This window comes from Schistocerca serialis, chromosome 5 (assembly GCF_023864345.2).
Source record: "Schistocerca serialis cubense isolate TAMUIC-IGC-003099 chromosome 5, iqSchSeri2.2, whole genome shotgun sequence".
Taxonomy (NCBI): Eukaryota; Metazoa; Arthropoda; class Insecta; order Orthoptera; family Acrididae; genus Schistocerca; species Schistocerca serialis.
In genome coordinates, this window is record NC_064642.1 from 835,621,519 (window position 1) to 835,909,876 (window position 288,358).

Below are 288,358 nucleotides of genomic sequence, written 5' to 3' on the forward strand. Positions count from 1 at the left end.
TTCTTGTCCTTAAGTCGGCATTGTGCATTTTGTATTTAATTCCGATGCAATATCTGTGTTTCATCGTCAATAGGAAGGTCCAAGGGATACAGTAAACCTGAAGTGAAGCATCTTAATCTATAACTGGTGTCACAGGAATGGTTCAAAACATAGTCAATAAGAAGAGTCAGTCTTTTTGTACTTAAGTCGGCATTGTGCCTTTTGTATTTAATTCCGATCCAATTTCTGTGTTTCATCGTCAACAGGAAGGTCAGAGGGATACAGTAAAACTGAAGTGAAGCATCGGAATTTATAACTGGTGTCACAGGAATGGTTCAGAACATAGTCAGTAAGAAGAGTCAGCCTTTTTGTACTTAAGTCGGCATTGTGCTTTTCGTATTTTATTCCGATGTAATATCTGTGTTTCATCGTAAATAAGAGGTCCGAATGATGCAGTAAACCTGAAGTGAAGCATCGGAATCTATAACTAGAGCCACAGGAATGGTTCAAAACGTAGACAGTATGAAGAGTCAGTCTTCTTGTACTTAAGTCGGCATTGCGCCTTTTGTATTTAATTCCGATGCAATTTCTGTGTTTTATCGTCAATAAGAAGGTCAGAGGGATACAGTAACCCTGAAGTGAAGCATCGGAATCTATAACTAGTGCCACAGGAATGGTTCAAAACATAGTCAGGAAGAAGAATCAGTCTTCTTGGACTTAAGTGGGCATTGTGCATTTTATATTTAATTCCGATGCAATTTCTGTGTTTCATCGTCAATACGAAGGTCAGAGGGATACAGTAAACCTGAAGTGAAGCTTCGGAATCTATAACTAGTGTCACAGCAATGGTTCAAAGCATAGATAGTAAGAAGAGTCAGTCTTCTTGAACTTGAGTCGGCATTGTGCATTTTTGTATTCAATTCCGATGCAATTTCTGTGTATGATCGCCAATAAGAAGGTACAAGGGATACAGTAAACCTGAAGTCAAGCATCGGAATCTATAACTAGTGTCACAGGAATGGTTCAAAACATAGACAGTAAGAAGAGTCAGTCTTAATGTAGTTAAGTCGGTATTGTGCCTTTTGTATTTATTGCCGATTCAATTTCTGTGTTTCATCGGCAATAAGGTCAGAGCGATACAGTAAACCTGTAGTGAAGCATCGGAATCTATAACTAGTGTCACAGGAATGGTTCAAAACATAGTCAGTAAGAAGAGACATTCTTCTTGTACTTAAGTCGGTATTGTGCCATTTGTATTTAATTCTGATGCAATTTCTGTGTTTCATCGTCAATAAGAAGTATCAAGGGATACAGTAAACCTGAAGTGAAGCATCGGAATCTACAACTAGTGTCACACGAATGGTTCGAATTATACTCAGTAAGAAGAGTCAGTCTTCTTGTACCTAAGTCGGCATTGTGCCTTTTCTATTTAATTCCGATGCAATTTCGGTGTTTCATTGCCAGCGAAAAGGTCCAAGGGATAGAGTAAACCTGGTGTGAAGCATCAAATCTATAACTAGTGTCACAGGATTGGTTAAAAACATAGTCAGTAGGATCAGTCAGTCGTCTCGTCCTTAAGTCGGCATTGTGCCTTTTGTATTAATTTCCGATGCAATTTCTGTGTTTCATCGTCAAAAAGCAGGTCCAAGGGATACAGTAAACCTGAAGTGAGGCATCGGAATCTATAACTAGAGTCACAGGAATGGTTCAAAACATAGTCAGTAAGAAGTGTCAGTCTTCATGTACTTATGTCGGCATTCTGCCTTATGTATTTAATTCCGATGCAATTTCTGTGTCTCATCGTCAATAAGAAGGTCCAAGGGATACAGCAAACCTGAAGTGAAGCATCGGAATCCATAACTAGTGTCACAGGAATGTTTCAAAACATACTCAGTAACAAGAGTCAGTCTTCTTGTACCTAAGTCGGCATTGTGCCTTTTGTATTTAAATCCGATGCAATTTCTGTGTTTAATCGTCAATAAGAAGTTCCAAGGGATACAGTAAACCTGAAGTGAAGCATCTTAATCTATAACTGGTGTCACAGGAATGGTTCAAAACATAGTCAATAAGAAGAGTCAGTCTTTTTGTACTTAAGTCGGCATTGTGCCTTTTGTATTTAATTCCGATCCAATTTCTGTGTTTCATCGTCAACAGGAAGGTCAGAGGGATACAGTAAAACTGAAGTGAAGCATCGGAATTTATAACTGGTGTCACAGGAATGGTTCAGAACATAGTCAGTAAGAAGAGTCAGCCTTTTTGTACTTAAGTCGGCATTGTGCTTTTCGTATTTTATTCCGATGTAATATCTGTGTTTCATCGTAAATAAGAGGTCCGAATGATGCAGTAAACCTGAAGTGAAGCATCGGAATCTATAACTAGAGCCACAGGAATGGTTCAAAACGTAGACAGTATGAAGAGTCAGTCTTCTTGTACTTAAGTCGGCATTGCGCCTTTTGTATTTAATTCCGATGCAATTTCTGTGTTTTATCGTCAATAAGAAGGTCAGAGGGATACAGTAACCCTGAAGTGAAGCATCGGAATCTATAACTAGTGCCACAGGAATGGTTCAAAACATAGTCAGGAAGAAGAATCAGTCTTCTTGGACTTAAGTGGGCATTGTGCATTTTATATTTAATTCCGATGCAATTTCTGTGTTTCATCGTCAATACGAAGGTCAGAGGGATACAGTAAACCTGAAGTGAAGCTTCGGAATCTATAACTAGTGTCACAGCAATGGTTCAAAGCATAGATAGTAAGAAGAGTCAGTCTTCTTGAACTTGAGTCGGCATTGTGCATTTTTGTATTCAATTCCGATGCAATTTCTGTGTATGATCGCCAATAAGAAGGTACAAGGGATACAGTAAACCTGAAGTCAAGCATCGGAATCTATAACTAGTGTCACAGGAATGGTTCAAAACATAGACAGTAAGAAGAGTCAGTCTTAATGTAGTTAAGTCGGTATTGTGCCTTTTGTATTTATTGCCGATTCAATTTCTGTGTTTCATCGGCAATAAGGTCAGAGCGATACAGTAAACCTGTAGTGAAGCATCGGAATCTATAACTAGTGTCACAGGAATGGTTCAAACCATAGGCAGTAAGAAGAGTCAGTTTTCTTGTCCTTAAGTTGGCATTGTGCCTTTTTTATTTAATTCCGATGCAATTTCTGTGTTTCATCGTCAATAAGAAGGTCCAAGGGATACGGTAAACCTGTAGTGATGCATCGGAATCTATAACTAGTGTCACAGGAATGGTTCAACACACAGACGGTAAGAAGAGTCAGCCTTCTTGTACATAAGTCGGCATTGTGCCTTTTGTATTTAATTCCGATGCAATTCCTGTGTTTCATCGTCAATAAGAAGGTCCAAGGGATACAGTAAACCTGAAGTGAAGCATCGGAATCTATAACTAGTGTCACGGGAATGGTTCAAAACATAGTCAGTAAGAAGAGTCAGTCTTTATGTACTTAAGTCGGCATTGTGCCTTTTGTATTTAATTCCGATGCAAATTCTGTGTTTCATCGTCAGTACGAAGGTCCAAGGGATACAGTAAACCTGAAGTGAAGCATCGGAATCTATAACTAGTGTCACAAGAATGGTTCAAAACATAGTCAGTAAGCAGAGTCAGTCTTTTTGTACTTAAGTCGTCATTGTGCCTTTTGTATTTAATCCGATGTTATTTCTGTGTTTCATCGTAAATAAGAAGGTCCAAATGATACAGTAAACCTGAAGTGAAGCATCGGAAACAATAACTAGTGTCACAGGAATGGTTCAAAACATAGTCAGTAAGAAGAGACATTCTTCTTGTACTTAAGTCGGTATTGTGCCATTTGTATTTAATTCTGATGCAATTTCTGTGTTTCATCGTCAATAAGAAGTATCAAGGGATACAGTAAACCTGAAGTGAAGCATCGGAATCTACAACTAGTGTCACACGAATGGTTCGAATTATACTCAGTAAGAAGAGTCAGTCTTCTTGTACCTAAGTCGGCATTGTGCCTTTTCTATTTAATTCCGATGCAATTTCGGTGTTTCATTGCCAGCGAAAAGGTCCAAGGGATAGAGTAAACCTGGTGTGAAGCATCAAATCTATAACTAGTGTCACAGGATTGGTTAAAAACATAGTCAGTAGGATCAGTCAGTCGTCTCGTCCTTAAGTCGGCATTGTGCCTTTTGTATTAATTTCCGATGCAATTTCTGTGTTTCATCGTCAAAAAGCAGGTCCAAGGGATACAGTAAACCTGAAGTGAGGCATCGGAATCTATAACTAGAGTCACAGGAATGGTTCAAAACATAGTCAGTAAGAAGTGTCAGTCTTCATGTACTTATGTCGGCATTCTGCCTTATGTATTTAATTCCGATGCAATTTCTGTGTCTCATCGTCAATAAGAAGGTCCAAGGGATACAGCAAACCTGAAGTGAAGCATCGGAATCCATAACTAGTGTCACAGGAATGTTTCAAAACATACTCAGTAACAAGAGTCAGTCTTCTTGTACCTAAGTCGGCATTGTGCCTTTTGTATTTAAATCCGATGCAATTTCTGTGTTTAATCGTCAATAAGAAGTTCCAAGGGATACAGTAAACCTGAAGTGAAGCATCGGAATCTATAACTAGTGTCACAGGAATGGTTCAAAACATACTCGGTAACAAGAGTCAGTCTTCCTGTACCTACGTCGGCACTGTGCCTTTTCTATTAACTTCCGATGCAATTTCGGTGTTTCATTGTCAATGAGAAGGTCCAAGGGATACAGTAAACCTGGTGTGAAGCATCGAAATCTATGACGAGTTTCACAGGAATGGTTCAAACATAGACAATAAGAAGAGTCAGTCTTCTTGCACTTAAGTCGGCATTGTGCCTTTTGTATTTAATTCCGATGCAATTTCTGTCTTTCATCGTCAATAAGAAGGTCAGAGGGATACAGTAAACCTGAAGTGAAGCATCGGAATCTATAACTAGTGTCACAGGAATGGTTCAAAACATACTCGGTAACAAGAGTCAGTCTTCCTGTACCTACGTCGGCACTGTGCCTTTTCTTTTAACTTCCGATGCAATTTCGGTGTTTCATTGTCAATGAGAAGGTCCAAGGGATACAGTAAACCTGGTGTGAAGCATCGAAATCTATGACTAGTTTCACAGGAATGGTTCAAACATAGACAGTAAGAAGAGTCAGTCTTCTTGCACTTAAGTCGGCATTGTGCCTTTTGTATTTAATTCCGATGCAATTTCTGTCTTTCATCGTCAATAAGAAGGTCAGAGGGATACAGTAAACCTGAAGTGAAGCATCGGAATCTATAACTAGTGTCACAGGAATGGTTCAAAACATAGGCAGTAAGATGAGTCAGTTTTCTTGTCCTTAAGTCGGCATTGTGCATTTTGTATTTAATTCCGATGCAATATCTGTGTTTCATCGTCAATAGGAAGGTCCAAGGGATACAGTAAACCTGAAGTGAAGCATCTTAATCTATAACTGGTGTCACAGGAATGGTTCAAAACATAGTCAATAAGAAGAGTCAGTCTTTTTGTACTTAAGTCGGCATTGTGCCTTTTGTATTTAATTCCGATCCAATTTCTGTGTTTCATCGTCAACAGGAAGGTCAGAGGGATACAGTAAAACTGAAGTGAAGCATCGGAATTTATAACTGGTGTCACAGGAATGGTTCAGAACATAGTCAGTAAGAAGAGTCAGCCTTTTTGTACTTAAGTCGGCATTGTGCTTTTCGTATTTTATTCCGATGTAATATCTGTGTTTCATCGTAAATAAGAGGTCCGAATGATGCAGTAAACCTGAAGTGAAGCATCGGAATCTATAACTAGAGCCACAGGAATGGTTCAAAACGTAGACAGTATGAAGAGTCAGTCTTCTTGTACTTAAGTCGGCATTGCGCCTTTTGTATTTAATTCCGATGCAATTTCTGTGTTTTATCGTCAATAAGAAGGTCAGAGGGATACAGTAACCCTGAAGTGAAGCATCGGAATCTATAACTAGTGCCACAGGAATGGTTCAAAACATAGTCAGGAAGAAGAATCAGTCTTCTTGGACTTAAGTGGGCATTGTGCATTTTATATTTAATTCCGATGCAATTTCTGTGTTTCATCGTCAATACGAAGGTCAGAGGGATACAGTAAACCTGAAGTGAAGCTTCGGAATCTATAACTAGTGTCACAGCAATGGTTCAAAGCATAGATAGTAAGAAGAGTCAGTCTTCTTGAACTTGAGTCGGCATTGTGCATTTTTGTATTCAATTCCGATGCAATTTCTGTGTATGATCGCCAATAAGAAGGTACAAGGGATACGGTAAACCTGAAGTCAAGCATCGGAATCTATAACTAGTGTCACAGGAATGGTTCAAAACATAGACAGTAAGAAGAGTCAGTCTTAATGTAGTTAAGTCGGTATTGTGCCTTTTGTATTTATTGCCGATTCAATTTCTGTGTTTCATCGGCAATAAGGTCAGAGCGATACAGTAAACCTGTAGTGAAGCATCGGAATCTATAACTAGTGTCACAGGAATGGTTCAAAATATAGTCAGTAAGAAGAGTCAGTCTTTTTGTACTTAAGTCGTCAGTTTGCCTTTTGTTTTTAATTCCCATGAAATTTCTGTGTTTCAACGTAAATAAGAAGGTCCAAATGATACAGTAAACCTGAAGTGAAGCATCGGAATCAATAACTAGTGTCACAGGAATGGTTCAAAATATAGACAAAAAGAAGAGTCAGTCTTCTTGTACTTAAGTCGGTATTGTGCCTTTTGTATTTAATTCCGATGCAAGTTCTGTGTTTAATCGTCAATAAGAAGTTCCAAGGGATACAGTAAACCTGAAGTGAAGCATCGGAATCTATAACTAGTGTCACAGGAATGGTTCAAAACATACTCGGTAACAAGAGTCAGTCTTCCTGTACCTGAGTCGGCACTGTGCCTTTTCTATTAACTTCCGATGCAATTTCGGTGATTCATTGTCAATGAGAAGGTCCAAGGGATACAGTAAACCTGGTGTGAAGCATCGAAATCTGTGACTAGTTTCACAGGAATGGTTCAAACATAGACAGTAAGAAGAGTCAGTCTTTTTGTACTTAAGTCGGCATTGTGCCTTTTGTATTTAATTCCGATCCAATTTCTGTGTTTCATCGTAAATAAGAAGGTCCGAATGATGCAGTAAACCTGAAGTAAAGCATCGGAATCTATAACTAGTGCCACAGGAATGGTTCAAAACATAGACAGTATGAAGTGTCAGTCTTCTTGTACTTAAGTCGGCATTGCGCCTTTTGTATTTAATTCCGATGCAATTTTTGTGTTTTATCGTCAATAAGAAGGTCAGAGGGATACAGTAAACCTGAAGTGAAACATCGGAATCTATAACTAGTGTCACAGGAATGGTTCAAAACATAGTCATGAAGAAGAATCAGTCTTCTTGTACTTAAGTCGGCATTGTGCATTTTATATTTAATTCCGATGCAATTTCTGTGTTTCATCGTCAATAAGAAGGTCAGAGGGATACAGTAAACCTGAAGTGAAACATCGGAATCTATAACTAGTGTCACAGGAATGGTTCAAAACATAGTCATGAAGAAGAATCAGTCTTCTTGTACTTAAGTCGGCATTGTGCATTTTATATTTAATTCCGATGCAATTTCTGTGTTTCATCGTCAATAAGAAGGTCAGAGGGATACAGTAAACCTGAAGTGAAGCATCGGAATCTATAACTAGTGTCACAGGAATGGTTCAAACATAGATAGTAAGAAGAGTCAGTCTTCTTGTCCTTGAGTCGGCATTGTGCATTTTTGTATTAAATTCCGATGCAATTTCTGTGTATCACCGTCAATAAGAAGGTCCAAGGGATACAGTTAACCTGAAGTCAAGCATCGGAATCTATAACTAGTGTCACAGGAATGGTTGAAAACATAGACAGTAAGAAGAGTAAGTCGTCTTGTACACAGGTCGGCATTGTGCCTTTTCTATTTAATTCCGATGCAGTTTCTGTGTTTCATCGTCAATAAGAAGGTCAGAGGGATACAGTAAATCTGAAGTGAGGCAACGGAATCTATAACTGGTGTCACAGGAATGGTTCAAAACATAGTCAGTTATAAGAGTCAGTCTTTTTGTACTTAGGTCGTCATTGTGCCTTTTGTATTTTATTCCGATGTTATTTCTGTGTTTCATCGTAAATAAGAAGGTCCAAGGGATACAGTTAACCTGAAGTCAAGCATCGGAATCTATAACTAGTGTCACAGGAATGGTTGAAAACGTAGACAGTAAGAAGAGTAAGTCGTCTTGTACACAGGTCGGCATTGTGCCTTTTCTATTTAATTCCGATGCAGTTTCTGTGTTTCATCGTCAATAAGAAGGTCAGAGGGATACAGTAAATCTGAAGTGATGCATCGGAATCTATAACTAGTGTCGCAGGAATGGTTCAAATTATACTCAGCAACAAGAGTCAGTCTTCTTGTACCTAAGTCGGCATTGTGCCTTTTCCATTTAACTCCGATGCAATGTTGGTGTTTCATCTTCAATAAGTAGGTCCAAGGGATACAGTAAACCTGGTGTGAAAGATCGAAATCTGTAACTAGTGTCACAGGAATGGTTCAAAACATAGTCAGTAAGAAGAGTCAGTCTTTTTGTACTTAGGTCGTCATTGTGCCTTTTGTATTTTATTCCGATGTTATTTCTGTGTTTCATCGTAAATAAGAAGGTCCAAATGATACAGTAAACCTGAAGTGAAGCATCGGAATCAATAACTAGTGTCACAGGAATGGTTCAAAACATAGTCAGTAAGAAGAGACATTCTTCTTGTACTTAAGTCGGTATTGTGCCATTTGTATTTAATTCTGATGCAATTTCTGTGTTTCATCGTCAATAAGAAGTTCCAAGGGATACAGTAAACCTGAAGTGAAGCATCGGAATCTACAACTAGTGTCACACGAATGGTTCGAATTATACTCAGTAAGAAGAGTCAGTCTTCTTGTACCTAAGTCGGCATTGTGCCTTTTCTATTTAATTCCGATGCAATTTCGGTGTTTCATTGCCAGCGAAAAGGTCCAAGGGATAGAGTAAACCTGGTGTGAAGCATCGAAATCTATAACTAGTGTCACAGGATTGGTTAAAAACATAGTCAGTAAGATCAGTCAGTCGTCTCGTCCTTAAGTCGGCATTGTGCCTTTTGTATTAATTTCCGATGCAATTTCTGTGTTTCATCGTCAAAAAGCAGGTCCAAGGGATACAGTAAACCTGAAGTGAGGCATCGGAATCTATAACTAGAGTCACAGGAATGGTTCAAAACATAGTCAGTAAGAAGTGTCAGTCTTCATGTACTTATGTCGGCATTGTGCCTTATGTATTTAATTCCGATGCAATTTCTGTGTCTCATCGTCAATAAGAAGGTCCAAGGGATACAGCAAACCTGAAGTGTAGCATCGGAATCCATAACTAGTGTCACAGGAATGTTTCAAAACATACTCAGTAACAAGAGTCAGTCTTCTTGTACCTAAGTCGGCATTGTGCCTTTTGTATTTAAATCCGATGCAATTTCTGTGTTTAATCGTCAATAAGAAGTTCCAAGGGATACAGTAAACCTGAAGTGAAGCATCGGAATCTATAACTAGTGTCACAGGAATGGTTCAAAACATACTCGGTAACAAGAGTCAGTCTTCCTGTACCTACGTCGGCACTGTGCCTTTTCTATTAACTTCCGATGCAATTTCGGTGTTTCATTGTCAATGAGAAGGTCCAAGGGATACAGTAAACCGGGTGTGAAGCATCGAAATCTGTGACTAGTTTCACAGGAATGGTTCAAACATAGACAGTAAGAAGACTCAGTCTTCTTGCACTTAAGTCGGCATTGTGCCTTTTGTATTTAATTCCGAAGCAATTTCTGTCTTTCATCGTCAATAAGAAGGTCAGAGGGATACGGTAAACCTGAAGTGAAGCATCGGAATCTATAACTAGTGTCACAGGAATGGTTCAAAACATAGGCAGTAAGATGAGTCAGTTTTCTTGTCCTTAAGTCGGCATTGTGCATTTTGTATTTAATTCCGATGCAATATCTGTGTTTCATCGTCAATAGGAAGGTCCAAGGGATACAGTAAACCTGAAGTGAAGCATCTTAATCTATAACTGGTGTCACAGGAATGGTTCAAAACATAGTCAATAAGAAGAGTCAGTCTTTTTGTACTTAAGTCGGCATTGTGCCTTTTGTATTTAATTCCGATCCAATTTCTGTGTTTCATCGTCAATAGGAAGGTCAGAGGGATACAGTAAAACTGAAGTGAAGCATCGGAATCTATAACTGGTGTCACAGGAATGGTTCAGAACATAGTCAGTAAGAAGAGTCAGCCTTTTTGTACTTAAGTCGGCATTGTGCTTTTCGTATTTTATTCCGATGTAATATCTGTGTTTCATCGTAAATAAGAAGGTCCGAATGATGCAGTAAACCTGAAGTGAAGCATCGGAATCTATAACTAGTGCCACAGGAATGGTTCAAAACATAGACAGTATGAAGAGTCAGTCTTCTTGTACTTAAGTCGGCATTACGCCTTTTGTATTTAATTCCGATGCAATTTCTGTGTTTTATCGTCAATAAGAAGGTCAGAGGGATACAGTAACCCTGAAGTGAAGCATCGGAATCTATAACTAGTGCCACAGGAATGGTTCAAATTATAGTCAGGAAGAAGAATCAGTCTTCTTGGACTTAAGTCGGCATTGTGCATTTTATATTTAATTCCGATGCAATTTCTGTGTTTCATCGTCAATACGAAGGTCAGAGGGATACAGTAAACCTGAAGTGAAGCTTCGGAATCTATAACTAGTGTCACAGCAATGGTTCAAAGCATAGATAGTAAGAAGAGTCAGTCTTCTTGAACTTGAGTCGGCATTGTGCATTTTTGTATTCAATTCCGATGCAATTTCTGTGTATGATCGTCAATAAGAAGGTCCAAGGGATACAGTAAACCTGAAGTCAAGCATCGGAATCTATAACTAGTGTCACAGGAATGGTTCAAAACATAGACAGTAAGAAGAGTCAGTCTTAATGTACTTAAGTCGGTATTGTGCCTTTTGTATTTAATGCCGATTCAATTTCTGTGTTTCATCGGCAATAAGGTCAGAGGGATACAGTAAACCTGTAGTGAAGCATCGGAATCTATAACTAGTGTCACAGGAATGGTTCAAAACATAGTCAGTAAGAAGAGTCAGTCTTTTTGTACTTAAGTCGTCATTTTGCCTTTTGTTTTTAATTCCCATGTAATTTCTGTGTTTCAACGTAAATAAGAAGGCCAAAATGATACAGTAAACCTGAAGTGAAGCATCGGAATCAATAACTAGTGTCACAGGAATGGTTCAAAATATAGACAAAAAGAAGAGTCAGTCTTCTTGTACTTAAGTCGGTATTGTGCCTTTTGTATTTAATTCCGAAGCAATTTCTGTGTTTAATCGTCAATAAGAAGTTCCAAGGGATACAGTAAACCTGAAGTGAAGCATCGGAATCTATAACTAGTGTCACAGGAATGGTTCAAAACATACTCGGTAACAAGAGTCAGTCTTCCTGTACCTGAGTCGGCACTGTGCCTTTTCTATTAACTTCCGATGCAATTTCGGTGTTTCATTGTCAATGAGATGGTCCAAGGGATACAGTAAGCCTGGTGTGAAGCATCGAAATCTGTGACTAGTTTCACAGGAATGGTTCAAACATAGACAGTAAGAAGAGTCAGTCTTCTTGCACTTAAGTCGGCATTGTGCCTTTTGTATTTAATTCCGATGCAATTTCTGTCTTTCATCGTCAATAAGAAGGTCAGACGGATACAGTAAACCTGAAGTGAAGCATCGGAATCTATAACTAGTGTCACAGGAATGGTTCAAAACATATGCAGTAAGATGAGTCAGTATTCTTGTCCTTAAGTCGGCATTGTGCATTTTTGTATTCAAGTCCGATGCAATTTCTGTGTATGATCGTCAATAAGAAGGTCCAAGGGGTACAGTAAACCTGAAGTCAAGCATCGGAATCTATAACTAGTGTCACAGGAATGGTTCAAAACATAGACAGTAAGAAGAGTCAGTCTTCATGTACTTAAGTCGGTATTGTGCCTTTTGTATTTAATTCCGATGCAATTTCTGTGTTTCATCGGCAATAAGGGCAGAGGAATACAGTAAACCTGTAGTGAAGCATCGGAATCTATAACTAGTGTCACAGGAATGGTTCAAAACATAGTCAGTAAGAAGAGTCAGTCTTTTTGTACTTAAGTCGTCATTTTGCCTTTTGTTTTTAATTCCCATGTAATATCTGTGGTTCAACGTAAATGAGAAGGTCCAAATGATACAGTAAACCTGAAGTGAAGCATCGGAATCAATAACTAGTGTCACAGGAATGGTTCAAAATATAGACAATAAGAAGAGTCAGTCTTCTTGTACTTAAGTCGGTATTGTGCCTTTTGTATTTAATTCCGATGCAATTTCTTTGTTTCATCGTCAACAAGAAGGTCCGAGGGATACAGTAACCCTTAAGTGAAGCATCGGAATCTATAACTTGTGTCACAGAAATGGTTCAAAACATAGTCATGAAGAAGAATCAGTCTTCTTGTACTTAAGTCGGCATTGTGCATTTTATATTTAATTCCGATGCAATATCTGTGTTTCATCGTCAACAAGAAGGTCCGAGGGATACAGTAACCCTTAAGTGAAGCATCGGAATCTATAACTTGTGTCACAGAAATGGTTCAAAACATAGTCATGAAGAAGAATCAGTCTTCTTGTACTTAAGTCGGCATTGTGCATTTTATATTTAATTCCGATGCAATATCTGTGTTTCATCGTCAATAAGAAGGTCAGAGGGATACAGTAACCCTGAAGTGAAGCATCGGAATCTATAACTAGTGTCACAGAAATGGTTCAAAACATAGTCAGGAAAAAGAGTCAGTCTTCTTGTACTTAAGTCGGCATTGTTCCTTTTGTATTTAATTCCGATGCAATTTCTTTGTTTCATCGTCAAAAAGAAGGTCCGAGGGATACAGTAACCCTTAAGTGAAGCATCGGAATCTATAACTTGTGTCACAGGAATGGTACAAAACATAGTCATGAAGAAGAATCAGTCTTCTTGTACTTAAGTCGGCATTGTGCATTTTATATTTAATTCCGATGCAATTTCTGTGTTTCATCGTCAATAAGAAGGTCAGAGGGATACAGTAAACCTGAAGTGAAGCATCGGAATCTATAACTAGTGTCACAGGAATGGTTCAAACATAGATAGTAAGAAGAGTCAGTCTTCTTGTCCTTGAGTCGGCATTGTGCATTTTTGTATTAAATTCCGATGCAATTTCTGTGTATCACCGTCAATAAGAAGGTCCAAGGGATACAGTTAACCTGAAGTCAAGCATCGGAATCTATAACTAGTGTCACAGGAATGGTTGAAAACATAGACAGTAAGAAGAGTAAGTCGTCTTGTACACAGGTCGGCATTGTGCCTTTTCTATTTAATTCCGATGCAGTTTCTGTGTTTCATCGTCAATAAGAAGGTCAGAGGGATACAGTAAATCTGAAGTGAAGCAACGGAATCTATAACTGGTGTCACAGGAATGGTTCAAAACATAGTCAGTTATAAGAGTCAGTCTTTTTGTACTTAAGTCGGCATTGTGCCTTTTTTATTTAATTCTGATGCAATTTCTGTGTTTCGTCGTCAATAAGAAGGTCCAAGGGATACGGTATACCTGTAGTGATGCATCGGAATCTATAACTAGTGTCGCAGGAATGGTTCAAATTATACTCAGCAACAAGAGTCAGTCTTCTTGTACCTAAGTCGGCATTGTGCCTTTTCCATTTAACTCCGATGCAATGTTGGTGTTTCATCTTCAATAAGTAGGTCCAAGGGATACAGTAAACCTGGTGTGAAAGATCGAAATCTGTAACTAGTGTCACAGGAATGGTTCAAAACATAGTCAGTAAGAAGAGTCAGTCTTTTTGTACTTAGGTCGTCATTGTGCCTTTTGTATTTTATTCCGATGTTATTTCTGTGTTTCATCGTAAATAAGAAGGTCCAAATGATACAGTAAACCTGAAGTGAAGCATCGGAATCAATAACTAGTGTCACAGGAATGGTTCAAAACATAGTCAGTAAGAAGAGACATTCTTCTTGTACTTAAGTCGGTATTGTGCCATTTGTATTTAATTCTGATGCAATTTCTGTGTTTCATCGTCAATAAGAAGTTCCAAGGGATACAGTAAACCTGAAGTGAAGCATCGGAATCTACAACTAGTGTCACACGAATGGTTCGAATTATACTCAGTAAGAAGAGTCAGTCTTCTAGTACCTAAGTCGGCATTGTGCCTTTTCTATTTAATTCCGATGCAATTTCGGTGTTTCATTGCCAGCGAAAAGGTCCAAGGGATAGAGTAAACCTGGTGTGAAGCATCGAAATCTATAACTAGTGTCACAGGATTGGTTAAAAACATAGTCAGTAAGATCAGTCAGTCGTCTCGTCCTTAAGTCGGCATTGTGCCTTTTGTATTAATTTCCGATGCAATTTCTGTGTTTCATCGTCAAAAAGCAGGTCCAAGGGATACAGTAAACCTGAAGTGAGGCATCGGAATCTATAACTAGAGTCACAGGAATGGTTCAAAACATAGTCAGTAAGAAGTGTCAGTCTTCATGTACTTATGTCGGCATTGTGCCTTATGTATTTAATTCCGATGCAATTTCTGTGTCTCATCGTCAATAAGAAGGTCCAAGGGATACAGCAAACCTGAAGTGAAGCATCGGAATCCATAACTAGTGTCACAGGAATGTTTCAAAACATACTCAGTAACAAGAGTCAGTCTTCTTGTACCTAAGTCGGCATTGTGCCTTTTGTATTTAAATCCGATGCAATTTCTGTGTTTAATCGTCAATAAGAAGTTCCAAGGGATACAGTAAACCTGAAGTGAAGCATCGGAATCTATAACTAGTGTCACAGGAATGGTTCAAAACATACTCGGTAACAAGAGTCAGTCTTCCTGTACCTACGTCGGCACTGTGCCTTTTCTATTAACTTCCGATGCAATTTCGGTGTTTCATTGTCAATGAGAAGGTCCAAGGGATACAGTAAACCGGGTGTGAAGCATCGAAATCTGTGACTAGTTTCACAGGAATGGTTCAAACATAGACACTAAGAAGACTCAGTCTTCTTGCACTTAAGTCGGCATTGTGCCTTTTGTATTTAATTCCGAAGCAATTTCTGTCTTTCATCGTCAATAAGAAGGTCAGAGGGATACGGTAAACCTGAAGTGAAGCATCGGAATCTATAACTAGTGTCACAGGAATGGTTCAAAACATAGGCAGTAAGATGAGTCAGTTTTCTTGTCCTTAAGTCGGCATTGTGCATTTTGTATTTAATTCCGATGCAATATCTGTGTTTCATCGTCAATAGGAAGGTCCAAGGGATACAGTAAACCTGAAGTGAAGCATCTTAATCTATAACTGGTGTCACAGGAATGGTTCAAAACATAGTCAATAAGAAGAGTCAGTCTTTTTGTACTTAAGTCGGCATTGTGCCTTTTGTATTTAATTCCGATCCAATTTCTGTGTTTCATCGTCAATAGGAAGGTCAGAGGGATACAGTAAAACTGAAGTTAAGCATCGGAATCTATAACTGGTGTCACAGGAATGGTTCAGAACGTAGTCAGTAAGATCAGTCAGCCTTCTCGTCCTTAAGTCGGCATTGTGCCTTTTGTATTAATTTCCGATGAAATTTCTGTGATTCATCGTCAAAAAGCAGGTCCAAGGGATACAGTAAACCTGAAGTGAGGCATCGGAATCTATAACTAGAGTCACAGGAATGGTTCAAAACATAGTCAGTAAGAAGAGTCAGTCTTCTTGTACCTAAGTCGGCATTGTGCCTTTTCTATTTAATTCCGATGCAATTTCGGTGTTTCATTGTCAATGAGAAGGTCCAAGGGATACAGTAAACCTGGTGTGAAGCATCGAAATCTATAACTAGTGTCACAGGATTGGTTCAAAACATAGTCAGTAAGTAGAGTCAGTCTTCTTGCACTTAAGTCGGCATTGTGCCTTTTGTATTTAATTCCGATGCAATTTCTGTGTTTCATCGTCAATAAGAAGGTCAGAGGGATACAGTAAACCTGAAGTGAAGCTTCGGAATCTATAACTAGTGTCACAGCAATGGTTCAAAGCATAGATAGTAAGAAGAGTCAGTCTTCTTGAACTTGAGTCGGCATTGTGCATTTTTGTATTCAATTCCGATGCAATTTCTGTGTATGATCGTCAATAAGAAGGTCCAAGGGATACAGTAAACCTGAAGTCAAGCATCGGAATCTATAACTAGTGTCACAGGATTGGTTCAAAACATAGACAGTAAGAAGAGTCAGTCTTAATGTACTTAAGTCGGTATTGTGCCTTTTGTATTTAATGCCGATTCAATTTCTGTGTTTCATCGGCAATAAGGTCAGAGGGATACAGTAAACCTGTAGTGAAGCATCGGAATCTATAACTAGTGTCACCGGAATGGTTCAAAACATAGTCAGTAAGAAGAGTCAGTCTTTTTGTACTTAAGTCGTCATTTTGCCTTTTGTTTTTAATTCCCATGTAATTTCTGTGTTTCAACGTAAAGAAGAAGGTCCAAATGATACAGTAAACCTGAAGTGAAGCATCGGAATCAATAACTAGTGTCACAGGAATGGTTCAAAATATAGACAAAAAGAAGAGTCAGTCTTCTTGTACTTAAGTCGGTATTGTGCCTTTTGTATTTAATTCCGAAGCAATTTCTGTGTTTAATCGTCAATAAGAAGTTCCAAGGGATACAGTAAACCTGAAGTGAAGCATCGGAATCTATAACTAGTGTCACAGGAATGGTTCAAAACATACTCGGTAACAAGAGTCAGTCTTCCTGTACCTGAGTCGGCACTGTGCCTTTTCTATTAACTTCCGATGCAATTTCGGTGTTTCATTGTCAATGAGATGGTCCAAGGGATACAGTAAGCCTGGTGTGAAGCATCGAAATCTGTGACTAGTTTCACAGGAATGGTTCAAACATAGACAGTAAGAAGAGTCAGTCTTCTTGCACTTAAGTCGGCATTGTGCCTTTTGTATTTAATTCCGATGCAATTTCTGTCTTTCATCGTCAATAAGAAGGTCAGACGGATACAGTAAACCTGAAGTGCAGCATCGGAATCTATAACTAGTGTCACAGGAATGGTTCAAAACATATGCAGTAAGATGAGTCAGTATTCTTGTCCTTAAGTCGGCATTGTGCATTTTTGTATTCAATTCCGATGCAATTTCTGTGTATGATCGTCAATAAGAAGGTCCAAGGGGTACAGTAAACCTGAAGTCAAGCATCGGAATCTATAACTAGTGTCACAGGAATGGTTCAAAACATAGACAGTAAGAAGAGTCAGTCTTCATGTACTTAAGTCGGTATTGTGCCTTTTGTATTTAATTCCGATGCAATTTCTGTGTTTCATCGGCAATAAGGGCAGAGGAATACAGTAAACCTGTAGTGAAGCATCGGAATCTATAACTAGTGTCACAGGAATGGTTCAAAACATAGTCAGTAAGAAGAGTCAGTCTTTTTGTACTTAAGTCGTCATTTTGCCTTTTGTTTTTAATTCCCATGTAATATCTGTGGTTCAACGTAAATGAGAAGGTCCAAATGATACAGTAAACCTGAAGTGAAGCATCGGAATCAATAACTAGTGTCACAGGAATGGTTCAAAATATAGACAATAAGAAGAGTCAGTCTTCTTGTACTTAAGTCGGTATTGTGCCTTTTGTATTTAATTCCGATGCAATTTCTTTGTTTCATCGTCAACAAGAAGGTCCGAGGGATACAGTAACCCTTAAGTGAAGCATCGGAATCTATAACTTGTGTCACAGAAATGGTTCAAAACATAGTCATGAAGAAGAATCAGTCTTCTTGTACTTAAGTCGGCATTGTGCATTTTATATTTAATTCCGATGCAATATCTGTGTTTCATCGTCAACAAGAAGGTCCGAGGGATACAGTAACCCTTAAGTGAAGCATCGGAATCTATAACTTGTGTCACAGAAATGGTTCAAAACATAGTCATGAAGAAGAATCAGTCTTCTTGTACTTAAGTCGGCATTGTGCATTTTATATTTAATTCCGATGCAATATCTGTGTTTCATCGTCAATAAGAAGGTCAGAGGGATACAGTAACCCTGAAGTGAAGCATCGGAATCTATAACTAGTGTCACAGAAATGGTTCAAAACATAGTCAGGAAAAAGAGTCAGTCTTCTTGTACTTAAGTCGGCATTGTTCCTTTTGTATTTAATTCCGATGCAATTTCTTTGTTTCATCGTCAAAAAGAAGGTCCGAGGGATACAGTAACCCTTAAGTGAAGCATCGGAATCTATAACTTGTGTCACAGAAATGGTTCAAAACATAGTCATGAAGAAGAATCAGTCTTCTTGTACTTAAGTCGGCATTGTGCATTTTATATTTAATTCCGATGCAATATCTGTGTTTCATCGTCAATAAGAAGGTCAGAGGGGTACAGTAAACCTGAAGTGAAACATCGGAATCTATAACTAGTGTCACAGGAATGGTTCAAAACATAGTCATGAAGAAGAATCAGTCTTCTTGTACTTAAGTCGGCATTGTGCAATTTATATTTAATTCCGATGCAATTTCTGTGTTTCATCGTCAATAAGAAGGTCAGAGGGATACAGTAAACCTGAAGTGAAGCATCGGAATCTATAACTAGTGTCACAGGAATGGTTCAAACATAGATAGTAAGAAGAGTCAGTCTTCTTGTCCTTGAGTCGGCATTGTGCATTTTTGTATTAAATTCCGATGCAATTTCTGTGTATCACCGTCAATAAGAAGGTCCAAGGGATACAGTTAACCTGAAGTCAGGCATCGGAATCTATAACTAGTGTCACAGGAATGGTTGAAAACATAGACAGTAAGAAGAGTCAGTCGTCTTGTACACAGGTCGGCATTGTGCCTTTTCTATTTAATTCCGATGCAGTTTCTGTGTTTCATCGTCAATAAGAAGGTCAGAGGGATACAGTAAATCTGAAGTGAAGCAACGGAATCTATAACTGGTGTCACAGGAATGGTTCAAAACATAGTCAGTTATAAGAGTCAGTCTTTTTGTACTTAAGTCGGCATTGTGCCTTTTTTATTTAATTCTGATGCAATTTCTGTGTTTCGTCGTCAATAAGAAGGTCCAAGGGATACGGTAAACCTGTAGTGATGCATCGGAATCTATAACTAGTGTCACAGGAATGGTTCAAATTATACTCAGCAACAAGAGTCAGTCTTCTTGTACCTAAGTCGGCATTGTGCCTTTTCCATTTAACTCCGATGCAATGTTGGTGTTTCATCTTCAATAAGTAGGTCCAAGGGATACAGTAAACCTGGTGTGAAAGATCGAAATCTGTAACTAGTGTCACAGGAATGGTTCAAAACATAGTCAGTAAGTAGAGTCATTCTTCTTGCACTTACGTCGGCATTGTGCCTTTTGTATTTAATTCCGATGCAATTTCTGTGTTTCATCGTCAATAAGAAGGTCAGAGGGATACGGTACACCTGTAGTGATGCATCGGAATCTATAACTAGTGTCACAGGAATGGTTCAACACATAGACGGTAAGAAGAGTCAGCCTTCTTGTACATAAGTCGGCATTGTGCCTTTTGTATTTAATTCCGATGCAATTTCTGTGTTTCATCGTCAATAAGAAGGTCCAAGGGATACAGTAAACCTGAAGTGAAGCATCGGAATCTATAACTAGTGTCACGGGAATGGTTCAAAACATAGTCAGTAAGAAGAGTCAGTCTTTATGTACTTAAGTCGGCATTGTGGCTTTTGTATTTAATTCCGATGCAATTTCTGTGTTTCATCGTCAATAAGAAGGTCCAAGGGATACAGTAAACCTGAAGTGAAGCATCGGAATCTATAACTAGTGTCACGGGAATGGTTCAAAACATAGTCAGTAAGAAGAGTCAGTCTTTTTGTACTTAGGTCGTCATTGTGCCTTTTGTATTTTATTCCGATGTTATTTCTGTGTTTCATCGTAAATAAGAAGGTCCAAATGATACAGTAAACCTGAAGTGAAGCATCGGAATCAATAACTAGTGTCACAGGAATGGTTCAAAACATAGTCAGTAAGAAGAGACATTCTTCTTGTACTTAAGTCGGTATTGTGCCATTTGTATTTAATTCTGATGCAATTTCTGTGTTTCATCGTCAATAAGAAGTTCCAAGGGATACAGTAAACCTGAAGTGAAGCATCGGAATCTACAACTAGTGTCACACGAATGGTTCGAATTATACTCAGTAAGAAGAGTCAGTCTTCTTGTACCTAAGTCGGCATTGTGCCTTTTCTATTTAATTCCGATGCAATTTCGGTGTTTCATTGTCAGCGAAAAGGTCCAAGGGATAGAGTAAACCTGGTGTGAAGCATCGAAATCTATAACTAGTGTCACAGGATTGGTTAAAAACATAGTCAGTAAGATCAGTCAGTCGTCTCGTCCTTAAGTCGGCATTGTGCCTTTTGTATTAATTTCCGATGCAATTTCTGTGTTTCATCGTCAAAAAGCAGGTCCAAGGGATACAGTAAACCTGAAGTGAGGCATCGGAATCTATAACTAGAGTCACAGGAATGGTTCAAAACATAGTCAGTAAGAAGTGTCAGTCTTCATGTACTTATGTCGGCATTGTGCCTTATGTATTTAATTCCGATGCAATTTCTGTGTCTCATCGTCAATAAGAAGGTCCAAGGGATACAGCAAACCTGAAGTGAAGCATCGGAATCCATAACTAGTGTCACAGGAATGTTTCAAAACATACTCAGTAACAAGAGTCAGTCTTCTTGTACCTAAGTCGGCATTGTGCCTTTTGTATTTAAATCCGATGCAATTTCTGTGTTTAATCGTCAATAAGAAGTTCCAAGGGATACAGTAAACCTGAAGTGAAGCATCGGAATCTATAACTAGTGTCACAGGAATGGTTCAAAACATACTCGGTAACAAGAGTCAGTCTTCCTGTACCTACGTCGGCACTGTGCCTTTTCTATTAACTTCCGATGCAATTTCGGTGTTTCATTGTCAATGAGAAGGTCCAAGGGATACAGTAAACCTGGTGTGAAGCATCGAAATCTGTGACTAGTTTCACAGGAATGGTTCAAACATAGACAGTAAGAAGAGTCAGTCTTCTTGCACTTAAGTCGGCATTGTGCCTTTTGTATTTAATTCCGATGCAATTTCTGTCTTTCATCGTCAATAAGAAGGTCAGACGGATACAGTAAACCTGAAGTGAAGCATCGGAATCTATAACTAGTGTCACAGGAATGGTTCAAAACATATGCAGTAAGATGAGTCAGTTTTCTTGTCCTTAAGTCGGCATTGTGCATTTTTGTATTCAATTCCGATGCAATTTCTGTGTATGATCGTCAATAAGAAGGTCCAAGGGGTACAGTAAACCTGAAGTCAAGCATCGGAATCTATAACTAGTGTCACAGGAATGGTTCAGACATAGACAGTAAGAAGAGTCAGTCTTCATGTACTTAAGTCGGTATTGTGCCTTTTGTATTTAATTCCGATGCAATTTCTGTGTTTCATCGGCAATAAGGGCAGAGGAATACAGTAAACCTGTAGTGAAGCATCGGAATCTATAACTAGTGTCACAGGAATGGTTCAAAACATAGTCAGTAAGAAGAGTCAGTCTTTTTGTACTTAAGTCGTCGTTTTGCCTTTTGTTTTTAATTCCCATGTAATATCTGTGGTTCAACGTAAATGAGAAGGTCCAAATGAAACAGTAAACCTGAAGTGAAGCATCGGAATCAATAACTAGTGTCACAGGAATGGTTCAAAATATAGACAATAAGAAGAGTCAGTCTTCTTGTACTTAAGTCGGTATTGTGCCTTATGTATTTAATTCCGATGCAATTTCTGTGTGTCATCGTCAATAAGAAGTTCCAAGGGATACAGTAAACCTGAAGTGAAGCATCGGTATCTATAAGTAGTGTCACAGGAATGGTTCAAATTATACTCAGCAACAAGAGTCAGTCTTCTTGTACCTAAGTCGGCATTGTGCCTTTTCCATTTAATTCCGATGCAATGTCGGTGTTTCATCGTCAATAAGTAGGTCCAAGGGATACAGTAAACCTGGTGTGAAAGATCGAAATCTGTAACTAGTGTCACAGGAATGGTTCAAAACATAGGCAGTAAGATGAGTCAGTTTTCTTGTCCTTAAGTCGGCATTGTGCATTTTGTATTTAATTCCGATGCAATTTCTGTGTTTCATCGTGAATAAGAAGGTCCGAATGATGCAGTAAACCTGAAGTGAAGCATCGGAATCTATAACTAGTGCCACAGGAATGGTTCAAAACATAGACAGTATGAAGAATCAGCCTTCTTGTACTTAAGTCGGAATTGCGCCTTTTGTATTAAATTCCTATGCAATTTCTGTGATTTATCGTCAAAAAGAAGGTCAGAGGGATACAGTAACCCTGAAGTGAAGCATCGGAATCTATAACTAGTGTCACAGAAATGGTTCAAAACATAGTCAGGTAGAAGAGTCAGTCTTCTTGTACTTAAGTCGGCATTGTGCCTTTTGTATTTAATTCCGATGCAATTTCTGTGTTTCATCGCCAATAAGAAGGTCCAAGGGATACAGTAATCTTGAAGTGAAGCATCGGAATCTGTAACAAGTGTCACAGGAATGGTTAAAAACATAGACAATAAGAAGAGTCAGTCTTCTTGTACTTAAGTCGGCATTGTTCCTTTTGTATTTAATTCCGATGCAATTTCTATGTTTCATCGTCAACAAGATGGTCCGAGGGATACAGTAACCCTTAGGTGAAGCATCGGAATCTATAACTTGTGTCACAGAAATGGTTCAAAACATAGTCAAGTAGAAGAATCAGTCTTCTTGTACTTAAGTCGGCATTGTGCATTTTATATTTAATTCCGATGCAATTTCTGTGTTTCATCTTCAATAAGAAGGTCAGAGGGATACAGTAAACGTGAAGTGAAGCATCGGAATCTATAACTAGTGTCACAGGAATGGTTCAAACATAGATAGTAAGAAGAGTCAGTCTTCTTGTCCTTGAGTTGGCATTGTGCATTTTTGTATTAAATTCCGATGCAGTGTCTGTGTTTCATCGTCAATAAGAAGGTCAGAGGGATACAGTAAATCTGAAGTGAAGCAACGGAATCTATATCTGGTGTCACAGGAATGGTTCAAAACATAGTCAGTAAGAAGAGTCAGTCTTCTTGTACTTAAGTCGGTATTGTGCCTTTTGCATTTAATTCCGATTCAATATCTGTGTTTCATCGTCAATAAGAAGTTCCGAGGGATACAGTAAACCTGAAGTTAAGCATCGGAAACTATAACCAGTGTCACAGGAATGGTTCAAATTATACTCAGCAACAAGAGTCAGTCTTCTTGTACCTAAGTCGGCATTGTGCCTTTTCCATTTAATTCCGATGCAATGTCGGTGTTTCATCGTCAATAAGTAGGTCCAAGGGATACAGTAAACCTGAAGTCAAGCATCGGAATCTATAAGTAGTGTCACAGGAATGGTTCAAAACATAGACAGTAAGAAGAGTGAGTCTTCTTGTACGTAAGTCGGTATTGTGCCTTTTGTATCTAATTCCGATGCAATATCTGTGTTTCTGCGGCAATAAGGTCAGAGGGATACAATAAACCTATAGTGAAGCATCGGAATCTATAACTAGTGTCACAAGAATGGTTCAAAACATAGTCAGTAAGCAGAGTCAGTCTTTTTGTACTTAAGTCGTCATTGTGCCTTTTGTATTTTATTCCGATGTTATTTCTGTGTTTCATCGTAAATAAGAAGGTCCAAATGATACAGTAAACCTGAAGTGAAGCATCGGAATCAATAACTAGTGTCACAGGAATGGTTCAAAACATAGTCAGTAAGAAGAGTCAGTCTTCTTGTACCTAAGTCGGCATTGTGCCTTTTCTATTTAATCCCGATGCAATTTCGGTGTTTCATTGTCAATGAGAAGGTCCAAGGGATACAGTAAACCTGGTGTGAAGCATCGAAATCTATAACTAGTGTCACAGGATTGGTTCAGAACATAGTCAGTAAGATCAGTCAGCCTTCTCGTCCTTAAGTCGGCATTGTGCCTTTTGTATTAATTTCCGATGAAATTTCTGTGTTTCATCGTCAAAAAGCAGGTCCAAGGGATACAGTAAACCTGAAGTGAGGCATCGGAATCTATAACTAGAGTCACAGGAATGGTTCAAAACATAGTCAGTAAGAAGAGTCAGTCTTCTTGTACCTAAGTCGGCATTGTGCCTTTTCTATTTAATTCCGATGCAATTTCGGTGTTTCATTGTCAATGAGAAGGTCCAAGGGATACAGTAAACCTGGTGTGAAGCATCGAAATCTATAACTAGTGTCACAGGATTGGTTCAAAACATAGTCAGTAAGTAGAGTCAGTCTTCTTGCACTTAAGTCGGCATTGTGCCTTTTGTATTTAATTCCGATGCAATTTCTGTGTTTCATCGTCAATAAGAAGGTCAGAGGGATACAGTAAACCTGAAGTGAAGCTTCGGAATCTATAACTAGTGTCACAGCAATGGTTCAAAGCATAGATAGTAAGAAGAGTCAGTCTTCTTGAACTTGAGTCGGCATTGTGCATTTTTGTATTCAATTCCGATGCAATTTCTGTGTATGATCGTCAATAAGAAGGTCCAAGGGATACAGTAAACCTGAAGTCAAGCATCGGAATCTATAACTAGTGTCACAGGAATGGTTCAAAACATAGACAGTAAGAAGAGTCAGTCTTCATGTACTTAAGTCGGTATTGTGCCTTTTGTATTTAATTCCGATACAATTTCTGTGTTTCATCGGCAATAAGGTCAGAGGGATACAGTAAACCTGCAGTGAAGCATCGGAATCTATAACTAGTGTCACAGGAATGGTTCAAAACATAGTCAGTAAGTAGAGTCAGTCTTTTTGTACTTAAGTCGTCATTTTGCATTTGTTTTTAATTCCCATGTAATTTCTGTGTTTCAACGTAAATAAGAAGGTCCAAATGATACAGTAAACCTGAAGTGAAGCATCGGAATCAATAACTAGTGTCACAGTAATGGTTCAAAATATAGACAAAAAGAAGAGTCAGTCTTCTTGTACTTAAGTCGGTATTGTGCTTTTTGTATTTAATTCCGATGCAATTTCTGTGTTTCATCGTCAATAAGAAGTTCCAAGGGATACACTAAACCTGAAGTGAAGCATCGGAATCTATAACTAGTGTCACAGGAATGGTTCAAAACATACTCGGTAACAAGAGTCAGTCTTCCTGTACCTAAGTCGGCACTGTGCCTTTTCAATTAACTTCCGTTGCAATTTCGGTGTTTCATTGTCAAAGAGAAGGTCCAAGGGATACAGTAAACCTGGTGTGAAGCATCGAAATCTATGACTAGTTTCACAGGAATGGTTCAAACATAGACAGTAAGAAGAGTCAGTCTTCTTGCACTTAAGTCGGCATTGTGCCTTTTGTATTTAATTCCGATGCAATTTCTGTGTTTCATCGTCAATAAGAAGGTCAGAGGGATACAGTAAACCTGAAGTGAAGCATCGGAATCTATAACTAGTGTCACAGGAATGGTTCAAAACATAGGCAGTAAGATGAGTCAGTTTTCTTGTCCTTAAGTCGGCATTGTGCATTTTGTATTTAATTCCGATGCAATTTCTGTGTTTCATCGTCAATAAGAAGTTCCAAGGGATACACTAAACCTGAAGTGAAGCATCGGAATCTATAACTAGTGTCACAGGAATGGTTCAAAACATACTCGGTAACAAGAGTCAGTCTTCCTGTACCTAAGTCGGCACTGTGCCTTTTCTATTAACTTCCGTTGCAATTTAGGTGTTTCATTGTCAATGAGAAGGTCCAAGGGATACAGTAAACCTGGTGTCAAGCATCGAAATCTATGACTAGTTTCACAGGAATGGTTCAAACATAGCCAGTAAGAAGAGTCAGTCTTCTTGCACTTAAGTCGGCATTGTGCCTTTTGTATTTAATTCCGATGCACTTTCTGTGTTTCATCGTCAATAAGAAGGTCAGAGGGATACAGTAAACCTGAAGTGAAGCATCGGAATCTATAACTAGTGTCACAGGGATGGTTCAAAACATAGGCAGTAAGATGAGACAGTTTTCTTGTCCTTAAGTCGGCATTGTGCATTTTGTATTTAATTCCGATGCAATTTCTGTGTTTCATCGTCAATAACAAGGTCCAAGGGATACAGTAAACCTGAAGTGAAGCATCGGAATCTATAACTGGTGTCACAGGAATGGTTCAAAACATAGTCAATAAGAAGAGTCAGTCTTTTTGTACTTAAGTCGGCATTGTGCCTTTTGTATTTAATTCCGATCCAATTTCTGTGTTTCATCGTCAATAAGAAGGTCAGAGGGATACAGTAAACCTGAAGTGAAGCATCGGAATCTATAACTGGTGTCACAGGAATGGTTCAAAACATAGTCAGTAAGAAGAGTCAGCCATTTTGTACTTAAGTCGGCATTGTGCGTTTCGTATTTTATTCCGATGTAATATCTGTGTTTCATCGTAAATAAGAAGGTCCGAATGATGCAGTAAACCTGAAGTGAAGCATCGGAATCTATAACTAGTGCCACAGGAATGGTTCAAAACATAGACAGTATGAAGAGTCAGTCTTCTTGTACTTAAGTCGGCATTGCGCCTTTTGTATTTAATTCCGATGCAATTTCTGTGTTTTATCGTCAATAAGAAGGTCAGAGGGATACAGTGAGCCTGAAGTGAAGCATCGGAATCTATAACTAGTGTCACAGCAATGGTTCAAAGCATAGATAGTAAGAAGAGTCAGTCTTCTTGAACTTGAGTCGGCATTGTGCATTTTTGTATTCAATTCCGATGCAATTTCTGTGTATGATCGTCAATAAGAATGTCCAAGGGATACAGTAAACCTGAAGTCAAGCATCGGAATCTATAACTAGTGTCACAGGAATGGTTCAAAACATAGACAGTAAGAAGAGTCAGTCTTCATGTACTTAAGTCGGTATTGTGCCTTTTGTATTTAATTCCGATACAATTTCTGTGTTTCATCGGCAATAAGGTCAGAAGGATACAGTAAACCTGCAGTGAAGCATCGGAATCTATAACTAGTGTCACAGGAATGGTTCAAAACATAGTCAGTAAGTAGAGTCAGTCTTTTTGTACTTAAGTCGTCATTTTGCATTTGTTTTTAATTCCCATGTAATTTCTGTGTTCCAACGTAAATAAGAAGGTCCAAATGATACAGTAAACCTGAAGTGAAGCATCGGAATCAATAACTAGTGTCACAGTAATGGTTCAAAATATAGACAAAAAGAAGAGTCAGCCTTCTTGTACTTAAGTCGGTATTGTGCTTTTTGTATTTAATTCCGATGCAATTTCTGTGTTTCATCGTCAATAAGAAGTTCCAAGGGGTACACTAAACCTGAAGTGAAGCATCGGAATCTATAACTAGTGTCACAGGAATGGTTCTAAACATACTCGGTAAGAAGAGTCAGTCTTCCTGTACCTAAGTCGGCACTGTGCCTTTTCTATTAACTTCCGTTGCAATTTCGGTGTTTCATTGTCAATGAGAAGGTCCAAGGGATACAGTAAACCTGGTGTGAAGCATCGAAATCTATGACTAGTTTCACAGGAATGGTTCAAACATAGACAGTAAGAAGAGTCAGTCTTCTTGCACTTAAGACGGCATTGTGCCTTTCGTATTTAATTCCGATGCAATTTCTGTGTTTCATCGTCAATAAGAAGGTCAGAGGGATACAGTAAACCTGAAGTGAAGCATCGGAATCTATAACTAGTGTCACAGGAATGGTTCAAAACATAGGCAGTAAGATGAGTCAGTTTTCTTGTCCGTAAGTCGGCATTGTGCATTTTGCATTTAATTCCGATGCAATTTCTGTGTTTCATCGTCAATAACAAGGTCCAAGGGATACAGTAAACCTGAAGTGAAGCATCGGAATCAATAACTGGTGTCACAGGAATGGTTCAAAACATAGTCAATAAGAAGAGTCAGTCTTTTTGTACTTAAGTCGGCATTGTGCCTTTTGTATTTAATTCCGATCCAATTTCTGTGTTTCATCGTCAATAAGAAGGTCAGAGGGATACAGTAAACCTGAAGTGAAGCATCGGAATCTATAACTGGTGTCACAGGAATGGTTCAAAACATATTCTGTAAGAAGAATCAGCCATTTTGTACTTAAGTCGGCATTGTGCGTTTCGTATTTTATTCCGATGTAATATCTGTGTTTCATCGTAAATAAGAAGGTCCGAATGATGCAGTAAACCTGAAGTGAAGCATCGGAATCTATAACTAGTGCCACAGGAATGGTTCAAAACATAGACAGTATGAAGAGTCAGTCTTCTTGTACTTAAGTCGGCATTGCGCCTTTTGTATTTAATTCCGATGCAATTTCTGTGTTTTATCGTCAATAAGAAGGTCAGAGGGATACAGTGAGCCTGAAGTGAAGCATCGGAATCTATAACTAGTGTCACAGAAATGGTTCAAAACATAGTCAGGAAGAAGAGTCAGTCTTCTTGTACTTAAGACGGCATTGTGCCTTTTGTATTTAATTCCGATGCAATATCTGTGTTTCATCGTCAATAAGAAGGTCCAAGGGATACAGTAAACCTGAAGTGAAGCATCGGAATCTATAACAAGTGACACAGGAATGGTTAAAAACATAGACAGTAAGAAGAGTCAGTCTTCTTGTACTTAAGTCGACATTGTTCCTTTTGTATTTAATTCCGATGCAATTTCTATGTTTCATCGTCAATAAGAAGGTCCGAGGGATACAGAAACCCTTAAGTGAAGCATGGGAATCTATAACTACTGTCACAGGAATGGTTAAAAACATAGATAGTAAGAAGAGTCAGTCTACTTGTCCTTGAGTCGGCATTGTGCATTTTTGTATTAAATTCCGATGCAATTTCTGTGTATGATCGTCAATAAGAAAGTCCTAGGGATACAGTAAACCTGAAGTCAAGCATCCGAATCTATAACTAGTGTCAAAGGAATGGTTCAAAACATAGACAGTAAGAAGAGTCAGTCTTCTTGTACACAAGTCGGCATAGTGCCTTTTCTATTTAATTCCGATGCAATTTCTGTGTTCCATCGTCAATAAGAAGGTCAGAGGGATACAGTAAACCTGACGTGAAGCTTTGGAATCTATAACTGGTGTCACAGGAATGGTTCAAAACATAGGCAGTAAGAAGAGTCAGTCTTTTTGTTTTTAAGTCGGCATTGTGACGTTTGTATTTAATTCTGATGTAATTTCTGTGTTTCATCGTAAATAAGAAGGTCCAAATGATACAGTAAACCTGAAGTGAAGCATCGGAATCTATAACTAGTGTCACAGGATTGGTTCAAAACATAGGCAGTAAGAAGAGTCAGTCTTCTGTACTTAAGTCGGTATTGTGGCTTTTGTATTTAATTCTGATGCAATTTCTGTGTTTCATCGTCAATAAGAAGTTCCAAGGGATACAGTAAACCTGAAGTGAAGCATCGGAATCTATAACTAGTGTCACAGGAATGGTTCAAAACATAGGCAGTATGATGAGTCAGTCTTTTTGTACTTAAGTCGGCATTGTGCCTTTTGTATTTAATTCTGATGTAATTTCTGTGTTTCATCGTAAATAAGAAGGTCCAAATGATACAGTAAACCTGAAGTGAAGCATCGGAATCTATAACTAGTGTCACAGGATTGGTTCAAAACATAGGCAGTAAGAAGAGTCAGTCTTTTTGTACTTAAGTCGGCATTGTGCCTTTTCTATTTAATTCCGATGCAATTTCGGTGTTTCATCGGCAATAAGGTCAGAGGGATACAGTAAACCTGTAGTGAAGCATCGGAATCTATAACTAGTGTCACAGGAATGGTTCAAAACATAGTCAGTAAGTAGAGTCAGTCTTTTTGTACTTAAGTCGTCATTTTGCCTTTTGTTTTTAATACCCATGTAATTTCTGTGTTTCAACGTAAATAAGAAGGTCCAAATGATACAGTAAACCTGAAGTGAAGCATCGGAATCAATAACTAGTGTCACAGTAATGGTTCAAAATATAGACAGAGAGAAGAGTCAGTCTTCTTGTACTTAAGTCGGTATTGTGCCTTTTGTATTTAATTCCGATGCAACGTCTGTGTTTCATCGTCAATAAGAAGTTCCAAGGGATACAGTAAACCTGAAGTGAAGCATCGGAATCTATAACTAGTGTCACAGGAATGGTTCAAAACATACTCGGTAACAAGAGTCAGTCTTCCTGTACCTAAGTCGGCACTGTGCCTTTTCTATTAACTTCCGTTGCAATTTCGGTGTTTCATTGTCAATGAGAAGGTCCAAGGGATACAGTAAACCTGGTGTGAAGCATCGAAATGTATGACTAGTTTCACAGGAATGGTTCAAACATAGACAGTAAGAAGAGTCAGTCTTCTTGCACTTAAGTCGGCATTGTGCCTTTTGTATTTAATTCCGATGCAATTTCTGTGTTTCATCGTCAATAAGAAGGTCCAAGGGATACAGTAAACCTGAAGTGAAGCATCGGAATCTATAACTGGTGTCACAGGAATGGTTCAAAACATAGTCAATAAGAAGAGTCAGTCTTTTTGTACTTAAGTCGGCATTGTGCCTTTTGTATTTAATTCCGATCCAATTTCTGTGTTTCATCGTCAATAAGAAGGTCAGAGGGATACAGTCAACCTGAAGTGAAGCATCGGAATCTATAACTGGTGTCACAGGAATGGTTCAAAACATAGTCAGTAAGAAGAGTCAGCCATTTTGTACATAAGTCGGTATTGTGCGTTTCGTATTTTATTCCGATGTAATATCTGTGTTTCATCGTAAATAAGAAGGTCCGAATGATGCAGTAAACCTGAAGTGAAGCATCAGAATCTATAACTAGTGCCACAGGAATGATTCAAAACATAGACAGTATGAAGAGTCAGTCTTCTTGTACTTAAGTCGGCATTGCGCCTTTTGTATTTAATTCCGATGCAATTTCTGTGTTTTATCGTCAATAAGAAGGTCAGAGGGATACAGTAACCCTGAAGTGAAGCATCGGAATCTATAACTAGTGTCACAGAAATAGTTCAAAACATAGTCAGGAAGAAGAGTCAGTCTTCTTGTACTTAAGTCGGCATTGTGCCTTTTGTATTTAATTCAGATGCAATATCTGTGTTTCATCGTCAATAAGAAGGTCCAAGGGATACAGTAAACATGAAGTGAAGCATCGGAATCTATAACAAGTGTCACAGGAATGGTTCAAAACATAGACAGTAAGAAGAGTCTGTCTTCTTGTACACAAGTCGGCATAGTGCCTTTTCTATTCAATTCCGATGCAATTTCTGTGTTCCATCGTCAATAAGAAGGTCAGAGGGATACAGTAAACCTGACGTGAAGCTTTGGAATCTATAACTGGTGTCACAGGAATGGTTCAAAGCATAGGCAGTAAGAAGAGTCAGTCTTTTTGTACTTAAGTCGGCATTGTGACTTTTGTATTTAATTCTGATGTAATTTCTGTGTTTCATCGTAAATAAGAAGGTCCAAATGATACAGTACACCTGAAGTGAAGCATCGGAATCTATAACTAGTGACACAGGATTGGTTCAAAACATAGGCAGTAAGAAGAGTCAGTCTTCTGTACTTAAGTCGGTATTGTGCCTTTTGTATTTAATTCTGATGCAATTTCTGTGTTTCATCGTCAATAAGAAGTTCCAAGGGATACAGTAACCTGAAGTGAAGCATCGGAAACTATAACTAGTGTCACAGGAATGGTTCAAAACATAGGCAGTAAGAAGAGTCAGTCTTTTTGTACTTAAGTCGGCATTGTGCCTTTTGTATTTAATTCTGATGTAATTTCTGTGTTTCATCGTAAATATGAAGGTCCAAATGATACAGTAAACCTGAAGTGAAGCATCGGAATCTATAACTAGTGTCACAGGATTGGTTCAAAACATAGGCAGTAAGAAGAGTCAGTCATTTTGTACTTAAGTCGGCATTGTGCCTTTTCTATTTAATTCCGATGCAATTTCGGTGTTTCATTGTCAATGGGAAGGTACAAGGGATACAGTAAACCTGGTGTGAAACATCGAAATGTATAACTAGTGTCACAGGAATGGTTCAAAACATAGTCAGTAAGATCAGTCAGTCTTCTTGTCCTTAAGTCGGCATTGTGCCTTTTGTATTAATTTCCGATGCAATTTCTGTGATTCATCGTTAATAAGCAGGACCACGGGATACAGTAAACCTGAAGTGAGGCATCGGAATCTATAACTAGAGTCACAGGAATGGTTCAAAACGTAGTCAGTAAGAAGAGTCAGTCTTCATGTACTTCAGTCGGCATTGTGCCTTATGTATTTAATTCCGATGCAATTTCTGTGTCTCGTCGTCAATAAGAAGGTCCAAGGGATACAGTAAACCTGAAGTGAAGCATCGGAATCTATAACTAGTGTCACAGGAATGTTTCAAAACATACTCAGCAACAAGAGTCAGTTTTCTTGTACCTAAGTCGGCATTGTGCCTTTTGTATTTAATTCCAATGCAATTTCTGTGTTTCATCATCAATAAGAAGGTCAGAGGGATACAGTAACCCTGAAGTGAAGCATCGTAATCTATAACTAGTGTCACAGAAATGGTTCAAAACATAGTCAGGAAGAAGAATCAGTCTTCTTGTACTTATGTCGGCATTGTGCATTTTATATTTAATTCCGATCCAATTTCTGTGTTTCATCCTCAATACGAAGGTCAGAGGGATACAGTAAACCTGAAGTGAAGCTTCGGAATCTATAACTAGTGTCACAGCAATGGTTCAAAACATAGATAGTAAGAAGAGTCAGTCTTCTTGTACTTGAGTCGGCATTGTGCATTTTTGTATTCAATTCCGATGCAATTTCTGTGTATGACTGTCAATAAGAAGGTCCAAGGGATACAGTAAACCTAAAGTCAAGCATCGGAATCTATAACTAGTGTCACAGGAATGGTTCAAACATAGACAGTAACAAGAGTCAGTCTTCATGTACTAAAGACGGTATTGTGCCTTTTCTATTTAATTCCGATGCAATTTCTGTGTTTCATCGGCAATAAGGTCAGAGGGATACAGTAAACCAGTATTGAAGCATCGGAATCTATAACTAGTGTCACAGGAATGGTTCTAAACATAGTCAGTAAGAAGACTCAGTCTTTTTGTACTAAAGTCGTCATTTTGCCTTTTGTTTTTAATTCCCATGTACTTTCTGTGTTTCAACGTAAATAAGAAGGTCCAAATGTTACAGTAAACCTGAAGTAAAGCATCGGAATCAATAACTAGTGTCACAGGAATGGTTCAAAACATAGACAAAAAGAAGAGTCAGTCTTCTTGTACTTATGTCGGTATTATGCCTTTTGTATTTAATTCCGATGCAATTTCTGTGTTTCATCGTCAATAAGAAGTTCCAAGGGATGCGGTAAACCTGAAGTGAAGCATCGGAATCTATAACTAGTGTCACAGGAATGGTTCAAAAGATACTCGGTAACAAGAGTCAGTCTTCCTGTACCTAAGTCGGCACTGTGCCTTTTCTATTAACTTCCGATGCAATTTCAGTGTGTCATTGTCAATGAGAAGGTCCAAGGGATACAGTAAACCTGGTGTGAAGCATCGAAATCTATAACTAGTTTCACAGGAATGGTTCAAACATAGACAGTAAGAAGAGTCAGTCTTCCTGCACTTACGTCGGCATTGTGCCTTTTGTATTTAATTCCGATGCAATTTCTGTGTTTCATCGTCAATAAGAAGGTCAGAGGGATACAGTAAACCTGAAGTGAAGCATCGGAATCAATAACTAGTGTCACAGGAATGGTTCAAAGCATAGGCAGTAAGATGAGTCAGTTTTCTTGTCCTTAAGTCGGCATTGTGCATTTTGTATTTAATGCCGATGCAATTTCTGTGTTTCATCGTCAATAAGAAGGTCCGAGGGATACAGTAAACCTGAAGTGAAGCATCGGAATCTATAACTGGTGTCACAGGAATGGTTCAAAACATAGTCAATAAGAAGAGTCAGTCTTTTTGTACTTAAGTCGGCATTGTGCCTTTTGTATTTAATTCCGATGCAATTTCTGTGTTTCATCGTCAATAAGAAGGTCAGAGGGATACAGTAAACCTGAAGTGAAGCATCGGAATCTATAACTGGTGTCACAGGAATGGTTCAAAACATAGTCAGTAAGAAGAGTCAGCCTTTTTGTACTTAAGTCGGCATGGTGCGTTTCGTATTTAATTCCGATGTAATATCTGTGTTTCATCGTAAATAAGAAGGTCCGAATGATGCAGTAAACCTGAAGTGAAGCATCGGAATCTATAATAGTGTCACAGGAATGGTTCAAAACATAGACAGTATGAAGAGTCAGTCTTCTTGTACTTAAGTCGGCATTGCGCCTTTTGTATTTAATTCCGATGCAATTTCTGTGTTTCATCGTCAATAAGAAGGTCAGAGGGATACAGTAACCCTGAAGTGAATCATCGGAATCTATAACTAGTGTCACAGAAATGGTTCAAAACATAGTCAGGAAGAAGAGTCAGTCTTCTTGTACATAAGTCGGCATTGTGCCTTTTGTATTTAATTCCAATGCAATTTCTGTGTTTCATCGTCACAAGGAAGGTCCAAGGGATACAGTAAACCTGAAGTGAAGCATCGGAATCTATAACAAGTGTCACAGGAATGGTTAAAAACATAGACAGTAAGAAGAGTCAGTCTTCTTGTACTTAAGTCGGCATTGTTCCTTTTGTATTTAATTCCGATGCAATTTCTATGTTTCATCGTCAATAAGAAGGTCCGAGGGATACAGTAGCCCTTAAGTGAGGCATCAGAATCTATAACTTGTGTCACAGAAATGGTTCAAAACATAGTCATGAAGAAGAATCAGACTTTTTGTACTTAATTCGGCATTGTGCATTTTATATTTAATTCCGATGCAATTTCTGTGTTTCATCGTCAATAAGAAGGTCAGAGGGATACAGTAAACCTGAAGTGAAGCATCGGAATCTATAACTAGTGCCACAGGAATGGTTAAAAACATAGATAGTAAGAAGAGTCAGTCTACTTGTCCTTGAGTCGGCATTGTGCATTTTTGTATTAAATTCCGATGCAATTTCTGTGTTTCATCGTCAATAAGAAGGTCCAAGGGATACAGTAAACCTGAAGTGAAGCATCGGAATCTATAACTGGAGTCACAGGAATGGTTCAAAACATAGTCAATAAGAAGAGTCAGTCTTTTTGTACTTAAGTCGGCATTGTGCCTTTTGTATTTAATTCCGATCCAATTACTGTGTTTCATCGTCAATAAGAAGGTCCAAATGATACAGTACACCTGAAGTGAAGCATCGGAATCTATAACTAGTGACACAGGATTGGTTCAAAACATAGGCAGTAAGAAGAGTCAGTCTTCTGTACTTAAGTCGGTATTGTGCCTTTTGTATTTAATTCTGATGCAATTTCTGTGTTTCATCGTCAATAAGAAGTTCCAAGGGATACAGTAACCTGAAGTGAAGCATCGGAAACTATAACTAGTGTCACAGGAATGGTTCAAAACATAGGCAGTAAGAAGAGTCAGTCTTTTTGTACTTAAGTCGGCATTGTGCCTTTTGTATTTAATTCTGATGTAATTTCTGTGTTTCATCGTAAATAAGAAGGTCCAAATGATACAGTAAACCTGAAGTGAAGCATCGGAATCTATAACTAGTGTCACAGGATTGGTTCAAAACATAGGCAGTAAGAAGAGTCAGTCATTTTGTACTTAAGTCGGCATTGTGCCTTTTCTATTTAATTCCGATGCAATTTCGGTGTTTCATTGTCAATGGGAAGGTACAAGGGATACAGTAAACCTGGTGTGAAACATCGAAATGTATAACTAGTGTCACAGGAATGGTTCAAAACATAGTCAGTAAGATCAGTCAGTCTTCTTGTCCTTAAGTCGGCATTGTGCCTTTTGTATTAATTTCCGATGCAATTTCTGTGATTCATCGTTAATAAGCAGGACCACGGGATACAGTAAACCTGAAGTGAGGCATCGGAATCTATAACTAGAGTCACAGGAATGGTTCAAAACGTAGTCAGTAAGAAGAGTCAGTCTTCATGTACTTCAGTCGGCATTGTGCCTTATGTATTTAATTCCGATGCAATTTCTGTGACTCGTCGTCAATAAGAAGGTCCAAGGGATACAGTAAACCTGAAGTGAAGCATCGGAATCTATAACTAGTGTCACAGGAATGTTTCAAAACATACTCAGCAACAAGAGTCAGTTTTCTTGTACCTAAGTCGGCATTGTGCCTTTTGTATTTAATTCCAATGCAATTTCTGTGTTTCATCATCAATAAGAAGGTCAGAGGGATACAGTAACCCTGAAGTGAAGCATCGTAATCTATAACTAGTGTCACAGAAATGGTTCAAAACATAGTCAGGAAGAAGAATCAGTCTTCTTGTACTTATGTCGGCATTGTGCATTTTATATTTAATTCCGATCCAATTTCTGTGTTTCATCCTCAATACGAAGGTCAGAGGGATACAGTAAACCTGAAGTGAAGCTTCGGAATCTATAACTAGTGTCACAGCAATGGTTCAAAACATAGATAGTAAGAAGAGTCAGTCTTCTTGTACTTGAGTCGGCATTGTGCATTTTTGTATTCAATTCCGATGCAATTTCTGTGTATGACTGTCAATAAGAAGGTCCAAGGGATACAGTAAACCTAAAGTCAAGCATCGGAATCTATAACTAGTGTCACAGGAATGGTTCAAACATAGACAGTAAGAAGAGTCAGTCTTCATGTACTAAAGACGGTATTGTGCCTTTTCTATTTAATTCCGATGCAATTTCTGTGTTTCATCGGCAATAAGGTCAGAGGGATACAGTAAACCAGTATTGAAGCATCGGAATCTATAACTAGTGTCACAGGAATGGTTCTAAACATAGTCAGTAAGAAGACTCAGTCTTTTTGTACTAAAGTCGTCATTTTGCCTTTTGTTTTTAATTCCCATGTACTTTCTGTGTTTCAACGTAAATAAGAAGGTCCAAATGTTACAGTAAACCTGAAGTAAAGCATCGGAATCAATAACTAGTGTCACAGGAATGGTTCAAAACATAGACAAAAAGAAGAGTCAGTCTTCTTGTACTTATGTCGGTATTATGCCTTTTGTATTTAATTCCGATGCAATTTCTGTGTTTCATCGTCAATAAGAAGTTCCAAGGGATGCGGTAAACCTGAAGTGAAGCATCGGAATCTATAACTAGTGTCACAGGAATGGTTCAAAAGATACTCGGTAACAAGAGTCAGTCTTCCTGTACCTAAGTCGGCACTGTGCCTTTTCTATTAACTTCCGATGCAATTTCAGTGTGTCATTGTCAATGAGAAGGTCCAAGGGATACAGTAAACCTGGTGTGAAGCATCGAAATCTATAACTAGTTTCACAGGAATGGTTCAAACATAGACAGTAAGAAGAGTCAGTCTTCCTGCACTTACGTCGGCATTGTGCCTTTTGTATTTAATTCCGATGCAATTTCTGTGTTTCATCGTCAATAAGAAGGTCAGAGGGATACAGTAAACCTGAAGTGAAGCATCGGAATCAATAACTAGTGTCACAGGAATGGTTCAAAGCATAGGCAGTAAGATGAGTCAGTTTTCTTGTCCTTAAGTCGGCATTGTGCATTTTGTATTTAATGCCGATGCAATTTCTGTGTTTCATCGTCAATAAGAAGGTCCGAGGGATACAGTAAACCTGAAGTGAAGCATCGGAATCTATAACTGGTGTCACAGGAATGGTTCAAAACATAGTCAATAAGAAGAGTCAGTCTTTTTGTACTTAAGTCGGCATTGTGCCTTTTGTATTTAATTCCGATGCAATTTCTGTGTTTCATCGTCAATAAGAAGGTCAGAGGGATACAGTAAACCTGAAGTGAAGCATCGGAATCTATAACTGGTGTCACAGGAATGGTTCAAAACATAGTCAGTAAGAAGAGTCAGCCTTTTTGTACTTAAGTCGGCATGGTGCGTTTCGTATTTAATTCCGATGTAATATCTGTGTTTCATCGTAAATAAGAAGGTCCGAATGATGCAGTAAACCTGAAGTGAAGCATCGGAATCTATAATAGTGTCACAGGAATGGTTCAAAACATAGACAGTATGAAGAGTCAGTCTTCTTGTACTTAAGTCGGCATTGCGCCTTTTGTATTTAATTCCGATGCAATTTCTGTGTTTCATCGTCAATAAGAAGGTCAGAGGGATACAGTAACCCTGAAGTGAATCATCGGAATCTATAACTAGTGTCACAGAAATGGTTCAAAACATAGTCAGGAAGAAGAGTCAGTCTTCTTGTACATAAGTCGGCATTGTGCCTTTTGTATTTAATTCCAATGCAATTTCTGTGTTTCATCGTCACAAGGAAGGTCCAAGGGATACAGTAAACCTGAAGTGAAGCATCGGAATCTATAACAAGTGTCACAGGAATGGTTAAAAACATAGACAGTAAGAAGAGTCAGTCTTCTTGTACTTAAGTCGGCATTGTTCCTTTTGTATTTAATTCCGATGCAATTTCTATGTTTCATCGTCAATAAGAAGGTCCGAGGGATACAGTAGCCCTTAAGTGAGGCATCAGAATCTATAACTTGTGTCACAGAAATGGTTCAAAACATAGTCATGAAGAAGAATCAGACTTTTTGTACTTAATTCGGCATTGTGCATTTTATATTTAATTCCGATGCAATTTCTGTGTTTCATCGTCAATAAGAAGGTCAGAGGGATACAGTAAACCTGAAGTGAAGCATCGGAATCTATAACTAGTGCCACAGGAATGGTTAAAAACATAGATAGTAAGAAGAGTCAGTCTACTTGTCCTTGAGTCGGCATTGTGCATTTTTGTATTAAATTCCGATGCAATTTCTGTGTTTCATCGTCAATAAGAAGGTCCAAGGGATACAGTAAACCTGAAGTGAAGCATCGGAATCTATAACTGGAGTCACAGGAATGGTTCAAAACATAGTCAATAAGAAGAGTCAGTCTTTTTGTACTTAAGTCGGCATTGTGCCTTTTGTATTTAATTCCGATCCAATTACTGTGTTTCATCGTCAATAAGAAGGTCAGAGGGATACAGTAAACCTGAAGTGAAGCATCGGAATCTATAACTGGTGTCACAGGAATGGTTCAAACATAGTCAGTAAGAAGAGTCAGCCTTTTTGTACTTAAGTCGGCATTGTGCGTTTCGTATTTTATTCCGATGTAATATCTGTGTTTCATCGTAAATAAGAAGGACCGAATGATGCAGTAAAGCTGAAGTGAAGCATCGGAATCTATAACTAGTGCCACAGGAATGGTTCAAAGCATAGACAGTATGAAGAGTCAGTCTTCTTGTACTTAAGTCGGCATTGCGCCTTTTGTATTTAATTCCGATGCAATTTCTGTGTTTTATCGTCAATAAGAAGGTCAGAGGGATACAGTAACCCTGAAGTGAAGCATCGGAATCTATAACTAGTGTCACAGAAATGGTTCAAAACATAGTCAGGAAGAAGAGTCAGTCTTCTTGTACTTAAGTCGGCATTGTGCCTTTTGTATTTAATTCCGATGCAATTTCTGTGTTTCATCGTCAATAAGAAGGTCCAAGGGATACAGTAAACCTGAAGTGAAGCATCGGAATCTATAACAAGTGTCAGAGGAATGGTTAAAAACATAGACAGTAAGAAGACTCAGTCTTCTTGTACTTAAGTCGACATTGTTCCTTTTGTATTTAATTCCGATGCAATTTCTGTGTTTCATCGTCAATAAGAAGGTCAGAGGGATACAGTAAACCTGAAGTGAAGCATCGGAATCTATAACTAGTGTCACAGGAATGGTTAAAAACAAAGATAGTAAGAAGAGTCAGTCTACTTGTCCTTGAGTCGGCATTGTGCATTTTTGTATTAAATTCCGATGCAATTTCTGTGTATGATCGTCAATAAGAAAGTCCTAGGGATACAGTAAACCTGAACTCAAGCATGGGAATCTATAACTAGTGTCAAAGGAATGGTTCAAAACATAGACAGTAAGAAGAGTCAGTCTTCTTGTACACAAGTCGGCATAGTGACTTTTCTATTTAATTCCGATGCAATTTCTGTGTTCCATCGTCAATAAGAAGGTCAGAGGGATACAGTAAACCTGACGTGAAGCTTTGGAATGTATTACTGGTGTCACGGGAATGGTTCAAAACATTGGCAGTAAGAAGAGTCAGTCTTCTTGTCCTTCAGTCGGCATTGTGCCTTTAGTATTTAATTCTGATGTAATTTCTGTGTTTCATCGTAAATAAGAAGGTCCAAATGATACAGTAAACCTGAAGTGAAGCATCGGAATCTAAAACTAGTGTCACAGGATTGGTTCGAAACATAGGCAGTAAGAGGAGTCAGTCTTCTTGTACTTAAGTCGGTATTGTGCCGTTTGTATTTAATTCTGATGCAATTTCTGTGTTTCATCGTCAATAAGAAGTTCCAAGGGATACAGTAAACCTGAAGGGAAGCATCGGAATCTATAACTAGTGTCACAGGAATGGTTCAAAACATAGGCAGTAAGAAGAGACAGTCTTTTTGTACTTAAGTCGGCATTGTGCCTTTTGTATTTAATTCTGATGTAAATTCTGTGTTTCATCGTAAATAAGATGGTCCAAAAGATACAGTAAACCTGAAGTGAAGCATCGGAATCTATAACTAGTGTCACAGGATTGGTTCAAAACATAGGCAATAAGAAGAGTCAGTCTTCTTGTACTTGAGTCGGTATTGTGCCTTTTGTATTTAATTCTGATGCAATTTCTGTGTTTCATCGTCAATAAGAAGTTCCAAGGGATACAGTAAACCTGAAGTGAAGCATCGGAATCTATAACTAGTGTCACAGGAATGGTTCAAATTATACTCAGTAAGAAGAGTCAGTCTTCTTGTACCTAAGTCGGCATTGTGCCTTTTCTATTTAATTCCGATGCAATTTCGGTGTTTCATTGTCAATGGGAAGGTACAAGGGATACAGTAAACCTGGTGTGAAACATCGAAATGTATAACTAGTGTCACAGGAATGGTTCAAAACATAGTCAGTAAGATCAGTCAGTCTTCTTGTCCTTCAGTCGGCATTGTGCCTTTTGTATTAATTTCCGATGCAATTTCTGTGTTTCATCGTTAATAAGCAGGTCCAAGGGATACAGTAAACCTGATGTGAGGCATCGGAATCTATAACTAGAGTCACAGGAATGGTTCAAAACGTAGTCAGTAAGAAGAGTCAGTCTTCATGTACTTAGGTCGGCATTGTGCCTTATGTACTTAATTCCGATGCAATTTCTGTGTCTCATCGTCAATAAGAAGGTCCAAGGGATACAGTAAACCAGAAGTGAAGCATCGGAATCTATAACTAGTGTCACAGGAATGTTTCAAAACATACTCAGGAACAAGAGTCAGTTTTCTTGTACCTAAGTCGGCATTGTGCCTTTTGTATATAATTCCAATGCAATATCTGTGTTTCATCATCAATAAGAAGGTCAGAGGGATACAGTAACCCTGAAGTGAAGTATCGGAATCTATAACTAGTGTCACAGAAATGGTTCAAAACATAGTCAGGAAGAAGAATCAGTCTTCTTGTACTTAAGTCGGCATTGTGCATTTTATATTTAATTCCGATGCAATTTCTGTGTTTCATCGTAAATAAGAAGGTCCGAATGATGCAGTAAACCTGAAGTGAAGCATCGGAATCTATAACTAGTGCCACAGGAATTGTTCAAAACATAGACAGTATGAAGAGTCAGTCTTCTTGTACTTAAGTCGGCATTGCGCCTTTTGTATTTAATTCCGATGCAATTTCTGTGTTTTATCGTCAATAAGAAGGTCAGAGGGATACAGTAACCCTGAAGTGAAGCATCGGAATCTATAACTAGTGTCACAGAAATGGTTCAAATTATACTCAGTAAGAAGAGTCAGTCTTCTTGTACCTAAGTCGGCATTGTGCCTTTTCTATTTAATTCCGATGCAATTTCGGTGTTTCATTGTCAATGGGAAGGTACAAGGGATACAGTAAACCTGGAGTGAAGCATCGAAATTTATAACTAGTTTCACAGGAACGGTTCAAACATAGACAGTAAGAAGAGTCAGTCTTCTTGCACTTACGTCGGCATTGTGCCCTTTGTATTTAATTCCGATGCAATTTCTGCGTTTCATTGTCAATTAGAAGGTCAGAGGGATACAGTAAACCTGAAGTCAAGCATCGGAATCTATAACTAGTGTCACAGGAATGGTTCAAAGCATAGGCAGTAAGATGAGTCAGTTTTCTTGTCCTTAAGTCGTTATTGTGCATTTTGTATTTAATGCCGATGCAATTTCTGTGTTTCATCGTCAATAAGAAGGTCCAAGGGATACAGTAAACCTGAAGTGAAGCATCGGAATCTATAACTGGTGTCACAGGAATGGTTCAAAACATAGTCAATAAGAAGAGTCAGTCTTTTTGTACTTAAGTCGGCATTGTGCCTTTTGTATTTAATTCCGATGCAATTTCTGTGTTTCATCGTCAATAAGAAGGTCAGAGGGATACAGTAAACCTGAAGTGAAGCATCGGAATCTATAACTGGTGTCATAGGAATGGTTCAAAACATAGTCAGTAAGAAGAGTCAGCCTTTTTGTACTTAAGTCGGCATTGTGCGTTTCGTATTTAATTCCGATGTAATATCTGTGTTTCATCGTAAATAAGAAGGTCCGAATGATGCAGTAAACCTGAAGTGAAGCATCGGAATCTGTAACTAGTGTCACAGGAATGGTTCAAAACATAGACAGTTTGAAGAGTCAGTCTTCTTGTACATAAGTCGGCATTGTGCCTTTTGTATTTAATTCCGATGCAATTTCTGTGTTTCACCGTCAAAAGGAAGGTCCAAGGGATACAGTAAACCTGAAGTGAAGCATCGGAATCTATAACAAGTGTCACAGGAATGGTTAAAAACACAGACAGTAAGAAGAGTCACTCTTCTTGTACTTAAGTCGGCATTGTTCCTTTTGTATTTAATTCCGATGCAATTTCTATGTTTCATCGTCAATAAGAAGGTCCGAGGGGTACAGTAACCCTTAAGTGAAGCATCGGAAACTATAACTTGTGTCACAGAAATGGTTCAAAACATAGTCATGAAGAAGAATCAGACTTCTTGTACTTAAGTCGGCATTGTGCATTTTATATTTAATTCCGATGCAATTTCTGTGTTTCATCGTCAATACGAAGGTCAGAGGGATACAGTAAACCTGAAGTGAAGCATCGGAATCTATAACTAGTGTCACAGGAATGGTTAAAAACATAGATAGTAATAAGAGTCAGTCTACTTGTCCTTGAGTCGGCATTGTGCATTTTTGTATTAAATTCCGATGCAATTTCTGTGTATGATCGTCAATAAGAAGGTCCTAGGGATACAGTAAACCTGTAGTCAAGCATCGGAATCTATAACTAGTGTCACAGGAATGGTTCAAAACATAGACAGTAAGAAGAGTCAGTCTTCTTGTACACAAGTCGGCATTGTGCCTTTTCTATTTAATTCCGATGCAATTTCTGTGTTCCATCGTCAATAAGAAGGTCAGAGGGATACAGTATCCCTAAAGTGAAGCATCGGAATCTATAACTAGTGTCACAGGATTGGTTCAAAACATCGGCAGTGAGAAGAGTCAGTCTTCATGTACTTAAGTCGGTATTGTGCATTTTGTATGTAATTCCGATGCAATTTCGGTGTTTCATCGGCAATAAAGTCAGAAGGATACAGTAAACTTGTAGTGAAGCATCGGAATCTATAACTAGTATCACAGGAATGGTTCAAAACATTGTCAGTAAGAAGAGTCAGTCTTTTTGTACTTAAGTCGTCATTGTGCCTTTTGTATTCAATTCCGATGTAATTTCTGTGTTTCATCGTAAATAAGAAGGTCCAAATGATACAGTAAACCAGAAGTGAAGCATCGGAATCAATAACTAGTGTCACAGGAATGGTTCAAAACATAGACAGTAAGAAGAGTCAGTCTTCTTGTACATAAGTCGGTATAGTGCCTTTTGTATTTAATTCCAATGCAATTTCTATGTTTCATCGTCAATAAGAAGGTCAGAGGGATACAGTAAACCTGAAGTGAAGCATCGGAATCTATAACTGCTGTCACGGAAATGGTTCAAAACAAAGTCAGTAAGAAGAGTCAGTCTTCTTGTACTTAAGTCGGCATTGTGCCTTTTGTATTTAATTCCGATGCAATTTCTGTGTTTCATCGTCAATAAGGAGGTCAGAGGGATACAGTAAACCTGAAGTGAAGCATCGGAATCTATAACTGGTGTCACAGGAATGGATCAAATCATAGTCAGTTAGATGAGTCAGCCTTTTTGTACTTAAGTCGGCATTGTGCGTTTCGTATTTAATTCCGATGTAATATCTGTGTTTCATCGTAAATAAGAAGGTCCCAATGATGCAGTAAACCTGAAGTGAAGCATCGGAATCTATAACTAGTGCCACAGGAATCGTTCAAAACATAGACAGTAAGAAGAGTCAGTCTTCTTGTACTTAAGTCGGCATTGCGCCTTTTGTATTTAATTCCGATTCAATTTCTGTGTTTCATCGTCAATAAGAAGGTCAAAGGGATACAGTAAAACTGAAGTGAAGCATCGGAATCTATAGCTAGTGTCACAGCAATGGTTCAAAACATTGTCAGTAAGAAGAGTTAGTCTTTTTGTACTTAAGTCGTCATTGTGCCTTTTGTATTTAATTCCGATGTAATTTCTGTGTTTCATCGTAAATAAGAAGGTCCAAATGATACAGTAAACCTGAAGTGAAGCATCGGAATCAATAACTAGTGTCACACGCATGGTTAAAAGCATAGACAGTAAGAAGAGTCAGTCTTCTTGTACTTAAGTCGGTATTGTGCCTTTTGTATTTAATTCCGATGCAATTTCTGTGTTTCATCGTCAATAAGAAGTTCCAAGGGATACAGTAAACCTGAAGTGAAGCATCGGAATCTATAACTAGTGTCACAGGAATTGTTCAAAACATACTCAGTAACAAGAGTCAGTCTTCTTGTACCTAAGTCGGCATTGTGCCTTTTCTATTTAATTCCGATGCAATTTCTGTGTTTCATCGTCAATAAGAAGGTCAGAGGGATACAGTAACCCTGAAGTGAAGCATTGGAATCTATAACTTGTGTCACAGAAATGGTTCAAAAACATAGTCATGAAGAAGAATCAGTCATCTTGTACTTAAGTCGCCATTGTGCATTATATATTTAATACCCATGTTATTTCTGTGTTTCATCGTCAATAAGAAGGTCAGATAGATACAGTAAACCTGAAGTGAAGCATCGGAATCTATAACTAGTGTCACAGGAATTGTTCAAAACATAGATAGTTAGAAGAGTCAGTCTTCTTGTCCTTGAGACGGCATTGTGCATTTTTGTATTAAATACCGATGCAATTTCTGTGTATGATCGTCAATAAGAAGGTCCAAGGGATACAGTAAACCTGAAGTCAAGCATCGGAATCTATCACTAGTGTCACAGGAATGGTTCAAAACATAGTCAGTAAGATGAGTCAGTCTTTTTGTACTTAAGTCGGCATTGTGCCTTTTGTATTTAATTCCGATGTAATTTCTGTGTTTCATCGTAAATAAGAAGGTCCAAATGATACAGTAAACCTGAAGTGAAGCATCGGAATCTATAACTAGTGTCACAGGAATGGTTCAAAACATAGACAGTATGAAGAGTCAGTCTTCTTGTATTTAAGTCGGTTTGTGCCTTTTGTATTTAAGTGCGATGCAATTATTGTGTTTCATCGGCAATAAGGTCAGAGGGATACAGTAAACCTGTAGTGGAGCATCGGAATCTATAACTAGTGTCACAGGAATGGTTCAAAACATAGACAGTAAGAAGAGTCAGTCTTCTTGTACTTAAGTCGGTATTGTGACTTTTGTATTCAATTCCGATGCAATTTCAGTGTTTCATCGTCAATAAGAAGTTGCAATGGATACAGAAAACCGGAAGTGAAGCATCGGAATCTATAACTAGTGTCACAGGAATGGTTCAAAACATACTCAGTAACAAGAGTCAGTCTTTTTGTACCTAAGTCGGCATTGTGCCTTTTCTATTTAATTCCGATGCAATTTCGGTGTTTCATTGTCAATGAGAAGGTCCAAGGGATACAGTAAACCTGGTGTCAGGCATCGAAATCTATAACTAGTGTCACAGGAATGGTTCAAACATAGACAGTAAGAATTGTCAGTCTTCTAGCACTTAAGTCGGCATTGTGCCTTTTGTATTTAATTCCGATGCAATTTCTGTGTTTCATCGTCAATAAGAAGGTCAGAGGGATACAGTAAACCTGATGTGAAGCATCGGAATCTATAACAGGTGTCACAGAAATGGTTCAAAACAAAGTCAGTAAGAAGAGTCAGTCTTCTTGTACTTAAGTCGGAATTGTGCCTTTTGTATTTAATTCCGATGCAATTTCTGTGTTTCATCGTCAATAAGGAGGTCAGAGGGATACAGTAAACCTGAAGTGAAGCATCGGAATCTATAACTGGTGTCACAGGAATGGATCAAAAAACAGTCAGTTAGAAGAGTCAGCCTTTTTGTACTTAAGTCGGCATTTTGCGTTCCGTATTTAATTCCGATGTAATATCTGTGTTTCATTGTAAATAAGAAGGTCCGAATGATGCAGTAAACCTGAAGTGAAGCATCGGAATCTATAACTAGTGTCACAGGAATGGTCCAAAACATAGACAGTAAGAAGAGTCAGTCTTCTTGTATTTAAGTCGGTTTGTGCCTTTTGTATTTAAGTGCGATGCAATTATTGTGTTTCATCGGCAATAAGGTCAGAGGGATACAGTAAACCTGTAGTGGAGCATCGGAATCTATAACTAGTGTCACAGGTATGGTTCAAACCATAGACAGTAAGAAGAGTCAGTCTTCTTGTACTTAAGTCGGTATTGTGACTTTTGTATTCAATTCCGATGCAATTTCAGCGTTTCATCGTCAATAAGAAGTTACAATGGATACAGAAAACCGGAAGTGAAGCATCGGAATCTATAACTAGTGTCACAGGAATGGTTCAAAACATACTCAGTAACAAGAGTCAGTCTTCCTGTACCTAAGTCGGCATTGTGCCTTTTCTATTTAATTCCGATGCAATTTCGGTGTTTCATTGTCAATGAGAAGGTCCAAGGGATACAGTAAACCTGGTGTCAGGCATCGAAATCTATAACTAGTGTCACAGGAATGGTTCAAACATAGACAGTAAGAATTGTCAGTCTTCTAGCACTTAAGTCGGCATTGTGCCTTTTGTATTTAATTCCGATGCAATTTCTGTGTTTCATCGTCAATAAGGAGGTCAGAGGGATACAGTAAACCTGAAGTGAAGCATCGGAATCTATAACTGGTGTCACAGGAATGGATCAAAAAACAGTCAGTTAGAAGAGTCAGCCTTTTTGTACTTAAGTCGGCATTTTGCGTTTCGTATTTAATTCCGATGTAATATCTGTGTTCCATCGTAAATAAGAAGGTCCGAATGATGCAGTAAACCTGAAGTGAAGCATCGGAATCTATAACTAGTGTCACAGGAATGGTCCAAAACATAGACAGTAAGAAGAGTCAGTCTTCTTGTACTCAAGTCGGCATTGTGCCTTTTCTATTTAATTCCGATGCAATTTCTGTGTTCAATCGTCAATAAGAAGGTCAGAGGGATACAGTAAACCTGAAGTGAAGCTTTGGAATCTATAACTAGTCCCACAGGAATCGTTCAAAACATAGACAGTAAGAAGAGTCAGTCTTCTTGTACCTAAGTCGGCATTGCGCCTTTTGTATTTAATTCCGATTCAATTTCTGTGTTTCATCGTAAATAAGAAGGTCCAATAGATACAGTAAACCTGAAGTGAAGCATCGGAATCAATAACTAGTGTCACACGCATGGTTCAAAACATAGACAGTAAGAAGAGTCAGTCTTCTTGTACTTAAGTCGGTATTGTGCCTTTTGTATTTAATTCCGATGCAATTTCTGTGTTTCATCGTCAATAAGAAGTTCCAAGGGATACAGTAAACCTGAAGTGAAGCATCGGAATCTATAACTAGTGTCACAGGAATTGTTCAAAACATACTCAGTAACAAGAGTCAGTCTCCTTGTACCTAAGTCGGCATTGTGCCTTTTCTATTTAATTCCGATGCAATTTCTGTGTTTCATCGGCAACAAGAAGGTCAGAGGGATACAGTAACCCTGAAGTGAAGCATTGGAATCTATAACTTCAGTCACAGAAATGGTTCAAAAACATAGTCATGAAGAAGAATCAGTCATCTCGTACTTAAGTCGCCATTGTGCATTATATATTTAATACCGATGTTATTTCTGTGTTTCATCGTCAATAAGAAGGTCAGATAGATACAGTAAACCTGAAGTGAAGCATCGGAATCTATAACTAGTGTCACAGGAATGGTTCAAAACATAGATAGTAAGAAGAGTCAGTCTTCTTGTCCTTGAGACGGCATTGTGCATTTTTGTATTAAATTCCGGTGCAATTTCTGTGTATGATCGTCAATAAGAAGGTCCAAGGGATACAGTAAACCTGAAGTGAAGCATCGGAATCTATAACTAGTGTCACAGGAATGGTTCAAAACATAGACAGTATGAAGAGTCAGTCTTCTTGTATTTAAGTCGGTTTGTGCCTTTTGTATTTAAGTGCGATGCAATTATTGTGTTTCATCGGCAATAAGGTCAGAGGGATACAGTAAACCTGTAGTGGAGCATCGGAATCTATAACTAGTGTCACAGGAATGGTTCAAAACATAGACAGTAAGAAGAGTTAGTCTTCTTGTACTTAAGTCGGTATTGTGACTTTTGTATTCAATTCCGATGAAATTTCAGTGTTTCATCGTCAATAAGAAGTTACAATGGATACAGAAAACCGGAAGTGAAGCATCGGAATCAATAACTAGTGTCACAGGAATGGTTCAAAACATACTCAGTAACAAGAGTCAGTCTTTTTGTACCTAAGTCGGCATTAGGCCTTTTCTATTTAATTCCGATGCAATTTCGGTGTTTCATTGTCAATGAGAAGGTCCAAGGGATACAGTAAACCTGGTGTCAGGCATCGAAATCTATAACTAGTGTCACAGGAATGGTTCAAACATAGACAGTAAGAATTGTCAGTCTTCTAGCACTTAAGTCGGCATTGTGCCTTTTGTATTTAATTCCGATGCAATTTCTGTGTTTCATCGTCAATAAGAAGGTCAGAGGGATACAGTAAACCTGATGTGAAGCATCGGAATCTATAACAGGTGTCACAGAAATGGTTCAAAACAAAGTCAGTAAGAAGAGTCAGTCTTCCTGTACTTAAGTCGGCATTGTGCCTTTTGTATTTAATTCCGATGCAATTTCTGTGTTTCATCGTCAATAAGGAGGTCAGAGGGATACAGTAAACCTGAAGTGAAGCATCGGAATCTATAACTGGTGTCACAGGAATGGATCAAAAAACAGTCAGTTAGAAGAGTCAGCCTTTTTGTACTTAAGTCGGCATTTTGCGTTTCGTATTTAATTCCGATGTAATAGCTGTGTTTCATCGTAAATAAGAAGGTCCGAATGATGCAGTAAACCTGAAGTGAAGCATCGGAATCTATAACTAGCGTCACAGGAATGGTCCAAAACGTAGACAGTAAGAAGAGTCAGTCTTCTTGTATTTAAGTCGGTTTGTGCCTTTTGTATTTAAGTGCGATGCAATTATTGTGTTTCATCTACAATAAGGTCAGAGGGATACAGTAAACCTGTAGTGGAGCATCGGAATCTATAACTAGTGTCACAGGAATGGTTCAAAACATAGACAGTAAGAAGAGTCAGTCTTCTTGTACTTAAGTCGGTATTGTGACTTTTGTATTCAATTCCGATGCAATTTCAGTGTTTCATCGTCAATAAGAAGTTACAATGGATACAGAAAACCGGAAGTGAAGCATCGGAATCTATAACTAGTGTCACAGGAATGGTTCAAAACATACTCAGTAACAAGAGTCAGTCTTTTTGTATCTAAGTCGGCATTGTGCCTTTTCTATTTAATTCCGATGCAATTTCGGTGTTTCATTGTCAATGAGAAGGTCCAAGGGATACAGTAAACCTGCTGTCAGGCATCGAAATCTATAACTAGTGTCACAGGAATGGTTCAAACATAGACAGTAAGAATTGTCAGTCTTCTAGCACTTAAGTCGGCATTGTGCCTTTTGTATTTAATTCCGATGCAATTTCTGTGTTTCATCGTCAATAAGAAGGTCAGAGGGATACAGTAAACCTGATGTGAAGCATCGGAATCTATAACAGGTGTCACAGAAATGGTTCAAAACAAAGTCAGTAAGAAGAGTCAGTCTTCTTGTACTTAAGTCGGCATTGTGCCTTTTGTATTTAATTCCGATGCAATTTCTGTGTTTCATCGTCAATAAGGAGGTCAGAGGGATACAGTAAACCTGAAGTGAAGCATCGGAATCTATAACTGGTGTCACAGGAATGGATCAAAAAACAGTCAGTTAGAAGAGTCAGCCTTTTTGTACTTAAGTCGTCATTTTGCGTTTCGTATTTAATTCCGATGTAATATCTGTGTTTCATCGTAAATAAGAAGGTCCGAATGATGCAGTAAACCTGAAGTGAAGCATCGGAATCTATAACTAGTGTCACAGGAATGGTCCAAAACATAGACAGTAAGAAGAGTCAGTCTTCTTGTACACAAGTCGGCATTGTGCCTTTTCTATTTAATTCCGATGCAATTTCTGTGTTCCATCGTCAATAAGAAGGTCAGAGGGATACAGTAAACCTGAAGTGAAGCTTTGGAATCCATAACTGGTGTCACAGGAATGGTTCATAGCATAGTCAGTAAGAAGAGTCAGTCTTTTTGAACTTAAGTCGGCATTGTGCCCTTTGTATTAATTCCGATGCAATTTCTGTGTTTCATCATCAATAAGAAGGTCCAAGGGATACAGTAAACCTGAAGTGAAGCATCGGAATCTATAACAAGTGTCTCAGGAATGGTTAAAAACATAGACAGTAAGAAGAGTCAGTCTTCTTGTACTTAAGTCGGCATTGTGCCTTTTGTATTTAATTCCGATGCAATTTCTGTGTTTCATCGTCAATAAGAAGGTCAGATTGATACAGTAACCCTAAAGTGAAGCATCGGAATCTATAACTAGTGTCACAGGAATGGTTCAAAACATAGATAGTAAGAAGAGTCAGCCTTCTTGTCCTTGAGTCGGCATTGTGCATTTTTTTACTAAATTCCGATGCAATTTCGGTGTATGATCGTCAATAAGAAGGTCCAAGGGATACAGTAAACCTGAAGTCAAGCATCGGAATCTATAACTAGTGTCACAGGAATGGTTCAAAACATAGTCAGTAAGATGAGTCAGTCTTTTTGTACTTAAGTCGGCATTGTGCCTTTTGTAGTTAATTCCGATGTAATTTCTGTGTTTCATCGTAAATAAGAAGGTCCAAATGATACAGTAAACCTGAAGTGAAGCATCGGAATCTATAACTAGTGTCACAGGAATGGTTCAAAACATAGACAGTATGAAGAGTCAGTCTTCTTGTATTTAAGTCGGTTTGTGCCTTTTGTATTTAAGTCCGATGCAATTATTGTGTTTCATCGGCAATAAGGTCAGAGGGATACAGTAAACCTGTAGTGGAGCATCGGAATCTATAACTAGTGTCACAGGAATGGTTCAAAACATAGACAGTAAGAAGAGTCAGTCTTTTTGTACTTAAGTCGGTATTGTGACTTTTGTATTCAATTCCGATGCAATTTCTGTGTTTCATCGTCAATAAGAAGTTACAATGGATACAGAAAACCGGAAGTGAAGCTTCGGAATCTATAACTAGTGTCACAGGAATGGTTCAAAACATACTCAGTAACAAGAGTCAGTCTTTTTGTACCTATGTCGGCATTGTGCCTTTTCTATTTAATTCCGATGCAATTTCGGTGTTTCATTGTCAATGAGAAGGTCCAAGGGATACAGTAAACCTGGTGTCAGGCATCAAAATCTATAAGTAGTATCACAGGAATGGTTCAAACATAGACAGTAAGAATTGTCAGTCTTCTAGCACTTAAGTCGGCATTGTGCCTTTTGTATTTAATTCCGATGCAATTTCTGTGTTTCATCGTCAATAAGAAGGTCAGCGGGATACAGTAAACCTGAAGTCAAGCATCGGAATCTATAACTGGTGTCACAGAAATGGTTCAAAACAAAGTCAGTAAGAAGAGTCAGTCTTCTTGTACTTAAGTCGGCATTGTGCCTTTTGTATTTAATTCCGATGCAATTTCTGTGTTTCATCGTCAATAAGGAGGTCAGAGGGATACAGTAAACCTGAAGTGAAGCATCGGAATCTATAACTGGTGTCACAGGAATGGATCAAAACATAGTCAGTTAGAAGAGTCAGCCTTTTTGTACTTAAGTCGGCATTGTGCGTTTCGTATTTAATTCCGATGTAATATCTGTGTTTCATCGTAAATAAGAAGGTCCGAATGATGCAGAAAACCTGAAGTGAAGCATCGGAATCTATAACTAGTGTCACAGGAATGGTTCAAAACATAGACAGTAAGAAGAGTCAGTCTTCTTGTACTTAAGTCGGCATTGCGCCTTTTGTATTTAATTCCGATTCAATTTCTGTGTTTCATCGTCAATATGAATGTCAAAGGGATACAGTAAAACTGAAGTGAAGCATCGGAATCTATAACTAGTGTCACAGGAATGGTTCAAAACATTGTCAGTAAGAAGAGTCAGTCTTTTTGTACTTAAGTCGTCATTGTGCCTTTTGTATTCAATTCCGATGTAATTTCTGTGTTTCATCGTAAATAAGAAGGTCCAAATGATACAGTAAACCAGAAGTGAAGCATCGGAATCAATAACTAGTGTCACAGGAATGGTTCAAAACATAGACAGTAAGAAGAGTCAGCCTTCTTGTACGAAAGTCGGTATTGTGCCTTTTGTATTTAATTCCGATGCAATTTCTGTGTTTCATCGTCAATAAGAAGTTCCAAGGGATACAGTAAACCTGAAGTGAAGCATCGGAATCTATAACTAGTGTCACAGGAATTGTTCAAAACATACTCAGTAACAAGAGTCAGTCTTCTTGTACCTAAGTCGGCATTGTGCCTTTTCTATTTAATTCCGATGCAATTTCTGTGTTTCATCGTCAATAAGAAGGTCAGAGGGATACAGTAACCCTGAAGTGAAGCATTGGAATCTATAACTTGTGTCACAGAAATGGTTCAAAACATAGTCATGAAGAAGAATCAGTCATCTTGTACTTAAGTCGCCATTGTGCATTATATATTTAATACCGATGTTATTTCTGTGTTTCATCGTCAATAAGAAGGTCAGATAGATACAGTAAACCTGAAGTGAAGCATCGGAATCTATAACTAGTGTCACAGGAATGGTTCAAAACATAGATAGTAAGAAGAGTCAGTCTTCTTGTCCTTGAGTCGGCATTGTGCATTTTTGTATTAAATTCCGATGCAATTTCTGTGTATGATCGTCAATAAGAAGGTCCAAGGGATACAGTAAACCTGAAGTCAAGCATCGGAATCTATAACTAGTGTCACAGGAATGGTTCAAAACATAGTCAGTAAGATGAGTCAGTCTTTTTGTACTTAAGTCGGCATTGTGCCTTTTGTATTTAATTCCGATGTAATTTCTGTGTTTCATCGTAAATAAGAAGGTCCAAATGATACAGTAAACCTGAAGTGAAGCATCGGAATCTATAACTAGTGTCACAGGAATGGTTCAAAACATAGACAGTAAGAAGAGTCAGTCTTCTTGTACTTAAGTCGGTATTGTGACTTTTGTATTCAATTCCGATGCAATTTCTGTGTTTCATCGTCAATAAGAAGTTACAATGGATACAGAAAACCGGAAGTGAAGCATCGGAATCTATAACTAGTGTCACAGGAATGGTTCAAAACATACTCAGTAACAAGAGTCAGTCTTTTTGTACCTAAGTCGGCATTGTGCCTTTTCTATTTAGTTCCGATGCAATTTCGGTGTTTCATTGTCAATGAGAAGGTCCAAGGGATACAGTAAACCTGGTGTCAGGCATCGAAATCTATAACTAGTGTCACAGGAATGGTTCAAACATAGACAGTAAGAATTGTCAGTCTTCTAGCACTTAAGTCGGCATTGTGCCTTTTGTATTTAATTCCAATGGAATTTCTGTGTTTCATCGTCAATAAGAAGGTCAGAGGGATACAGTAAACCTGAAGTGAAGCATCGGAATCTATAACTGGTGTCACAGAAATGGTTCAAAACAAAGTCAGTAAGAGGAGTTAGTCCTCTTGTACTTAAGTCGGCATTGTGCCTTTTGTATTTAATTCCGATGCAATTTCTGTGTTTCATCGTCAATAAGGAGGTCAGAGGGATACAGTAAACCTGAAGTGAAGCATCGGAATCTATAACTGGTGTCACAGGAATGGATCAAAAAATAGTCAGTTAGAAGAGTCAGCCTTTTTGTACTTAAGTCGGCATTGCGCGTTTCGTATTTAATTCCGATGTAATATCTGTGTTTCATCGTAAATAAGAAGGTCCGAATGATGCAGTAAACCTGAAGTGAAGCATCGGAATCTATAACTAGTGTCACAGGAATGGTTCAAAACATAGACAGTAAGAAGAGTCAGTCTTCTTGTACTCAAGTCGGCATTGTGCCTTTTCTATTTAATTCCGATGCAATTTCTGTGTTCCATCGTCAATAAGAAGGTCAGAGGGGTACAGTAAACCTGAAGTGAAGCTTTGGAATCCATAACTGGTGTCACAGGAATGGTGCATAGCATAGTCAGTAAGAAGAGTCAGTCTTTTTGAACTTAAGTCGGCATTGTGCCTTTTGTATTAATTCCGATGCAATTTCTGTGTTTCATCATCAATAAGAAGGTCCAAGGGATACAGTAAACCTGAAGTGAAGCATCGGAATCTATAACAAGTGACTCAGGAATGGTTCAAAACATAGACAGTAAGAAGAGTCAGTCTTCTTGTACGTAAGTCGGCATTGTGCCTTTTGTATTTAATTCCGATGCAATTTCTGTGTTTCATCGTCAATAAGAAGTTCCAAGGGATACAGTAAACCTGAAGTGAAGCATCGGAATCTATAACTAGTGTCACAGGAATTGTTCAAAACATACTCAGTAACAAGAGTCAGTCTTCTTGTACCTAAGTCGGCATTGTGCCTTTTCTATTTAATTCCGATGCAATTTCTGTGTTTCATCGTCAATAAGAAGGTCAGAGGGATACAGTAACCCTGAAGTGAAGCATTGGAATCTATAACTTGTGTCACAGAAATGGTTCAAAACATAGTCATGAAGAAGAATCAGTCATCTTGTACTTAAGTCGCCATTGTGCATTATATATTTAATACCGATGTTATTTCTGTGTTTCATCGTCAATAAGAAGGTCAGATAGATACAGTAAACCTGAAGTGAAGCATCGGAATCTATAACTAGTGTCACAGGAATGGTTCAAAACATAGATAGTAAGAAGAGTCAGTCTTCTTGTCCTTGAGTCGGCATTGTGCATTTTTGTATTAAATTCCGATGTAATATCTGTGTTTCATCGTAAATAAGAAGGTCCGAATGATGCAGTAAACCTGAAGTGAAGCATCGGAATCTATAACTAGTGTCACAGGAATCGTTCAAAACATAGACAGTAAGAAGAGTCAGTCTTCTTGTACTTAAGTCGGCATTGCGCCTTTTGTATTTAATTCCGATTCAATTTCTGTGTTTCATCGTCAATAAGAATGTCAAAGGGATACAGTAAAACTGAAGTGAAGCATCGGAATCTATAACTAGTGTCACAGGAATGGTTCAAAACATTGTCAGTAAGAAGAGTCAGTCTTTTTGTACTTAATTCGTCATTGTGCCTTTTGTATTCAATTCCGATGTAATTTCTGTGTTTCATCGTAAATAGGAAGGTCCAAATGATACAGTAAACCAGAAGTGAAGCATCGGAATCAATAACTAGTGTCACAGGAATGGTTCAAAACATAGACAGTAAGAAGAGTCAGCCTTCTTGTACGAAAGTCGGTATTGTGCCTTTTGTATTTAATTCCGATGCAATTTCTGTGTTTCATCGTCAATAAGAAGTTCCAAGGGATACAGTAAACCTGAAGTGAAGCATCGGAATCTATAACTAGTGTCACAGGAATTGTTCAAAACATACTCAGTAACAAGAGTCAGTCTTCTTGTACCTAAGTCGGCATCGTGCCTTTTCTATTTAATTCCGATGCAATTTCTGTGTTTCATCGTCAATAAGAAGGTCAGAGGGATACAGTAAACCTGAAGTGAAGCATCGGAATCTATAACTAGTGTCACAGGAATTGTTCAAAACATACTCAGTAACAAGAGTCAGTCTTCTTGTACCTAAGTCGGCATTGTCCTTTTTGTATTTAATTCCGATGCAATTTCTGTGTTTCATCGTCAATAAGGAGGTCAGAGGGATACAGTAAACCTGAAGTGAAGCATCGGAATCTATAACTGGTGTCACAGGAATGGATAAAAAAATAGTCAGTTAGAAGAGTCAGCCTTTTTGTACTTAAGTCGGCATTGTGCGTTTCGTATTTAATTCCGATGTAATATCTGTGTTCCATCGTAAATAAGAAGGTCCGAATGATGCAGTAAACCTGAAGTGAAGCATCGGAATCTATAACTAGTGTCACAGGAATGGTTCAAAACATAGACAGTAAGAAGAGTCAGTCTTCTTGTACTCAAGTCGGCATTGTGCCTTTTCTATTTAATTCCGATGCAATTTCTGTGTTCCATCGTCAATAAGAAGGTCAGAGGGGTACAGTATACCTGAAGTGAAGCTTTGGAATCCATAACTGGTGTCACAGGAATGGTGCATAGCATAGTCAGTAAGAAGAGTCAGTCTTTTTGAACTTAAGTCGGCATTGTGCCTTTTGTATTAATTCCGATGCAATTTCTGTGTTTCATCATCAATAAGAAGGTCCAAGGGATACAGTAAACCTGAAGTGAAGCATCGGAATCTATAACAAGTGACTCAGGAATGGTTAAAAACATAGACAGTAAGAAGAGTCCGTCTTCTTGTACTTAAGTCGGCATTGTGCCTTTTGTATTTAATTCCGATGCAATTTCTGTGTTTCATCGTCAATAAGAAGGTCAGAGGGATACAGTAAACCTGAAGTGAAGCATCGGAATCTATAACTAGTGTCACAGGAATGGTTCAAAACATTGTCAGTAAGAAGAGTCAGTCTTTTTGTACTTAAGTCGTCATTGTGCCTTTTGTATTCAATTCCGATGTAATTTCTGTGTTTCATCGTAAATAAGAAGGTCCAAATGATACAGTAAACCAGAAGTGAAGCATCGGAATCAATAACTAGTGTCACAGGAATGGTTCAAAACATAGACAGTAAGAAGAGTCAGCCTTCTTGTACGAAAGTCGGTATTGTGCCTTTTGTATTTAATTCCGATGCAATTTCTGTGTTTCATCGTCAATAAGAAGTTCCAAGGGATACAATAAACCTGAAGTGAAGCATCGGAATCTATAACTAGTGTCACAGGAATTGTTCAAAACATACTCAGTAACAAGAGTCAGTCTTCTTGTACCTAAGTCGGCATTGTGCCTTTTCTATTTAATTCCGATGCAATTTCTGTGTTTCATCGTCAATAAGAAGGTCAGAGGGATACAGTAACCCTGAAGTGAAGCATTGGAATCTATAACTTGTGTCACAGAAATGGTTCAAAACTTAGTCATGAAGAAGAATCAGTCATCTTGTACTTAAGTCGCCATTGTGCATTATATATTTAATACCGATGTTATTTCTGTGTTTCATCGTCAATAAGAAGGTCAGATAGATACAGTAAACCTGAAGTGAAGCATCGGAATCTATAACTAGTGTCACAGGAATGGTTCAAAACATAGATAGTAAGAAGAGTCAGTCTTCTTGTCCTTGAGTCGGCATTGTGCATTTTTGTATTAAATTCCGATGCAATTTCTGTGTATGATCGTCAATAAGAAGGTCCAAGGGATACAGTAAACCTGAAGTCAAGCATCGGAATCTATAACTAGTGTCACAGGAATGGTTCAAAACATAGTCAGTAAGATGAGTCAGTCTTTTTGTACTTAAGTCGGCATTGTGCCTTTTGTATTTAATTCCGATGTAATTTCTGTGTTTCATCGTAAATAAGAAGGTCCAAATGATACAGTAAACCTGAAGTGAAGCATCGGAATCTATAACTAGTGTCACAGGAATGGTTCAAAACATAGACAGTATGAAGAGTCAGTCTTCTTGTATTTAAGTCGGTTTGTGCCTTTTGTATTTAAGTCCGATGCAATTATTGTGTTTCATCGGCAATAAGGTCAGAGGGATACAGTAAACCTGTAGTGGAGCATCGGAATCTATAACTAGTGTCACAGGAATGGTTCAAAACATAGACAGTAAGAAGAGTCAGTCTTCTTGTACTTAAGTCGGTATTGTGACTTTTGTATTCAATTCCGATGCAATTTCTGTGTTTCATCGTCAATAAGAAGTTACAATGGATACAGAAAACCGGAAGTGAAGCATCGGAATCTATAACTAGTGTCACAGGAATGGTTCAAAACATACTCAGTAACAAGAGTCAGTCTTTTTGTACCTAAGTCGGCATTGTGCATTTTCTATTTAATTCCGATGCAATTTCGGTGTTTCATTGTCAATGAGAAGGTCCAAGGGATACAGTAAACCTGGTGTCAGGCATCGAAATCTATAACTAGTGTCACAGGAATGGTTCAGACATAGACAGTAAGAATTGTCAGTCTTCTAGCACTTAAGTCGGCATTGTGCCTTTTGTATTTAATTCCAATGCAATTTCTGTGTTTCATCGTCAATAAGAAGGTCAGAGGGATACAGTAAACCTGAAGTGAAGCATCGGAATCTATAACTGGCGTCACAGAAATGGTTCAAAACAAAGTCAGTAAGAGGAGTCAGTCCTCTTGTACTTAAGTCGGCATTGTGCCTTTTGTATTTAATTCCGATGCAATTTCTGTGTTTCATCGTCAATAAGAAGGTCAGAGGGATACAGTAAACCTGAAGTGAAGCTTTGGAATCCATAACTGGTGTCACAGGAATGGTGCATAGCATAGTCAGTAAGAAGAGTCAGTCTTTTTGAACTTAAGTCGGCATTGTGCCTTTTGTAATAATTCCGATGCAATTTCTGTGTTTCATCATCAATAAGAAGGTCCAAGGGATACAGTAAACCTGAAGTGAAGCATCGGAATCCATAACAAGTGTCTCAGGAATGGTTAAAAACATAGACAGTAAGAAGAGTCAGTCTTCTTGTACTTAAGTCGGCATTGTGCCTTTTGTATTTAATTCCGATGCAATTTCTGTGTTTCATCGTCAATAAGAAGGTCCAAGGGATACGGTAAACCTGAAGTGAAGCATCGGAATCTATAACAAGTGTCACAGGAATGGTTAAAAACATAGACAGTAAGAAGAGTCAGTCTTCTTGTGCTTAAGTCGGCATTGTGCCTTTTGTATTTAATTCCGATGCAATTTCTGTGTTTCATCGTCAATAAGAAGGTGAGAGGGATACAGTAACCCTAAAGTGAAGCATCGGAATCTATAACTAGTGTCACAGAACTGGTTCAAAACATAGTGAGGAACAAGATTCTGTCTTCTTGTACTTAAGTCGGCATTGTGCATTTTATATTTAATTCCGATGCAATTTCTGTGTTTCATCGTCAATAAGAAGGTCAGAGGGATACAGTAAACCTGAAGTGAAGCATCGGAATCTATAACTTGTGTCACAGGAATGGTTCAAAACATAGATAGTAAGAAGAGTCAGTCTTCTTGTACTTGAGTCGGCATTGTGCATTTTTGTATTCAATTCCGATGCAATTTCTGTGTATGATCGTCAATAAGAAGGTCAGATAGATACAGTAAACCTGAAGTCAAGCATCAGAATCTATAACTAGTGTCACAGGAATGGTTCAAAACATAGACAGTAAGAAGAGTCAGTCTTCTTATACTCAAGTCGGCATTGTGCCTTTTGTATTTAATTCCGATGCAATTTCTGTGTTTCATCGTCAATAAGAAGGTCAGAAGGATACAGTAAACCTGAAGTGAAGCATCGGAATCTATAACTGGTGTCACAGGAATGGTTCAAAACATAGGCAGTAAGAAGAGTCAGTCTTTTTGTACTTATGTCGGCATAGTGCCTTTTGTATTTAATTCTGATGTAATTTCTGTGTTTCATCTTAAATAAGAAGGTCCAAATGATACAGTAAACCTGAAGTGAAGCATCGGTATCTATAACTAGTGTCACAGGATTAGTTCAAAAGATAGGCTGTAAGAAGAGTCAGTCTTCATGTACTTATGTCGGTATTGTGCATTTTGTATGTAATTCCGATGCAATTTCGGTGTTTCATCGGCAATAAGGTCAGAGGGATACAGTAAACTTGTAGTGAAGCATCGGAATCTATAACTAGTGTCACAGGAATGGTTCAAAACATTGTCAGTAAGAAGAGTCAGCCTTATTGTACTTAAGTCGTCATTGTACCTTTTGTATTTAATTCCGATGCAATTTCTGTGTTTCATCGTCAATAAGAAGTAGAGAGGGATACATTAACCCTAAAGTGAAGCATCGGAATCTATAACTAGTGTCACAGAACTGGTTCAAAACATAGTGAGGAACAAGAGTCAGTCTTCTTGTACTTAAGTCAGCATTGTGCATTTTATATTTAATTCCGATGCAATTTCTGTGTTTCATCGTCAATAAGAAGGTCAGAGGCATACAGTAAACCTGAAGTGAAGCATCGGATCTATAACTAGTGTCACAGGAATGGTTCAAAACATAGATAGTAAGAAGAGTCAGTCTTCTTGTACTTGAGTCGGCATTGTGCATTTTTGTATTCAATTCCGATGCAATTTCTGTGTATGATCGTCAATAAGAAAGTCAAAGGGATACAGTAAACCTGAAGTCAAGCATCGGAATCTATAACTAGTGTCACAGGAATGGTTCAAAACATAGACAGTAAGAAGAGTCAGTCTTCTTATACTCAAGTCGGCATTGTGCCTTTTGTATTTAATTCCGATGCAATTTCTGTGTTTCATCGTCAATAAGAAGGTCAGAAGGATACAGTAAACCTGAAGTGAAGCATCGGAATCTATAACTAGTGTCACAGGAATGGTTGAAACATAGACAGTATGAAGTGTCAGTCTTCTTGTATTTAAGTCGGTTTGTGATTTTTGTATTTAATTCCGATGCAATTTCTGTGTTTCATCGTCAATAAGAAGGTCCAAGGGATGCAGTAAACCTGAAGTGAAGCATCGGAATCTATAACAAGTGACACAGGAATGGTTAAAAACATAGACAGTAAGAAGAGTCAGTCTTCTTGTACTTAAGTCGGTATTGTTCTTTTGTATTTAATTCCGATGCAATTTCTATGTTTCATCGTCAATAAGAAGGTCCGAGGGATACAGTAACCCTTAAGTGAAGCATCGGAATCTATAACTTTTGTCACAGAAATGGTTCAAAACATAATCATGAAGTAGAATCAGTCTTCTTGTACTTAAGTCGGCATTGTGCATTTTATATTTAATTCCGATGCAATTTCTGTGTTTCATCGTCAATAAGAAGGTCAGAGGGATACGGTAAACCTGAAGTGAAGCATCGGAATCCATAACTAGTGTCACAGGAATGGTTAAAAACATAGATAGTAGGAAGAGTCAGTCTACTTGTCCTTGAGTCGGCATTGTGCATTTTTGTATTAAATTCCGATGCAATTTCTGTGTATGATCGTCAATAAGAAGGTCCTAGGGATACAGTAAACCTGAAGTCAAGCATCGGAATCTATAACTAGTGTCACAGGAATGGTTCAAAACATAGACAGTAAGAAGAGTCAGTCTTCTTGTACTCAAGTCGGCATTGTGCCTTTTCTATTTAATTCCGATGCAATTTCTGTGTTCCATCGTCAATAAGAAGGTCAGAGGGATACAGTAAACCTGAAGTGAAGCTTTGGAATCTATAACTGGTGTCACAGGAATGGTTCATAGCATAGTCAGTAAGAAGAGTCAGTCTTTTTGAACTTAAGACGGCATTGTGCCTTTTGTATTTAATTCCGATGCAATTTCTGTGTTTCATCATCAATAAGAAGGTCCAAGGGATACAGTAAACCTGAAGTGAAGCATCGGAATCTATAACAAGTGTCTCAGGAATGGTTAAAAACATAGACAGTAAGAAGAGTCAGTCTTCTTGTACTTAAGTCGGCATTGTGCCTTTTGTATTTAATTCCGATGCAATTTCTGTGTTTCATCGTCAATAAGAAGGTCAGAGGGATACAGTAACACTAAAGTGAAGCATCGGAATCTTTAACTAGTGTCACAGCAATGGTTCAAAACATAGTCAGGAAGAAGAATCAGTCTTCTTGTACTTAAGTCGGCATTGTGCATTTTGTATTTAATTCCGATGCAATTTCTCGGTTTCATCGTCAATAAGAAGGTCAGAGGGATACAGTAAACCTGAAGTGAAGCATCGGAATCTATAACTAGTGTCACAGGAATGGTTCAAAACATAGATAGTAAGACGAGTCAGACTTCTTGTACTTGAGTCGGCATTGTGCATTTTTGTATTCAATTCCGATGCCATTTCTGTGTATGTTCGTCAATAAGAAGGTCTAAGGGATACAGTAAACCTGAAGTCAAGCATCGGAATCTATAAATAGTGTCACAGGAATGATTCAAAACATAGACAGTAAGAAGAGTCAGTCTTCTTATACTCAAGTCGGCATTGTGCCTTTTGTATTTAATACCGATGCAATTTCTGTGTTTGATCGTCAAGAAGAGGGTCAGAAGGATACAGTAAACTTGAAGTGAAGCATCAGAATCTATAACTGGGGTCACAGGAATGGTTCAAAACATAGGCAGTAAGAAGAGTCAGTCTTTTTGTACTTAAGTCGGCATAGTGCTTTTGTATTTAATTCTGATGTAATTTTTGTGTTTCATCGTAAATAAGATGGTCCAAATGATACAGTAAAGCTGAAGTGAAGCATCGGAATCTATAACTAGTGTCACAGGATTGGTTCAAAACATAGGCAGTAAGAAGAGTCAGTCTTCATGTACTTAAGTCGGTATTGTGCATTTTGTATGTAATTCCGATGCAATTTCGGTGTTTCATCGGCAATAAGGTCAGAGGGATACAGTAAACTTGTAGTGAAGCATCGGAATCTATAACTAGTGTCACAGGAATGGTTCAAAACATTGTCAGTAAGAAGAGTCAGCCTTATTGTACTTAAGTCGTCTTTGTGCCTTTTGTATTTAATTCCGATGTAATTTCTGTGTTTCATCGTAAATAAGAAGGTCGAAATGATACAGTAAACCTGAAGTGAAGCATCGGAATCAATAACTAGTGTCACAGGAATGGTTCAAAACATTGACAGTAAGGAGAGTCAGTCTTCCTGTACTTAAGTCGGTATTGTGCCTTTTGTATTTAATTCCGATGCAATTTCTGTGTTTCATCGTCAATAAGAAGTTCCAAGGGATACAGTAAACCTGAAGTGAAGCATCGGAATCTATAACTAGTGTCACAGGAATGGTTCAAAACGTAGACAGTAAGAAGAGTCAGTCTTCTTGTACTCAAGTCGGCATTGTGCCTTTTCTATTTAATTCCGATGCAATTTCTGTGTTTCATCGTCAATAACAAGGTCAGAGGGATACAGTAAACCTGAAGTTAAGCATCGGAATCTATAACTGGTGTCACAGGAATGGTTCAAAACATAGTCAGTAAGATTAGTCAGTATTTTTGTACTTAAGTCGGCATTGTGCCTTTTGTATTTAATTTCGATGTAATTTCTGTGTTTCATCGTAAATAAGAAGGTCCAAATGATAGAGTAAACCTGAAGTGAAGCATCGGAATCTATAACTAGTGTCACAGGAATGGTTGAAACATAGACAGTATGAAGAGTCAGTCTTCTTGTATTTAAGTCGGTTTGTGCCTTTTGTATTTAAGTCCGATGCAATTATTGTGTTTCATCGGCAATAAGTTCAGAGGGATACAGTAAACCTGTAGTGAAGCATCGGAATCTATAACTAGTGTCACAGGAATGGTTCAAAATATAGTCAGTAAGAAGAGTCAGTCTTTTTGTACTTAAGTCGTCATTGTGCCTTTTGTATTTAATTCCGATGTAATTTCTGTGTTTTATCGTAAATAAGAAGGTCCAAATGATACAGTAAACCTGAAGTGAAGCATCGGAATCAATAACTAGTGTCACAGGAATGGTTCAAAACAGAGACAGTAAGAAGAGTCAGTCTTCTTGTACTTAAGTCGGTATTGTGACTTTTGTATTCAATTCCGATGCAATTTCTGTGTTTCATCGTCAATAAGAAGTTACAATGGATACAGAAAACCGGAAGTGAAGCATCGGAATCTATAACTAGTGTCACAGGAATGGTTCAAAACATACTCAGTAACAAGAGTCAGTCTTTTTGTACCTAAGTCGGCATTGTGCCTTTTCTATTTAATTCCGATGCAATTTCGGTGTTTCATTGTCAATGAGAAGGTCCAAGGGATACAGTAAACCTGGTGTCAGGCATCGAAATCTATAACTAGTGTCACAGGAATGGTTCAAACATAGACAGTAAGAATTGTCAGTCCTCTAGCACTTAAGTCGGCATTGTGCCTTTAGTATTTAATTCCGATGCAATTTCTGTGTTTCATCGTCAATAAGAAGGTCAGAGGGATACAGTAAACCTAAAGTGAAGCATCGGAATCTATAACTGGTGTCACAGAAATGGTTCAAAACAAAGTCAGTAAGCAGAGTCAGTCTTCTTGTACTTAAGTCGGCATTGTGCCTTTTGTATTTAATTCCGATGCAATTTCTGTGTTTCATCGTCAATACGGAGGTCAGAGGGATACAGTAAACCTGAAGTGAAGCATCGGAATCTATAACTGGTGTCACAGGAATGGATCAAAACATAGTCAGTTAGAAGAGTCAGCCTTTTTGTACTTAAGTCGGCATTGTGCGTTTCGTATTTAATTCCGATGTAATATCTGTGTTTCATCGTAAATAAGAAGGTCCGAATGATGCAGTAAACCTGAAGTGAAGCATCGGAATCTATAACTAGTGTCACAGGAATGGTTCAAAACATAGACAGTAAGAAGAGTCAGTCTTCTTGTACTCAAGTCGGCATTGTGCCTTTTCTATTTAATTCCGATGCAATTTCTGTGTTCCATCGTCAATAAGAAGGTCAGAGGGATACAGTAAACCTGAAGTGAAGCTTTGGAATCCATAACTGGTGTCACAGGAATGGTTCATAGCATAGTCAGTAAGAAGAGTCAGTCTTTTTGAACTTAAGTCGGCATTGTGCCTTTTGTATTTAATTCCGATGCAATTTCTGTGTTTCATCGTCAATAAGAAGGTCAGAAGGATACAGTAAACCTGAAGTGAAGCATCGGAATCTATAACTGGTGTCACAGGAATGGTTCAAATCATAGGCAGTAAGAAGAGTCAGCCTTTTTGTACTTAAGTCGGCATAGTGCCTTTTGTATTTAATTCTGATGTAATTTCTGTGTTTCATCTTAAATAAGAAGGTCCAAATGATACAGTAAACCTGAAGTGAAGCATCGGAATCTATAACTAGTGTCACAGGATTAGTTCAAAACATAGGCAGTAAGAAGAGTCAGTCTTCATGTACTTATGTCGGTATTGTGCATTTTGTATGTAATTCTGATGCAATTTCGGTGTTTCATCGGCAATAAGGTCAGAGGGATACAGTAAACTTGTAGTGAAGCATCGGAATCTATAACTAGTGTCACAGGAATGGTTCAAAACATTGTCAGTAAGAAGAGTCAGCCTTATTGTACTTAAGTCGTCATTGTGCCTTTTGTATTTAATTCCGGTGTAATTTCTGTGTTTCATCGTAAATAAGAAGGTCGAAATGATACAGTAAACCTGAAGTGAAGCATCGGAATCAATAACTAGTGTCACAGGAATGGTTCAAAACATAGACAGTAAGAAGAGTCAGTCTTCTTGTACTCAAGTCGGCATTGTGCCTTTTCTATTTAATTCCGATGCAATTTCTGTGTTCCATCGTCAATAAGAAGGTCAGAGGGATACAGTAAACCTGAAGTGAAGCTTTGGAATCCATAACTGGTGTCACAGGAATGGTTCATAGCATAGTCAGTAAGAAGTGTCAGTCTTTTTGAACTTAAGTCGGCATTGTGCCTTTTGTATTTAATTCCGATGCAATTTCTGTGTTTCATCGTCAATAAGAAGGTCAGAGGGATACAGTAAACCTGAAGTGAAGCATCGGAATCTATAACTGGTGTCACAGAAATGGTTCAAAACAAAGTCAGTAAGCAGAGTCAGTCTTCTTGTACTTAAGTCGGCATTGTGCCTTTTGTATTTAATTCCGATGCAATTTCTGTGTTTCATCGTCAATACGGAGGTCAGAGGGATACAGTAAACCTGAAGTGAAGCATCGGAATCTATAAATGGTGTCACAGGAATGGATCAAAACATAGTCAGTTAGAAGAGTCAGCCTTTTTGTACTTGAGTCGGCATTGTGCGTTTCGTATTTAATTCCGATGTAATATCTGTGTTTCATCGTAAATAAGAAGGTCCGAATGATGCAGTAAACCTGAAGTGAAGCATCGGAATCTATATCTAGTGTCACAGGAATGGTTCAAAACATAGACAGTAAGAAGAGTCAGTCTTCTTGTACTCAAGTCGGCATTGTGCCTTTTCTATTTAATTCCGATGCAATTTCTGTGTTCCATCGTCAATAAGAAGGTCAGAGGGATACAGTAAACCTGAAGTGAAGCTTTGGAATCCATAACTGGTGTCACAGGATCGGTTCATAGCATAGTCAGTAAGAAGAGTCAGTCTTTTTGAACTTAAGTCGGCATTGTGCCTTTTGTATTTAATTCCGATGCAATTTCTGTGTTTCATCGTCAATAAGAAGGTCAGAAGGATACAGTAAACCTGAAGTGAACCATCGGAATCTATAACTGGTGTCACAGGAATGGTTCAAATCATAGGCAGTAAGAAGAGTCAGTCTTTTTGTACTTAAGTCGGCATAGTGCCTTTTGTATTTAATTCTGATGTAATTTCTGTGTTTCATCTTAAATAAGAAGGTCCAAATGATACAGTAAACCTGAAGTGAAGCATCGGAATCTATAACTAGTGTCACAGGATTAGTTCAAAACATAGGCAGTAAGAAGAGTCAGTCTTCATGTACTTATGTCGGTATTGTGCATTTTGTATGTAATTCTGATGCAATTTCGGTGTTTCATCGGCAATAAGGTCAGAGGGATACAGTAAACTTGTAGTGAAGCATCGGAATCTATAACTAGTGTCACAGGAATGGTTCAAAACATTGTCAGTAAGAAGAGTCAGCCTTATTGTACTTAAGTCGTCATTGTGCCTTTTGTATTTAATTCCGATGTAATTTCTGCGTTTCATCGTAAATAAGAAGGTCGAAATGATACAGTAAACCTGAAGTGAAGCATCGGAATCAATAACTAGTGTCACAGGAATGGTTCAAAACATAGACAGTAAGAATTGTCAGTCCTCTAGCACTTAAGTCGGCATTGTGCCTTTAGTATTTAATTCCGATGCAATTTCTGTGTTTCATCGTCAATAAGAAGGTCAGAGGGATACAGAAAACCTGAAGTGAAGCATCGGAATCTATAACTGGTGTCACAGGAATGGTTCAAATCATAGATAGTAAGAAGAGTCAGTCTTCTTGTCCTTGAGTCGGTATTGTGCATTTTTGTATTAAATTCCGATGCAATTTCTGTGTATGATCGTCAATAAGAAGGTCCAAGGGATACAGTAAACCTGAAGCCAAGCATCGGAATCTATAACTAGTGTCACAGGAATGGTTCAAAACATAGACAGTAAGAAGAGTCAGTCTTCTTGTACTCAAGTCGGCATTGAGCCTTTTCTATTTAATTCCGATGCAATTCCTGTGTTTCATCGTCAATAAGAAGGTCAGAGGGATACAGTAAACCTAAAGTTAAGCATCGGAATCTATAACTGGTGTCACAGGAATGGTTCAAAACATAGTCAGTAAGATTTGTCAGTCTTTTTGTACTTAAGTCGGCATTGTGCCTTTTGTATTTAATTCCGATGTAATTTCTGTGTTTCATCGTAAATAAGAAGGTCCAAATGATACAGTAAACCTGAAGTGAAGCATCGGAATCTATAACTAGTGTCACAGGAATGGTTGAAACATAGACAGTATGAAGTGTCAGTCTTCTTGTATTTAAGTCGGTTTGTGCCTTTTGTATTTAATTCCGATGCAATTTCTGTGTTTCATGGTCAATAAGAACGTCCCAGGGATACAGTAAACCTGAAGTGAAGCATCGAAATCTATAACAAGTGTCACAGGAATTGTTAAAAACATAGACAGTAAGAAGAGTCAGTCTTGTTGTACTTAAGTCGGCATTGTTCTTTTGTATTTAATTCCGATGCAATTTCTATGTTTCATCGTCAATAAGAAGGTCCGAGGGATACAGTAACCCTTAAGTGAAGCATCGGAATCTATAACTTTTGTCACAGAAATGGTTCAAAACATAATCATGAAGAAGAATCAGTCTTCTTGTACTTAAGTCGGCATTGTGCATTTTAAATTTAATTCCGATGCAATTTCTGTGTTTCATCGTCAATAAGAAGGTCAGAGGGATACAGTAAACCTGAAGTGAAGCATCGGAATCTATAACTAGTGTCACAGGAATGGTTAAAACATAGATAGTAGGAAGAGCCAGTCTACTTGTCCTTGAGTCGGCATTGTGCATTTTTCTATTAAATTCCGATGCAATTTCTGTGTATGATCGTCAATAAGAAGGTCCTAGGGATACAGTAAACCTGAAGTCAAGCATCGGAATCTATAACTAGTGTCACAGGAATGGTTCAAAACATAGACAGTAAGAAGAGTCAGTCTTCTTGTACTCAAGTCGGCATTGTGATTTTTCTATTTAATTACGATGCAATTTCTGTGTTCCATCGTCAATAAGAAGGTCAGAGGGATACAGTAAACCTGAAGTGAAGCTTTGGAATCTATAACTGGTGTCACAGGAATGGTTCATAGCATAGTCAGTAAGAAGAGTCAGTCTTTTTGAACTTAAGTCGACATTGAGCCTTTTGTATTTAATTCCGATGCAATTTCTGTGTTTCATCATCAATAAGAAGGTCCAAGGGATACAGTAAACCTGAAGTGAAGCATCGGAATCTATAACAAGTGCCTCAGGAATGGTTAAAAACATAGACAGTAAGAAGAGTCAGTCCTCTTATACTCAAGTCGGCATTGTGCCTTTTGTATTTAATACCGATGCAATTTCTGTGTTTCATCGTCAATGAGAGGGTCAGAAGGATACAGTAAACCTGAAGTGAAGCATCGGAATCTATAACTGGTGTCACAGGAATGGTTCAAAACATAGGCAGTAAGAAGAGTCAGTCTTTTTGTACTTAAGTCGGCATAGTGCCTTTTGTATTTAATTCTGATGTAATTTTTGTGTTTCATCGTAAATAAGAAGGTCCAAATGATACAGTAAAGCTGAAGTGAAGCATCGGAATCTATAACTAGTGTCACAGGATTGGTTCAAAACATAGGCAGTAAGAAGAGTCAGTCTTCATGTACTTAAGTCGGTATTGTGCATTTTGTATGTAATTCCGATGCAATTTCGGTGTTTCATCGGCAATAAGGTCAGAGGGATACAGTAAACTTGTAGTGAAGCATCGGAATCTATAACTAGTGTCACAGGAATGGTTCAAAACATCGTCAGTAAGAAGAGTCAGCCTTATTGTACTTAAGTCGTCATTGTGCCTTTTGTATTTAATTCCGATGTAATTTCTGTGTTTCATCGTAAATAAGAAGGTCGAAATGATACAGTAAACCTGAAGTGAAGCATCGGAATCAATAACTAGTGTCACAGGAATGGTTCAAAACATAGACAGTAAGAAGAGTCAGTCTTCTTGTACTTAAGTCGGTATTGTGCCTTTTGTATTTAATTCCGATGCAATTTCTATGTTTCATCGTCAATAAGAAGTTCCAAGGGATACAGTAAACCTGAAGTGAAGCATCGGAATCTATAACTAGTGTCACAGGAATGGTTCAAAACATAGACAGTAAGAAGAGTCAGTCTTCTTGCACTCAAGTCGGCATTGTGCCTTTTCTATTTAATTCCGATGCAATTTCTGTGTTTCATCGTCAATAAGAAGGTCAGAGGGACACAGAAAACCTGAAGTTAAGCATCGGAATCTATAACTGGTGTCAAAGGAATGGTTCAAAACATAGTCAGTAAGATGAGTCAGTCTTTTTGTACTTAAGTCGGCATTGTGCCTTTTGTATTTAATTCCGATGTAATTTCTGTGTTTCATCGTAAATAAGAAGGTCCAAATGATACAGTAAACCTGAAGTGAAGCATCGGAATCTATAACTAGTGTCACAGGAATGGTTGAAACATAGACGGTATGAAGAGTCAGTCTTCTTGTATTTAAGTCGGTTTGTGCCTTTTGTATTTAGGTCCGATGCAATTATTGTGTTTCATCGGCAATAAGTTCAGAGGGATACAGTAAACCTGTAGTGAAGCATCGGAATCTATAACTAGTGTCACAGGAATGGTTCAAAACATAGTCAGTAAGAAGAGTCAGTCTTTTTGTACTTAAGTCGTCATTGTGCCTTTTGTATTTAATTCCGATGTAATTTCTGTGTTTTATCGTAAATAAGAAGGTCCAAATGATACAGTAAACCTGAAGTGAAGCATCGGAAACAATAACTAGTGTCACAGGAATGGCTCAAACATAGACAGTAAGAATTGTCAGTCCTCTAGCACTTAAGTCGGCATTGTGCCTTTAGTATTTAATTCCGATGCAATTTCTGTGTTTCATCGTCAATAAGAAGGTGAGAGGGATACAGTAAACCTGAAGTGAAGCATCGGAATCTATAACTGGTGTCACAGAAATGGTTCAAAACAAAGTCAGTAAGAAGAGTCAGTCTTCTTGTACTTAAGTCGGCATTGTGCCTTTTGTATTTAATTCCGATGCAATTTCTGTGTTTCATCGTCAATACGGAGGTCAGAGGGATACAGTAAACCTGAAGTGAAGCATCGGAATCTATAACTGGTGTCACAGGAATGGATCAAAACATAGTCAGTTAGAAGAGTCAGCCTTTTTGTACTTAAGTCGGCATTGTGCGTTTCGTATTTAATTCCGATGTAATATCTGTGTTTCATCGTAAATAAAAAGGTCCGAATGATGCAATAAACCTGAAGTGAAGCATCGGAATCTATAACTAGTGTCACAGGAATGGTTCAAAACATAGACAGTAAGAAGAGTCAGTCTTCTTGCACTCAAGTCGGCATTGTGCCTTTTCTATTTAATTCCGATGCAATTTCTGTGTTCCATCGTCAATAAGAAGGTCAGAGGGATACAGTAAACCTGAAGTGAAGCTTTGGAATCCATAACTGGTGTCACAGGAATGGTTCATAGCATAGTCAGTAAGAAGAGTCAGTCTTTTTGAACTTAAGTCGGCATTGTGCCTTTTGTATTTAATTCCGATGCAATTTCTGTGTTTCATCGTCAATAAGAAGGTCAGAAGGATACAGTAAACCTGAAGTGAAGCATCGGAATCTATAACTGGTGTCACAGGAATGGTTCAAATCATAGGCAGTAAGAAGAGTCAGTCTTTTTACTTAAGTTGGCATAGTGCCTTTTGTATTTAATTCTGATGTAATTTCTGTGTTTCATCTTAAATAAGAAGGTCCAAACGATACAGTAGACCTGAAGTGAAGCATCGGAATCTATAACTAGTGTCACAGGATTAGTTCAAAACATAGGCAGTAAGAAGAGTCAGTCTTCATGTACTTATGTCGGTATTGTGCATTTTGTATGTAATTCCGATGCAATTTCGGTGTTTCATCGGCAATAAGGTCAGAGGGATACAGTAAACTTGTAGTGAAGCATCGGAATCTATAACTAGTGTCACAGGAATGGTTCAAAACATTGTCAGTAAGAGGAGTCAGCCTTATTGTACTTAAGTCGTTATTGTGCCTTTTGTATTTAATTCCGATGTAATTTCTGTGTTTCATCGTAAATAAGAAGGTCGAAATGATACAGTAAACCTGAAGTGAAGCATCGGAATCTATAACTAGTGTCACTGGAATGGTTCAAAACATAGTCAGTAACAAGAGTCAGTCTTCTTGTACTTAAGTCTTTATTGTGCCTTTTGTATTTAATTCCGATGCAATTTCTGTGTTTCATTGTCAATAAGAAGTTCCAAGGGATACAGTAAACCTGAAATGAAGCATCGGAATCTATAACTAGTGTCACAGGAATGGTTCAAAACATACTCAGTTACAAGAGTCAGTCTTCTTGTACCTAAGTCGGCATTGTGCCTTTTCTATTTAATTCCGATGCAATTTCTGTGTTTCATCGTCAATAAGAAGGTCAGAGGGATACAGTAACCCTGAAGTAAAGCATTATAATCTAAAACTTGTGTCACAGAAATGGTTCAAAACACAGTCATGAAGAAGAATCAGTCATCTTGTACTTAAGTCGCCATTGTGCATTATATATTTAATACCGATGTTATTTCTGTGTTTCATCGTCAATAAGAAGGTCAGAGGGATACAGTAAACCTGAAGGTAAGCATCGGAATCTATAACTGGTGTCACAGGAATGGTTCAAAACATAGTCAGTAAGATTTGTCAGTCTTTTTGTACTTAAGTCGGCATTGTGCCTTTTGTATTTAATTCCGAAGTAATTTCTGTGTTTCATCGTAAATAAGAAGGTCCAAATGATACAGTAAACCTGAAGTGAAGCATCGGAATCTATAACTAGTGTCACAGGAATGGTTAAAAACATAGATAGTAGGAAGAGTCAGTCTACTTGTCTTTGAGTCGGCATTGTGCATTTTTGTATTAAATTCCGATGCAATTTCTGTGTATGATCGTCAATAAGAAGGTCCTAGGGATACAGTAAACCTGAAGTCAAGCATCGCAATCTATAACTAGTGTCACAGCAATGGTTCAAAACATAGTCAGGAAGAAGAATCAGTCTTCTTGTACTTAAGTCGGCATTGTGCCTTTTGTATTTAATTCTGATGTAATTTCTGTGTTTCATCGTAAATAAGAAGGTCCAAATGATACAGTAAACCTGAAGTGAAGCATCGGAATCTATAACTAGTGTCACAGGAATGGTTGAAACATAGACAGTATGAAGAGTCAGTCTTCTTGTATTTAAGTCGGTTTGTGCCTTTTCTATTTAATTCCGATGCAATTTCTGTGTTTCATCGTCAATAAGAAGGTCAGAGGGATACATTAACCCTGAAGTGAAGCATTGGAATCTATAACATGTGTCACAGAAATGGTTCAAAACATAGTCATGAAGAAGAATCAGTCTTCTTGTACTTAAGTCGGCATTGTGCATTTTATATTTAATTCCGATGCAATTTCTGTGTTTCATCGTCAATAATAAGGTCAGAGGGATACAGTAAACCTGAAGTGAAGCATCGGAATCTATAACTAGTGTCACAGGAATGGTTCAAAACATAGATAGTGAGAAGAGTCAGTCCTCTTGTCCTTGACTCGGCATTATGCATTTTTGTATTAAATTCCGATGCAATTTCTGTGTATGATCGTCAATAAGAAGGTCCAAGGGATACAGTAAACCTGAAGTCAAGCATCGAAATCTATAACTAGTGTCACAGGAATGGTTCAAAACATAGACAGTAAGAAGAGTCAGTCTTCTTGTACTCAGCCGGCATTGTGCCTTTTCTATTTAATTCCGATGCAATTTCTGTGTTTCATCGTCAATAAGAAGGTCAGAGGGATACAGTAACCCTGAAGTGAAGCATCGGAATCTATAACTAGCGTCACAGGAATGGTTCAATCCATAGGCAGTAAGAAGAGTCAGTTTTCTTGCCCTTAGGTCGGCATATTGCCTTTTGTATTTAATTCCGATGCAATTTCTGTGTTTCATCGTCAATAAGAAGGTCAGAGGGATACAGTAAACTTGTAGTGAAGCATCGGAATCTATAACTAGTGTCACAGGAATGGTTCAAAACATTGTCAGTAAGAAGAGTCAGCCTTATTGTACTTAAGTCGTCATTGTGCCTTTTGTATTTAATTCCGATGTAATTTCTGTGTTTCATCGTAAATAAGAAGGTCGAAATGATACAGTAAACCTGAAGTGAAGCATCGGAATCAATAACTAGTGCCACAGGGATGGTTCAAAACATAGACAGTAAGAAGAGTCAGTCTTCTTGTACTTAAGTCGGTATTGTGCCTTTTGTATTTAATTCCGATGCAATTTCTGTGTTTCATCGTCAATAAGAAGTTCCAAGGGATACAGTAAACCTGTAGTGAAGCATCGGAATCTATAACTAGTGTCACAGGAATGGTTCAAAACATAGACAGTAAGAAGAGTCAGTCTTCTTGTACTCAAGTCGGCATTGTGCCTTTTCTATTTAATTCCGATGCAATTTCTGTGATTCATCGTCAATAAGAAGGTCAGATGGATACAGTAAACCTGAAGTTAAGCATCGGAATCTATAACTGGTGTCACAGGAATGGTTCAAAACATAGTCAGTAAGATGAGTCAGTCTTTTTGTACTTAAGTCGGCATTGTGCCTTTTGTATTTAATTCCGAAGTAATTTCTGTGTTTCATCGTAAATAAGAAGGTCCAAATGATACAGTAAACCTGAAGTGAAGCATCGGAATCTTTAAATAGTGTCACAGGAATGGTTGAAACATAGACAGTAGGAAGAGTCAGTCTTCTTGTATTTAAGTCGGTTTGTGCCTTTTGTATTTAAGTCCGATGCAATTATTGTGTTTCATCGGCAATAAGGTCCGAGGGATACAGTAAACCTGTAGTGAAGCATCGGAATCTATAACTAGTGTCACAGGAATGGTTCAAAACATAGTCAGTAAGAGGAGTCAGTCTTCATGTACTTAAGCCCTTATTGTGCCTTTTGTATTTAATTCCGATGCAATTTCTGTGTTTCATCGGCAATAGGGTCAGAGGGATACAGTACACTTGTAGTGAAGCATCGGAATCTATAACTAGTGTCACAGGAATGGTTCAAAACATAGTCAGTAACAAGAGTCAGTCTTCTTGTACCTAAGTCGTCATTGTGCCTTTTGTATTTAATTCCGATGTAATTTCTGTGTTTCATCGTAAATAAGAAGGTCCAAATGATACAGTAAACCTGAAGTGAAACATCGGAATCAATAACTAGTGTCACAGGAATGGTTCAAGACATAGACAGTAAGAAGAGTCAGTCTTCTTGTACTTAAGTCGGTATTGTGCCTTTTGTATTTAATTCCGATGCAATTTCTGTGTTTCATCGTCAATAAGAAGTTCCAAGGGATACAGTAAACCTGAAGTGAAGCATCGGAATATATAACTAGTGTCACAGGAATGGTTCAAAACGTACTCAGTAACAAGAGTCAGTCTTCTTGTACCTAAGTCGGCATTGTGCCTTTTCTATTTAATTCCAATGCAATTTCTGTGTTTCATCGTCAATAAGAAGGTCAGAGGGATACATTAACCCTGAAGAGAAGCATTGGAATCTATAACTCGTGTCACAGAAATGGTTCAAGACATAGTCATGAAGAAGAATCAGTCTTCTTGTACTTAAGTCGGCATTGTGCATTACATATTTAATTCCGATGTAATTTCTGTGTTTCATCGTCAATAAGAAGGTCAGATGGATACAGCAAACCTGAAGTGAAGCATCGGAATCTATAACTAGTGTCACAGGAATGGTTCAAAACATAGATAATAAGAAGAGTCAGTCCTCTTGTCCTTGACTCGGCATTATGCATTTTTGTATTAAATTCCGATGCAATTTCTGTGTATGATCGTCAATAAGAAGGTCCAAGGGATACAGTAAACCTGAAGTCAAGCATCGGAATCTATAACTAGTGTCACAGGAATGGTTCAAAACATAGACAGTAAGAAGAGTCAGTCTTCATGTACTCAAGCCGGCATTGTGCCTTTTCTATTTAATTCCGATGCAATTTCTGTGTTTCATCGTCAATAAGAAGGTAAGAGGGATACAGTAAACCTGAAGTTAAGCATCGGAATCTATAACTAGAGTCACAGGAATGGTTCAAACCATAGGCAGTAAGAAGAGTCAGTTTTCTTGCCCTTAGGTCGGCATTGTGCCTTTTGTATTTAATTCCGATGCAATTTCTGTGTTTCATCGTCAATAAGAAGGTCCAAGAGATACGGTAAACCTGGAGTGATGCATCGGAATCTAAAACTAGTGTCACAGGAATGGTTCAAAACTTAGACGGTAAGAAGAGTCAGCCTTCTTGTACATAAGTCGGCATTGTGCCTTTTGTATTTAATTCCGATGCAATTTCTGTGTTTCATCGTCAATAAGAAGGTCAGAGGCATACAGCAACCCTGAAGTGAAACATCGGAAACTATAACTAGTGTCACAGAAATGGTTCAAAACATAGTCAGGAGGAAGAATCAGTCTTCTTGTACTCAAGTTGGCATTGTGCCTTTTATATTTAATTCCGATGCAATTTCTGTGTTTCATCGTCAATAAGAAGGTCAGAGGGATACAGTAAACCTGAAGTGAAGCATCGGAATCTATAACTGGTGTCACAGGAATGGTTCAAAACGTAGTCAGTAAGAAGAGGCAGTCTTTTTGTACACAAGTCGGCATTGTGCCATTTATATTTAATTCCGATGTAATTTCTGTGTTTCATCGTAAATAAGAAGGTCCAAATGATACAGTGAACCTGAAGTGAAGCATCGGAATCTAAAACTAGTGTCACAGGAATGGTTCAAAACATAGACAGTAAGAGGAGTCAGTCTCCTTAAACTTAAGTCGGTATTGTGCCATTTGTATTTAATTCCGATGCAATTTCTGTGTTCCATCGTGAATAAGAAGTTCCAAGGGATACAGTAAACCTGAAGTGAAGCATCGGAATCTATAACTAGTGTCACAGGAATGGTTCAAAACATACTCAGTAACAAGAGTCAGTCTTCTTGTACCTAAGTCGGCATTGTGCCTTTTCTATTTACTTCCGATACAATTTCGGTGTTTCATTGTCAATGAGAAGGTCCAAGGGATACAGTAAACCTGGTGTGAAGCATCGAAATCTATAACTAGTGTCACAGGAATGGTTCAAACATAGACAGTAAGAATAGTCAGTCTTCTTGCACTGAAGTCGGCATTGTGCCTTTTCTATTTAATTCCGATGCAATTTCTGTGTTTCATCGTCAATAAGAAGGTCAGCGGGATACAGTAAACCTGAAGTGAAGCATCGGAATCTATAAATAGTGTCACAGGAATGGTTCAAACTATAATCAGTAAGAAGAGTCAGTTTTCTTGTCCTAAAGTCGGCATTGTGCCTTTTGTATTTAATTCCGATGCAATTTCTGTGTTTCATCGTCAATAAGAAGGTCCAAGGGATACGGTAAACCAGGAGTGATGCAACCGAATCTATAACTAGTGTCACAGGAATGGTTCAAAACTTAGACGGTAAGAAGAGTCAGCCTTCTTGTAATTAAGTCGGCATTGTGCCTTTTGTATTTAATTCCGATGCAATTTCTGTGTTTCATCGTCAATAAGAAGGTCCAAGGGATACAGTAAACCTGAAGTGAAGCATCGGAATCTATAACTAGTGTGACAGGAATGGTTCCAAACATTGTCAGTAAGAAGAGTCGGTCTTCATGTCCTTAAGTCGGCATAGTGCATTTTGTATTTAATTCCGATGCAATTTCTGTGTTTCATCGTCAATAACAAGGTCCAAGGGGTACAGTAAACCTGAAGTGAAGAATCGGAATCTATAACTAGTGTCACAGGAATGGTTCAAACCATAGGCAGTAAGAAGAGTCAGTTTTCTTGTCCTTATGTCGGCATTGTGCCTTTTGTATTTAATTCCGATGCAATTTCTGTGTTTCATCGTCAATAACAAGGTCCAAGGGATACGGTAAATCTGGAGTGATGCAACCGAATCTATAACTAGTTTCACAGGAATGGTTCAAAACATAGACGGTAAGAAGAGTCAGCCTTCTTGTAATTAAGTCGGCATTGTGCCTTTTGTATTTAATTCCGATGCAATTTCTGTGTTTCATCGTCAATAAGAACGTCAGAGGGATACAGTAACCCTGAAGTGAAGCATCGGAATCTATAACTAGTGTCACAGAAATGGTTCAAAACATAGTCAGGGAGAAGAATCAGTCTTCTTGTACTTAAGTCGGCATTGTGCATTTTATATTTAATTCCGATTCAATTTCTGTGTTTCATCGTCAATATGAAGGTCAGAGGGAGACAGTAAACCTGAAGTGAAGCATCGGAATCTATAACAAGTGTCACAGGAATATTTCAAAACATTGATAGTAAGAAGAGTCAGTCTTCTTGTACTTGAGTCGGCATTGTGCATTATTGTATTCAATTCCGATGCAATTTCTGTGAATGATCGTCAATAAGAAGGTCCAAGGGATACAGTAAAGCTGAAGTCAAGCATCAGAATCTATAACTAGTGTCACAGGAATGGTTCAAAACATAGACAGTAAGAAGAGTCAGTCTTCTTGTACTCAAGTCGGCATTATGCCTTTTCTATTTAATTCCGATGCAATTTCTGTGTTTCATTGTCAATAAGAAGGTCAGAGGGATACAGTAACCCTGAAGTGAAGCATCGGAATCTATAACTGGTGTCACAGGAATGGTTCAACACATAGTCCGTAAGAAGAGACAGTCTTTTTGTACTTAAGACGGCATTGTGCGTTTTGTATTTAATTCCGATGAAATTTCTGTGTTTCATCATAAATAAGAAGGTCCAAATGATACAGTAAACCTGAAGTGAAGCATCGGAATCTATATCTAGTCTCACAGGAATGGTTCAAAACATAGACAGTAAGAAGAGTCAGTCTTCCTGTACTTAAGTCGGTATCGTGCCTTTTGTATTTAATTCCGATGCAATTTCTGTGTTTCATCGGCAATAAGGTCAGAGGGATGCAGTAAACCTGTAGTGAAGCATCGGAATCTATATCTAGTGTCACAGGAATGGTTCAAAACATAGTCAGTAAGAAGATCAGTCTTTTTGTACTTAAGTCGTCATTGTGTCTTTTGTATTTAATTCCGATGTAATTTCTGTGTTTCATTGTAAGTAAGAATGTCCAAATGATACAGTAAACCTGAAGTGAAGCATCGGAATCAATAACTAGTGTCACAGGAATGGTTCAAAACATAGACAGAAAGAAGAATCAGTCTTCTTGTACTTAAGTCGGTATTGTGCCTTTTGTATTTAATTCCGATGCAATTTCTGTGTTTCATCGTCAAAAAGAAGTTCCAAGGGATACAGTAAACCTGAAGTGAAGCATCGGAATCTATAACTAGTGTCACAGGAATGGTTCAAAGCATAGGCAGTAAGAAGAGTCAGCTTTCTTGTACTTAAGTCGGCATTGTGGCTTTTGTATTTAATTCCGATGCAATTTCTGTGTTTCATCGTCAATAAGAAGGTCCAAGGGATACAGTAAACCTGAAGTGATGCATCGGAATCTATAACTAGTGTCACAGGAATGGTTCAAAACATAGTCAGTAAGAAGAGTCTGTCTTTATGTACTTAAGTCGGCATGGTGCCTTTTGTATTTAATTCCGATGCAATTTCTGTGTTTCATCGTCAATAAGAAGGTCCAAGGGATACAGTAAACCTGAAGTGAAGCATCGGAATCTATAACTAGTGTCGCAGAAATGGTTCAAAACATAGACAGTAAGAAGAGTCAGTCTTCTTGTACTTAAATCGGCATTGTGCCTTTTGTATTTAATTCCGATGCAATTTCTGTGTTTCATCGTCAATAAGAAGGTCAGAGGGATACAGTGAACCTGAAGTGAAGCATCGGAATCTAAAACTAGTGTCACAGGAATGGTTCAAAACATAGATAGTAAGAAGAGTCAGTCTTCTTGTACTTGAGTCGGCATTGTGCCTTTTGTATTAAATTCCGATGCAATTTCTGTGTATGATCGTCAATAAGAAGGTCCAACGGATACAGTAAACCTGAAGTCAAGCATCGGAATCTATAACTAGTGTCACAGGAATGGTTCAAAACATAGACAGTAAGAAGAGTCAGTCTTCTTGTACCTGAGTCGGCATTGTGTCTTTTGTATTTAATTCCGATGCAATTTCTGTGTTTCATCGTCAATTAGAAGGTCAGAGGGATACAGTATATAAAATAAATAAAACAAATAAATAAATAAAAATATATTGTTATTTAGATTTTTATTATTCTATCTGTATGATGGTGATTGTGATTGCAATTGTAATTAATATTTTGCTTATCTGGAACGTGGACGTTTAATTATTCGGTATCAGACGCTTGACAATGGCTTTTTCGTAAAGGCAATGTTACTCGTAGTTGACCGTGAAATAAAACAGAAATAATCGGACTTCGTAATTAAATCGTTTCCAAAGACTGCTGCGGTAGGTGCGGACTCATAATCTAAATCTCAATACTACAATAATTTGCCAGCCATGCCAATACGTCGTGCAGAGGTGATTGTCTACTAAACATAAAAAGGTTACACAGTTAGTTAAATCAGATATATTCAATGAATAAGCCTACAGTTCATAATCCTACTTACTTTTATAAATATAAATTCTTTACAGAATCGAGTGCCTAATGTGGTTGCAACTCGCAGTATTCTTCTATAACATGAAATATGGCGGTGTGCCAGACAATAAAATAAAATACGTGCTTCTCGCACCACTTCAACCAGAGCTCTCTCTTTCTTTATCAAACATTAGAGTAACGTAATTGTGCTTTTGTTTTATCAGCGACACAGCGCTGCAGTTGTGTGCCATAGGCTTTATTTATTTGTCACTGATTATTTATTTAATTAATATTTCGGGTTTCCGAGGAAACTCACGCTCGGCATGCAAATGTGCCTTTATAAGTAACCCTGAAGTGAAGAATCGGAATCTATAACTAGTGTCACAGAAATGGTGCAAAACATAGTCTGGAAGAAGAGTCAGTCTTCATGTACTTAAGTCGGCATTGTGCATTTTATATTTAATTCCAATGCAATTTCTGTGTTTCATCGTCAATAAGAAGGTCAGAGGGATACAGTAAACCTGAAGTGAAGCATTGGAATCTATAAATGGTGTCACAGGAATGGCTCAAAACATAGTCTGTAAGAAGAGTAAGTCTTTTTGTACTTAAGACGGCATTGTGCGTTTTGCATTTAATTCCGATGAAATTTCTGTGTTTCATCGTAAATGAGAAGGTCCAAATGATACAGTAAACCTGAAGTGAAGCATCGGAATCTATAACAAGGGTCACAGGAATGGTTCAAAACATAGACAGTAAGAAGAGTCAGTCTTCATGTACTTACGTCGGTATTGTGCCTTTTGTATTTAATTCGGATGCAATTTCTGTGTTTCATCGTCAATATGAAGGTCAGAGGGATACAGTAAACCTGACGTGGAGCATCGGAGTCTATAACTAGTGTCACAGGAATGGTTCAAAACATAGGCAGTGAGAAGAGTCAGTGTTCTTGTCCTTAAGTCGGCATTGTGCATTTTGTATTTAATTCCGATGCAATTTCCGTGTTTCATCGTCAATAAGAAGGTCCAAGGGATACAGTAAAACCGGAGTGAAGCATCGGAATCTATAACTAGTGTCACAGGAATGGTTCAAAGCATAGACGGTAAGAAGAGTCAGCCTTATTGTACTTAAGTCGGCATTGTGGCTTTTGTATTTATTTCCGATGCAATTTCTGTGTTTCATCGTCAATAAGAAGGTCAAAGGGATACGGTAAACCTGAAGTGAAGCATCGGAATCTATAACAAGTGTCACAGGAATGGTTAAAAACATAGACAGTAAGAAGAGTCAGTCTTCTTGTACTTAAGTCGGCATTGTGCCTTTTGTATATAATTCCGATGCAATTTCTGTGTTTCATCGTCAATAAGAAGGTCAGAGGGATACAGTAAACCTGAAGTGAAGCATCGGAATCTATAACTAGTGTCACAGGAATGGTTCAAACCATAGGCAAAGGAAGAGTCAGTTTTCTTGTCCTTAAGTCTGCATTGTGCCTTTTGTATTTAATTCCGATGCAATTTTGTGTTTCATCGTCAATAAGAAGGTCCAAGGGATATGGTAAACCTGGAGTGATGCACCGGAATCTATAACTAGTGTCACAAGAATGGTTCAAAACAGAGACAGTAAGAAGAGTCAGCCTTCTTGTACTTAAGTCGGCATTGTGCCTTTTCTATTTAATTCCGATGCAATTTCTGTGTTTCATCGTCAATACGAAGGTGCAAGGGATACAGTAAGCCTGAAGTGAAGCATCGGAATCTATAACTAGTGTCACTGGAATGGATCAAAACATAGTCATTAAGAAGAGTCAGTCTTCATGTACTTAAGTCGGCATTGTGCCTTTTGTATTTAATTCCGAAGCAATTTCTGTGTTTCATCGTCAATAACAAGGGCCAAGAGATACAGTAAACCTGAAGTGAAGAATCGGAATCAATAACAAGTGTCACAGGAATGGTTAAAAACATAGACAGTAAGAAAAGTCAGTCTTCTTGTACTTAAGTCGGCATTGTGACTTTTGTATTTAATTCCGATGCAGTTTCTGTGTTTCATCGTCAATAAGAAGGTCAGAGGGATACAGTAACCCTTAAGTGAAGCATCGTAATCTATAACTAGTGTCACAGAAATGGTTCAAAACATAGTCAGGAAGAAGAATCAGTCTTCTTGTACTTAAGTCGGCATTGTGCATTTTATATTTAACTCCGATTCAATTTCTGTGTTTCATAGTCAATAAGAAGGTCAGAGGGATACAGTAAACCTGATGTGAAGCATCGGAATCTATAACTAGTGTCACAGGAATGGTTCAAACATAGATAGTAAGAAGTGTCAGTCTTCTTGTACTTGAGTCGACATTGTGCATTATTGTATTCAATTCCGTTGCAATTTCTGTGAATGATCATCAATAAGAAGGTCCAAGGGATACAGTAAACCTGAAGTCAAGCATCGGAATCCATTACTAGTGTCACAGGAATGGTTCAAAACATAGATAGTAAGAAGAGTCAGTCTTTCTGTACTTAAGCCGTCATTGTCCCTTTTGTATTTGATTACGATGTAATTTCTGTGTTTCATTGTAATTAAGAATGTCCAAATGATACAGTAAACCTGAAGTGAAGCATCGGAATCAATAACTAGTGTCACAGGAATGGTTCAAAACATAGACAGAAAGAAGAGTCAGACTTCTTGTACTTAAGTAGGTATTGTGCGTTTTGTATTTAATTCCGATGCAATTTCTGTGTTTCATCGTCAAAAAAAGTTCCAAGGGATACAGTAAACCTGAAGTGAAGCATCGGAATCTATAACTAGTGTCACAGGAATGGTTCAAAACATACTCAGTAAGAAGAGTCAGTCTTCTTGTACCTAAGTCGGCATTGTGCCTTTTCTATTTAATTCCGATGCAATTTCGGTGTTTCATTGTCAATGAAAAGGTCCAAGGGATACAGTAAACCTGGTGTGAAGCATCGAAATCTATAACTAGTGTCACAGGAATGGTTCAAACATAGACAGTAAGAAGAGTCGGTCTTCATGTACTTAAGTCGGCATTGTGCCTTTTGTATTTAATTCCGATGCACTTTCTGTGTTTCATCGTCGATAACAAGGTCCAAGGGATCCAGTAAACCTGAAGTGAAGAATCGGAATCTATAACAAGTGTCACAGGAATGGTTAAAAACATAGATAGTAAGAAGAGACAGTCTTCTTGTACTTGAGTCGGCATTGTGCATTATTGTATTCAATTCCGATGCAATTTCTGTGAATGATCGTCAATAAGATGGTCCAAGGGATACAGTAAACCTGAAGTCAAGCATCGGAATCTGTAACTAGTGTCACAGGAATGGTTCAAACATAGATAGTAAGAAGAGTCAGTCTTCATGTACTTAAGTCGGCATTGTGCCTTTTGTATTTAATTCCGATGCAATTTCTGTGTTTCATCGTCAATATGAAGGTCAGAGGATTACAGTAACCCTGAAGTGAAGCATCGAAATGAATAAGTAGTGTCACAGAAATGGTGCAAACGTAGTCAGGAAGAAGAGTCAGTCTTGTTTTACTTAAGTCGGCATTGTGCATTTTATATTTAATTCCGAAGCAATATCTGTGTTTCATCGTCAATAAGAAGGTCAGAGGGATACAGTAAACCTGAAGTGAAGCATCGGAATCTATAACTAGTGTCACAGGATTGGATCAAAACATAGATAGTAAGAGGAGTCAGTCTTCTTGTACTTGAGTCGGCATTGTGCCTTTTGTATTAAATTCCGATGCAATTTCTGTGTCTGTGTATGATCGTCAATAAGAAGGTCCAAGGGATACAGTAAACCTGAAGTCAAGCATCGGAATCTATAACTAGTGTCACAGGAATGGTTCAAAACATAGACAGTAAGAAGAGTCAGTCTTCGTGTACTTAAGTCGGCATTGTGATTTTTGTATTTATTTCCGATGCAATTTCTGTGTTTCATCGTCAATAACAAGGTCAGAGAGTTACAGTAAACCTGAAGTGAAGCATCGGAATCTATAACTAGTGTCACAGGAATGGTTCAAAACATAGACAGTGAGAAGAGTCAGTCTTCTTGTACTCAAGTCGACATTGTGCATTTTCTATTTAATTCCGATGCAATTTCTGTGTTTCATCGTCAATAAGAGTGTCCAAGGGATACGGTAAACCTGAAGTGAAGCATCGGAATCTATAACAAGTGTCACAGGAATGGTTCAAACCACAGGCAGTAAGAAGAGTCAGGTTTCTTGTCCATAAGTCGGCATTGTCCCTTTTGTACTTAATTCCGATGCAATTTCTGTGTTTCATCGTCAATAAGGTAAAAGGGATACAGTAAACCTGTAGTAAAGCATCGGAATCTATAACTAGTGTCACAGGAATGGTTCAAAACATAGTCAGTAAGAAGAGTCAGTCTTTTTGTACTTAAGTCGTCATTGTGCCTTTTGTATATAATTCCGATGTAATTTCTGTGTGTGATCGTCAATAAGAAGGTCCAAGGGATACAGTAAACCTGAAGTCAAGCATCGGAATCCATAACTAGTGTCACAGGAATGGTTCAAAACATAGACAGTAAGAAGAGTCAGTCTTCTTGTACTTGAGTCGGCACTGTGTCTTTTGTATTTAATTCCGATGCAATTTCTGTGTTTCATCGTCAATTAGAAGGTTAGAGGGATACAGTAACCCCGAAGTGAAGCATCGGAATCTATAACTAGTGTCACAGAAATGGTGCAAAACATAGTCAGGAAGAAGAGTCAGTCTTCTTGTACTTAACTCGGCATTGTGCATTTTATATTTAATTCCGATGCAATTTCTGTGTTTCATCGTCAAGAAGAAGGTCAGAAGGAATCCGTAAACCTGAAGTGAAGCATCGGAATCTATAACTAGTGTCACAGGATTGGTTCAAAACATAGATAGTAAGAAGAGTCAGACTTCTTGTACATGAGTCGGCATTGTGCCTTTTGTATTAAATTCAGATGCAATTTCTGTGTATGATCGTCAATAAGAAGGTCCAAGGGATACAGTAAACCTGAAGTCAAGCGTCGGAATCTATAACTAGTGTCACAGGAATGGTTCAAAACATAGACAGTAAGTAGAGTCAGTCTTCTTGTACTCAAGTCGACATTGTGCATTTTCTATTTAATTCCGATGCAATTTCTGTGTTTCATCGTCAATAAGAAGGTCCAAGGGATACAGTAAACCTGAAGTCAAGCATCGGAATCTATAACTAGTGTCACAGGAATGGTTCAAAACATAGACAGTAAGAAGAGTCAGTCTTCTTGTACTTGTATCGGCATTGTGTCTTTTGTATTTAATTCCGATGCAATTTCTGTGTTTCATCGTCAATTAGAAGGTTAGAGGGATACAGTAACCCTGAAGTGAAGCATCGGAATCTATAACTAGTGTCACAGAAATGGTGAAAAACATAGTCAGGAAGAAGAGTCATCTTCTTGTACTTAAGTCGGCATCGTGCATTTTTTATTTAATTCCGATGCAATTTCTGTGTTTCATCGTCAGGAAGAAGGTCAGAAGGATTCCGTAAACCTGAAGTGAAGCATCGGAATCTATAACTAGTGTCACAGGATTGGTTCAAAACTTAGATATTAAGAAGAGTCAGTCTTCTTGTCCTTGAGTCGGCATTGTGCATTTTTGTATTAAATTCCGATGCAATTTCTGTGTATGATCGTCAATAAGAAGGTCCAAGGGATACAGTAAACCTGAAGTCAAGCATCGAAATCCATAACTAGTGTCACAGGAATGGTTCAAAGCATAGACAGTAAGAAGAGTCAGTCGTCTTGTACTCAAGTCGGCATTGTGCCTTTTCTATTTAATTCCGATGCAATTTCTGTGTTTCATCGTCAATAAGAAGGTCAGAGGGATACAGTAAACCTGAAGTGAAGCATGGGAATCTGTAACTGGTGTCACAGGAATGGTTCAAAACATAGACAGTAAGAAGAGTCAGTCTTTTTGTACTTAAGTCGGCATTGTACCTTTTGTATTTAATTCCGATGTAATTTCTGTGTTTCATCGTAAATAAGAAGGTCCAAATGATACAGTAAACCTAAAGTGAAGCATCGGAATCTATAACTAGTGTCACAGGATTGGTTCAAAACATAGATAGTAAGAGGAGTCAGTCTTCTTGTACTTGAGTCTGCATTGTGCCTTTTGTATTAAATTCCGATGCAATTTCTGTGTATGATCGTCAATAAGAAGGTCCAAGGGATACAGTAAACCTGAAGTCAAGCATCGGAATCTATAACTAGTGTCACAGGAATGGTTCAAAACATAGACAGTAAGAAGAGTCAGTCTTCTTGTACTCAAGTCGACATTGTGCATTTTCTATTTAATTCCGATGCAATTTCTGTGTTTCATCGTCAATAAGAGTGTCCAAGGGATACGGTAAACCTGAAGTGAAGCATCGGAATCTATAACAAGTGTCACAGGAATGGTTAAAAACACAGACAGTAAGAAGAGTCAGTCTTCTTGTACTTAAGTCGGCATTGTGCCTTTTGTATTTATTTCCGATGCAATTTCTGTGTTTCATCGTCAATATGAAGGTCAGAGGGATACAGTAAACCTGAAGTGAAGCATCGGAATCTATAAATAGTGCCACAGGAATGGTTCAAAACATAGATAGTAAGAAGAGTCAGTCTTCTTGTACTTGAGTCGGCATTGTGCATTATTGTATTCAATTCCGATGCAATTTCTGTGAATGATCGTCAATAAGAAGGTCCAAGGGATACAGCAAACCTGAACTGAAGCATCGGAATCTATAACTAGTGTCACAGGAATGGTTCAAAACATACACAGTAAGAAGAGTCAGTCTTCTTGTACTCAAGTCGGCATTGTGCCTTTTCTATTTAATTCCGATGCAATATCTGTGTTTCATCGTCAATAAGAAGGTCAGAGGGATTCAGTAAACCTGAAGTGAAGCATCGGAATCTATAACTGGTGTCACAGGAATGGTTCAATACATAGTCCGTAAGAAGAGTCAGTCTTTTTGTACTTAAGACGGCATTGTGCGGTTTGTATTTAATTCCGATGAAATCTCTGTGTTTCATCGTCAATAAGGTAAAAGGGATACAGTAAACCTGTAGTGAAGCATCGGAATCTATAACTAGTGTCACAGGAATGGTTTAAAACATAGTCAGTAAGAAGAGCCAGTCTTTTTGTACTTAAGTCGTCATTGTGCCTTTTGTATATAATTCCGATGTAATTTCTGTGTATGATCGTCAATAAGAAGGTCCAAGGGATACAGTAAACCTGAAGTCAAGCATCGGAATCCATAACTAGTGTCACAGGAATGGTTCAAAACATAGACAGTAAGAAGAGTCAGTCTTCTTGTACTTCAGTCGGCATTGTGTCTTTTGTATTTAATTCCGATGCAATTTCTGTGTTTCATCGTCAATTAGAAGGTTAGAGGGATACAGTAACCCTGAAGTGAAGCATCGGAATCTATAACTAGTGTCACAGAAATGGTTCAAAACATAGACAGTAAGAAGAGTCAGTCTTCTTGTACTCAAGTCGGCATTGTGCCTTTTCTATTTAATTCCGATGCAATTTCTGTGTTTCATCGTCAATAAGAAGGTCAGAGGGATACAGTAAACCTGAAGTGAAGCATCGGAATCTGTAACTGGTGTCACAGGAATGGTTCAAATCATAGTTAGTAAGAAGAGTCAGTCTTTTTGTACTTACGTCGGCATTGTGCCTTTTGTATTTAATTCCGATGTAATTTCTGTGTTTCATCGTAAATAAGAAGGTCCAAATGATACAGTAAACCTAAAGTGAAGCATCGGAATCTATAACTAGTGTCACAGGATTGGTTCAAAACATAGAGAGTAAGAGGTGTCAGTCTTCTTGTACTTGAGTCGGCATTGTGCCTTTTGTATTACATTCCGATGCAATTTCTGCAAATGATCGTCAATAAGAAGGTCCAAGGGATACAGTAAACCTGAAGTCAAGCATCAGAATCTATAACTAGTGTCACAGGAATGGTTCAAAACATAGACAGTAAGAAGAGTCAGTCTTCTTGTACTCAAGTCGACATTGTGCATTTTCTATTTAATTCCGATGCAATTTCTGTGTTTCATCGTCAATAAGAGTGTCCAAGGGATACGGTAAACCTGAAGTGAAGCATCGGAATCTATAACTAGTGTCACAGGAATGGTTCAAAACATAGACAGTAAGAAGAGTCAGCCTTCTTGTACTTAAGTTGGCATTGTGCATTTTGTATTTAATTCCGATGCAATTTCTGTGTTTCATCGTCAATATGAAGGTCAGAGGGATACAGTAAACCTGAAGTGAAGCATCGGAATCTATAAATAGTGTCACAGGAATGGTTCAAAACATAGATAGTAAGAAGAGTCAGTCTTCTTGTACTTGAGTCGGCATTGTGCATTATTGTATTCAATTCCGATGCAATTTCTGTGAATGATCGTCAATAAGAAGGTCCAAGGGATACAGTAAACCTGAAGTGAAGCATCGGAATCTATAACTAGTGTCACAGGAATGGTTCAAAACATACACAGTAAGAAGAGTCAGTCTTCTTGTACTCAAGTCGGCATTGTGCCTTTTCTATTTAATTCCGATGCAATATCTGTGTTTCATCGTCAATAAGAAGGTCAGAGGGATACAGTAAACCTGAAGTGAAGCATCGGAATCTATAACTGGTGTCACAGGAATGGTTCAATACATAGTCCGTGAGAAGAGTCAGTCTTTTTGTACTTAAGACGGCATTGTGCGTTTTGTATTTAATTCCGATGCAATCTCTGTGTTTCATCGTCAATAAGGTAAAAGGGATACAGTAAACCTGTTGTGAAGCATCGGAATCTATAACTGGTGTCACAGGAATTGTTCAAAACATAGTCAGTAAGAAGAGTCAGTCTTTTTGTACTTAAGTCGTCATTGTTCCTTTTGTATATAATTCCGATATAATTTCTGTGTATGATCGTCAATAAGAAGGTCAGAGTGATACAGTAAACCTGAAGTGTAGCATCGGAATCTATAACTGGTGTCACAGGAATTGTTCAAAACATAGTCAGTAAGAAGAGTCAGTCTTTTTGTACTTAAGTCGTCATTGTTCCTTTTGTATATAATTCCGATGGAATTTCTGTGTATGATCGTCAATAAGAAGGTCCAAGGGGTACAGTAAACCTCAAGTCAAGCATCGGAATCCATAACTAGTGTCACAGGAATGGTTCAAAACATAGACAGTAAGAAGAGTCAGTCTTCTTGTACTTGGGTCGGCATTGTGTCTTTTGTATTTAATTCCGATGCAATTTCTGTGTTTCATCGTCAATTAGAAGGTTAGAGGGATACAGTAACCCTAAAGTGAAGCATCGGAATCTATAACTAGTGTCACAGAAATGGTGCAAAACATAGTCAGGAAGAAGAGTCAGTCTTCTTGTACTTAAGTCGGCATTGTGCATTTTATATTTAATTCCGATGCAATTTCTGTGTTTCATCGTCAAGAAGAAGGTCAGAAGGATTCCGTAAACCTGAAGTGAAGCATCGGAATCTATAACTAGTGTCACAGGATTGGTTCAAAACATAGATAGTAAGAAGAGTCAGACTTCTTGTACATGAGTCGGCATTGTGCCTTTTGTATTAAATTCCGATGCAATTTCTGTGTATGATCGTCAATAAGAAGGTCCAAGGGATACAGTAAACCTGAAGTCAAGCGTCGGAACCTGTAACTAGTGTCACAGGAATGGTTCAAAACATAGACAGTAAATAGAGTCAGTCTTCTTGTACTCAAGTCGACATTGTGCATTTTCTATTTAATTCCGATGCAATTTCTGTGTTTCACCGTCAATAAGAAGGTCCAAGGGATACGGTAAACCTGAAGTGAAACATCGGAATCTATAACAAGTGTCATAGGAATGGTTAAAAACATAGACAGTAAGAAGAGTCAGTCTTCATGTTCTTATGTCGGTATTGCTCCTTTTGTATTTAATTCCGATGCAATTTCTGTGTTTCATCGGCAATAAGGTCAGAGGGATACAGTAAACCTGTAGTGAAGCATCGGAATCTATAACTAGTGTCACAGGAATGGTTCAAAACATTGACAGAAAGAAGAGTCAGTCTTCTTGTACTTAAGTCGGTATTGTGCCTTTTGTATTTAATTCCGATGCAATTTCTGTGTTTCATCGTCAAAAAGAAGTTTCAAGGGATACAGTAAACCTGAAGTGAAGCATCGGAATCTATAACTAGTGTCACTGGAATGGTTCAAAACATACTCAGTAACAAGAGTCAGTCTTCTTGTACCTATGTCGGCATTGTGCCTTTTCTATTTAATTCCGATGCAATTTCGGTGTTTCATTGTCAATGAGAAGGTCCAAGGGATACAGTAAACCTGGTGTGAAGCATCTAAATCTATAACTAGTGTCACAGGAATGGTTCAAACATATTCAGTAAGAAGAGTCAGTGTTCTTGTACTCAAGTCGGCATTGTGCCTTTTCTATTTAATTCCGATGCAATATCTGTGTTTCAACGTCAATAAGAAGGTCCAAGGGATACAGTAAACTTGAAGTGAAGCATCGGAATCTATAACTAGTCTCACAGGAATGGTTCAAAACATAGTCAGTAAGAAGAGTCAGTCTTTATGTACTTAAGTCGGCATTGTGCCTTTTGTATTTAATTCCGATGCAATTTCTGTGTTTCATCGTCAATAAGAAGGTCCACGGGATACAGTAAACCTGAAGTAAAGCATCGTAATCTATAACTAGTGTCATTGCAAGGGTTCAAACATAGACAGTAGGAAGAGTCAGTCATTTTGTACTTAAGTCGGCATTGTGCCTTTTGTATATAATTCGGATGCAATTTCTGTGTTTCATCGTCAATAAGAAGGTCCAAGGGATATAGTAAACCTGAAGTGAAGCATCGGAATCTATAACTAGTGTCACAGGAATGGTTCAAAGCATAGACAGTAAGAAGAGTCAGTCTTCTTCTGCTTAAGACGGCATTGTGTTTTTTGTATTTAATTCCGATGCAATTTCTGTGTTTCATCGTCAATAAGAAGGTCAGAGGGATACAGTAACCCTGAAGTGAAGCATAGGAATCTGTAACTAGTGTCACAGAAATGGTTCAAAACATAGTCAGGAAGAAGAGTCAGTGTTCTTGTACGTAAGTCGGCATTGTGCATTTTATATTTAATTCCGATGCAATTTCTGTGTTTCATCGTCAATAAGAAGGTCAGAGGGATACAGTAAACCTGAAGTGAAGCATCGGAATCTATAACTAGTGTCACAAGAATGGTTCAAAACATAGATAGTAAGAAGAGTCAATCTTCTTGTACTTGAGTCGGCATTGTGCCTTTTGTATTAAATTCCGATGCAATTTCTGTGTATGATCGTCAATAAGAAGGTCCAAGGGATACAGTAAACCTGAAGTCAAGCATCGGAATCTATAACTAGTGTCACAGGAATGGTTCAAAACATAGACAGTAAGAAGAGTCAGTCTTCTTGTACTCAAGTCGACATTGTGCATTTTCTATTTAATTCCGATGCAATTTCTGTGTTTCATCGTCAATAAGAAGGTCCAAGGGATACGGTAAACCTGAAGTGAAGCATCGGAATCTATAACATGTGTCACAGAAATTTTTAAAAACATAGACAGTAAGAAGAGTCAGTCTTCTTGTACTTAAGTCGGCATTGTGCCTTTTGTATTTAATTCCGATGCAATTTCTGTGTTTCATCGTCAATAAGAAGGTCAGAGGGTTACAGTATCCCTGAAATGAAGCATCGGAATCTGTAACTTGTGTCACAGTAATGGTTCAAAACATAGTCATGAAGAAGAATCAGTCTTCTTGTACTTAAGTCGGCATTGTGCATTTTATGTTTAATTCCGCTGCAATTTCTGTGTTCCATCGTCAATAAGAAGGTCAGAGGGATACAGTAAACCTGAAGTGAAGCATCGGAATCTATATTTAGTGTCACAGGAATGGTTCAAACATAGATAGTAAGAAGAGTCAGTCTTCTTGTCCTTGAGTCGGCATTGTGCATTTTTGTATTAAATCCCGATGCAATTTCTGTCTATGATCTTCAACAAGAAGGTCCAAGGGATACAGTAAACCTGAAGTCAAGCATCGGAATCTGTAACCAGTGTCACAGGAATGGTTCAGAGCATGCGCAGTAAGAAGAGTCAGTCTTCTTGTACTCAAGTCGGCATTGTGCCTTTTCTATTTCTTTACGATGCAATGTCTGTGTTTCATCGTCAGTAAGAAGGTCAGAGGGATACAGTAAACCGGAAGTGAAGCATCGGAATCTATAACTGGTGTCACAGGAATGGTTCAAAACATATTCAGTAAGAAGAGTCAGTCTTTTTGTACTTAAGTCGGCATTGTGCATTTTGTATTTAATTCCGATGTAATTTCTGTGTTTCATCGTAAATAAGAAGGTCCAAATGATACCGTAAACCTCAAGTGAAGCATCGGAATCTACAACTAGTGTCACAGGATTGGTTCAAAACATAGACAGTAAGAAGAGTCAGTCTTCATGTACTTAAGTCGGTATTGTGAATTTTGTATTTAATTCCGAGGCAATTTCTGTGTTTCATCGGCAATAAGGTCAGAGGGATACAGTAAACCTGTAGTGAAGCATCGGAATCTGTAACTAGTGTCACAGGAATGATTCAAAACATAGTCAGTAAGAATAGTCAGTCATTTTGTACTTAAATCGTCATTGTGCCTTTTGTATTTAATTCCGATGTAGTTTCTGTGTTTCATTGTAAATAAGAAGGTCCAAAAGATACAGTAAACCTGAAGTGAAGCATCGGAATCAATAACTAGTGTCACAGGAATAGTTCAAAACATAGACAGTAAGAAGAGTCAGTCTTCTTGTACTTAAGTCGGTATTGTGCCTCTTGTATTTAATTCCGCTGCAATTTCTGTGTTTCATCGTCAATAAGAAGTTCCAGGGGATACAGTAAACCTGAAATGAAGCATCGGAATCTATAACTAGTGTCACAGGAATGGTTTAAAACATACTCAGTAACAAGAGTCAGTCTTCTTGTACCTAAGTCGGCATTGTGCCATTTCTATTTAATTCCGATGCAATTTCGGTGTTTCATTGTCAATGAGAAGGTCTAAGGGATACAGTAAACCTGGTGTGAAGCATCGAAATCTATAACTAGTGTCACAGGAATGGTTCAAACATAAACAGTAAGAATAGTCAGTCTTCATGCAATTAAGTCGGCATTGTGCCTTTAGTATTTAATTCCGATGCAATTTCTGTGTTTCATAGTCAATAAAAAGGTCAGAGGGATACAGTAAACCCATAGGGAAGAATCGGAATCTATAACTAGTGTCACAGGAATGGTTCAAAATATAGACAGTAAGAAGAGTCAGTCTTCTTGTACTTAAGTCGGCATTGTGCCTTTTGTATTTAATTCCGATGCAATTTCGGTGTTTCATCGTCAATAAGAAGGTCAGAGGAATACAGTAACCCTGAAGAGAAGCATCGGAATCTGTATCTAGTGTCACAGAAATGGTTCAAGACATAGTCAGGAAGAAGAGTCAGTCTTCTTGTACTTAAGTCGGCATTGTGCATTTTATATTTAATTCCGATGCAATTTCTGTGTTTCATCGTCAATAAGAAGGTCACAGGGAAACAGTAAACCTGAAGTGAAGCATCGGAATCTATAACTAGTGTCACAGGAATGGTTCAAAACATAGATAGTAAGAAGAGTCAGTCTTCTTGTACTTGAGTCGGCATTGTGCCTTTTGTATTAAATTCCGATGCAATTTCTGTGTATGATCGTCAATAAGAAGGTCCAATTGATACTGTAAACCTGAGGTCAAGCATCGGATTATATAACTAGTGTCACAGGAATGGTTCAAAACATAGACAGTACGAAGAGTCAGTCTTCTTGTACTCAAGTCGACATTGTGCATTTTCTATTTAATTCCGATGCAATTTCTGTGTTTCATCGTTAATAAGAAGGTCTGAGGGATACAGTAAACCTGAAGTGAAGCATCGCAATCTATAACTAGTGTCGCAGGAATGGTTCAAAACATAGTCAGTGAGAAGAGGCAGTATTCATGTACTTAAGTCGGCATTGTGCCTTTTGTATTTAATTCCGATGTAATTTCTGTGTTTCATCGTAAATAAGTAGGTCAGAGGGATACAGTAAACCTAAAGTGAAGCATCGGAATCTTTAACTAGTGTCACAGGAATGGTTCAAAACATACATATTAAGAAGAGTCAGTGTTCTTGTACTTGAGTCGGCATTGTGCCTTTTGTATTAAATTCCGATGCAATTTCTGTGTATGATTGTCATCAAGAAGGTCCAAGGGATACTGTAAACCTGAAGTCAAGCATCGGAATATATAACCAGTGTAACAGGAATGGTTCAAAACATAGACAGTAAGAAGAATCAGTTATCTTGTACTCAAGACGGCATTGTGCCTTTTCTATTTAATTCCGATCCAATTTCTGTGTCTCATCGTCAATAAGAAGGTCAGAGGGATACAGTAAAGCTGAAGTGAAGCATCGGAATCTATAACTAGTGTCATTGGAATGGTTCAAAACATAGATAGTAAGAAGAGTCAGTCTTCTTGTACTTGAGTCGGCATTGTGCCTTTTGTATTAAATTCCGATGCAATTTTTGTGTTTCATCGTCAAAAAGAAGGCTAGAGTGATACTGTAACCCTAAAGTCAAGCATCGGAATCTATAACTGGTGTCACAGAAATGGTTCAAAACATAGTCAGGAAGAAGAGTCAGTCTTCTTGTACTTAAGTCGGCATTGTGCATTTTATATTTCTTTCCGATGCAATTTCTGTGTTTCATCGTCAATAAGAAGGTCAGAGGGATACAGTAAAACTGAAGCGAAGCATCGGAATCTATAACTAGTGTCACAGGAATGGTTCAAAACATAGATAGTAAGAAGAGTCAGTCTTCTTGTACTTGAGTCGGCATTGTGCCTTTTGTATTAAATTCCGATGCAATTTCTGTGGATGATCGTCAATAAGAATGTCCAAGGGATACAGTAAACCTGAAGTCAAGCATCGGAATCTACAAGTAGTGTCACAGGAATGGTTCAAAACATAGACAGTAAGAAGAGTCAGTCTTCTTGTACTCAAGTCGACATTGTGCATTTTCTATTTAATTCCGATGCAATTTCTGTGTTTCATCGTCAATAAGAAGGTCCAAGGGATACGGTAAACCTGAAGTGAAGCATCGGAAACTATAACATGTGTCACAGAAATTTTTAAAAACATAGACAGTAAGAAGAGTCAGTCTTCTTGTACTTAAGTCGGCATTGTGCCTTTTGTATTTAATTCCGATGCAAATTCTGTGTTTCATCGTCAATAAGAAGGTCAGAGGGTTACAGTGTCCCTGAAGTGAAGCATCGGAATCTATAACTTGTGTCACAGTAATGGTTCAAAACATAGTCATGAAGAAGAATCAGTCTTCTTGTACTTAAATCGGCATTGTGCATTTTATGTTTAATTCCGCTGCAATTTCTGTGTTCCATCGTCAATAAGAAGGTCAGAGGGATACAGTAAACCTGAAGTGAAGCATCGGAATCTATATTTAGTGTCACAGGAATGGTTCAAAACATAGATAGTAAGAAGAGTCAGTCTTCTTGTCCTTGAGTCGGCATTGTGCATTTTTGTATTAAATCCCGATGCAATTTCTGTGTATGATCTTCAACAAGAAGGTAAAAGGGATACAGTAAACCTGAAGTCAAGCATCGGAATCTATAACCAGTGTCACAGGAATGGTTCAAAGCATACGCAGTAAGAAGAGTCAGTCTTCTTGTACTCAAGTCGGCATTGTGCCTTTTCTATTTCATTACGATGCAATGTCTGTGTTTCATCGTCAATAAGAAGGTCAGAGGGATACAGTAAACCGGAAGTAAAGCATCGGAATCCATAACTGGTGTCACAGGAATGGTTCAAAACATATTCAGTAAGAAGAGTCAGTCTTTTTGTACTTAAGTCGGCATTGTGCCTTTTGTATTTAATTCCGATGTAATTTCTGTGTTTCATCGTAAATAAGAAGGTCCAAATGATACCGTAAACCTCAAGTGAAGCATCGGAATCTACAACTAGTGTCACAGGATTGGTTCAAAACATAGACAGTAAGAAGAGTCAGTCTTCATGTACTTAAGTCGGTATTGTGAATTTTGTATTTAATTCCGATGCAATTTTTGTGTTTCATCGGCAATAAGGTCAGAGGGATACAGTAAACCTGTAGTGAAGCATCGGAATCTGTAACTAGTGTCACAGGAATGATCAAAACATAGTCAGTAAGAATAGTCAGTCATTTTGTACTTAAGTCGTCATTGTGCCTTTTGTATTTAATTCCGATGTAGTTTCTGTGTTTCATCGTAAATAAGAAGGTCCAAATGATACAGTAAACCTGAAGTGAAGCATCGGAATCAATAACTAGTGTCACAGGAATAGTTCAAAACATAGACAGTAAGAAGAGTCAGTCTTCTTGTACTTAAGTTGGTATTGTGCCTCTTGTATTTAATTCCGCTGCAATTTCTGTGTTTCATCGTCAATAAGAAGTTCCAGGGGATACAGTAAACCTGAAATGAAGCATCGGAATCTATAACTAGTATCACAGGAATGGTTTAAAACATACTCAGTAACAAGAGTCAGTCTTCTTGTACCTAAGTCGGCATTGTGCCATTTCTATTTACTTCCGATGCAATTTCGGTGTTTCATTGTCAATGAGAAGGTCTAAGGGATACAGTAAACCTGGTGTGAAGCATCGAAATCTATAACTAGTGTCACAGGAATGGTTCAAACATAAACAGTAAGAATAGTCAGTCTTCATGCAATTAAGTCGGCATTGTGCCTTTAGTATTTAATTCCGATGCAATTTCTGTGTTTCATAGTCAATAAAAAGGTCAGAGGGATACAGTAAACCCGTAGGGAAGCATCGGAATCTATAACTAGTGTCACAGGAATGGTTCAAAACGTAGACGGTAAGAAGATTAAGCCTGCTTGTACTTAAGTCGGCATTGTGCCTGTTGTATTTAATTCCGATGCAATTTCTGTGTTTCATCGTCAATAAGAAGGTCCAAGGGATACAGTAAACCTGAAGTGAAGCATCGGAATCTATAACTAGTGTCACAGGAATGGTTCAAAACATAGTCAGTAAGAAGAGTCAGTCTTCATGTACTTAAGTCGGCATTGTGCCTTTTGTATTTAATTCCGATGCAATTTTTGTGTTTCGTCGTCAATAAGAAGGTCCAAGGGATACAGTAAACCGGAAGTGAAGCATCGGAATCTATAACTAGTGTCATTGGAATGGTTCAGGACATAGTCAGGAAGAAGAGTCAGTCTTCTTGTACATAAGTCCGCATTGTGCATTTTATATTTAATTCCGATGCAATTTCTGTGATTCATCGTCAATAAGAAGGTCAGAGGGAAACAGTAAACCTAAAGTGAAGCGTCGGAATCTATAACTAGTGTCACAGGAATGGTTCAGAACATAGATAGTAAGAAGAGTCAGTCTTCTTGTATTTGAGTCAGCATTGTGAGTTTTGTATTAAATTACGATGCAATTTCTGTGTATGATCGTCAATAAGAAGGTCCAAGGGATACAGTAAACCTGAAGTCAAGCATCGGAATCTATAACTAGTGTCAAAGGAAAGGTTCAAAACATAGACAGTAAGAAGAGTCAGTCTTCTTGTACTCAAGTCCGCATTGTGCCTTTTCTATTTAATTCCGATGCAATTTCTGTGTTTCATCGTCAATAAGAAGGTCAGAGGGATACAGTAAACCTGAAGTGAAGCATCGGAATCTGTAACTAGTGTCATTGGAATGGTTCAAAAATAGATAGTAGGAACAGTCAGTCTTCTTGTAATTACGTCGGCATTGTGCCCTTTGTATCTAATTCCGATGCAATTTTTGCGTTTCATCGCCAATAAGAAGGACCAAGGGATACAGTAAACCTGAAGGGAAGCATCGGAATCTATAACTAGTGTCACAGGAATGGTTCAAAGCATAGACAGTTAGAAGAGTCAGTCTTATTGTACAGAAGTCGGCATTGTTTCATTTGTATTTAATTCCGATGCAATTTTTGTGTTTCATCGTCGATAAGAAGGCTAGAGGGATACAGTAACCCTGAAGTGAAGCATCGGAATCTATAACTGGTGTCACAGAAATGGTTCAAAACATAGTCAGGAAGAAGAGTCAGCCTTCATGTACTTAAGTCGGCATTGTGCATGTTATATTTCTTTCCCATGCAATTTCTGTGTTTCATCGTCAATAAGAAGGTCAGAGGGATACAGTAAAACTGAAGTGAAACATTGGAATCTATAACTAGTGTTACAGGAATGGTTCAAAACATAGATAGTAGGACGAGTCAGTCTTCTTGTACTTGAGTCGGCATTGTGCCTTTTGTATTTAATTCCGATGCAATTTCTGTGTATGATCGTCAATAAGAAGGACCAAGGTATACAGTAAACCTGAAGACGAGCATCGGAATCAATAACTAGTGCCACAGGAATGGCTCAAAACATAGACTGTGAGAAGAGTCAGTCTTCTTGTACTTAAGTCGGCATTGTGCCTTTTGTATTTAATTCGGATGTAATCTCTGTGTTTCATCGTAAATAAGAACGTCAGAGGGATGCAGTAAACCTAAAGTGAAGCATCGGAATCTATAACTAGTGTCACAGGAATGGTTAAAACATAGATAGTAAGAAGAGTCAGTCTTCTTGTACTCAAGTCCGCATTGCGCCTTTTCTATTTAATTCCGATGCAATTTCTGTGTTTCATCGTCAATAAGAAGGTCAGAGGGATACAGTAAACCTGAAGTGAAGCATCGGAATCTGTAACTAGTGTCATTGGAATGGTTCAAAAATAGACAGTAGGAACAGTCAGTCTTCTTGTAATTACGTCGGCATTGTGCCCTTTGTATCTAATTCCGATGCAATTTTTGTGTTTCATCGCCAGTAAGAAGGACCAAGGGATACAGTAAACCTGAAGGGAAGCATCGGAATCTATAACTAGTGTCACAGGAATGGTTCAAAGCATAGACAGTTAGAAGAGTCAGTCTTATTGTACAGAAGTCGGCATTGTTTCATTTGTATTTATTTCCGATGCAATTTTTGTGTTTCATCGTCGATAAGAAGGCTAGAGGGATACAGTAACCCTGAAGTGAAGCATCGGAATTTATAACTGGTGTCACAGAAATGGTTCAAAACATAGTCAGGAAGAAGAGTCAGTCTTCATGTACTTAAGTCGGCATTGTGCATTTTATATTTCTTTCCCATGCAATTTCTGTATTTCATCGTCAATAAGAAGGTCAGAGGGATACAGTAAAACTGAAGTGAAACATTGGAATCTATAACTAGTGTTACAGGAATGGTTCAAAACATAGATAGTAGGACGAGTCAGTCTTCTTGTACTTGAGTCGGCATTGTGCCTTTTGTATTTAATTCCGATGCAATTTCTGTGTATGATCGTCAATAAGAAGGACCAAGGTATACAGTAAACCTGAAGTCAAGCATCGGAATCTATAACTAGTGTCACAGGAATGGCTCAAAACATAGACAGTGAGAAGAGTCAGTGTTCTTGTACTTAAGTCGGCATTGTGCCTTTTGTATTTAATTCCGATGTAATTTCTGTGTTTCATCGTAAATAAGAAGGTCAGAGGGATGCAGTAAACCTAAAGTGAAGCATCGGAATCTATAACTAGTGTCACAGGAATGGTTAAAACATAGATAGTAAGAAGAGTCAGTCTTCTTGTACTTGAGTCGGCATTGTGCATTTTGTACTAAATTCCGATGCAATTTCTGCGTATGATCGTCAATAAGAAGGTCCAAGCGATACTGTAAACCTGAAGTCAAGCATCGGAATCTATAACTAGTGTCACAGGAATGGTTCAAAACATAGTCAGGAAGAAGAGTCAGTCTTCTTGTACTTAAGTCGGCATTGTGCCTTTTGTATTTAATTACGATGCAATTTCTGTGTTTCATCGTCAATAAGAAGGTCCAAGGGATACAGTAAACCTAAAGTGAAGCATCGGAATCTATAACAAGTGTCACAGACATGGTTCAAAACGTAGTCATGAAGAAGAATCAGTCTTCTTATACTTAAGTCGGCATTGTGCATTTTATATTTAATTACGATGCAATTTCTGTGTTTCATCGTCAATAAGAAGGTCAGAGGGATACAGTAAACCTGAAGTGAAGCATCGGAATCTATAACTAGTGTCACAGGAATGGTTCAAACATAGATAGTAAGAAGAGTCAGTCTTCTTGTCCGTGAGTCGGCATTGTGCATTTTTGTATTAAATTCCGATGCAATTTCTGTGTATCACCGTCAATAAGAAGGTCCAAGGGATACAGTTAACCTGAAGTCAAGCATCGGAATCTATAACTAGTGTCACAGGAATTGTTCAAAACATAGACAGTAAGAAGAGTCAGTCTTCTCGTACACAAGTCGGCATTGTGCCTTTTCTATTTAATTCCGATGCAGTTTCTGTGTTTCATCGTCAATAAGAAGGTCAGAGGGATACAGTAAATCTGAAGTGAAGCAACGGAATCTATAACTGGTGTCACAGGAATGGTTCAAAACATAGTCAGTTATAAGAGTCAGTCTTTTTGTACTTAAGTCGGCATTGTGCTTTTTGTATTTAATTCCGATGTAATTTCTGTGTTTCATAGTAAATAAGAAGGTCCAAATGATACAGTAAACCTGAAGTGAAGCATCGGAATCAATAACTAGTGTCAGAGGAGTGGTTCAAAACATAGTCAGTAAGAAGAGTCAGTCTTCTTCTACTTAAGTCGGCATTGTGCCTTTTCCATTTAATTCCGATGCAATGTCGGTGTTTCATCGTCAATAAGTAGGTCCAAGGGATACAGTAAACCTGGTGTGAAAGATCGAAATCTGTAACTAGTGTCACAGGAATGGTTCAAAACATAGTCAGTAAGTAGAGTCAGTCTTCTTGCTCTTAAGTCGGCATTGTGCCTTTTGTATTTAATTCCGAAGCAATTTCTGTGTTTCATCGTCAATAAGAAGGTCAGAGGGATACAGTAAACCTGAAGTGAAGCATCGGAATCTATAACTAGTGTCACAGAAATGGTTCAAAACATAGTCAGGAAGAAGAGTCAGTCTTCTTGTACATAAGTCGGCATTGTGCATTTTATATTTAATTCCAATGCAATTTCTGTGTTTCATAGACAATAAGAAGGTCAGAGGGATACAGTAAACCTGAAGTGAAGCATCGGAATCCATAACTAGTGTCACAGGAATGGTTCAAATTATACTCAGTAACAAGAGTCAGTCTTCTTGTACCTAGGTCGGCATTGTGCCTTTTCCATTTAATTCCGATGCAATGTCGGTGTTTCATCGTCAATAAGTAGGTCCAAGGGATACAGTAAACCTGGTGTGAAAGATCGAAATCTGTAACTAGTGTCACAGGAATGGTTCAAAACATAGTCAGTAAGTAAAGTCAGTCTTCTTGCACTTAAGTCGGCATTGTGCCTTTTGTATTTAATTCCGATGCAATTTCTGTGTTTCATCGTCAATAAGAAGGACCAAGGGATACGGTAAACCTGTAGTGATGCATCGGAATCTATAACTAGTGTCACAGGAATGGTTCAACACATAGACGGTAAGAAGAGTCAGCCTTCTTGTACATAAGTCGGCATTGTGCCTTTTGTATTTAATTCCGATGCAATTTCTGTGTTTCATCGTCAATAAGAGGGTCCAAGGGATACAGTAAACCTGAAGTGAAGCATCGGAATCTATAACTAGTGTCACGGGAATGGTTCAAACCTTAGTCAGTAAGAAGAGTCAGTCTTTATGTACTTAAGTCGGCATTGTGCCTTTTGTATTTATTTCCGATGCAAATTCTGTGTTTCATCGTCAGTACGAAGGTCCAAGGGGTACAGTAAACCTGAAGTGAAGCATCGGAATCTATAACTAGTGTCAATGGAATGGTTCAAACATAGACAGTACGAAGAGTCAGTCTTCTTGTACTTAAGCCGGCATTGTGCCTTTTGTATTTAATTCCGATGTAATTTTGTGTTTTATCGTAAATAAGAAGGTCCAAATGATACAGTAAACCTGAAGTGAAGCATCGGAATCTATAACTAGTGTCACAGGAATGGTTCAAAACATAGACAGTAAGAAGAGTCAGTCTTCTTGTACGTAAGTCGGTATTGTGCCTTTTGTATCTAATTCCGATGCAATATCTGTGTTTCAGCGGCAATAAGGTCAGAGGGATACAGTAAACCTGTAATGAAGCATCAGAATCTATAACTAGTGTCACAAGAATGGTTCAACACATAGTCAGTAAGCAGAGTCAGTCTTTTCGTACTTAAGTCGTCATTGTGCCTTTTGTATTTTATTCCGATGTCATTTCTGTGTTTCATCGTAAATAAGAAGGTCCAAATGATACAGTAAACCTGAAGTGAAGCATCGGAATCAATAACTAGTGTCACAGGAATGGTTCAAAACATAGACAGTAAGAAGAGACAGTCTTCTTGTACTTAAGTCAGTATTGTGCCATTTGTATTTAATTCTGATGCAATTTCTGTGTTTCATCGTCAATAAGAAGTTCCAAGGGATACAGTAAACGTGAAGTGAAGCATCGGAATCTACAACTAGTGTCACACGAATGGTTCAAATTATACTCAGTAAGAAGAGTCAGTCTTCTTGTACCTAAGTCGGCATTGTGCCTTTTCTATTTAATTCCGATGCAATTTCGGTGCTTCATTGTCAATGAGAAGGTCCAAGGGATACAGTAAACCGGGTGTGAAGCATCGAAATCTATAACTAGTGTCACAGGATTGGTTCAAAACATAGTCAGTAAGATCAGTCAGTCTTCTCGTCCTTAAGTCGGCATTGTGCCTTTTGTATTAATTTTCGATGCAATTTCTGTGTTTCATCGTCAAAAAGCAGGTCCAAGGGATACAGAAAACCTGAAGTGAGGCATCGGAATCTATAACTAGAGTCACAGGAATGGTTCAAAACATAGTCAGTAAGAAGAGTCAGTCTTCATGTACTTAAGTTGGCATTGTGCCTTATGTATTTAATTCCGATGCAATTCCTGTGTCTCATCGTCAATAAGAAGGCCCAAGGGATACAGTAAACCTGAAGTGAAGCATCAGAATCTATGACTAGTGTCACAGGAATGTTTCAAAACATACTCAGTAACAAGAGTCAGTCTTCTTGTACCTAAGTCGGCATTGTGTCTTTTTTATTTAATTCCGATGCAATTTCTGTGTTTCATCATCAATAAGAAGGTCAGAGGGATACAGTAACCCTGAAGTGCAACATCGGAATCTATAACTAGTGTCACAGAAATGGTTCAAAACATAGTCAGGAAGAAGAATCAGTCTCCTTGAACTTGAGTCGGCATTGTGCATTTTTGTATTCAATTCCGATGCAATTTCTGTGTATGATCGTCAATAAGAAGGTCCAAGGGATACAGTAAACCTGAAGTCAAGCATCGGAATCTATAACTAGTGTCACAGGAATGGTTCAAAACATAGACAGTAAGAAGAGTCAGTCTTTATGTACTTAAGTCGGTATTGTGCCTTTTGTATTTAATTCCGATGCAATTTCTGTGTCTCATCGTCAATAAGAAGGTCCAAGGGATACAGTAAACCTGAAGTGAAGCATCGGAATCTATGACTAGTGTCACAGGAATGTCTCAAAACATACTCAGTAACAAGAGTCAGTCTTCCTGTACCTAAGTCGGCACTGTGCCTTTTCTATTAACTTCCGATGCAATTTCGGTGTTTCATTGTCAATGAGAACGTCCAAGGGATACAGTAAACCTGGTGTGAAGCATCGAAATCTATGACTAGTTTCACAGGAAAGGTTCAAACATAGACAGTAAGAAGAGTCAGTCTACTTGCACTTAAGTCGGCATTGTGCCTTTTGTATTTAATTCCGATGCAATTTCTGCGTTTCATCGTCAATAAGAAGGTCAGAGGGATACAGTAAACCTGAAGTGAAGCATCGGAATCTATAACTAGTGTCACAGGAATGGTTCAAAACATAGGCAGTAAGATGAGTCAGTTTTCTTGTCCTTAAGTCGGCATTGTGCATTTTGTATTTAATTCCGATGCATTGTCTGTGTTTCATCGTGAATAAGAAGGTCCAAGGGATACAGTAAACCTGAAGTGAAGCATCGGAATCTATAACTGGTGTCACACGAACGGTTCAAAACATAGTCAATAAGAAGAGTCAGTCTTTTTGTACTTAAGTCGGCATTGTGCCTTTTGTATTTAATTCCGATCCAATTTCTGTGTTTCATCGTCAATAAGAAGGTCAGAGGGATACAGTAAAACTGAAGTGAAGCATCGGAATCTATAACTGGTGTCACAGGAATGGTTCAAAACATAGGCAGTAAGAAGAGTCAGCCTTTTTGTACTTAAGTCGGCATTGTGCGTTTCGTATTTTATTCCGATGTAATACCTGTGTTTCATCGTAAATAAGAAGGTCCGAATGATGCAGTAAACCTGAAGTGAAGCATCGGAATCTATAACTAGTGCCACAGGAATGTTTCAAAACATAGACAGTATGAAGAGTCAGTCTTCTTGTACTTAAGTCGGAATTGCGCATTTTGTGTTTAATTCCGATGCAATTTCTGTGTTTTATCGTCAATAAGAAGGTCAGAGGGATACAGTAACCCTGAAGTGAAGCATCGGAATCTATAACTAGTGTCACAGAAATGGTGCAAAACATAGTCAGGAAGAAGAGTCAGTCTTCTTGTACTTAAGTCGGCATTGTGCCTTTTAAATTTAATTCCGATGCAATTTCTGTGTTTCATCGTCAATAAGAAGGTCCAAGGGATACAGTAAACTTGAAGTGAAGCATCGGAATCTATAACAAGTGTCACAGGAATGGTTAAAAACATAGACAGAAAGAAGAGTCAGTCTTCTTGTACTCAAGTCGGCATTGTTCCTTTTGTATTTGATTCCGATGCAATTTCTATGTTTCATCGTCAATAAGAAGGTCCGAGGGATACAGTAACCCTTAAGTGAAGCATCGGAATCTATAACTTGTGTCACAGAAATGGTTCAAAACATAGTCAGGAAGAAGAATCAGTCTTCTTGTACTTAAGTCGGCATTGTGCATTTTATATTTAATTCCGATGCAATTTCTGTGTTTCGTCGTCAATAAGAAGGTCAGAGGGATACAGTAAACCTGAAGTGAAGCATCGGAATCTATAACTAGTGTCACAGGAATGGTTCAAACATAGATAGTAAGAAGAGTCAGTCTTCTTGTCCTTGAGTTGGCATTGCGCATTTTTGTATTAAATTCCGATGCAATTTCTATGCATCACCGTCAATAAGACGGTCCAAGGGATACAGTTATCCTGATGTCAAGCATCGGAATCTATAACTAGTGTCACAGGAATGGTTCAAAACATAGACAGTAAGAAGAGTCAGTCTTCTTGTACACAAGTAGGCATTGTGCCTTTTCTATTTAATTCCGATGCAGTTTCTGTGTTTCATCGTCAATAAGAAGGTCAGAGGGATACAGTAAATCTGAAGTGAAGCAACGGAATCTATAACTGGTGTCACAGGAATGGTTCAAAACATAGTCAGTAAGAAGAGTCAGTCTTCTTGTACTTAAGTCGGTATTGTGCCTTTTGTATTTAATTCCGATTCAATTTCTGTGTTTCATCGTCAATAAGAAGTTCCAAGGGATACAGTAAACCTGAAGTTAAGCATCGGAAACTATAACCAGTGTCACAGGAATGGTTCAAATTATACTCAGCAACAAGAGTCAGTCTTCTTGTACTTAATTCGGTATTATGCCTTTTGTATTTAATTCCGATGCAATTTCTGTGTTTTATCGTCAATAAGAAGGTCCAAGGGATACAGTAAACCTGAAGTGAAGCATCGGAATCTATAACTAGTGTCACAGGAATGGTTCAAACATAGATAGTAAGAAGAGTCAGTCTTCTTGAACTTGAGTCGGCATTGTGCATTTTTGTATTCAATTCCGATGCAATTTCTGTGTATGATCGTCAATAAGAAGGTCCAAGGGATACAGTAAACCTGAAGTCAAGCATCGGAATCTATAACTAGTGTCACAGGAATGGTTCAAAACATAGACAAAAAGAAGAGTCAGTCTTCATGTACTTAAGTCGGTATTGTGCCTTTTGTATTTAATTCCGATGCAATTTCTGTGTTTCATCGGCAATAAGGTCAGAGGGATACAGTAAACTTGTAGTGAAGCATCGGAATCTATAACTAGTGTCACAGGAATGGTTCAAAACATAGTCAGTAAGAAGAGTCAGTCTTTTTGTACTTAAGTCGTCATTTTGCCTTTTGATTTTAATTCCCATGTAACTTCTGTGTTTCAACGTAAATAAGAAGGTCCAAATGATACAGTAAACCTAAAGTGAAGCATCGGAATCAATAACTAGTGTCACAGGAATGGTTCAAAATATAGACAAAAAGAAGAGTCAGTCTTCTTGTCCTTAAGTCGGTATTGTGCCTTTTGTATTTAATTCCGATGCAATTTCTGTGTTTCATCGTCAATAAGAAGTTCCAAGGGATACAGTAAACCTTAAGTGAAGCATCGGAATCTATAACTAGTGTCACAGGAACGGTTCAAAACATACTCGGTAACAAGAGTCAGTCTTCCTGTACCTAAGTCGGCACTGTGCCTTTTCTATTAACTTCCGATGCAATTTCGGTGTTTCATTGTCAATGAGAAGGTCCAAGGGATACAGTAAACCTGGTGTGAGGCATCGAAATCTATGACTAGTTTCACAGGAAAGGTTCAAACATAGACAGTAAGAAGAGTCAGTCTTCTTGCACTTAAGTCGGCATTGTGCCTTTTGTATTTAATTCCGATGCAATTTCTGTGTTTCATCGTCGATAAGAAGGTCATAGGGATATAGTAAACCTGAAGTGAAGCATCGGAATCTATAACTAGTGTCACAGGAATGGTTCAAAACATAGGCAGTAAGATGAGCCAGTTTTCTTGTCCTTAAGTCGGCATTGTGCATTTTGTATTTAATTCCGATGCAATTTCTGTGTCTCATCGTGAATAAGAAGGTCCAAGGGATACAGTAAACCTGAAGTGAAGCATCGGAATCTATAACTGGTGTCACAGGAACGGTTCAAAACATAGTCAATAAGAAGAGTCAGACTTTTTGTACTTAAGTCGGCATTGTGCCTTTTGTATTTAATTCCGATCCAAATTCTGTGTTTCATCGTCAATAAGAAGGTCAGAGGGATACAGTAAAACTGAAGTGAAGCATCGGAATCTATAACTGGTGTCACAGGAATGGTTCAAAACATAGGCAGTAAGAAGAGTCAGCCTTTTTGTACTTAAGTCGGCATTGTGCGTTTCGTATTTTATTCCGATGTAATATCTGTGTTTAATCGTAAATAAGAAGGTCCGAATGATGCAGTAAACCTGAAGTGAAGCATCGGAATCTATAACTAGTGCCACAGGAATGGTTCAAAACATAGACAGTATGAAGAGTCAGTCTTCTTGTACTTAAGTCGGAATTGCGCCTTTTGTGTTTAATTCCGATGCAATTTCTGCGTTTTATCGTCAATAAGAAGGTCAGAGGGATACAGTAACCCTGAAGTGAAGCATCGGAATCTATAACTTGTGTCACAGAAATGGTTCAAAACATAGTCAGGAAGAAGAGTCAGTCTTCTTGTACTCAAGTCGGCATTGTGCCTTTTGTATTTAATTCCGATGCAATTTCTGTGTTTCATCGTCAATAAGAATGTCCAAGGGATACAGTAAACTTGAAGTGAAGCATCGGAATCTATAACAAGTGTCACAGGAATGGTTAAAAACATAGACAGTAAGAAGAGTCAGTCTTCTTGTACTTAAGTCGGCATTGTTCCTTTTGTATTTAATTCCGATGCAATTTCTATGTTTCATCGTCAATAAGAAGGTCCGAGGGATACAGTAACCCTTAAGTGAAGCATCGGAATCTATAACTTGTGTCACAGAAATGGTTCAAAACATAGTCAGGAAGAAGAATCAGTCTTCTTGTACTTAAGTCGGCATTGTGCATTTTATATTTAATTCCGATGCAATTTCTGTGTTTCATCGTCAATAAGAAGGTCAGAGGGATACAGTAAACCTGAAGTGAAGCATCGGAATCTATAACTAGTGTCACAGGAATGGTTCAAACATAGATAGTAAGAAGAGTCAGTCTTCTTGTCCTTGAGTTGGCATTGTGCATTTTTGTGTTAAATTCCGATGCAATTTCTGTGTATCACCGTAAATAAGACGGTCCAAGGGATACAGTTAACCTGAAGTCAAGCATCGGAATCTATAACTAGTGTCACAGGAATGGTTCAAAACATAGACACTAAGAAGAGTCAGTCTTCTTGTACATAAGTAGGCATTGTGCCTTTTCTATTTAATTCCGATGCAGTTTCTGTGTTTCATCGTCAATAAGAAGGTCAGAGGGATACAGTAAATCTGAAGTGAAGCAACGGAATCTATAACTGGTGTCACAGGAATGGTTCAAAACATAGTCAGTAAAAAGAGTCAGTCTTCTTGTACTTAAGCCGGTGTTGTGCCTTTTGTATTTAATTCCGATTCAATTTCTGTGTTTCATCGTCAATAAGAAGTTCCAAGGGATACAGTAAACCTGAAGTTTAGCATCGGAAACTATAACCAGTGTCACAGGAATGGTTCAAATTATACTCAGTAACAAGAGTCAGTCTTCTTGTACTTAAGTCGGTATTGTGCCTTTTGTATTTAATTCCGATGCAATTTCTGTGTTTCATCGTCAATAAGAAGGTCCAAGGGATACAGTAAACCAGAAGTGAAGCATCGGAATCTATAACTAGTGTCACGGGATTGGTTCAAAACATAGTCAGTAAGAAGAGTCAGTCTTTATGTACTTAAGTCGGCATTGTGCCTTTTGTATTTAATTCCGATGCAATTTCTGTGTTTCATCGTCAATAAGAAGGTCCAAGGGATACAGTAAACCAGAAGTGAAGCATCGGAATCTATAACTAGTGTCACGGGAATGGTTCAAAACATAGTCAGTAAGAAGAGTCAGTCTTTATGTACTTAAGTCGGCATTGTGCCTTTTGTATTTCATTCCGATGCAAATTCTGTGTTTCATCGTCAGTACGAAGGTCGAAGGGATACAGTAAACCTGAAGTGAAGCATCGGAATTTATAACTAGTGTCAATGGAATGGTTGAAACATAGACAGTAGGAAGAGTCAGTCTTCTTGCACTTAAGTCGGCATTGTTCCTTTTGTATTTAATTCCGATGCAATTTCTATGTTTCATCGTCAATAAGAAGGTCAGAGGGATACAGTAAACCTGAAGTGAAGCATCGGAATCTATAACTAGTGTCACAGGAATGGTTCAAAACATAGGCAGTAAGATGAGCCAGTTTTCTTGTCCTTAAGTCGGCATTGTGCATTTTGTATTTAATTCCGATGCAATTTCTGTGTTTCATCGTGAATAAGAAGGTCCAAGGGATACAGTAAACCTGAAGTGAAGCATCGGAATCTATAACTGGTGTCACAGGAACGGTTCAAAACATAGTCAGTAAGAAGAGTCAGTCTTTTTGTACTTAAGTCGTCATTTTGCCTTTTGATTTTAATTCCCATGTAACTTCTGTGTTTCAACGTAAATAAGAAGGTCCAAATGATACAGTAAACCTAAAGTGAAGCATCGGAATCAATAACTAGTGTCACAGGAATGGTTCAAAATATAGACAAAAAGAAGAGTCAGTCTTCTTGTACTTAAGTCGGTATTGTGCCTTTTGTATTTAATTCCGATGCAATTTCTGTGTTTCATCGTCAATAAGAAGTTCCAAGGGATACAGTAAACCTTAAGTGAAGCATCGGAATCTATAACTAGTGTCACAGGAACGGTTCAAAACATACTCGGTAACAAGAGTCAGTCTTCCTGTACCTAAGTCGGCACTGTGCCTTTTCTATTAACTTCCGATGCAATTTCGGTGTTTCATTGTCAATGAGAAGGTCCTAGGGATACAGTAAACCTGGTGTGAGGCATCGAAATCTATGACTAGTTTCACAGGAAAGGTTCAAACATAGACAGTAAGAAGAGTCAGTCTTCTTGCACTTAAGTCGGCATTGTGCCTTTTGTATTTAATTCCGATGCAATTTCTGTGTTTCATCGTCAATAAGAAGGTCATAGGGATATAGTAAACCTGAAGTGAAGCATCGGAATCTATAACTAGTGTCACAGGAATGGTTCAAAACATAGGCAGTAAGATGAGCCAGTTTTCTTGTCCTTAAGTCGGCATTGTGCATTTTGTATTTAATTCCGATGCAATTTCTGTGTCTCATCGTGAATAAGAAGGTCCAAGGGATACAGTAAACCTGAAGTGAAGCATCGGAATCTATAACTGGTGTCACAGGAACGGTTCAAAACATAGTCAATAAGAAGAGTCAGACTTTTTGTACTTAAGTCGGCATTGTGCCTTTTGTATTTAATTCCGATCCAAATTCTGTGTTTCATCGTCAATAAGAAGGTCAGAGGGATACAGTAAAACTGAAGTGAAGCATCGGAATCTATAACTGGTGTCACAGGAATGGTTCAAAACATAGGCAGTAAGAAGAGTCAGCCTTTTTGTACTTAAGTCGGCATTGTGCGTTTCGTATTTTATTCCGATGTAATATCTGTGTTTAATCGTAAATAAGAAGGTCCGAATGATGCAGTAAACCTGAAGTGAAGCATCGGAATCTATAACTAGTGCCACAGGAATGGTTCAAAACATAGACAGTATGAAGAGTCAGTCTTCTTGTACTTAAGTCGGAATTGCGCCTTTTGTGTTTAATTCCGATGCAATTTCTGCCTTTTATCGTCAATAAGAAGGTCAGAGGGATACAGTAACCCTGAAGTGAAGCATCGGAATCTATTACTAGTGTCACAGAAATGGTTCAAAACATAGTCAGGAAGAAGAGTCAGTCTTCTTGTACTCAAGTCGGCATTGTGCCTTTTGTATTTAATTCCGATGCAATTTCTGTGTTACATCGTCAATAAGAATGTCCAAGGGATACAGTAAACTTGAAGTGAAGCATCGGAATCTATAACAAGTGTCACAGGAATGGTTAAAAACATAGACAGTAAGAAGAGTCAGTCTTCTTGTACTTAAGTCGGCATTGTTCCTTTTGTATTTAATTCCGATGCAATTTCTATGTTTCATCGTCAATAAGAAGGTCCGAGGGATACAGTAACCCTTAAGTGAAGCATCGGAATCTATAACTTGTGTCACAGAAATGGTTCAAAACATAGTCAGGAAGAAGAATCAGTCTTTATGTACTTAAGTCGGCATTGTGCATTTTATATTTAATTCCGATGCAGTTTCTGTGTTTCATCGTCAATAAGAAGGTCAGAGGGATACAGTAAATCTGAAGTGAAGCAACGGAATCTATAACTGGTGTCACAGGAATGGTTCAAAACATAGTCAGTAAAAAGAGTCAGTCTTCTTGTACTTAAGCCGGTGTTGTGCCTTTTGTATTTAATTCCGATTCAATTTCTGTGTTTCATCGTCAATAAGAAGTTCCAAGGGATACAGTAAACCTGAAGTTTAGCATCGGAAACTATAACCAGTGTCACAGGAATGGTTCAAATTATACTCAGCAACAAGAGTCAGTCTTCTTGTACTTAAGTCGGTATTGTGCCTTTTGTATTTAATTCCGATGCAATTTCTGTGTTTCATCGTCAATAAGAAGGTCCAAGGGATACAGTAAACCAGAAGTGAAGCATCGGAATCTATAACTAGTGTCACAGGAATGGTTCAAAACATAGTCAGTAAGAAGAGTCAGTCTTTATGTACTTAAGTCGGCATTGTGCCTTTTGTATTTAATTCCGATGCAATTTCTGTGTTTCATCGTCAATAAGAAGGTCCAAGGGATACAGTAAACCAGAAGTGAAGCATCGGAATCTATAACTAGTGTCACGGGAATGGTTCAAAACATAGTCAGTAAGAAGAGTCAGTCTTTATGTACTTAAGTCGGCATTGTGCCTTTTGTATTTCATTCCGATGCAAATTCTGTGTTTCATCGTCAGTACGAAGGTCGAAGGGATACAGTAAACCTGAAGTGAAGCATCGGAATTTATAACTAGTGTCAATGGAATGGTTGAAACATAGACAGTAGGAAGAGTCAGTCTTCTTGCACTTAAGTCGGCATTGTTTCCTTTTGTATTTAATTCCGATGCAATTTCTATGTTTCATCGTCAATAAGAAGGTCAGAGGGATACAGTAAACCTGAAGTGAAGCATCGGAATCTATAACTAGTGTCACAGGAATGGTTCAAAACATAGGCAGTAAGATGAGCCAGTTTTCTTGTCCTTAAGTCGGCATTGTGCATTTTGTATTTAATTCCGATGCAATTTCTGTGTTTCATCGTGAATAAGAAGGTCCAAGGGATACAGTAAACCTGAAGTGAAGCATCGGAATCTATAACTGGTGTCACAGGAACGGTTCAAAACATAGTCAGTAAGAAGAGTCAGTCTTTTTGTACTTAAGTCGTCATTTTGCCTTTTGATTTTAATTCCCATGTAACTTCTGTGTTTCAACGTAAATAAGAAGGTCCAAATGATACAGTAAACCTAAAGTGAAGCATCGGAATCAATAACTAGTGTCACAGGAATGGTTCAAAATATAGACAAAAAGAAGAGTCAGTCTTCTTGTACTTAAGTCGGTATTGTGCCATTTGTATTTAATTCCGATGCAATTTCTGTGTTTCATCGTCAATAAGAAGTTCCAAGGGATACAGTAAACCTTAAGTGAAGCATCGGAATCTATAACTAGTGTCACAGGAATGGTTCAAAACATACTCGGTAACAAGAGTCAGTCTTCGTGTACCTAAGTCGGCACTGTGCCTTTTCTATTAACTTCCGATGCAATTTCGGTGTTTCATTGTCAATGAGAAGGTCCAAGGGATACAGTAAACCTGGTGTGAAGCATCGAAATCTATGACTAGTTTCACAGGAAAGGTTCAAACATAGACAGTAAGAAGAGTCAGTCTTCTTGCACTTAAGTCGGCATTGTGCCTTTTGTATTTAATTCCGATGCAATTTCTGTGTTTCATCGTCAATAAGAAGGTCAGAGGGATATAGTAAACCTGAAGTGAAGCATCGGAATCTATAACTAGTGTCACAGGAATGGTTCAAAACATAGGCAGTAAGATGAGCCAGTTTTCTTGTCCTTAAGTCGGCATTGTGCATTTTGTATTTAATTCCTATGCAATTTCTGTGTCTCATCGTGAATAAGAAGGTCCAAGGGATACAGTAAACCTGAAATGAAGCATCGGAATCTATAACTGGTGTCACAGGAACGGTTCAAAACATAGTCAATAAGAAGAGTCAGTCTTTTTGTACTTAAGTCGGCATTGTGCCTTTTGTATTTAATTCCGATCCAATTTCTGTGTTTCATCGTCAATAAGAAGGTCAGAGGGATACAGTAAAACTGAAGTGAAGCATCGGAATCTATAACTGGTGTCACAGGAATGGTTCAAAACATAAGCAGTAAGAAGAGTCAGCCTTTTTGTACTTAAGTCGGCATTGTGCGTTTCGTATTTTATTCCGATGTAATATCTGTGTTTAATCGTAAATAAGAAGGTCCGAATGATGCAGTAAACCTGAAGTGAAGCACCGAAATCTGTAACTAGTGCCACAGGAATGGTTCAAAACATAGACAGTATGAAGAGTCGATCTTCCTGTACTTAAGTCGGAATTGCGCCTTTTGTGTTTAATTCCGATGCAATTTCTGTGTTTTATCGTCAATAAGAAGGTCAGAGGGATACAGTAACCCTGAAGTGAAGCATCGGAATCTATAACTAGTGTCACAGAAATGGTTCAAAACATAGTCAGGAAGAAGAGTCAGTCTTCTTGTACTTAAGTCGGCATTGTGCCTTTTGTATTTAATTCCGATGCAATTTCTGTGTTTCATCGTCAATAAGAAGGTCCAAGGGATACAGTAAACTTGAAGTGAAGCATCGGAATCTATAACAAGTGTCACAGGAATGGTTAAAAACATAGACAGTAAGAAGAGTCAGTCTTCTTGTACTTAAGTCGGCATTGTTCCTTTTGTATTTAATTCCGAAGCAATTTCTATGTTTCATCGTCAATAAGAAGGTCCGAGGGATACAGTAACCCTTAAGTGAAGCATCGGAATCTATAACTTGTGTCACAGAAATGGTTCAAAACATAGTCAGGAAGAAGAATCAGTCTTCTTGTACTTAAGTCGGCATTGTGCATTTTATATTTAATTCCGATGCAATTTCTGTGTTTCATCGTCAATAAGAAGGTCAGAGGGATACAGTAAACCTGAAGTGAAGCACCGGAATCTATAACTAGTGTCACAGGAATGGTTCAAACATAGATAGTAAGAAGAGTCAGTCTTCTTGTCCTTGAGTTGGCATTGTGCATTTTTGTGTTAAATTCCAAGCAATTTCTGTGTATCACCGTCAATAAGACGGTCCAAGGGATACAGTTAACCTGAAGTCAAGCATCGGAATCTATAACTAGTGTCACAGGAATGGTTCAAAACATAGACAGTAAGAAGAGTCAGTCTTCTTGTACACAAGTAGGCATTGTGCCTTTTCTATTTAATTCCGATGCAGTTTCTGTGTTTCATCGTCATTAAGAAGGTCAGAGGGATACAGTAAATCTGAAGTGAAGCAACGGAATCTATAACTGGTGTCACAGGAATGGTTCAAAACATAGTCAGTAAGAAGAGTCAGTCTTCTTGTACTTAAGTCGGTATTGTGCCTTTTGTATTTAATTCCGATTCAATTTCTGTGTTTCATCGTCAATAAGAAGTTCCAAGGGATACAGTAAACCTGAAGTTTAGCATCGGAAACTATAACCAGTGTCACAGGAATGGTTCAAATTATACTCAGCAACAAGAGTCAGTCTTCTTGAACTTAAGTCGGTACTGTGCCTTTTGTATTTAATTCCGATGCAATATCTGTGTTTCATCGTGAATAAGAGGGTACAAGAGATACAGTAAACCTGAAGTGAAGCATCGGAATCTATAACTGGTGTCACAGGAACGGTTCAAAACATAGTCAGTAAGAAGAGTCAGTCTTTTTGTACTTAAGTCGTCATTTTGCCTTTTGATTTTAATTCCCATGTAACTTCTGTGTTTCAACGTAAATAAGAAGGTCCAAATGATACAGTAAACCTAAAGTGAAGCATCGGAATCAATAACTAGTGTCACAGGAATGGTTCAAAATATTAACAAAAAGAAGAGTCAGTCTTCTTGTACTTAAGTCGGTATTGTGCCTTTTGTATTTAATTCCGATGCAATTTCTGTGTTTCATCGTCAATAAGAAGTTCCAAGGGGTACAGTAAACCTTAAGTGAAGCATCGGAATCTATAACTAGTGTCACAGGAATGGTTCAAAACATACTCGGTAACAAGAGTCAGTCTTCCTGTACCTAAGTCGGCACTGTGCCTTTTCTATTAACTTCCGATGCAATTTCGGTGTTTCATTGTCAATGAGAAGGTCCAAGGGATACAGTAAACCTGGTGTGAAGCATCGAAATCTATGACTAGTTTCACAGGAAAGGTTCAAACATAGACAGTAAGAAGAGTCAGTCTTCTTGCACTTAAGTCGGCATTGTGCCTTTTGTATTTAATTCCGATGCAATTTCTGTGTTTCATCGTCAATAAGAAGGTCAGAGGGATACAGTAAACCTGAAGTGAAGCATCGGAATCTATAACTAGTGTCACAGGAATGGTTCAAAACATAGGCAGTAAGATGAGCCAGTTTTCTTGTCCTTAAGTCGGCATTGTGCATTTTGTATTTAATTCCGATGCAATTTCTGTGTCTCATCGTGAATAAGAAGGTCCAAGGGATACAGTAAACCTGAAGTGAAGCATCGGAATCTATAACTGGTGTCACAGGAACGGTTCAAAACATAGTCGATAAGAAGAGTTAGTCTTTTTGTACTTAAGTCGGCATTGTGCCTTTTGTATTTAATTCCGATCCAATTTCTGTGTTTCATCGTCAATAAGAAGGTCAGAGGGATACAGTAAAACTGAAGTGAAGCATCGGAATCTATAACTGGTGTCACAGGAATGGTTCAAAACATAGGCAGTAAGAAGAGTCAGCCTTTTTGTACTTAAGTCGGCATTGTGCATTTCGTATTTTATTCCGATGTAATATCTGTGTTTAATCGTAAATAAGAAGGTCCGAATGATGCAGTAAACCTGAAGTGAAGCATCGGAATCTATAACTAGTGCCACAGGAATGGTTCAAAACATAGACAGTATGAAGAGTCAGTCTTCTTGTACTTAAGTCGGAATTGCGCCTTTTGTGTTTAATTCCGATGCAATTTCTGTGTTTTATCCTCAATAAGAAGGTCAGAGGGATACAGTAACCCTGAAGTGAAGCATCGGAATCTATAACTAGTGTCACAGAAATGGTTCAAAACATAGTCAGGAAGAAGAGTCAGTCTTCTTGTACTTAAGTCGGCATTGTGCCTTTTGTATTTAATTCCGATGCAATTTCTGTGTTTCATCGTCAATAAGAAGGTCCAAGGGATACAGTAAACTTGAAGTGAAGCATCGGAATCTATAACAAGTGTCACAGGAATGGTTAAAAACATAGACAGTAAGAAGAGTCAGTCTTCTTGTACTTAAGTCGGCATTGTTCCTTTTGTATTTAATTCCGATGCAATTTCTATGTTTCATCGTCAATAAGAAGGTCCGAGGGAAACAGTAACCCTTAAGTGAAGCATCGGAATCTATAACTTGTGTCACAGAAATGGTTCAAAACATAGTCAGGAAGAAGAATCAGTCTTCTTGTACTTAAGTCGGCATTGTACATTTTATATTTAATTCCGATGCAATTTCTGTGTTTCATCGTCAATAAGAAGGTCCAAGGGATACAGTAAACCTGAAGTGAAGCATCGGAATCTATAACTAGTGTCACAGGAATGGTTCAAACATAGATAGTAAGAAGAGTCAGTCTTCTTGTCCTTGAGTTGGCATTGTGCATTTTTGTGTTAAATTCCGATGCAATTTCTGTGTATCACCGTCAATAAGACGGTCCAAGGGATACAGTAAATCTGAAGTGAAGCAACGGAATCTATAACTGGTGTCACAGGAATGGTTCAAAACATAGTCAGTAAGAAGAGTCAGTCTTCTTGTACTTAAGTCGGTATTGTGCCTTTTGTATTTAATTCCGATTCAATTTCTGTGTTTCATCGTCAATAAGAAGTTCCAAGGGATACAGTAATTTGAAGGTTAGCATCGGAAACTATAACCAGTGTCACAGGAATGGTTCAAATTATACTCAGCAACAAGAGTCAGTCTTCTTGTACTTAAGTCGGTATTGTGCCTTTTGTATTTAATTCCGATGCAATTTCTGTGTTTCATCGTCAATAAGAATGTCCAAGGGATACAGTAAACCTGAAGTGAAGCATCGGAATCTATAACTAGTGTCACGGGAATGGTTCAAAACATAGTCAGTAAGAAGAGTCAGTCTTTATGTACTTAAGTCGGCATTGTGCCTTTTGTATTTAACTCCGATGCAAATTCTGTGTTTCATCGTCAGTACGAAGGTCCAAGGGATACAGTAAACCTGAAGTGAAGCATCGGAATTTATAACTAGTGTCAATGGAATGGTTCAAACATAGACAGTAGGAAGAGTCAGTCTTCTTGTACTTAAGTCGGCATTGTTCCTTTTGTATTTAATTCCGATGCAATTTCTGTGTTTCATCGTCAATAAGAAGGTCCGAGGGATACAGTAACCCTTAAGTGAAGCATCGGAATCTATAACTTGTGTCACAGAAATGGTTCAAAACATAGTCAGGAAGAAGAATCAGTCTTCTTGCACTTAAGTCGGCATTGTGCATTTTATATTTAATTCCGATGCAATTTCTGTGTTTCATCGTCAATAAGAAGGTCAGAGGGATACAGTAAACCTGAAGTGAAGCATCGGAATCTATAACTAGTGTCACAGGAATGGTTCAAAACATAGGCAGTAAGATGAGCCAGTTTTCTTGTCCTTAAGTCGGCATTGTGCCTTTTGTATTTAATTCCGATCCAATTTCTGTGTTTCATCGTCAATAAGAAGGTCAGAGGGATACAGTAAAATTGAAGTGAAGCATCGGAATCTATAACTGGTGTCACAGGAATGGTTCAAAACATAGGCAGTAAGAAGAGTCAGCCTTTTTGTACTTAAGTCGGCATTGTGCGTTTCGTATTTTATTCCGATGTAATATCTGTGTTTAATCGTAAATAAGAAGGTCCGAATGATGCAGTAGACCTGAAGTGAAGCATCGGAATCTATAACTAGTGCCACAGGAATGGTTCAAAACATAGACAGTATGAAGAGTCAGTCTTCTTGTACTTAAGTCGGAATTGCGCCTTTTGTGTTTAATTCCGATGCATTTTCTGTGTTTTATCGTCAGTAAGAAGGTCAGAGGGATACAGTAACCCTGAAGTGAAGCATTGGAATCTATAACTAGTGTCACAGAAATGGTTCAAAACATAGTCAGGAAGAAGAGTCAGCCTTCTTGTACTTCAGTCGGCATTGTGCCTTTTGTATTTAATTCCGATGCAATTTCTGTGTTTCATCGTCAATAAGAAGGTCCAAGGGATACAGTAAACTTGAAGTGAAGCATCGGAATCTATAACAAGTGTCACAGGAATGGTTAAAAACATAGACAGTAAGAAGAGTCAGTCTTCTTGTACTTAAGTCGGCATTGTTCCTTTTGTATTTAATTCTGATGCAATTTCTATGTTTCATCGTCAATAAGAAGGTCCGAGGGATACAGTAACCCTTAAGTGAAGCATCGGAATCTATAACTTGTGTCACAGAATTGGTTCAAAACATAGTCAGGAAGAAGAATCAGTCTTCTTGTACTTAAGTCGGCATTGTGCATTTTATATTTAATTCCGATGCAGTTTCTGTGTTTCATCGTCAATAAGAAGGTCAGAGGGATACAGTAAACCTGAAGTGAAGCATCGGAATCTATAACTAGTGTCACAGGAATGGTTCAAACATAGATAGTAAGAAGAGTCAGTCTTCTTGTCCTTGAGTTGGCATTGTGCATTTTTGTGTTAAATTCCGATGCAATTTCTGTGTATCACCGTCAATAAGACGGTCCAAGGGATACAGTTAACCTGAAGTCAAGCATCGGAATCTATAACTAGTGTCACAGGAATGGTTCAAAACATAGACAGTAAGAAGAGTCAGTCTTCTCGTACACAAGTAGGCATTGTGCCTTTTCTATTTAATTCCGATGCAGTTTCTGTGTTTCATCGTCAATAAGAAGGTCAGAGGGATACAGTAAATCTGAAGTGAAGCAACGGAATCTATAACTGGTGTCACAGGAATGGTTCAAAACATAGTCAGTAAGAAGAGTCAGTCTTCTTGTACTTAAGTCGGTATTGTGCCTTTTGTATTTAATTCCGATTCAATTTTTGTGTTTCATCGTCAATAAGAAGTTCCAAGGGATACAGTAAACCTGAAGTTTAGCATCGGAAACTATAACCAGTGTCACAGGAATGGTTCAAATTATACTCAGCAACAAGAGTCAGTCTTCTTGTACTTAAGTCGGTATTGTGCCTTTTGTATTTAATTCCGATGCAATTTCTGTGTTTCATCGTCAATAAGAAGGTCCAAGGGATACAGTAAACCTGAAGTGAAGCATCGGAATCTATAACTAGTGTCACGGGAATGGTTCAAAACATAGTCAGTAAGCAGAGTCAGTCTTTATGTACTTAAGTCGGCATTGTGCCTTTTGTATTTAATTCCGATGCAAATTCTGTGTTTCATCGTCAGTACGAAGGTCCAAGGGATACAGTAAACCTGAAGTGAAGCATAGGAATCTATAACTAGTGTCAATGGAATGGTTTAAACATAGACAGTAGGAAGAGTCAGTCTTCTTGTACTTAAGTCGGCATTGTGCCTTTTGTATTTTATTCCGATGTTATTTCTGTGTTTCATCGTAAATAAGAAGGTCCAAATGATACAGTAAACCTGAAGTGAAGCATCGGAATCAATAACTAGTGTCACAGGAATGGTTCAAAACATAGTCAGTAAGAAGAGACAGTCTTCTTGTACTTAAGTCGGTATTGTGCCATTTGTATTTAATTCTGATGCAATTTCTGTGTTTCATCGTCAATAAGAAGTTCCAAGGGATACCGTAAACCTGAAGTGAAGCATCGGAATCTACAACTAGTGTCACACGAATGGTTCAAATTATACTCAGTAAGAAGAGTCAGTCTTCTTGTACCTAAGTCGGCATTGTGCCTTTTCTATTTAATTCCGATGCAATTTCGGTGTTTCATTGTCAATGAGAAGGTCCAAGGGATACAGTAAACCTGGTGTGAAGCATCGAAATCTATGACTAGTTTCACAGGAAAGGTTCAAACATAGACAGTAAGAAGAGTCAGTCTTCTTGCACTTAAGTCGGCATTGTGCCTTTTGTATTTAATTCCGATGCAATTTCTGTGTTTCATCGTCAATAAGAAGGTCAGAGGGATACAGTAAACCTGAAGTGAAGCATCGGAATCTATAACTAGTGTCACAGGAATGGTTCAAACATAGATAGTAAGAAGAGTCAGTCTTCTTGTCCTTGAGTTGGCATTGTGCATTTTTGTATTAAATTCCGATGCAATTTTTTGTGTATCACCGTCAATAAGACGGTCCAAGGGATACAATTAACCTGAAGTCAAGCATCGGAATCTATAACTAGTGTCACAGGAATGGTTCAAAACATAGACAGTAAGAAGAGTCAGTCTTCTTGTACACAAGTAGGCATTGTGCCTTTTCTATTTAATTCCGATGCAGTATCTGTGTTTCATCGTCAATAAGAAGGTCAGAGGGTTACAGTAAATCTGAAGTGAAGCAACGGAATCTATAACTGGTGTCACGTGTATGGTTCAAAACATAGTCAGTAAGAAGAGTCAGTCTTCTTGTACTTAAGTCGGCATTGTGCCTTTTGTATTTTATTCCGATGTTATTTCTGTGTTTCATCGTAAATAAGAAGGTCCAAATGATACTGTAAACCTGAAGTGAAGCATCGGAATCAATAACTAGTGTCACAGGAATGGTTCATAACATAGTCAGTAAGAAGAGACAGTCTTCTTGTACTTAAGTCGGTATTGTGCCATTTGTATTTAATTCTGATGCAATTTCTGTGTTACATCGTCAATAAGAAGTTCCAAGGGATACCGTAAACCTGAAGTGAAGCATCGGAATCTACAACTAGTGTCACACGAATGGTTCAAATTATACTCAGTAAGAAGAGTCAGTCTTCTTGTACCTAAGTCGGCATTGTGCCTTTTCTATTTAATTCCGATGCAATTTCGGTGTTTCATTGTCAATGAGAAGGTCCAAGGGATACAGTAAACCTGGTGTGAAGCATCGAAATCTATAACTAGTGTCACAGCAATGGTTCAAAACATAGATAGTAAGAAGAGTCAGTCTTCTTGTACTAAAGTCGGTATTGTGCCTTTTCTATTTAATTCCGATGCAATATCTGTGTTTCATCGGCAATAAGGTCAGAGGGATACAGTAAACCAGTAGTGAAGCACGGAATCTATAACTAGTGTCACAGGAATGGTTCAGAACATAGTCAGTAAGAAGACTCAGTCTTTTTGTACTAAAGTCGTCATTTTGCCTTTTGTTTTTAATTCCCATGTACTTTCTGCGTTTCTACGTAAATAAGAAGGTCCAAATGATACAGAAAACCTGAAGTGAAGCATCGGAATCAATAACTAGTGTCACAGGAATGGTTCAAAACATAGACAAAAGAAGAGTCAGTCTTCTTGTACTCAAGTCGGTATTATGCTTTTTGTATTTGATTCCGATGCGATTTCTGTGTTTCATCGTCAATAAGAAGTTCCAAGGGATACCGTAAACCTGAAGTGAAGCATCGGAATCTACAACTAGTGTCACACGAATGGTTCAAATTATACTCAGTAAGAAGAGTCAGTCTTCTTGTACCTAAGTCGGCATTGTGCCTTTTCTATTTAATTCCGACGCAATTTCGGTGTTTCATTGTCAATGAGAAGGTCCAAGGGATACAGTAAACCTGGTGTGAAGCATCGAAATCTATAACTAGTGTCACAGGATTGGTTCAAAACATAGTCAGTAAGATCAGTCAGCCTTCTCGTCCTTAAGTCGGCATTGTGCCTTTTGTATTAATTTCCGATGCAATTTCTGTGTTTCATCGTCAAAAAGCAGGTCCAAGGGATACAGTAAACCTGAAGTGAGGCATCGGAATCTATAACTAGTGTCACAGAAATGGTTCAAAACATAGTCAGGAAGAAGAATCAGTCTTCTTGTACTTAAGTCGGCATTGTGCATTTTATATTTAATTCCGATGCAATTTCTGTGTTTCATCCTCAATAAGAAGGTCAGAGGGATACAGTGAAACTGAAGTGAAGCTTCGGATTCTATAACTAGTGTCACAGCAATGGATCAAAACATAGATAGTGAGAAGAGTCAGTCTTCTTGTACTTAAGTCGGCATTGTGCCTTTTGTATTTAATTCCGATGCAATTTCTGTGTTTCATCGTCAATAAGAAGGTCAGAGGGATACAGTAAACCTGAAGTGAAGCATCGGAATCTATAACTGGTGTCACAGGAATGGTTCAAAACGTAGTCAGTAAGAAGAGTCAGCCTTTTTGTGCTTAAGTCGGCATTGTGCGTTTCGTATTTAATTCCGATGTAATATCTGTGTTTCATCGTAAATAAGAAGGTCCGAATGATGCAGTAAACCTGAAGTGAAACATCGGAATCTATAACTAGTGTCACAGGAATGGTTCAAAACATAGTCAGTAAGAAGAGTCAGCCTTTTTGTACTTAAGTCGGCATTGTGCTTTTCGTATTTTGTTCCGACGTAATATCTGTGTTTCATCGTAAATAAGAAGGTCCGAATGATGCAGTAAACCTGAAGTGAAGCATCGGAATCTATAACTAGTGCCACAGGAATGGTTCAAAACATAGACAGTATGAAGAGTCAGTCTTCTTGTACTTAAGTCGGCATTGCGCCTTTTGTATTTAATTCCGATGCAATTTCTGTGTTTCATCGTCAAAAGGAAGGTCCAAGGGATACAGTAAACCTGAAGTGAAGCATCGGAACCAATAACTAGTGTCACAGAAATGGTTCAAAACATAGTCAGGGAGAAGAGTCAGTCTTCTTGTACTTAAGTCGGCATTGTGCCTTTTGTATTTAATTCCGATACAATTTCTGTGTTTCGTCGTCAATAAGAAGGTCCAAGGAATACAGTAAACCTGAAGTGAAGCATCGGAATCTATAACAAGTGTCACAGGAATGGTTAAAAACATAGACAGTAAGAAGAGTCAGTCTTCTTGTACTTAAGTCGACATTGTTCCTTTTGTATTTAATTCCGATGCAATTTCTATGTTTCATCGTCAATAAGAAGGTCAGAGGGATACAGTAAATCTGACGTGAAGCTTTGGAATCTATAACTGGTGTCACAGGAATGCTTCAAAACATAGGCAGTAAGAAGAGTCAGCCTTTTTGTACTTAAGTCGGAATTGTGACTTTTGTATTTAATTCTGATGTAATTTCTGTGTTTCATCGTAAATAAGACGGTCCAAATGATACAGTAAACCTGAAGTGATGCATCGGAATCTATAACTAGTGTCACAGGATTGTTTCAAAACATAGGCAGTAAGAAGAGTCAGTCTTCTTGTACTTAAGACGGTATTGTGAATTTTGTATTTAATTCTGATGCAATTCTGTGTTTCATCGTCAATAAGAAGTTCCAAGGGATACAGTAAACCTGAAGTGAAGCATCGGAATCTATAACTAGTGTCACAGGATTGGTTCAAAACATAGGCAGTAAGAAGAGTCAGTCTTCTTGTACTTGAGTCGGTATTGTGCCTTTTGTATTTAATTCTGATGCAATTTCTGTGTTTCATCGTCAATAAGAAGTTCCAAGGGATACAGTAAACCTGAAGTGAAGCATCGGAATCTATAACTAGTGTCACAGGAATGGTTCAAATTATACTCAGTAAGAAGAGTCAGTCTTATTGTACCTAAGTCGGCATTGTGCCTTTTCTATTTAATTCCGATGCAATTTCGGTGTTTCATTGTCAATGGGAAGGTACAAGGGATACAGTAAACCTGAAGTGAAACATCGAAATGTATAACTAGTGTCACAGGAATGGTTCAAAACATAGTCAGTAAGATCAGTCAGTCTTCTTGTCCTTAAGTCTGCATTGTGCCTTTTGTATTAATTTCCGATGCAATATCTGTGTTTCATCGTTAATAAGCAGGTCCAAGGGATACAGTAAACCTGAAGTGAGGCATCGGAATCTATAACTAGAGTCACAGGAATGGTTCAAAACGTAGTCAGTAAGAAGAGTCAGTCTTCATGTACTTAAGTCGGCATTGTGCCTTAAGTATTTAATTCCGATGCAATTTCTGTGTCTCATCGTCAATAAGAAGGTCCAAGGGATACAGTAAACCTGAAGTGAAGCATCGGAATCTATAACTAGTGTCACAGGAATGTTTCAAAACATACTCAGTAACAAAAGTCAGTTTTCTTGTACCTATGTCGCATTGTGCCTTTTGTATTTAATTCCAATGCAATTTCTGTGTTTCATCATCAATACGAAGGTCAGAGGGATACAGTAACCCTGAAGTGAAGCATCGGAATCTATAACTAGTGTCACAGAAATGGTTCAAAACATAGTCAGGAAGAAGAATCAGTCTTCTTGTACTTAAGTCGGCATTGTGCATCTTATATTTAATTCCGATGCAATTTCTGTGTTTCATCCTCAATAAGAAGGTCAGAGGGATACAGTAAAACTGAAGTGAAGCTTCGGATTCTATAACTAGTGTCACAGCAATGGTTCAAAACATAGATAGTAAGAAGAGTCAGTCTTCTTGTACTAAAGTCGGTATTGTGCCTTTTCTATTTAATTCCGATGCAATTTCTGTGTTTCATCGGCAATAAGGTCAGAGGGATACAGTAAACCAGTAGTGAAGCATCGGAATCTATAACTAGTGTCACAGGAATGGTTCAAAACATAGTCAGTAAGAAGACTCAGTCTTTTTGTACTAAAGTCGTCATTTTGCCTTTTGTTTTTAATTCCCATGTACTTTCTGTGTTTCTACGTAAATAAGAAGGTCCAAGTGATACAGAAAACCTGAAGTGAAGCATCGGAATCAATAACTAGTGTCACAGGAATGGTTCAAAACATAGACAAAAAGAAGAGTCAGTCTTCTTGTACTTAAGTCGGTATTATGCCTTTTGTATTTAATTCCGATGCATTTTCTGTGTTTCATCGTCAATAAGAAGTTCCAAGGGATACAGTAAACCTGAAGTGAAGCATCGGAATCTATAACTAGTGTCACTCTAATGGTTCAAAACATACTCGGTGACACGAGTCAGTCTTCCTGTACCTAAGTCGGCACTGTGCCTTTTCTATTAACTTCCGATACAATTTCAGTGTTTCATTGTCAATGAGAAGGTCCAAGGGATACAGTAAACCTGGTGTGAAGCATCGAAATCTGTAACTAGTTTCACAGGAATGGTTCAAACATAGACAGTAAGAAGAGTCAGTCTTCTTGCACTTACGTCGTAATTGTGCCTTTTGTATTTAATTCCGATGCAATTTCTGTGTTTCATCGTCAATAAGAAGGTCAGAGGGATACAGTAGACCTGAAGTGAAGCATCGGAAGCTATAACTAGTGTCACAGGAATGGTCAAAGCATAGGCAGTAAGATGAGTCAGTTTTCTTGTCCTTAAGTCGGCATTGTGCATTTTGTATTTAATGCCGATGCAATTTCTGTGTTTCATCATCAATAAGAAGGTCCAAGGGATACAGTAAACCTGAAGTGAAGCATCGGAATCTATAACTGGTGTCGCAGGAATGGTTCAAAACATAGTCAATAAGAAGAGTCAGTCTTTTTGTACTTAAGTCGGCATTGTGCCTTTTGTATTTAATTCCGATGCAATTTCTGTGTTTCATCGTCAATAAGAAGGTCAGAGGGATACAGTAAACCTGAAGTGAAGCATCGGAATCTATAACTTGTGTCACAGAAATGGTTCAAAACATAGTCATGAAGAAGAATCAGACTTCTTGTACTTAAGTCGGCATTGTGCATTTTATATTTAATTCCGATGCAATTTCTGTGTTTCATCGTCAATAAGAAGGTCAGAGGGATACAGTAAACCTGAAGTGAAGCATCGGAATCTATAACTAGTGTCACAGGAATGGTTAAAAACATAGATAGTAAGAAGAGTCAGTCTACTTGTCCTTGAGTCGGCATTGTGCATTTTTGTATTAAATTCCGATGCAATTTCTGTGTTTCATCGTCAATAAGAAGGTCCAAGGGATACAGTAAACCTGAAGTGAAGCATCGGAATCTATAACTGGTGTCACAGGAATGGTTCAAAACATAGTCAATAAGAAGAGTCAGTCTTTTTGTACTTAAGTCGGCATTGTGCCTTTATTATCTAATTCCGATCCAATTTCTGTGTTTCATCGTCAATAAGGTCAGAGGCATACAGTAAACCTGAAGTGAAGCATCGGAATCTATAACTGGTGTCACAGGAATGGTTCAAAACATAGTCAGTAAGAAGAGTCAGCCTTTTTGTACTTAAGTCGGCATTGTGCGTTTCGTATTTTGTTCCGATGTAATATCTGTGTTTCATCGTAATTAAGAAGGTCCGAATGATGCAGTAAACCTGAAGTGAAGCATCGGAATCTATAACTAGTGCCACAGGAATGGTCCAAAACATGGACAGTATGAAGAGTCAGTCTTCTTGTACTTAAGTCGGCATTGCGCCTTTTGTATTTCATTCCGATGCAATTTCTGTGTTTTATCGTCAATAAGAACGTCAGAGGGATACAGTAACCCTGAAGTGAAGCATCGGAATCAATAACTAGTGTCACAGAAATGGTTCAAAACATAGTCAGGGAGAAGAGTCAGTCTTCTTGTACTTAAGTCGGCATTGTGCCTTTTCTATTTAATTCCGATGCAATTTCTGTGTTTCATCGACAATAAGAAGGTCCAAGGGATACAGTAAACCTGAAGTGAAGCATCGGAATCTATAACAAGTGTCACAGGAATGGTTAAAAACATAGACAGTAAGAAGTGTCAGTCTTCTTGTACTTAAGTCGACATTGTTCCTTTTGTATTTAATTCCGATGCAATTTCTATGTTTCATCGTCAATAAGAAGGTCCGACGGATAAAGCAAATCTTAAGTGAAGCAACGGAATCTATAACTTGTGTCACAGAAATGGTTCAAAACATAGTCATGAAGAAGAATCAGTCTTCTTGTACTTAAGTCGGCATTGTGCATTTCATATTTAATTCCGATGCAATTTCTGTGTTTCATCGTCAATAAGAAGGTCAGAGGGATACAGTAAACCTGATGTGAAGCATCGGAATCTATAACTAGTGTCACAGGAGTGGTTAAAAACATAGATAGTAAGAAGACTCAGTCTACCTGTCCTTGATTCGGCATTGTGCATTTTTGTATTAAATTCCGATGCAATTTTTGTGTATGATCGTCAATAAGAAAGTCCTAGGTATACAGTAAACCTGAAGTCAAGCATGGGAATCTATAACTAGTGTCAAAGGAATGGTCCAAAACATAGACAGTAAGAAGAGTCAGTCTTCTTGTACACAAGTCGGCATAGTGCCTTTTCTATTTAATTCCGATGCAATTTCTGTGTTCCATCGTCAATAAGAAGGTCAGAGGGATACAGTAAACCTGACAAGAAGCTTTGGAATCTATAACAGGTGTCACAGGAATGGTTCAAAACATAGACAGTATGAAGAGTCAGTCTTCTTGTACTTAAGTCAGAATTGCGCCTTTTGTGTTTGATTCCGATGCAATTTCTGTGTTTTATCGTCAATAAGGAGGTCAGAGGGATACAGTAAACCTGAAGTGAAGCATCGGAATCTATAACTAGTGTCACAGGAATGGTTCAAACATAGATAGTAAGAAGAGTCAGTCTTCTTGTCCTTGAGTTGGCATTGTGCATTTTTGTATTAAATTCCGATGCAATTTCTGTGTATCACCGTCAATAAGACGGTCCAAGGGATACAGTTAATCTGAAATCAAGCATCGGAATCTATAACTAGTGTCACAGGAATGGTTCAAAACATAGACAGTAAGAGGAGTCAGTCTTCTTGTACACAAGTAGGCATTGTGCCTTTTCTATTTAATTCCGATGCAGTTTCTGTGATTCATCGTCAATAAGAAGGTCAGAGGGATACAGTAAATCTGAAGTGAAGCAACGGAATCTATAACTGGTGTCACAGGAATGGTTCAAAACATAGTCAGTAAGAAGAGTCAGTCTTCTTGTACTTAAGTCGGTATTGTGCCTTTTGTATTTAATTCCGATTCATTTTCTGTGTTTCATCGTCAATAAGAAGTTCCAAGGGATACAGTAAACCTGAAGTTAAGCATCGGAAACTATAACCAGTGTCACAGGAATGGTTCAAATTATACTCAGCAACAAGAGTCAGACTTCTTGTACTTAAGTCGGTATTGTGCCTTTTGTATTTAATTCCGATGCAATTTCTGTGTTTCATCGTCAATAAGAAGGTCCAAGGGATACAGTAAACCTGAAGTGAAGCATCGGAATCTATAACTAGTGTCACGGGAATGGTTCAAAACATAGTCAGTAAGAATAGTCAGTCTTTATGTACTTAAGTCGTCATTGTGCCTTTTGTATTTAATTCCGATGCAAATTCTGTGTTTCATCGACAGTACGTAGGTCCAAGGGATACAGTAAACCTGAAGTGAAGCATCGGAATCTATAACTAGAATCAATGGAATGGTTCAAACATAGACAGTAGGAAGAGTCAGTCTTCTTGTACTTAAGTCGGCATTGTGCCTTTTGTATTTTATTCCGATGTTATTTCTGTGTTTCATCGTAAATAAAAAGGTCCAAATGATACAGTAAACCTGAAGTGAAGCATCGGAATCAATAACTAGTGTCACAGGAATGGTTCAAATCATAGTCAGTAAGAAGAGACAGTCTTCTTGTACTTAAGTCGGTATTGTGCCATTTATATTTAATTCTGATGCAATTTCTGTGTTTCATCGTCAATAAGAAGTTCCAAGGGATGCCGTAAACCTGAAGTGAAGCATCGGAATCTACAACTAGTGTCACACGAATGGTTCAAATTATACTCAGTAAGAAGAGTCAGTCTTCTTGTACCTAAGTCGGCATTGTGCCTTTTCTAATTAATTCCGATGCAATTTCGGTGTTTCATTGTCAATAAGAAGGTCCAAGGGATACAGTAAACCTGGTGTGAAGCATCGAAATCTATAACTAGTGTCACAGGATTGGTTCAAAACATAGTCAGTAAGATCAGTCAGCCTTCTCGTCCCTAAGTCGGCATTGTGCCTTTTGTATTAATTTCCGATGCAATTTCTGTGTTTCATCGTCAAAAAGCAGGTCCAAGGGATACAGTAAACCTGAAGTGAAGCATCGGAATCAATAACTAGTGTCACAGGAATGGTTCAAAACATAGTCAGTAAGAAGAGTCAGTCTTCTTGTACCTAAGTCGGCATTGTGCATTTTATATTTAATTCCGATGCAATTTCTGTGTTTCATCGTCAATAAGAAGGTCAGAGGGATACAGTAAACCTGAAGTGAAGGATCGGAATCTATAACTAGTGTCACAGGAATGGTTCAAAACATAGGCAGTAAGAAGAGTCAGTCTTTTTGTACTTAAGTCGGCATTGTGCCTTTTGTATTTAATTCTGATGTAATTTCTGTGTTTCATCGTAAATAAGAAGGTTTAAATGATACAGTAAACCTGAAGTGAAGCATCGGAATCTATAACTAGTGTCACAGGATTGGTTCAAAACATAGGCAGTAAGAAGAGTCAGTCTTCTTGTACTTGAGTCGGTATTGTGCCTTTTGTATTTAATTCTGATGCAATTTCTGTGTTTCATCGTCAATAAGAAGTTCCAAGGGATACAGTAAACCTGAAGTGAAGCATCGGAATCTATAACTAGTGTCACAGGAATGGTTCAAATTATACTCAGTAAGAAGAGTCAGTCTTTTTGTACCTAAGACGGCATTGTGCCTTTTCTATTTAATTCCGATGCAATTTCGGTGTTTCATTGTCAATGGGAAGGTACAAGGGATACAGTAAACCTGGTGTGAAACATCGAAATGTATAACTAGTGTCACAGGAATGGTTCAAAACATAGTCAGTAAGATCAGTCAGTCTTCTTGTCCTTAAGTCGGCATTGTGCCTTTTGTATTAATTTCCGATGCAATTTCTGTGTTTCATCGTTAATAAGCAGGTCCAAGGGATACAGTAAACCTGAAGTGAGGCATCGGAATCTATAACTAGAGTCACAGGAATGGTTCAGAAACGTAGTCAGTAAGAAGAGTCAGTCTTCATGCACTTAAGTCGGCATTGTGCCTTATGTATTTAATTCCGATGCAATTTCTGTGTCTCATCGTCAATAAGAAGGTCCAAGGGATACAGTAAACCTGAAGTGAAGCATCGGAATCTATACCTAGTGTCACAGAAATGGTTCAAAACATAGTCAGGAAGAAGAATCAGTCTTCTTGTACTTAAGTCGGCATTGTGCATTTTATATTTAATTCCGATGCAATTTCTGTGTTTCATCCTCAATAAGAAGGTCAGAGGGATACAGTAAAACTGAAGTGAAGCTTTGGATTCTATAACTAGTGTCACAGCTATGTTTCAAAACATAGATAGTAAGAAGAGTCAGACTTCTTGTACTAAAGTCGGTATTGTGCCTTTTCTATTTAATTCCGATGCACTTTCTGTGTTTCATCGGCAATAAGGTCAGAGGGATACAGTAAACCAGTAGTGAAGCATCGGAATCTATAACTAGTGTCACAGGAATGGTTCCAAACATAGTCAGTAAGAAGACTCAGTCTTTTTGTACTAAAGTCGTCATTTTGCCTTTTGTTTTTAATTCCCATGTACTTTCTGTGTTTCAACGTAAATAAGAAGGTCCAAGGGATACAGTAAACCTGAAGTGAAGCATCGTAATCTATAACAAGTGTCACAGGAATGGTTAAAAACATAGACAGTAAGAAGAGTAGGTCTTCCTGTACTTAAGTCGGCATTGTTTCTTTTGTATTTAATTCCGATGCAATTTCTATGTTTCATCGTCAATAAGAAGGTCCGAGGGATACAGTAACCCTTAAGTGAAGCATCGGAATCTATAACTTGTGTCACAGAAATGGTTCAAAACATAGTCATGAAGAAGAATCAGACTTCTTGTACTTAAGTCGGCATTGTGCATTTTATATTTAATTCCGAAGCAATTTCTGTGTTTCATCGTAAATAAGAAGGTCAGAGGGATACAGTAAACCTGAAGTGAAGCATCGGAATCTATATCTAAGGTCACAGGAAAGGTTCATAACATAGTCAGTAAGAAGAGTCAGTCTTCTTGTACTTAAGTCAGCATTGTGCCTTTTGTATTTAATTCCAATGCAATTTCTGTGTTTCATCATCAATAAGAAGGTCAGAGGGATACAGTAACCCTGAAGTGAAGCATCGGAATCTATAACTAGTGTCACAGAAATGGTTCAAAACATAGTCAGGAAGAAGAATCAGTCTTCTTGTACCTAAGTCGTCATTGTGCCTTTTGTATTTAATTCCGATGCAATTTCTGAGTTTCATCGTCATTAAGAAGGTCCAAGGGATACAGTAAACCTGAAGTGAAGCATCTGAATCTATATCTAAGGTCACAGGAAAGGTTCACAACATAGTCAGTAAGAAGAGTCAGTCTTCTTGTACTTAAGTCAGCATTGTGCCTTTTGTATTTAATTCCAATGCAATTTCTGTGTTTCATTATCAATAAGAAGGTCAGAGGGATACAGTAACCCTGAAGTGAAGCATCGGAATCCACAACTAGTGTCACAGAAATGGTTCAAAACATAGTCAGGAAGAAGAATCAGTCTTCTTGTACTTAAGTCGGCATTGTGCATTTTATATTTAATTCCCATGCAATTTCTGTGTTTCATCCTCAGTAAGAAGGTCAGAGGGATACAGTAAAACTGAAGTGAAGCTTCGGATTCTATAACTAGTGTCACAGCAATGGTTCAAAGCATAGATAGTAAGAAGAGTCAGTCTTCTTGTACTAAAGTCGGTATTGTGCCTTTTCTATTTAATTCCGATGCAATTTCTGTGTTTCATCGGCAATAAGGTCAGAGGGATACAGTAAACCAGTAGTGAAGCATCGGAATCTATAACTAGTGTCACAGGAATGGTTCAAAACATAGTCAGTAAGAAGACTCAGTCTTTTTGTACTAAAGTCGTCATTTTGCCTTTTGTTTTTAATTCCCATGTACTTTCTGTGTTTCAACGTAAATAAGAAGGTCCAAATGATACAGTAAACCTGAAGTGAAGCATCGGAATCAATAACTAGTGTCACAGGAATGGTTCAAAACATAGACAAAATTAATAGTCAGTCTTCTTGTACTTATGTCGGTATTATGCCTTTTGTATTTAATTCCGATGCAATTTCTGTGTTCCATCGTCAATAAGAAGTTCCAAGGGATACAGTAAACCTGAAGTGAAGCATCGGAATCTATAACTAGTGTCACAGGAATGGTTCAAAACATACTCGGTAACAAGAGTCAGTCTTCCTGTACCTAAGTCGGCACTGTGCCTTTTCTATTAACTTCCGATACAATTTCAGTGTTTCATTGTCAATGAGAAGGTCCAAGGGATACAGTAAACCTGGTGTGAAGCATCGAAATCTATAACTAGTTTCACAGGAATGGTTCAAACATAGACAGTAAGAAGAGTCAGTCTTCTTGCACTTACGTCGGCATTGTGCGTTTCGTATTTAATTCCGATGTAATATCTGTGTTTCATCGTAAATAAGAAGGTCCGAATGATGCAGTAAACCTGAAGTGAAGCATCGGAATCTATAACTAGTGTCACAGGAATGGTTCAAAACATAGTCAGTAAGAAGAGTCAGCCTTTTTGTACTTAAGTCGGCATTGTGCGTTTCGTATTTTGTGCCGACGTAATATCTGTGTTTCATCGTAAATAAGAAGGTCCGAATGATGCAGTAAACCTGAAGTGAAGCATCGGAATCTATAACTAGTGCCACAGGAATGGTTCAAAATATAGACAGTATGAAGAGTCAGTCTTCTTGTACTTAAGTCGGCATTGCGCCTTTTGTATTTAATTCCGATGCAATTTCTGTGTTTCATCGTCAAAAGGAAGGTCCAAGGGATACAGTAAACCTGAAGTGAAGCATCGGAATCTATAACAAGTGTCACAGGAATGGTTAAAAACATAGACAGTAAGAAGAGTAGGTCTTCATGTACTTAAGTCGGCATTGTTCCTTTTGTATTTAATTCCGATGCAATTTCTATGTTTCATCGTCAATACGAAGGTCCGAGGGATACAGCAACCCTTAAGTGAAGCATCGGAATCTATAACTTGTGTCACAGAAATGGTTCAAAACATAGTCATGAAGAAGAATCTGTCTTCTTGTACTTAAGTCGGCATTGTGCATTTTATATTTAATTCCGATGCAATTTCTGTGTTTCATCGTCAATAAGAAGGTCAGAGGGATACAGTAAACCTGAAGTGAAGCATCGGAATCTATAACTAGTGTCACAGGAATGGTTAAAAACATAGATAGTAAGAAGAGTCAGTCTACATGTCCTTGAGTCGGCATTGTGCATTTTTGTATTAAATTCCGATGCAATTTCTGTGTATGATCGTCAATAAGAAAGTCCTAGGGATACAGTAAACCTGAAGTCAAGCATGGGAATCTATAACTAGTGTCAAAGGAATGGTTCAAAACATAGACAGTAAGAAGAGTCAGTCTTCTTGTACACAAGTCGGCATAGTGCCTTTTCTATTTAATTCCGATGCAATTTCTGTGTTTCATCGTCAATAAGAAGGTCAGAGGGATACAGTAAACTTGACGTGAAGCTTTGGAATCTATAACTGGTGTTACAGGAATGGTTCAAAACATAGGCAGTAAGAAGAGTCAGTCTTTTTGTACTTAAGTCGGCATTGTGCCTTTTGTATTTAATTCTGATGTAATTTCTGTGTTTCATCGTAAATAAGAAGGTCCAAATGATACAGTTAACCTGAAGTGAAGCATCGGAATCTATAACTAGTGTCACACGATTGGTTCAAAACATAGGCAGTAAGAGGAGTCAGTCTTCTTGTACTTAAGTCGGTATTGTGCCTTTTGTATTTAATTCTGATGCAATTTCTGTGTTTCATCGTCAATAAGAAGTTCCAAGGGATACAGTAAACCTGAAGTGAAGCATCGGAATCTATAACTAGTGTCACAGGAATGGTTCAAATCATAGGCAGTAAGAAGAGTCAGTCTTTTTGTGCTTAAGTCGGCATTGTGCCTTTTGTATTTAATTCTGATTTAATTTCTGTGTTTCATCGTAAATAAGAAGGTCCAAATGAGACAGTAAACCTGAAGTGAAGCATCGGAATCTATAACTAGTGTCACAGGATTGGTTCAAAGCATAGGCAGTAAGAAGAGTCAGTCTTCTTGTACTTGAGTCGGTATTGTGCCTTTTGTATTTAATTCTGATGCAATTTCTATGTTTCATCGTCAATAAGAAGTTCCAAGGGATACAGTAAACCTGAAGTGAAGCATCGGAATCTATAACTAGTGTCACAGGAATGGTTCAAATTATACTCAGTAAGAAGAGTCAGTCTTCTTGTTCCTAAGTCGGCATTGTGCCTTTTCTATTTAATTCCGATGCAATTTCGGTGTTTCATTGTCAATGGGAAGGTACAAGGGATACAGTAAACCTGGTGTGAAACATCGAAATGTATAACTAGTGTCACAGGAATGGTTCAAAACTTAGTAAGATCAGTCAGTCTTCTTGTCCTTAAGTCGGCATTGTGCCTTTTGTATTAATTTCCGACGCAATTTCTGTGTTTCATCGTTAATAAGCAGGTCCAAGGGATACAGTAAACCTGGAGTGAAGCATCTGAATCTACACTCCTGGAAATGGAAAAAAGAACACATTGACACCGGTGTGTCAGACCCACCATACTTGCTCTGGACACTGCGAGAGGGCTGTACAAGCAATGATCACACGCACGGCACAGCGGACACACCAGGAACTGCGGTGTTGGCCGTCGAATGGCGCTAGCTGCGCAGCATTTGTGCACCGCCGCCGTCAGTGTCAGCCAGTTTGCCGTGGCATACGGAGCTCCATCGCAGTTTTTAACACTGGTAGCATGCCGCGACAGCGTGGACGTGAACCGTATGTGCAGTTGACGGACTTTGATCGAGGGCGTATAGTGGGCATGCGGGAGGCCGGGTGGACGTACCGCCGAATTGCTCAACACGTGGGGCGTGAGGTCTCCACAGTACATCGATGTTGTCGCCAGTGGTCGGCGGAAGGTGCGCGTGCCCGTCGACTTGGGACCGGACCGCAGCGACGCACGGATGCACGCCAAGACCGTAGGATCCTACGCAGTGCCGTAGGGGACCGCACCGCCACTTCCCAGCAAATTAGGGACACTGTTGCTCCTGGGGTATCGGCGAGGACCATTCGCAACCGTCTCCATGAAGCTGGGCTACGGTCCCGCACACCGTTAGGCCGTCTTCCGCTCACGCCCCAACATCGCGCAGCCCGCCTCCAGTGGTGTCGCGACAGGCGTGAATGGAGGGACGAATGGAGACGTGTCGTCTTCAGCGATGAGAGTCGCTTCTGCCTTGGTGCCAATGATGGTCGTATGCGTGTTTGGCGTCATGCAGGTGAGCGCCACAATCAGGACTGCATACGACCGAGGCACACAGGGCCAACACCCGGCATCATGGTGTGGGGAGCGATCTCCTACACTGGCCGTACACCACTGGAGATCGTCGAGGGGCACTGAATAGTGCACGGTACATCCAAACCGTCATCGAACCCATCGTTCTACCATTCCTAGACCGGCAAGGGAACTTGCTGTTCCAACAGGACAATGCACGTCCGCATGTATCCCGTGCCACCCGACGTGCTCTAGAAGGTGTAAGTCAACTATCCTGGCCAGCAAGATCTCCGGATCTGTCCCCCATTGAGCATGTTTGGGACTGGATGAAGCGTCGTCTCACGCGGTCTGCACGTCCAGCACGAACGCTGGTCCAACTGAGGCGCCAGGTGGAAATGGCATGGCAAGCCGTTCCACAGGACTACATCCAGCATCTCTACGATCGTCTCCATGGGAGAATATCAGCCTGCATTGCTGCGAAAGGTGGATATACACTGTACTAGTGCCGACATTGTGCATGCTCTGTTGCCTGTGTCTATGTGCCTGTGGTTCTGTCAATGAGATCATGTGATGTAACTGACCCCAGGAATGTGTCAATAAAGTTTCCCCTTCCTGGGACAATGAATTCACGGTGTTCTTATTTCAATTTCCAGGAGTGTATATCTAAGGTCACAGGAAAGGTTCATAACATAGTCAGTAAGAAGAGTCAGTCTTCTTGTACTTAGGTCAGCATTGTGCCTTTTGTATTTAATTCCAATGCAATTTCTGTGTTTCATTATCAATAAGAAGGTCAGAGGGATACAGTAACCCTGAAGTGAAGCATCGGAATCTATAACTAGTGTCACAGAAATGGTTCAAAACATAGTCAGGAAGAAGAATCAGTCTTCTTGTACTTCAGTCGGCATTGTGCATTTTATATTTAATTCCCATGCAACTTCTGTGTTTCATCCTCAATAAGAAGGTCAGAGGGATACAGTAAAACTGAAGTGAAGCTTCGGATTCTATAACTAGTGTCACAGGAATGGTTCAAAACATAGTCAGTAAGAAGACTCAGTCTTTTTGTACTAAAGTCGTCATTTTGCCTTTTGTTTTTAATTCCCATGTACTTTCTGTGTTTCAACGTAAATAAGAAGGTCCAAATGATACAGTAAACCTGAAGTGAAGCATCGGAATCAATAACTAGTGTCACAGGAATGGTTCAAAACATAGACAAAAAGAATAGTCAGTCTTCTTGTACTTATGTCGGTATTATGCCTTTTGTATTTAATTCCGATGCAATTTCTGTGTTCCATCGTCAATAAGAAGTTCCAAGGGATACAGTAAACCTGAAGTGAAGCATCGGAATCTATAACTAGTGTCACAGGAATGGTTCAAAACATACTCGGTAACAAGAGTCAGTCTTCCTGTACCTAAGTCGGCACTGTGCCTTTTCTATTAACTTCCGATACAATTTCAGTGTTTCATTGTCAATGAGAAGGTCCAAGGGATACAGTAAACCTGGTGTGAAGCATCGAAATCTATAACTAGTTTCACAGGAATGGTTCAAACATAGACAGTAAGAAGAGTCAGTCTTCTTGCACTTACGTCGGCATTGTGCGTTTCGTATTTAATTCCGATGTAATATCTGTGTTTCATCGTAAATAAGAAGGTCCGAATGATGCAGTAAACCTGAAGTGAAGCATCGGAATCTATAACTAGTGTCACAGGAATGGTTCAAAACATAGTCAGTAAGAAGAGTCAGCCTTTTTGTACTTAAGTCGGCATTGTGCGTTTCGTATTTTGTTCCGGCGTAATATCTGTGTTTCATCGTAAATAAGAAGGTCCGAATGATGCAGTAAACCTGAAGTGAAGCATCGGAATCTATAACTAGTGCCACAGGACTGGTTCAAAACATAGACAGTATGAAGAGTCAGTCTTCTTGTACTTAAGTCGGCATTGCGCCTTTTGTATTTAATTCCGATGCAATTTCTGTGTTTCATCGTCAAAAGGAAGGTCCAAGGGATACAGTAAACCTGAAGTGAAGCATCGGAATCTATAACAAGTGTCACAGGAATGGTTAAAAACATAGACAGTAAGAAGAGTAGGTCTTCTTGTACTTAAGTCGGCATTGTTCCTTTTGTATTTAATTCCGATGCAATTTCTATGTTTCATCGTCAATAAGAAGGTCCGAGGGATACAGCAACCCTTAAGTGAAGCATCGGAATCTATAACTTGCGTCACAGAAATGGTTCAAAACATAGTCATGAAGAAGAATCTGTCTTCTTGTACTTAAGTCGGCATTGTGCATTTTATATTTAATTCCGATGCAATTTCTGTGTTTCATCGTCAATAAGAATGTCTGAGGGATACAGTAAACCTGAAGTGAAGCATCGGAATCTATAACTAGTGTCACAGGAATGGTTAAAAACATAGATAGTAAGAAGAGTCAGTCTACTTGTCCTTGAGTCGACATTGTGCATTTTTGTATTAAATTCCGATGCAATTTCTGTGTATGATCGTCAATAAGAAAGTCCTAGGGATACAGTAAACCGGAAGTCAAGCATGGGAATCTATAACTAGTGTCAAAGGAATGGTTCAAAACATAGACAGTAAGAAGAGTCAGTCTTCTTGTACACAAGTCGGCATAGTGCCTTTTCTATTTAATTCCGATGCAATTTCTGTGTTCCATCGTCAATAAGAAGGTCAGAGGGATACAGTAAACCTGACGTGAAGCTTTGGAATCTATAACTGGTGTCACAGGAATGGTTCAAAACATAGACAGTAAGAAGAGTCAGTCTTTTTGTACTTAAGTCGGCATTGTGCCTTTTGTATTTAATTCTGATGTAATTTCTGTGTTTCATCGTAAATAAGAAGGTCCAAATGATACAGTAAACCTGAAGTGAAGCATCGGAATCTATAACTAGTGTCACAGGATTGGTTCAAAACATAGGCAGTAAGAGGAGTCAGTCTTCTTGTACTTAAGTCGGATTTGTGCCTTTTGTATTTAATTCTGATGCAATTTCTGTGTTTCATCGTCAATAAGAAGTTCCAAGGGATACAGTAAACCTGAAGTGAAGCATCGGAATCTATAACTAGTGTCACAGGAATGGTTCAAAACATAGGCAGTAAGAAGAGTCAGTCTTTTTGTACTTAAGTCGGCATTGTGCCTTTTCTATTTAATTCTGATTTAATTTCTGTGTTTCATCGTAAATAAGAAGGTCCAAATGATACAGTAAACCTGAAGTGAAGCATCGGAATCTATAACTAGTGTCACAGGATTGGTTCAAAACATAGGCAGTAAGAAGAGTCAGTCTTCTTGTACTTGAGTCGGTATTGTGCCTTTTGTATTTAATTCTGATGCAATTTCTGTGTTTCATCGTCAATAAGAAGTTCCAAGGGATACAGTAAACCTGAAGTGAAGCATCGGAATCTATAACTAGTGTCACAGGAATGGTTCAAATTATACTCAGTAAGAAGAGTCAGTCTTCTTGTTCCTAAGTCGGCATTGTGCCTTTTCTATTTAATTCCGATGCAATTTCGGTGTTTCATTGTCAATGGGAAGGTACAAGGGATACAGTAAACCTGGTGTGAAACATCGAAATGTATAACTAGTGTCACAGGAATGGTTCAAAACATAGTAAGATCAGTCAGTCTTCTGGTCCTTAAGTCGGCATTGTGCCTTTTGTATTAATTTCCGACGCAATTTCTGTGTCTCATCGTTAATAAGCAGGTCCAAGGGATACAGTAAACCTGAAGTGTGGCATCGGAATCTATAACTAGAGTCACAGGAATGGTTCAAAACGTAGTCAGTAAGAAGAGTCAGTATTCATGTACTTAAGTCGGCATTGTGCCTTATGTATTTAATTCCGATGCAATTTCTGTGTCTCATCGTCAATAAGAAGGTCCAAGGGATACAGTAAACCTGAAGTGAAGCATCGGAAACTATAACTAGTGTCACAGGAACGTTTCAAAACATACTCAGTAACAAGAGTCAGTTTTCTTGTACCTAAGTCGGCATTGTGCCTTTTGTATTTAATTCCAATGCAATTTCTGTGTTTCATCATCAATAAGAAGGTCAGAGGGATACAGTAACCCTGAAGTGAAGCATCGAAATCCATAACTAGTGTCACAGAAATGGTTCAAAACATAGTCAGGAAGAAGAATCAGACTTTTTGCACTAAAGTCGTCATTTTGCCTTTTGTTTTTAATTCCCATGTACTTTCTGTGTTTCAACGTAAATAAGAAGGTCCAAATGATACAGTAAACCTGAAGTGAAGCATCGGAATCAATAACTAGTGTCACAGGAATGGTTCAAAACATACTCGGTAACAAGAGTCAGTCTTCCTGTACCTAAGTCGGCACTGTGCCTTTTCTATTAACTTCCGATGCAATTTCAGTGTTTCATTGTGAATGAGAAGGTCCAAGGGATACAGTAAACCTGGTGTGAAGCATCGAAATCTATAACTAGTTTCACAGGAATGGTTCAAACATAGACAGTAAGAAGAGTCAGTCTTCTTGCACTTACGTCGGCATTGTGCCTTTTGTATTTAATTCCGATGCAATTTCTGTGTTTCATCGTCAATAAGAAGGTCAGAGGGATACAGTAGACCTGAAGTGAAGCATCGGAATCTATAACTAGTGTCACAGGAATGGTTAAAAGCATAGGCAGTAAGATGAGTCAGTTTTCTTGTCCTTCAGTCGGCATTGTGCATTTTGTATTAATTGCCGATGCAATTTCTGTGTTTCATCGTCAATAAGAAGGTCCAAGGGAGACAGTAAACCTGAAGTGGAGCATCGGAATCTATAACTGGTGTCACAGGAATGGTTCAAAACATAGTCAATAAGAAGAGTCTGTCTTTTTGTACTTAAGTCGGCATTGTGCCTTTTGTATTTAATTCCGATGCAATTTCTGTGTTTCATCGTCAATAAGAAGGTCAGAGGGATACAGTAAACCTGAAGTGAAGCATCGGAATCTATAACTGGTGTCACAGGAATGGTTCAAAACATAGTCAGTAAGAAGAGTCAGCCTTTTTGTACTTAAGTCGGCATTGTGCGTTTCGTATTTAATTCCGATGTAATATCTGTGTTTCATCGTAAATAAGAAGGTCCGAATGATGCAGTAAACCTGAAGTGAAGCATCGGAATCTGTAACTAGTGTCACAGGAATGGTTCAAAACATAGACAGTATGAAGAGTCAGTCTTCTTGTACTTACGTCGGCATTGCGCCTTTTGTATTTAATTCCGATGCAATTTCTGTGTTTCATCGTCAATAAGAAGGTCAGAGGGATACAGTAACCCTGAAGTGAAGCATCGGAATCTATAACTAGTGTCACAGAAATGGTTCAAAACATAGTCAGGAAGAAGAGTCAGTCTTCTTGTACTTAAGTCGGCATTGTGCCTTTTGTATTTAATTCCGATGCAATTTCTGTGTTTCATCGTCAAAAGGAAGGTCCAAGGGATACAGTAAACCTGAAGTGAAGCATCGGAATCTATAACAAGTGTCACAGGAATGGTTAAAAACATAGACAGTAAGAAGAGTCAGTCTTCTTGTACTTAAGTCGGCATTGTTCCTTTTGTATCTAATTCCGATGCAATTTCTATGTTTCATCGTCAATAACAAGGTCCGAGGGATACAGTAACCCTTAAGTGAAGCATCGGAATCTATAACTTGTGTCACAGAAATGGTTCAAAACATAGTCATGAAGAAGAATTAGACTTCTTGTACTTAAGTCGGCATTGTGCATTTTATATTTAATTCCGATGTAATTTCTGTGTTTCATCGTCAATAAGGAGGTCAGAGGGATACAGTAAACCTGAAGTGAAGCATCGGAATCTATAACTAGTGTCACAGGAATGGTTACAAACATGGATAGTAAGAAGACTCAGTCTACTTGTCCTTGAGTCGGCATTGTGCATTTTTGTATTAAATTCCGATGCAATTTCTGTGTATGAACGTCAATAAGAAGGTCCTAGGGATACAGTAAACCTGAAGTCAAGCATCGGAATCTATAACTAGTGTCACAGGAATAATTCAAAACATAGACAGTAAGAAGAGTCAGTCTTCTTGTACACAAGTCGGCATAGTGCTTTTCTATTTAATTCCGATGCAATTTCTGTGTTCCATCGTCAATAAGAAGGTCAGAGTTATACATTAACCCTAAAGTGAAGCATCGGAATCTATAACTAGTGTCACAGGATAGGTTCAAAACATAGGCAGTAAGAAGAGTCAGTCTTCATGTACTTAAGTCGGTATTGTGCATTTTGTATGTAATTCCGATGCAATTTTGGAGTTTCATCGGCAATAAGGTCAGAGGGATACAGCAAACTTGTAGTGTAGCATCGGAATCTATAACTAGTGTCACAGGAATGGTTCAAAACATTGTCAGTAAGAAGAGTCAGTCTTTTTGTACTTAAGTCGTTATTGTGCCTTTTGTATTTAATTCCAATGTAATTTCTGGTTTTAATCGTAAATAAGAAGGTCCAAATGATACAGTAAACCTGAAGTTAAGCATCGGAATCAATAACTAGTGTCACAGGAATGGTTCAAAACATAGACAGTAAGAAGAGTCAGTCTTCTTGTACTTAAGTCGGTATTGTGCCTTTTGTATTTAATTCCGATGCAATTTCTGTGTTTCATCGTCAATAAGAAGTTCCAAGGGATACAGTAAACCTGAAGTGAAGCATCGGAATCTATAACTAGTGTCACAGGAATTGTTCAAAACATACTCAGTAACAAGAGTCAGTCTTCTTGTACCTAAGTCGGCATTGTGCCTTTTCTATTTAATTCCGATGCAATTTCTGTGTTTCATCGTCAATAAGAAGGTCAGAGGGATACAGTAACCCTGATGTGAAGCATTGGAATCTATAACTTGTGTCACAGAAATGGTTCAATACATAGTCATGAAGAAGAATCAGTCATCTTGTACTTAAGTCGCCATTGTGCATTATATATTTAATACCGATGTTATTTCTGTGTTTCATCGTCAATAAGAAGGTCAGATAGATACAGTAAACCTGAAGTGAAGCATCGGAATCTATAACTAGAGTCACAGGAATGGTTGAAAACATAGATAGTAAGAAGAGTCAGTCTTCTTGTCCTTGAGTCGGCATTGTGCATTTTTGTATTAAATTCCGATGCAATTTCTGTGTATGATCGTCAATAAGAAGGTCCAAGGGATACAGTAAACCTGAAGTCAAGCATCAGAATCTATAACTAGTGTCACAGGAATGGTTCAAAACATAGACAGTAAGAAGAGTCTGTCTTCTTGTACTTAAGTCGGTATTGTGACTTTTGTATTCAATTCCGATGCAATTTCTGTGTTTCATCGTCAATAAGAAGTTACAATGGATACAGAAAATCGGAAGTGAAGCATCGGAATCTATAACTAGTGTCACAGGAATGGTTCAAAACATACTCAGTAACAAGAGTCAGTCTTTTTGTACCTAAGTCGGCATTGTGCCTTTTATATTTAATTCCGATGCAATTTCGGTGTTTCATTGTCAATGAGAAGGTCCAAGGGCTACAGTAAACCTGGTGTCAGGCATTGAAATCCATAACTAGTGTCACAGGAATGGTTCAAACATAGACAGTAAGAATTGTCAGTCTTCTAGCACTTAAGTCGGCATTGTGCCTTTTGTATTTAATTCCGATGCAATTTCTGTGTTTCATCGTCAATAAGAAGGTCAGAGGGATACAGTAAACCTGAAGTGAAGCATCGGAATCTATAACTGGTGTCACAGAAATGGTTCAAATCATAGTCAGTAAGAAGAGTCAGTCTTTTTGTACTTAAGTCTGCATTGTGCCTTTTGTATTTAATTCCGATGCAATTTCTGTGTTTCATCGTCAATAAGGAGGTCAGACGGATACAGTAAACCTGAAGTGAAGCATCGGAAACTATAACTGGTGTCACAGGAATGGATCAAAACATAGTCAGTTAGAAGAGTCAGTCTTCATGTACCTAAGTCGGTATTGTGCATTTTGTATGTAATTCCGATGCAATTTCGGTGTTTCATCGGCAATAAGGTCAGAGGGATACAGTAAACTTGTAGTGAAGCATCGGAATCTATAACTAGTGTCACAGGAATGGTTCAAAACATTGTCAGTAAGAAGAGTCAGTCTTTTTGTACTTAAGTCGTCATTGTGCCTTTTGTATTTAATTCCGATGTAATTTCTGGGTTTCATCGTAAATAAGAAGGTCCAAATGATACAGTAAACCTGAAGTGAAGCATCGGAATCAATAACTAGTGTCACAGGAATGGTTCAAAACATAGACAGTAAGAAGAGTCAGTCTTCTTGTACTTAAGTCGGTATTGTGCCTTTTGTATTTAATTCCGATGCAATATCTGTGTTTCATCGTCAATAAGAAGTTCCAAGGGATACAGTAAACCTGAAGTGAAGCATCGGAATCTATAACTAGTGTCACAGGAATTGTTCAAAACATACTCAGTAACAAGAGTCAGTCTTCTTGTACCTAAGTCGGCATTGTGCCTTTTCTATTTAATTCCGATGCAATTTCTGTGTTTCATCGTCAATAAGAAGGTCAGAGAGATACAGTAACCCTGAAGTGAAGCATTGGACTCTATAACTTGTGTCACAGAAATGGTTCAATACATAGTCATGAAGAAGAATCAGTCATCTTGTACTTAAGTCGCCATTGTGCATTATATATTTGATACCGATGTTATTTCTGTGTTTCATCGTCAATAAGAAGGTCAGATAGATACAGTAAACCTGAAGTGAAGCATCGGAAACTATAACTAGTGTCACAGGAATGGTTCAAAACATAGATAGTAAGAAGATTCAGTCTTCTTGTCCTTGAGTCGGCATTGTGCATTTTTGTATTAAATTCCGATGCAATTTCTGTGTATGATCGTCAATAAGAAGGTCCAAGGGATACAGTAAACCAGAAGTCAAGCATCGGAATCTATAACTAGTGTCACAGGTATGGTTCAAAACATAGACAGTAGGAACAGTCAGTCTTCTTGTACTGAAGTCGGCATTGTGCCTTTTCTATTTAATTCCGATGCAATTTCTGTGTTTCAACGTGAATAAGAAGGTCAGAGGGATACAGTAAACCTGAAGTTAAGCATCGGAATCTATAACTGGTGTCACAGGAATGGTTCAAAACATAGTCAGTAAGATGAGTCAGTCTTTTTGTACATAAGTCGGCATTGTGCCTTTTGTATTTAATTCCGATGTAATTTCTGTGTTTCATCGTAAACAAGAAGGTCCAAATGATACAGTAAACCTGAAGTGAAGCATCGGAATCTATAACTAGTCTCACAGGAATGGTTCAAAACATAGACAGTATGAAGAGTCAGTCTTCTTGTATTTAAGTCGGTTTGTGCCTTTTGTATTTAAGTCCGATGCAATTATTGTGTTTCATCGGCAATAAGGTCAGAGGGATACAGTAAACCTGTAGTGGAGCATCGGAATCTATAACTAGTGTCACAGGAATGGTTCAAAACATAGACAGAAAGAAGAGTCAGTCTTCTTGTACTTAAGTCGATATTGTGACTTTTGTATTCAATTCCGATGCAATTTCTGTGTTTCATCGTCAATAAGAAGTTACAATGGATACAGAAAACCGGAAGTGAAGCATCGGAATCTATAACTAGTGTCACAGGAATGGTTCAAAACATACTCAGTAACAAGAGACAGTCTTTTTGTACCTAAGTCGGCATTGTGCCTTTTCTATTTAATTCCGATGCAATTTCGGTGTTTCATTGTCAATGAGAAGGTCCAAGGGATACAGTAAACCTGGTGTCAGGCATCGAAATCTATAACTAGTGTCACAGGAATGGTTCAAACATAGACAGTAAGAATTGTCAGTCTTCTAGCACTTAAGTCGGCATTGTGCCTTTTGTATTTAATTCCGATGCAATTTCTGTGTTTCATCGTCAATAAGAAGGTCAGAGGGATACAGTTAACCTTAAGTGAAGCATCGGAATCTATAACTGGTGTCACAGAAATGGTTCAAAACATAGTCAGTAAGAAGAGTCAGTCTTTTTGTACTCAAGTCGGCATTGTGCCTTTTCTATTTAATTCCGATGCAATTTCTGTGAGTCATCGTCAATAAGAAGGTCAGAGGGATACAGTAGACCTAAAGTGAAGCATCGGAATCTATAACTAGTGTCACAGGAATGGTTCAAAGCATAGGCAGTAAGATGAGTCAGTTTTCTTGTCCTTCAGTCGGCATTGTGCATTTTGTATTAATTGCCGATGCAATTTCTGTGTTTCATCGTCAATAAGAAGGTCCAAGGGATACAGTAAACCTGAAGTGAAGCATCGGAATCTATAACTGGTGTCACAGGAATGGTTCAAAACATAGTCAATAAGAAGAGTCAGTCTGTTTGTACTTAAGTCGGCATTGTGCCTTTTGTATTTAATTCCGATGCAATTTCTGTGTTTCATCGTCAATAAGAAGGTCAGAGGGATACAGTAAACCTGAAGTGAAGCATCGGAATCTATAACTGGTGTCACAGGAATGGATCAAAACATAGTCAGTTAGAAGAGTCAGCCTTTTTGTACTTAAGTCGGCATTGTGCGTTTCGTATTTAATTCCGATGTAATATCTGTGTTTCATCGTAAATAAGAAGGTCCGAATGATGCAGTAAACCTAAAGTGAAGCATCGGAATCTATAACTAGTGTCACAGGAATTGTTCAAAACATAGACAGTAAGAAGAGTCAGTCTTCTTGTACTTAAGTCGGCATTGCGCCTTTTGTATTTAATTCCGATTCAATTTCTGTGTTTCATCGTCAATAAGAAGGTCAAAGGGATACAGTAAAACTGAAGTGAAGCATCGGAATCTATAACTAGTGTCACAGAAATGGTTCAAAACATAGTCAGGAAGAAGAGTCAGTCTTCTTGTACTTAAGTCGGCATTGTGCCTTTTGTATTTAATTCCGATGCAATTTCTGTGTTTCATCGTCAATAAGAAGGTCCAAGGGATACAGTAAACCTGAAGTGAAGCATCGGAATCTATAACTAGTGTCACAGGAATGGTTAAAAACATAGATAGTAAGAAGAGTCAGTCTACTTGTCCTTGAGTCGGCATTGTGCATTTTTGTATTAAATTCCGATGCAATTTCTGTGTGTGATCGTCAATAAGAAGGTCCTAGGGATACAGTAAACGTGAAGTCAAGCATCGGAATCTATAACTAGTGTCACAGGAATGGTTCAAAACATAGTCAGTAAGAAGACTCAGTCTTTTTGTACTAAAGTCGTCATTTTGCCTTTTGTTTTTAATTCCCATGTACTTTCTGTGTTTCAACGTAAATAAGAAGGTCCAAATGATACAGTAAACCTGAAGTGAAGCATCGGAATCAATAACTAGTGTCACAGGAATGGTTCAAAACATAGACAAAAAGAAGAGTCAGTCTTCTTGTACTTAAGTCGGTATTATGCCTTTTGTATTTAATTCCGATGCAATTTCTGTGTTTCATCGTCAATAAGAAGTTCCAAGGGATACAGTAAACCTGAAGTGAAGCATCTGAATCTATAACTAGTGTCACAGGAATGGTTCAAAACATACTCGGTAACAAGAGTCAGTCTTCCTGTTCCTAAGTCGGCACTGTGCCTTTTCTATTAACTTCCGATGCAATTTCAGTGTTTCATTGTCAATGAGAAGGTCCAAGGGATACAGTAAACCTGGTGTGAAGCATCGAAATCTATAACTAGTTTCACAGGAATGGTTCAAACATAGACAGTAAGAAGAGTCAGTCTTCTTGCACTTACGTCGGCATTGTGCCTTTTGTATTTAATTCCGATGCAATTTCTGTGTTTCATCGTCAATAAGAAGGTCAGAGGGATACAGTAGACCTGAAGTGAAGCATCGGAATCTATAACTAGTGTCACAGGAATGGTTCAAAGCATAGGCAGTAAGATGAGTCAGTTTTCTTGTCCTTCAGTCGGCATTGTGCATTTTGTATCAATTGCCGATGCAATTTCTGTGTTTCATCGTCAATAAGAAGGTCCAAGGGATACAGTAAACCTGAAGTGAAGCATCGGAATCTATAACTGGTGTCACAGGAATGGTTCAAAACATAGTCAATAAGAAGAGTCAGTCTTTTTGTACTTAAGTCGGCATTGTGCCTTTTGTATTTAATTCCGATGCAATTTCTGTGTTTCATCGTCAATAAGAAGGTCAGAGGGATACAGTAAACCTGAAGTGAAGCATCGGAATCTATAACTGGTGTCACAGGAATGGTTCAAAACATAGTCAGTAAGAAGAGTCAGCCTTTTTGTACTTAAGTCGGCATTGTGCGTTTCGTATTTAATTCCGATGTAATATCTGTGTTTCATCGTAAATATGAAGGTCCGAATGATGCAGTAAACCTGAAGTGAAGCATCGGAATCTGTAACTAGTGTCACAGGAATGGTTCAAAACATAGACAGTATGAAGAGTCAGTCTTGTTGTACTTACGTCGGCATTGCGCCTTTTGTATTTAATTCCGATGCAATTTCTGTGTTTCATCGTCAATAAGAAGGTCAGAGGGATACAGTAAACCTGAAGTGAAGCATCGGAATCTATAACTAGTGTCACAGAAATGGTTCAAAACATAGTCAGGAAGAAGAGTCAGTCTTCTTGTACTTAAGTCGGCATTGTGCCTTTTGTATTTAATTCCGATGCAATTTCTGTGTTTCATCGTCAAAAGGAAATTCCAAGGGATACAGTAAACCTGAAGTGAAGCATCGGAATCTATAACAAGTGTCACAGGAATGGTTAAAAACATAGACAGTAAGAAGAGTCAGTCTTCTTGTACTTAAGTCGGCATTGTTCCTTTTGTATTTAATTCCGATGCAATTTCTATGCTTCATCGTCAATAAGAAGGTCCGAGGGATACAGTAACCCTTAAGTGAAGCATCGGAATCTATAACTTGTGTCACAGAAATGGTTCAAAACATAGTCATGAAGAAGAATCAGAATTCTTGTACTTAAGTCGGCATTGTGCATTTTATATTTAATTCCGATGCAATTTCTGTGTTTCATCGTCAATAAGAAAGTCAGAGGGATACAGTAAACCTGAAGTGAAGCATCGGAATCTATAACTAGTGTCACAGGAATGGTTAAAAACATAGATAGTAAGAAGACTCAGTCTACTAGTCCTTGAGTCGGCATTGTGCATTTTTGTATTAAATTCCGATGCAATTTCTGTGTATGAACGTCAATAGGAAGGTCCTAGGGATACAGTAAACCTGAAGTCAAGCATCGGAATCTATAACTAGTGTCACAGGAATGGTTCAAAACTTAGACAGTAAGAAGAGTCAATCTTCTTGTACACAAGTCCGCATTGTGCCTTTTCTATTTAATTCCGATGCAATTTCTGTGTTCCATTGTCAATAAGAAGGTCAGAGGGATACAGTAACCCTAAAGTGAAGCATCGGAATCTATAACTAGTGTCACAGGATTGGTTCAAAACATAGGCAGTAAGAAGAGTCAGTCTTCATGTACTTAAGTCGGTATTCTGCATTTTGTATGTAATTCCGATGCAATTTCGGTGTTTCATCGGCAATAAGGTCAGAGGGATACAGTAAACTTGTAGTGAAGCATCGGAATCTATAGCTAGTGTCACAGGAATGGTTCAAAACATTGTCAGTAAGAAGAGTCATTCTTTTTGTACTTAAGTCGTCATTGTGCCTTTTGTATTTAATTCCGATGTAATTTCTGGGTTTCATCGTAAATAAGAAGGTCCAAATGATACAGTAAACCTGAAGTGAAGCATCGGAATCAATAACTAGTGTCACAGGAATGGTTCAAAACGTAGACAGTAAGAAGAGTCAGTCTTCTTGTACCTAAGTCGGCATTGTGCCTTTTCTATTTAATTCCGATGCAATTTCTGTGTTTCATCGTCAATAAGAAGGTCAGAGGGATACAGTAATCCTGAAGTGAAGCATTGGAATCTATAACTTGTGTCACAGAAATGGTTCAATACATAGTCATGAAGAAGAATCAGTCATCTTGTACTTAAGTCGCCATTGTGCATTATATATTTAATACCGATGTTATTTCTGTGTTTCATCGTCAATAAGAAGGTCAGATAGATACAGTAAACCTGAAGTGAAGCATCGGAATCTATAACTAGAGTCACAGGAATGGTTCAAAACATAGATAGTAAGAAGAGTCAGTCTTCTTGTCCTTGAGTCGGCATTGTGCATTTTTGTATTAAATTCCGATGCAATTTCTGAGTATGATCGTCAATAACAAGGTCCAAGGGATACAGTAAACCTGAAGTCAAGCATCAGAATCTATAACTAGTGTCACAGGAATGGTTCAAAACATAGACAGTAAGAAGAGTCTGTCTTCTTGTACTTAAGTCGGTATTGTGACTTTTGTATTCAATTCCGATGCAATTTCTGTGTTTCATCGTCAATAAGAAGTTACAATGGATACAGAAAATCGGAAGTGAAGCATCGGAATCTATACTAGTGTCACAGGAATGGTTCAAAGCATACTCAGTAACAAGAGTCAGTCTTTTTGTACCTAAGTCGGCATTGTGCCTTTTATATTTAATTCCGATGCAATTTCGGTGTTTCATTGGCAATGAGAAGGTCCAAGGGATACAGTAAACCTGGTGTCAGGCATCGAAATCTATAACTAGTGTCACAGGAATGGTTCAAACATAGACAGTAAGAATTGTCAGTCTTCTAGCACTTAAGTCGGCATTGTACCTTTTGTATTTAATTCTGATGCAATTACTGTGTTTCATCGTCAATAAGAAGGTCAGAGGGATACAGTAAACCTGAAGTGAAGCATCGGAATCTATAACTGGTGTCACAGAAATGGTTCAAAACATAGTCAGTAAGAAGAGTCAGTCTTTTTGTACTTAAGTCGGCATTGTGCCTTTTGTATTTAATTCCGATGCAATTTCTGTGTTTCATCGTCAATAAGGAGGTCAGAGGGATACAGTAAACCTGAAGTGAAGCATCGGAAACTATAACTGGTGTCACAGGAATGGTTCAAAACATAGACAGTAAGAAGAGTCAGTCTTCTTGTACTTAAGTCGGTATTGTGCCTTTTGTATTTAATTCCGATGCAATTTCTGTGTTTCATCGTCAATAAGAAGTTCCAAGGGATACAGTAAACCTGAAGTGAAGCATCGGAATCTATAACTAGTGTCACAGGAATGGTTCAAAACATAGACAGTAAGAAGAGTCAGTCTTCTTGTACTTAAGTCGGTATTGTGCATTTTTTATGTAATTCCGATGCAATTTCGGTGTTTCATCGGCAATAAGGTCAGAGGGATACAGTAAACTTGTAGTAAAGCATCGGAATCTATAACTAGTGTCACAGGAATGGTTCAAAACATTGTCAGTAAGAAGAGTCAGTCTTTTTGTACTTAAGTCGTCATTGTGCCTTTTGTATTTAATTCCGATATAATTTCTGGGTTTCATCGTAAATAAGAAGGTCCAAATGATACAGTAAACCTGAAGTGAAGCATCGGAATCAATAACCAGTGTCACAGGAATGGTTCAAAACATAGACAGTAAGAAGAGTCAGTCTTCTTGTACTTAAGTCGGTATTGTGCCTTTTGTATTTAATTCCGATGCAATTTCTGTGTTTCATCGTCAATAAGAAGTTCCAAGGGATACAGTAAACCTGAAGTGAAGCATCGGAATCTATAACTAGTGTCACAGGAATTGTTCTAAACATACTCAGTAACAAGAGTCAGTCTTCTTGCACCTAAGTCGGCATTGTGCCTTTTCTATTTAATTCCGATGCAATTTCTGTGTTTCATCGTCAATAAGAAAGTCAGAGGGATACAGTAACCCTGAAGTGAAGGATTGGAATCTATAACTTGTGTCACAGAAATGGTTCAATACATAGTCATGAAGAAGAATCAGTCATCTTGTACTTAAGTCGCCATTGTGCATTATATATTTAATACCGATGTTATTTCTGTGTTTCATAGTCAATAAGAAGGTCAGATAGATACAGTAAACCTGAAGTGAAGCATCGGAATCTATAACTAGTGTCACAGGAATGGTTCAAAACATAGATAGTAAGAAGAGTCAGTCTTCTTGTCCTTGAGTCGGCATTGTGCATTTTTGTATTAAATTCCGATGCAATTTCTGTGTATGATCGTCAATAAGAAGGTCCAAGGGATACAGTAAACCTGAAGTCAAGCATCGGAATCTATAACTAGTGTCACAGGAATGGTTCAAAACATAGACAGTAGGAACAGTCAGTCTTCTTGTACTGAAGTCGGCATTGTGCCTTTTCTATTTAATTCCGATGCAATTTCTGTGTTTCAACGTGAATAAGAAGGTCAGAGGGATACAGTAAACCTGAAGTTAAGCATCGGAATCTATAACTGGTGTCACAGGAATGGTTCAAAACATAGTCAGTAAGATGAGTCAGTCTTTTTGTACTTAAGTCGGCATTGTGCCTTTTTTATTTAATTGCGATGTAATTTCTGTGTTTCATCGAAAATAAGAAGGTCCAAATGATACAGTAAACCTGAAGTGAAGCATCGGAATCTATAACTAGTCACACAGGAATGGTTCAAAGCATAGACAGTATGAAGAGTCCGTCTTCTTGTATTTAAGTCGGTTTGTGCCTTTTGTATTTAAGTCCGATGCAATTATTGTGTTTCATCGGCAATAAGGTCAGAGGGATACAGTAAACCTGTAGTGGAGCATCGGAATCTATAACTAGTGTCACAGGAATGGTTCAAAACATAGACAGTAAGAAGAGTCAGTCTTCTTGTACTTAAGTCGGTATTGTGACTTTTGTATTCAATTCCGATGCAATTTCTGTGTTTCATCGTCAATAAGAAGTTACAATGGATACAGAAAACCGGAAGTGAAGCATCGGAATCTATAACTAGTGTCACAGGAATGGTTCAAAACATACTCAGTAACAAGAGTCGGTCTTTTTGTACCTAAATCGGCATTGTGCCTATTCTATTTGATTCCGATGCAATTTCGGTGTTTCATTGTCAATGAGAAGGTCCAATTGATACAGCAAACCTGGTGTCAGGCATCGAAATCTATAACTAGTGTCACAGGAATGGTTCAAACATAGACAGTAAGAATTGTCAGTCTTCTAGAACTTAGGTCGGCATTGTGCCTTTTGTATTTAATTCCAATGCAATTTCTGTGTTTCATCGTCAATAAGAAGGTCAGAGGGATACAGTTAACCTTAAGTGAAGCATCGGAATCTATAACTGGTGTCACAGAAATGGTTCAAAACATAGTCAGTAAGAAGAGTCAGTCTTTTTGTACTTAAGTCGGCATTGTGCCTTTTGTATTTAATTCCGATGCAATTTCTGTGTTTCATCGTCAATAAGGAGGTCAGAGGGATACAGTAAACCTGAAGTGAAGCATCGGAATCTATAACTGGTGTCACAGGAATGGATCAAAACATAGTCAGTTAGAAGAGTCAGCCTTTTTGTACTTAAGTCGGCATTGTGCGTTTCGTATTTAATTCCGATGTAATATCTGTGTTTCATCGTAAATAAGAAGGTCCGAATGATGCAGTAAACCTGAAGTGAAGCATCGGAATCTATTACTAGTGTCACAGGAATTGTTCAAAACATAGACAGTAAGAAGAGTCAGTCTTCTTGTACTTAAGTCGGCATTGCGCCTTTTGTATTTAATTCCGATTCAATTTCTGTGTTTCATCGTCAATAAGAAGGTCAAAGGGATACAGTAAAACTGAAGTGAAGCATCGGAATCTATAACTTGTGTCACAGAAATGGTTCAAAACATAGTCAGGAAGAAGAGTCAGTCTTCTTGTACTTAAGTCGGCATTGTGCCTTTTGTATTTAATTCCGATGCAATTTCTGTGTTTCATCGTCAATAAGAAGGTACAAGGGATACAGTAAACCTGAAGTGAAGCATCGGAATCTATAACAAGTGTCACAGGAATGGTTAAAAACATAGACAGTCAGAAGAGTCAGTCTTCTTGTACTTAAGTCGGCATTGTTCCTTTTGTATTTAATTCCGATGCAATTTCTATGTTTCATCGTCAATAAGAAGGTCCGAGGGATACAGTAACCCTTAAGTGAAGCATCGGAATCTATAACTTTTGTCACAGAAATGGTTCAAAACATAGTCATGAAGAAGAATCAGTCTTCTTGTACTTAAGTCGGCATTGTGCATTTTATATTTAATTCCGATGCAATTTCTGTGTTTCATCGTCAATAAGAAGGTCAGAGGGATACAGTAAACCTGAAGTGAAGCATCGGAATCTATAACAAGTGTCTCAGGAATGGTTCATAGCGTAGTCAGTAAGAAGAGTCAGTCTTTTGAACTTAAGTCGGCATTGTGCCTTTTGTATTTAATTCCGATGCAATGTCTGTGTTTCATCATCAATAAGAAGGTCCAAGGGATACAGTAAACTGGAAGTGAAGCATCGGAATCTATAACAAGTGTCTCAGGAATGGTTAAAAACATAGACAGTAAGAAGAGTCAGTCTTCTTGTACTTAAGTCGGCAATGTGCCTTTTGTATTTAATTCCGATGCAATGTCTGTGTTTCATCATCAATAAGAAGGTCCAAGGGATACAGTAAACCTGAAGTGAAGCATCGGAATCTATAACTAGTGTCACAGGATTCGTTCAAAACATAGGCAGTAAGAAGAGTCAATCTTCATGTACTTATGTCGGTATTGTGCATTTTGTATGTAATTCCGATGCAATTTCGGTGTTTCATCAGCAATAAGGTCAGAGGGATACAGTAAACTTGTAGTGAAGCATCGGAATCTGTAACTAGTGTCACAGGAATGGTTCAAAACATTGTCAATAAGAAGAGTCAGCCTTATTGTACTTAAGTCGTCATTGTGCCTTTTGTATTTAATTCCGATGTAATTTCTGTGTTTCATCGTAAATAAGAAGGTCGAAATGATACAGTAAACCTGAAGTGAAGCATCGGAATCAATAACTAGTATCACAGGAATGGTTCAAAACATAGACAGTAAGAAGAGTCAGTCTTCTTGTACTTATGTCGGTATTGTGCCTTTCGTATTTAATTCCGATGCAATTTCTGTGTTTCATCGTCAATAAGAAGTTCCAAGGGATACAGTAAACCTGAAGTGAAGCATCGGAATCTATAACTAGTGTCACAGGAATGCTTCAAAACATACTCAGTTACAAGAGTCAGTCTTCTTGTACCTAAGTCGGCATTGTGCCTTTTCTATTTAATTTCGATGCAATTTCTGTGTTTCATCGTCAATAAGAAGGTCCGAGGGATACAGTAACCCTGAAGTAATGCATTATAATCTAAAACTTGTGTCACAGAAATGGTTCAAAACATAGTCATGAAGAAGAATCAGTCATCTTGTACTTAAGTCGCCATTGTGCATTACATATTTAATACCGATTTTATTTCTGTGTTTCATCGTCAATAAGAAGGTCAGAGGGATACAGTAAACCTGAAGTGAAGCATCGGAATCTATAACTAGTGTCACAGGAATGGTTCAAAACATAGATAGTAAGACGAGTCAGTCTTCTTGTCCTTGAGTCGGCATTGTACATTTTTGTATTAAATTCCGATGCAATTTCTGTGTATGATCGTCAATAAGAAGGTCCAAGGGATACAGTAAACCTGAAGTCAAGTATCGGAATCTATAACTAGTGTCACAGGAATGGTTCAAAACATAGACAGTAAGAAGAGTCATTCTTCTTGTACTCAAGTCGGCATTGTGCCTTTTCTATTTAATTCCGATGCAATTTCTGTGTTTCATCGTCAATAAGAAGGTCAGAGGGATACAGTAAACCTGAAGTTAAGCATCGGAATCTATAACTGGTGTCACAGGAATGGTTCAAAACATAGTCAGTAAGATTTGTCAGTCTTTTTGTACTTAAGTCGGCATTATGCCTTTTGTATTTAATTCCGATGTAATTTCTGTGTTTCATCGTAAATAAGAAGGTCCAAGGGATACAGTAAACCTGAAGTGAAGCATCGGAATCTATAACTAGTGTCACAGGAATGGTTAAAAACATAGATAGTAAGAAGAGTCAGTCTACTTGTCCTTGAGTCAGCATTGTGCATTTTTGTATTAAATTCCGATTCAATTTCTGTGTGTGATCGTCAATAAGAAGGTCCTAGGGATACAGTAAACCTGAAGTGAAGCATCGGAATCTATAACTAGTGTCACAGGAATGGTTCAAAACATAGACAGTAAGAAGAGTCAGTCTGCTTGTACTCAAGTCGGCATTGTGCCTTTTCTATTTAATTCCGATGCAATTTCTGTGTTCCATCGTCAATAAGAAGGTCAGAGGGATACAGTAAACCTGAAGTGAAGCTTTGGAATCTATAACTGGTGTCACAGGAATGGTTCATAGCATAGTCAGTAAGAAGAGTCAGTCTTTTTGAACTTAAGTCGGCATTGTGCCTTTTGTATTTAATTCCGATGCAATTTCTGTGTTTCATCATCAATAAGAAGGTCCAAGGGATACAGTAAACCTGAAGTGAAGCATCGGAATCTATAACAAGTGTCTCAGGAATGGTTAAAAACATAGACAGTAAGAAGAGTCAGTCTTCTTGTACTTAAGTCGGCATTGTGCCTTTTATATTTAATTCCGATGCAATTTCTGTGTTTCATCGTCAATAAGAAGGTCAGAGGGATACAGGAACCCTAAAGTCAAGCATCGGAATCTATAACTAGTGTCATAGCAATGGTTCAAAACATAGACAGTAATAAGAGGCAGTCTTCTTATACTCAAGTCGGCATTGTGCCTTTTGTATTTAATTCCGATGCAATTTCTGTGTTTCATCGTCAATAAGAGGGTCAGAAGAATACAGTAAACCTGAAGTGAAGCATCGGAATCTATAACTAGTGCGACATTAATCGTTCAAAACATAGACCTTAGGAAGAGTCAGTCTTCTTGCACTTAAGTCGGTATTGTGCCTTTTGTATTTACTTCCGATGCAATTTCTGTGTTTCATCGTCAACAAGGCCAGAGGGATACGGTAAACCTTTAGTGAAGCATCGGAATCTATAACTAGTATCACAGGGATGGTTCAAAACATAGTCAGTAAGAAGAGTCAGTCTTCTTGAACTTAAGTCGGCATTTTGTCTTTTGTATTTAATTCCGATGCAATTTCTGTGTTTCATCGTCACTAAGATGGTACAAGGGATGCAGTAAACCTGAAGCGAAGCATCGGAATCTATAACTAGTGTCACAGGAATGGTAGAAAACATAGTCAGTATGAAGAGTCGGTCTTCATTTACTTAAGTCGGCATTGTGCCTTTTGTATTTAATTCTGGTGCAATTTCTGTGTTTCATCGATAATAAGAAGGTCAGAGGGATACAGTAAACCTGAAGCGAAGCATCGGAATCTATAACTAGTGTCACAGGAATGGTTCAAAACATAGTCAGTAAGAAGAGTCAGACTTCTTGACCTTAAGTCGGCATTGTGTCTTTTGTATTTAATTCCGATGCAATATCTGTGTATCATCGTCAATAAGATGGTCAGAGGAATACAGTAAACCTGAAGTGAAGAATCGGAATCTATAACTAGTGTCACAGGAATGGTTCAAAACATAGTCAGTAAGAAGAGTCAGTATTTTGTACGTAAGTCGGCATAGTGCCTATTGGATTTAATTCCGATGTAATTTCTGTGCTTCATCGTCAATAAGAAGGTCAAAATGATACAGTGAACCTGAAGTGTAGCATCGGAATCTATAACTAGTGTCACAGGAATGGTTCAAAACATAGACAGTAGGAAGAGTCAGTCTTCATGTACCTAAGTCGGCATTGTTCCTTTTGTATTTAATTCCGATGCAATTTCTGTGTTTCATCGTCAATAAGCAGGTCCAAGGGATACAGTAAACCTGAAGTGAAGCATCGGAATCTATAACTAGTGTCACAGGAATGTTTCAAAACATAGTCAGTAAGAAGAGTCAGTCCTCATGTACTTAAGTCGACATTGTGCCCTTTGTATTTAATTCCGATGCAATTTCTGTGTTTCTTCGTCAATAAGAAGGTCCAAGGAATACAGAAAAACCAGAAGTGATGCATCGGAATCTATAACTAGTGTCACAGGAATGGTTCAAAACATAGTCAGTAAGAAGAGTCAGTCTTCATGTACTTAAGTCGGCATTGTGCCTTTTCTAATTATTTCCGATGTAATTTCAGTGTTTCATCGTCATTTAGAAGGTCCTAGAGATACAGTAAACCTGGAGTAAAGTATTTGAATCTATTACTAGTGTCAATGGAATGGTTCTAAACATAGACAGTAAGAAGAGTCAGTCTTCTTGTACTTAAGTCGGCATTGTGCCTTTTGTATTAATTTCCGATGCAATTTCTGTGTTTCATCGTCAATAAGAAGGTCAGAGGGATATAGAAACCTGAAGTTAAGCATCGGAATCTATAACTAGTGTCACAGGAATGGTTGAAAACCTAGTCAGTAAGAAGAGTCAGTCTTCTTGTACTTAAGTCGGCATTGTGCCTATTCCATTTAATTCCGATGCAATTTCTGTGTTTCATCGTCAATAAGAAGGTCCAAGAGATACAGTAAACCAGAAGTGAAGCATCGGAATCTATGACTAGTGTCACAGGAATGGTTCTAAACACAGGCAGTAAGAAGAGTTAGTCTTCATGTACTTAAGTCGGCATTGTGCCCTTTGTATTTAATTCCGATGCAATTTCAATGTGTCATCGTCAATAAGACGGACAAAGGGATACAGTAAACCTGGAGTGAAGCATCGGCATCTATAAGTAGTGTCACAGGAATGGTTCAAAACATAGACAGTAAGAAGAGTTAATCTTATAGTACTTAAGTCGGCATTGTGCTTTTCCATTTAATTCCGATGCAATTTCTGTGTTTCATCGTCAATAAGAGGGTCCAGGTGATACAGTAAACCTGAAGGGAAGCATCGGAATCTATAACTAGTGTCAATGGAATGGTTCAAAACATAGACAGTAAGAAGAGTCAATCTTCTTGCACATAAGTCGGCATTGTGCCTTCTGTATATCATTCCGATGCAATTTCTGTGTTTCATCGTCAATACGAATGTCCAAGGGATACAGTAAACCTGAAGTGAAGCATTGGAATCTATAACTGGTGTCACAGGAATGGTTCAAATCATAGTCAATAAGAAGAGTCGGTCATGATGTACTGAAGTCGGCATTGTGCCTTTTGTATTTAATTCCGATGCATTTTCTGTGTTTCATCGTCAATAAGAAGGTCCAAGGGATACAGTAAACCTGAAGTGAAGCATCGGAATCTATAACTAGTGTCACAGGAATGGTTCAAAACATAGACAGTAGGAAGAGTCAGTGTTCTTGTACTTACGTCGGCATTGTGCCTTTTGTATTTAATTCCGATGCAATTGCTGTGTTTCATCGTCAATAAGAAGGTCAAAGGGATACAGTAAACCTGAAGTGAAGCATCGGAATCTACAACTAGTGTCACAGGAATGTTTCAAAACATAGACAGTAAGAAGAGTCAGTCTTCTTGTACTTAAGTCGGCATTGCGGCTTTTGTATTTCATTCCGGTGCAATTTCTGTGATTCATCGTCAATAAGAAGTTCAGAGGGATACAGTAAACCTGAAGTGAAGCATCGGAATCTATAACTAGAGACACAGGAATGGTTCACAACATAGACAGTAAGAAGAGTCAGTCTTCCTGTACTTAAGTCGGCATTGTGCCTTTTCTATTCAATCCTGATGCAATTCCTGTGTTTCATCGTCAATAAGAAGGTCAAAGGGATATAGTAAACCTGGAGTGAAGCATCGGAATCTATAACTAGTGTCACAGGAATGTTTCAAAACATAGTCAATAAGAAGAGTCAGTCTTCTTGTACTTAAGTCGGCATTGTGCCTTTTGTATTTAATTCTGATGCAATTTCTGTGTTTCATCGTCAATAAGAAGGTCAGAGGGATACAGTAAACCTGAAGTGAAGCATCGGAATCTATACCTAGTGTCACAGGAATGGTTCAAAATTAAGACAGTAAGAAGAGTCAGTCTTCTTGTACTTAAGTCGGCATTGCGGCTTTTGTATTTCATTCCGGTGTAATTTCTGTGATTCATCGTCAATAAGAAGTTCAGAGGGATACAGTAAACCTGAAGTGAAGCATCGGAATCTATAACTAGTGTCACAGGAATGGTTCAAACCATAGTCAGTAAGAAGAGTCACTCTTCTTGTCCTTAAGTCAGCATTGTGAGTTATGTATTTAATTCCGATGCAATTTCTGTGTTTCATCGGCAATAAGATCAAAGGCATACAGTAAACCTGAAGTGAAGCATCGGAATCTTTAACTTGTGTCACAGGAATGGTGCAAAACGTAGACAGTAAGAAGAGTCAGGCTTCTTGCACTTAAGTCGGCATTGTGCCTTTTGTATTTAATTCCGATGCAATTTCTGTGTTTCATCGTAAATAAGAAGGTCAGAGGGATACAGTAAACCTGAAGTGAAGCATCGGAATCCAAAACTAGTGTCACAGGAATGGTTCAAAGCATAGACAGTAGGAAGGGTCGTCTTCTTGTACTTACGTCGGCATTGTGTCTTTTGTATTTAATTCCGATGCAATTTCTGTGTTTCATCGTCAATAAGAAGGTCCAAGGGATACAGTAACGTGAAGAGAAGCATCGGAAATTGTAACTAGTGTCACAGGAGTGGTTCAAATCAGAGACAGTAAGAAGAGTCAGTCTTCTTGTACGTAAGTCGGCATTGTGCCTTTTCTATTTAATTCCGATGCAATTTCTGTGTTTCATCGTCAATAAGAAGGTCCAAGTGAGACAGTAATCCTGAAGGGAAGCATCGGACTCTACAACTAGTGTGACAGGAATAGTTCAAAACATAGACAGTAGGAAGAGTCAGTCTTCTTGTACTTAAGTCGGCATTGTGCCTTTTGTATTTAATTCCGATGCAATTTCTGTGTTTCATCGTCAATTAGAAGGTCCAAGGGATACAGTAACGTGAAGAGAAGCATCGGAAATTGTAACTAGTGTCACAGGAGTGGTTCAAATCAGAGACAGTAAGAAGAGTCAGTCTTCTTGTACTTAAGTCGGCATTGTGCCTTTTGTATTTAATTCCTATGCAATTTCTGTGTTTCATCGTCAATAAGAAGGTCCAAGGGAAACAGTAAACCTCAAGTGAAGCATCGGAATCTATAACTAGTGTCGCAGGAATGGTTCAAATCATAGACAGTAAGAAGAGTCAGTCTTCTTGTACTTAAGTCGGCTATGTGGCTTTTGTATTTAATTCCGATGCCATTTATGTGTTTCATCGTCAATAAGAAGGTCAGAGGGATACAGTAAACCTGGACTGTAGCATCGGAATCTATAACTAGTGTCACAGGAATGGTTCAAATCATAGCCAGTAAGAAGAGTCAGTCTTCGTGTACTTAAGTCGGCATTTTGCCTTTTGTATTTAATTCCGATGCAATTTCTGTGTTTCATCGTTAATAAGAAGGTCCAAGGGATACAGTAAACCTGGACTGAAGCATCGGAATCTATAACTAGTGTCACAGGAATGGTTCAAAACATAGACAGTAAGAAGAGTCAGTCTTCTTGTACTTAAGTCGGCATTGTGCCTTTTCTATTTAATTCCGATGCAATTTCTGTGTTTCATCGTCAATAACACGAACAGAGGGATACAGTAAACCGGGAATGTAGCATCGGAATCTATAACTAGTGTCACAGGAATGTTTCAAAACATAGTCAGTAAGAAGAGTCAGTCCTCATGTACTTAAGTCGACATTGTGCCCTTTGTATTTAATTCCGATGCAATTTCTGTGTTTCTTCGTCAATAAGAAGGTCCAAGGAATACAGAAAAACCAGAAGTGATGCATCGGAATCTATAACTAGTGTCACAGGAATGGTTCAAAACATAGTCAGTAAGAAGAGTCAGTCTTCATGTACTTAAGTCGGCATTGTGCCTTTTCTAATTATTTCCGATGTAATTTCAGTGTTTCATCGTCATTTAGAAGGTCCTAGAGATACAGTAAACCTGGAGTAAAGTATTTGAATCTATTACTAGTGTCAATGGAATGGTTCTAAACATAGACAGTAAGAAGAGTCAGTCTTCTTGTACTTAAGTCGGCATTGTGCCTTTTGTATTAATTTCCGATGCAATTTCTGTGTTTCATCGTCAATAAGAAGGTCAGAGGGATATAGAAACCTGAAGTTAAGCATCGGAATCTATAACTAGTGTCACAGGAATGGTTGAAAACCTAGTCAGTAAGAAGAGTCAGTCTTCTTGTACTTAAGTCGGCATTGTGCCTATTCCATTTAATTCCGATGCAATTTCTGTGTTTCATCGTCAATAAGAAGGTCCAAGAGATACAGTAAACCAGAAGTGAAGCATCGGAATCTATGACTAGTGTCACAGGAATGGTTCTAAACATAGGCAGTAAGAAGAGTTAGTCTTCATGTACTTAAGTCGGCATTGTGCCCTTTGTATTTAATTCCGATGCAATTTCAATGTGTCATCGTCAATAAGACGGACAAAGGGATACAGTAAACCTGGAGTGAAGCATCGGCATCTATAACTAGTGTCACAGGAATGGTTCAAAACATAGACAGTAAGAAGAGTTAATCTTATAGTACTTAAGTCGGCATTGTGCTTTTCCATTTAATTCCGATGCAATTTCTGTGTTTCATCGTCAATAAGAGGGTCCAGGTGATACAGTAAACCTGAAGGGAAGCATCGGAATCTATAACTAGTGTCAATGGAATGGTTCAAAACATAGACAGTAAGAAGAGTCAATCTTCTTGCACATAAGTCGGCATTGTGCCTTCTGTATATCATTCCGATGCAATTTCTGTGTTTCATCGTCAATACGAATGTCCAAGGGATACAGTAAACCTGAAGTGAAGCATTGGAATCTATAACTGGTGTCACAGGAATGGTTCAAATCATAGTCAATAAGAAGAGTCGGTCATGATGTACTGAAGTCGGCATTGTGCCTTTTGTATTTAATTCCGATGCATTTTCTGTGTTTCATCGTCAATAAGAAGGTCCAAGGGATACAGTAAACCTGAAGTGAAGCATCGGAATCTATAACTAGTGTCACAGGAATGGTTCAAAACATAGACAGTAGGAAGAGTCAGTGTTCTTGTACTTACGTCGGCATTGTGCCTTTTGTATTTAATTCCGATGCAATTGCTGTGTTTCATCGTCAATAAGAAGGTCAAAGGGATACAGTAAACCTGAAGTGAAGCATCGGAATCTACAACTAGTGTCACAGGAATGTTTCAAAACATAGACAGTAAGAAGAGTCAGTCTTCTTGTACTTAAGTCGGCATTGCGGCTTTTGTATTTCATTCCGGTGCAATTTCTGTGATTCATCGTCAATAAGAAGTTCAGAGGGATACAGTAAACCTGAAGTGAAGCATCGGAATCTATAACTAGAGACACAGGAATGGTTCACAACATAGACAGTAAGAAGAGTCAGTCTTCCTGTACTTAAGTCGGCATTGTGCCTTTTCTATTCAATCCTGATGCAATTCCTGTGTTTCATCGTCAATAAGAAGGTCAAAGGGATATAGTAAACCTGGAGTGAAGCATCGGAATCTATAACTAGTGTCACAGGAATGTTTCAAAACATAGTCAATAAGAAGAGTCAGTATTCTTGTACTTAAGTCGGCATTGTGCCTTTTGTATTTAATTCTGATGCAATTTCTGTGTTTCATCGTCAATAAGAAGGTCAGAGGGATACAGTAAACCTGAAGTGAAGCATCGGAATCTATACCTAGTGTCACAGGAATGGTTCAAAATTAAGACAGTAAGAAGAGTCAGTCTTCTTGTACTTAAGTCGGCATTGCGGCTTTTGTATTTCATTCCGGTGTAATTTCTGTGATTCATCGTCAATAAGAAGTTCAGAGGGATACAGTAAACCTGAAGTGAAGCATCGGAATCTATAACTAGTGTCACAGGAATGGTTCAAACCATAGTCAGTAAGAAGAGTCACTCTTCTTGTCCTTAAGTCAGCATTGTGAGTTATGTATTTAATTCCGATGCAATTTCTGTGTTTCATCGGCAATAAGATCAAAGGCATACAGTAAACCTGAAGTGAAGCATCGGAATCTATAACTTGTGTCACAGGAATGGTGCAAAACGTAGACAGTAAGAAGAGTCAGGCTTCTTGCACTTAAGTCGGCATTGTGCCTTTTGTACTTAATTCCGATGCAATTTCTGTGTTTCATCGTAAATAAGAAGGTCAGAGGGATACAGTAAACCTGAAGTGAAGCATCGGAATCCAAAACTAGTGTCACAGGAATGGTTCAAAGCATAGACAGTAGGAAGGGTCAGTCTTCTTGTACTTACGTCGGCATTGTGTCTTTTGTATTTAATTCCGATGCAATTTCTGTGTTTCATCGTCAATAAGAAGGTCCAAGGGATACAGTAACGTGAAGAGAAGCATCGGAAATTGTAACTAGTGTCACAGGAGTGGTTCAAATCAGAGACAGTAAGAAGAGTCAGTCTTCTTGTACGTAAGTCGGCATTGTGCCTTTTCTATTTAATTCCGATGCAATTTCTGTGTTTCATCGTCAATAAGAAGGTCCAAGTGAGACAGTAATCCTGAAGGGAAGCATCGGACTCTACAACTAGTGTGACAGGAATAGTTCAAAACATAGACAGTAGGAAGAGTCAGTCTTCTTGTACTTAAGTCGGCATTGTGCCTTTTGTATTTAATTCCGATGCAATTTCTGTGTTTCATCGTCAATTAGAAGGTCCAAGGGATACAGTAACGTGAAGAGAAGCATCGGAAATTGTAACTAGTGTCACAGGAGTGGTTCAAATCAGAGACAGTAAGAAGAGTCAGTCTTCTTGTACTTAAGTCGGCATTGTGCCTTTTGTATTTAATTCCTATGCAATTTCTGTGTTTCATCGTCAATAAGAAGGTCCAAGGGAAACAGTAAACCTCAAGTGAAGCATCGGAATCTATAACTAGTGTCGCAGGAATGGTTCAAATCATAGACAGTAAGAAGAGTCAGTCTTCTTGTACTTAAGTCGGCTATGTGGCTTTTGTATTTAATTCCGATGCCATTTATGTGTTTCATCGTCAATAAGAAGGTCAGAGGGATACAGTAAACCTGGACTGTAGCATCGGAATCTATAACTAGTGTCACAGGAATGGTTCAAATCATAGCCAGTAAGAAGAGTCAGTCTTCGTGTACTTAAGTCGGCATTTTGCCTTTTGTATTTAATTCCGATGCAATTTCTGTGTTTCATCGTTAATAAGAAGGTCCAAGGGATACAGTAAACCTGGACTGAAGCATCGGAATCTATAACTAGTGTCACAGGAATGGTTCAAAACATAGACAGTAAGAAGAGTCAGTCTTCTTGTACTTAAGTCGGCATTGTGCCTTTTCTATTTAATTCCGATGCAATTTCTGTGTTTCATCGTCAATAACACGAACAGAGGGATACAGTAAACCGGGAATGTAGCATCGGAATCCATAACTAGTGTCACAGGAATGGTTCAAAACATAGACAGTAAGAAGAGTCAGTCTTCTTGTACTTAAGTCGGCATTGTGTCTTTTCTATTTAATTCCGATGCAATTTCTGTGTTTCATCGTCAATAACAAGAACAGAGGGATACAGTAAACCGGGAGTGTAGCATCGGAATCTATAACTAGTGTCACAGGAATGGTTCAAAACATAGACAGTAAGAAGAGTCAGTCTTCGTGTACTTAAGTCGGCATTTTGCTTTTGTATTTAATTCCGATGCAATTTCTGTGTTTCATCGTTAATAAGAAGGCCCAAGGGATACAGTTAACCTGAAGTGAAGCATCGGAATCTATAAGTAGTGTGACAGGAATAGTTCAAATCATAGACAGTAGGAAGAGTCAGTCTTCTTGTACTTAAGTCGGCATTGTGCATTTTGTATTTAATTCCGATGCAATTTCTGTGTTTCATCGTCAATTAGAAGGTCCAAGGAATACAGTAACCTGAAGAGAAGCATCGGAAATTATAACTAGTGTCACAGGAATGGTTCAAAACATAGACAGTAAGAAGAGTCAGTCTTCTTGTACTTAAGTCGGCATTGTGCCTTTTGTATTTAATTCCTATGCAATTTCTGTGTTTCATTGTCAATAAGAAGGTCCAAGGGAAGCAGTAAACCTCAAGTGTAGCATCGGAATCTATAACTAGTGTCGCAGGAATGGTTCAAATCATAGACAGTAAGAAGAGTCAGTCTTCTTGTACTTAAGTCGGCATTGTGGCTTTTGTATTTAATTCCGATGCCATTTATGTGTTTCATCGTCAATAAGAAGGTCAGAGGGATACAGTAAACCTGGACTGTAGCATCGGAATCTATAACTAGTGTCACAGGAATGGTTCAAATCATAGACAGTAAGAAGAGTCAGTCTTCGTTTACTTAAGTCGGCATTTTGCCTTTTGTATTTAATTCCGATGCAATTTCTCTGTTTCATCGTTAATAAGAAGTTCCAAGGGATACAGTAAACCTGGACTGAAGCATCGGAATCTATAACTAGTGTCACAGGAATGGTTCAAAACATAGACAGTAAGAAGAGTCAGTCTTCTTGTACTTAAGTCGGCATTGTGCCTCTTCTATTTAATTCCGATGCAATTTCTGTGTTTCATCGTCAATAACAAGAACAGAGGGATACAGTAAACCGGGAGACTAGCATCGGAATCTGTAACTAGTGTCACAGGAATGGTTCAAAACATAGGCAGTAAGAGGAGTCAGTCTACATGTACTTACGTCGGCATTGTGCCTTTTGTATTTAATTCCGATGCAATATCTGTGTTTCATCGTCACTAAGAAGGTCCAAGGGATACAGTAACCTGAAGAGAAGCATCGGAAATTATAACTAGTGTCACAGGAATGGTTCAAATCATAGACAGTAAGAAGAGTCAGTCTTCGTGTACTTAAGTCGGCATTGTGCCTTTTCTATTTAATTCCGATGCAATTTCTGTGCTTCATCGTCAATAAGAAGGTCCAAGGGATACAGTAAACCTGAAGTGAAGCATCAGAATCTATAACTAGTGTCACAGGAATGGTTCAAAACATAGACAGTAGGAAGAGTCAGTGTTCTTGTACTTACGTCGGCATTGTGCCTTTTGTATTTAATTCCGATGCAATTTCTGTGTTTCATCGTCAATAAGAAGGCCCTAGGGATACAGTAAACCTGAAGTGTAGCATCGGAATCTACAACTAGTGTCACAGGAATGGTTCAAAACATAGACAGTAAAAAGAGTCAGTATTCTTGTACTTAAGTCGGCATTGTGGCTTTCGTATTTAATTCCGATGCAATTTCTGTCTTTTATCGTCAATAGGAAGTTCAGAGGGATACAGTAAACCTGAAGTGAACATCGGAGTCTATATCTAGTGTCACAGGAATTGTCCAAAACATAGTCAGTAAGAAGAGTCAGTATTCTTGTACTTAAGTCGGCATTGTGCCGTTTCTATTTAATTCCGATGCAATTCCTGTGTTTCATCGTCAATAGGAAAGTCCAAGGGATTTAGTAAACCTGGAGTGAAGAATCGGAATCTATAACTAATGTCACAGGAATGGTTCAAACATAGTCAGTAAGAAGAGTCAGTCTTCTTGTACTTAAGTCGGCATTGTGCCTTTTCTTTTTATTTCCGATGCAATTTCTGTGTTTCATTGTCAATAAGAAGGTCAGAGAGATACAGTAAACCTGAAGTGAAGCATAGGAATCTATAACTAGTGTCACAGGAATGGTTCAAAGTATAGACAGTAAGAAGAGTCAGTCTTCTTGTACTTCAGTCGGCATTGTGCCTTTTGTATTTAATTCCGATGCAATTTCTGTGTTTCATCGTCAATAACAAGGTCCAAGGGATACACTAAACCTGAAGTGAAGCATCGGACTCTATAACTAGTGTCACAGGAATGGTTCAAAACATAGACAGTAAGAAGAGTCAGTCTTCTTGTGCTTAAGTCGGCATTGTGCCTTTTGTATTTAATTCCTATGCAATTTCTGTGTTTCATCGTCAATAATAAGGTCAGAGGGATACAGTAAACCTGATATGAAGCATCGGAATCTATAACTAGTGTCATAGGAATGGTTCAAAATATAGACAGTAAGAAGAGTCAGTCTTCTTGTACTTCAGTCGGCATTGTGCCTTTTGTATTCGATTCCGATGCAATTTCTGTGTTTCATCGTCAATAAGAAGGTCAGAGGGATACAGTAAACCTGAAGTGAAGCATCGGAATCCAAAACTAGTGTCACAGGAATGGTTCAACGCATAGACAGTAGGAAGGGTCAGTCTTCTTGTACTTAAGTCGGCATTGTGCCTTCTGTATTTAATTCCGATGCAATTTCTGTGTTTCATCGTCAATAAGAAGGTCCAAGGGAAACAGTAAACCAGAAGTGAAGCATCGGAATCTATAACTAGTGTCACAGGATTGGTTCAAAACATATTCAGCAAGAAGAGTCAGACTTCCTGTACTTAAGTCGGCATTGTGCTTTTTCCATTTAATTCCGATGCAATTTCTGTGTTTCTTTGTCAATAAGAAGGTCCAAGGGATACAGTAAACCTGGAGTGAAGCATCGGAATCTATAACTAGTGTACTGGAATGGTTCAAATCATAGAAAGTATGAAGAGTCAGACTTCTTGTACTTAAGACGGCATTGTGCCTTTTGTATTTAATTCCGAAGCAATTTGTGTGTTTCATCGTCAATATGAAGGTCCAAGGGATACAATAAAAACCTTTACTGTAGCATCGGAATCTATAACTAGTGTCACAGGAATGGTTCAAAACATAGACACTAAGATGAGTCAGTCTTCTTGTACGTAAGTCGGCATTGTGCCTTTTCTATTTAATTCCGATGCAATTTCTGTGTTTCATCGTCAATAACAAGAACAGAGGGATACAGTAAACCGGGAGTGTAGCATCGGAATCTATAACTAGTGTCACAGGAATGGTTCAAAACATAGACAGTAAGTGGAGTCAGTCATCATGTACTTACGTCGGCATTGTGGCTTTTGTATTTAATTCCGATGCAATTTCTGTGTTTCATCGTCACTAAGAAGGTCCAAGGGATACAGTAAACCTGAAGTGAAGCATCGGAATCTATAACTAGTGTCACAGGAATGGTTCAAAACATAGAAAGTAAGAAGAGTCAGTCTTCTTGTACTTAAGTCGGCATTGTGCCTTTTCTATTTAATTCCGATGCAATTTCTGTGTTTAATCGTCAATAAAAAGGTCCAAGTGATATAGTAATCCTGAAGGGAAGCATCGGACTGTATAACTAGTGTGAGAGGAATAGTTCAAAACATAGACAGTAGGAAGAGTCAGTCTTCTTGTACGTAAGTCGGCATTGTGCCTTTTGTATTTATTTCCGAAGCAATTTCTGTGTTTCATCGTCAATTAGAGGGTCCAAGGGATACAGTTATCTGAAGAGAAGCATCGGAAATTATAACTAGTGTCACAGGAATGGTTCAAATCATAGACAGTAAGAAGAGTCTTTCTTCTTGTACTTAAGTCGGCATTGTGGCTTTTGTATTTAATTCCGATGCAATTTCTGTGTTTTATCGTCAGTAAGAAGATCAGAGGGATACAGTAAACCTGAAGTGAAGCATCGGAGTCTATAACTAGTGTCACAGGAAATGTTCAAAACATAGACAGTAAGAAGAGTCAGTCTTCTTGTACTAAGTCGGCATCGTGCCTTTTCTGTTTAATTCCGATGCCATTCCTGTGTTTCATCGTCAATAAGAAGGTCCAAGGGATATAGTAAACCTGGAGTGAAGCATCGGAATCTATAAATAATGTCACAGGAATGGTTCGAAACGTAGTCAGTAAGAAGAGTCAGTCTTCTTGTACTTAAGTCGGCATTGTGCCTTTTCCATTTAATTCCGATGCAATTTCTGTGTTTCATCGTCAATAAGAAGGTCAGAGAGATACAGTAAACCTGAAGTGAAGCATAGGAATCTATAACTAGTGTCGCAGGAATGGTTCAAAGTATAGACAGTAAGAAGAGTCAGTCTTCTTGTACTTCAGTCGGCATTGTGCCTTTTGTATTTAATTCCGATGCAATTTCTGTGTTTCATCGTCAATAAGAAGGTCAGGGGGATACAGTAAACCTGAAGTGAAGCATCGGAATCCAAAACTAGTGTCACAGGAATGGTTCAAAGCATAGACAGTAGGAAGGGTCAGTCTTCTTGTACTTAAGTCGGCATTGTGCCTTCTGTATTTAATTCCGATGCAATTTCTGTGTTTCATCGTCAATAAGAAGGTCCAAGGGATACAGTAAACCAGAAGTGAAGCATCGGAATCTATAACTAGTGTCACAGGATTGGTTCAAAACATATTCAGCAAGAAGAGTCAGTCTTCCTGTACTTAAGTCGGCATTGTGCTTTTTCTATTTAATTCCCATGCAATTTCTGTGTTTCGTCGTCAATAAGAAGGTCCAAGGGATACAGTAAACCTGGACTGAAGCATCGGAATCTATAACTAGTGTCACAGGAATGGTTCAAAACATAGACACTAAGAAGAGTCAGTCTTCTTGTACTTAAGTCGGCATTGTGCCTTTTCTATTTAATTCCGATGCAATTTCTGTGTTTCATCGTCAATAACAAGAACAGAGGGATACAGTAAACCGGGAGTGTAGCATCGGTATCTATAACTAGTGTCACAGGAATGGTTCAAAACATAGACAGTAAGTGGAGTCAGTCATCATGTACTTACGTCGGCATTGTGCCTTTAGTATTTAATTCTGATGCAATTTCTGTTTTTCATCGTCACTAAGAAGGTCCAAGGGATACAGTAAACCTAAAGTGAAGCATCGGAATCTATAACTAGTGTCACAGGAATGGTTCAAAACATAGAAAGTAAGAAGAGTCAGGCTTCTTGTACTTAAGTCGGCATTGTGCCTTTTGTATTCAATTCCGATGCAATTTCGGTGTTTCATCGTCAATAAAAAGGTCCAAGTGAGACAGTAATCCTGAAGGGAAGCATCGGACTCTACAACTAGTGTGACAGGAATAGTTCAAAACATAGACAGTAGGAAGAGTCAGTCTTCTTGTACTTAAGACGGCATTGTGGCTTTTGTACTTAATTCCGTTGCCATTTATGTGTTTCATCGTCAATAAGAAGGTCAGAGGGATACAGTAAACCTGGACTGTAGAATCGTAATCTATAACTAGTGTCACAGGAATGGTTTAAATCATAGACAGTAAGAAGAGTCAGTCTTCGTGTTCTTAAGTCGGCATTTTGCTTTTTGTATTTAATTCCGATGCAATTTCTGTGTTTCATCGTTAATAAGAAGGTCCAAGGGATACAGTAAACCTGGACTGAGGCATCGGAATCTACAACTAGTGTCACAGGAACGGTTCAAATTATAGACAGTAAGAAGAGTCAGTCTTCTTGTACTTAAGTCGGCATTGTGCCTTTTCTATTTAATTCCGATGCAATTTCTGTGTTTCATCGTCAATAACAAGAACAGAGGGATACAGTAAACCGGGAGTGTAGCATCGGGATCTATAACTAGTGTCACAGGAATGGTTCAAAACATAGACAGTAAGAAGAGTCAGTCTTCGTGTACTTAAGTCGGCATTTTGCCTTTTGTATTTAATTCCGATGCAATTTCTGTGTCTCATCATTAATAAGAAGGTCCAAGGGATACAGTAAACCTGGACTGAAGCATCGGAATCTACAACTAGTGTCACAGGAATGGTTCAAATTATAGACAGTAAGAAGAGTCAGTCTTCTTGTACTTAAGTCGGCATTGTGCCTTTTCTATTTAATTCCGATGCAATTTCTGTGTTTCATCGTCAATAACAAGAACAGAGGGATACAGTATACCGGGAGTGTAGCATCGGAATCTATAACTAGTGTCACAGGAGTGGTTCAAAACATAGACAGTAAGAAGAGTCAGTCTTCTTGTACTTAAGTCGGCATTGTGCCTTTTCTATTTAATTCCGATGCAATTTCTGTGTTTCATCGTCAATAACTAGAACAGAGGGATACAGTAAACCGGGAGTGTAGCATCGGGATCTATAACTAGTGTCACAGGAATGGTTCAAAGCATAGACAGTAAGAAGAGTCAGTCTTCGTGTACTTAAGTCGGCATTTTGCCTTTTGTACTTAATTCCGATGCAATTTCTGTGTCTCATCATTAATAAGAAGGCCCAAGGGATACAGTAAACCTAAAGTGAAGCATCGGCATCTATAACTAGTGTGACAGGAATAGTTCAAATCATAGACAGTAGGAAGAGTCAGTCTTCTTGTACTTAAGTCGGCATTGTGCCTTTTGTATTTAATTCCGATGCAATTTCTGTGTTTCATCGTCAATTAGAAGGTCCAAGGGAAACAGTAACCTGAAGAGAAGAATCGGACATTATAACTAGTGTCACAGGAATGGTTCAAAACATAGACAGTAAGAAGAGTCAGTATTCTTGTACTTAAGTCGGCATTGTGCCTTTTGTATTTAATTCCTATGCAATTTCTGTGTTTCATCGTCAATAAGAAGGTCCAAGGGAAACAGTAAACCTCAAGTGAAGCATCGGAATCTATAACTAGTGTCGCAGGAATGGTTCAAATCATAGACAGTAAGAAGAGTCAGTCTTCTTGTACTTAAGTCGGCATTGTGGCTTTTGTATTTAATTCCGATGTCATTTATGTGTTTCATCGTCAATAAGAAGGTCAGAGGGATACAGTAAACCTAGACTGTAGCATCGGAATCTATAACTAGTGTCACAGGAATGGTTCAAATCATAGACAGTAAGAAGAGTCAGTCTTCGTGTACTTAAGTCGGCATTTTGCCTTTTGTATTTAATTCCGATGCAATTTCTGTGTTTCATCGTTAATAAGAAGGTGCAAGGGATACAGTAAACCTGGACTGAAGCATCGGAATCTATAACTAGTGTCAGAGGAATGGTTCAAAACATAGACAGTAAGAAGTGTCAGTTTTCTTGTACTTAAGTCGGCATTGTGCCTTTTCTTTTTAATTCCGATGCAATTTCTGTGTTTCATCGTCAATAACTAGAACAGAGGGATACAGTAAACCGGGAGTGTAGCATCGGAATCTATAACTAGTGTCACAGGAATGGTTCAAAACATAGACAGTAAGAGGAGTCAGTCTACATGTACTTACGTCGGCATTGTGCCTTTTGTATTTGATTCCGATACAATTTCTGTGTTTCATCGTCACTAAGAATGTCCAAGGGATACAGTAAACCTGAAGTGAAGCATCGGAATCTATAACTAGTGTCCCAGGAGTGGTTCAAAACATAGAAAGTAAGAAGAGTCAGTCTTCTTGTAGTTAAGTCGGCATCGTGCCTTATCTATTTAATTCTGATGCAATTTCTGTGTTTCATCGTCAATAAAAAGGTCCAAGGGATACAGTAACCTGAAGAGAAGCATCGGAAATTATAACTAGTGTCACAGTAATGGTTCAAAACATAGACAGTAAGAAGAGTCAGTCTTCTTGTACTAATGTCGGCATTGTGCATTCTGTATTTAATTCCGATGCAATTTCTGTGTTTCATCGTCAATAAGAATGTCCAAGGGATACAGTAAACATGAAGTGAAGCATTGGAATCTATAACTAGTGTCACAGGAATGGTTCAAATCATAGACAATAAGAAGAGTCGGTCTTCATGTACTTAAGTCGCATTGTGCCCTTTGTATTTAATTCCGATGCAATTTCTGTGTTTCATCGTCAATAAGAAGGTCCAAGGGATACAGTAAACCTGAAGTGAAGCATCAGAATCTATAACTAGTGTCACAGGAATGGTTCAAAAAATAGACAGTAGGAAGAGTCAGTGTTCTTGTACTTACGTCGGCATTGTGCCTTTTGTATTTAATTCCGATGCAATTTCTGTGTTTCATCGTCAATAAGAAGGCCCAAGGGATACAGTAAACCTGAAGTGAAGCATCGGAATCTACAACTAGTGTCACAGGAATGGTTCAAAACATAGACAGTAAGAAGAGTCAGTCTTCTTGTACTTAAGTCGGCATTGTGGCTTTTGTATTTAATTCCGATGCAATTTCTGTCTTTTATCGTCAATAAGAAGTTCAGAGGGATACAGTAAACCTGAAGTGAAGCATCGGAGTCTATAACTAGTGTCACAGGAATTGTTCAAAACATAGACAGTAAGAAGAGTCAGTCTTCTTGTACTTATGTCGGCATTGTGCCTTTTCTATTTAATTCCGATGCAATTCCTGTGTTTCATCGTCAATAAGAAGGTCCAAGGGATTTAGTAAACCTGGAGTGAAGCATCGGAATCTATAACTAATGTCACAGGAATGGTTCAAAACATAGTCAGTAAGAAGAGTCAGTCTTCTTGTACTTCAGTCGGCATTGTGCCTTTTGTATTTAATTATGATGCAATTTCTGTGTTTCATCGTCAATAGGAAGGTCCAAGGGATACACTAAACCTGAAGTGAAGCATCGGACTCTATAACTAGTGTCACAGGAATGGTTCAAAACATAGACAGTAAGAAGAGTCAGTCTTCTTGTACTTAAGTCGGCATTGTGCCTTTTGTATTTAATTCCTATGCAATTTCTGTGTTTCATCGTCAATAAGAAGGTCAGAGGGATACAGTAAACCAGAAGTGAAGCATCGGAATCTATAACTAGTGTCACAGGATTGGTTCAAAACATATTCAGCAAGAAGAGTCAGTCTTCCTGTACTTAAGTCGGCATTGTGCTTTTTCCATTTAATTCCGATGCAATTTCTGTGTTTCATCGTCAATAAGAAGGTCCAAGGGATACAGTAAACCTGGACTGAAGCATCGGAATCTATAACTAGTGTCACAGGATTGGTTCAAAACATATTCAGCAAGAAGAGTGAGTCTTCCTGTACTTAAGTCGGCATTGTGCTTTTTCTATTTAATTCCGATGCAATTTCTGTGTATAATCGTCAATCAGAAGGTCCAAGGGATGCAGTAAACCTGGAGTGAAGCATCGGAATCTATAAATAACGTCACAGGAATGGTTCGTAACGTAGTCAGTAAGAAGAGTCAGTCTTCTTGTACTTAAGTCGGCATTGTGCCTTTTGTATTTAATTCCTATGCAATTTCTGTGTTTCATCGTCAATAAGAAGGTCAGAGGGATACAGTAAACCTGAAGTGAAGCATCGGAATCTATAACTAGTGTCACAGGAATGGTTCAAAATATAGACAGTAAGAAGAGTCAGTCTTCTTGTACTTCAGTCGGCATTGTGCCTTTTGTATTTAGTTCCCATGCAATTTCTGTGTTTCATCGTCAATAAGAAGGTCAGCGGGATACAGTAAACCTGAAGTGAAGCATCGGAATCCAAAACTAGTGTCACAGGAATGGTTCAAAACATAGACAATGGGAAGGGTCAGTCTTCTTGTACTTAAGTCGGCATTGTGCCTTCTGTATTGAATTCCGATGCAATTTCTGTGTTTCATCGTCAAGAAGAAGGTCCAAGGGATACAGTAAACCAGAAGTGAAGCATCGGAATCTATAACTAGTGTCACAGGATTGGTTCAAAACATATTCAGCAAGAAGAGTCAGTCTTCCTGTACTTAAGTCGGCATTGTACTTTTTCTATTTATATCCGATGCAATTTCTGTGTTTCATCGTCAATAAGAAGGTCCAAGGGATACAGTAAACCTGGAGTGAAGCATCGGAATCTATAACTAGTGTCACAGGAATGGTTCAAATCCTGGGCAGTAAGAAGAGTCAGTCTTCTTGTACTTAAGACGGCATTGTGCGTTTTGTATTTAATTCCGAAGCAATTTCTGTGTTTCATCGTCAATATGAAGGTCCAAGGGATACAGTAAACCTGGAGTGAAGCATCGGAATCTATAACTAGTGTCACAGGAATGGTTCAAATCATAGACAGTAAGAAAACTCAGTCTTCGTGTACTTAAATCGGCATTATGCCTTTTGTATTTAATTCCGATGCAATTACTGTGTTTCATCGTGAATAACAAGAACAGAGGGATACAGTAAACCGGGAGTGTAGCATCGGAAACTATAACTAGTGTCACAGGAATGGTTCAAAACATAGACAGTAAGTGGAGTCAGTCATCATGTACTTACGTCGGCATTGTGCCTTTTGTATTTAATTCCGATGCAATTTCTGTGTTTCATCGTCACTAAGAAGGTCCAACGGATACAGTAAACCTGAAGTGAAGCATCGGAACCTATAACTAGTGTCACAGGAATCGTTCAAAACATAGAAAGTAAGAAGAGTCAGTCTTCTTGTACATAAGTCGGCATTGTGCCTTTTCTATTTAATTCCGATGCAATTTCTGTGTTTCATCGTCAATAAAAAGGTCCAAGTGATACAGTAATCCTGAAGGGAAGCATCGGACTCTATAACTAGTGTGACAGGAATAGTTCAAAACATAGTCAGTAAGAAGAGTCAGTCTTCTTGTACTTAAGTCGGCATTGTGCCTTTTCCATTTAATTCCGATGCAATTTCTGTGTTTCATCGTCAATAAGAAGGTCAGAGAGATACAGTAAACCTGAAGTGAAGCATAGGAATCTATAACTAGTGTCACAGGAATGGTTCAAAGTATAGACAGTAAGAAGAGTCAGTCTTCTTGTACTTCAGTTGGCATTGTGCCTTTTGTATTTAATTATGATGCAATTTCTGTGTTTCATCGTCAATAGGAAGGTCCAAGGGATACACTAAACCTGAAGTGAAGCATCGGACTCTATAACTAGTGTCACAGGAATGGTTCAAAACATAGACAGTAAGAAGAGTCAGTCTTCTTGTACTTAAGTCGGCATTGTGCCTTTTGTATTTAATTCCTATGCAATTTCTGTGTTTCATCGTCAATAAGAAGGTCAGAGGGATACAGTAAACCAGAAGTGAAGCATCGGAATCTATAACTAGTGTCACAGGATTGGTTCAAAACATATTCAGCAAGAAGAGTCAGTCTTCCTGTACTTAAGTCGGCATTGTGCTTTTTCCATTTAATTCCGATGCAATTTCTGTGTTTCATCGTCAATAAGAAGGTCCAAGGGATACAGTAAACCTGGACTGAAGCATCGGAATCTATAACTAGTGTCGCAGGAATGGTTCAAAACATAGACACTAAGATGAGTCAGTCTTCTTCTACTTAAATCGGCATTGTGCCTTTTCTATTTAATTCCGCTGCAATTTCTGTGTTCCATCGTCAATAACAAGAACAGAGGGATACAGTAAACCGGGAGTGTAGCATCGGAATCTATAACTAGTGTCACAGGAATGGTTCAAAACATAGACAGTAAGTGGAGTCAGTCATCATGTACTTACGTCGGCATTGTGCCTTTTGTATTTAATTCCGATGCAATTTCTGTGTTTCATCGTCACTAAGAAGGTCCAAGGGATACAGTAAACCAGAAGTGAAGCATCGGAATCTATAACTAGTGTCACAGGATTGGTTCAAAACATATTCAGCAAGAAGAGTCAGTCTTCCTGTACTTAAGTCGGCATTGTGCTTTTTCTATTTAATTCCGATGCAATTTCTGTGTTTCATCGTCAATACGAAGGTCCAAGGGATACAGTAAACCTGGAGTGAAGCATCGGAATCTATAACTAGTGTCACAGGAATGGTTCAAATCCTGGGCAGTAAGAAGAGTCAGTCTTCTTGTACTTAAGACGGCATTGTGCCTTTTGTATTTAATTCCGATGCAATTTCTGTGTTTCATCGTCAATAAGAAGGTCAGAGGGATACAGTAAACCTGAAGTGAAGAATCGGAATCCAAAACTAGTGTCACAGGAATGGTTCAAGGCATAGACAGTGGGAAGGGTCAGTCTTCTTGTACTTAAGTCGGCATTGTGCCTTCTGTATTTAATTCCGATGCACTTTCTGTGTTTCATCGTAAATAAGAAGGTCCAAGGGATACAGTACACCAGAAGTGAAGCATCGAAATCTATAACTAGTGTCACAGGATTGGTTCAAAACATATTCAGCAAGAAGAGTGAGTCTTCCTGTACTTAAGTCGGCATTGTGCTTTTTCTATTTAATTCCGATGCAATTTCTGTGTATAATCGTCAATCAGAAGGTCCAAGGGATGCAGTAAACCTGGAGTGAAGCATCGGAATCTATAAATAACGTCACAGGAATGGTTCGAAACGTAGTCAGTAAGAAGAGTCAGTCTTCTTGTACTTAAGTCGGCATTGTGCCTTTTCTATTTAATTCCGATGCAATTTCTGTGTTTCATCGTCAATAAGGTCAGAGAGATACAGTAAACCTGAAGTGAAGCATCGGACTCTATAACTAGTGTCACAGGAATGGTTCAAAACATAGACAGTAAGAAGAGTCAGTCTTCTTGTACTTAAGTCGGCATTGTGCCTTTTGTATTTAATTCCTATGCAATTTCTGTGTTTCATCGTCAATAAGAAGGTCAGGGGGATACAGTAAACCTGAAGTGAAGCATCGGAATCTATAACTAGTGTCACAGGAATGGTTCAAAATATAGACAGTAAAAAGAGTCAGTCTTCTTGTACTTCAGTCGGCATTGTGCCTTTTGTATTTAGTTCCCATGCAATTTCTGTGTTTCATCGTCAATAAGAAGGTCAGCGGGATACAGTAAACCTGAAGTGAAGCATCGGAATCCAAAACTAGTGTCACAGGAATGGTTCAAAACATAGACAATGGGAAGGGTCAGTCTTCTTGTACTTAAGTCGGCATTGTGCCTTCTGTATTGAATTCCGATGCAATTTCTGTGTTTCATCGTCAAGAAGAAGGTCCAAGGGATACAGTAAACCAGAAGTGAAGCATCGGAATCTATAACTAGTGTCACAGGATTGGTTCAAAACATATTCAGCAAGAAGAGTCAGTCTTCCTGTACTTAAGTCGGCATTGTACTTTTTCTATTTATATCCGATGCAATTTCTGTGTTTCATCGTCAATAAGAAGGTCCAAGGGATACAGTAAACCTGGAGTGAAGCATCGGAATCTATAACTAGTGTCACAGGAATGGTTCAAATCCTGGGCAGTAAGAAGAGTCAGTCATCTTGTACTTAAGACGGCATTGTGCGTTTTGTATTTAATTCCGAAGCAATTTCTGTGTTTCATCGTCAATATGAAGGTCCAAGGGATACAGTAAACCTGGAGTGAAGCATCGGAATCTATAACTAGTGTCACAGGAATGGTTCAAATCATAGACAGTAAGAAAACTCAGTCTTCGTGTACTTAAATCGGCATTATGCCTTTTGTATTTAATTCCGATGCAATTACCGTGTTTCATCGTGAATAACAAGAACAGAGGGATACAGTAAACCGGGAGTGTAGCATCGGAAACTATAACTAGTGTCACAGGAATGGTTCAAAACATAGACAGTAAGTGGAGTCAGTCATCATGTACTTACGTCGGCATTGTGCCTTTTGTATTAAATTCCGATGCAATTTCTGTGTTTCATCGTCACTAAGAAGGTCCAACGGATACAGTAAACCTGAAGTGAAGCATCGGAACCTATAACTAGTGTCACAGGAATCGTTCAAAACATAGAAAGTAAGAAGAGTCAGTCTTCTTGTACATAAGTCGGCATTGTGCCTTTTCTATTTAATTCCGATGCAATTTCTGTGTTTCATCGTCAATAAAAAGGTCCAAGTGATACAGTAATCCTGAAGGGAAGCATCGGACTCTATAACTAGTGTGACAGGAATAGTTCAAAACATAGACAGTAGGAAGAGTCAGTCTTCTTGTAATTAAGTCGGCATTGTGCCTTTTTATTTATTTCCGATGCAATTTCTGTGATTCATCGTCAATTAGAGGGTCCAAGGGATACAGTAACCTGAAGAGAAGCATCGGAAATTATAACTAGTGTCACAGGAATGGTTCAAAACATAGACAGTAAGAAGAGTCAGTGTTCTCGATCTTATGTCGGTATTGTGTCTTTTGTATTTAATTCCGATGCAATTTCTGTGTTTCATCGTCAATAAGAAGGTCCAAGGGATACAGTAAACCTGAAGTGTAGCATCGGAAACTATAACTAGTGTCACAGGAATGGTTCAAAACATAGTCAGTAAGACGAATCAGTCTTCTTGTACTTAAGTCGGCATTGAGCCTTTTCTATTTAATTCCGATGCAGTTTCTGTGTTTCATCGTCAATAAGAAGATCCAAGGGATACAGTAAACCTGGAAAATAAGCATCGGAAACAATAACTGGTGTCAATGGAATGGTTCAAAACATTGACAGTAAGAAGAGTCAGTCTTCTTGCACTTATGTCGGCATTGTGCCTTCTGTATTTAATTCCGATGCAATTTCTGTGTTTCATCGTCAATAAGAATGTCCTAGGGATACAGTAAACATCAAGTGAAGCATTATAATCTATAACTAGTGTCACAGGAATGGTTCAAATCATAGTCAATAAGAAGAGTCGGTCTTCATGTACTTAAGTCGCATTGTGCCCTTTGTATTTAATTCCGATGCAATTTCTGTGTTTCATCGTCAATAAGAAGGTCCAAGGGATACAGTAAACCTGAAGTGAAGCATCGGAAATTGTAACTAGTGTCACAGGAGTGGTTCAAATCATAGACAGTAAGAAGAGTCAGTCTTCTTGTACTTAAGTCGGCATTGTGCCTTTTGTATTTAATTCCTATGCAATTTCTGTGTTTCATCGTCAATAAGAAGGTCCAAGGGAAACAGTAAACCTCAAGTGAAGCATCGGAATCTATAACTAGTGTCACAGGAATTATTGAAAGCATAGACAGTAGGAAGGGTCAGTCTTCTTGTACTTAAGTCGGCATTGTGCCTTCTGTACTTAATTCCGATGCAATTTCTGTGTTTCATCGTTAATAAGAAGGTCCGAGGGATACAGTAAACCAGAAGTGAAGCATCGGAATCTATAACTAGTGTCACAGGATTGGTTCAAAACATATTCAGCAAGAAGAGTCAGTCTTCCTGTACTTAAGTCGGCATTGTGCTTTTTCCATTTAATTCCGATGCAATTTCTGTGTTTCATCGTCAATAAGAAGGTCCAAGGGATACAGTATACCTGGACTGTAGCATCGGAATCTATGACTAGTGTACCAGGAATGGTTCAAATCATAGACAGTAAGAAGAGTCAGTCTTCGTGTACTTAAGACGGCATTATGCCTTTTGTATTTAATTCCAATGCAATTTCTGTGTTTCATCGTTAATAAGAAGGTCCAAGGGATACAGTAAACCTGGACTGACGCATCGGAATCTATAACTAGTGTCACAGGGATGGTTCAAAACATAGACACTAAGATGAGTCAGTCTTCTTCTACTTAAGTCGGCATTGTGCCTTTTCTATTTAATTCCGCTGCAATTTCTGTGTTCCATCGTCAATAACAAGAACAGAGGGATACAGTAAACCGGGAGTGTAGCATCGGAATCTATAACTAGTGTCACAGGAATGGTTCAAAACATAGACAGTAAGTGGAGTCAGTCATCACGTACTTACGTCGGCATTGTGCCTTTTGTATTTAATTCCGATGCAATTTCTGTGTTTCATCGTCACTAAGAAGGTCCAAGGGATACAGTAAACCAGAAGTGAAGCATCGGAATCTATAACTAGTGTCACAGGATTGGTTCAAAACATATTCAGCAAGAAGAGTCAGTCTTCCTGAACTTAAGTCGGCATTGTGCTTTTTCTATTTAATTCCGATGCAATTTCTGTGTTTCATCGTCAATAAGAAGGTCCAAGGGATACAGTAAACCTGGAGTGAAGCATCGGAATCTATAACTAGTGTCACAGGAATGGTTCAAATCCTGGGCAGTAAGAAGAGTCAGTCTTCATGTACTTAAGACGGCATTGTGCCTTTTGTAATTATTTCCGATCCAATTTCTGTGTTTCATCGTCAATTAGAGGGTCCAAGGGATACAGTAACCTGAAGAGAAGCATCGGAAATTATAACTAGTGTCACAGGAATGGTTCAAAACATAGACAGTAAGAAGAGTCAGTCTTCTTGTACTTCAGTCGGCATTGTGCCTTTTGTATTTAATTCCGATGCAATTTCTGTGTTTCATCGTCAATAAGAAGGTCAGAGGGATACAGTAAACCTGAAGTGAAGAATCGGAATCCAAAACTAGTGTCACAGGAATGGTTCAAAGCATAGACAGTGGGAAGGGTCAGTTTTCTTGTACTTAAGTCGGCATTGTGCCTTCTGTATTTAATTCCGATGCACTTTCTGTGTTTCATCGTAAATAAGAAGGTCCAAGGGATACAGTAAACCAGAAGTGAAGCATCGAAATCTATAACTAGTGTCACAGGATTGGTTCAAATCATATTCAGCAAGAAGAGTGAGTCTTCCTGTACTTAAGTCGGCATTGTGCTTTTTCTATTTAATTCCGATGCAATTTCTGTGTATGATCGTCAATCAGAAGGTCCAAGGGATGCAGTAAACCTGGAGTGAAGCATCGGAATCTATAAATAATGTCACAGGAATGGTTCGAAACGTAGTCAGTAAGAAGGGTCAGTCTTCTTGTACTTAAGTCGGCATTGTGCCTTTTCTATTTAATTCCGATGCAATTTCTGTGTTTCATCGTCAATAAGATGGTCAGAGTGATACAGTAAACCTGAAGTGAAGCATCGGAATCTATAACTAGTGTCACAGGAATGGTTCAAAACATAGACAGTGAGAAGAGTCAGTCTTCTTGTACTTAAGTTGGCATTGTGCCTTTTGTATTTAATTCCGATGCAATTTCTGTGTTTCATCGGCAATAAGGTCAGAGAGATACAGTAAACCTGAAGTGAAGCATAGGAATCTATAACTAGCGTCACAGGAATGGTTCAAAGTATAGACAGTAAGAAGAGTCAGTCTTCTTGTACTTCAGTCGGCATTGTGCCTTTTGTATTTAATTCCGACGCAATATCTGTGTTTCATCGTCAATAAGAAGGTCCAAGGGATACACTAAACCTGAAGTGAAGCATCGGACTCTATAACTAGTGTCACAGGAATGGTTCAAAACACAGACAGTAAGAAGAGTCAGTCTTCTCGTACTTAAGTCGGCATTGTGCCTTTTGTATTTAATTCCTATGCAATTTCTGTGTTTCATCGTCAATAAGATGGTCAGAGTGATACAGTAAACCTGAAGTGAAGCATCGGAATCTATAACTAGTGTCACAGGAATGGTTCAAAATATAGACAGTAAGAAGAGTCAGTCTTCTTGTACTTCAGTCGGCATTGTGCCTTTTGTATTTAATTCCGATGCAATTTCTGTGTTTCATCGTCAATAAGAAGGTCAGAGGGATACAGTAAACCTGAAGTGAAGCATCGGAATCCAAAACTAGTGTCACTGGAATGGTTCAAAACACAGACAGTGGGAAGGGTCAGTCTTCTTGTACTTAAGTCGGCATTGTGCCTTCTGTATTTAATTCCGATGCAATTTCTGTGTTTCATCGTAAATAAGAAGGTCCAAGGGATACAGTAAACCAGAAGTGAAGCATCGGAATCTATAACTAGTGTCACAGGATTGGTTCAAAACATATTCAGCAAGAAGAGTCAGTCTTCCTGTACTTAAGTCGGCATTGTGCTTTTTCTATTTATATCCGATGCAATTTCTGTGTTTCATCGTCAATAAGAAGGTCCAAGGGATACAGTAAACCTGGAGTGAAGCATCGGAATCTATAACTAGTGTCACAGGAATGGTTCAAATCCTGGGCAGTAAGAAGAGTCAGTCTTCTTGTACTTAAGACGGCATTGTGCCTTTTGTATTTAATTCCGAAGCAATTTCTGTGTTTCATCGTCAATATGAAGGTCCAAGGGATACAGTAAACCTGGACTGTAGCATCGGAATCTATAACTAGTGTACCAGGAATGGTTCAAATCATAGACAGTAAGAAGAGTCAGTCTTCGTGTACTTAAGTCGGCATTATGCCTTTTGTATTTAATTCCGATGCAATTACTGTGTTTCATCGTCAATAACAAGAACAGAGGGATACAGTAAACCGGGAGTGTAGCATCGGAAACTATAACTAGTGTCACAGGAATGGTTCAAAACATAGACAGTAAGTGGAGTCAGTCATCATGTACTTACGTCGGCATTGTGCCTTTTGTATTTAATTCCGATGCAATTTCTGTGTTTCATCGTCACTAAGAAGGTCCAACGGATACAGTAAACCTGAAGTGAAGCATCGGAACCTATAACTAGTGTCACAGGAATGGTTCAAAACATAGAAAGTAAGAAGAGTCAGTCTTCTTGTACTTAAGTCGGCATTGTGCCTTTTCTATTTAATTCCGATGCAATTTCTGTGTTTCATCGTCAATAAAAAGGTCCAAGTGATACAGCAATCCTGAAGGGAAGCATCGGACTCTATAACTAGTGTGACAGGAATAGTTCAAAACATAGACAGTAGGAAGAGTCAGTCTTCTTGTACTTAAGTCGGCATTGTGCCTTTTTATTTATTTCCGATGCAATTTCTGTGTTTCATCGTCAATTAGAGGGTCCAAGGGATACAGTAACCTGAAGAGAAGCATCGGAAATTATAACTAGTGTCACAGGAGTGGGTCAAAACATAGACAGTAAGAAAAGTCAGTGTTCTCGATCTTATGTCGGTATTGTGTCTTTTGTATTTAATTCCGATGCAATTTCTGTGTTCCATCGTCAATAAGAAGGTCCAAGGGATACAGTAAACCCGAAGTGTAGCATCGGAATCTATAACTAGTGTCACAGGAATGGTTCAAAACATAGTCAGTAAGACGAGTCAGTCTTCTTGTACTTAAGTCGGCTTTGAGCCTTTTCTATTTAATTCCGATGCAGTTTCTGTGTTTCATCGTCAATAAGAAGCTCCAAGGGATACAGTAAACCTGGAAAATAAGCATCGGAATCAATAACTAGTGTCAATGGAATGGTTCAAAACATTGACAGTAAGAAGAGTCAGTCTTCTTGCACTTATGTCGGCATTGTGCCTTCTGTATTTAATTCCGATGCAATTTCTGTGTTTCATCGTCAATAAGAAGGTCCAAGGGATACAGTGAACCTGAAGTGAAGGATCGGAATCTATTACTAGTGTCACAGGAATGGTTCAAAACATAGACAGTAGGAAGAGTCAGTGTTCTTGTACTTACGTCGGCATTGTGCCTTTTGTATTTAATTCTGATGCAATCTCTGTGTTTCATCGTCAATAAGAAGGCCCAAGGGATACAGTAAACCTGACGTGAAGCATCGGAATCTACAACTAGTGTCACAGGAATGGTTCAAAACATAGACAGTAAGAAGAGTCAGTCTTCTTGTACTTAAGTCGGCATTGTGCCTTTTGTATTTAATTCCGATGCAATTTCTGTGTTTCATCGTCAATAAGAAGGACAGAGGGTTACTGTAAACCTGAAGTGAAGTATCGGAATCCAAAACTAGTGTCACAGGAATGGTTCAAAACATAGACAGTAGGAAGGGTCAGTCTTCTTGTACTTAAGTCGGCTTTGTGCCTTTTGTATTTAATTCCGATGCAACTTCTGTGTTTCATCGTCAATAAGAAGGTCCAAGGGATACAGTAAACCAGAAGTGAAGCATCGGAATCTATAACTAGTGTCACAGGATTGGTTCAAAACATATTCAGCAAGAAGAGTCAGTCTTCTTGTACTTAAGTCGGAATTGTGCTTTTTCTATTTAATTCCGATGCAATTTCTGTGTTTCATCGTCAATAAGAAGGTCCAAGGGGTACAGTAAACCTGGAGTGAAGCATCGGAATCTATAACTAGTGTCACAGGAATGGTTCAAATCATAGACATTAAGAAGAGTCAGTCTTCTTGTACTTAAGACGGCATTGTGCATTTTGTATTTAATTCCGAAGCAATTTCTAAGTATCATCGTCAATATGAAAGTCCAAGGGATACAGTAAACCTGGACTGCAGCATCGGAATTTATAGCTAGTGTCACAGGAATGGTTCAAATCATAGACCATAAGAAGAGTCAGTCTTCGAGTACATAAGTCGGCATTTTGCCTTTTGTATTTAATTCCGATGCAACTTCTGTGTTTCATCGTTAATAAGAAGGTCCACGGGATACAGTAAACCTGAAGTGAAGCATCGGAATCTATAACTAGAGTCACAGGAATGGTTCAAAACATAGACAGTAAGAAGAGTCAGTCTTCTTGTCCTTAATTCGGGGTTGTGCCTTTTGTATTTAATTCCGATGCAATTTCTGTGTATCATCGTCAATAAGAAGCTCCAAGGGATACAGCAAACCTGGAGTGAAGCATCGGAATCTATAACTAGTGTCACAGGAATGGTTCAAAACATAGACAGTAAGAAGAGTCAGTCTTCTTGTACTTAAGTCGGCATTGTGCCTTTTGTATTTAATTAAGATGCAATTTCTGTGTTTCATCGGCAATAAGGTCAGAGGGATACAGTAAACCTGGCCTGTAGCATCGGAATCTATAACTAGTGTCACAGGAATGGTTCAAATCATAGACAGTAAGAAGAGTCAGTCTTCGTGTACTTAAGTCGGCATTTTGCCTTTTGTATTTAATTCCGATGCAGTTTCTGTGTTTCATCGGTAATAAGAAGGTCCAAGGGATACAGTAAACCTGGAGTGAAGCATCGGAATCTATAACTAGTGTCACAGGAATGGTTCAAAACATAGACACTAAGATGAGTCAGTCTTCTTGTACTTAAGTCGGCATTGTGCCTTTTCTATTTAGTTCCGATGCAATTTCTGTGTTTCATCGTCAATAACAAGAACAGAGGAATACAGTAAACCGCGAGTGTAGCATCGCAATCTATAATTAGTGTCATAGGAATGGTTGAAAACATAGACAGTAAGAAGAGTCAGTCTTCATGTACTTACGTCGGCATTGTGCCTTTTGTATTTTATTCCGATGCAATTTCTGTGTTTCATCGTCACTAAGAAGGTCCAACGGATACAGTAAACCTGAAGGGAAGCATCGGAATCTATAACTAGTATCACAGTAATGGTTCAAAACATAGACAGTAAGAAGAGTCAGTCTTCTTGTACTTATGTCGGCATTGTGCCTTTTCTATTTAATTCCGATGCAATTCCTGTGTTTCATCGTCAATAAGAAGGACAGAGGGTTACTGTAAACCTGAAGTGAAGCATCGGAATCTATAACTAGTGTCACAGGAATGGTTCAAAACACAGACAGTAAGAAGAGTCAGTCTTCTTGTCCTTAAGTCGGGATTGTGCCTATTGTATTTAATTCCGATGCAATTTCTGTTTTTCATCGTCAATAAGAAGGACCAAGGGATACAGTAAACCTGAAGTGAAGCATCGGAATCTATAACTAGTGTCACAGGAATGGTTCAAAACATAGTCAGTAAGAGGAGTCAGTTTTCTCGTCCTTAAGTCGGCATTGTGCCTTTTGTATTTAATTACGAAGCAATTTCTGTGTTTCATCGGCAATAAGGTCAGAGGGATACAGTAAACCTGAACTGAAGCATCTAAATCTATAACTAAAGTCACAGGAATGGTTCAAAACATAGACAGTAGGAAGAGTCAGTCTTCTTGTACTTAAGTCGGCATTGTGCATTTTCTATTTAATTCCGATGCAATTTCTGAGTTTCATCGTCAATAAGAAGGTCCAAGGGATACAGTAAACCAGAAGTGAAGCATCGGAATCTATAACTAGTGTCACAGGATTGGTTCAAAACATATTCAGCAAGAAGAGTCAGTCTTCTTGTACTTAAGTCGGCAATGTGCTTTTTCTATTTAATTCCGATGCAATTTCTGTGTTTCATCGTCAATAAGAAGGTCCAAGGGGTACAGTAAACCTGGAGTGAAGCATCGGAATCTATAACTAGTGTCACAGGAATGGTTCAAATCATAGACAGTAAGAAGAGTCAGTCTTCTTGTACTTAAGACGGCATTGTGCATTTTGTATTTAATTCCGAAGCAATTTCTAAGTTTCATCGTCAATATGAAAGTCCAAGGGATACAGTAAACCTGGACTGCAGCACCGGAATTTATAGCTAGTGTCACAGGAATGGTTCAAATCATAGACCATAAGAAGAGTCAGTCTTCGAGTACATAAGTCGGCATTTTGCCTTTTGTATTTAATTCCGATGCAATTTCTGTGTTTCATCGTTAATAAGAAGGTCCACGGGATACAGTAAACCTGAAGGGAAGCATCGGAATCTATAACTAGTATCACAGGAATGGTTCAAAACATAGACAGTAAGAAGAGTCAGTCTTCTTGTACTTAAATCGGCATTGTGCCTTTTCTATTTAATTCCGATGCAATTTCTGTGTTTCATCGTCAATAAGATGGTCAGAGGGGTACAGTAAACCTGAAGTGAAGCATCCGAATCTATAACTAGTGTCACAGGAGTGGTTCAAAATATAGACAGTAAGAAGAGTCAGTCTTCTTGTACTTAAGTCGGCATTGTGCTTTTGTATTTAATTCCGATGCAATTTCTGTGTTTCATCGTCAATCCGAAGGTGCAAGGGATACAGTAAACCTGAAGTGAAGCATCGGACTCTATAACTAGTGTCACAGAAATGGTTCAAAACATAGACAGTAGGTAGAGTCAGTCTTCTTGTACTTAAGTCGGCATTGTGCCCTTTGTATTTAATTCCGATGCAATTTCTCTGTTTCATCGTCAATAAGAAGGGCAGAGGGATACAGTAAACCTGAAGTGATGCATCGGAATCTATAACTAGTGTCACAGGAATGGTTCAAAACATAGTCAGTAAGAAGAATCTGTCTTCTTGTCCTTAAGTCAGCATTGTGCCTTTTGTATTTAATTCCGATGCAATTTCTGTGTTTCATCGGCAATAAGATCAGAGGGATACAGTAAACCTAAAGTGAAGCATCGGAATGTACAACTAGTGTCGCAGGAATGGTGCAAAACATAGACAGTAAGAAGAGTCAGTCTTCTTGTACTTAAGTCGGCATTGTGCCTTTTGTATTTAATTCCGATGCAGTTTCTGTGTTTCATCGTCAATAAGAAGGACAGAGGGATACAGTAAACCTGATGTGAAGTATCGGAATCCAAAACTAGTGTCACAGGAATGGTTCAAAACATAGACGGTAGGAAGCGTCAGTCTTCTTGTACTTAAGTCGGCATTGTGCCTTTTGTATTTAATTCCGATGCAACTTCTGTGTTTCATCGTCAATAAGAAGGTACAAGGGATACAGCAATCCAGAAGTGTAGCATCGGAATCTATAATTAGTGTCACAGGATTGGCTCAAAACATATTCAGCAAGAAGAGTCAGTCTTCTTGTACTTAAGTCGGCAATGTGCTTTTCCTATTTAATTCCGATGCAATTTCTGTGATTCATCGTCAATAAGAAGGTCCAAGGGATACAGTAAACCTGAAGTGAAGCATCGGAATCTATAACTAGTGTCACAGGAATGGTTCAAAACATAGACAGTAAGAAGAGTCAGTCTTCTTGTCCTTAAGTCTGGATTGTGCCTTTTGTATTTAATTCCGATGCAATTTATGTGTATCATCGTCAATAAGAAGGTCCAAGGGAAACAGTAAACCTGAAGTGAAGCATCGGAATCTATAACTAGTGTCACAGGAATGGTTCAAAACATAGTCAGTAAGAGGAGTCAGTTTTCTCGTCCTTAAGTCGGCATTGTGCCTTTTGTATTTAATTACGATGCAATTTCTGTGTTTCATCGGCAATAAGGTCCGAGGGATACAGTAAACCTGAAGTGAAGCATCGAAATCTATAACTAAAGTCACAGGAATGGTTCAAAACATAGACAGTAGGAAGAGTCAGTCTACTTGTACTTAAGTCGGCATTGTGCCTTTTCTATTTAATTCCGATGCAATTTCTGTGTTTTATCGTCAATAAGAAGGTCCAAGGGATACAGTAAACCAGAAGTGAAGCATCGGAATCTATAACTAGTGTCACAGGATTGGTTCAAAACATATTCAGAAAGAAGAGTCAGTCTTCTTGTACTTAAGACGGCATTGTGCCTTTCGTATTTCATTCCGAAGCAATTTCTAAGTTTCATCGTCAATATGAAAGTCCAAGGGATACAGTAAACCAGGACTGCAGCATCGGAATTTATAACTAGTGTCAAAGGAATGGTTCAAATCATAGACATTAAGAAGAGTCAGTCTTCGAGTACTTAAGTCGGCATTTTGCCTTTTGTATTTAATTCCGATGCAACTTCTGTGTTTCATCGTTAATAAGAAGGTCCACGGGATACAGTAAACCTGGAGTGAAGCATCGGAATCTATAACTAGTGTCACAGGAATGGTTCAAAACATAGACAGTAAAAAGATTCAGTCTTCTTGTACTTAAGTCGGCGTTGTGCCTTTTCTATTTAATTCCGATGCAATTTCTGTGTTTCATCGTCAATAAGAAGGTCAGAGGGATACAGTAAACCGGGAGTGTAGCATTGGAATCTATAACTAGTGTCACAGGAATGGTACAAAACATAGACATAAGAAGAGTCAGTCTTGATGTAGTTACGTCGGCAGTGTGCCTTTTGTATTGAATTCCAATGCAATTTCTGTGTATCATCGTCACTAAGAAGGTCCAAGGGATACAGTAAACCTGAAGTGAAGAATCGGAATCTATAACTAGTGTCACAGGAATGGTTCAAAACATAGACAGTAAGAAGGGTCAGTCTTCTTGGCCTTAAGTCCGGATTGTGCCTTTTGTATTTAATTCCGATGCAATTTCTGTGTATCATCGTCAATAAGAAGGTCCAAGGGATACAGCAAACTTGGAGTGAAGCATCGGAATCTATAACTAGTGTCACAGGAATGGTTCAGAACATAGACAGTAAGAAGGGTCAGGCTTCTTGTACTTAAGTCGGCATTGTGCCATTTGTATTTAATTCCGATGCAATTTCTGTGTTTCATCGGCAATAAGGTCAGAGGGATACAGTAAACCTGGACTGTAGCATCGGAATCTGTAACTAGTGTCACAGGAATGGTTCAAATCATAGACAGTAAGAAGAGTCAGTCTTCGTGTACTTATGTCGGCATTTTGCCTTTTGTATTTAATTGCGATGCAATTTCTGTGTTTCATCGTTAATACGAAGGTCCAAGGGATACAGTAAACCTGGAGTGAAGCATCGGAATCTATAACTAGTGTCACAGGAATAGTTCAATACATAGACACTAAGATGAGTCAGTCGTCTTGTACGTAAGTCGGCATTGTGCCTTTTCTATTTAATTCCGATGCAATTTCTGTGTTTCATCGTCAATAACAAGAACAGAGGGATACAGTAAACCGCGAGTGTAGCATCGGAATCTATACTAGTGTCTCAGGAATGGTTCAAAACATAGACAGTAAGAAGAGTCAGTCTTCATGTACTTACATCGGCATTGTGCCTTTTGTATTTTATTCCGATGAAATTTCTGTGTTTCATCGTCAATAAGAAGGTCCAAGGGAAACAGTAAACCACAAGTGAAGCATCGGAATCTATAACTAGTGTCACAGGAATGGTTCAAATCATAGACAGTAAGAAGAGTCAGTCTTCTTGTACTTAAGACGGCATTGTGTATTTTGTATTTAATTCCGAAGCAATTTCTAAGTTTCATCGTCAATATGAAAGTCCAAGGGATACAGTAAACCTGGACTGCAGCATCGGAATTTATAGCTAGTGTCACAGGAATGGTTCAAATCATAGACATTAAGAAGAGTCAGTCTTCGAGTACTTAAGTCGGCATTTTGCCTTTTGTATTTAATTCCGATGCAACTTCTGTGTTTCATCGTTAATAAGAAGGTCCACGGGATACAGTAAACCTGAAGTGAAGCATCGGAATCTATAACTAGTGTCACAGGAATGGTTCAAAACATAGACAGTAAGATGAGTCAGTCTTCTTGTCCTTAAGTCGGGATTGTGCCTTTTGTATTTAATTCCGATGCATATTCTGTGTATCATCGTCAATAAGAAGCTCCAAGGGATACAGCAAACCTGGAGTGAAGCATCGGAATCTATAACTAGTGTCACAGGAATGGTTCAAAACATAGACAGTGAGAAGAGTCAGTCTTCTTGTACTTAAGTTGGCATTGTGCCTTTTGTATTTAATTCCGATGCAATTTCTGTGTTTCATCGGCAATAAGGTCAGAGGGATACAGTAAACCTGGACTGTAGCATCGGAATCTGTAACTAGTGTCACAGGAATGGTTCAAATCATAGACAGTAAGAAGAGTCAGTCTTCGTGTACTTAAGTCGGCATTTTGCCTTTTGTATTTAATTCCGATGCAATTTCTGTGTTTCATCGTTAATAAGAAGGTCCAAGGGATACAGTAAACCTGGAGTGAAGCATCGGAATCTATAACTAGTGTCACAGGAATGGTTCAAAACATAGACACTAAGATGAGTCAGTCTTCTTGTACTTAAGTCGGCATTGTGCCTTTTCTATTTATTTCCGATGCAATTTCTGTGTTTCATCGTCAATAACAAGAACAGAGGAATACAGTAAACCGCGAGTGTAGCATCGGAATCTATAACTAGTGTCACAGCAATGGTTGAAAACATAGACAGTAAGAAGAGTCAGTCTTCATGTACTTACGTCGGCATTGTGCCTTTTGTATTTTATTCCGATGCAATTTCTGTGTTTCATCGTCACTAAGAAGGTCCAACGGATACAGTAAACCTGAAGTGAAGCATCGGAATCTATAACTAGTATCACAGGAATGGTTCAAAACATAGACAGTAAGAAGTGTCAGTCTTCTTGTACTTAAGTCGGCATTGTGCCTTTTCTATTTAATTCCGATGCAATTCCTGTGTTACATCGTCAATAAGAAGGTCCAAGGGATATAGTAAACCTGGAGTGAAGCATCGGAATCTATAACTAGTGTCACAGGAATGGTTCAAAACATAGTCAGTAAGAAGAGTCAGTCTTCTTGTACTTAAGTCGGCATTGTGCCTTTTCTATTTAATTCCGATGCAATTTCTGTGTTTCATCGTCAATAAGATGGTCAGAGGGGTACAGTAACCTGAAGTGAAGCATCCGAATCTATAACTAGTGTCACAGGAGTGGTTCAAAATATAGACAGTAAGAAGAGTCAGTCTTCTTGTACTTAAGTCGGCATTGTGCTTTTGTATTTACTTCCGATGCAATTTCTGTGTTTCATCGTCAATACGAAGGTCCAAGGGATACAGTAAACCTGAAGTGAAGCATCGGACTCTATAACTAGTGTCACAGAAATGGTTCAAAACATAGACAGTAGGTAGAGTCAGTCTTCTTGTACTTAAGTCGGCATTGTGCCCTTTGTATTTAATTCCGATGCAATTTCTCTGTTTCATCGTCAAAAAGAAGGTCAGAGGGATACAGTAAACCTGAAGTGAAGCATCGGAATCTATAACTAGTGTCACAGGAATGGTTCAAAACATAGTCAGTAAGAAGAATCTGTCTTCTAGTCCCTAAGTCAGCATTGTGCCTTTTGTATTTAATTCCGATGCAATTTCTGTGTTTCATCGGCAATAAGATCAGAGGGATACAGTAAACCTAAAGTGAAGCATCGGAATGTACAACTAGTGTCGCAGGAATGGTGCAAAACATAGACAGTAAGAAGAGTCAGTCTTCTTGTACTTAAGTCGGCATTGTGCCTTTTCTATTTAATTCCGATGCAATTTCTGTGTTTCATCGTCAATAAGAAGGTACGAGGGATACAGTAAACCAGAAGTGAAGCATCGGAATCTATAATTAGTGTCACAGGATTGGCTCAAAACATATTCAGCAAGAAGAGTCAGTCTTCTTGTACTTAAGTCGGCCATGTGCTTTTTCTATTTAATTCCGATGCAATTTCTGTGTTTCATCGTCAATAAGAAGGTCCAAGGGAAACAGTAAACCTGAAATGAAGCATCGGATCCTATAACTAGTGTCACAGGAATGGTTCAAAGCATAGTCAGTAAGAGGAGTCAGTTTTCTCGTCCTTAAGTCGGCATTGTGCCTTTTGTATTTAATTACGATGCAATTTCTGTGTTTCATCGGCAATAAGGTCCGAGGGATACAGTAAACCTGAAGTGAAGCATCGAAATCTATAACTAAAGTCTCAGGAATGGTTCAAAACATAGACAGTAGGAAGAGTCAGTCTTCTTGTACTTAAGTCGGCATTGTGCCTTTTCTATTTAATTCCGATGCAATTTCTGTGTTTTATCGTCAATAAGAAGGTGCAAGGGATACAGTAAACCAGAAGTGAAGCATCGGAATCTATAACTAGTGTCACAGGATTGGTTCAAAACATATTCAGCAAGAAGAGTCAGTCTTTTTGTACTTAAGACGGCATTGTGCCTTTCGTATTTAATTCCGAAGCAATTTCTAAATTTCATCGTCAATATGAAAGTCCAAGGGTTACAATAAACCTGGACTGCAGCATCGGAATTTATAACTACTGTCACAGGAATGGTTCAAATCATAGACATTAAGAAGAGTCAGTCTTCGAGTACTTAAGTCGGCATTTTGCCTTTTGTATTTAATTCCGATGCAACTTCTGTGTTTCATCGTTAATAAGAAGGTCCACGGGATACAGTAAACCTGGAGTGAAGCATCGGAATCTATAACTAGTGTCACAGGAATGGTTCAAAACATAGACAGTAAAAAGAGTCAGTCTTCTTGTACTTAAGTCGGCATTGTGCCTTTTCTATTTAATTCCGATGCAATTTCTGTGTTTCATCGTCAATAAGAAGGTCAGAGGGATACAGTAAACCGGGAGTGTAGCATCGGAATCTATAACTAGTGTCACAGGAGTGGTACAAAACATAGACATAAGAAGAGTCAGTCTTGATGTAGTTACGTCGGCAGTGTGCCTTTTGTATTTAATTCCAATGCAATTTCTGTGTATCATCGTCAATAAGAAGGTCCAAGGGATACAGCAAACTTGGAGTGAAGCATCGGAATCTATAACTAGTGTCACAGGAATGGTTCAGAACATAGACAGTAAGAAGGGTCAGGCTTCTTGTACTTAAGTCGGCATTGTGCCATTTGTATTTAATTCCGATGCAATTTCTGTGTTTCATCGGCAATAAGGTCAGAGGGATACAGTAAACCTGGACTGTAGCATCGGAATCTGTAACTAGTGTCACAGGAATGGTTCAAATCATAGACAGTAAGAAGAGTCAGTCTTCGTGTACTTATGTCGGCATTTTGCCTTTTGTATTTAATTCCGATGCAATTTCTGTGTTTCATCGTTAATACGAAGGTCCAAGGGATACAGTAAACCTGGAGTGAAGCATCGGAATCTATAACTAGTGTCACAGGAATAGTTCAATACATAGACACTAAGATGAGTCAGTCGTCTTGTACGTAAGTCGGCATTGTGCCTTTTCTATTTAATTCCGATGCAATTTCTGTGTTTCATCGTCAATAACAAGAACAGAGGGATACAGTAAACCGCGAGTGTAGCATCGGAATCTATACTAGTGTCACAGGAATGGTTCAAAACATAGACAGTAAGAAGAGTCAGTCTTCATGTACTTACATCGGCATTGTGCCTTTTGTATTTTATTCCGATGAAATTTCTGTGTTTCATCGTCAATAAGAAGGTCCAAGGGAAACAGTAAACCACAAGTGAAGCATCGGAATCTATAACTAGTGTCACAGGAATGGTTCAAATCATAGACAGTAAGAAGAGTCAGTCTTCTTGTACTTAAGACGGCATTGTGCATTTTGTATTTAATTCCGAAGCAATTTCTAAGTTTCATCGTCAATATGAAAGTCCAAGGGATACAGTAAACCTGGACTGCAGCATCGGAATTTATAGCTAGTGTCACAGGAATGGTTCAAATCATAGACATTAAGAAGAGTCAGTCTTCGAGTACTTAAGTCGGCATTTTGCCTTTTGTATTTAATTCCGATGCAACTTCTGTGTTTCATCGTTAATAAGAAGGTCCACAGGATACAGTAAACCTGAAGTGAAGCATCGGAATCTATAACTAGTGTCACAGGAATGGTTCAAAACATAGACAGTAAGATGAGTCAGTCTTCTTGTCCTTAAGTCGGGATTGTGCCTTTTGTATTTAATTCCGATGCATATTCTGTGTATCATCGTCAATAAGAAGCTCCAAGGGATACAGCAAACCTGGAGTGAAGCATCGGAATCTATAACTAGTGTCACAGGAATGGTTCAAAACATAGACAGTGAGAAGAGTCAGTCTTCTTGTACTTAAGTTGGCATTGTGCCTTTTGTATTTAATTCCGATGCAATATCTGTGTTTCATCGGCAATAAGGTCAGAGGGATACAGTAAACCTGGACTGTAGCATCGGAATCTATAACTAGTGTCACAGGAATGGTTCAAATCATAGACAGTAAGAAGAGTCAGTCTTCGTGTACTTAAGTCGGCATTTTGCCTTTTGTATTTAATTCCGATGCAATTTCTGTGTTTCATCGTTAATAAGAAGGTCCAAGGGATACAGTAAACCTGGAGTGAAGCATCGGAATCTATAACTAGTGTCACAGGAATGGTTCAAAACATAGACACTAAGATGAGTCAGTCTTCTTGTACTTAAGTCGGCATTGTGCCTTTTCTATTTATTTCCGATGCAATTTCTGTGTTTCATCGTCAATAACAAGAACAGAGGAATACAGTAAACCGCGAGTGTAGCATCGGAATCTATAACTAGTGTCACAGCAATGGTTGAAAACATAGACAGTAAGAAGAGTCAGTCTTCATGTACTTACGTCGGCATTGTGCCTTTTGTATTTTATTCCGATGCAATTTCTGTGTTTCATCGTCACTAAGAAGGTCCAACGGATACAGTAAACCTGAAGTGAAGCATCGGAATCTATAACTAGTATCACAGGAATGGTTCAAAACATAGACAGTAAGAAGAGTCAGTCTTCTTGTACTTAAGTCGGCATTGTGCCTTTTCTATTTAATTCCGATGCAATTCCTGTGTTACATCGTCAATAAGAAGGTCCAAGGGATATAGTAAACCTGGGGTGAAGCATCGGAATCTATAACTAGTGTCACAGGAATGGTTCAAAACATAGTCAGTAAGAAGAGTCAGTCTTCTTGTACTTAAGTCGGCATTGTGCCTTTTCTATTTAATTCCGATGCAATTTCTGTGTTTCATCGTCAATAAGATGGTCAGAGGGGTACAGTAACCTGAAGTGAAGCATCCGAATCTATAACTAGTGTCACAGGAGTGGTTCAAAATATAGACAGTAAGAAGAGTCAGTCTTCTTGTACTTAAGTCGGCATTGTGCTTTTGTATTTACTTCCGATGCAATTTCTGTGTTTCATCGTCAATACGAAGGTCCAAGGGATACAGTAAACCTGAATTGAAGCATCGGACTCTATAACTAGTGTCACAGAAATGGTTCAAAACATAGACAGTAGGTAGAGTCAGTCTTCTTGTACTTAAGTCGGCATTGTGCCCTTTGTATTTAATTCCGATGCAATTTCTCTGTTTCATCGTCAAAAAGAAGGTCAGAGGGATACAGTAAACCTGAAGTGAAGCATCGGAATCTATAACTAGTGTCACAGGAATGGTTCAAAACATAGTCAGTAAGAAGAATCTGTCTTCTTGTCCTTAAGTCAGCATTGTGCCTTTTGTATTTAATTCCGATGCAATTTCTGTGTTTCATCGGCAATAAGATCAGAGGGATACAGTAAACCTAAAGTGAAGCATCGGAATGTACAACTAGTGTCGCAGGAATGGTGCAAAACATAGACAGTAAGAAGAGTCAGTCTACTTGTACTTAAGTCGGCATTGTGCCTTTTCTATTTAATTCCGATGCAATTTCTGTGTTTCATCGTCAATAAGAAGGTACGAGGGATACAGTAAACCAGAAGTGAAGCATCGGAATCTATAATTAGTGTCACAGGATTGGCTCAAAACATATTCAGCAAGAAGAGTCAGTCTTCTTGTACTTAAGTCGGCCATGTGCTTTTTCTATTTAATTCCGATGCAATTTCTGTGTTTCATCGTCAATAAGAAGGTCCAAGGGATACAGTAAACCTGAAGTGAAGCATCGGAATCTATAACTAGTGTCACAGGAATGGTTCAAAACATAGACAGTAAGAAGAGTCAGTCTTCTTGTCCTTAAGTCTGGATTGTGCCTTTTTTATTTAATTCCGATGCAATTTCTGTGTATCATCGTCAATAAGAAGGTCCAAGGGAAACAGTAAACCTGAAATGAAGCATCGGATCCTATAACTAGTGTCACAGGAATGGTTCAAAGCATAGTCAGTAAGAGGAGTCAGTTTTCTCGTCCTTAAGTCGTCATTGTGCCTTTTGTATTTAATTACGATGCAATTTCTGTGTTTCATCGGCAATAAGGTCCGAGGGATACAGTAAACCTGAAGTGAAGCATCGAAATCTATAACTAAAGTCTCAGGAATGGTTCAAAACATAGACAGTAGGAAGAGTCAGTCTTCTTGTACTTAAGTCGGCATTGTGCCTTTTCTATTTAATTCCGATGCAATTTCTGTGTTTTATCGTCAATAAGAAGGTCCAAGGGATACAGTAAACCAGAAGTGAAGCATCGGAATCTATAACTAGTGTCACAGGATTGGTTCAAAACATATTCAGCAAGAAGAGTCAGTCTTCTTGTACTTAAGACGGCATTGTGCCTTTCGTATTTAATTCCGAAGCAATTTCTAAATTTCATCGTCAATATGAAAGTCCAAGGGATACAATAAACCTGGACTGCAGCATCGGAATTTATAACTACTGTCACAGGAATGGTTCAAATCATAGACATTAAGAAGAGTCAGTCTTCGAGTACTTAAGTCGGCATTTTGATTTTTGTATTTAATTCCGATGCAACTTCTGTGTTTCATCGTTAATAAGAAGGTCCACGGGATACAGTAAACCTGGAGTGAAGCATCGGAATCTATAACTAGTGTCACAGGAATGGTTCAAAACATAGACAGTAAAAAGAGTCAGTCTTCTTGTACTTAAGTCGGCATTGTGCCTTTTCTATTTAATTCCGATGCAATTTCTGTGTTTCATCGTCAATAAGAAGGTCAGAGGGATACAGTAAACCGGGAGTGTAGCATCGGAATCTATAACTAGTGTCACAGGAGTGGTACAAAACATAGACATAAGAAGAGTCAGTCTTGATGTAGTTACGTCGGCAGTGTGCCTTTTGTATTTAATTCCAATGCAATTTCTGTGTATCATCGTCACTAAGAAGGTCCAAGGGATACAGTAAACCTGAAGTGAAGAATCGGAATCTATAACTAGTGTCACAGGAATGGTTCAAAACATAGACAGTAAGAAGAGTCAGTCTTCTTGTCCTTAAGTCCGGATTGTGCCTTTTGTATTTAATTCCGATGCAATTTCTGTGTATCATCGTCACTAAGAAGGTCCAAGGGATACAGTAAACCTGAAGTGAAGAATCGGAATCTATAACTAGTGTCACAGGAATGGTTCAAATCATAGACAGTAAGAAGAGTCAGTCTTCGTGTACTTATGTCGGCATTTTACCTTTTGTATTTAATTCCGATGCAATTTCTGTGTTTCATCGTTAATACGAAGGTCCAAGGGATACAGTAAACCTGGAGTGAAGCATCGGAATCTATAACTAGTGTCACAGGAATGGTTCAATACATAGACACTAAGATGAGTCAGTCGTCTTGTACGTAAGTCGGCATTGTGCCTTTTCTATTTAATTCCGAAGCAATTTCTGTGTTTCATCGTCAATAACAAGAACAGAGGGATACAGTAAACCGCGAGTGTAGCATAGGAATCTATACTAGTGTCACAGGAATGGTTCAAAACCTAGACAGTAAGAAGAGTCAGTCTTCATGTACTTACATCGGCATTGTGCCTTTTGTATTTTATTTCGATGCAATTTCTGTGTTTCATCGTCAATAAGAAGGTCCAAGGGAATCAGTAAACCTCAAGTGAAGCATCGGAATCTATAACTAGTGTCACAGGAATGGTTCAAAACATAGTCAGTAAGAAGAGTCAGTTTTCTTGTACTTAAGTCTTCATTGTGCCTTGTCTATATAATTACGATGCAATTTGTGTGTTTCGTCGTCAATAATAAGGTCCATGGGATACAGTAAACCTGGAGTGAAGCATCGGAATCTATAACTAGTGTCAATGGAATGGTTCAAATCATAGACAGTAAGAAGAGTCAGTCTTCCTGTACTTAAGTCGGCATTGTGCCTTTTGTATTTAATTCCGTTGCAATTTGTGTGTTTCATCGTCGATTAGAAGGTCAGAGGGATACAGTACACCTGAATCGAATCATCGGAATCTAAAACTAGTGTCACAGGAATGGTTCAAAACATAGTCAGTAAGAAGAGTCAGTCTTCTTGTCCTTAAGTCGCCATTGTGCCTTTTGTATTTAATGCCGATGCAATTTCTGTGTTTCATCGTTAATAAGAAGGTCCAAGGGATACAGCAAACCTGAAGTGAAGCATCGGAATCTATATTTGGTGTCACTGGAATGGTTCAAAACGTAGTCAGTAAGAAGAATCGGTCTTCATGTACTTAAGTCGGCATTGTGTCTTTTGTATTTAATTCCGATGCAATTTCTGTGTTTCATCGTCAATACGAAAGTCCAAGGGATGCAGTAAACCTCAAGCGAAGCATCGGAATCTATAACTAGTATCACAGGAATGGTTCAAAATATAGTCAGTAGGAAGAGTCAGTCTTCTTGTACTTAAGTCTTCATTGTGCCTTATCTATTTAATTCCGATGCAATTTCTGTGTTTCATCGCCAATAAGAAGGTCCATGGGATACAGTAAACCTGGAGTGAAGCATCGTAATCTGTAACTAGTGTCACAGGAATGGTTCAAAACATAGACAGAAGTAGAGTCAGTCTTCTCGTACTTAAGTACGCAATGTGCCTTTTGTATTTAATTCCGATGCAATTTCTGTGTTTCATCGTCAATAAGAAGGGCAGAGGGATACAGTAAACCTGAAGTGAAGCATCGGAATCTATAACTAGTGCCACAGGAATGGTTCAAAACATAGATAGTAGGAAGAGTCAGTCTTTTTGTAGCTAAGTCGGCATTGTGCCTTATTTATTTAATTCCGATGCAATTTCTGTGTTTCATCGTCAATAAGAAGGTCCAAGGGATACAGTAAACCTGAAGTGAAGCATCGGTATCCACAACTAGTGTCACAGGAATGGTTCAAAGCATAGTCAGTAAGAAAAGGTCAGTCTTCTTGTACTTAAGTCGGCATTGTGCATTTTGTATTTAATTCCGATGCAATTTCTATGTTTCATCGTCAATAAGAAGGTCCAAGGGATACAGTAAACCTAGAGTGAAGCATCGGAATCTATAACTAGTGTCACCGGAATGGTTCAAAACATAGACAGTAGGAATAGTCAGTATTCTTGTACTTAAGTCGGCATTGTTCCTTTTGTATTTAATTCCGATGCAATTTCTATGTTTCATCGTCACTTAGAAGGTCCAAGGGATACAGTAAACCTGAAGTGAAGCATCTGAATTTATAACTACTGTCACAGGAATGGGTCAAAACATAGACAATAAGAAGAGTCAGTCTTCCTGTACTTAAGTCCGCATTGTGCCTTTTCATATTAATTCCGATGCAATTTCTGTGTTTCATCGTCAATAAGAAGGTCAGAGGGATACAGTAAACCTGAAGTGAAGCATTGCAATCTATAACTAGTGTCAGAGGAATGGTTCATGGCATTGCCAGTAAGAAGAGTCAGTCTTCTTGTACTTAAGTCGGCATTGTTGCTTTTCTATTTAATTCCGATGCAATCTCTGTGTTTCCTCGTCAATAAGAAGGTCAGAGGGATACAGTAAACCTGAAGTGGAGCATCGGGATCTATAAGTAGTGTCACAGGAATGGTACAAAGTATAGTTAGCAAGAAGGGTCAGTCTTCTTGTACTTAAGTCGGCATTGTGCCTTTTGTATTTAATTCCGATGCAATTTCTGTGTTTCATCGTCAATAAGAAGGTCCAAGGGATACAGTAAACCTGAAGTGAAGCATCGGAATCTATAACTAGTGTCACAGGAATGGTTCAAAACACAGTCAGTAAGAGGAGTCAGTCTTCTTGTACTTAAGTCAACATTGTGCCTTTTGTATTTAATTACGATGCAATTTCTGTGTTTCATCGTCACTAAGAAGGTCCAAGGGATACAGTAAACTTGAAGTGAAGCTTCGGAATCTATAACTAGTGTCACAGGAATGGTTCAAAACATAGACAGTAAGAAGAGTCAGTCTTCTTGTACTTAAGTCTTCATTATGCCTTTTCTATTTAATTCCGATGCCATTTTCGAGTTTCATCGTCAATAAGAAGGTCAGAGGGATACAGTAAACCTGAAGTGAAGCATCGGAATCTATAACTAGTGCCACAGGAATAGTTCAAAACATAGTCAGTAAGAAGAGTCAGTTTTCTTGTACTTACGTCGGCATTGTGGCTTTTGCATTTTTTTCCGATGCAATTTCTGTGTTTCAACGTCAATAACGAGGTCGGAAGGATACAGTAAGCTCGAAGTGAAGCATCGGAATCTATAACTAGTGTCACAGGAATGGTTCAAAGCATAGACAGTAAAAGAGTCAGTCTTCTTGTACGTAAGTCGGCATTGTGCCTTTTGTATTTAATTCCGATGCAATTTCTGTGTTTCATCGTCAATAAGAAGGTCCAAGGGTTACAGTAAACCTGAAGTCAAGCATTGGAATCTATAACTAGTGTCACAGGAATAGTTCAAACGTAGACAGTAGAAGAGTCATCGTCTTATACTTAAGTCGGCATTGTGCCTTTTGTATTTGATTCCGATGCAATTTCTGTGTTTCGTCGTCAATTAGAAGATCAGAGGGATACAGTAAACCTGAAGTGAAGCATCGGAATCTATAACTAGTGTCACAGGAATGGTTCGAAGCATGGTCAGTAAGAAGAGTCAGTCTTCTTGTACTTACGTCGGCATTGTCCCTTTTGTATTTAATTCCGATGCAATTTCTGTGTTTCATCGTCAATTAGAAGGTCCAAGGGATACAGTAAACCTGGAGTGAAGCATCGGAATCTATAACTAGTGTCACTGGAATGGTTTAAAACATAGCCAGTACGAAGAGTTAGTCTTCCTGCACTTAAGTCGGCATTGTGCCTTTTGTATTTAATTCCGATGCAATTTCTGTGTTTCATCGTCAATACGAAGGTCCATGGGATACAGTAAACCTGGAGTGAAGCATCGGAATCTATAACTAGTGTCACAGGAATGGTTCAAAGCATAGCCAGTAAGAAAGGTCAGTCTTCATGTACTTAAGTCGGCATTGTGCATTTTGTATTTAATTCCTATGCAATTTCTGTGTTTCATCGTCAATAAGAAAGTCCAAGGGATACAGTAAACCTAGAGTGAAGCATCGGAATCTATAACTAGTGTCACAGGAATGGTTCAAAACATAGACTGTAGGAAGAGTCAGTATTCTTGTACTTAAGTCGGCATTGTGCCTTTTGTATTTAATTCCGATGCAATTTCTGTGTTTCATCGGCAATAAGATCAGAGGGATACAGTAAACCTAAAGTGAAGCATCGGAATGTACAACTAGTGTCGCAGGAATGGTGCAAAACATAGACAGTAAGAAGAGTCAGTCTACTTGTACTTAAGTCGGCATTGTGCCTTTTCTATTTAATTCCGATGCAATTTCTGTGTTTCATCGTCAATAAGAAGGTACGAGGGATACAGTAAACCAGAAGTGAAGCATCGGAATCTATAATTAGTGTCACAGGATTGGCTCAAAACATATTCAGCAAGAAGAGTCAGTCTTCTTGTACTTAAGTCGGCCATGTGCTTTTTCTATTTAATTCCGATGCAATTTCTGTGTTTCATCGTCAATAAGAAGGTCCAAGGGATACAGTAAACCTGAAGTGAAGCATCGGAATCTATAACTAGTGTCACAGGAATGGTTCAAAACATAGACAGTAAGAAGAGTCAGTCTTCTTGTCCTTAAGTCTGGATTGTGCTTTTTTTATTTAATTCCGATGCAATTTCTGTGTATCATCGTCAATAAGAAGGTCCAAGGGAAACAGTAAACCTGAAATGAAGCATCGGATCCTATAACTAGTGTCACAGGAATGGTTCAAAGCATAGTCAGTAAGAGGAGTCAGTTTTCTCGTCCTTAAGTCGGCATTGTGCCTTTTGTATTTAATTACGATGCAATTTCTGTGTTTCATCGGCAATAAGGTCCGAGGGATACAGTAAACCTGAAGTGAAGCATCGAAATCTATAACTAAAGTCTCAGGAATGGTTCAAAACATAGACAGTAGGAAGAGTCAGTCTTCTTGTACTTAAGTCGGCATTGTGCCTTTTCTATTTAATTCCGATGCAATTTCTGTGTTTTATCGTCAATAAGAAGGTCCAAGGGATACAGTAAACCAGAAGTGAAGCATCGGAATCTATAACTAGTGTCACAGGATTGGTTCAAAACATATTCAGCAAGAAGAGTCAGTCTTCTTGTACTTAAGACGGCATTGTGCCTTTCGTATTTAATTCCGAAGCAATTTCTAAATTTCATCGTCAATATGAAAGTCCAAGGGATACAATAAACCTGGACTGCAGCATCGGAATTTATAACTACTGTCACAGGAATGGTTCAAATCATAGACATTAAGAAGAGTCAGTCTTCGAGTACTTAAGTCGGCATTTTGCCTTTTGTATTTAATTCCGATGCAACTTCTGTGTTTCATCGTTAATAAGAAGGTCCACGGGATACAGTAAACCTGGAGTGAAGCATCGGAATCTATAACTAGTGTCACAGGAATGGTTCAAAACATAGACAGTAAAAAGAGTCAGTCTTCTTGTACTTAAGTCGGCATTGTGCCTTTTCTATTTAATTCCGATGCAATTTCTGTGTTTCATCGTCAATAAGAAGGTCAGAGGGATACAGTAAACCGGGAGTGTAGCATCGGAATCTATAACTAGTGTCACAGGAGTGGTACAAAACATAGACATAAGAAGAGTCAGTCTTGATGTAGTTACGTCGGCAGTGTGCCTTTTGTATTTAATTCCAATGCAATTTCTGTGTATCATCGTCACTAAGAAGGTCCAAGGGATACAGTAAACCTGAAGTGAAGAATCGGAATCTATAACTAGTGTCACAGGAATGGTTCAAAACATAGACAGTAAGATGAGTCAGTCTTCTTGTCCTTAAGTCCGGATTGTGCCTTTTGTATTTAATTCCGATGCAATTTCTGTGTATCATCGTCACTAAGAAGGTCCAAGGGATACAGTAAACCTGAAGTGAAGAATCGGAATCTATAACTAGTGTCACAGGAATGGTTCAAATCATAGACAGTAAGAAGAGTCAGTCTTCGTGTACTTATGTCGGCATTTTACCTTTTGTATTTAATTCCGATGCAATTTCTGTGTTTCATCGTTAATACGAAGGTCCAAGGGATACAGTAAACCTGGAGTGAAGCATCGGAATCTATAACTAGTGTCACAGGAATGGTTCAATACATAGACACTAAGATGAGTCAGTCGTCTTGTACGTAAGTCGGCATTGTGCCTTTTCTATTTAATTCCGAAGCAATTTCTGTGTTTCATCGTCAATAACAAGAACAGAGGGATACAGTAAACCGCGAGTGTAGCATAGGAATCTATACTAGTGTCACAGGAATGGTTCAAAACCTAGACAGTAAGAAGAGTCAGTCTTCATGTACTTACATCGGCATTGTGCCTTTTGTATTTTATTTCGATGCAATTTCTGTGTTTCATCGTCAATAAGAAGGTCCAAGGGAATCAGTAAACCTCAAGTGAAGCATCGGAATCTATAACTAGTGTCACAGGAATGGTTCAAAACATAGTCAGTAAGAAGAGTCAGTTTTCTTGTACTTAAGTCTTCATTGTGCCTTGTCTATATAATTACGATGCAATTTGTGTGTTTCGTCGTCAATAATAAGGTCCATGGGATACAGTAAACCTGGAGTGAAGCATCGGAATCTATAACTAGTGTCAATGGAATGGTTCAAATCATAGACAGTAAGAAGAGTCAGTCTTCCTGTACTTAAGTCGGCATTGTGCCTTTTGTATTTAATTCCGTTGCAATTTGTGTGTTTCATCGTCGATTAGAAGGTCAGAGGGATACAGTACACCTGAATCGAATCATCGGAATCTAAAACTAGTGTCACAGGAATGGTTCAAAACATAGTCAGTAAGAAGAGTCAGTCTTCTTGTCCTTAAGTCGCCATTGTGCCTTTTGTATTTAATGCCGATGCAATTTCTGTGTTTCATCGTTAATAAGAAGGTCCAAGGGATACAGCAAACCTGAAGTGAAGCATCGGAATCTATATTTGGTGTCACTGGAATGGTTCAAAACGTAGTCAGTAAGAAGAATCGGTCTTCATGTACTTAAGTCGGCATTGTGTCTTTTGTATTTAATTCCGATGCAATTTCTGTGTTTCATCGTCAATACGAAAGTCCAAGGGATGCAGTAAACCTCAAGCGAAGCATCGGAATCTATAACTAGTATCACAGGAATGGTTCAAAATATAGTCAGTAGGAAGAGTCAGTCTTCTTGTACTTAAGTCTTCATTGTGCCTTATCTATTTAATTCCGATGCAATTTCTGTGTTTCATCGCCAATAAGAAGGTCCAAGGGATACAGTAAACCTGAAGTGAAGCATCGGTATCCACAACTAGTGTCACAGGAATGGTTCAAAGCATAGTCAGTAAGAAAAGGTCAGTCTTCTTGTACTTAAGTCGGCATTGTGCATTTTGTATTTAATTCCGATGCAATTTCTATGTTTCATCGTCAATAAGAAGGTCCAAGGGATACAGTAAACCTAGAGTGAAGCATCGGAATCTATAACTAGTGTCACCGGAATGGTTCAAAACATAGACAGTAGGAATAGTCAGTATTCTTGTACTTAAGTCGGCATTGTTCCTTTTGTATTTAATTCCGATGCAATTTCTATGTTTCATCGTCACTTAGAAGGTCCAAGGGATACAGTAAACCTGAAGTGAAGCATCTGAATTTATAACTACTGTCACAGGAATGGGTCAAAACATAGACAATAAGAAGAGTCAGTCTTCCTGTACTTAAGTCCGCATTGTGCCTTTTCATATTAATTCCGATGCAATTTCTGTGTTTCATCGTCAATAAGAAGGTCAGAGGGATACAGTAAACCTGAAGTGAAGCATTGCAATCTATAACTAGTGTCAGAGGAATGGTTCATGGCATTGCCAGTAAGAAGAGTCAGTCTTCTTGTACTTAAGTCGGCATTGTTGCTTTTCTATTTAATTCCGATGCAATCTCTGTGTTTCCTCGTCAATAAGAAGGTCAGAGGGATACAGTAAACCTGAAGTGGAGCATCGGGATCTATAAGTAGTGTCACAGGAATGGTACAAAGTATAGTTAGCAAGAAGGGTCAGTCTTCTTGTACTTAAGTCGGCATTGTGCCTTTTGTATTTAATTCCGATGCAATTTCTGTGTTTCAGCGTCAATAAGAAGGTCCAAGGGATACAGTAAACCTGAAGTGAAGCATCGGAATCTATAACTAGTGTCACAGGAATGGTTCAAAACACAGTCAGTAAGAGGAGTCAGTCTTCTTGTACTTAAGTCAACATTGTGCCTTTTGTATTTAATTACGATGCAATTTCTGTGTTTCATCGTCACTAAGAAGGTCCAAGGGATACAGTAAACTTGAAGTGAAGCTTCGGAATCTATAACTAGTGTCACAGGAATGGTTCAAAACATAGACAGTAAGAAGAGTCAGTCTTCTTGTACTTAAGTCTTCATTATGCCTTTTCTATTTAATTCCGATGCCATTTTCGAGTTTCATCGTCAATAAGAAGGTCAGAGGGATACAGTAAACCTGAAGTGAAGCATCGGAATCTATAACTAGTGCCACAGGAATAGTTCAAAACATAGTCAGTAAGAAGAGTCAGTTTTCTTGTACTTACGTCGGCATTGTGGCTTTTGCATTTTTTTCCGATGCAATTTCTGTGTTTCAACGTCAATAACGAGGTCGGAAGGATACAGTAAGCTCGAAGTGAAGCATCGGAATCTATAACTAGTGTCACAGGAATGGTTCAAAGCATAGACAGTAAAAGAGTCAGTCTTCTTGTACGTAAGTCGGCATTGTGCCTTTTGTATTTAATTCCGATGCAATTTCTGTGTTTCATCGTCAATAAGAAGGTCCAAGGGTTACAGTAAACCTGAAGTCAAGCATTGGAATCTATAACTAGTGTCACAGGAATAGTTCAAACGTAGACAGTAGAAGAGTCATCGTCTTATACTTAAGTCGGCATTGTGCCTTTTGTATTTGATTCCGATGCAATTTCTGTGTTTCGTCGTCAATTAGAAGATCAGAGGGATACAGTAAACCTGAAGTGAAGCATCGGAATCTATAACTAGTGTCACAGGAATGGTTCGAAGCATGGTCAATAAGAAGAGTCAGTCTTCTTGTACTTACGTCGGCATTGTCCCTTTTGTATTTAATTCCGATGCAATTTCTGTGTTTCATCGTCAATTAGAAGGTCCAAGGGATACAGTAAACCTGGAGTGAAGCATCGGAATCTATAACTAGTGTCACTGGAATGGTTTAAAACATAGCCAGTACGAAGAGTTAGTCTTCCTGCACTTAAGTCGGCATTGTGCCTTTTGTATTTAATTCCGATGCAATTTCTGTGTTTCATCGTCAATACGAAGGTCCATGGGATACAGTAAACCTGGAGTGAAGCATCGGAATCTATAACTAGTGTCACAGGAATGGTTCAAAGCATAGCCAGTAAGAAAGGTCAGTCTTCATGTACTTAAGTCGGCACTGTGCATTTTGTATTTAATTCCTATGCAATTTCTGTGTTTCATCGTCAATAAGAAGGTCCAAGGGATACAGTAAACCTAGAGTGAAGCATCGGAATCTATAACTAGTGTCACAGGAATGGTTCAAAACATAGACTGTAGGAAGAGTCAGTATTCTTGTACTTAAGTCGGCATTGTGCCTTTTGTATTTAATACCGATGCAATTTCTATGTTTCATCGTCAATAAGAAGGCCACAGGGATGCAGTAAACCTGACGTGAAGCATCGCAATCTATAACTAGTGTCAGAGGAATGGTTCAAGGCATTGCCAGTAAGAAGAGTCAGTCTTCTTGTACTTAAGTCGGCATTGTTGCTTTTCTATTTAATTCCGATGAAATCTCTGTGTTTCCTCGTCAATAAGAAGGTCAGAGGGATACAGTAAACCTGAAGTGAAGCATCGGGATCTATAACTAGTGTCACAGGAATGGTACAAAACATCGTTAGCAAGAAGGGTCAGTCTTCTTGTACTTAAGTCGGCGTTGTGCCTTTTGTATTTAATTCCGATGCAATTTCTGTGTTTCATCGTTAATAAGAAGGTCCAAGGGATACAGTAAACCTGAAGTGAAGCATCGGAATCTATAACTAGTGTCACAGGAATGGTTCAAAACACAGTCAGTAAGAGGAATCAGTCTTCTTGTACTTAAGTCAACCTTGTGCCTTTTGTATTTAATTACGATGCAATTTCTGTGTTTCATCGTCAATAAGAAGGTCCAAGGAATACAGTAAACCTGAAGTGAAGCATCGGAATCTATAACTAGTGTCACAGGAATGGTTCATAACATAGACAGTAAGAAGAGTCAGTCTACTTGTACTTAAGTCTTCATTATGCCTCTTCTATTTAATTTCGATGCCATTTTCGTGTTTCATCGTCAATAAGACGGTCAGAGGGATACAGTAAACCTGAAGTGAAGCATCGGAATCTATAACTAGTGTCACAGGAATGGTTCAAAACATAGTCAGTAAGAAGTGTCAGTCGTCTTGTACTTACGTCGGCATTGTGCCTTTTGTATTTTTTTCCGACGCAATTTCTGTGTTTCAACGTCAATAACGAGGTCAGAAGGATACAGTAAGCTCGAAGTGAAGCAACGGAATCTATAACTAGTGTCACAGGAATGGTTAAAAGCATAGACAGAAGAAGAGTCAGTCTTCTTGTACTTAAGTCGGCATTGTCCCTTTTGTATTTATTTCCTATGCAATTTCTGTGTTTCATCGTCAATTAGAAGGTCCAAGTGATACAGTAAACCTGGAGTGAAGCATCGGAATATAACTAGTGTCACTGGAATGGTTTTAAACATAGACAGTAAGAAGAGTCAGTCTTCTTGCACTTAAGTCGGCATTGTGACTTTTGTATTTAATTCCGATGCAATTTCTGTGTTTCATCGTCAATAAGAAGGTCAGAGGGATACAGTAAACTTGAAGTGAAGCATCGGAATCTATAACTAGTGCCACAGGAATGGTTCAAAACATAGACAGTAAGAAGAGTCAGTCATCTTGTACTTAAGTCGGCATTGTGCCTTTTGTATTCAATTCCAATGCAATTTCCGTGTTTCATTGTGAATAAGAAGGTCCAAGGGATACAGTAAACTTGAAGTCAAGCATCGGAATCTATAACTAGTGTCACCGGAATGGTTCAAAACATAGACAGTAGGAAGAGTCAGTATTCTTGTACCTAAGTCGGCATTGTTCCTTTTGTATTTAATTCCGATGCAATTTCTATGTTTCATCGTCAATAAGAAGGTCCAAGGGATACAGTAAACCTGAAGTGAAGCATCTGAATTTATAACTACTGTCACAGGAATGGGTCAAAACATAGACAATAAGAAGAGTCAGTCTTCCTGTACTTAAGTCCGCATTGTGCCTTTTCATATTAATTCCGATGCAATTTCTGTGTTTCATCGTCAATAAGAAGGTCAGAGGGATACAGTAAACCTGAAGTGAAGCATTGCAATCTATAACTAGTGTCAGAGGAATGGTTCATGGCTTTGCCAGTAAGAAGAGTCAGTCTTCTTGTACTTAAGTCGGCATTGTTGCTTTTCTATTTAATTCCGATGCAATCTCTGTGTTTCCTCGTCAATAAGAAGGTCAGAGGGATACAGTAAACCTGAAGTGGAGCATCGGGATCTATAAGTAGTGTCACAGGAATGGTACAAAGTATAGTTAGCAAGAAGGGTCAGTCTTCTTGTACTTAAGTCAGCATTGTGCCTTTTGTATTTAATTCCGATGCAATTTCTGTGTTTCATCGTCAATAAGAAGGTCCAAGGGATACAGTAAACCTGAAGTGAAGCATCGGAATCTATAACTAGTGTCACAGGAATGGTTCAAAACACAGTCAGTAAGAGGAGTCAGTCTTCTTGTACTTAAGTCAACATTGTGCCTTTTGTATTTAATTACGATGCAATTTCTGTGTTTCATCGTCACTAAGAAGGTCCAAGGGATACAGTAAACTTGAAGTGAAGCTTCGGAATCTATAACTAGTGTCACAGGAATGGTTCAAAACATAGACAGTAAGAAGAGTCAGTCTTCTTGTACTTAAGTCTTCATTATGCCTTTCTATTTAATTCCGATGCCATTTTCGAGTTTCATCGTCAATAAGAAGGTCAGAGGGATACAGTAAACCTGAAGTGAAGCATCGGAATCTATAACTAGTGCCACAGGAATAGTTCAAAACATAGTCAGTAAGAAGAGTCAGTTTTCTTGTACTTACGTCGGCATTGTGGCTTTTGCATTTTTTTCCGATGCAATTTCTGTGTTTCAACGTCAATAACGAGGTCGGAAGGATACAGTAAGCTCGAAGTGAAGCATCGGAATCTATAACTAGTGTCACAGGAATGGTTCAAAGCATAGACAGTAAAAGAGTCAGTCTTCTTGTACGTAAGTCGGCATTGTGCCTTTTGTATTTAATTCCGATGCAATTTCTGTGTTTCATCGTCAATAAGAAGGTCCAAGGGTTACAGTAAACCTGAAGTCAAGCATTGGAATCTATAACTAGTGTCACAGGAATAGTTCAAACGTAGACAGTAGAAGAGTCATCGTCTTATACTTAAGTCGGCATTGTGCCTTTAGTATTTGATTCCGATGCAATTTCTGTGTTTCATCGTCAATTAGAAGATCAGAGGGATACAGTAAACCTGAAGTGAAGCATCGGAATCTATAACTAGTGTCACAGGAATGGTTCGAAGCATGGTCAGTAAGAAGAGTCAGTCTTCTTGTACTTACGTCGGCATTGTCCCTTTTGTATTTAATTCCGATGCAATTTCTATGTTTCATCGTCAATTAGAAGGTCCAAGGGATACAGTAAACCTGGAGTGAAGCATCGGAATCTATAACTAGTGTCACTGGAATGGTTTAAAACATAGCCAGTACGAAGAGTTAGTCTTCTTGCACTTAAGTCGGCATTGTGCCTTTTGTATTTAATTCCGATGCAATTTCTGTGTTTCATCGTCAATACGAAGGTCCATGGGATACAGTAAACCTGGAGTGAAGCATCGGAATCTATAACTAGTGTCACAGGAATGGTTCAAAGCATAGTCAGTAAGAAAGGTCAGTCTTCATGTACTTAAGTCGGCACTGTGCATTTTGTATTTAATTCCTATGCAATTTCTGTGTTTCATCGTCAATAAGAAGGTCCAAGGGATACAGTAAACCTAGAGTGAAGCATCGGAATCTATAACTAGTGTCACAGGAATGGTTCAAAACATAGACTGTAGGAAGAGTCAGTATTCTTGTACTTAAGTCGGCATTGTGCCTTTTGTATTTAATACCGATGCAATTTCTATGTTTCATCGTCAATAAGAAGGCCACAGGGATGCAGTAAACCTGACGTGAAGCATCGCAATCTATAACTAGTGTCAGAGGAATGGTTCAAGGCATTGCCAGTAAGAAGAGTCAGTCTTCTTGTACTTAAGTCGGCATTGTTGCTTTTCTATTTAATTCCGATGAAATCTCTGTGTTTCCTCGTCAATAAGAAGGTCAGAGGGATACAGTAAACCTGAAGTGAAGCATCGGGATCTATAACTAGTGTCACAGGAATGGTACAAAACATCGTTAGCAAGAAGGGTCAGTCTTCTTGTACTTAAGTCGGCGTTGTGCCTTTTGTATTTAATTCCGATGCAATTTCTGTGTTTCATCGTTAATAAGAAGGTCCAAGGGATACAGTAAACCTGAAGTGAAGCATCGGAATCTATAACTAGTGTCACAGGAATGGTTCAAAACACAGTCAGTAAGAGGAATCAGTCTTCTTGTACTTAAGTCAACCTTGTGCCTTTTGTATTTAATTACGATGCAATTTCTGTGTTTCATCGTCAATAAGAAGGTCCAAGGGATACAGTAAACCTGAAGTGAAGCATCGGAATCTATAACTAGTGTCACAGGAATGGTTCATAACATAGACAGTAAGAAGAGTCAGTCTACTTGTACTTAAGTCTTCATTATACCTCTTCTATTTAATTCCGATGCCATTTTCGTGTTTCATCGTCAATAAGACGGTCAGAGGGATACAGTAAACCTGAAGTGAAGCATCGGAATCTATAACTAGTGTCACAGGAATGGTTCAAAACATAGTCAGTAAGAAGTGTCAGTCGTCTTGTACTTACGTCGGCATTGTGCCTTTTGTATTTTTTTCCGACGCAATTTCTGTGTTTCAACGTCAATAACGAGGTCAGAAGGATACAGTAAGCTCGAAGTGAAGCAACGCCATCTATAACTAGTGTCACAGGAATGGTTCAAAACATAGACAGAAGAAGAGTCAGTCTTCTTGTACTTAAGTCGGCATTGTCCCTTTTGTATTTATTTCCTATGCAATTTCTGTGTTTCATCGTCAATTAGAAGGTCCAAGTGATACAGTAAACCTGGAGTGAAGCATCGGAATATAACTAGTGTCACTGGAATGGTTTTAAACATAGACAGTAAGAAGAGTCAGTCTTCTTGCACTTAAGTCGGCATTGTGACTTTTGTATTTAATTCCGATGCAATTTCTGTGTTTCATCGTCAATAAGAAGGTCAGAGGGATACAGTAAACTTGAAGTGAAGCATCGGAATCTATAACTAGTGTCACAGGAATGGTTCAAAACATAGACAGTAAGAAGAGTCAGTCATCTTGTACTTAAGTCGGCATTGTGCCTTTTGTATTCAATTCCGATGCAATTTCCGTGTTTCATTGTGAATAAGAAGGTCCAAGGGATACAGTAAACTTGAAGTCAAGCATTGGAATCTATAACTAGTGTCACAGGAATGGTTCAAAACATAGACAGTAAGAAGAGTGAGTCGTTATTGTGCCTTTTCTATTTGATTCCGATGCAATTTCTGTGTTTCATCGTCAATAAGAAGGTCAAAGGGATACAGTAAACCTGAAGTGAAGCATCGGAATCTATAACTAGTGTCACAGGAATGGTTCAAAACATTGACAGTAGGAAGAGTCCGTCTTCTTGTACTTAAGTCGGCTTTGTGCCTTTTGTATTTAATTCCGATGCAATTTCTGAGTTTCATCGTCAATAAGAAGGTTCAAGGGATACAGTAAACCTGAAGTGAAGCATCGGAATGTTTAACTAGTGTCACAGGAATGGTTCAAAACATAGACAGTAAGAAGAGTCAGTCTTCTTGTACTTAAGTCGGCAATGGGCCTTTTGTATTTAATTCCGATGCAATTTCTGTGTTTCACGGTCAATAAGAAGGTCAGAAGGATACAGTAAACCTGAAGCAAAGCATCAGAATCAATAACTAGTGTCACAGGAATGGTTCAAAACATAGACAGTAAAAGAGTCAGTCTTCATGTACTTTAGTCGGCATTGTGCCTTTTGTATTTAATTCCGATGCAATTTCTGTGTTTCAACGTCAATAAGAAGGTCCAAGGGATACAGTAAACCTGGAGTGAAGCATCGGAATCTATAACTAATGTCACCGGAATGGTTCAAAACATAGACAGTAAGAAGAGTCAGTCTTCTTGTACTTAAGTCGGCATTGTGCCTTTTGGATTGAATTCCGAAGCAATTTCTGAGTTTCATCGTAAATAAGAAGGTCCAAGGGATACAGTAAACCTGAAGTGAAGCATCGGAATCTATAACTACTGTCACAGGAATGGTTCAAAAAATAGTCAGTAAGAAGAGTCAGTCTTCTTGTACTTAAGTCGGCATTGTGCATTTTGTATTTAATTCCGATGCAATTTCTGTGTTTCATCGTCAATAAGAAGGTCCAAGGGATACAGTAAACCTGAAGTGAAGCATCGGAATCTATAACTAGTGTCACAGGAATGGTTCAAAACACAGTCAGTAAGAGGAGTCAGTCTTCTTGTACTTAAGTCAACATTGTGCCTTTTGTATTTAATTACGATGCAATATCTGTGTTTCATCGTCAATAAGAAGGTCCAAGGGATACAGTAAACCTGAAGTGAAGCATCGGAATCTATAACTAGTGTCACAGGAATGGTTCAAAACATAGACAGTAAGAAGAGTCAGTCATCTTGTACTTAAGTCGGCATTGTGCCTTTTGTATTTAATTCCGATGCAATTTCCGTGTTTTATTGTCAATAAGAAGGTCCAAGGGATACAGTAAACTTGAAGTCAAGCATTGGAATCTATAACTAGTGTCACAGGAATGGTTCAAAACATAGACAGTAAGAAGAGTGAGTCGTTATTGTGCCTTTTCTATTTGATTCCGATGCAATTTCTGTGTTTCATCGTCAATAAGAAGGTCAAAGGGATACAGTAAACCCGAAGTGAAGCATCGGAATCTATAACTAGTGTCACAGGAATGGTTCAAAACATTGACAGTAGGAAGAGTCCGTCTTCTTGTACTTAAGTCGGCTTTGTGCCTTTTGTATTTAATTCCGATGCAATTTCTGTGTTTCATCGTCAATAAGAAGGTCCAAGGGATACAGTAAACCTGAAGTGAAGCATCGGAATGTATAACTAGTGTCACAGGAGTGGTTCAAAACATAGACATTAAGAAGAGTCAGTCTTCTTGTACTTAAGTCGGCAATGGGCCTTTTGTATTTAATTCCGATGCAATTTCTGTGTTTCACGGTCAATAAGAAGGTCAGAAGGATACAGTAAACCTGAAGTAAAGCATCGGAATCTATAACTAGTGTCACAGGAATGGTTCAAAACATAGACAGTAAAAGAGTCGGTCTTCATGTACTTAAGTCGGCATTGTGCCTTTTGTATTTAATTCCGATGCAATTTCTGTGTTTCATCGTCAATAAGAAGGTCCAAGGGATACAGTAAACCTGGAGTGAAGCATCGGAATCTATAACTAATGCCACCGGAATGGTTGAAAGCATAGACAGTAAGAAGAGTCAGTCTTCTTGTACTTAAGTCGGCATTGTGCCTTTTGTATTGAATTCCGATGCAATTTCTGAGTTTCATCGTAAATAAGAAGGTCCAAGGGATACAGTAAACCTGAAGTGAAGCATCGGAATCGATAACTACTGTCACAGGAATGGTTCAAAAAATAGTCAGTAAGAAGAGTCAGTCTTCTTGTACTTAAGTCGGCATTGTGCCTTTTGTATTTAATTCCGATGCAATTTCTGTGTTTCATCGTCAATAAGAAGGTCCAAGGGATACAGTAAACCTGAAGTGAAGCATCGGAATCTATAACTAGTGTCACAGGAATGGTTCAAAACACAGTCAGTAAGAGGAGTCAGTCTTCTTGTACTTAAGTCAACATTGTGCCTTTTGTATTTAATTACGATGCAATTTCTGTGTTTCATCAACAATAAGAAGGTCCAAGGGATACAGTAAACCTGAAGTGAAGCATCGGAATCTATAACTAGTGTCACAGGAATGGTTCAAAACATAGACAGTTAGAAGAGTCAGTCTTCTTGTACTTAAGTCTTCATTATGCCTTTTCTATTTAATTCCGATGCCATTTTCGTGTTTTATCGTCAATAAGAGGGTCAGAGGGATACAGTAAACCTGACGTGAAGCATCGGAATCTATAACTAGTGTACAGGAATGGTTCAAAACATAGTCAGTAAGAAGAGTCAGTCTTCTTGTACTTACGTCGGCAATGTGCCTTTTGTATTTTTTTCCGACGCAATTTCTGTGTTTCATCGTCAATAAGAAGGTCCAAAGGAAGCAGTAAACCTAAAGTGAAGCATCGGAATCTACAACTAGTGTCACAGGAATGGTTCAAAACATAGTCAGTAAGAGGAGTCGGTTTTCTCGTCCTTAAGTCGGCATTGTGCCTTTTGTATTTAATTACGATGCAATTTCTGTGTTTCATCGGCAATAAGGTCAAAGGGATACAGTAAACCTGAATTGAAGCATCGTAATCTATAACTAGTGTTACAGGTATGGCTCAAAACACAGATGGTAAGAAGATTCAGTCTTCTTGTACTTAAGTCGGCATTGTGCCTTTTGTATTTAATTCCGATGCTATTTCTGTGTTTCGTCGTCAATAAGAAGGTCAGAGGGATACAGTAAACCTGAAGTGAAGCATCGGAATATACAGTTAGTGTCACAGGAATGGTTCAAAACACAGAGAGTAGGAACAGTCCGTCTTCTTGTACTTAAGTCGGCATTGTGCCTTTTGTATTTAATTGCGATGCAATTTCTGTGTTTCATCGTCAATAAGAAGGTCCAAGGGATACAGTATACCTGAAGTGAAGCATCGGAAACCATAACTAGTGTCACAGGAATGGTTCAAATAATAGTCAGTAAGAAGAGTCAGTCTTCTTGTACTTAAGTCGGCATTGTGCCTTTTCTATTTAATTCCGATGCAATTTCTGTGTTTCATCGTCAATAAGAAGGTCCAAGGGATACAGTAAACCTGGAGTGAAGCTTCGGAATCTATAACTAGTGACACAGGAATTGTTCAAACATAGGCTGTAAGAAGAGTCAGTTTTCTTGTACTTAAGTCGGCATTGTGCCTTTTCTATTTAATTCCGATGCAATTTCTGTGTTTCATCGTCAATAAAATGGTCCAATGAATGCAGTAAACCAGAAGCGAAGCATCGGAATCCATAACTAGTGTCACAGGAATGGTTCAAAACATAGTCAGTAAGAAGAGTCAGTCTTCCTGTACTTAAGTCGGCATTGTGCCTTTTGTATTTAATTCCGTTGCAATTTGTGTGTTTCATCGTCGATAAAAAGGTCAGAGGGATACAGTACACCTGAAGTGAATCATCGGAATCTAAAACTAGTGTCACAGGAATGGTTCAAAACATAGTCAGTAAGAAGAGTCAGTCTTCTTGTCCTTAAGTCGCCATTGTGCCTTTTGTACTTAATGCCGATGCAATTTCTGTGTTTCATCGTTAATAAGAAGGTCCAAGGGATACAGCAAACCTGAAGTGAAGCATCGGAATCTATATTTTGTGTCACAGGAATGGTTTAAAACGTAGTCAATAAGAAGAGTCGGTCTTTATGTACTTAAGTCGGCATTGTGTCTTTTGTATTTAATTCCGATGCAATTTCTGTGTTTCATCGTTAATACGAAGGTCCAAGGGATGCAGTAAACCTGATGCGAAGCATCGGAATCTATAACTAGTGTCACAGGAATGGTTCAAAACATAGTCAGTAGGAAAAGTCAGTCTTCTTGTACTTAAGTCTTCATTGCGCCTATCTATTTAATTCCGATGCAATTTCTGTGCTTCATCGTCAATAAGAAGGTCCATGGGATACAGTAAACCTGGAGTGAAGCATCGGAATCTATAACTAGTGTCACAGGAATGGTTCAAAACATAGACAGAAGTAGAGTCAGTCTTCTCGTACTTAAGTACGCAATGTGCCTTTTGTATTTAATTCCGATGCAATTTCTGTGTTTCATCGTCAATAAGAAGGGCAGAGGGATACAGTAAACCTGAAGTGAAGCATTGGAATCTATAACTAGTGCCACAGGAATGGTTCAAAACATAGATAGTAGGAAGAGTCAGTCTTTTTGTACTTAAGTCGGCATTGTGCCTTTTCTATTTAATTCCGATGCAATTTCTGTGTTTCATCGTTAATAAGAAGGTCCAAGGGATACAGTAAACCTGAAGTGAAGCATCAGTATCCACAACTAGTGTCACAGGAATGGTTCAAAGCATAGTCAGTAAGAAAGATCAGTCTTCTTGTACTTAAGTCGGCATTGTGCATTTTGTATTTAATTCCGATGCAATTTCTGTGTTTCATCGTCAATAAGAAGGTCCAAGGGATACAGTAAACCTAGAGTGAAGCATCGGAATCTATAACTAGTGTCACAGGAATGGTTCAAAACATAGACAGTAGGAAGAGTCAGTATTCTTGTACTTAAGTCGGCATTGTGCCTTTTGTATTTAATTCCGATGCAATTTCTATGTTTCATCGTCAATAAGAAGGTCCAAGGGAAACAGTAAACCTGAAGTGAAGCATCTGAGTCTATAACTACTGTCACAGGAATGGGTCAAGACATAGACAATAAGAAGAGTCAGTCTTCCTGTACTTAAGTCGGCATTGTGCCTTTTCATTTTAATTCCGATGCAATTTCTGTGTTTCATCGTCAATAAGAAGGTCAGAGGGATACGGTAAACCTGAAGTGAAGCATCGCAATCGATAACTAGTGTCAGAGGAATGGTTCAAGGCATTGCCAGTAAGAAGAGTCAGTCTTCTTGTACTTAAGTCGGCATTGTTGCTTTTCTATTTAATTCCGATGCAATCTCTGTGTTTCCTCGTCAATAAGAAGGTCAGAGGGATACAGTAAACCTGAAGTGAAGCATCGGGATCTATAACTAGTGTCACAGGAATGGTACAAAACATAGTTAGCAAGGAGGGTCAGTCTTCTTGTACTTCAGTCGGCATTGTGCCTTTTGTATTTAATTCCGATGCAATTTCTGTGTTTCATCGTCAATAAGAAGGTCCAAGGGATACAGTAAACCTGAAGTGAAGCATCGGAATCTATAACTAGTGTCACAGGAATTGTTCAAAACACAGTCAGTAAGAGGAGTCAGTCTTCTTGTACTTAAGTCAACATTGTGCCTTTTGTGTTTAATTACGATGCAATTTCTGTGTTTCATCGTCAATAAGAAGGTCCAAGGGATACAGTAAACGTGAAGTGAAGCATCGGAATCTATAACTAGTGTCACAGGAATGGTTCAAAACATAGACAGTAAGAAGAGTCAGTCTTCTTGTACTTAAGTCTTCATTATGCCTTTTCTATTTAATTACGATGCCATTTTCGTGTTTCATCGTCAATAAGAAGGTCAGAGGGATACAGTAAACCTGAAGTGAAGCATCGGAATCTATAACTAGTGTCACAGGAATGGTTCAAAACATAGTCAGTAAGAAGAGTCAGTCTTCTAGTACTTACGTCGGCATTGTGCCTTTTATATTTTTTTCCGATGCCATTTCTGTGTTTCAACGTCAATAACGAGGTCAGAAGGATACAGTAAGCTCGAAGTGAAGCATCGGAATCTATGACTAGTGTCACAGAAATGGTTCAAAGCATAGACAGTAAAAGAGTCATCGTCTTATACTTAAGTCGGCATTGTGCCTTTTGTATTTGATTCCGATGCAATTTCGGTGTTTCATCGTCAATTAGAAGATCCGAGGGATACAGTAAACCTGAAGTGAAGCATCGGAATCTATAACTTGTGTCACAGGAATGGTTCTAAGCATAGTCAATAAGAAGAGTCAGTCTTCTTGTCCTTAAGTCGGCATTGTCCCTTTTGTATTTAATTCCGATGCAATTTCTGTGTTTCATCGTCAATTAGAAGGTCCAAGGGATACAGTAAACCTGGAGTGAAGCATCGGAATCTATAACTAGTGTCACTGGAATGGTTTTAAACATAGACAGTATGAAGAGTCAGTCTTCTTGCACTTAAGTCGGCATTGTGCCATTTGTATTTAATTCCGATGCTATTTCTGTGTTTCATCGTCAATACGAAGGTCCATGGGATACAGTAAACCTGGAGTGAAGCATCGGAATCTATAACTAGTGTCAGAGGAATGGTTCAAAACATAGACAGAAGTAGAGTCAGTCTTCTCGTACATAAGTAGGCAATGTGCCTTTTGTATTTAATTCAGATGCAATTTCTGTGTTTCATCGCCAATTAGAAGGGCAGAGGGATACAGTAAACCTGCAGTGAAGCATCGGAATCTATAACTAGTGCCACAGGAATGGTTCAAAACATAGATAGTAGGAAGAGTCTGTCTTTTTGTACTTAAGTCAGCATTGTGCCTTTTCTATTTAATTCCGATGCAATTTCTGTGTTACATCGTCAATAAGAAGGTCCAAAGGATACAGTAAACCTGAAGTGAATCATCGGAATCTACAACTAGTGGCACAGGAATGGTTCAAAGCATAGTCAGTAAGAAATGTCAGTCTTCATGTACTTAAGTCGGCATTGTGCCTTTTGGATTGAATTCCGAAGCAATTTCTGAGTTTCATCGTAAATAAGAAGGTCCAAGGGATACAGTAAACCTGAAGTGAAGCATCGGAATCTATAACTACTGTCACAGGAATGGTTCAAAAAATAGTCAGTAAGAAGAGTCAGTCTTCTTGTACTTAAGTCGGCATTGTGCATTTTGTATTTAATTCCGATGCAATTTCTGTGTTTCATCGTCAATAAGAAGGTCCAAGGGATACAGTAAACCTGAAGTGAAGCATGTGAATCTATAACTACTGTCACAGGAATGGGTCAAAACATAGAAAATAAGAAGAGTCAGTCTTCTTCTACTTAAGTCGGCACTGTGCCTTTTCATTTTAATTCCGATGCCATTTCTGCGTTTCATCGTCAATAAGAAAGTCAGAGGGATACAGTAAACTTGAAGTGAAGCATCGGAATCTACAACTAGTGTCACAGGAATGGTTCAAAACATAGACAGTAAGAAATGTCAGTCTTCTTGTACTTAAGTCGGCATTGTGCCTTTTGTATTTAATTCCGATGCAATTTCTATGGTTCATCGTCAATAAGAGGGTCCAAGGGATACAGTAAACCTGGAATGAAGCATCGGAATCTATAACTAGTGTCACAGGAATGGTTCAAAACATAGACAGTACGGAGAGTCAGTCGTCTTGTACTTAAGTCGGCATTGTGCCTATTGTATTTAATCCGATGCAATTTGTGTGTTTTTATTCGTCAGTAAGAAGGTCAGTGGGATAGAGAAAACCTGAAGGGAAGCATGGGAATCCATAACTAGTGACACAGGAATGGTTCAAAAGATAGACAGTAAGAAGGGTCAGTCTTCTTGTACTTAAGTCGGCATTGTGCTTTTTGTATATAATTCCGGTGAAATTTCAGTGTTTCATCGTCAATAAGAAGGTCCGAGGGATACAGTACACCAGAAGTGAAGCATCGGAATCTATAACTAGTGTCACAGGAATGGTTCAAAACATAGACAGTAAGAAGTGTCAGTCTTCTTGTACTTAAGTCGGCATTGTGCCTTGTGTATTTAAATCCGATGCAATTTCTGTGTTTCATCGCCAATAATAAGGTCAGATGGATACAGTAAACCTGAAGTGAAGCATCGGAATCTATAACTAGTGTCACAGGAATGGTTCAAAACATATACAGTAAGAAGAGTCAGTTTTCTTGTACTTATGTCGGCATTGTGAATTTTCTATTTAATTCCGATGCAATTTCTGTGTCATCCTCTATAAAAAGTTCCAAGGGACACAGTAAACCTCAAGTGAAGCATCAGAATCTATAACTAGTGTCACAGGAATGGTTCAAAACATAGTCAGTAAGAAGAGTCAGTCTTCTTGTATTTAAGTCGGCATTGTGCCTTTTGTATTTAATTCCGACGCATTTTCTGTGTTTCATCGTCAATAAGATGATCAGAGGGATACAGTAAACCTGAAGTGAAGCAACGGAATCTATAACTAGTGTCACAGGAATAGTTCAAAACATAGACAGTAGGAAGAGTCAGTCTTCTTGTACTTAAGTCGGCATTGTGCCTTTTGTATCTAATTCCGATGCAATTTCTGTGTTTCATCGTCAATAAGAAGGTCAGAGGGGTACAGTAAACCTGAAGTGAAGCATCGGAATCTATAACTAGTGTCACAGGAATGGTTCAAAACGTAGTCAGTAAGAAGAGTCAGTCTTCTTGTATTTAAGTCGGCATTGTGCCTTTTGTATTTAATTCCGACGCAATTTCTGTGTTTCATCGTCAATAAGATGATCAGAGGCACACAGTAAACCTGAAGTGAAGCAACGGAATCTATAATTAGTGTCACAGGAATAGTTCAAAACATAGACAGTAGAAAGAGTCAGTCTTCTTGTAGTTAAGTTGGTATGGTGCTTTTTGTATTTAATTCCGATGTAATTTCTGTGTTTCATCGTCAATTAGGAGGTCCAAGGGATACAGTAAATGTGAAGTGAAGCATCGGAATCTATAACTAGTGTCACAGGAATGGTTCAAAACATAGACAGTAAGAAGTGTCAGTCTTCTTGTACTTAAGTCGGCATTGTGCATTTTCTATTTAATTCCGATGCAATTTCTGTGTTTCTTCGTCTATAAGAAGGTCCAAGGGATACAGTAAACCTCAAGTGAAGTACCAGAATCTATAACTAGTGTCACAGGAATGGATCAAAACATAATCAGAAAGAAGAGTCAGTCTTCTTGTACTTAAGTCGGCATTGTGCATTTGTAGTTAATTCCGATGCAATTTCTGTGTTTCATCGTCAATAAGGATGTCCAAGGGATACAATAAACCTGGAGTGAAGCATCGGAATCTATAACTAGTGTCTCAGTAATGGATCAAAACATAGACAGTAATGAGAGTCAGTCTTCTTGTACTTAAGTCGGCATTGTGCCTATTGTATTTAATTCCGATGCAATTTCTGTGTTTCATTGTCAATAAGAGGTTCCAAGGGATACAGTAAACCTGGAGTGAAGCATCGGAATCTATAACTAGTGTCACAGGAATGGTTCAAAACATAGACAGTAAGAAGAGTCAGTCTTCTTGTACTTAAGTCGGCATTGTGCCTTTTGTATTGAATTCCGATGCAATTTCTGAGTTTCACCGTCAATAAGAAGGTCCAAGGGATACAGTAAACCTGAAGTGAAGCATCGGAATCTATAACTAGTGTCACAGGAATGTTTCAAAAAATAGTCAGTAAGAAGAGTCAGTCTTCTTGTACTTAAGTCGGCATTGTGCCTTTTGTATTTAATTCCGATGCAATTTCTGTGTTTCATCGTCGATAAGAGGTTCCAAGGGATACAGTAAACCTGGAGTGAAGCATCGGAATCTATAACTAGTGTCACAGGAATGGTTCAAAACATAGACAGTAAGAAGAGTCAGTCTTCTTGTACTTAAGTCGGCATTGTGCCTTTTGTATTTAATTCCGACGCAATTTCTGTGTTTCATCGTCAATAAGATGATCGGAGGGATACAGTAAACCTGAAGTGAAGTAACGGAATCTATAACTAGTGTCACAGGAATGGTTCAAAACATAGACAGTAAGAAGAGTCAGTCTTCTTGTACTTAAGTCGGCATTGTGCTTTTTGTATTTAATTAAGATGCAATTTCTGTGTTTCATCGTCACTAAGACGGTCTGAGCGATACAGTAATCCAGAAGTTAAGCATCGGAATCTATAACTAGTGTCACAGGAATGGTTCAAAACATAATCAGTAAGAAGAGTCAGTCTTCTTGTAGTTTAGTTGGTATTGTGCCTTTTGTATTTAATTCCGATGCAATTTCTGTGTTTCGTCGTCTGTAAGAAGTTCCAAGGGATACAGTAAACCTCAAGTGAAGCACCAGAATCTAAAACTAGTGTCACAGGAATGGTTCAAAACATAGTCAGGAAGAAGAGTCAGTCTTCTTGTACTCATGTCGGCCTTGTGCCTTTTGTATTTAATTCCGATGGAATTTCTGTGTTTCTTCCTCAATAAGAACGTCAGAGGGATACAGTAAATCTGAAGTGAAGCATCGGAATCTATAACTACTGTCACAGGAATGGTTCAAAACATAGACAGTAAGAAGAGTCAGTCTTCTTGTACTTAGGTCGCATTGTGCCTTTTGTATTTAATTCCGATGCAATCTCTGTGTTTCCTCGTCAATAAGAAGGTCAGAGGGATACAGTAAACCTGAAGTGAAGCATCGGGATCTATAACTAGTGTCACAGGAATGGTACAAAACATAGTTAGCAAGAAGGGTCAGTCTTCTTGTACTTCAGTCGGCATTGTGCCTTTTCTATTTAATTCCGATGCAATTTCTGTGTTTCATCGTCAATTAGAAGGTCCAAGGGATACAGTAAACCTGAAGTGAAGCATCGGAATCTATAACTAGTGTCACAGGAATGGTTCAAAACACAGTCAGTAAGAGGAGTCAGTCTTCTTGTACTTAAGTGAACATTGTGCCTTTTGTGTTTAATTACGATGCAATTTCTGTGTTTCATCGTCAATAAGAAGGTCCAAGGGATACAGTAAACGTGAAGTGAAGCATCGGAATCTATAACTAGTGTCACAGGAATGGTTCAAAACATAGACAGTAAGAAGAGTCAGTCTTCTTGTACTTAAGTCTTCATTATGCCTTTTCTATTTAATTCCGATGCCATTTTCGTGTTTCATCGTCAATAAGAAGGTCAGAGGGATACAGTAAACCTGAAGTGAAGCATCGGAATCTATAACTAGTGTCACAGGAATGGTTCAAAACATAGTCAGTAAGAAGAGTCAGTCTTCTAGTACTTACGTCGGCATTGTGCCTTTTATATTTTTTTCCGAAGCCATTTCTGTGTTTCAACGTCAATAACGAGGTCAGAAGGATACAGTAAGCTCGAAGTGAAGCATCGGAATCTATAACTAGTGTCACAGAAATGGTTCAAAGCATAGACAGTAAAAGAGTCATCGTCTTATACTTAAGTCGGCATTGTGCCTTTTGTATTTGATTCCGATGCAATTTCGGTGTTTCATCGTCAATTAGAAGATCCGAGGGATACAGTAAATCTGAAGTGAAGCATCGGAATCTATAACTTGTGTCACAGGAATGGTTCTAAACATAGTCAGTAAGAAGAGTCAGTCTTCTTGTCCTTAAGTCGGCATTGTCCCTTTTGTATTTAATTCCGATGCAATTTCTGTGTTTCATCGTCAATTGGAAGGTCCAAGGGATACAGTAAACCTGGAGTGAAGCATCGGAATCTATAACTAGTGTCACTGGAATGGTTTTAAACATAGACAGTATGAAGAGTCAGTCCTCTTGCACTTAAGTCGGCATTGTGCCATTTGTATTTAATTCCGATGCTATTTCTGTGTTTCATCGTCAATACGAAGGTCCATGGGATACAGTAAACCTGGAGTGAAGCATCGGAATCTATAACTAGTGTCAGAGGAATGGTTCAAAACATAGACAGAAGTAGAGTCAGTCTTCTCGTACATAAGTAGGCAATGTGCCTTTTGTATTTAATTCAGATGCAATTTCTGTGTTTCATCGCCAATTAGAAGGGCAGAGGGATACAGTAAACCTGCAGTGAAGCATCGGAATCTATAACTAGTGCCACAGGAATGGTTCAAAACATAGATAGTAGGAAGAGTCAGTCTTTTTGTACTTAAGTCAGCATTGTGCCTTTTCTATTTAATTCCGATGCAATTTCTGTGTTTCATCGTCAATAAGAAGGTCCAAAGGATACAGTAAACCTGAAGTGAATCATCGGAATCTACAACTAGTGGCACAGGAATGGTTCAAAGCATAGTCAGTAAGAAATGTCAGTCTTCATGTACTTAAGTCGGCATTGTGCATTTTGTATTTAATTCCTATGCAATTTCTGTGTTTCATCGTCAATAAGAAGGTCCAAGGGATACAGTAAACCTAGAGTGAAGCATCGGAATCTATAACTAGTGTCACAGGAATGGTTCAAAACATAGACTGTAGGAAGAGTCAGTATTCTTGTACTTAAGTCGGCACTGTGCCTTTTCATTTTAATTCCGATGCCATTTCTGCGTTTCATCGTCAATAAGAAAGTCAGAGGGATACAGTAAACCTGAAGTGAAGCATCGCAATCTATAACTAGTGTCAGAGGAATGGTTCAAGACATAGCCAGTAAGAAGAGTCAGTCTTCTTGTACTTAAGTCAGCATTGTTGCTTTTCTATTTCATTCCGATGCAATCTCAGTTTTTCCTCGTCAATAAGAAGGTCAGAGGGTTACAGTAAACCTGAAGTGAAGCATCGGGATCTATAACTAGTGTCACAGGAATGGTTCAAAACATAGTTAGTAAGAAGTGTCAGTCTTCTTGTACTTAAGTCGGCATTGTGCCTTTTGTATTTAATTCCGATGCAATTTCTGTGTTTCATCGTCAATAAGAAGGTCCAAGGGATACAGTAAACCTGAGGTGAAGCATCGGAATCTATAACTAGTGTCACAGGAATGGTACAAAACACAGTCAGTAAGAGGAGTCAGTCTTCTTGTACTTAAGTCAACTTTGTGACTTTTGTATTTAATTACGATGCAATTTCTGTGTTTCATCGTCAATAAGAAGGTCCAAGGGATACAGTAAACCCGAAGTGAAGCATCGGAATCTATAACTAGTGTCACGGGAATGGTTCAAAACTTAGTCAGTAAGAAGAGTCAGTCTTCCTGTACATAAGTCGTCATTGTGCCTTTTGTATTTAATTACGATGCAATTTCTGTGTTTCATCGTCAATAAGAAGGTCAGAGGGATACAGTAAACTTGAAGTGAAGCATCGGAATCTATAACTTGTGTCACAGGAATGGTTCAAAACATAGACAGTAAGAAGAGTCCGTCTTCATGTACTTAAGTCGGCATTGTGCCCTTTGTGTTTAATTCCGATGCAATTTCTGTGTTTCATCGTCAATAAGAAGGTCAGAAGGATACAGTAAACCTGAAGTAAAGCATCGGAATCTATAACTAGTGTCACAGGAATGGTTCAAAACATAGACAGTAAGAAGAGTCAGTCTTCTTGTACTTAAGTCGGTATGGGGCCTTTTGTATTTAATTCCGATGCAATATCCGTGTTTCATTGTCAATAAGAAGGTCCAAGGGATACAGTAAACTTGAAGTAAAGAGTTGGAATCTATAACTAGTGTCACAGGAGTGGTTCAAAACATAGACAGTAAGAAGAGTCATTCGTTATTGTGCCTTTTCTATTTGATTCCGATGCAATTTCTGTGTTTCATTGTCAATAAGAAGGTCAAAGGGATACAGTAAACCTGAAGTGAAGCATCGGAATCGATAACTAATGTCACAGGAATGGTTCAAAACATTGACAGTAGGAAGAGTCCGTCTTCTTGTACTTAAGTCGGCTTTGTGCCTTTTGTATTTAATTCCGATGCAATTTCTGTGTTTCATCGTCAATAAGAAGGTCCAAGGGATACAGTAAACCTGACGTGAAGCATCGGAATATATAACTAGTGTCACAGGAATGGTTCAAAACATAGACAGTAAGAAGAGTCAGTCTTCTTGTACTTAAGTCGGTATGGGGCCTTTTGTATTAAATTCCGATGCAATATCTGGGTTTCAAGGTCAATAAGAAGGTCAGAAGGATACAGTAAACCTGAAGTAAAGCATCGGAATCTATAACTAGTGTCACAGGAATGGTTCAAAACATAGACAGTAAAAGAGTCAGTCTTCATGTACTTAAGTCGGCATTGTGCCCTTTGTGTTTAATTCCGATGCAATTTCTGTGTTTCATCGTCAATAAGAAGGTCCAAGGGATACAGTAAACCTGGAGTGAAGCATCGGAATCTATAACTAGTGGCACCGGAATGGTTCAAAACATAGACAGTAAGAAGAGTCAGTCTTCTTGTACTTAAGTCGGCATTGTGCCTTTTGTATTGAATTCCGACGCAATTTCTGAGTTTCATCGTAAATAAGAAGGTCCAAGGGATACAGTAAACCTGAAGTGAAGCATCGGAATCTATAACTACTGTCACCGGAATGGATCAAAAAATAGTCAGTAAGAAGAGTCAGTCTTCTTGTACTTAAGTGGGCATTGTTCATATTGTATTTAATTCCGATGCAATTTCTGTGTTTATACGTCAATAAGAAGGTCAGTGGGATACAGAAAACCTGAAAGGAAGCATGGGAATCCATAACTAGTGTCACAGGAATGGTTCAAAAGATAGATAGGAAGAAGGGTCAGTCTTCTTGTACTTAAGTCGGCATTGTGGCTTTTGTATTTAATTCCGACGCAATTTCTGTGTTTCATCGTCAATAAGATCATCGGAGGGATACAGTAAACCTGAAGTGAAGCAACGGAATCTATAACTAGTGTCACAGGAATAGCTCAAAGCATAGACAGTAGGAAGAGTCAGTCTTCTTGTACTTAAGTCGGCATTGTGCCTTTTGTATCTAATTCCGATGCAATTTCTGTGTTTCATCGTCAATAAGATGGTCAGAGGGGTACAGTAAACCTGAAGTGAAGCATCGGAACCTATAACTAGTGTCACAGGAATGGTTCAAATCATAGACAGTAACAAAAAGTCATTTTTCTTGTACTTAAGTCGGCATTGTGCCTTTCTATTTAATTACGATGCAATTTCTGTGTTTCATCGTCAATATGAAGGTCCAAGGGATACAGTAAACCTGAAGTGAAGCATCGGAATCTATAACTAGTGTCACAGGAATGGTTCAAAGCATAGACAGTAAGAAGAGTCAGTCTTCTTGTAGTTAAGTCGGCATTGTGCTTTTTGTATTTAATTCTGATGCAATTTCTGTGTTTCATCGGCACTAGGACGGTCAGAGGGATACAGTAATCCAGAAGTTAAGCGTCGGAATCTATAACTAGTGTCACTGGAATGGTTCAAAACATAGTCAGTAAGAAGAGTCAGTCTTCTTGTAGTTATGTTGGTATTGTGCCTTTTAAATTTAATTCCGATGCAATTTCTGTGTTTCATCGTCAATAAGAAGGTCCAAGGGATACAGTAAACTTGAAGTGAAGCATCGGAATCTACAACTAGTGTCACAGGAATGGTTCAAAACATAGACAGTAAGAAATGTCAGTCTTCTTGTACTTAAGTCGGCATTGTGCCTTTTGTATTTAATTCCGATGCAATTTCTATGGTTCATCGTCAATAAGAGGGTCCAAGGGATACAGTAAACCTGGAATGAAGCATCGGAATCTATAACTAGTGTCACAGGAATGGTTCAAAACATAGACAGTACGGATAGTCAGTCGTCTTGTACTTAAGTCGGCATTGTGCCTATTGTATTTAATCCGATGCAATTTGTGTGTTTTTATTCGTCAGTAAGAACGTCAGTGGGATAGAGAAAACCTGAAGGGAAGCATGGGAATCCATAACTAGTGACACAGGAATGGTTCAAAAGATAGACAGTAAGAAGGGTCAGTCTTCTTGTACTTAAGTCGGCATTGTGCTTTTTGTATATAATTCCGGTGAAATTTCAGTGTTTCATCGTCAATAAGAAGGTCCAAGGGATACAGTACACCAGAAGTGAAGCATCGGAATCTATAACTAGTGTCACAGGAATGGTTCAAAACATAGACAGTAAGAAGTGTCAGTCTTCTTGTACTTAAGTCGGCATTGTGCCTTGTGTATTTAAATCCGATGCAATTTCTGTGTTTCATCGCCAATAAGAAGGTCAGATGGATACAGTAAACCTGAAGTGAAGCATCGGAATCTATAACTAGTGTCACAGAAATGGTTCAAAACATATACAGTAAGAAGAGTCAGTTTTCTTGTACTTATGTCGGCATTGTGAATTTTCTATTTAATTCCGATGCAATTTCTGTGTCATCCTCTATAAAAAGTTCCAAGGGACACAGTAAACCTCAAGTGAAGCATCAGAATCTATAACTAGTGTCACAGGAATGGTTCAAAACATAGTCAGTAAGAAGAGTCAGTCTTCTTGTATTTAAGTCGGCATTGTGCTTTTTGTATTTAATTCCGACGCATTTTCTGTGTTTCATCGTCAATAAGATGATCAGAGGGATACAGTGAACCTGAAGTGAAGCAACGGAATCTATAATTAGTGTCACAGGAATAGTTCAAAACATAGACAGTAGAAAGAGTCAGTCTTCTTGTAGTTAAGTTGGTATGGTGCTTTTTGTATTTAATTCCGATGCAATTTCTGTGTTTCATCGTCAATTAGGAGGTCCAAGGGATACAGTAAATGTGAAGTGAAGCATCGGAATCTATAACTAGTGTCACAGGAATGGTTCAAAACATAGACAGTAAGAAGTGTCAGTCTTCTTGTACTTAAGTCGGCATTGTGCATTTTCCAATTTAATTCCGATGCAATTTCTGTGTTTCTTCGTCTATAAGAAGGTCCAAGGGATACAGTAAACCTCAAGTGAAGTACCAGAATCTATAACTAGTGTCACAGGAATGGTTCAAAACATAATCAGGAAGAAGAGTCAGTCTTCTTGTACTTAAGTCGGCATTGTGCATTTGTAGTTAATTCCGATGCAATTTCTGTGTTTCATCGTCAATAAGAATGTCCAAGGGATACAATAAACCTGGAGTGAAGCATCGGAATCTATAACTAGTGTCTCAGTAATGGATCAAAACATAGACAGTAATGAGAGTCAGTCTTCTTGTACTTAAGTCGGCATTGTGCCTATTGTATTTAATTCCGATGCAATTTCTGTGTTTCATTGTCAATAAGAGGTTCCAAGGGATACAGTAAACCTGGAGTGAAGCATCGGAATCTATAACTAGTGTCACAGGATTGGTTCAAAACATAGACAGTAAGAAGAGTCAGTCTTCTTGTACTTAAGTCGGCATTGTGCCTTTTGTATTGAATTCCGATGCAATTTCTGAGTTTCACCGTCAATAAGAAGGTCCAAGGGATACAGTAAACCTGAAGTGAAGCTTTGGAATCTATAACTAGTGTCACAGGAATGTTTCAAAGAATAGTCAGTAAGAAGAGTCAGTCTCCTTGTACTTAAGTCGGCATTGTGCCTTTTGTATTTAATTCCGATGCAATTTCTGTGTTTCATCGTCGATAAGAGGTTCCAAGGGATACAGTAAACCTGGAGTGAAGCATCGGAATCTATAACTAGTGTCACAGGAATGGTTCAAAACATAGACAGTAAGAAGAGTCAGTCTTCTTGTACTTAAGTCGGCATTGTGCCTTTTGTATTTAATTCCGACGCAATTTCTGTGTTTCATCGTCAATAAGATGATCGGAGGGATACAGTAAACCTGAAGTGAAGTAACGGAATCTATAACTAGTGTCACAGGAATAGTTCAAAGCTTAGACAGTAGGAAGACTCAGTCTTCTTGTACTTAAGTCAACATTGTGCCTTTTTTATCTAATTCCGATGCAATTTCTGTGTTTCATCGTCATCAAGAAGGTCAGAGGGGTACAGTAAACCTGAAGTGAAGCATCGGAATCTACAACTAGAGTCACAGGAATGGTTCAAATTATAGACAGTAAGAAGAGTCAGTTTTCTTGTACTTAAGTCGGCATTGTGCCTTTTCTATTTAATTCCGATGCAATTTCTGTGTTTCATCGTCAATAAGAAGGTCCAAGTCATACAGTAAACCTGAAGTGAAGCATCGGAATCTATAACTAGTGTCACAGGAATGGTTCAAAACATAGACAGTAAGAAGGGTCAGACTTCTTGTACTTTAGTCGGCATTGTGCCTTTTGTATTTAATTCCGATGCAATTTCTGTGTTTCATCGTCAATAAGAAGGTCCAAGGGATACAGTAAACCTGGAATGAAGCATCGGAATCTATAACTAGTGTCACAGGAATGGTTCAGAGCATAGAGAGTAAGATGTGTCAGTCTTCTTGTACTTAAGTCGTCATTGTGCTTTTTGTATTTAATCAAGATGCAATTTCTGTGTTTCATCGTCACTAAGACGGTCTGAGGGATACAGTAATCCAGAAGTTAAGCATCGGAATCTATAACTAGTGTCACAGGAATGGTTCAAAACATAATCAGTAAGAAGAGTCAGTCTTCTTGTAGTTTAGTTGGTATTGTGCCTTTTGTATTTAATTCCGATGCAAATTCTGTGTTTCGTCGTCTGTAAGAAGTTCCAAGGGATACAGTAAACCTCAAGTGAAGCACCAGAATCTAAAACTAGTGTCACAGGAATGGTTCAAAACATAGTCAGGAAGAAGAGTCAGTCTTCTTGTACTCATGTCGGCATTGTGCCTTTTGTATTTAATTCCGATGGAATTTCTGTGTTTCATCGTCAATAAGAAGGTTTTAGGGATACAATAAACCTGGAGTGAAGCATCGGAATCTATAACTAGTGTCACAGTAATGGTTCAAAACATCGACAGTATTAAGAGTCAGTCTTCTTGTACTTAAGTCAGGATTGTGCCTTTTGTATTTAATTCCGACGCAATTTCTGTGTTTCTTCCTCAATAAGAACGTCAGAGGGATACAGTAAATCTGAAGTGAAGCATCGGAATCTATAACTACTGTCACAGGAATGGTTCAAAACATAGACAGTAAGAAGAGTCAGTCTTCTTGTACTTAGGTCGCATTGTGCCTTTTGTATTTAATTCCGACGCAATTTCTGTGTTTTATCGTCAATAAGAAGGACAGAGGGATACAGTAAACCTGAAGTGAAGCATCGGAATCTATAACTAGTGTCACAGGAATGGTTCAAAAATTAGTCAGTAAGAAGAGTCAGTCTTCTTATACCTAAGTCGGCATTGTGCCTTTTGTATTTTATTCCGATGCAATTTCTGTGTTTCATAGTCAATAAGAAGGTCCAAGGGATACAGTAAACCTGGAGTGAAGCATCGGAATCTATAACTAGTGCCACAGGAATGGTTCAAAACATAGACAGTAAATGAGTCAGTATTCTTGTACTTAAGTCGGCATTGTGCCTTTTGTATTTAAATTCGATGCAATTTCTGTGTTTCATCGAAAAAAGAAGGTCCAAGGGATACAGTAAACCTGAAGTGAAGCATCAGAATCTATAACTAGTGTCACAGGAATGGTTCAAAACATAGTCAGTAAGTAGAGTCAGTCTTCTTGTACTTAAGTCGGCGTTGTGCCTTTTGTATTTAATTCCGATGTAACTTCTGCTTTTCGTCGTCCATAAGAAGGGCCGAGGGATACTGTAAACCCGAAGTGAAGCATCGGAATCTAAAACTAGTGTCACAGGAATGGTTCAAATCATAGACAATAGGAAGAGTCAGTCTTCTTGTACTAAAGTCGGCATTGTGCCTCTTGTATTTAATTCCGATGCAATTTCTGTGTTTCATTGTCAATAAGAGGTTCCAAGGGATACAGTAAACCTGGAGTGAAGCATCGGAATCTATAACTAGTGTCACAGGAATGGTTCAAAACATAGACAGTAAGAAGAGTCAGTCTTCTTGTACTTAAGTCGGCATTGTGCCTTTTGTATTGAATTCCGATGCAATTTCTGAGTTTCACCGTCAATAAGAAGGTCCAAGGGATACAGTAAACCTGAAGTGAAGCATCGGAATCTATAACTAGTGTCACAGGAATGTTTCAAAAAATAGTCAGTAAGAAGAGTCAGTCTTCTTGTACTTAAGTCGGCATTGTGCCTTTTGTATTTAATTCCGATGCAATTTCTGTGTTTCATCGTCGATAAGAGGTTCCAAGGGATACAGTAAACCTGGAGTGAAGCATCGGAATCTATAACTAGTGTCACAGGAATGGTTCAAAACATAGACAGTAAGAAGAGTCAGTCTTCTTGTACTTAAGTCGGCATTGTGCCTTTTGTATTTAATTCCGACGCAATTTCTGTGTTTCATCGTCAATAAGATGATCGGAGGGATACAGTAAACCTGAAGTGAAGTAACGGAATCTATAACTAGTGTCACAGGAATGGTTCAAAACATAGACAGTAAGAAGAGTCAGTCTTCTTGTACTTAAGTCGGCATTGTGCTTTTTGTATTTAATTAAGATGCAATTTCTGTGTTTCATCGTCACTAAGACGGTCTGAGCGATACAGTAATCCAGAAGTTAAGCATCGGAATCTATAACTAGTGTCACAGGAATGGTTCAAAACATAATCAGTAAGAAGAGTCAGTCTTCTTGTAGTTTAGTTGGTATTGTGCCTTTTGTATTTAATTCCGATGCAATTTCTGTGTTTCGTCGTCTGTAAGAAGTTCCAAGGGATACAGTAAACCTCAAGTGAAGCACCAGAATCTAAAACTAGTGTCACAGGAATGGTTCAAAACATAGTCAGGAAGAAGAGTCAGTCTTCTTGTACTCATGTCGGCCTTGTGCCTTTTGTATTTAATTCCGATGGAATTTCTGTGTTTCTTCCTCAATAAGAACGTCAGAGGGATACAGTAAATCTGAAGTGAAGCATCGGAATCTATAACTACTGTCACAGGAATGGTTCAAAACATAGACAGTAAGAAGAGTCAGTCTTCTTGTACTTAGGTCGCATTGTGCCTTTTGTATTTAATTCCGATGCAATCTCTGTGTTTCCTCGTCAATAAGAAGGTCAGAGGGATACAGTAAACCTGAAGTGAAGCATCGGGATCTATAACTAGTGTCACAGGAATGGTACAAAACATAGTTAGCAAGAAGGGTCAGTCTTCTTGTACTTCAGTCGGCATTGTGCCTTTTCTATTTAATTCCGATGCAATCTCTGTGTTTCATCGTCAATTAGAAGGTCCAAGGGATACAGTAAACCTGAAGTGAAGCATCGGAATCTATAACTAGTGTCACAGGAATGGTTCAAAACACAGTCAGTAAGAGGAGTCAGTCTTCTTGTACTTAAGTGAACATTGTGCCTTTTGTGTTTAATTACGATGCAATTTCTGTGTTTCATCGTCAATAAGAAGGTCCAAGGGATACAGTAAACGTGAAGTGAAGCATCGGAATCTATAACTAGTGTCACAGGAATGGTTCAAAACATAGACAGTAAGAAGAGTCAGTCTTCTTGTACTTAAGTCTTCATTATGCCTTTTCTATTTAATTCCGATGCCATTTTCGTGTTTCATCGTCAATAAGAAGGTCAGAGGGATACAGTAAACCTGAAGTGAAGCATCGGAATCTATAACTAGTGTCACAGGAATGGTTCAAAACATAGTCAGTAAGAAGAGTCAGTCTTCTAGTACTTACGTCGGCATTGTGCCTTTTATATTTTTTTCCGATGCCATTTCTGTGTTTCAACGTCAATAACGAGGTCAGAAGGATACAGTAAGCTCGAAGTGAAGCATCGGAATCTATAACTAGTGTCACAGAAATGGTTCAAAGCATAGACAGTAAAAGAGTCATCGTCTTATACTTAAGTCGGCATTGTGCCTTTTGTATTTGATTCCGATGCAATTTCGGTGTTTCATCGTCAATTAGAAGATCCGAGGGATACAGTAAATCTGAAGTGAAGCATCGGAATCTATAACTTGTGTCACAGGAATGGTTCTAAACATAGTCAGTAAGAAGAGTCAGTCTTCTTGTCCTTAAGTCGGCATTGTCCCTTTTGTATTTAATTCCGATGCAATTTCTGTGTTTCATCGTCAATTGGAAGGTCCAAGGGATACAGTAAACCTGGAGTGAAGCATCGGAATCTATAACTAGTGTCACTGGAATGGTTTTAAACATAGACAGTATGAAGAGTCAATCCTCTTGCACTTAAGTCGGCATTGTGCCATTTGTATTTAATTCCGATGCTATTTCTGTGTTTCATCGTCAATACGAAGGTCCATGGGATACAGTAAACCTGGAGTGAAGCATCGGAATCTATAACTAGTGTCAGAGGAATGGTTCAAAACATAGACAGAAGTAGAGTCAGTCTTCTCGTACATAAGTAGGCAATGTGCCTTTTGTATTTAATTCAGATGCAATTTCTGTGTTTCATCGCCAATTAGATGGGCAGAGGGATACAGTAAACCTGCAGTGAAGCATCGGAATCTATAACTAGTGCCACAGGAATGGTTCAAAACATAGATAGTAGGAAGAGTCAGTCTTTTTGTACTTAAGTCAGCATTGTGCCTTTTCTATTTAATTCCGATGCAATTTCTGTGTTTCATCGTCAATAAGAAGGTCCAAAGGATACAGTAAACCTGAAGTGAATCATCGGAATCTACAACTAGTGGCACAGGAATGGTTCAAAGCATAGTCAGTAAGAAATGTCAGTCTTCATGTACTTAAGTCGGCATTGTGCATTTTGTATTTAATTCCTATGCAATTTCTGTGTTTCATCGTCAATAAGAAGGTCCAAGGGATACAGTAAACCTAGAGTGAAGCATCGGAATCTATAACTAGTGTCACAGGAATGGTTCAAAACATAGACTGTAGGAAGAGTCAGTATTCTTGTACTTAAGTCGGCACTGTGCCTTTTCATTTTAATTCCGATGCCATTTCTGCGTTTCATCGTCAATAAGAAAGTCAGAGGGATACAGTAAACCTGAAGTGAAGCATCGCAATCTATAACTAGTGTCAGAGGAATGGTTCAAGACATAGCCAGTAAGAAGAGTCAGTCTTCTTGTACTTAAGTCAGCATTGTTGCTTTTCTATTTCATTCCGATGCAATCTCTGTTTTTCCTCGTCAATAAGAAGGTCAGAGGGTTACAGTAAACCTGAAGTGAAGCATCGGGATCTATAACTAGTGTCAAAGGAATGGTTCAAAACATAGTTAGTAAGAAGTGTCAGTCTTCTTGTACTTAAGTCGGCATTGTGCCTTTTGTATTTAATTCCGATGCAATTTCTGTGTTTCATCGTCAATAAGAAGGTCCAAGGGATACAGTAAACCTGAGGTGAAGCATCGGAATCTATAACTAGTGTCACAGGAATGGTACAAAACACAGTCAGTAAGAGGAGTCAGTCTTCTTGTACTTAAGTCAACTTTGTGACTTTTGTATTTAATTACGATGCAATTTCTGTGTTTCATCGTCAATAAGAAGGTCCAAGGGATACAGTAAACCCGAAGTGAAGCATCGGAATCTATAACTAGTGTCACGGGAATGGTTCAAAACTTAGTCAGTAAGAAGAGTCAGTCTTCCTGTACATAAGTCGTCATTGTGCCTTTTGTATTTAATTACGATGCAATTTCTGTGTTTCATCGTCAATAAGAAGGTCAGAGGGATACAGTAAACTTGAAGTGAAGCATCGGAATCTATAACTTGTGTCACAGGAATGGTTCAAAACATAGACAGTAAGAAGAGTCCGTCTTCATGTACTTAAGTCGGCATTGTGCCCTTTGTGTTTAATTCCGATGCAATTTCTGTGTTTCATCGTCAATAAGAAGGTCAGAAGGATACAGTAAACCTGAAGTAAAGCATCGGAATCTATAACTAGTGTCACAGGAATGGTTCAAAACATAGACAGTAAGAAGAGTCAGTCTTCTTGTACTTAAGTCGGTATGGGGCCTTTTGTATTTAATTCCGATGCAATATCCGTGTTTCATTGTCAATAAGAAGGTCCAAGGGATACAGTAAACTTGAAGTAAAGAGTTGGAATCTATAACTAGTGTCACAGGAGTGGTTCAAAACATAGACAGTAAGAAGAGTCATTCGTTATTGTGCCTTTTCTATTTGATTCCGATGCAATTTCTGTGTTTCATTGTCAATAAGAAGGTCAAAGGGATACAGTAAACCTGAAGTGAAGCATCGGAATCGATAACTAGTGTCACAGGAATGGTTCAAAACATTGACAGTAGGAAGAGTCCGTCTTCTTGTACTTAAGTCGGCTTTGTGCCTTTTGTATTTAATTCCGATGCAATTTCTGTGTTTCATCGTCAATAAGAAGGTCCAAGGGATACAGTAAACCTGACGTGAAGCATCGGAATATATAACTAGTGTCACAGGAATGGTTCAAAACATAGACAGTAAGAAGAGTCAGTCTTCTTGTACTTAAGTCGGTATGGGGCCTTTTGTATTAAATTCCGATGCAATATCTGGGTTTCAAGGTCAATAAGAAGGTCAGAAGGATACAGTAAACCTGAAGTAAAGCATCGGAATCTATAACTAGTGTCACAGGAATGGTTCAAAACATAGACAGTAAAAGAGTCAGTCTTCATGTACTTAAGTCGGCATTGTGCCCTTTGTGTTTAATTCCGATGCAATTTCTGTGTTTCATCGTCAATAAGAAGGTCCAAGGGATACAGTAAACCTGGAGTGAAGCATCGGAATCTATAACTAGTGGCACCGGAATGGTTCAAAACATAGACAGTAAGAAGAGTCAGTCTTCTTGTACTTAAGTCGGCATTGTGCCTTTTGTATTGAATTCCGACGCAATTTCTGAGTTTCATCGTAAATAAGAAGGTCCAAGGGATACAGTAAACCTGAAGTGAAGCATCGGAATCTATAACTACTGTCACCGGAATGGATCAAAAAATAGTCAGTAAGAAGAGTCAGTCTTCTTGTACTTAAGTGGGCATTGTTCATATTGTATTTAATTCCGATGCAATTTCTGTGTTTATACGTCAATAAGAAGGTCAGTGGGATACAGAAAACCTGAAAGGAAGCATGGGAATCCATAACTAGTGTCACAGGAATGGTTCAAAAGATAGATAGGAAGAAGGGTCAGTCTTCTTGTACTTAAGTCGGCATTGTGGCTTTTGTATTTAATTCCGACGCAATTTCTGTGTTTCATCGTCAATAAGATCATCGGAGGGATACAGTAAACCTGAAGTGAAGCAACGGAATCTATAACTAGTGTCACAGGAATAGCTCAAAGCATAGACAGTAGGAAGAGTCAGTCTTCTTGTACTTAAGTCGGCATTGTGCCTTTTGTATCTAATTCCGATGCAATTTCTGTGTTTCATCGTCAATAAGATGGTCAGAGGGGTACAGTAAACCTGAAGTGAAGCATCGGAACCTATAACTAGTGTCACAGGAATGGTTCAAATCATAGACAGTAACAAAAAGTCATTTTTCTTGTACTTAAGTCGGCATTGTGCCTTTCTATTTAATTACGATGCAATTTCTGTGTTTCATCGTCAATATGAAGGTCCAAGGGATACAGTAAACCTGAAGTGAAGCATCGGAATCTATAACTAGTGTCACAGGAATGGTTCAAAGCATAGACAGTAAGAAGAGTCAGTCTTCTTGTAGTTAAGTCGGCATTGTGCTTTTTGTATTTAATTCTGATGCAATTTCTGTGTTTCATCGGCACTAGGACGGTCAGAGGGATACAGTAATCCAGAAGTTAAGCGTCGGAATCTATAACTAGTGTCACTGGAATGGTTCAAAACATAGTCAGTAAGAAGAGTCAGTCTTCTTGTAGTTATGTTGGTATTGTGCCTTTTAAATTTAATTCCGATGCAATTTCTGTGTTTCATCGTCAATAAGAAGGTCCAAGGGATACAGTAAACTTGAAGTGAAGCATCGGAATCTACAACTAGTGTCACAGGAATGGTTCAAAACATAGACAGTAAGAAATGTCAGTCTTCTTGTACTTAAGTCGGCATTGTGCCTTTTGTATTTAATTCCGATGCAATTTCTATGGCTCATCGTCAATAAGAGGGTCCAAGGGATACAGTAAACCTGGAATGAAGCATCGGAATCTATAACTAGTGTCACAGGAATGGTTCAAAACATAGACAGTACGGAGAGTCAGTCGTCTTGTACTTAAGTCGGCATTGTGCCTATTGTATTTAATCCGATGCAATTTGTGTGTTTTTATTCGTCAGTAAGAACGTCAGTGGGATAGAGAAAACCTGAAGGGAAGCATGGGAATCCATAACTAGTGACACAGGAATGGTTCAAAAGATAGACAGTAAGAAGGGTCAGTCTTCTTGTACTTAAGTCGGCATTGTGCTTTTTGTATATAATTCCGGTGAAATTTCAGTGTTTCATCGTCAATAAGAGGGTCCAAGGGATACAGTAAACCTGGAATGAAGCATCGGAATCTATAACTAGTGTCACAGGAATGGTTCAAAACATAGACAGTAAGAAGTGTCAGTCTTCTTGTACTTAAGTCGGCATTGTGCCTTGTGTATTTAAATCCGATGCAATTTCTGTGTTTCATCGCCAATAAGAAGGTCAGATGGATACAGTAAACCTGAAGTGAAGCATCGGAATCTATAACTAGTGTCACAGAAATGGTTCAAAACATATACAGTAAGAAGAGTCAGTTTTCTTGTACTTATGTCGGCATTGTGAATTTTCTATTTAATTCCGATGCAATTTCTGTGTCATCCTCTATAAAAAGTTCCAAGGGACACAGTAAACCTCAAGTGAAGCATCAGAATCTATAACTAGTGTCACAGGAATGGTTCAAAACATAGTCAGTAAGAAGAGTCAGTCTTCTTGTATTTAAGTCGGCATTGTGCCTTTTGTATTTAATTCCGACGCATTTTCTGTGTTTCATCGTCAATAAGATGATCAGAGGGATACAGTGAACCTGAAGTGAAGCAACGGAATCTATAATTAGTGTCACAGGAATAGTTCAAAACATAGACAGTAAGAAGAGTCAGTCTTCTTGTACTTAAGTCGGCATTGTGCATTTTCCAATTTAATTCCGATGCAATTTCTGTGTTTCTTCGTCTATAAGAAGGTCCAAGGGATACAGTAAACCTCAAGTGAAGTACCAGAATCTATAACTAGTGTCACAGGAATGGTTCAAAACATAATCAGGAAGAAGAGTCAGTCTTCTTGTACTTAAGTCGGCATTGTGCATTTGTAGTTAATTCCGATGCAATTTCTGTGTTTCATCGTCAATAAGAATGTCCAAGGGATACAATAAACCTGGAGTGAAGCATCGGAATCTATAACTAGTGTCTCAGTAATGGATCAAAACATAGACAGTAATGAGAGTCAGTCTTCTTGTACTTAAGTCGGCATTGTGCCTATTGTATTTAATTCCGATGCAATTTCTGTGTTTCATTGTCAATAAGAGGTTCCAAGGGATACAGTAAACCTGGAGTGAAGCATCGGAATCTATAACTAGTGTCACAGGAATGGTTCAAAACATAGACAGTAAGAAGAGTCAGTCTTCTTGTACTTAAGTCGGCATTGTGCCTTTTGTATTGAATTCCGATGCAATTTCTGAGTTTCACCGTCAATAAGAAGGTCCAAGGGATACAGTAAACCTGAAGTGAAGCATCGGAATCTATAACTAGTGTCACAGGAATGTTTCAAAGAATAGTCAGTAAGAAGAGTCAGTCTTCTTGTACTTAAGTCGGCATTGTGCCTTTTGTATTTAATTCCGATGCAATTTCTGTGTTTCATCGTCGATAAGAGGTTCCAAGGGATACAGTAAACCTGGAGTGAAGCATCGGAATCTATAACTAGTGTCACAGGAATGGTTCAAAACATAGACAGTAAGAAGAGTCAGTCTTCTTGTACTTAAGTCGGCATTGTGCCTTTTGTATTTAATTCCGACGCAATTTCTGTGTTTCATCGTCAATAAGATGATCGGAGGGATACAGTAAACCTGAAGTGAAGTAACGGAATCTATAACTAGTGTCACAGGAATAGTTCAAAGCTTAGACAGTAGGAAGACTCAGTCTTCTTGTACTTAAGTCGGCATTGTGCCTTTTTTATCTAATTCCGATGCAATTTCTGTGTTTCATCGTCATCAAGAAGGTCAGAGGGGTACAGTAAACCTGAAGTGAAGCATCGGAATCTACAACTAGAGTCACAGGAATGGTTCAAATTATAGACAGTAAGAAGAGTCAGTTTTCTTGTACTTAAGTCGGCATTGTGCCTTTTCTATTTAATTCCGATGCAATTTCTGTGTTTCATCGTGAATAAGAAGGTCCAAGTCATACAGTAAACCTGAAGTGAAGCATCGGAATCTATAACTAGTGTCACAGGAATGGTTCAAAACATAGACAGTAAGAAGGGTCAGACTTCTTGTACTTTAGTCGGCATTGTGCCTTTTGTATTTAATTCCGATGCAATTTCTGTGTTTCATCGTCAATAAGAAGGTCCAAGGGATACAGTAAACCTGGAATGAAGCATCGGAATCTATAACTAGTGTCACAGGAATGGTTCAGAGCATAGAGAGTAAGATGTGTCAGTCTTCTTGTACTTAAGTCGTCATTGTGCTTTTTGTATTTAATTAAGATGCAATTTCTGTGTTTCATCGTCACTAAGACGGTCTGAGGGATATAGTAATCCAGAAGTTAAGCATCGGAATCTATAACTAGTGTCACAGGAATGGTTCAAAACATAATCAGTAAGAAGAGTCAGTCTTCTTGTAGTTTAGTTGGTATTGTGCCTTTTGTATTTAATTCCGATGCAAATTCTGTGTTTCGTCGTCTGTAAGAAGTTCCAAGGGATACAGTAAACCTCAAGTGAAGCACCAGAATCTAAAACTAGTGTCACAGGAATGGTTCAAAACATAGTCAGGAAGAAGAGTCAGTCTTCTTGTACTCATGTCGGCATTGTGCCTTTTGTATTTAATTCCGATGGAATTTCTGTGTTTCATCGTCAATAAGAAGGTTTTAGGGATACAATAAACCTGGAGTGAAGCATCGGAATCTATAACTAGTGTCACAGTAATGGTTCAAAACATAGACAGTATTAAGAGTCAGTCTTCTTGTACTTAAGTCAGGATTGTGCCTTTTGTATTTAATTCCGACGCAATTTCTGTGTTTCTTCCTCAATAAGAACGTCAGAGGGATACAGTAAATCTGAAGTGAAGCATCGGAATCTATAACTACTGTCACAGGAATGGTTCAAAACATAGACAGTAAGAAGAGTCAGTCTTCTTGTACTTAGGTCGCATTGTGCCTTTTGTATTTAATTCCGATGCAATTTCTGTGTTTTATCGTCAATAAGAAGGTCAGAGGGATACAGTAAACCTGAAGTGAAGCATCGGAATCTATAACTAGTGTCACAGGAATGGTTCAAAAATTAGTCAGTAGGAAGAGTCAGTCTTCTTATACCTAAGTCGGCATTGTGCCTTTTGTATTTTATTCCGATGCAATTTCTGTGTTTCATAGTCAATAAGAAGGTCCAAGGGATACAGTAAACCTGGAGTGAAGCATCGGAATCTATAACTAGTGCCACAGGAATGGTTCAAAACATAGACAGTAAATGAGTCAGTATTCTTGTACTTAAGTCGGCATTGTGCCTTTTGTATTTAAATTCGATGCAATTTCTGTGTTTCATCGCCAAAAGAAGGTCCAAGGGATACAGTAAACCTGAAGTGAAGCATCAGAATCTATAACTAGTGTCACAGGAATGGTTCAAAACATAGTCAGTAAGTAGAGTCAGTCTTCTTGTACTTAAGTCGGCGTTGTGCCTTTTGTATTTAATTCCGATGTAACTTCTGCTTTTCGTCGTCCATAAGAAGGGCCTAGGGATACTGTAAACCTGAAGTGAAGCATCGGAATCTAAAACTAGTGTCACAGGAATGGTTCAAATCATAGACAATAGGAAGAGTCAGTCTTCTTGTACTAAAGTCGGCATTGTGCCTCTTGTATTTAATTCCGATGCAATTTCTGTGTTTCATCGTCAATAAGAAGGTCCAAGGGATACAGTAAACCTGAAGTGAAGCATCGGAATCTATAACTAGTGTCACAGGAATGGTTCAAATATTAGGCAATAAGAAGAGTCAGTCTTCTTGCACTAAAGTAGACATTGTGCCTTTTGTATTTAATTCCGATGCATTTTCTGTGTTTGATCGTCAATAAGAAGGGCAGAGGGATACAGTAAACCGGAAGGTAAGCATCGGAATCTATAACTAGTGTCACAGGAATGGTTCAAATAATAGTCAGTATGAAGAGTCAGTTTTCTTGTACTTAAGCCGGCATTGTGCCTTTTGCATTTAATTCCGATGCAATTTCTGTGTTTCATCGTCATAAGAAGGTCCAAGGGATACAGTAAAAGTGTAGCATCGGAATCCAAAACTAGTGTCACAGGAATGGTTAAAATGTACAGAGTAGGAAGTGTCAGTCTTCTTGTACATAAGTCAGCATTGTGCCTTTTCTATTTAATTCCGATGCGATTTCTGTGTCTCATCGGCAATAGGAAGGTCCTAGGGATGCAGTAAACCTGAAGTGAAGCATCGGAATCTGTAACTAGTGTCACAGGAATGGTTCAATACATAGTCAGTAAGAGGAGTCATTCTTCTTGTACATAAGTCGGCATTGTGACTTTTCTATTTAATTCCTATGCAATTTCTGTGTTTCATCGTCAATAAGAAGGTCCAAGGGATACAGTAAACCTGAAGTGAAGCATCGAAATCTATAACTAGTGTCACAGGAATGGTTCAAAACATAGACAGAAGAAGAGTCAGTCCCCTTGTACTTAATTCGGCATTGTGCCTTTTCTATTTAATTCCGATGCAATTTCTGTGTTTCAACGTAAATAAGAAGGGCGGAGGGATACAGTAAACCTGAAGTGAAGCATCGGAATCTGTAACTAGTGTCACCGGAATGGTTCAAAACATAGACAGTAAGAAGAGTCAGTTCTCTTGTACTTAAGTCGGCATTGTGCCTTTTTTATTTAATTCCGATGCAATTTCTGTGTTTCATCGTCAATATGAAGGTCCAAGGGATACAGTAAACCTAGAGTGAAGCATCGGAATCTATAACTAGTGTCACAGGAATGGTTCAAATCATAGTCAGTAAGAAGAGTCAGTCTTCTTGTACTTAATTCGGCATTGTGCCTTTTCAATTTAATTCCGACGCAATTTCTGTGTTTCTTCCTCAATCAGAACGTCAGAGGGATACAGTAAATCTGAAGTGAGGCATCGGAATCTATAACTGGTGTCACAGGAATGGTTCAAAACATAGACAGTAGGAAGAGACAGTCTTCTTGTACTCAGGTCGGCATTGTGCCTATTGTATTTAATTCCGATGCATTTTCTGTGTTTCATCGTCAATAAGAAGGTCCAAGGGATACAGTAAACCTGAAGTGAAGCATCGGATTCTGTAATAAGTGTCACAGGAATGGTTCAAATAATAGTCAGTATGAAGAGTCAGTTTTCTTGTACTTAAGTCGGCATTGTGCCTTTTCTATTTAATTCCGATGCATTTTCTGTGTTTTTATCGTCAATACGAAGGGCAGGGGGATACAGTAAACCGGAAGGTAAGCATCGGAATCTATAACTAGTGTCACAGGAATGGTTCAAAACATAGACAGTAGGAAGAGTCAGTCTTCTTGCACTTAAGTCGGCATTGTGCCTTTTCTATGTAATTCCGATGCAATTTCTGTGTTTCATCGTCAATAAGAAGGTCCAAGGGATACAGTAAACCTGAAGTGAAGCATCGGAATCTATAACTAGAGTCACAGGAATGGATCAAAACATAGTAAATAAGAAGAGTCAGTCTTCTTGCACTAAAGTAGGCATTGTGCCTTTTGTATTTAGTTCCGATGCGTTTTCTGTGTTTCATCGTCAATAAGAAGGTCCAAGGGATACAGTAAACCTGAAGTGATACATCGGATTCTATAACAAGTGTCACAGGAATGGTTCAAATAATAGTCAGTATGAAGAGTCAGTTTTCTTAAACTTAAGTCGGCATTGTGCTTTTGTATTTAATTCCGATGCAATTTCTGTGTTTCATCGTCAATAAGAAGGTTCAAGGGACACAGTAAAAGTGTAGCATCGGAATCCAAAACTAGTGTCAAGGGAATGGTTAAAACGTAGAGAGTAGGAAGTGTCAGTCTTCTTGTACATAAGTCAGCATTGTGCCTTTTCTATGTAATTCCGATGCATTTTCTGTGTTTCATCGTCAATAAGAAGGTCCAAGGGATACAGTAAACCTGAAGTGAAGCATCGGAATATATAACTAGTGTCACAGGAATGGTTCAAAACATAGTCATTAAGAAGAGTCAGTCTTCTTGTACTTAATTCGGCATTGTGCCTTTTGTATTTAATTCCGATGCATTTTCTGTGTTTCATCGTCAATAAGAAGGGCAGAGGGATACAGTAAACCGGAAGGTAAGCACCGGAATCTATAACTAATGTCACAGGAATGGTTCAAAACATAGACAGTAGGAAGAGTCAGTCTTCTTGTACTTAAGTCGGCATTGTGCCTTTTCTATTTCTTTCCGATGCAATTTCTGTGTTTCATCGTCAACAAGAAGGTCCAAGGGATACAGTAAACCTGAAGTGAAGCATCGGAATCTATAACTAGTGTCTCAGGAATGGATCAAAGCATAGTAAATAAGAAGAGTCAGTCTTCTTGCACTAAAGTAGGCATTGTGCCTTTTGCATTTAATTCCGATGCATTTTCTGTGTTTCATCGTCAATAAGGAGGTCCAAGGGATACAGTAAACATGGAGTGAAGCATCGGAATCTATAACTAGTGTCACAGGAATGATTCAAAACATAGACAGTAAGATGAGTCAGTATTCTTGTACTGAAGTCGGCATTGTGCCTTTTGTACTTAATTCCGATGCAGTTTCTGTGTTTCATCGCCAATAAGAAGGTCCAAGGGATACAGCAAACCTGAAGTGAAGCATCAGAATCCATAACTAATGTCACAAGAATGGTTCAAAAAATAGTCAGTGAGAAGAGTCAGTCTTCTTGTACTTAAGTAGGCGTTGTGCCTTTTGTATTTAATTCCGATGCAATTTCTGTGTTTCATCGTCAATAAGAAGGTTCAAGGGATACAGAAAACCTGAAGTGAAGCATCGAAATCTATAACTAGTGACACAGGAATGGTTCAAAACATTGACAGAAGTAGAGCCAGTCTTCTCATACTTAAGTAGTCAATGTGCCTTTTGTATTTAATTCCGATGCAATTTCTGTGTTTCATCGTCAATAAGAAGGTCCAAGGGATACAGTAAACATGGAGTGAAGCATCGGAATCTATAACTAGTGTCACAGGAATGATTCAAAACATAGACAGTAAGATGACTCAGTATTCTTGTACTGAAGTCGGCATTGTGGCTTTTGTACTTAATTCCGATGCAATTTCTGTGTTTCATCACCAATAAGAAGGTCCAAGGGATACAGCAAACCTGAAGTGAAGCATCAGAATCCATAACTAGTGTCACAGGAATGGTTCAAAACATAGTCAGTGAGAAGAGTCAGTCTTCTTGCACTTAAGTCGGCGTTGTGCCTTTTGTATTTAATTCCGATGCTATTTCTGTGTTTCAACGCCAATACAAAGGTCCAAGGGATACAATAACCCTGAAGTGAAGCACCGGAATCTATAACTAGTGTCACGGGAGTGGTTCAAACCATAGTAAGTAGGAGGAGTCAGTCTTCTTGTACTTGAGTGGCCATTGTGCCTTTTGTATCACATTCCGATGCAATTATTGTGTTTCATCTTCAATAAGAAGGTCCAAGGGATACAGTAAACCTGAAGTGAAGTATCAGAGTCTATAATTAGTGTCACAGGAATGGTTCAAAACATAGACAGTAAGAAGAGTCAGTCTTCTTTTACTTAATTCTGCATTGTGCTTTTAGTATTTAATTCCGATGCAATTTCTGTGTTCCATCGTCAATAAGACGGTCAGAGGGAAACAGTAAATCTGAAGTGAAGCAATGGATTCTATAACTAGTGTCACAGTACGGTTCAAAACATAGTCAGTAAGAAGAGTCAGTCTTCTTGTAATTAAGTCGGCATTGTGCCATTTGTATTTAATTCCGATGCAATTTCTGAGTTTCATCGTCAATAATAAGGTCCAAGGGATATATTAAACCCGGAGTGAAGCATCGGAATCTATAACTAGTGTCACAGGAATGGTTCAATACATAGACAGTAAGAAGAGTCAGTCTTCCTGTTACATAAGTCGGCATTGTGCCTTTTCTATTTAATTCCGATGCATTTTCTGTGTTTCATCGACACTAAGAAGGTCAGAGGGATACAGTAAATCTGAAGTGAAGCATCGGAATCTACAACTAGTGTCACAGGAATGGTTTAAAGCATAGTCAGCAAGAAGAGTCAGTCTTCTTGTATTTAAGTCGGCATTGTGAATTTTGTATTTAATTCCGATGCAATTTCTGTGTTTCATCGTCAATAAGGAGGTCCAAGGGATACAGTAAACCTGGAGTGAAACATCGGAATCCATAACTGGTGTCACAGGAGTGGTTCAAAACATAGACAGAAACATGAGTCAGTATTCTTGTACTGAAGTCGGCATTGTGCCTTTTCTACTTAATTCCGATGCAATTTCTGTGTTTCATCGTCAATATGAAGGTCCAAGGGATACAGTAAACCTGTAGTGAAGCATCGGAATATATAACTAGTGTCACAGGAATGGTTCAATACATAGACAGTAAGAAGAGTCAATCTTCATGTACTAATGTCGGCATTGTGCTTTTCTATTTAATTCCGATGCAATTTATGTGTTTCATCGTCAATAAGAAGGTCAGAGGGATACAGTAAACCTGTAGTGAAGCATCGGAATATATAATTAGTGTAACAGGAATGGTTCAATACATAGACAGTAAGAAGAGTCAGTCTTCTTGTACTTAAGTCGGCATTGTGCCTTTTGTATTTAATTCCGATGCAATATCTGTGCTTCATCGACAATAATAAAGTCAGAGGGCTACAGTAAACCTGAAGTGAAGCATCGGAATCTATAACTAGTGTCACAGGAATAATTCAAAACATAGTCAGTAAGAAGAGTCAGTCTTCTTGTACTTAAGTCGGCATTGTGCCTTTTGTATTCAATTCCGAAGCAATTTCTGAGTTTCATCGTCAATAAGAAGGTCCAAGGGATACTGTAACCATGGAGTGAAGCATCGGAATCTATAACTAGTGTCACAGGGATGGTTCAAATCATAGACAGTAGGAAGAGTCAGTCTTCTTGTACTTAAGACGGCATTGTGCCTTTTGTATTTTATTCCGATGCAATTTCTGTGTTTAACTGTCAATAAGAAGAACTCAGGGATACAGTAAACCTGGAGTGAAGCATCGGAATCTATAACTAGTGTCACAGGAATGGTTCAAAGATAGACAGTAAAAAGAGTCAGTCTTCTTGTACTTAAGTCGGCATTGTGCATTTTGTATTTAATTCCGATGCAATTTCTGTAAATCATCGTCAATAAGAAGGTCCAAGGGATACAGTAAACCAGGAGTGAAGCATCGGAATCTATAACTAGTGTCACAGGAATGGTTCAGTACATAGACAGTAAGAAGAGTCAGTCTTCTTGTACTTAATTCGGCATTGTGCCTTTTGTATTTAATTCCGATGCAATATCTGTGCTTCATCGACAATAATAAAGTCAGAGGGGTACAGTAAACCTGAAGTGAAGCATCGGAATCTATATCTAGTGTCACAGAAATGGTTCAAACATAGTCAGTAAGATGAGTCAGTCCCCTTGTACTTAAGTCTTCCTTGTGTCTTTTGTATTTAATTCCGATGCAATTTCTGTGTTTCATCGTCAACAAGTAGGTCCAAGGGATACAGTGAACCTGGAGTGAAGCATCGGAATCCATAACTAGTGTCACAGGATTGGTTCAAAACATAGACAGAAAGATGAGTCAGTATTCTTGTACTGACGTCGGCATTGTGCCTGTTCTACTTAATTCCGATGCAATTTCTGTGTTTCATCGCCAATAAGAAGGTCCATGGGATACAGTAAACCTGAAGTGAAGCGTCAGAATCTATAACTAGTGTCGCAGGGATGGTTCAAAACATAGTCAGTAAGAAGAGTCAATCTTCTTGTACTTAAGTCGGCATTGTGCCTTTTGTATTTAATTCCGATGCAATTTCTGTGTTTCTTCGTCAATAAGAAGTTCCAAGGGATACAGTAAACCTGAAGTAAAGGATCGGAATCTATAACTAGTGTCACGGAAATGGTTCAAACATAGCCAGCAGGAAGAGTCAGTCTTTTTTTACTTAAGTCAGCATTGTGCCTTTTGTATTTAATTCCGATGCAATTTCTGTGTTTCACCGTCAATAAGAAGGTCATAGGGTTACAGTAAACCTGAAGTGAAGCATCGGAATCTAAAACTAGTGTCACAGGGATGGTTCAAATCATAGTCAGTAAGAAGAGTCAGTCTTCTTGTACTTAAGTCGCCATTGTGCCATTTGTATTTAATTCCGATGCAATTTCTGTGTTTCATCGTCAATACGAAGGTCCAAGGGATACAGTAAACCTGTAGTGAAGCAACGGAATATATAACTAGTGTCACAGGAATGGTTCAATACATAGACAGTAAGAAGAGTCAGTCTTCATGTACTAATGTTGGCATTGTGCTTTTCTATTTAATTCCGATGCAATTTATGTGTTTCATCGTCAATAAGAAGGTCAGAGGGATACAGTAAACCAGGAGTGAAGCATGGGAATCTATAACTAGAGTCACAGGAATGGTTCAAAGCATAGACAGTAGGAAGAGTCAGTCTTCTTGTATTTAAGTCGGCATTGTGCCTTTTGTATTTAATGCCGATGCAATTTCTGTGTTTCATCGTCAATAAGGAGGTCCAAGTGATACAGTAAGCCTGGAGTGAAGCATCGGAATCCATAACTGGTGTCACAGGAGTGGTTCAAAACATATACAGAAACATGAGTCAGTATTCTTGTACTGAAGTCGGCATTGTGCCTTTTCTACTTAATTCCGATGCAATTTCTGTGTTTCATCGCCAATAAGAAGGTCCATGGATACAGTAAACCTAAAGTGAAGCATCAGAATCTATAACTAGTGTCACAGGAATGGTTCAAAACATAGTCAGTAAGAAGAGTCAATTGTTTCATCGTCAATAAGAAGGTCGAAGGGATACAGTAAACCTGAAGTCAAGCATCGGAATCTATAACTAGTGTCACAGGAATGGTTCAAACCATAGTCAGTAAGAAGAGCCAGTATTCCTGTACTTAAATCGGCATTGTGCCTTTTGTATTTAATTCCGATGCAATATCTGTGCTTCATCGACAATTATAAACTACGAGTGATACAGTAAACCTGAAGTGAAGCATCGGAATCTATAACTAGTGTCACAGGAATAATTCAAAACATAGTCAGTAAGAAGAGTCAGTCTTCTTGTACTTAAGTCGGCATTGTGCCTTTTGTATTTAATTCCGATGCAATTTCTGTGTTTCATCGTCAATAAGAAGGTCCACGGGATACTGTAACCATGGAGTGAAGCATCGGAATCTACAACTAGTGTCACAGGGATGGTTCAAATCATAGACAGTGGGAAGGGTCAGTCTTCTTGTACTTAAGACGGCATTGTGCCTTTTGTATTTTATTCCGATGCAATTTCTGTGTTTAACCGTCAATAAGAAGGTCTGAGGGATACAGTAAACCTAGAGTGAAGCATCGGAATCTATAACTAGTGTCACACGAATGGTTCAAAGATAGACAGTAAAAAGAGTCAGTCTTCTTGTACTTAAGTCGGCATTGTGCATTTTGTATTTAATTCCGATGCAATTTCTGTGTATCATCGTCAATAAGAAGGTCCAAGGGATACAGTAAACCAGGAGTGAATCACCGGAATCTATAACTAGTGTCACAGGAATGGTTCCGTACATAGACAGTAAGAAGAGTCAGTCTTCTTATACTTAATTCGGCATTGTGCCTTTTGTATTTAATTCCGATGCTATATCTGTGCTTCATCGACAATAATAAAGTCAGAGGGATACAGTAAACCTGAAGTGAAGCATCGGAATCTATAACTAGTGTCACAGGAATAGTTCAAACATAGTCAGTAAGAAGAGTCAGTCCCCTTGTACTTAAGTCTTCCTTGTGTCTTTTGTATTTAATTCCGATGCAATTTCTGTGTTTCATCGTCAACAAGGAGGTCCAAGGGATACAGTGAACCTGGAGTGAAGCATCGGAATCCATAACTAGTGTCACAGGAATGGTTCAAAACATATACAGAAAGATGAGTCAGTATTCTTGTACTGAAGTCGGCATTGTGCCTTTTCTACTTAATTCCGATGCAATTTCTGTGTTTCATCGCCAATAAGAAGGTCCATGGGATACAGTAAACCTGAAGTGAAGCATCAGAATCTATAACTAGTGTCGCAGGAATGGTTCAAAACATAGTCAGTAAGAAGAGTCAATCTTCTTGTACTTAAGTCGGCATTGTGCCTTAAGTATTTAATTACGATGCAATTTCTGTGTTTCATCGTCAATAAGAAGGTCAGAGGGATACAGTAAATCTGAAGTGAAGCATCGGAAGCTATAACTAGTGTCACAGGAATGGTTCATAACATAGTCAGTAAGAAGAGTCAGTCTTCTTGTACTTAAGTCGGCATTAAGCCCTTTGAATTTAATTCCGATGCAATTTCTGTGCTTCGTCGTCATTAAGATTGTCCAAGGGATACAGTAAAACTGAAGTGAAGCATCGGAATCTGTAACTAGTGTCACAGGAATGATTCAAAACATAGTCAGTAACAAGAGTCAGTCTTCTTGTACTTAAGTCGGCATTGTGCCTTTTGTATTTAATTCCGATGCAAATTCTGTGTTTCATCGTCAATAAGAAGGTCCAAGGGATACAGTAAACCTGGAGTGAAGCATCGGAACCTATAACTAGTGTCACAGGAATTGTTAAAACATAGACAGTAAGATGAGTCAGTATTCTTGTACTGAAGTCGGCATTGTGCCTCTTGTACTTAATTCCGATGCAATTTCTGTGTTTCATCGCCATAAAGAAGGTCCAAGGGATACAGTAAACCTAAAGTGAAGCATCAGAATCTATAACTAGTGTCACAGGAATGGTTCAGAACATAGTCAGTAAGATGAGTCAATCTTCTTGTACTTAAGTCGGCATTGTGCCTTTTGTATTTTATGCCGATGCAATTTCTGTGTTTCATCGTCAATAAGAAGGTCCGAGGGATACAGTAAACCTGTAGTGAAGCATCGAAATCTATAACTAGTGTCACAGGAATGGGTCAAAGCATAGACAGAAGAAGAGTCAGTCTTCTTGTACTTAAGTAGACATTGTGACTTTTGTATTTAATTCCGATGCAATTTCTGTGTTTTATCGACAATAAGAAGGTCCAAGGGATACTGTAAACCAGAAGTGAATTATCGGAATCTATAACTAGTGTCACAGGAATGGTTCAAAGCATAGTCAGTAAGAGGAGTCAGTCTTCTTTTACTTAAGTCGGCATTGTGCGTTATGTATTTAATTCCGATGCATTTTCTTTGTTTCATCGTCAATAAGAAGGTCCAAGTTTTACATTAACCTAGAATGAAGGATCGGAATCTATAACTAGTGTCACAGGAATGGTTCAAAACATAGTCAGTGAGCAGAGTCAGTCTTCTTGTACTAAAGTCGGCATTGTGCCTTTTGTATTTAATTCCGATGCAATTTCTGTGTTTCATCGTCAATAACAAGGTGAGAGGGATACAGTAGACCTGAAGTGAAGCACCAGAATCGAAAACTAATGTCACAGGAATGGTTCAAATCATAGACAGCAGGAAGAGTCAGTCTTCTTGTACTTAAGCCAGCATTGTGCCTTTTGTATTTAATTCCGATGCAATTTCTGTGTTTCATCGTCAATAAGAAGGTCCAAGGGATATAGTAATCCTGGAGTGAAGCATCGGAATCTATAACTAGTGTCACAGGAATGGTTCAAAACATAGTCAGTAAGAAGAGTCAGTCTTCTTGTACTTAAGTCTCCATTGTGCCTTTTGTATTCAATTCCGATGCATTTCTGTGTTTCATCGTCAATAAGAAGGTCCAAGGGATACAGTAAACCGGAAGTGAAGCATCAGAGTCTATAACTAGTGTCACAGGAATGGTTCAAATCATAGACAGTAGGAAGAGTCAGTCTTCTTGTTATTAAGTGGGCATTGTGCCTTTTGTATTTAATTCCGATGCGATTTCTATGTTTCATCGTCAATAAGAAGGTCCAAGGGATATAGTAAACCTGGAGTGAAGCATCGGAATCTGTAACTAGAGTCACAGGAATGGTTCAAAACATAGACTGTATGAAGAGTCAGTCTTCTTGCACTTTATCCGGCATTGTGCCTTTTGTATTTAATTCCGACGCAATTTCTGTGTTTCATCTTCAATAAGAAGGTCAGAGGGATACAGTAAATCTGAAGTGAAACATCGGAATCTATAACTAGAGTCACAGGAATAGTTCAAAACATAGTCAGAAGGAAGAGTCAGTCTTCTTGTACTTAAGTCGCCATTGTGCCTTTTGTATTAAATTCTGATGCAATTATTGTGTTTCATTTTCAATAAGAAGGTCCAAGGGATACAGTAAACCTGTAGTGAAGCATCGGAATCTATAACTAGTGTCTCAGGAATGGTTCAAAACATAGTCAGTAAGAAGAGCCAGTGTTCTTGTACTTAAGTCAGCATTGTGCCTTTTGTATTTAATTCCGATGCAATTTCTGTGTTTCATCGTCAACAAGAAGGTCCAAGGAATACAGTAAACCGGAAGTGAAGCACCGGAATCTATAACTAGTGTCACAGGAATGGTTCAAAACATAGTCAGTAAGAAGAGTCAGTCTTCTTGTACTTAAGTCGCCATTGTGCCTTTTGTATTCAATTTCGATGCAATTTCTGTGTTTCATCGTCAATAAGAAGGTCCAAGGAATACAGTAAACCTGAAGTGAAGCATCAGAGTCTATAACTAGTGTCACAGGAATGGTTCAAATCATAGACAGTAGGAAGAGTCAGTGTTCTTGTACCTAAGTGGGCATTGTGCCTTTTGTATTTAATTCCGATGCGATTTCTGTGATTAATCGTCAATAGGAACGTCCAACGGATACTGTAAACCAGGAGTGAAGCATCGGAATCGACAACTAGTGTCACAGGAATTGTTCAAACCATAGACAGTAAGAAGAGTAAGTCTTCTTGTACTTAATTCGGCATTGTGCCTTTAGTATTTAATTCCGATGCAATTTCTGTGTTTCATCGTCAATAAGAAGGTCAGAGGGATACAGTAATTCTGAAGTGAAGCATCGGTATCTATAACTAGTGTCTCAGGACTGGTTCAAAACATAGTCAATAAGAAGAGTCAGTCTTCTTGTACTTAAGTCGGCATTGTGCTTTTGTATTAAATTCCAATGCAATTTCTGAGTTTTATCGTCATTAAGAAGGTCCAAGGGATACAGTAAACCTGAAGTGAAGCATCAGAATCTATAACTAGTGTCACAGGAAAGGTCCAAAACATAGTCAGTAAGAAGAGTCAGTCTTCTTGTACTTAAGTCAGCATTGTGCCATTTGTATTTAATTCCTATGCAATTTCTGTGTTTCATCGTCAACAAGAGGGTCCAAGGGATACCGTAGACCTGAAGTGACGCATCTGAGTCTAAAACTAGTGTCACAGGAATGGTTCAAATCATAGTCAGTAAGAGGAGTCAGTCTTCTTGTACTTAAGTTGGCATTGTGCCTTTTTTATTTAATTCCGATGCAATTTCTGTGTTTCATCGTCAATAAGAAGGTACAAGGGATATAGTAAACCTGAAGTGAAGCATCCGAATCTATAACTAGTGTCACAGAAATGGTTCAAACATAGACAGTAGGAAGTGTCAGTCTTCTTTTACTTAAGTCGGCATTGTGCCTTTTGTATTTAATTCCGATGCAATTTCTGTGTTTCATCGTCAATAAGAAGGTCAGAGGGATACAGTAGACCTGAAGTGAAGCATCGCAATCTAAAACTAGTGTCACAGGAATGGTTCAAATCACAGACAGCAGGAAGAGTCAGTCTTCTTGTACTTAAGTCAGCATTGTGCCTTTTGTATTTAATTCCGATGCAATTTCTGTGTTTCATCGTCAACAAGAAGGTCCAAGGAATACAGTAAACCTGAAGTGAAGCATCAGAATGTATAACTAGTGACACAGGATAGGTTCAAAACATAGTCAGTAAGAAGAGTCAGTCTTCTTGTACTTAAGTCGGCAGCATTGTGCCTTTTGTATTTAATTCCGATGCAATTTCTGTGTTTCATCGTCAACAAGAAGGTCCAAGGGATTCACTAAACCTGGAGTGAAGCATCGGAATCTATAACTAGTGTCACAGGAATGGTTCAAAGCATAGTCAGTAAGAAGAGTCAGTCTACTTGTACTTATGTCGGCATTGTGCCTTTTCAATTTAATTCCGATGCAATTTCTGTGTTTCATCGTCAATAAGAAGGTACAAGGGATACAGTAAACCTGAAGTGAAGCATCCGAATCTATAACTAGTGTCACAGAAATGGTTCAAACATAGACAGTAGGAAGTGTCAGTCTTCTTTTACTTAAGTCGGCATTGTGCCTTTTGTATTTATTTACGGTGCAATTTCTGTGTTTCATCGTCAATAAGAAGGTCAGAGGGATACAGTAGACCTGAAGTGAAGCATCGGAATCTAAAACTAGTGTCACAGCAATGGTTCAAATCATAGACAGCAGGAAGAGTCAGTCTTCTTGTACTTAAGTCAGCATTGTGCCTTTTGTATTTAATTCCGATGCAATTTCTGTGTTTCATCGTCAACAAGAAGGTCCAAGGAATACAGTAAACCTGAAGTGAAGCACCGGAATCTATAACTAGTGTCACAGGAGAGGTTCAAAACATAGTCAGTAAGAAGAGTCAGTCTTCTTGTACTTAATTCGCCATTGTGCCTTTTGTATTCAATTCCGATGCAATTTCTGTGTTTCATCGTCAATAAGAAGGTCCAAGGGATACAGTAAACCTGAAGTGAAGCATCACAGTCTATAACTAGTGTCACAGGAATGGTTCAAATCATAGACAGTAGGAAGAGTCAGTCTTCTTGTACTTAAGTGGGCATTGTGCCTTTTGTATTTAATTCCGATGCGATTTCTGTGATTCATCGTCAATAAGAACGTCCAACGGATACTGTAAACCAGGAGTGAAGCATCGGAATCGACAACTAGTGTCACAGGAATTGTTCAAAACATAGACAGTAAGAAGAGTAAGTCTTCTTGTACTTAATTCGGCATTGTGCCTTTAGTATTTAAATCCGATGCAATTTCTGTGTTTCATCGTCAATAAGAAGGTCAGAGAGATACAGTAATTCTGAAGTGAAGCATCGGTATCTATAACTAGTGTCTCAGGACTTGTTCAAAACATAGTCAGTAAGAAGAGTCAGTCTTCTTGTACTTAAGTCGGCATTGTGCTTTTGTATTTAATTCCATTGCAATTTCTGTGTTTTATCGTCATTAAGACGGTCCAAGGGATACAGTAAACCTGAAGTGAAGCATCAGAATTTATAACTAGTGTTACAGGATAGGTTCAAAACATAGTCAGTAAGAAGAGTCAGTCTTCTTGTACTTAAGTCAGCATTGTGCCTTTTTTATTTAATTCCGATGCAATTTCTGTGTTTCATCGGCAATAAGAAGGTCCAAGGGATACATTAACCTAGAGTGAAGCATCGGAATCTATAACTAGTGTCACAGGAATGGTTCAAAACATAGACAGTACGATGAGTCAGTCTTCTTGTACTTTATCCGGCATTGTGCCTTTTGTATTTAATTCCGACGCAATTTCTGTGTTTCATCGTCAATAAGAACGTCAGAGGGATACAGTAAATCTGAAGTGAAGCATCGGAATCTATAACTAGAGTCACAGGAATGGTTCAAAACATAGTCAGTAAGAAGAGTCAGTCTTCTTGTACTTAAGTCGCACTTGTGCCTTATGTATTAAATTCCGATCCAATTATTGTGTTTCATTTTCAATAAGAAGGTCCAAGGGATACAGTAAACCTGTAGTGAAGCATCGGAATCTATAACTAGTGTCACAGGAATGGTTCAAAACATAGACTGTAAGAAGGGTCAGTCTTCTTGTACTTAGTCAGCATTGTGCCTTCTCTATGTAATTCCGATGCAATTTCTGTGTTTCATCGTCAACAAGAAGGTCCAAGCGATACAGCAAACCTGAAGTGAAGCACCGGAATCTATAACTTGTGTCACAGGAATGGTTCAAAACATAGTCAGTAAGAAGAGTCAGTCTTCTTGTACTTATGTCGCCATTGTGCCTTTTGTATTCAATTCCGATGCAATTTCTGTGTTTCATCGTCAATAAGAAGGTCCAAGGGATACAGTAAACCTGAAGTGAAACATCAGAGTCTATAACTAGTGTCACAGGAATGGTTCAAACCATAGACAGAAGGAAGAGTCAGTCTTCTTGTACATAAGTGGGCATTGTGCCTTTTGTATTTAATTCCGATGCAATTTCTGTGTTTCATCGTCATGAATAAGGTCCAAGGGATATAGCAAACCTGGAGTGAAGCATCGGAATCTATAACTAGTGTCACAGGAATGGCTCAAAACATAGTCTGTAAGAAGAGCTAGTCTTCTTGATCTTAAGTCGCCATTGTGCCTTTTATATTCAATTCCGATGCAATTTCTGTGTTTTAGCGTCAATAAGAAGGTCCAAGGGATACAGTAAACCTGAAGTGAAGCATCGGAATCTATAACTAGTGACACAGGGATGGTTCAAAACATAGACAGTAAGAAGAGTCAGTATTCTTGTACTTAAGTCGGCATTGCGCCTTTTGTATTTAATTCCGATGCAATTTCTGTGTTTCATCGTCAATAAGAAGGTCCAAGGGATACATTAACCTAGAGCGAAGCATCGGAATCTATAACTAGTGTCACAGGAATGGTTCAAAACATAGACAGTAAGAAGAGTCAGTCTTCTTGTACTTCATTCGGCATTGTGCCTTTTGTATTTAATTCCGACGCAATTTCTGTATTTCATCGTCAATAAGAACGTCAGAGGGATATAGTAAATCTGAAGTGAAGCATCGGAATCTATAACTAGTGTCACAGGAATGGTTCAAAACATAGTCAGTAAGAAGAGTCATTCTACTTGTACTAAAGTCGGCATTGTGCCTATTGTATTTAATTCCAATGCAATGTCTGTGTTTCATCGTCAATAGGAAGGTCCAAGGGATACAGTAAACCTGGAGTGGAGCATCGGAATCTATAACTAGTGTCACAGGGATGGTTCAAAACATAGACAGTAAGAAGAGTCAGTATTCTTGTACTTAAGTCGGCCTTGCGCCTTTTGTATTTAACTCCGATGCAATTTCTGTGTTTCATCGTCTGTAGGAAGGTCCAAGGGATACAGTAAACCTGAAGTGAAGCACCGGAATCTATAACTCGTGTCACAGGAATGGTTCAATACATAGTCAGTAAGAAGAGTCAGTCATCTTGTACTTAAGTCGATTGTGCCTTTGGGTTTTAATTCCGATGCAATTTCTGTGTTTCATCGTCAATAAGAAGGTCAGAGGGATTTAGTAAATCTGATGTGAAGCACTGGAATCTATAACTAGTGTCACAGGAATGGTTCAAAACATAGTCAGTAAGAAGAGTCAGTCATCTTGTACTAAAGTCGGCATTGTGCCTTTTGTATTTAATTCCGATGCAATTTCTGTGTTTCATCGTCAACAAGAAGGTCCAAGGGATACAGTAAACCTGAAGTGTAGCACTGGAATCTATAACTAGTGTCACAGGAATGGTTCAAAACATAGTCAGCAAGAAGAGTCAGTCTTCTTGTACTTAAGTCGGGATTGTGCCTTTTTATTTAATTCCGATGCAATTTCTGTGTTTCATCGTCAATAAGAACGTCCAACGGATACAGTAAACCTGAAGTGAAGCATCGGAATCTATAACTAGTGTCACAGGGGTGATTCAAAACATAGACAGTAAGAAGAGTCAGTAGTCTTGTACTTAAGTCGGCATTGCGCCTTTTGTATTTAATTCCCATGCAATTTCTGTGTTTCATCGTCAATAAGAAGGTCCAAGGGATACATTAACCTAGAGCGAAGCATCGGAATCTATAACTAGTGTCACAGGAATGGTTCAAAACATAGACAGTAAGAAGAGTCAGTCTTCTTGTACTTCATTTGGCATTGTGCCTTTTGTATTTAATTCCGACGCAATTTCTGTCTTTCATCGTCAATAACAAGGTCCAAGGGATACAGTTAACCTGAAGTGTAGCATCGGAATCTATAACTAGTGTCACAGAAATGGTTCAAAACATAGTCAGTAAGAATAGTCAGTCATCTTGTACTTAAGTCGATTGTGCCTTTGGGTTTTAATTCCGATGCAATATCTGTGTTTCATCGTCAATAAGAAGGTCAGAGGAATACACTAAAACTGAAGTGAAGCATCGGAATCTGTAACTAGTGTCACAGGAATGGTTCAAATCATAGTCAGTAAGAAGAGTCAGTTTTCTTGTACTTAAGTCGGCATTGTGCCTTTTGTATTTAATTCCGATGCAATTTCTGTGTTTCATCGACATTAAGAAGGTCCAAGGGATACAGTAAACCTGAAGTGAAGCATCAGAATCTATTACTAGTGTCACAGGAAAGGTTCAAAACATAGTCAGTTAGAAGAGTCAGTCCTCTTGTACTTAAGTCAGCATTGTGCCTTTTGTATTTAATTCCGATGCAATTTCTGTGTTTCATCGTCAACAAGAAGGTCCAAGGGATACAGTAAACCTGAAGTGAAGCACTAGAATCTATAATTAGTGTCACAGGAATGGTTCAAAACATAGTCAGCAAGAAGAGTCAGTCTTCTTGTACTTAAGTCGACCATTGTGCCTTTTGTATTCAATCCGGTGCAATTTCTGTGTTTCATCGTCAATAAGAAGGTCCAAGGGATACAGTACACCTGAAGTGAAGCTTCAGACTCTATAACTAGTGTCACAGGAATGGTTCAAAACGTAGACAGTAGGAAGAGTCAGTCTTCTTGTACTTAAGTCGGCATTGCGCCTTTTGTATTTAATTCCGATGCAATTTCTGTGTTTTATCGTCAATAAGAAGGTCCAAGGGATACAGTAAACCTGAAGTGAAGCATCGGAATCTATAACTAGTGACACAGGGATGGTTCAAAGCATAGACAGTAAGAAGAGTCAGTATTCTTGTACATAAGTCGGCATTGCGCCTTTTGTATTTAATTCCGATGCAATTTCTGTGTTTCATCGTCAATAAGAAGGTCCAAGGGATACATTAACCTAGAGCGAAGCATCGGAATCTATAACTAGTGTCACAGGAATGGTTCAAAACATAGACAGTGAGAAGAGTCAGTCTTCTTGTACTTCATTCGGCATTGTGCCTTTTGTATTTAATTCCGACGCAATTTCTGTATTACATCGTCAGTAAGAACGTCAGAGGGATATAGTAAATCTGAAGTGAAGCATCGGAATCTATAACTAGTGTCACAGGAGTGGTTCAAAACATAGTCAGTAAGTAGAGTCAGTCTACTTGTACTAAAGTCGGCATTGTGCCTATTGTATTTAATTCCAATGCAATGTCTGTGTTTCATCGTCAATAAGAAGGTCCAAGGGATACAGTAAACCTGGAGTGAAGCATCGGAATCTATAACTAGTGTCACAGGGATGGTTCAAAACATAGACAGTAAGAAGAGTCAGTATTCTTGTACTTAAGGCGGCATTGCGCCTTTTGTATTTAACTCCGATGCAATTTCTGTGTTTCATTGTCTGTAGGAAGGTCCAAGGGATACAGTAAACCTGAAGTGAAGCACCGGAATCTATAACTCGTGTCACAGGAATGGTTAAAAGCATAGTCAGTAAGAAGAGTCAGTCTACTTGTACTAAAGTCGGCATTGTGCCTATTGTATTTATTTCCAATGCAATGTCTGTGTTTCATCGTCAATAAGAAGGTCCAAGGGATACAGTAAACCTGGAGTGAAGCATCGGAATCTATAACTAGTGTCATAGGGATGGTTCAAAACATAGACAGTAAGAAGAGTCAGTATTCTTGTACTTAAGTCGGCATTGCGCCTTTTGTATTTAATTCCGATGCAATTTCTGTGTTTCATCGTCTGTACTAAGGTCCAAGGGATACAGTAAACCTGAAGTGAAGCACCGGAATCTATAACTCGTGTCACAGGAATGGTTCAAAACATAGTCAGTAAGAAGAGTCAGTCATCTTGTACTTAAGTCGATTGTGCCTTTGGGTTTTAATTCCGATGCAATTTCTGTGTTTCATCGTCAATAAGAAGGTCAGAGGGATACAGTAAATCTGATGTGAAGCATCGGAATCTGTAACTAGTGTCACAGGAATGGTTCAAATCATAGTCAGTAAGAAGAGTCAGTTTTCTTGTACTTAAGTCGGCATTGTGCCTTTTGTATTTAATTCCGATGCAATTTCTGTGTTTCATCGACATTAAGAAGGTCCAAGGGATACAGTAAACCTGAAGTGAAGCATCAGAATCTATAACTAGTGTCACAGGAAAGGTTCAAACATAGTCAGTTAGAAGAGTCAGTCCTCTTGTACTTAAGTGAGCATTGTGCCTTTTGTATTTAATTCCGATGCAATTTCTGTGTTTCATCGTCAACAAGAAGGTCCAAGGGATACAGTAAACCTGAAGTGAAGCACTGGAATCTATAACTAGTGTCACAGGAATGGTTCAAAACATAGTCAGCAAGAAGAGTCAGTCTTCTTGTACTTAAGTCGGGATTGTGCCTTTTTATTTAATTACGATGCAATTTCTGTGTTTCATCGTCAATAAGAACGTCCAACGGATACAGTAAACCAGGAGTGAAGCATCGGAATCTATAACTAGTGTCACAGGAATGGTTCAAAACATAGACAGTAAGAAGAGTCAGTCTTCTTGTACTTAAGTCAGCATTGTGCCTTCTCTATTTAATTCCGATGCAATTTCTGTTTTTCATCGTCAACAAGAAGGTCCAAGCAATACAGTAAACCTGAAGTGAAGCACCGAAATCTATAACTTGTGTCACAGGAATGGTTCAAAACATAGTCAGTAAGAAGAGTCAGTCTCCTTGAACTTAAGTCGCCATTGTGGCTTTTGTATTCAATTCCGATGCAATTTCTGTGTTTCATCGTCAATAAGAAGGTCCAAGGGATACAGTAATCCTGAAGTGAAGCATCAGAGTCTATAACTAGTGTCACAGGAATGGTTCAAAACATAGACAGTAGGAAGAGTCAGTCTTCTTGTACTTAAGTGGGCATTGTGCCTTTTGTATTTAATTCCGATGCAATTTCTGTGTTTCATCGTCATTAATAAGGTCCAAGGGATATAGCAAACCTGGAGTGAAGCATCGGAATCTATAACTAGTGTCACAGGAATGGTTCAAAACATAGTCTGTAAGAAGAGCTAGTCTTCTTGTACTTAAGTCGCCATTGTGCCTTTTATATTCAATTCCGATGCAATTTCTGTGTTTTATCGTCAATAAGAAGGTCCAAGGGATACAGTAAACCTGAAGTGAAGCATCGGAATCTATAACTAGTGTCACAGGGATGGTTCAAAACATAGACAGTAAGAAGAGTCAGTATTCTTGTACTTAAGTTGGCATTGCGCCTTTTGTATTTAATTACGATGCAATTTCTGTGTTTCATCGTCAATAAGAAGGTCCAAGGGATACATTAACCTAGAGCGAAGCATCGGAATCTATAACTAGTGTAACAGGAATGGTTCAAAACATAGACAGTAAGAAGAGTCAGTCTTCTTGTACTTCATTCGGCATTGTGCCTTTTGTATTTAATTCCGACGCAATTTCTGTATTTCATCGTCAATAAGAACGTCAGAGGGATATAGTAAATCTGAAGTGAAGCATCGGAATCTATAACTAGTGTCACAGGAATATTTCAAAACATAGTCAGTAAGAAGAGTCAGTCTACTTGTACTAAAGTCGACATTGTGCCTTTTGTATTTAATTCCAATGCAATGTCTGTGTTTCATCGTCAATAAGAAGGTCCAAGGGATACAGTAAACCTGGAGTGAAGCATCGGAATCTATAACTAGTGTCACAGGGATGGTTCAAAACATAGACAGTAAGAAGAGTCAGTATTCTTGTACTTAAGTCGGCATTGCGCCTTTTGTATTTAACTCGGATTGCAATTTCTGTGTTTCATCGTCTGTAGGAAGGTCCAAGGGATACAGTAAACCTGAAGTGAAGCACCGGAATCTATAACTCGTGTCACAGGAATGGTTCATAACATAGTCAGTAAGTAGAGTCAGTCTTCTTGTACTTAAGTCGCCATTGTGCCTTTTGTATTTAATTCCGATGCAATTTCTGTCTTTCATCATCAATAACAAGGTCCAAGGGATACAGTTAACCTGAAGTGAAGCATCGGAATCTATAACTAGTGTCACAGAAATGGTTGAAAACATAGTTAGTAAGAATAGTCAGTCATCTTGTACTTAAGTCGGTTGTGAATTTGGGTTTTAATTCCGATGCAATTTCTGTGTTTCATCGTCAATAGGAAGGTCAGAGGGATACAGTAAATCTGATGTGAAGCATCGGAATCTGTAACTAGAGTCACAGGAATGGTTCAAATCATAGTCAGTAGGAAGAGTCAGTCTTCTTGTACTTAAGTGGGCAATGTCCCTTTTGTATTTAATTCCGATGCGATTTCTGTGCCTCATCGTCAATAAGAAGGTCCAAGGGATATAGTAAACCTGGAGTGAAGCATCGGAATCTGTAACTAGTGGCACAGGAATGGTTCAAAACATAGACTGTAAGAAGAGTCAGTCTTCTTGTACTTAAGTCGGGATTGTGCCTTTTTAATTACTTCCGATGCAATTTCTGTGTTTCATCGTCAACAAGAACGTCCAAAGGATACAGTAAACCAGGAGTGAAGCATCGGAATCTATAACTAGTGTCACAGGAATGGTTCAAAACATAGACTGTAAGAAGAGTCAGTCTTCTTGTACATAAGTCAGCATTGTGCCTTCTCTATTTAATTCCGATGCAATTTCTGTGTTTCATCGTCAACAAGAAGGTCCAAGCAACACAGTAAACCTGAAGTGAAGCACCGGAATCTATAACTTGTGTCACAGGAATAGTTCAAAACATAGTCAGTAAGAAGAGTCAGTCTTCTTGTACTTAAGTCGCCATTGTGGCTTTTGTATTCAATTCCGATGCAATTTCTGTGTTTCATCGTCAATAAGAAGGTCCAAGGGATACAGTAATCCTGAAGTGAAGCATCAGAGTCTATAACTAGTGTCACAGGAATGGTTCAAAACATAAACAGTAGGAAGAGTCAGTCTTCTTGTACTTAAGTGATCATTGTGCCTTTTGTATTTAATTCCGATGCAATTTCTGTGTTTCATCGTCAATAGGAAGGTCCAAGGGATATAGCAAACCTGGAGTGAAGCATCGGAATCTATAACTAGTGTCACAGGAATGGTTCAAAATATAGTCTGTAAGAAGAGCTAGTCTTCTTGTACTTAAGTCGCCATTGTGCCTTTTGTATTCGATTCCGATGCAATTTCTGTGTTTCATCGTCAATAAGAAGGTCCAAGGGATAAAGTAAACCTGAAGTGAAGCATCAGAGTCTATAACTAGTGTCACAGTAATGGTTCAAAACATAGACAGTAGGAAGAGCCAGTCTTCTTGTGCTTAAGTGGGCATTGTGCTTTTTGTATTTAATTCCGATGCAATTTCTGTGTTTCATCGTCAATAAGAAGGTCCAAGGGATACATTAAACCTGGAGTTAAGCATCGGAATCAATAACTAGTGTCACAGGAATGGTTCAAAGCATAGTCAGTAAGTGGAGTCAGTCTTCTTGTACTTAAGTTGGCATTGTGCCTTTTGTATTTAATTCCGATGCAATTTCTGTGTTTCATCGTCAATAAGAAGGTCCAAGGGATACATTAACCTAGAGCGAAGCATCGGAATCTATAACTAGTGTCACAGGAATGGTTCAAAACATAGACAGTAAGAAGAGTCAGTATTCTTGTACTTAAGTCGGCATTGCGCCTTTTGTATTAACCTCCGATGCAATTTCTGTGTTTCATCGTCTGTAAGAAGGTCCAAGGGATACAGTAAACCTGAAGTGAAGCACCGGAATCTATAACTCGTGTCACAGGAATGGTTCAAAACATAGTCAGTAAGAAGAGTCAGTCTTCTTGTACTTCTGTGAGCATTGTGCCTCTTGTATTTAATTCCGATGCGATTTCTGTGTCTCATCGTCAATAAGGAGGTCCAAGGGATATAGTAAACCTGGAATGAAGCATCGGAATCTATAACTAGTGTTACAGGAATGGTTCAAAACATAGACTGTAAGAAGAGTCAGTCTTCTTGTACTTAAGTCGGCATTGTGCCTTTTTATTTAATTCCGATGCAATTTCTGTGTTTCATCGTCAATAAGAACGTCCAACGGATACAGTAAACCAGGAGTGAAGCATCGGAATCTACAACTAGTGTCACAGGAATGGTTTAAAACATAGACAGTATGAAGAGTAAGTCTTCTTTTACTTAATTCGGCATTTTGCCTTTAGTATTTAATTCCGATGCAATTTCTGTGTTCCATCGTCAATAAGAAGGTCAGAGGGATACAGTAAATCTGAAGAGAAGCATTGGAATCTATAACTAGTGTCTCAGGAATGGTTCAAAACATAGTCAGTAAGAAGAGTCAGTCTTCTTGTACTTATTTCGGCATTGTGCCTTTTCTATTTAATTCCGATCCAATTTCTGTGTTTCATCGTCAATACGAAGGTCCAAGGGATACAGTAAACCTGAAGTGAAGCATCGGAATCTATGTCTAGTGTCACAGAAATGGTTCAAACATAGACAGTAGGAAGAGTCAGTCTGCTTTTACTTAAGTCGGCATTGTGCCTTTGTATTTAATTCCGATGCAATTTCTGTGTTTCATCGTCAATAAGAAGGTCCAAGGGATACAGTAAACCTGAAGTGAAGCATCGGAATCTATGTCTAGTGTCACAGAAATGGATCAAACATAGACAGTAAGAAGAGTCAGTATTCTTGTACTTAAGTCGGCATTGCGCCTTTTGTATTTAATTCCGATGCAATTTCTGTGTTTCATCGTCTGTACTAAGGTCCAAGGGATACAGTAAACCTGAAGTGAAGCACCGGAATCTATAACTCGTGTCACAGGAATGGTTCAAAACATAGTCAGTAAGAAGAGTCAGTCATCTTGTACTTAAGTCGATTGTGCCTTTGGGTTTTAATTCCGATGCAATTTCTGTGTTTCATCGTCAACAAGAAGGTCCAAGGGATACAGTAAACCTGAAGTGAAGCACTGGAATCTATAACTAGTGTCACAGGAATGGTTCAAAACATAGTCAGCAAGAAGAGTCAGTCTTCTTGTACTTAAGTCGGGATTGTGCCTTTTTATTTAATTCCGATGCAATTTCTGTGTTTCATCGTCAATAAGAACGTCCAACGGATACAGTAAACCAGGAGTGAAGCATCGGAATCTATAACTAGTGTCACAGGAATGGTTCAAAACATAGACAGTAAGAAGAGTCAGTCTTCTTGTACTTAAGTCAGCATTGTGCCTTCTCTATTTAATTCCGATGCAATTTCTGTTTTTCATCGTCAACAAGAAGGTCCAAGCAATACAGTAAACCTGAAGTGAAGCACCGGAATCTATAACTTGTGTCACAGGAATGGTTCAAAACATAGTCAGTAAGAAGAGTCAGTCTCCTTGAACTTAAGTCGCCATTGTGGCTTTTGTATTCAATTCCGATGCAATTTCTGTGTTTCATCGTCAATAAGAAGGTCCAAGGGATACAGTAATCCTGAAGTGAAGCATCAGAGTCTATAACTAGTGTCACAGGAATGGTTCAAAACATAGACAGTAGGAAGAGTCAGTCTTCTTGTACTTAAGTGGGCATTGTGCCTTTTGTATTTAATTCCGATGCAATTTCTGTGTTTCATCGTCATTAATAAGGTCCAAGGGATATAGCAAACCTGGAGTGAAGCATCGGAATCTATAACTAGTGTCACAGGAATGGTTCAAAACATAGTCTGTAAGAAGAGCTAGTCTTCTTGTACTTAAGCCGCCATTGTGCCTTTCATATTCAATTCCGATGCAATTTCTGTGTTTTATCGTCAATAAGAAGGTCCAAGGGATACATTAACCTAGAGCGAAGCATCGGAATCTATAACTAGTGTAACAGGAATGGTTCAAAACATAGACAGTAAGAAGAGTCTGTCTTCTTGTACTTCATTCGGCATTGTGCCTTTTGTATTTAATTCCGACGCAATTTCTGTATTTCATCGTCAATAAGAACGTCAGAGGGATATAGTAAATCTGAAGTGAAGCATCGGAATCTATAACTAGTGTCACAGGAATATTTCAAAACATAGTCAGTAAGAAGAGTCAGTCTACTTGTACTAAAGTCGGCATTGTGCCTTTTGTATTTAATTCCAATGCAATGTCTGTGTTTCATCGTCAATAAGAAGGTCCAAGGGATACAGTAAACCTGGAGTGAAGCATCGGAATCTATAACTAGTGTCACAGGGATGGTTCAAAACATAGACAGTAAGAAGAGTCAGTATTCTTGTACTTAAGTCGGCATTGCGCCTTTTGTATTTAACTCCGATGCAATTTCTGTGTTTCATCGTCTGTAGGAAGGTCCAAGGGATACAGTAAACCTGAAGTGAAGCACCGGAATCTATAACTCGTGTCACAGGAATGGTTCATAACATAGTCAGTAAGTAGAGTCAGTCTTCTTGTACATAAGTCAGCATTGTGCCTTCTCTATTTAATTCCGATGCAATTTCTGTGTTTCATCGTCAACAAGAAGGTCCAAGCAATACAGTAAACCTGAAGTGAAGCATCAGAGTCTATAACTAGTGTCACAGGAATGGTTCAAAACATAAACAGTAGGAAGAGTCAGTCTTCTTGTACTTAAGTGATCATTGTGCCTTTTGTATTTAATTCCGATGCAATTTCTGTGTTTCATCGTCAATAGGAAGGTCCAAGGGATATAGCAAACCTGGAGTGAAGCATCGGAATCTATAACTAGTGTCACAGGAATGGTTCAAAATATAGTCTGTAAGAAGAGCTAGTCTTCTTGTACTTAAGTCGCCATTGTGCCTTTTGTATTCGATTCCGATGCAATTTCTGTGTTTCATCGTCAATAAGAAGGTCCAAGGGATAAAGTAAACCTGAAGTGAAGCATCAGAGTCTATAACTAGTGTCACAGTAATGGTTCAAAACATAGACAGTAGGAAGAGTCAGTCTTCTTGTGCTTAAGTGGGCATTGTGCTTTTTGTATTTAATTCCGATGCAATTTCTGTGTTTCATCGTCAATAAGAAGGTCCAAGGGATACACTAAACCTGGCGTTAAGCATCGGAATCAATAACTAGTGTCACAGGAATGGTTCAAAGCATAGTCAGTAAGTGGAGTCAGTCTTCTTGTACTTAAGTTGGCATTGTGCCTTTTGTATTTAATTCCGATGCAATTTCTGTGTTTCATCGTCAATAAGAAGGTCCAAGGGATACATTAACCTAGAGCGAAGCATCGGAATCTATAACTAGTGTCACAGGAATGGTTCAAAACATAGACAGTAAGAAGAGTCAGTATTCTTGTACTTAAGTCGGCATTGCGCCTTTTGTATTAACCTCCGATGCAATTTCTGTGTTTCATCGTCTGTAAGAAGGTCCAAGGGATACAGTAAACCTGAAGTGAAGCACCGGAATCTATAACTCGTGTCACAGGAATGGTTCAAAACATAGTCAGTAAGAAGAACCAGTCTTCTTGTACTTAAGTGAGCATTGTGCCTCTTGTATTTAATTCCGATGCGATTTCTGTGTCTCATCGTCAATAAGGAGGTCCAAGGGATATAGTAAACCTGGAATGAAGCATCGGAATCTATAACTAGTGTTACAGGAATGGTTCAAAACATAGACTGTAAGAAGAGTCAGTCTTCTTGTACTTAAGTCGGCATTGTGCCTTTTTATTTAATTCCGATGCAATTTCTGTGTTTCATCGTCAATAAGAACGTCCAACGGATACAGTAAACCAGGAGTGAAGCATCGGAATCTACAACTAGTGTCACAGGAATGGTTTAAAACATAGACAGTATGAAGAGTAAGTCTTCTTTTACTTAATTCGGCATTTTGCCTTTAGTATTTAATTCCGATGCAATTTCTGTGTTCCATCGTCAATAAGAAGGTCAGAGGGATACAGTAAATCTGAAGAGAAGCATTGGAATCTATAACTAGTGTCTCAGGAATGGTTCAAAACATAGTCAATAAGAAGAGTCAGTCTTCTTGTACTTAAGTGGGCATTGTGCTTTTGTATTTAATTCCAATGCAATGTCTGTGTTTCATCGTCATTAAGAAGGTCCAAGGGATGCACTAAACCTGGAGTGAATCATTGGAATCTATAACTAGTGTCACAGGAATGGTTCAAAACATAGTCAGTAAGAAGAGTCAGTCTTCTTGTACTTAATTCGGCATTGTGCCTTTTCTATTTAATTCCGATGCAATTTCTGTGTTTCATCGTCAACAAGAAGGTCCAAGGGATACAGTAAACCTGAAGTGAAGCATCGGAATCTATGTCTAGTGTCACAGAAATGGTTCAAACATAGACAGTAGGAAGAGTCAGTCTGCTTTTACTTAAGTCGGCATTGTGCCTTTGTATTTAATTCCGATGCAATTTCTGTGTATCATCGTCAATAAGAAGGTCAGAGGGATACAGTAGACCTGAAGTGAAGCATCAGAATCTGAAACTAGTGTCACAGGAATGGTTCAAAGCATAGTCAGTAAGAGGAGTCAGTCTTCTTGTACTTAAGTTGGCATTGTGCCTTTTGTATTTAATTCCGATGCAATTTCTGTGTTTCATCGTCAATAAGAAGGTCCAAGGTATACATTAACCTAGAGCGAAGCATCGGAATCTATAACTAGTGTCACAGGAATGGTTCAAAGCATAGACAGTAAGAAGAATCAGTCTTCTTGTACTTCATTCGGCATTGTGCCTTTTGTATTTAATTCCGACGCAATTTCTGTGTTTCATCGTCAATAAGGACGTCAGAGCGATACAGTAAATCTGAAGTGAAGCATCGGAATCTATAACTAGTGTCACAGGAATGGTTCAAAACATAGTCAGTAAGAAGAGTCAGTCTACTTGTACTAAAGTCGGCATTGTGCCTTTTGTATTTAATTCCAATGCAATGTCTGTGTTTCATCGTCAATAAGAAGGTCCAAGGGATACAGTAAACCTGGAGTGAAGCATCGGAATCTATAACTAGTGTCACAGGGATGGTTCAAAACATAGACAGTAAGTAGAGTCAGTCTTCTTGTACTTAAGTCGCCATTGTGCCTTTTGTATTTAATTCCGATGCAATTTCTGTCTTTCATCGTCAATAACAAGGTCCAAGGGATACAGTTAACCTGAAGTGAAGCATCGGAATCTATAACTAGTGTCACAGAAATGGTTCAAAACATAGTCAGTAAGAATAGTCAGTCATCTTGTACTTAAGTCGATTGTGCCTTTGGGTTTTAATTCCGATGCAATTTCTGTGTTTCATCGTCAATAAGAAGGTCAGAGGGATACAGTAAATCTGAAGTGAAGCATCGGAATCTGTAACTAGAGTCACAGGAATGGTTCAAATCATAGTCAGTAAGAAGAGTCAGTTTTCTTGCACTTAAGTCGGCATTGTGCCTTTTGTATTTAATTCCGATGCAATTTCTGTGTTTCATCGACATTAAGAAGGTCCAAGGGATACAGTAAACCTGAAGTGAAGCATCAGAATCTATTACTAGTGTCACAGGAAAGGTTCAAAACATAGTCCGTTAGAAGAGTCAGTCCTCTTGTACTTAAGTCAGCATTGTGCCTTTTGTATTTAATTCCGATGCAATTTCTGTGTTTCATCGTCAACAAGAAGGTCCAAGGGATACAGTAAACCTGAAGTGAAGCACTGGAATCTATAACTAGTGTCACAGGAATGGTTCAAAACATAGTCAGCAAGAAGAGTCAGTCTTCTTGTACTTAAGTCGACCATTGTGCCTATTGTATTCAATCCGGTGCAATTTCTGTGTTTCATCGTCAATAAGAAGGTCCAAGGGATACAGTACACCTGAAGTGAAGCTTCAGACTCTATAACTAGTGTCACAGGAATGGTTCAAAACATAGACAGTAGGAAGAGTCAGTCTTCTTGTACTTAAGTGGGCAATGTGCCTTTTGTATTTAATTCCGATGCGATTTCTGTGTCTCATCGTTAATAAGAAGGTCCAAGGGATATAGTAAACCTGGAGTGAAGCATCGGAATCTGTAACTAGTGGCACAGGAATGGTTCAAAACATAGACTGTAAGAAGAGTCAGTCTTCTTGTACTTAAGTTGGGATTGTGCCTTTTTATTTAATTCCGATGCAATTTCTGTGTTTCATCGTCAACAAGAACGTCCAAAGGATACAGTAAACCAGGAGTGAAGCATCGGAATCTATAACTAGTGTCACAGGAATGGTTCAAAACATAGACTGTAAGAAGAGTCAGTCTTCTTGTACTTAAGTCAGCATTGTGCCTTCTCTATTTAATTCCGATGCAATTTCTGTGTTTCATCGTCAACAAGAAGGTCCAAGCAATTCAGTGAACCTGAAGTGAAGCACCGGAATCTATAACTTGTGTTACAGGAATGGTTCAAAACATAGTCAGTAAGAAGAGTCAGTCTTCTTGTACTTAAGTCGTCATTGTGGCTTTTGTATTCAATTCCGATGCAATTTCTGTGTTTCATCGTCAATAAGAAGGTCCAAGGGATACAGTAATCCTGAAGTGAAGCATCAGAGTCTATAACTAGTGTCACAGGAATGGTTCAAAACATAGACAGTAGGAAGAGTCAGTCTTCTTGTACTTAAGTGGGCATTGTGCCTTTTGTATTTAATTCCGATGCAATTTCTGTGTTTCATCGTCAATAAGAAGGTCCAAGGGATATAGCAAACCTGGAGTGAAGCATCGGAATCTATAACTAGTGTCACAGGAATGGTTCAAAACATAGTCTGTAAGAAGAGCTAGTCTTCTTGTACTTAAGTCGCCATTGTGCCTTTTGTATTCAATTCCGATGCAATTTCTGTGTTTCATCGTCAATAAGAAGGTCCAAGGGATACAGTAAACCTGAAGTGAAGCATCAGAGTCTATAACTAGTGTCACAGTAATGGTTCAAAACATAGACAGTAGGAAGAGTCAGTCTTCTTGTACTTAAGTGGGCATTGTGCTTTTTGTATTTAATTCCGATGCAATTTCTGTGTTTCATCGTCAATAAGAAGGTCCAAGGGATACACTAAACCTGGAGTTAAGCATCGGAATCAATAACTAGTGTCACAGGAATGGTTCAAAGCATAGTCAGTAAGTGGAGTCAGTCTTCTTGTACTTAAGTTGGCATTGTGCCTTTTGTATTTAATTCCGATGCAATTTCTGTGTTTCATCGTCAATAAGAAGGTCCAAGGGATACATTAACCTAGAGCGAAGCATCGGAATCTATAACTAGTGTCACAGGAATGGTTCAAAACATAGACAGTAAGATGAGTCAGTATTCTTGTACTTAAGTCGGCATTGCGCCTTTTGTATTAACCTCCGATGCAATTTCTGTGTTTCATCGTCTGTAAGAAGGTCCAAGGGATACAGTAAACCTGAAGTGAAGCACCGGAATCTATAACTCGTGTCACAGGAATGGTTCAAAACATAGTCAGTAGGAAGAGTCAGTCTTCTTGTACTTAAGTGAGCATTGTGCCTCTTGTATTTAATTCCGATGCGATTTCTGTGTCTCATCGTCAATAAGGAGGTCCAAGGGATATAGTAAACCTGGAGTGAAGCATCGGAATGTATAACTAGTGTCTCAGGAATGGTTCAAAACATAGTCAGTAAGAAGAGTCAGTCTTCTTGTACTTAAGTGGGCATTGTGCTTTTGTATTTAATTCCAATGCAATGTCTGTGTTTCATCGTCATTAAGAAGGTCCAAGGGATGCACTAAACCTGGTGTGAATCATCGGAATCTATAACTAGTGTCACAGGAATGGTTCACAACATAGTCAGTAAGAAGAGTCAGTCTTCTTGTACTTAATTCGGCATTGTGCCTTTTCTATTTAATTCCGATGCAATTTCTGTGTTTCATCGTCAATAAGAAGGTCCAAGGGATACAGTAAACCTGAAGTGAAGCATCGGAATCTATGTCTAGTGTCACAGAAATGGTTCAAAAATAGACAGTAGGAAGAGTCAGTCTGCTTTTACTTAAGTCGGCATTGTGCCTTTGTATTTAATTCCGATGCAATTTCTGTGTTTCATCGTCAATAAGAAGGTCAGAGGGATACAGTAGACCTGAAGTGAAGCATCGGAATCTGAAACTAGTGTCACAGGAATGGTTCAAAGCATAGTCAGTAAGAGGAGTCAGTCTCCTTGTACTTAAGTTGGCATTGTGCCTTTTGTATTTAATTCCGATGCAATTTCTGTGTTTCATCGTCAATAAGAAGGTCCAAGGCATACATTAACCTAGAGCGAAGCATCGGAATCTATAACTAGTGTCACAGGAATGGTTCAAAGCATAGACAGTAAGAAGAATCAGTCTTCTTGTACTTCATTCGGCATTGTGCCTTTTGTATTTAATTCCGATGCAATTTCTGTGTTTCATCGTCAATATGAAGTTCCAAGGGATGCAGTAAACCTGAAGTGAAGCATCAGAATCTATAACTAGTGTCACAGAAAAGGTTCAAAACATAGTCAGTAATAAGAGTCAGTCTTCTTGTACTTAAGTCAGCATTGTGCCTTTTGTATTTAAATCCGATGCAATTTCTGTGTTTCATCGTCAACAAGAAGGTCCAAGGGATACACTAAACCTGGAGTGAATCATCGGAATCTATAACTAGTGTCACAGGAATGGTTCAAAACATAGTCAGTAAGAAGAGTCAGTCTTCGTGTACTTATGTCGGCATTCTGCCTTTTCTATATAATTCCGATGCAATTTCTGTGTTTCATCGTCAATAAGAAAGTCCAAGGGATACAGTAAACCTGAAGTGAAGCATCGGAATCTATAACTAGTGTCACAGAAATGGTTTAAATCATAGACAGTAGGAAGAGTCAGTCTTCTTGGACTTAAGTCGGCATTGTGCCTTTTGTATTTAATTCCGATGCAATTTCTGTGTTTCATCGTCAATAACAAGGTCCAAGGGATACAGTTAACCTGAAGTGAAGCATCGGAATCTATAACTAGTGTCACAGAAATGGTTCAAAACATAGTCAGTAAGAAGAGTCAGTCTTCCTGTACTTAAGTCGGCATTGTGCCTTTAGTATTTAATTCCAATGCAATTTCTGTGTTTCATCGTCAATAAAAAGGTCGGAGGGATACAGTAAATCTGAAGTGAAGCATCAGAATCTATAACTAGTGTCACAGGAAAGGTTCAAAACATAGTCAGTAATAACAGTCAGTCTTCTTGTACTTAAGTCAGCATTGTGCCTTTTGTATTTAATTCCGATGCAATTTCTGTGTTTCATCGTCAACAAGAAGGTCCAAGGGATACACTAAACCTGGAGTGAATCATCGGAATCTATAACTAGTGTCACTGGAATGGTTCAAACGTAGACAGTAGGAAGAGTCAGTCTTCTTTTACTTAAGTCGGCATTGTGCCTTTTGTATTTAATTCCGATGCAATTTCTGTGTTTCATCGTCTGTAAGAAGGTCCAAGGGATACAGTAAACCCGAAGTGAAGCACCGGAATCTATAACTCGTGTCACAGGAATGGTTCAAAACATAGTCAGTAGGAAGAGTCAGTCTTCTTGTACTTAAGTGAGCATTGTGCCTCTTGTATTTAATTCCGATGCGATTTCTGTGTCTCATCGTCAATAAGGAGGTCCAAGGGATATAGTAAACCTGGAGTGAAGCATCGGAATCTATAACTAGTGTCACAGGAATGGTTCAAAACATAGACTGTAAGAAGAGTCAGTCTTCTTGTACTTAAGTCGGCATTGTGCCTTTTTATTTAATTCCGATGCAATTTCTGTGTTTCATCGTCAATAAGAACGTCCAACGGATACAGTAAACCAGGAGTGAAGCATCGGAATCTACAACTAGTGTCACAGGAATGGTTCAAAACATAGACAGTAAGAAGAGTAAATCTTCTTGTACTTAATTCGACATTTTGCCTTTAGTATTTAATTCCGATGCAATTTCTGTGTTTCATCGTCAATAAGAAGGTCAGAGGGATACAGTAAATCTGAAGTGAAGCATCGGAATCTATAACTAGTGTCTCAGGAATGGTTCAAAACATAGTCAGTAAGAAGAGTCAGTCTTCTTGTACTTAAGTGGGCATTGTGCTTTTGTATTTAATTCCAATGCAATGTCTGTGTTTCATCGTCATTAAGACGGTCCAAGGGATGCACTAAACCTGGAGTGAATCATCGGAATCTATAACTAGTGTCACAGGAATGGTTCAAAACATAGTCAGTAAGAAGAGTCAGTCTTCTTGTACTTAATTCGGCATCGTGCCTTTTCTATTTAATTCCGATGCAATCTCTGTGTTTCATCGTCAATAAGAAGGTCCAAGGGATACAGTAAACCTGAAGTGAAGCATCGGAATCTATAACTAGTGTCACAGAAATGGTTCAAACATAGACAGTAGGAAGAGTCGGTCTTCTTTTACTTAAGTCGGCATTGTACCTTTGTATTTAATTCCGATGCAATTTCTGTGTATCATCGTCAATAAGAAGGTCAGAGGGATACAGTAGACCTGAAGTGAAGCATCGGAATCTGAAACTAGTGTCACAGGAATGGTTCAAAGCATAGTCAGTAAGAGGAGTCAGTCTTCTTGTACTTAAGTTGGCATTGTGCCTTTTGTATTTAATTCCGATGCAATTTCTGTGTTTCATCGTCAATAAGAAGGGCCAAGGTATACATTAACCTAGAGCGAAGCATCGGAATCTATAACTAGTGTCACAGGAATGGTTCAAAGCATAGACAGTAAGAAGAATCAGTCTTCTTGTACTTCATTCGGCATTGTCCCTTTTGTATTTAATTCCGAGGCAATTTCTGTGTTTCATCGTCAATACGAACGTCAGAGCGATACAGTAAATCTGAAGTGAAGCATCGGAATCTATAACTAGTGTAACAGGAATGGTTCAAAGCATAGTCAGTAAGAAGAGTCAGCCTTCTTGTACTTAAGTCAGCATTGTGCCTTTTGTATTTAATTCCGATGCAATTTCTGTGTTTCATCGTCAACAAGAATGTCCAAGGGATACACTAAACCTTGAGTGAATCATCGGAATCTATAACTAGTGTCACAGGAATGGTTCAAACCTAGACAGTAGGAAGAGTCAGTCTTCTTTTACTTAAGTCGGCATTGTGCCTTTTGTATTTAATTCCGATGCTATTTCTGTGTTTCATCGTCAACAAGAAGGTCGAAGGGATACACTAAACATGGAGTGAATCATCGGAATCTATAAGTAGTGTCACAGGAATGGTTCAAAACATAGTCAGTAAGAAGAGTCAGTCTCCTTGTACTTAATTCGGCATTTTGCCTTTAGTATTTAATTCCGATGCAATTTCTGTGTTTCATCGTCAATAAGAAGGTCAGAGGGATACAGTAAATCTGAAGTGAAGCACCGGAATCTATAACTAGTGTCTCAGGAATGGTTCAAAACATAGTCAGTAAGAAGAGTCAGTCTTCTTGTACTTAAGTGGGCATTGTGCATTTGTATTTAATTCCAATGCAATGTCTGTGTTTCATCGTCATTAAGAAGGTCCAAGGGATACACTAAACCTGGAGTGAATCATCGGAATCTATAACTAGTGTCACAGGAATTGTTCAAAACATTGTCAGTAAGAAGAGTCAGTCTTCTTGTACTTAATTCGGCATTGTGCCTTTTCTATTTAATTCCGATGCAATTTCTGTGTTTCATCGTCAATAAGAAGGTCCAAGGGATACAGTAAACCTGAAGTGAAGCATCGGAATCTATAACTAGTGTCACAGAAATGGTTCAAACATAGACAGTAGGAAGAGTCAGTCTTCTTTTACTTAAGTCGGCATTGTGCCTTTGTATTTAATTCCGATGCAATTACTGTGTATCATCGTCAATAAGAAGGTCAGAGGGATCCAGTAGACCTGAAGTGAAGCATCGGAATCTGAAACTAGTGTCACAGGAATGGTTCAAAGCATAGTCAGTAAGAGGAGTCAGTCTTCTTGTACTTAAGTTGGCATTGTGCCTTTGGTATTTAATTCCGATGCAATTTCTGTGTTTCATCGTCAATAAGAAGGTCCAAGGTATACATTAACCTAGAGCGAAGCATCGGAATCTATAACTAGTGTCACAGGAATGGTTCAAAGCATAGACAGTAAGAAGCGTCAGTCTTCTTGTACTTCATTCGGCATTGTGCCTTTTGTATTTAATTCCGACGCAATTTCTGTGTTCCATCGTCAATAAGAACGTCAGAGCGATACAGTAAATCTGAAGTGAAGCATCGGAATCTTTAACTAGTGTAACAGGAATGGTTCAAAGCATAGTCAGTAAGAAGAGTCAGTCTTCTTGTACTAACGTCGGCATTGTGCCTTTTGTATTTAATTCCAATGCAATTTCTGTGTTTCATCGTCAATAAGAAGGTCCAAGGGATGCAGTAGACCTGAAGTGAAGCATCAGAATCTATAACTAGTCTCACAGGAAAGGTTCAAAACATAGTCAGTAATAAGAGTCAGTCTTCTTGTACTTAAGTCAGCATTGTGCCTTTTGTATTTAATTCCGATGCAATTTCTGTGTTTCATCGTCAACAAGGAGTTCCAAGGGATACACTAAACCTGGAGTGAATCATCGGAATCTATAACTAGTGTCACAGAAATGGTTCAAATCATAGACAGTAGGAAGAGTCAGTCTTCTTGGACTTATGTCGGCATTGTGCCTTTTGTATTTAATTCCGATGCAATTCCTGTGTTTCATCGTCAATAACAAGGTACAAGGGATACAGTTAACCTGAAGTGCAGCATCGGAATCTATAACTAGTGTCACAGAAATGGTTCAAAACATAGTCAGTAAGAAGAGTCAGTCTTCTTGTACTTCAGTGGGCATTGTGCCTTCAGTATTTAATTCCAATGCAATTTCTGTGTTTCATCGTCAATAAGAAGGTCGGAGGGATATAGTAAATCTGAAGTGAAGCATCAGAATCTATAACTAGTGTCACAGGAAAGGTTCAAAACATAGTCAGTAATAAGAGTCAGTCTTCTTGTACTTAAGTCAGCATTGTGCCTTTTGTATTTAATTCCGATGCAATTTCTGTGTTTCATCGTCAACAAGAAGGTCCAAGGGATACACTAAACCTGGAGTGAATCATCGGAATCTATAACTAGTGTCACAGGAATGGTTCAAACATAGACAGTAGGAAGAGTCAGTCTTCTTTTACTTAAGTCGGCATTGTGCCTTTTGTATTTAATTCCGATGCAATTCCTGTGTTTCATCGTCAATAACAAGGTCCAAGGGATACAGTAAACCTGAAGTGAAGCATCGGAATCTATAACTAGTGTCACAGAAATGCTTCAAATCATAGACAGTAGGAAGAGTCAGTCTTCTTGGACTTAAGTCGGCATTGTGCCTTTTGTATTTAATTCCGATGCAATTTCTGTGTTTCATCGTCAATAACAATGTCCAAGGGATGCAGTAAACCTGAAGTGAAGCATCAGAATCTATAACTAGTGTCACAGGAAAAGTTCAAAACATAGTCAGTAATAAGAGTCAGTCTTCTTGTATTTAAGTCAGCATTGTGCCTTTTGTATTTAATTCCGATGCAATTTCTGTGTTTCATCGTCAACAAGAAGGTCTAAGGGATACACTAAACCTGGAGTGAATCATCGGAATCTATAACTAGTTTCACAGGAATGGTTGAAAACGTAGTCAGTAATAAGAGTCAGTCTTCTTGTATTTAAGTCAGCATTGTGCCTTTTGTATTTAATTCCGATGCAATTTCTGTGTTTCATCGTCAATAAGAAGGTCCAAGGGATACAGTAAACTTGAAGTGAAGCATCGGAATCTATAACTAGTGTCACAGGAATGGTTCAAAACATAGTCGGTAAGAAGAGTCAGTCTTCTTGCACTTAAGTCGGCATTGTGCCTTTGGTATTTAATTCCGATGCAATTTCTATGTTTCATCGTCAATAAGAAGGTCAGAGGGATACAGTAAATCTGAAGTGAAGCATCGGAATCTGTAACTAGTGTCACAGGAATGGTTCAAAACATAGTCAATAGAAGAGTCAGTCCTCTTGTACTTAAGTCAGCATTGTGCCTTTTGTATTTAATTCCGATGCAATTTCTGTGTTTCCTCGTCGATAAGAAGGTCCAAGGAATACAGTAAACCTGAAGTGAGGCATCAGAGTCTATAACTAGTGTCACAGGAATGGTTCAAAACATAGACAGTAGGAACAGTCAGTCTTCTTGTACTTATGTCAGCATTGTGCCTCTTGTATTTAATTCCGATGCAATTTCTGTGTTGCATCGTCAACAAGAAGGTCCAAAGGATACACTAAACCTGTAGTGAATCATCGGAATCTATAAGTAGTGTCACAGGAATGGTTCAAAACGTACTCAGTAAGAAGAGTCAGTCTTCTTGTACTTATGTCGGCATTGTGCCTTTTCTATTTAATTCCGATGCAATTTCTGTGTTTCATCGTCAATAAGAAGGTCCAAGGGATACAGTAAACCTGAAGTGAAGCATCGGAATCTATAACTAGTGTCACAGAAATGGTTCAAATCATAGACAGTAGGAAGAGTCAGTCTTCTTGGACTTAAGTCGGCATTGTGCCTTTTGTATTTAATTCCGATGCAATTTCTGTGTTTCATCGTCAATAACAATGTCCAAGGGATACAGTTAACCTGAAGTGAAGCATCGGAATCTATAACTAGTGTCACAGAAATGGTTCAAAACATAGTCAGTAAGAAGAGTCAGTCTTCTTGTACTTAAGTCGGCACTGTGCCTTTAGTATTTAATTCCAATGCAATTTCTGTGGTTCATCGTCAACAAGAAGGTCCAAGGGATACAGAAAATCTGAAGTGAAGCATCAGAATCTATAACTAGTGTCACAGGAAAGGTTCAAAGCATAGTCAGTAATAAGAATCAGTCTTCTTGTACTTAAGTCAGCATTGTGCCTTTTGTATTTAATTCCGATGCAGTTTCTGTGTTTCATCGTCAACAAGAAGGTCCAAGGGATGCACTAAACCTTGAGGGAATCATCGGAATCTATAACTAGTGTCACAGGAATGGTTCAAACATAAACAGTAGGAAGAGTCAGTCTTCTTTTACTTAAGTCGGCATTGTGCCTTTTGTACTTAATTCCGATGCAATTTCTGTGTTTCATCGTCAATAAGAAGGTCAGAGGGATACAGCAGACCTGAAGTGAAGCATCGGAATCTAAAACTAGTGTCACAGGAATGGTTCAAAGCATAGTCAGTAAGAGGAGTCAGTCTTCTTGTACTTAAGTCAGCATTGTGCCTTTTGTATTTAATTCCGATGCAATTTCTGTGTTTCATCGTCAATAAGAAGGTCCAAGGTATACATTAACCTAGAGCGAAGCATCGGAATCTATATCTAGTGTCACAGGAATGGTTCAAAACATAGACAGTAAGAAGAGTCAGACTTCTTGTACTTCATTCGGCATTGTGCCTTTTGTATTTAATTCCGACGCAATTTCTGTGTTCCATCGTCAATAAGAACGTCAGAGGGATACAGTAAATCTGAAGTGAAGCATCGGAATCTATAACTAGTGTCATAGGAATGGTTGAAAACATAGTCAGTAGGAAGAGTCAGTCTTCTTGTACTAAAGTCGGCATTGTGCCTTTTTTATTTAATTCCAATGCAATTTCTGTGCTTCATTGTCAATAAGAAGGTCCAAGGGATGCAGTAAACCTGAAGTGAAGCATCAGAATCTATAACTAGTGTCACAGGAAAGGTTCAAAACATAGTCAGTAATAAGAGTCAGTCCTCTTGTACTTAAGTCAAAATTGTGCCTTTTGTATTTAATTCCGATGGAATTTCTGTGTTTCATCGTCAACAAGATGGTCTAAGGGATACACTAAACCTGGAGTGAATCATCGGAATCTATAACTAGCGTCACAGGAATGGTTCAAAACGTAGTCAGTAAGAAGAGTCAGTCTTCTTGTACTTATGTCGGCATTGTGCCTTTTCTATTTAATTCCGATGCAATTTCTGTGTTTCATCGTCAATAAGAAGGTCCAAGGGATACAGTTAACCTGAAGTGAAGCATCGGAATTTATAACTAGTGTCACAGGAATGGTTCAAAACATAGTCAGTAAGAAGAGTCAGTCTTCTTGTACTTAAGTCGGCATTGTGCCTTTGGTATTTAATTCCGATGCAATTTCTGTGTCTCATCGTCAATAAGAAGGTCAGAGGGATACAATAAATCTGAAGTGAAGCATCGGAATCTGTAACTAGTGTCACAGGAATGGTTCAAAACATAGTCATTAAGAAGAGTCAGTCTTCTTGTACTTAAGTCGGCATTGTGCATTTTGTATTTAATTCCGATGCAATTTCTTTGTTTCATCGACATTAAGAAGGTCCAAGGGATACAGTAAACCTGAAGTGAAGCATCATAATCTATAACTAGTGTCACAGGAAAGGTTCAAAGCATAGTCAGTTATAAGAGTCAAACCTCTTGTACTTAAGTCAGCATTTTGCCTTTTGTATTTAATTCCGATGCAATTTCTGTGTTTCATCGTCGATAAGAAGGTCCAAGGGATACAGTAAAGCTGAAGTGAGGCATCAGAGTCTATAACTAGTGTCACAGGAATGGTTCAAAACATAGACAGTAGGAAGAGTCAGTCTTCTTGTACTTAAGTGGGCATTGTGCCTTTTGTATTTAATTCCGATGCAATTTCTGTGTTTCATCGTCAATAAGAATTTCCAAGGGATATAGAAAACCTGGAGTGAAGCATCGGAATCTATAACTAGTGTCACAGGAATGGTTCAAAACATAGACTGTTAGAAGAGTCAGTCTTCTTGTACTTAAGTCGGCATTGTGATTTTTTATTTAATTCCGATGCAATTTCTGTGTTTCATCGTCAATATGAACGTCCAACGGATACAGCAAACCTGGAGTGAAGCATCGGAATCTACAACTAGTGTCACAGGAGTGTTTCAAAACATAGACAGTAATAAGAGTAAGTCTTCTTGTACTTAATTCGGCATTGTGCCTTTAGTATTTAATTCCGATGCAATTTCTGTGTTTCTTCGTCAATAATAAGGTCAGAGGGATACAGTAAATCTGAGGTGAAGCATCGGAATCTATAACTAGTGTCTCAGGAATGGTTCAAAACATATTCAGTAAGAAGAGTCAGTCTTCTTGTACTTAAGTCGGCATTGTGCTTTTGTATTTAATTCCGATGCAATTTCTGTGTTTCATCGTCAACAAGAAGGTCCAAGGGATACACTAAACCTGGAGTGAAGCATCGGAATCTATAACTAGTGTCACAGGAATGGTTCAAAACATAGTCAGTAAGAAGAGTCAGTCTTCTTATACTTATGTCGGCATTGTGCCTTTTCTATTTAATTCCGATGCAATTTCTGTGTTTCATCGTCAATAAGAAGGTCCAAGGGATACAGTAAACCTGAAGTGAAGCATCGGAATCTATAACTAGTGTCACATAAATGGTTCAAACATAGACAGTAGGAAGAGTCAGTGTTCTTTTACTTAAGTCGGCATTGTGCCTTTTGTATTTAATTCCGATGCAATTCCTGTGTTTCATCGTCAATAAGAAGGTCAGAGGGATACAGTAGACCTGACGTGAAGCATCGGAATCTAAAACTAGTGTCACAGGAATGGTTCAAATCATAGAGAGTACGAAGAGTCAGTCTTCTTGGACTTAAGTCAGCATTGTGCCTTTTGTATTTAATTCCGATGCAATTTCTGTTTTTCGTCGTGAATAACAAGGATCAAGGGATACAGTTAACCTGAAGTGAAGCATCGGAATCTATAACTAGTGTCACAGAAATGGTTCAAAACATAGTCAGTAAGAAGAGTCAGTCTTCTTGTACTTAAGTCGGCATTATGCCTTTAGAATTTAAATCCAATGCAATTTCTGTGTTTCATCGTCAATAACAAGGTCCAAGGGATACAATAAACCTGAAGTGAAGCGTCGGAATCTATAACTAGTGTCACAGAAATGGTTCAAACATAGACAGTAGGATGAGTCAGTCTTCGTTTACTTAAGTCGGCATTGTGCCTTTTGTATTTAAATCCGATGCAATTTCTGTGTTTCATCGTCAATAAGAAGGTCCAAGGGAAACAGTAACATGAAGTGAAGCATCGGAATCTGTAACTAGTGTAACAGGAATGGTTCAAATCATAGTCAGTAAGAAGAGTCAGTCTTCTTGTACTTAAGTCGGCATTGTGCCCTTTGTATTTAATTCCGATGGAATTTCTGTGTGTCATCGTCAATAAGAAGGTCCAAGGGATACAGTAAACGTGGAGTGAAGAATCGGAATCTTTAACTAGAGTCACAGTTATGGTTCAAAGCATAGTCAGTAAGAAGAGTCAGTATTCTTGTACTTAAGTCGGCGTTGTGCCTTTTGTATTTAATTCCGATGCAATTTCTGTGTTTCATCGTCAATAACAAGGTCCAAGGGATACAGTTAACCTGAAGTGAAGCATCGGAGTCTAAAACTAGTGTCACAGGAATGGTTCAAATCATAGACAATAGGAAGGGTCAGTCTTCTTGTACTTAAGTCGGCATTGTGCCTTTTGTATTTAATTCCGATGCAATTTCTGTGTTTCATCGTCAATAAGAAGGTCCATGGGATACAGTAAAGCTTAAGTGAAGAATCGGAATCTACAACTGGTGTCACAGGAATGGTTCAAAGCATAGTCAATAAGAAGAGTCAGTCTTCTTGTACTTATTCGGCATGGTGCCTTTTGTATTTAATTCTGATGCAATATCTGTGTTTCATCGTCAATAAGAAGGTCCAAGGGATACAGTAAACCTGATGTGAAGCATCAGAATCTATAACTAGTGTCACAGAATTGGTTCAATCATAGACAGTAGGAAGAGTCAGTCTTCTTGTACTTAAGTCGGCATTGTGCCTTTTATATCTAATTCCCATGCAATTTCTGTGTTTCATCGTCAATAAGAAGGTCGGAGGGATACAGTAAATCTGAAGTCAAGCATCAGAATCTATAACTAGTGTCACAGGAAAGGTTCAAAACATAGTCAGTAATAAGAGTCAGTCTTCTAGTACATAAGTCAGCATTGTGCCTTTTGTATTTAATTCCGATGCAATTTCTGTGTTTCATCGTCAACAAGAAGGTCCAAGGGTCACACTAAACCTGGAGTGAATCATCGGAATCTATAACTAGTGTCACAGGAATGGTTCAAAACATAGTCAGTAAGCAGAGTCAGTCTTCTTGTACTTATGTCGGCATTGTGCCTTTTCCATTTAATTCCGATGCAATTTCTGTGTTTCATCGTCAATAAGAAGGTCCAAGGGATACAGTAAACCTGAAGTGAAGCATCGGAATCTATAACTAGTGTCACAGGAATGGTTCAAAGCATAGTCAGTAAGAAGAGGCAGTCTTCTGGTACTTAAGTCGGCATTGTGTCTTTGGTATTTAATTCCGATGCAATTTCTGTGTTTCATCGTCAATAAGAAGGTCAGAGGGATACAGTAAATCTGAAGTGAAGCATCGGAATCCGTAACTAGTGTCACAGGAATGGTTCAAAACATAGTCAGTAAGAAGAGTCAGTCTTCTTGTACTTAAGTCGGCATTGTGATTTTTTATTTAATTCCGATGCAATTTCTGTGTTTCATCGTCAATAAGAACGTCCAACGGATACAGTAAACCAGGAGTGAAGCATCGGAATCTACAACTAGTGTCACAGGAATGTTTCAAAACATAGACAGTAAGAAGAGTAAGTCTTCTTGTACTGAATTCGGCATTGTGCCTTTAGTATTTAATTCCGATGCAATTTCTGTGTTTCTTCGTCAATAAGAAGGTCAGAGGGATAGAGGAAATCTGAAGTGAAGCATCGGAATCTATAACTAGTGACTCGGGAATGGTTCAAAACATAGTCAGTAAGAAGAGTCAGCCTTCTTGTACTAAAGTCGGCATTGTGCTTTTGTATTTAATTTCAATGCAATTTCTGTGTCACATCGTCATTAAGAAGGTCCAAGGGATACAGTAAACCGGAAGTGAAGCATCAGAATCTATAACTAGTGTCACAGGAAAGGTACAAAGCATAGTCAGTAAGAAGAGTCAGTCTTCTTGTACTTAAGTCAGCATTGTGCTTTTTGTATTTAATTCCGATGCAATTTCTGTGTTTCATCGTCAACAAGAAGGTCCAAGGGATACACTAAACCAGGAGTGAAGCATCGGAATCTATAACTAGTGTAAGAGTCAGTCTTCTTATACTTATATCGGCATTGTGCCTTTTCTATTTAATTCCGATGCAATTTCTGTGTTTCATCGTCAATAAGAAGGTCCAAGGGATACAGTAAACCTGAAGTGAAGCATCGGAATCTAAAACTAGTGTCACAGGAATGGTTCAAATCATAGACAGTAGGAAGAGTTAGTCTTCTTGGACTTAAGTCAGCATTGTGCCTTTTGTATTTAATTCCGATGCAATTTCTGTGTTTCATCGTCAATAAGAAGGTCAGAGGGATACAGTAGACCTGAAGTGAAGCATCGGAATGTAAAACTAGTGTCACAGGAATGGTTCAAATCATAGACAGTAGGAAGAGTCAGACTTCTTGGACTTAAGTCGGCATTGTGCCTTTTGCATTTAATTCCGATGCAATTTCTGTGTTTCGTCATCAATACCAAGGTCCAAGGGATACAGTTAACCTGAAGTGAAGCATCGGAATCTATAACTAGTGTCTCAGAAATGGTTAAAAACACAGTCAGTAAGAAGAGTCAGTCTTCTTGTACTTAAGTCGGCATTGTGCCTTTAGTATTTAATTCCAATGCAATTTCTGTGTTTCATCGTCATTTAGAAGGTCGGAGGGATACAGTAAATCTGAAGTGAAGCATCGGAATCTAAAACTAGTGTCACAGGAAAGGTTCAAAGCATAGTCAGTAAGAAGAGTCAGTCCTCTTGTACTTAAGTCAGCATTGTGCCTTTTGTATTTAATTCCGATGCAATTTCTGTGTTTCATCGTCAACAAGGAGGTCCAAGGGATACAGTAAACTTGAAGTGAAGCACCGGAATCAATAACTAGTGTCACAGGAATGGTTCAAAACATAGTCAGTAAGAAGAGTCAGTCTTCTTGTACTTAAGTCGCCGTTGTGCCTTTTGTATTCAATTCCGATGCAATTTCTGTGTTTCATTGTCAATAAGAAGGTCGAAGGGATACAGTAAACCTGGAGTGAAGCATCGTAATCTATAACTAGTGTCACAGGAATGGTTCAAAGGTAGACAGCAAGAAGAGTCAGTCTTCTTGTACTTAAGTCGGCAATGTGCCTTTTGTATTTATGTCCATGCAATTTCTGTGTTTCATGGTCAATAAGAAGGTCTGAGGGATACAGTAAACCTGAAGTGAAGCATCGGAATCTATAACTAGTGTCACGGGAACGGTTCAAAAACAGACAGTAAGAAGAGTCAGTCTTCTTGTACGTAAGTCGGAATTGTGCCTTTTGTATTTAATTCCGGTGCAATTTCTGTGTTTCATCGTCAATAAGAAGGTCCAAGGGATACAGTAAACCTGGAGTGTAACATCGGAATCTATAACTAGTGTCACAGGAATGGTTCAATACATAGACAGTTAGAAGAGTCAGTCTTCTTGTACTTAATTCGGCATTGTGCGTTTTGTATTTAATTCCGATGCAATTTCTGTGTTTCATCGTCATTAAGAAGGTCCAAGGGATGCAGTAAACCTGAAGTGAAGCATCAGAATCTATAACTAGTGTCACTGGAATGGTTCAAACATAGTCAGTAAGAAGGGTCAGTCTTCTTGTACTTAAGTCGGAATTGTGCCTTTAGTATTTGATTCCGATGCAATATCTGTGTTTCAACGTCAAAAAGAAGGTCAGAGGGATACAATAAATCTGAAGTGAAGCAACGGAATCTATAACTAGTGTCACAGGAATGGTTCAAAACATAGTCAGTAAGAAGAGTCAGTCTTATTGTACTTAAGTCGGCATTGTGCCTTTTGTATTTAATTCCGATGCAATTTCTGTGTTTCATCGTCATTAAGAAGGTCCAAGGGATGCAGTAAACCTGAAGTGAAGCATCAGAATCTATAACTAGTGTCACTGGAATGGTTCAAACATAGTCAGTAAGAAGGGTCAGTCTTCTTGTACTTAAGTCGGAATTGTGCCTTTTGTATTTAATTCCGATGCAATTTCTGTATTTCATCGTCATTAAGAAGGTCCAAGGGATACAGTATTTCTGAAGTTAAGCATCAGAATCTATAACTAGTGTCACAGGAATGGTTCAAAACATAGACAGTAGGAAGAGTCAGTCTGCTTGTACTTAAGTCGGCATTGTGCCTTTGGTATTTAATTCCGATGCAATTTCTGTGTTTCATCGTCAATAAGAAGGTCTGAGGGATACAGTAAACCTGAAGTGAAGCATCGGAATCTATAACTAGTGTCACAGGAATGGTTCAAATATAGACAGTAAGAAGAGTCAGTCTTCTTGTACTTAAGTCGGCATTGTGCCTTTTGTATTTAATTCCCATGCAATTTCTGTGTTTCATCGTCAATAAGAAGGTCCAAGGGATACAGTAAACC